Source organism: Stenella coeruleoalba, assembly GCF_951394435.1.
Source record: "Stenella coeruleoalba genome assembly, chromosome: X".
Lineage (NCBI taxonomy): Eukaryota > Metazoa > Chordata > Mammalia > Artiodactyla > Delphinidae > Stenella > Stenella coeruleoalba.
In genome coordinates, this window is record NC_137152.1 from 14945041 (window position 1) to 15191211 (window position 246171).

The following is a 246171-nucleotide window of genomic DNA, read 5'->3' on the forward strand; positions in this document are numbered from 1 at the left end:
GGCAGAGAAGAGGTCTGATGTCCCCTGGGTTGGGGACGGGGAGAAACTTCTTCAGGGGTGGGGACAGCAGGAGACTGCAAGCCTGGGCGGAGCCCTGGGGACCAAGTGCAGCCACTGTTCCCTTTGCGGCCCCTTGCTCTGCACAGGACTTGCAGCCCCGGCACAGGAAGTGTGGCAGGCGGTGGCCGGCCGATGGCTGGGTGCACGCGTGTGTATGTTTGCTTGAAAATGATCTAAGGACGACACGGGGTTTTAGGCCTGAGAGGGAGAGGAGGGTTGAGGAAGGGAACAGGAATAGTTTTCCTCCGTCATTCAGTCATTCGATCACCTCCATTTTCCAGCTCCAGGAGGAGCTTGTCTGCTTCTCAAGTGGGGTGGAAGGAAGTTAAATCACCTTGGGCACTTGCCCCTTTCGTCTCACCCTCCCAGAGACACAGTCTCTCCAAACCTGCTGCGAAATGAACCCTTCTCTCCTCTGCCCCTGCGTCCCTGTGGAGCCGATCTCTGGAAGGGTTGGCATTCCTCTGTCCCAAACCCCCCAGTGATTTGGGGCAAAAGCCAAGGTCTACACTCCTCCCCTTGATGGTAGCAGTCTGCACCCTCTGGCCTCCTTCCTGTTCCAAAGACATGTTAGGTGCATTCCTGCCTCGGGGCCTTTGCACTGGTTGTTCCCTCGATCTGGCGCATTTTCCCCCTTAGTTTCCCCTAAGTTCAGGCCCTCACTTCCTCCAGGTCTCTGATCAAATCCTGCCTTATCAGGGGTCTTGTCTACTCATCCCATATGACAGTCCCCGCTGCCCCCAGGCCTCCCTGCCCTCTTCGTCTGCTTTAATCTTGTCCAGCCTCTTGTCATCCCAACACATTATGCATCTAATTGCTCATTCGTTTACGATCTGGGCCAGGAGAGGAAGGAGGACTTGGGGGTTGGCTTCTCAGCCCTCTTGGCCGAGTTACCTGGAGACAGGGAGATGGGCTTGGCCCCGTGCCCTCCCCTGCACCCCACCCCCCACCCCCCTCCCCCGCGCTGGGTTCGGACAGCTGTAGGCCGAGGTCCAGTACATTCTTGAGAAGCTCCTGCCCCGTCACCCAGAACGTTTTGCAGGTGGGTATCTTACTCATCCGTGACCTGCTCGGGGAGGGAGGCCCATCGCACCCAGGGGAGGGTTTGGGGCTGCCCTTTCTTCTTCTTCCTGTGTCGTCATTGTCGAGAAAACAGAGTGGTCCTGGTGGAGGGCTGGTGAGTTTACTCTGCAGATTCCCCACTGGCCCCGTGCTCAGAGTGGACCCTTTGCTCTGGGCTCTTGATTTGATCCCCCTCCCACGGTTGACCTGCTTATTCTGTCTCTTGCCTTTAGTAGGCGTGCGCCGCTGTGTCCCAGCCTGCTGAGCACAGCGCCAGCCGCAGAAATGTGTGCTGACGGCACAAAAGCCATCTCTGGTCTCAGGGGACCTGGGGACAGAAGCGTGTGTGTGTGTGTGTGTGTGTGTGTGATCACCGTAGCACATGTCAGCTCGCTGCTTTAGGGGATGAAAAGCCCAGAGACCTTTCTGGAGACTCGGGCTGCAAGGTCAACTCAGGCTCCAGTGCTCTGCACCGCCGGGGCCGCCAAGCCCGGCTTCATCTCCGGCACAGAGACCGCCTCGGCGCCTGCTGGGCCGTTTTTCACTCCAGATGGAGCTCTGTGGTTAATGAGGGGGAGAGCACTTCGGGGGAGCTGCCACGGAGGGAGGGAGGGAGGGAGGGGAGCGCCAGAGGCCGACTCGCCTCCGCGGCTGGGCTCTCTGGAGCTCAGGAGACAGTGGCTCGGACGCCTGTGAGAATTCAGGGATGGAACCTCGGTGACAGCTGGGGGAATTTATTCACACTGTCAGGACACAGGCTTACACTTCGAATCAGTTCCAACTCTTTATTTTTAAATCCCCCAGCTGGCTAAAGACTTAGAAGGAAAGATGAGACAATCATTTGCGTCTTGTCCCAGATGGGCTGTCACTCAGAGGGTCCAGGAAAAGGCTACCAGGGCTGGGCTGGTATGCCGGTAGCTTTGCAACAGCTCCTTGGAAGCTGAGTGGCAGGAGGTGGTCTGCTGTGCAGTCCGGGTAGCAGCAGCGACCCAGCCCCTATGACTTAGAAACATTTCTACAGGCAGAGAGAAGCTGTGATTGGTCCAGCTTGAGCCCAGAGGGGGCACTGGCCGCCTGCTGTGCACACCCTCTTCACTCCCACTGACCAAGCCTCGCCAAAGGGCAGACCCCAGGAGAGCACATGTCCTGCGTCTCTGGACAGGAATACAAGCCAGGGGTCCTGGCTGTGGTGGACGCTTAGTTTTAGATGCTCAGCATCGGAACGCCCTTCCTGGGTCTGGGGGGGTGGTCCCCCATGTTATGAAGCCAGCCCCGCCGCCGCTCGAGGAGGAGGAAGTCTCAGATGCTGGCTTTTCCAACCTCCCTCTCAGCTGACAGCCCCGCCCCAGCTGATGGAACACACCTGCCGGAGTCTGACTTGACGGCTAGTGACTATATGAAACCTACTCTGTTGACAGGTGGCAGCCTCTACATTTAAAATAGTTTCTGAAAGAGAGGAGGCGGTGGTCCTCGTGACATTGGTCAGCGTTGGGGGCATCTGTGGTGTAAGCTCCAGGGCGTGAGCCCGGTGACCTGGGGCCTTGTTCTTGGCTGGGGAGTCGCCAAGTCTAGTGATCATGTGACTTATCCAATATCCTTTAAGAAACGTGTTTCCTACCCAGCTAGAGTTGCTGTCTGTAATTTGCAACTAACACAGCGGTGAAAGGTGACACAGAGGCCGTGAGAGAATAGAGCCAGTGACTATGAATTCTCCTTGGCAAGTCTATCCTGGGCTTGTATCTGGAAAGGTCTTTCAAAAAGGAAAACTGGAAGGCGTAACCATTGCCCCGTGCCCATTTCAGAAGTAGCTCGGGGCCACACCCTTAGCCCACCAGCTGGAGGCATCTGGCGGCCACCCCGCTGAGACAGGTCAAAAACACTCAGGATTGAGGGCCGACGCATGGCTGTCCTCGTGGAGCGGTGCTAGGAATGCTTCCATGGGACGCTGGACAACGTGCCTCCTTAGAGGTGTTCTCAAACGACAGGCGTTTCTTCATCCCGCCACGCTGGTCCGTATTCTGTGGGCAGAGTGACGCCTGGGTAATACTGTAATAGGCCCCCAGTAAGTGCCTTCTTGAGCAATTCATTTTTCAGAATAGCTGACATACTGCAACAAGACAGAGGGAGGAATCACGTGACTTCAGAGTTCAATGGTTACGATGATGCCAGTTCTTCTAAGAAGGCATTTTTGCCAAAATTGCACATATGTTCCTTAAAAACATACACAGTTGTTTTCTGATGGAATTTTTCCCTCTCCCAAACTATCAAACACTGTGTGCACTGGGTTTGAGAATTAGTCTCTCTTGCGGTTTCAGGGGTCTTGTTCCTCAGAGAGTTCTCTTGGTAACTTAAGGATACGGCTTCTCCTAAATGGCTTTGAGGGAACAAGGGCACACTGGGCTCTAAGAAGGTGGCAGTGTGTCTTTACTTTCCCCTCACAAGCAGAGTTATCAGTGGCCAAGTCCGGGAGAACAGAAGGCATTCTGGGAACATGCGAAGTGCAGAGCTGTACAGAACAGATGGCAGGGACTTCAAAAGCATAAGAGTCACCTTGAAAGATGATGGCGCCAAGGGAGGGGGTGGGAGGCTTTTGTACCTTTTGACAAGGAAGCAGGGAAGACAAAAGCGATTTGCCAGACTCCCGCGCAAGTCAACAGAACTGAGAGATGCTCTGCTGTAATTTACATCAAGGGAGGCCGAGCCACCTGTCTTCTTGTCCAGAAATAAATGGCATCCATCAACTGACGAACTTGTTTCTCTTGCCTCCTGATCTTCTGGTCTTTTTTCTTTCTTTTTTTACATAAGGAGCATTTATATCCTCTCTATCCAGGCAGCTATTGCGTAACGATCTCTCCTTTTATTCGCTGCACCTCAGGGGAGTTGCAGAGGCTCTGACCTCCGGACTGATGTCCACTGGGGAGATGCTGGCTTGACCGGACAGCCTCCTGGCTCCCCCAGCCCAGCCTGGGTTGCTACTGGGCATATCTGGCTTCCTGTGACTGGAATTCAAGTTGATTAGTTTTGTTACTCCTTAGCTGCAGAAAAGGGTTTACCAAGAAATGAAATGAAAATGCTCTGTGGCCCTGCACCCTCTTAAACAGAGCTCTCTTATTTCTGCACATCTGCCATACAATCATCATCAGTATTTTAACCCCAAGGCCCTGCAAAATCCAGAACTGCTTTCTATAACATTCAAGTTCTTCTTTTTTCCTATAAAATGTATGCATGTATTTATTTATTATTTTTGGCTCTGTGGGGTCTTCGTTGCTGCCCAGCCCCAAGGTGCCAGGGGCTCCTGGTATGGAAACCTGGGCCCATCCGCAGAGGCCAGGATGGTGGCAGGACACGCCTCTCCCATCCCCCTCGAACATCTGTTCCTCTTCTTGGTGGTGTGGGCCTCAGCTGCTCGTGAAAGGGATCAAGCCTCAGAAGGCTGTTCTTCTTTGAAGCTGACAGCTTGGTGCCTGTGGAAATGTGGTACTATTTCAGGATTTCATTTCAAAGAGGTTTCAAAAGAGTGAATCGAAGGCTCAGTTGAATTGCTTATTATGGCTCTTCTCCTGGCCGCCCGCGTCTCGGTTGGTGAGCCCAAACACAGCATCTGCGACTTTGCGCGTCATCCACAGGCAGGTGATCGTTCTAAATTAGCACCTGGCTCATTCTGGAGGGCTGTAACTCTTCTCGAGCCTTTGCCCAAGAAGCAACCGGGCCTTTAGCGGCTTGTACCTTTCTTACATTATCTGTGTTTGAAATGATCCACCAGGGAGTCTATCTGGTGAATGACATGAGTCTTGTTTATGTCAAGCATGTCTTAAAGACACCAGAAATAAAGGCCATGAAAACGCGACTATGAAACGTGGGTGGCTGTGACCCCCCTGGACCCGCCGAGGCAAATGAGAGCAAACTGGCTTCCAAGGGAAGACGGGGCACAAGCAGGAAGGCTCCGGGCACTGCGGGGGGCTCGGGGCACGGCGCCAGGCCACCCACACTGTCTCCGGGATCTGCCATGCTGATGGCAGGGCTCTGGGCCGTCCCTACCTTCTCAGCCCAGCCCTCGTCCAGCTCCCTCACACCCCCCCCACCACGCTAAAGCCTGGTCATCTGTTCACACTGGCTTTCCTGCGCAGGCTGAGGGCCTTGAGCACCGAGTCACAGACAGAGCATCTCACACGTGCCGATGAATGACAGAAGGAACCATCTAGTAATCTGAGGAGAAAGGTTTGACATACCGACAGTAATAGGAAGGGGAGGGGATGTGGGAGTCCACTGGAGCAGAAATTGAGAGAGATTTTGGGCACTGTTCTTTTTTTCTTCTTTAGCGGTACACGGGCCTCTCACTGCTGTGGCCTCTCCCGTTGCGGAGCACCGGCTCCGGACCCGCAGGCTCAGCGGCCATGGCTCACGGGCCCAGCCGCTCCGCGGCACGTGGGATCTTCCCGGACCGGGGCACGAACCCGTGTCCCCTGCATCGGCAGGCGGACTCTCAACCACTGCGCCACCAGGGAAGCCCCTGGGCACTTTTCTTTATGTAACTACTCTGTACCTCAGCAAGGAAAATATTATGGTTTCAAACAAATATGAAGCCAAGGCACTGATGTCCCGTGTAGACAGCGCCTGTGCACCACCGAGCGGGTAAGTGAGCCAAGACTCGTGTTCCAGACTCTCTCCCCCAGGGGCAACTACAAAGTGTTTGGCTTGGACTGAAGCGAGGCTCTTTAGCAGGAACCCTCCCTGCCTTGCCTCTGCTTCAAGAATACTGGTCAGTGCCGCATCCTGACTCTGGGGGGCACTGGGCACCTTGCTGTCCTCTCAAAGCAGCCTGAGCATCGGCTTTCTCCACCTTCACGCAAACTTCCACGCAAAGATCCAATGGCCAAGTTTCCATTTCAGAGGCAGAGTCATCACCAATCTAAGCCGTCACCCTCAACCAGCCAGAGCGCACCACGAGGCCACCAGGTGACTGTCCTTCAGAGTCCATTATCCACAGAAACGGTTTTCCCTGTTGTGTGTCATGCCCACCCCCCATCCCCGTAAGACACCTGGAGAGAAACTCCATCCATCAGGACCTTGGCAAGGAAAGACTGGCGAGGCCCTGCCGCATCAGGATTTGTCCTCACGCCTCTGCAAGCAAGGCCTCCAGCTACACCCCACCTGAGAGCCTTAAGGCAAAAGTGCTGCTGTGAGAAGGGCTTGAGGCCCCAGCCTGGCCCTGCCGCAGAGGGAAGCATTGAAGAGGGAGCACGGCACGCACTTCTGTGGCGTCTGGTGCTGCAGACTCAGCACGTGGCTCCCCCAGAACACGGTGGGCGTGCCGCTCCCTGCCGGCCGCCACCCCACGACGGGGGCGGGGGCACAGGCCTTCCAGAGGGACTCCCTGCCCATGCCAGCCCCAAAACAACAGTTGGCCCAGCTAGAAGAAGGGTTGGCTTCTCCTCTGCCTTGCTTCTTTTTGGTTAGATTCTGGAAGATGATGTGGGATATTTTCATAAGGCAGGAGAAATCCCTAACTCACGGGTGGCCAAGATAAAATCCTTGAAGACCATGAGCCAAAGTCAAGTGGGAGCAATTTTCTAAATGTTGGTGAAGGAGAACCGTCACGCAAAGGTAGCTGCCAGTAAGACAGCAACAAGCCAAGGAGGAAAGCAAGGCACGAGACAACCACACCTCTGCACAATGAGTTGTTCTATTTGCTACACATTTTGACCCACAGACAGACTGTACCGTTAAGATGTGCCCCTGGTCAAGGTCCGCAGCTGCTGGAAGGATCTTTTCATCTGGAAGATGTATCACCAGCTCATTGAGCCTGTTCGGCAACTCTGCGAAAGCCAGTTTAAGCTGCCTTCTCACTTCACTCTGCACTCACAAGAGGAGACCAACTTCCGATACCTCCTCAGACTCCAGGAGACCAGATGCTGTGACAAACTTCCCAGCAAAATGAATGTAAGAAGATGATCCCAGGGCGCTCCTCGGGGGCGGGCACAGGATTCTGCGGCTTGGACGTATACTGCTTTCAGGTGTGTTACTGCCGCCTCCTCCCTGCCAGGGCTGCTGATGGGAAATGCTTTTGTGACAGCACAGGGGATCTTGGGCTCAGAGCGCCGAGGCCCTACTGCATGTGGCAGCCTGAATTGGGCAGCAATTCCTGCAGGTGAGAAGCCACCGCCTTCGTTAGGTAGGTCATTGTCCCGTAAGCCCCGCTGGGAGCACTGTCGTAAAAGAAGTGGCAAATGCCCGTGGCTTGGTCCTTCTCCAGCGTGTCCGTGGCACCGATCGACATCTGCAGCAGGAAAGGGCAGAGGCAACACGTGAGCAGAGCTGGCGCTACCGGCCTAACGGGGGGACAGATGGCCTCTGCTCTGGGCACCGTGTCCCCACCCGCCCGAGTTGGCAGCACATCACTGATTCTAGGATGGGAGGACGGCTTCTTCTAGCTCGACTTTGGTGCAGGCTAAGTGGCTGGTTTACTTGGGGCCAGACATGTCGCGAGGCTGGTGCTGGCACTAGAACCTATGCTGAAATGGGCCTGTCCATCTCCAAAGGGCTTTAGATCTCCCAGTGGCCACTGTGCCATTTTCAAACCAAATGGTTGACATTTTCCCACCATCTGTGATGACATTATCTTTGTTCAAGAATATTTCCTGTTGGTCACAGGATCTCCAGCCTCGACAGAGATAAATGCCAGCCAAGCCGGCTGCGCTGCCGCGTCCCCACCTTGGCTCTGGGCACACCCACCTGGTCCTGCAGGAACAGCTGGTTGGCCGTGTGCACGATCTGGTCCACATGGATGATGCCCCCAATGCTGTTCATCTCCGTGTCCGAGAGCAGCGTCAGCACCATGATGGCCTCCACCAGCAGCTGCCGGTACTCAGGCTGCGGCACTCGGTTCAGCACCGACTCAACGTGGACAGCAAACTTGATCTCCTGTGGGGTCATCTGCCAAAGGGACCAGCAGGGGGTCACGAGTGAAGCGAGCACAGACACAGTCCTGTCACCCACGCTGCCCACAGCACCCAGTGGCTCAGCGTAAACGCTGCCTCCTCTCCGGCCACTTTGCTAATTCTGCCCACAGGAATCCTCTGGGGCAGGAAGCTGAGAGCTCTGCCCTGGGCATCAGTCAGCCTGGTCCTAGCATTAGTCACCTATCCCGCTGGACTGCGACTTCCAGGGGCAGGGCCGTTTCTTATTTCTCTTTCTTCATTATTCCTTGTGGTGCACGGCATGGTGCCTTGGGTGGTGTAAAAACTAAAAGATCAATTTTTTAAAAGAATGAATGGGGGAAAGAAACCAGGGAAGATGACTGTTCTCTGCCGTGGGTCCCATAAGCATGGCGAGCAACTTTGCTCTTCTCTTAAGAGAGTTTTCAGAAACAAATCTGAAGATGTCGACAGTCCAGACATACTCTTTCTGAGGGGAAAGAGAAAAGATGATGCAACAAATGTGGGAAAAAAAACTTTGCAAAACTTGAGGGTTAAGTGTCTAGAAAGATCGGATCTACAAATGCCCTGTATGTAACAAGCTTGAAAGAAGGGCGAGTGGTCAGAGTCCAAGAAATAAAGCACTTAGTGAAAACTCACGGCGTTTGGGTTTTTCCCATCCTACCTCTCGCGTCGTCGAGGATGGGAGCACATAACCGTCGATGGACAGACCGTGACACTGGAGGCAGAACACGCATTTCACATTTCAGTCAGATTCCAGAACGTGATTAAAAACGGCGCGCACACGCTCAAGTCGCTCTGCCCTGGAAGCCAGCACGAGGACTGGCACACGCCAGACTGTCGGAGTTATTTTTAGAGGGCTTGTTCTCACTGCCCACAGGCTGTGTTTTTCGATGGAACCAGCAGGCATCGTTCAGATCTCACCCGAACAACGCCCCAGGGAGCTGCCGGGTCCTCCTCTGTGGGAGCTCCGAGTTTCACTTGGCAACCCGGCCCTGGCGGCTGAGAGGCCCCCTTTGGTGCCAGATAAAGGGAGATGTGCATGTTTCCTGCTGGCGAAGTGATACTTCTATGCCTTTGCAGGCATCTATTTTTGAGATTTCTATAATAAGCACCAATCACAAAAGACTAGAGCACATGCACGCACACGCACACCCGTGTATATAAATAACCAGCGCTGGCTCAATACAAAATGCTTTTTCATAATAAAAGCATCTTGGTATGAAGCCGGTGGAAGCCCGGCCCCAGGAACAGTTCTGGGCTCACAGGCTGCCTCCTGACTCCCTGTGCCCTGGAGACAGCAGCTGCACCGCCTCCGTCCCAGGTGGGCTGAGGATGCAGCGGCAGCAAACGCTCCTTCCTCCTGACAAGAGGCCTCTTCGGGCCCTGCCCCCACGTGGGGACCGGAGTTCAGCTGTGAGGACAGGGACCCCTCTGACCTCTCCATGCCCAGCTCCACGAGGAGGACCTCACAGGGGACATAACGCAGCCGAAAGGGGCTGCAGTACGGGGTCTTAGGGATGCCTCTTCTCTCCTCGCCTCTTCTACTGTGAAATGAGCTAACAAAAATGGTTTAGGGAAAAACTCGGTCCTGCCTGTGGTTCTTGGTTTGCACAGAAGCTTCTAATGGAGGCAGACAGTCCCTCTGGTGGGGCCCAGGGAGACACCGGGACGCTCTGAGGCTGATGAGGGAGCGAGACAGGAGGCGGGGGCAGGGACCAAGGGGCGTGGCTCCTGCGGCTGTTCTGGGTCAGCCGGGTTACGGCGTTTCATCCAGAGCTTTCCCTGCCTTCTCTGGTTCTTGCCTACCTTCCGACTTTTCTGCGTTCCTAAATTACGTCAAAGGTGGCCCCCCACAACCTGGGCTGCCACCTTATCTATCTTGTTGGGTTTCCAGCCAGTGTTTCTCAACCAGTGGCAATTTGCCTCCCGGAGGACACTCGGCAATGTCTGGGGACATTTTGGTTGTCACACTGGGGGGGGGGTGCTACCAGCATCTAGCGGGTAGAGACCAGGGATGTCGCTTAACATCCCACAATGCACAGGGCAGCCCCGGAAGTGAGAATTACCCAGCCCCAAATGTCAATGGTGCCGAGGGGGGAGAAACCCTGCTCTAGGCCGTGAGCTACCTAAGGTTGGGGCTTATGCGCCTGTTCTGCAGCCGCCTGCTACCTGTAGGTGCCAGCACGCCTCAGCACCAGTGCCTATGGAATGCAGCACAGTGGCCAAGCTCACCTTCTGAAGGATCTGCCACACCTTCTGGTAAAATCCCACGGGGACTCTGTTGATGGCCCCGTCCAGCCTTCTCCTGCGCAGCCACTGGCCCTGCTGCTCCCCCCAGCCGATGTGATGCCCACCTGAGTCTGACGATGACGTGCCCGTGGGTGAGGATGGGGTGCTGGACCTCTGCAAGACAGAAAAGGTGCGGCCTTCAGAAGCCTCACAGCCGGCACCCCCTGGCAGTGCTGGTCACCGAGAGGGCGGCTCCGTAAACCAGTCAACACCACCAGCTGGATTCACTCCTTCCTGCCCCGGTTCGTTTACTAAGCTCCTTCTGTGCACTCTTCCCAGCCCCCAAGAGGAAGTACAGCATAAGAAGCCCCTGCCCCAACGGAGAGGCCGAGCAGGTCAGGGGGTGGGCTCTGGGGGGGCTGCAAATCCCGACTCCACATCGGCTGCTCCAGTCTCTAACTTGCCGCGAGCACGCTCAGCCTCATCTGAGCAGTGGGGCACAGGTGCGCACCCCGAGTGCAGATGCGGGAAACCCTGGGAGCACGCCCGGCCGTGGGGTCGGCAGGCACTGCTGCTGGAGGGCTTGGGGAGGTCTCGGACCTGGAGGAGGTGACTCCTCGGGTGCCGCAGCCCACGGAGACCAACGCCACAGTGACCACTTTCCTCCTGTGGTGCCGCGGAGAGTGGTGGTCACTCCCCTGCAGTGCAGCTGCCACGAGAACACAACACAGCGCAGGGCAAGGCTCTGGAGCCCTGGAAGGAGGGAAGGCTGGAACCCACGTTTGTGGCGGGGCCTCAGGGGCTATGGTATTTCCACCTTCCTTTTCAATCGCTTTCTACTTTGCCTGTTCTCAGCACGGCACTTTATCCTAATTTGGGGCGATGACCACCTCCGAGCCAGGAGCCTTTGCTGAGGCAGGAGGGGTATCACCTCCTTCCCACCTCCTCCCCGAGGCTGGATTTATTCCGGCCTCCACGAGGGAAGCGCTGGGGCAGGGCCAGCAGTTTTGCTTCTGCCTCGGGAGCCACAGGCCCGCCCACGACTGGGGAGGCAGCTCTGAGAGGCTCCCAGTGGGGCCTGAGACCAGGCCTGAAAGCGGTTCCCTCAGCGGTGGCCTCCCTGCGGCAAAGCTCACACCTGCTTTCTTCCCGTGGATGGATTCTCACCCCTTGGCCTCTGGGTCGGGGAAGGGATAACCTTCATCCTTACACATTATCTCTGTTCTGGACTACCTGGCACTTTCGTTTCTCAGTGTGCAACGTCAAATTTAAAGGTTTAAAATGCAATCCCAATGTCAAGCAGGCCAGCAGGGCAGGAGTCTTCTTGGAGCGCATTGAGACTTCATCGGATGTTATTTTGAAAAGGCTGTTAGGCTGGGTTATTCCATTGGGCTCATTACTGCCATTTAAATACGGCAACAATTAGATACAAATAAAAGTAATTACAGCCACGCTCATCAATGACTCAGCTGGTTTTCTGCCTCTAGTTTCGCAAGGAGGATTCAGACTCGCCTCTGCAATGAGAACACTTCCTAGCCTTCCATCTCAGCTGCGGCCTCAAGCCAAGCGGGGGGGGGGGGGCATTCTGCGTACAAAGTGCCAATCAGCACGTGCTGGCAGTGGTTCACTCCCGTGACTCAACGGAAAGGCACATAACCACTGCCTCGAAAGTTCCAGAAGCTCCTGGGAATTGGTGAGAAAAGTGCTCCTCAGTCATACCCCACCGAGGAGCATAAGCAGAGAGCTCAAGATGGAAACACAGAGCTCAGTTCCACAGGGTCTCGGCTTGCTTTCTAGCCTCTACTCATAATCATAGTCAAGTGGAAACACTTAAACCCGTTCACATCTTCGGAAGTGAGGGAGGTGGTGGGAGCACGAGAAGGGCAACGAGAGGATTCAGACACCATAAACGAGAAGGAGGTGGCGAAGGGGACAATGGCTGGGACACACTGTTTACCACAGACTTGGAGGAGTGTGCGCTGCCGGATGGGGCCTGGCTCACAGAAAAGAGCTACAAAACAAAGAGAGTCCACTCAGTCATGTGCAATGACACCAAAGGATGCACGCAGAGAGAAGGAACATAGAACAGCCTCAGAAACAGCCAAGGAAGGAAGAGGCAGAGGATGCGGGTGGCCACAAGTTCTCACTCACCCCCCCAGGCAGATGGCCTGCAGAGCAGCGGGCAGAGCTCTGGGCTCGCGCAATAGAGGTCCCGGGAAATGCTTTCTCTGAGTGTGGAGTGTTCCCATATCTAGTCAGATGTGGAGGGTGCCTCATCAAGTTAGCACACGACTTATTTTCCAAACTCCCAGCCATGAAATGCTAATCTTTTATGTTAATTTTGGAAAGAGGATAATATACTTCTTTGATATAAGTGGCCAAATACAAAACTTGTACTGGCTAACTGAATCTAAACCCATCAAAGAAAAAAGGTGATCATTTTGTCCCCGTAATATGTAAGGAGGGCACTAAATGGAGACGGAAGGAACCACCCATATTCAGCCACAGTCAGCGGCCATCGGGATGTAGGTAACAAGAGGGACAGTGCCACCTAGTGGTGGGCAAAGGAAGATGTTTGGAAAATCTGTTCCTTACTTGGAAAGAGCATAAATTCGAATGAGACAGCATGGACGTTTTTCCCTGGGACAACACAGAGAATCCGCGTGTCAGTATGTGACTCCTCTGAGCTCTCTCACAGAGACATTAAATCATTAGGAAAGGGGCTCTGATCTTCTGGATGGAGGAGGCGAAGGAAGTATGTCACAAGGGTGACATAAAAGAACAGTATCCTTACATTTTCTTTTCCTTCCAGGGTTAAACTCCCCCAGGCAATCTAGGGACAGGAAGTAGCAGTATTCTTTCTACTGCTATAATCAATGACCACAATCTATTTGTCCCTATTTCTTCCCTTTTTTTGAACAGAAACTCCTGCCGAGGCAGAACCCGGGACCATCCCTTTCACACAGCCTCCTGTAAAATCCAAGTTTGATACATGGATTTGTTTAAAGGCGCAGGGCTCTCCTGCTTTCAAGTCCAGTGCTCTGCCTGTCCCCAGGGCTGCCTCCCACAGCCTGCAGAGTCCCCTCCACCCAAGCATGTTGGACGGGCAGAACCGTTCTCCACCCACTCAGACTCTCTGTACTCACAGCCTTGCTTTCCCCATTCAAGCCAGAAAGAACATGAAGCACAGTAAAGGAGGAAACAAGACAAAGATGTTTCACCTGTTCATCAGCACTAAATCGCCTAGTCATCTGAAAGTAAAAATACATCAGAAGATAAACAAAAACCAGTTTCAAATCAAGGATGCCTTACTACTTCTATCACCCTCTAGATTGTCCAAGGAAGTGTTGCTCCAGCTGCAGGGTGTGACCCTCAGTGCCTCACAGACTCAATCTACTGAGTCATCATTTGAAATGGAGAAGAAAATCCGAATGTGTCTCTCACTGCAGGTCACAGTCAGAAGGAAAGAAACTATTTCCTACTGTAGATCACTGTCAAGTCCTACCACAGTAACCGGCACATTAGGACTGAAAGGCTGTTGACTTGCAGTCCTGTGGGATCAGTTGAGAAGGAACTTACTGTGAATTACATAAAGGTGAGCACAAAAGAGACACCTGTGGATGGTGGAAAATAAAGGTGTCTCTGTTTCACCTGAAGGACACATTTGATGGAGAGATGATTCAGTTACCTTTTGCGCGACTCTACTTTTTAAATGGCTGTGATCCATTTGAATGACTAGTTCTCGGGCAACAGGCAAACACGGGGAAGGGTATTTTCCAGAATGCTCGCATAACACCTTAACGTTAAGGATGAGCGTGTGGTGGGTGCACGTGAGTGGCTCTGGGATGTCTGGGCACAGGGTGTGTTCAGATTCCAGGACAGAAGGGATGGCACGTCCTTTACAAAGCAGGCTGTACCCTGCATGCCTTGGGTTTCTATCACTTTCTGACTTGAGCCCAGATAGGAAAACCACTTCTTTCCTGGCGCCGAGAGCTCTTCTTACCTGTTTCATCTCACTCCTCAGCCTGTTGATGCCACTCCTCTCGGTTTTGGTGACTCCAGTATGTCCCACCTCATGGATGGAGATGGCAGGGCTGGATGTGGAGGAATGGATAGGCCGCACTGGAGAGGAAACACACACATCCTTCTTAGAAACGATATTTTGTCCACCCTGAGAGGAATGCATGCATGTGCTTATTTTTTTAATTAATTATTTTATTTTATTTATTTTGTTTTTGGCTGCGTTGGGTCTTTGTTGTTGCGCGTGGGCTTTTCTCTGGTTGTGGTGAGCGGGGGCTACTCTACTCTTCGTTGCGGTGCACAGGCTTCTCATTGCAGTGGCTTCTCTTGTTGCAGAGCACGGGCTCTAGGCGCGCAGCCTTCAGAAGCTGTGGCTCACGGGGTCTAGAGCGCAGGCTCAGTAGTTGTGGCGCACGGGCTTAGTTTCTCTGCGGCATGTGGGATCTTCCCGGGCCAGGGCTCGAACCCGTGTCCCCTGCATTGGCAGGTGGATTCTTAACCACTGCGCCACCAGGGAAGCCCGCATGTGCTTATTTTTATCCGCGTCTCTCTCTCCCACTCGACCATGCACTCCATTAGAGGTGGCCGTGTCTGCCCTGGCCAGCGCTCTGTTTCCAGCACCTGGGGCAGCGCCTGCTACACAGCACAGGCTCAATATGTGTTTGAGTGGATGAGTGACAGAGCGAACATCACTTAAGCAGCATGCAGAAAACACTGAGTGGCCAGGAAACCCTTCAATGATTTGGATATGTTTTTTAAAATAATTTTTTACTTCTCCAAATGCACCCCCTTCCTTGCAGAAAACTGAGACCACCTAATTAAGGTCCAGCCTTGGGGCCGGAGAGGGAAGTCCTGGGAGAACAAGCCGACCAAAGGCTGGAGGTGGCGAAGACACACAGAAGGGGCAGGGAGGATCCGTCACCTGGCTCCACTCTGCTGCCCGCCCTGCCCCCACTAACCGGTTCTCCACGGTGTGCTCACAACGATCATTCTTAAAGGCACGTGTGACCATGTCACTGTCCACCTCGAATCCTTCTTCAGGTTAAAGCCTCACAGGGGCACACAAAGCCCTACCGACTTGAGCCCACCCGCCGCTCTTAGCTGTCCCCTCCAGGCCAGCCACTCAGCACTGGGCATTGCACAGGCGGCTCCCTCCTGGCCTGCCTGCTCCCCTCTGCCAGGTGCGTCCTCTCCTTCTGAAGGCCCGACTCTAAGGTCATTTCCTCGGGCAGCATCCTCTGCGTGCCCTGCCTTCCCACCCACCCCACCCCCGAAGCCATGGGAGTAGGGCACTGCCCAGAGGAGTAGAGACAAATAAGGAGCCAAAGGACAGCACAGAGGGAGGACCCACAAAGGAGACACGACGATTAGCCAGAGAGGGAGGAGGGACACTGGGAGAGTGGAAAACGGAACCCAAAGGGGTCTGGGAAGCTACAGTGGGGCCTGTATAGAGTGGGCATTAGCTGAAAATACTCATCTCCGACATCTCAGGATGTAATAAAAATTCTAAGACTATTTGAGTTTCCTGATTTATAAAAATTGAACAATTACAAAGGACAATTAACAAATGATGCTGTACGCAAAAAGACAGGACCTCTTCTGGCCTTGCTTGCGATTAGACATATTTATGGTTTCAAGTGACATTACTCTGTTTAATAACAATTTTTAGTAATTATCTGTGTCAAACCACATATATTATTTTGATGAGCAGAACACATTAAATATTAATCTTACATATTTACATTTCAAGGACTGTGCATTTGAAAGAACTGAAAATTACTTTTGGAAAAGGATCTTGACCATTCCTCAGGAAAGGAGAAAACCCACCAAAACACACCTGATCGCACGATGCCGGTTTGGTTGCCTGCTGGTGCCCACTCTAAAGAAAAGATCCGAAGTACCCAATGTCCTTATTAAATAAAAAGAATGACAGCCCACACTGCATTTCTTTGGCTTGATGAAACAAATTCACAAATGTGTCTGCAAATCATTTCACCTTATTATGAGGAGGGTAAATGATAATTGCTTCAATTATAATTAGGGAGCATTTGAGAACAGAATTCCACCAGGACTTGGGCGATTATATTTCCTAGCACTGCAAACAGGGTTCCGGTACAGATAAAAAGTGAGAGAGAGCAAGAAGGGGACGAGGCAAACTCACTCAGCAAGAAGGTGCTGTGAGGCTGCAGAGGGCTTTTATCTGGGCCCATGAAGGGTGATGGGGGTCTAACTGAAAACCAACCCACACTAAAGGTGGGGCCCTCAGGTGCTGGGAAAAGACAGCCCTTGCATGCTGACACCTTGGTCACCTCACCTGCTCCTAACCCCTGTGCACAAGTGACAGTGCCTGGACCAACTGCAGAAGGAGGGAGGCCGCAGGCCAGGGTGTGCACCACGCCCACATGGGACCGCAGCTCTCCCAGCCAGCCGACGAGGGGTCACAAAGCCCTACAAGTCACAACCTTAAACCTAGAACTCTGTCCATCTCAGTGAAGTAGGAACCTGCTACCCAAACATTATGTCCCGAATCGCGATTACTGGTGTTGATCTGTATAGAAATGAAGCAGTTCCAGGCCACGCTGGACACGTCAGTCCAGCCCTGTCTGACCCCCTCCCCTCAGTAAGATGGGCATTTACTTACCGCTTCTTTCAACACCAAACTCCTTTCCACTTAAAATATGGTGTAGGAGATTTTTCATATCGAAAGGGCTGAGGTTCATCAAACTTTCAGAAGCTTCTTCTCCTAAAAACAAACATCGTGTAAGTGTCCCGACACAGGCCTGGTGGCAGGGGAAGGTAGAGTGGCGTGGGCGTGGGGTGGTGGTGGAGACAAAGGGTACTGTGGGAGGTCTCCCTGCTCAGGATCACCTCTCTACTGCTTCAGGACTGAAAGGTACCGATCCTTGGTGATTCTAAATGCTGCTATTTAAGTTGTATATTTTCTTAACTCAGACGCATAATTTTTCTCACTGTAATAACCCCCAATGTTGGAATGCACCTTGCAGTTGATTTACATATTTAAATTGGTAGGATTTCTCCCAGCAGAGGTTTTATGAAATGGGGGGTGACATCTTACCACAAGGAGAAACAGGAACTCAGATGTCAGGAGCAGAGCAGAAGATTCTAGTACCTCATTTTCCCTAACCTATGAAATTCAACACCCTGTGCTGGTTGGTTTGGCGGAAGTTACATCTAAACGAGAGAATCTGGTGAAGCCGTGAGCCCACCCAAAGGCTCAGAAGCCCTGGTTCCAGAATACTTGAGCAGGGCTCCCCAGGGGCGGGTGGGTGCAGGAGCTGTGGGAGCCGCGCGTGAGAATCGCACCTGAACAGTTCAGGCTCCGCGCCAGCTCCGTGGCCATCACCTGAATGATGAGTCCAACCCGGAGTCTGAGCATCTCCACGAAGAGGCTGGGCTGTGCCCTGACATACATCGCCAGGTAAACCACAATCTCCTGACACAGACAGACGTGGAGACAGGGCTTCAGAGACTGGCTGGTGGCGGAGAAGCCTCTGCTGCCCCGAGACAGCCCTGCCCCTCCGTGGCCAGCTGACCTGTGTGAGCACGGCGATGCTGATGTCCTGCCCGCTGGCTTCGTAGATGAGTTCTGTGAGCTCCTCGGGGGGAAGAGGCCTAGGAAGGAGCGTCAGGACACAAACACCACGAAAGATGCCTCCTAGTCCTCTATGGAATATCCTCATTTTCCTGCTGGAAGTGCTCGAGTGACAGTGTCTATAAAAAGACTCTCTTCCTGAATGGTGGACAGCACTGATGTTTTCCCCCCAGGTACCGCCCCCAAACCTGAGGCCCCAGGTTGAAAACTTACGCAGAGATGGTCTTCTCCCGGGGTTCTGGCGGCAGGCCCACCGTGAGCTGCTTCTGGTGCGACAGCAGGTCCGTGCAGGCCTGCACATTTAGGAAAAGGGGGAGGGGGAGGAAGATTAGCAAAGCCGGTGGGGAAGGACCACTGCCAATAAGATCATAAATTTACCTTTACAAACTTCATGACCCATGCTGCTATTTATTTGAAAATTCATACACAGACCCCAGACTGAGCAACCCAGCCAGAGTTGGGTCCCCGTGATCTTTGTCCCCAAAATGTGGTCCCAGGCCTGGCTCTGCAGGGCCTATTAGTGGGTATTTTATGCTCACCCCCTGTAGCAAACACACTGGATTCCCTGATATTCCATAAGGAGGATGAGTTGCTATGAGTCCTAAAATACTGATGTTAAGAGTTAATGACCATATTATAGTCCTAAGTTGCCAGTTTCCCCATTATTCACATATAATAAATACCATCACCTTACTAAAACAGTGAACTTGGGGACTTCCCTAGTGGCACAGTGGTTAAGAATCCGCCTGCCAATGCAGGGGACACGGGTTCGAGCCCTGGGCCGGGAAGATCCCACATGCCACGGAGCAACTAAGCCCGTGCGCCACAACTACTGAGCCTGCGCTCTAGAGCTCGTGAGCCACGCCTACTGAGCCCACGCGCCATAACTACTGAAGCCTGCGTGCCTAGAGCCCATGCTCTGCAACAAGAGAAGCCACCGCAATGAGAAGCCCGCGCACCACAATGAAGAGTAGCCCCCGCTCGCCGCAACTGGAGAGAGCCCATGTGCAGCAATGAAGACCCAATGCAGCCATAAAATAAATAAATGAATGAATGAATGGGGGAAAAAAAGAACCTGAATGTCATAGAAAGCAGTTCTGGATTTTGCAGGGCCTTGGGGTTAAAATACTGATGATGATTGTATTACAGATGTGCAGAAATAAGAGAGCTCTGTTTAAGAGGGTGCAGGGCCACAGAGCATTTTCATTTCATTTCTTGGTAAACCCTTTTCTGCAGCTAAGGAGTAACAAAACTAATCAACTTGAATTTCATTTCCTCTGCCTGTCTTCCAAGAGCAGTGGGAGGTCAGGACAGAAGGCCCAGCTCCGTCTGTATATTAAACAACGTGTTTCCTTTACAAATGAAGGTGCTTGCCTCCAGCTTTCCTAATAGGAAGACGGCACCGGGCTAGAGAAGACAAACAGACACCCTTCACGTGCATGGTGGTTCTGACCTCAGCCAGGACTTCCACTTTCTTCTTGAGTAGGCCAGAGATGTAGCGGATCAGACCCCACTCCTGGTTCAAGCCGGCTTTTCCATAGAGCTCACTGAGGAGGTTGTGAACAGTGACCCCGTGCTGTCCAGAGAGATTTGTGTCCCAGCTGGGACCCCTGTCAAGACATGGAAAACCCCAGAAGTATGGCCCAGAACGTTTCAAGGCCAGATTCTCTTACAATAGAGCTCACTTGGCAGGGAGGGGAATGAATCACCACGCATTCTGCCAAGTGCCTGGGGGCTTCCCAGTGCCTTTGAGTCTCACCGAGAGGGCTGCGTCGTCTTCTGTCTATTTGAAACAGAAGCCTAACATCAGGAAATGATGAGATCCTGGCCTCACCCAGCCTTCTCATCTTGGGAGGGCAACACTAGTAGGTAGAGAAGGGGATGGGAGTCTGTTCACGGTGAGTCTGGGTAGCTTGGGTGACTATGACCATGATGTGGCTTGTTGGAAGGCCAAGAAGCCTAGGACAAAGAGCAAGGAGAAGAGAGAAAGCTCAACCTAGTGAAGACCACCCACTTACTTTATTACATACAGAATGTACAGAATGTCCGCTTGGTCCTGTAGGTTCGAACAGTCTTTCAGCTGCTCAGCCAGCTTCTCACAGTCTATGTTGCCGTGGTCATCTCTGGGAAACTGGAAGTCATCTTCGGGGGCCTGTCCATACAAAAGCCAGAAAGCAGGGGAGGGGGGCTGAGCATGCCAACTTCCAGAAGACCAGGAAGTGACACACCAACCCGGTCTTGGAACTCTGCTGCTGTGCTATGCTACAGGTTTTCATTGTATCTTTTGGGGCTTTTTGTTTATATTTCTGATCGGTGAATCATTGTGTTAGTGGATGTTTGCAGGGGACTGAACTGAACAGGTTAAAATATGTGTAAATTTTATTTATGTAAAGGTCAAAAACAGGCAAAACCAACCCCTGGTGTTAGAATTCATGCTAGCAGTTACCTTTCGAGTGGAGGGGGAGGAAGCGACCGGGAGGGACACAAAGGGCGCTTGTTACGCACACGGGTCTGTTGGCTCAGTGATAATTCATTGAGCTCTATACTTATATTTTATATACTTTTCTCTATATATGTTAAACTTCAATAAAATGTTTTTTGAAGGCAAAACACACACAAAAAATATGTGAGTTTTAAACAACCTAAAATTGTGGTTAGGTTAAAATAGTCTCCAACAGACGCTGAATCTTTCTGATAAAATCAAAGGGAACTTTGGATAAAATAACAAATTATGGGAACTAGTGGGGAACACCCTGGGATTTTATTCTCCAGAGGAATCTTTTTCTGGTTCTGTGCCCTGCTCCACAAGTAGCCCGGCTTTGGCTGGCTGGCACAGCTAGGACGGCGCTGGTGGCGAGCTAGCTCATTTCCTCTAATGTGACACAGATTCTGATGAGTAGGCAGAATGTCAGTAGCCATCTCCTACACGCAAAATATAAAGGTTTGCATCAAATTCAGTGTGCATACTGACACAAACCAGAAGCCAGACAACTAAGTGAGTGGGTGCACATCAAAACCCAGAACTTCTAATCCTGAAAGTTCTGGATACCAAGAAATGTGCTCTTTTGAGTTCAACCATTTAAAAGAGTTCTTGGGGCTACACCAGCACCAAAGAACATCACACTTTTTGAAAAAGTGATTCTAAATACTTTACCTTTTTTAGGAGTGGCTGAGGACAATCAACAAGATTCAGCGATTTACGGTGGGCACTTAGGACTTTAGTTGGCAAAGCCATGGGAACAACTAGAAAACAAACGAATAAAGAGAAAGCTCTTCGGAGCAGGAGGAAGGATAAAATACTTCTTTTAAGAGGTACGGTGGCTACTCCCTATTCAGTACAAACCAAGTAAGAAATGATTACTTACTTAGTTTCACTGATTTCAAAAAGAATTTTTCATGTGGCCACATCATGTGCTAACTCTGGAAATAAGAAATGAGCAGGACACACACAGATCTTGCTTTAAGGAGCTGAATTCCACTTTTCTCTCTTAGAATTCAGGGAAAACTACATAGCATCTAGGACTGGAAGGAGACTTAGAAATGATTGAGTCCAGCTTCTTTTTCTTTCAGATGTGGAAACTGAGAACCAGAGAGGGTTTGTCCAAGGTTTGTCCAATGACCTTGTCATTTGCCCAAGGTCACTGGCCTTCTCATAATCGAGGTGTACCAGCTTCCTGTCCACTGTGTGTTTCACTTTGCCACTGCTGGGTGTTAGCGTTTCTGTTTTTTTAACCACCTAATTAATTAATTAATTTTTGGGGCTGCGCTGTGCAGCTTGCAGGATCTTATTAGTTCCCTGACCAGGGACTGAACCTGGGCCCCAGCAGTGAAAGCACAGAGTCCTAACCACTGGACCATCAGGGAATTCCCCTTTTAACTACCTTTAGATGTTATCAGTATTTATTCATTAAGCCATCTCTGTCTGCCAGGGTATGTCATATCACCTTGGGAAAATAGGAAGCTTTCCAGGTAAAGATGAGGTATATTTAAAAGGCATTTATAGGGCTTCCCTGGTGGCACAGTGGTTAAGAATCCACCTGCCAATGCAGGGGACATGGGTTCAAGCCCTGGTCCGGGAAGATCCCACATGCCGCGGAGCAGCTAAGCCCGTGCGCCACAACTACTGAGCCTGCGCCCTACGGCCCACGAGCCACAACTACTGAGCCTGCGTGCTGCAACTACTGAAGCCCACGTGCCTAGAGCCCATGCTCTGCAACAAGAGAAGCCACCACAATGAGAAGCCCACGCACCGCAATGAAGAGTAGCCCCTGCTTGCCGCAACTAGAGAAAGCACGTACACAGCAACAAAGACCCAACACAGCCAAAAATTAAAAATAAATAAATTTTAAAATAAATAAATAGAAGGCATTTATAGACCTTCAGGTAACACTAGTGGATTAAACATAAGTTTTAGTTTCTCTTAAACCCCCACTAACACTACAAAAAGTAATAATTTTTAAAAAGGCAAATCCTAAAGAATAGGGAAGCAGGAGAGAAGACAATAGTAACATTTTGGAAGTGGGAAAGCTGAAGGATGAAAACATTTAGTGGACACAAGGCAACCAAACCCAAGACTGCAGTGGGGAAAACCAAGAACCAGTCAGATTTCTAACAGAGAATCCTCAGAAGTCTAAGGAGCTTGCTGCTCCATGGACCTCTAGAACTTGGGGGTCCAGAGAGGGTAACCATAAGAAGGAAGATGGAGAAGAAGGTGTGTGAGAGGCAGTGAGCTCCCTAGATGCCTTGTGCAACTCCACACAGCTTGGCAACTGCCTTGCTCACCCTGATAGAAGGCTAGAAGGTCTCTCTGAAGAGGGTAAAAAAGGGGTGGTATGTGTGTCTCTGGAGGGGATGCTGACCCACATGTCTGAAGGTGTGGGTACATTCCTTGGGGGAATAAATGACTGTATAGCTCGAGGCAATCAGACCCTTACAGGTTAGAAAGGAGATTGCAAAGGAGATCGCAGAACATCTCTGGGAAATCTGCCCTGCCTTCACCCATAAACCCAACAGGCCCCATTTACAGGTACAGGCTTGGAGATTCTTATATGCATGAGCAGTTAACCAAGGAACACCCAGCACTGGAGGAAAGACTCTACTCTGGAAGATAGAAACCAATACAAACAGGAACAATTGACTTGGGGGAAATGGAAACCATTTAGGGAGAAGAAAATGTAAAAACAAAAACAAAAAGCCCTGCCATTAATTCTTAGAGTAATAAGAATTATATTGCATTCATGAAACAAGAACAGATACAATTCAGAGAACAAAGATTTAAAACATGACAGCAAAAGTGGAAAAACTCAACTGAGCAGGTGGAACAAAAAGTTGAAGCAATTGCCCTCAGAACAGATCAAAAGACAGAGAAATGGAAGACAGGAGAGAAACGATAAAGACTTCTTCAGGAGGTCAACATTGGAATCATAAAGTACCAGAAAGAGAGGACAGAGAAAATGTAGGGAAGGAAATGAGTCAAGGAATTTTTCAGAAAAACTTTACAGGACTAAAAACCATAAATTTCAAGATAGAGAAGGCCCACTGAGTAGCCAACACAGTGGATGAAAATACACCCAGAACAAAGCACATCATTGAAATTTCAGAACCTGAGAGAAAATCCTACAAACTTGGAAAGAGAATAACAGTTTATATTTCAAGGATCAAAAATCAGAATGGGGCTTCCCTGGTGGCACAGTGGTTGAGAGTACGCCTGCCGATGCAGGGGACACGGGTTCGTGCCCCGGTCCGGGAAGATCCCACATGCCGCGGAGCGGCTGGGCCCGTGAGCCATGGCCACTGGGCCTGCGTGTCCGGAGCCTGTGCTCCGCAATGGGAGAGGCCACAACAGTGAGAGGCCCGTGTACCGCAAAAAAAAAAAAAAGAAATCAGGATGGGTTCCGATTTCTCAGAAGCAACACTGATAGCTAGAAGACAATGAAGAGATGCTTTCAAAATTCTTAAGGAAAATTTATTTTCAATCTAGAATGCTATACCCAGCCTAACTCTCAAATGGAGAATTTGTAGATATTTTCAGACTTGAAAGGTCTCAACAATTTTACCCACCATGAACTGTTTCCTAGGAAACTACTGGATGTCCTCCACCAAAATAAGATAGTAAGCTAAGAAAGAGGAAAAGTTGAGATACAGAAAACAGGAGAGCTAACAAAGGAGACAAGGAAGTCTCCCAGATGATGATGAAGGAACATCCCAGGATAAGATCTACATCCTGGACGTGGAGGGTGGCCAGGCCAAAAGGGGCAGTGAACTCCAGAAACAAGCAAGTTAAGGGCTGTCATTACTGTGCCCTCTTCCATTGCACCATTTCTTAAAACCTACTGAAACTGTTCTAGAATGTATTCCACCAAAGGAATAAATTGAGAAAGGGGAACATGCCAGAATCAAGAAACAGGGAACCCAACTGCAGAGACAAGCAAAGGAGATTCCAAGGATTATCGTAAAGAAAAGACCCAGGATGCCAGGTATGCAAGAGGCTTAGAGTGCAATCAGCCAGATGGGAGGAAACTTTTGGACTCTAAGAAAAGCAGTGGAACCGTGAGATTCATACATGATTCACCTTGTGGAAATTTGTATTGCGAGGCCATTGGAAGGTGTAGAAAGGAAGCGAAGCAAACTAAAAGATAGGGCAACTGTTAACTTTAGAGAAAACGAAGAGGAAAGATGATAATGTAGTATATTATTATACTGAGTTGGGAATAATATTTGCATACATACAATGACAGAAATAGTGAATACTGATTTAACTAAACCTTAATACAACTGCATGGATAGGTTAGGGGAAGTGAAGCAGAGGAGTGGTGATTTAACACAGCTGAATTCCTCACCTGCACAAGAAGAAGTCAACAGATACTGAATAAAATCGATGCATCAAAGACAGCACTACAGACACATTATTTAGAAATATGTAAATACCAGGAGAAACAACTAAGAGTTGAAAGTGGTTGCCTCTAAGTAGAAGGACCGGGGGCAGTGAGGAGGGGAGAGGTGAGGCAGGAAACAGCTGCATTTTGTTGTCGTTTAGGATTCTTTGACTTTTACATTATGCTCATGCATTACTTTGATAAAAGAAGTTATTTTAACAGGCAGAAAAGAGTTAATAATGTACATGGAATTTCCAAACCCTTTGCTTTTGCCATCACGGAAAGTATATCCCGAGTGGAGTAGATGGCACTGAAAACATGGCTGTCCTCTGTCTTCTTACAAAGAGGTGGCAGATAGCACTTCGAGGATGTGCTTTGCAGGAGGTGGCTGATATACTGGTCAAGTTCATCCTGGCTTTCTATAATTACACAGGTAAGAAAAAGAGCCAGTGAAAACAAGCTGCAGAAATAACCTAAATGCATAATAGTGATTACGTGTAGCATGAAGTGCTGAGTAGATTTAGTGAAAGACAACATTTTGATATAGATATTTGACCTCCACTCTACCCCTGGAAAGTAAAGAGATTTACATAGATAATGCATGTATTCATAAAGTTATTGTTTGGAAAAACTTCATCCTAGAAAAAGAAAATACAGGTCCAAATAGTGTTTACATCGCATCATCCCAAGATGAGCTGAATATGTAGACAATGAGAGGGCCAGCAGCCAACATCTGATCTTTTGGTTTTAATTTGTCATGAGTGAGCTAAGCATTATGGAATCCCCAGCCGCAATCCCAAGTACTATCTAAAAGTGAAAAACAGGTCACTCCAACCCAAAACCTTCCTCAGTTTGAGAAATGTTATACACAAAGGACTTCATCACTTATATCCAGTCAAACCAAGATCATTCTACCATTTCTTTGAAAATTCAAGCAGTGTGTTTCTTTCTTTATATTTCGTGAAAAGTCCACATTCCTGAAACTCTTTGTCCCTCTAGGTTTAAAAAAGCCCCACTTTCACAGTTTAGGTTTATTAAAGTGGCATTTTAATACGTGAAAGTTTCCAAAGACTCTTTTGTCATGTTAATTACAAATCATTTTCTGTGCTTGAGTTTTAGGGCAATTTTATCACAATGCCACGGTTTAAATAAATTCAGGGACACCTGCAAAGGCATTCCAAGCCGTACCTTGATTATAGTTGTCTTCGAAATATCCTCCCAAATCTGAATCACTATCAGGACTGAAGCTCCCTTCACTGGTATCGTCAAACAACTTCTCATCACAGTCTGGATCCAGGAAGGTCAGATACGTGTAGAAAGAGGTGGTGAGAAATTCCGAAAGGCTCCCTAATTTTACTCTGCCAAGGAAACACTATGTTAGAGATATAGGTGGATGTGGACAAACTTCCACTATGAATCATCGAGACACTTTTCAATAACCAGGTGGCACTTCTGCCAGAATCAGTAAGCACGTCACTCTGCAGACTGCCCCATACAAGCAGTCAGCCAAGAAATGAAAATGAAAATTCAATAGCAAGTATGAAGTGGAAGCACACAGCATATTAAAAGCCAAAATGCATCATGCTGATTTCCTATCCCCAAACCCAACACAAATAGAAATCTATTTTATTGAACCAACCAAAGTTTTACAAAACATATTGAGCGAACCACTTTTAAACAGAACCAACCCTCGGGTATTTTTCGCCCTAAAACAACTGGACCAGGACAAAACCACAAGCAACGATTCTTTGGGTGCCCTCGTGCTACCTTTTATGAGTCCCTATCACTCAGCCACACAAGGCCCGGGGGAGGGTGAGGGGAAATGTTGGGAGAGGCACGTCTCAGAGCCAAAGTTCTCTCTAGAAAGAATGTGATGGCCGGGCCATCCCCGGATAGAGACAGTAGCCCAGAGGGGCCCTATTATCAGGCTGGGAAAAGTTCCACCGAAAACTGGGAGCTGGGTTTGCCAGTATGGGATTCTGCTACAAAGGCAGCAGCCTCCGAGTTCTTGCTCCCTGAACCTGATTCACCCCCAGGTTCGGGGGGCAAGTGGGATGTCCACTGTACAGAAAGAAAGCGGGCACTATGTGCTTCTTAAAGTGTTAGATCTGGAGGCAGAAAAGTGTAGGATGCCTCAGAGCTACCAGCATCAGATTATGACGTGTTTAAATGGCTTAGTTTGAGGAGAGTAAACAGAAGCACGCAGCTCAGATGAACTCACAGGTGCCTGAGCTTCTGCGGGCAAGTACACTGTCAAGAGACATTGCCTGAGGGAGAGAAAAGCCTTCCCTTAAATCAAGTAAAACTTTCCCCCTAGAGCCCTGGGGTCAGTTCTAAGGATTGTTTTGCCCTGCGGTTGGAAACAGTAGGAGATGAGGTGGAGCCAGGGACCAGTTCCTCTCTGATGAAGTTGAAAGGAATCAGGTCAAAGGCGGAAAGGCTAAACCCTCTGATGGCAAGCGACCCCAGGTGGGTGCAGAGGGTGGAGCCTGGCATGTAGAGCGAGTTCAGTTTTTTAAATACCCTCAGACCTAAAAAAGAGACAAAATGACATTCAGCGTTAATTATGAAGAACTAAGTAGGAAGGGCAGCTGATGGAGCCTAGGCATTCCTGTTTCTTTCCAGGGTTCTCTGGATTGTTTGCCATACTCTGTAACCAGAGGCCCTCCTGATTCCTGTAAGCCCTCATCCAGCTCAGTATGGTGGTTACAGCCCCGTTTCTGGATTCACACAGAGCTTCTGCACCTACTCATCTTGTGCCCCTGGCTCTCTGAGCCTACAGATCCTTGCCCATAAAATAGGAATACAGCCTGCACGACAAAGTGAAGACAACGTGAGACAACAGGTGCAAAGCCACAAAGAACACACTGCAAGTGCTCAACTAACTGCACACGGTATCCTTTTGACAATGATTAGATTTCAGTTAAAGAATTCATTTTGGAAAACAGTTCATTATGGGCGTATAGTATTGTCTCTCGGTTATGACGCCATATGCCAGGTGGTAACTTATCCAAGCTGGATATGAAATGTACGAAAGCAGATGCCAACTGCAGTTATGGCGCCAGCCCTGGGAGCTAGACAGCAGAATGCTGGGGATGGCCTCGCTGACACTCATGAGAGAGGCCAGGAGAAGCTTGGAGCGAGGGCCACTTCGAGTCTACAGCAAAACCCGCAGCGAGCTTGGTGAGCAGAGGTGCCAAACCCAGTGCTTAGAAATCCAGTGACTCAACCCTGAGGACATCAGCCTAAGTGAAATAAGCCAGTCACACAAAAAAACAAATACTGGATAAGTCCACTGAGACGAGACACCTGGAGACAGAAAGCAGACTGTAGTTGCCAGGGGCGGGGGTGGGGGGAGTTTCAGTTTTACAAGATGAAAAGAGTTCTAGAGATTGGTTGCAAACTACGTGAATATACTTAACGCAACCGAACTGTACACTTGAAAATGGTTAAGATGGCAATTTTTATGTGTATTTTATAATTTAAAAAAATTACTGTGGCAGCAGGGTCCCTGGTGTGGGAGGATGTGACAAGAAGGGCTGACTTCAACTCCCAAACACTTTTAGCAACTGGCACTCCATCAGGACCCAAACGGCAGCCTCCCCAAGCTCGGCAAAGGCCACACATTACTCGGACCAGCTGCGTGGTGAGGTTATCCTGGGGCCCTTCTGGCATATTCCAGGAGATTCACAGAGATCAGGGCATAGATGCTACTGAGAAATCTTCTGCCCTGTGACAGTCATGGGGTACAAAAAAAAAAGGGGTTTCCATGGGAGGTGAGCCCCCTATCCCTCAAGGTGCTTCACTGTAATAGCTGGGAGCACTGGTTGGACTGTGGGCCTGCAAATCGGAATGGGCGTCGTTCCACGGAGGATGAGGGGACAGTGGTCTAGGGAGGCCCATTCAGGTGCTCTGCTCTGAGGGCCACGAAGGAATTTGTAAAGTTCTGTGAATTATTCTTACGGCGTTGGCACACTCAAGTCAATTCCAGGAGTGATTTGATTATTGAGCACCGGCCAGATCCTAGGCCCTGGGTGTTTTCTAGCCTTTGAGTAGAAACAGACACAGCATCCCATACATGCATTCCGAGAGTGCCACTTCGGAGAGACTTGATATGTTCATCTCTCTATGCCCCAGGCCTCCTGGCGTCCATAAAAGCTTCACAAACACCCACCAACTGATGCTTAGAGATGATTCCAGTTTCACATGGGTGACTGGATTAGATGTTTTAACTCCCTTTTTACTCTAAAGCTCCACGCTTCTATGTTCGGCAAGATACGAAAAATGGGAGAAGGGCAGCAAAAGACTTTAAGAAAGGTCAACGCTACTTTTGCTTTTTAAAAAAATCACAAATTACCTAGCTCCTCCAAAATATCCATCCTCTAGTTTTCGAATTGTAGAAAGAACAGCAGAATGAATATCTGAGCCATCGTTTGCTTAAAAAAAAAAAAAAAGATCAATTAGTTTACTTAATCTGGGAATACTTTGTTTCGTTATGCACGGAAACGTTTTCATCAACAAAATCTAATTAAAATATGTATGGCGCAGAAGATTCCCGACCTAAGAAATCTAACTGCTAAGAATCCCCCCTTCAGTACTTAGCTCTGTCCATGGGACGCATTTTAAACATTTTGAAAAGGGTCCAAACCACCAGTGGGACATGAGTCAAGCAGATCAAGTTCATGGAGTTACTGAGCATGGTATGGGTGATGGGGAAGGTGAGCGTGGGTCTGCCCGTCATCCGCCAGCAGGTGCACAGGTAGGCTAGCTCGATCCTCAGCATCTCCACAATCATCTCATTGTCCAGGGCCAGGTAGAAGTGATGCTGGTCAGTGAACTGCAAGTCAGAAGAGGCCAGGTTCAAGGCTGTCCTTCATCTCCCTCGACATAACCCCAGCTGTCATTCACGGCAGCACTAATCCTTGCATTTTGTTTCCAGAGAAGAGGCTCAACCCTGGCTGTAATCCGCCCCCATAATGGGGCTCTCCTCGCGATCAGACAAATCGACCTGTCGCCTGCCCAGGAGCCAGAGCTACGTTAGTGCTAGCGCAGAAGGGAAACTTGCACAACGAGATCTATTTACAGCTCCTTGGATGGGGATTTAAGGACCTGCCCCAATACCGCTGTCCCTGAAGGTAAATCAATAACTCCTTAATTCCTACACTGTCCAGGGCTGCTGGGCTCGGTGATGTTTTCCTAGTGGGGCCACTGAGAGCAGGTGAGACGTGGAGACTGTGTTTACCTGATTCATGGCCTGGTTAATGTGAACTAAAGGCACTGTTGCCTGATGTTGATGAAAATCACTGTCGTCCTGGCCTCTGGACCAGTGCACGCTCAGTTCTGGTCTAAAATTTGTTACGAAGGGAAATAACTCACAAGATTTAAGCAAGCAGCACAGGCTGGGTGAAAAAGAGCAACTTGAGGCTACTGACCCATGACCCTACAGTCCAACTACGTCCCCAGACAGCTGGGCGGCTATGCCCCATGCTGACAAAGTGATCCCTCAGTTGGCCTTTCTAGCTGCCCAAATGGATGAAAAACGCTTCGTTTGCATTCCACAGGACTAGTTTCCTTTGGAAACAAAAACTCTGAAGAAAGGTTCCATAATCTGTATATTCAGGATCCTGTCAAGAGGGTTGGGACCTAAGAAATCAGACTTCCCATGTGGGATTCTGCTGACAGAGGACCTGCTAACAGCCCAAGCAAGGGTTAAGGACTATTGCAATTAGGGCACAAGGGCTGCGAGTCAAGTGGCATGTCACTAGCGAATTTGTAAAGTGGTATGACTTTCATACTGGAAGTGAGGGCACGCTCAATTCGATTCAAGCCGCATTTATTGAGCACCTACCACGAGTAAAGAACTGTATTAGGTACTGGGCGTCATCTTACGTCTCTGTTTGAATACATGCACGCACATTCAAAGTACCTCCCCAGACAGAAAAGACAGCTTAATAAACATGCTTGTTGGTTTGTTACTGGCCTGCTCTTCTCACCTGGGGTGTGAAAGTAAAGATTTGGTTCCTAATCACATATAGTTTAGATGTTCCAAGGACTCCGATGTGCCGATATGGTCGCCCACTCAATTTCATATTCTTATTCCGTCCTATTTAGAAAATAAAAGAGCAATTCGAGCTAGAGCAAATACAGTGACATCTAATCCAAGTGATTCTGGCTAAGACTGGGCTTATTTATATGTTAAACAACTCACTTTGAGGTTTGGTTTTTCTAATACTGTTATCCTTCTTTGGGACAAGGATGAATTAAAAACAAATCCCACCCCCTTCTTTTCATGCATATAGAAGAACAGCACCCGGTGCCACATCTATATGGGATAAAATTATTAAAAGGACTTTATTAATGTTCACTTTTTATTTATTTAGTATTGAACCATGATCCTAAACAAAGTCAGATTTTAGAAAAAGTAAAGAGAACCCATCTCCCATTTTAATGGGTAAATGGGCATTTTCTTAGACCACAGATAAAATTTAGAAACATCACCAAGACACAAATGACTGTTCCAATTGTGAAATTTCAAAGGTGGCTCCTTCTTTTACAACAGAGCTGATGAATCACACTGCTGCGTGTGGTGACATCTCCTGAACAGGCATGAGAGGAACGTGCTTGGTGGCCATTCCTCTTCACGTGGAAGCTGTCAAACCACCTACTTTAGTGCTTTGCCCAATTCCTTTGAATTTACACATATCACAGTCTCCCCCAGACCCCAAACCTAGAACCGAGATGCCCCCTCGCCAAAAATGCCCTGCTATTTCCCCAAACCTACCAAGCTTGGCATATATGTGACTAAGAATCCGGCCTGGCTGGACTCGGATTGGATGAATGTCGGCAATACTCTGCAAGCTCACCCCATGTTTCCTCAGCAACTCCTTAATGTGCTTGTTTTCTGCCAGAACAGTCACTGTGAACAAGAACATAGCACCTGCATGAGACGGCGGCCCTCGTCCCCTCACACGGATGTGTGCTGCTGTCTCCTCTCCTCTCTGGCCTGTGACAGCATGCTCTCCACGTGCTGGGTGCTTTTGAAAGGGAGAGCGCTTGTCCTGTCGCTCTTCCTGGTTCGCTCTGGCCTTGCCTCCCCTCAACACCCACAGTGCATATTTATCGAGTGCCCTCAATGTGCAAGACAGTCTGGGACTTCTAGAAGTGGTCTTCAACAGGTCCCAAGCTGAATTACCCATCTCAAATGACGTCTTGCTTCCCTGTGGGTCTGCATTTATTCGAAACCTGTCTTGTGTTCTTTTCACATGGGGTCAGGAGTGGAAACAGCTTTGCAAAGGGGATACCAGAAGAAGTCCGTGCCTCTGCTCTCAAAGACAGAAGAGCAATATAGTGGTGTGTGCAGCAGGGGATGCTCTCTGACCAAGGGGGAGGGAGGAGGAGATTTTATGCTCTGGAGAGAAGGAAAAGTGGGCCTACCAGTGGGCTGGTGGTAGTGGGGCAGCCTGGCCCACTGGGAAACACAGCACAGGGCCCCCCGCTAGTAGGGAAGAGCCACCCCAGAGCTGGGCCACGCACCCAGTGGGCCGGCCTGAGCCCCATCTCCAGTGAATGAGGCTGGGCATCTGGCTCTCTAGCAGGCAAGGCTCTGGGATGCCTGGGATGTGGGGGCCGGAGGTGGGCTCAGACCCCCCCATACCTGCTGTACCAGTACTGCTGGCTTTTAAGAGAAGGGACAGGGCTTCCCTGGTGGCGCAGTGGTTGAGAGTCCGCCTGCCAATGCAGGGGACGCGGGTTCGTGCCCCGGTCCGGGAAGATCCCACATGCCGCGGAGCGGCTGGGCCCGTGAGCCATGGCCGCTGAGCCTGCGCGTCTGGAGCCTGTGCTCCGCAACGGGAGAAGCCACAACAGTGAGAGGCCCGCGTACCGCAAAAAAAAAAAAAAAAAAAAAAGAGAAGGGACAGTGCTTTGGCAAAAGGAAGGAGTCCTGGGGAGGGAACTGGAGAAAGGGAGTTCTGGCCACAGAGAGAGCGGCTGGTGCTGTGTCCACCTGCAGCTGAGCCTGCCAGGAGCTGCAGGGGCTCGGGGCGGTGCTCAGGCCAGAGGAAAGACTCGGTTACTGTTAAGGTAGCTCCCTGAGCCCAACCACTGTACCCTCAGGCTGGTGGCAGCTGAACGTATGATACATATAAATGCCACTGAGACCTGAATGTCACCTCCTTATATTTACATAGCACATGATGCTGTTTCAAAGTATTTTAATATTCATGATCTCATCTGAGCTTCACAGCAAGGCCCTGAGGGGAAGCCTTGCTGCTCGACTGGCCAGCTGTAGCTGAGCAGGGACTGGAAGCTAACCCCCCAGGCCCCAGCATGGGAACATCAGCCATGCAGGACTGGGCGAGCAGCTTCCCTTAACACCCGTCTCCTTGGAAGATTACAACACCGTGCAGAGATCTCCACGTATCAGAGCCACAAGGCGGTCACTCTGTAGAAGTGACTCTTTCAGACGAGTGGCTTGACCAAGACCTGTGAGCCTGGTGATCTGAGAGAGATGCACGCAGAGAAGTTTCTGAAACTGCACTTCTCCTTCCTCCAGACCACAGCCTCTGATATTTTCTACTCTGTTTTCTTCTATTGCATTTAAAAAAAAAAAAAAAAGTGGTGCTCAGGATCCATCGATGCACCCCAGCCCGCAACTGGAAGAGCGGCCTTGTGGACTTAAGGGGTCACTTAGCAGCATGTGCTCTGGTGACGGGCAGAGACTGTGGGGTCAGGCTGGATCACGCCACCTGGAGGTCAGAGCTGGGTTTGCACCTCCAGCTGTCAGCCGTGGGTCCCTGAGTAAGTTAACCCCTTAGCCTCATGTGTAAGAGGGGGATGATAATCATGATCGTCACACTTTCTACCTGATCGGAATGTTGTGATGGTTGGGTGCGTCTCTCGGTGGGCCTGGGGCACAGTATCGACTGGGTGATGACCTGCACGACCTCTGCTGTATCACGGACAGGCATAGCCAAATGCATCCGTGGCCACAGAGAGGGTTGCCCTTCATTTGCTCAATAATTGTTTTTAATGTATTGAATGCGTGTGTATCAATCAACATAGAAGCTACAAAAATGATAAGGCCCTTGTCCTTAAGAAATGTACAGTGTCCTCTAGAGGACACAAGGCGTAGTCACGACACGCTATGATACTTAGCTGGTATATAAGTCACTCTATGAGGTTTGTGAGCTCCTGGGGAGTCCTTCCTAGGAGGGGAAGTAGGGAGAGGAATCAGCCAGCAGGGAGCATTCTAGGCCTGGCCCTGCACTGAGGGCTTTCCCTGTGGATCTCAATTCCTCTCAAGACCACCCTGTGAGAGAGCACCGGTCAGGAGAGCCCGAGGCACACAGAGGTGAAGTCACATGGCTAGTCAGAGCCAGTGCCGCAGCAGTAGCCCAGGCTGGCCTTGCACTTCTGCGGAAGAGGTGCCGGCTGGAGAGGAGGGGAGATGGGTGGAGGGAGGTGAAAACATGGGCCTGCAGCTCTGGAAAGAAGTCAGACCTCCAAGGGAGGAACGAGTGAACCCTCATTTGGGTTTTGAGTTTTCAACAAGGTCACGTTCTACTTTTTAAAGAAGAGCAGTTATGAAAAATGATGCTCAATGAATCACTTGTGCCCCGGTTGCAATCAAGGTTTAGATTCAAGAAACAACTGCTTTGTAGAAAGTAACTGTGATTGGAAGCAGCTGAGTTACAGAACACATTTCACAGAACTAATACATGCTAAAATATATACACATGCAGATTTTTAAAAATTACATAGAACACTTCGCTTTAAAAATAACACTGGTTTTACAAAGTTAAATATGAATAGTAAACATGCTCACAAACCTTGTACTACGACATCAGGTTTGACGGAAGTGGAAAATCTTCTATTTAAGGGATCAATTTCACCAGTGGCAAGGAATCCCTAGGAAAAGAGGAGCATTAACACTATGAAATACTGATTAACTGAAATTTCACCTTAAACCTAAGTTTGAAAATAAAATATTTGGGGGCTCAAAATCTTCAGTGTTTTATTCCTTTATCATTTTTCAAGGCAAATGCTTATTTTCTCTGAACTACAGTATACCATTTAGATGGCACTGATCAATGTATTGCGTTTTTGGCACCCAGCTCTCCAGGGCTAGTCAGAGACGCCAAACTTGTGTGAGTGAAAAGAACGAGGGTAACTCATGCTTCCTGAGCCCTTACCCCGCGCCAGGTACCGTGCTGAGCCCTGTACATGCACTGTCACACAGGCCTCCTAACAGGGAGGCACTACCATTCGCACATCTTACAGGTGGGGAAACCGAGGCAATGTCCTTAGGGTAAGGACTTGGCCCAGAGTTGACTGTCCTGAAACACAAAACTCCCCTGCCTGCTGGCAGAGTGCTTTTTGAATGTGGATCTCCTCGTATTTTCTATAAATGATGGGAACCTTAAGAGAAGGGATCAAGGTGTTCTGGGAGTTCTGAGGAGAAGTTGGACCTAATGCTGGGCCTAGATGAGGGCCTTTACATTGGGAGGAGGAAACAAAAGCAAGTTTGTTTCCCATGTCACTGATACAGAAGTCAGAGCTGCACCATATTGCAGAGATGATAAAGCCCAAACTCTTTACTTTAAAGATGAGGAAACGTGAAAAAAAAACCCTATATTTAAATAAAGCTGTACAACATTAAAAAAAAATAATAATAAAGATAAGGAAACCGAGGCCCAGGGAGATTAAGAGACCTGCCCGAGGTTAAAGAGCTAGTCAGAGGCAGGGCTGGCTTTCCAAAGGAGATGTATGTGCTTCCCTACTCATAAAGACAAAAGTATAAGACACAGTCTCCACCCGCAAGAACATGTCCATGAAACTGCGGAGATGGTCATATCCATGAAGCAACTGCTCCATCTCAGCACCTAAGGGCCACTTGCACTGTGACAGCTTCACTTGGGTCTTCCTTTCACCCACCAGGAACTCCAGTGACATCCAACCCATTGCTCCCCTGGCTCCCCCGCCCCCCACCGCCCCCACCCCTCCCCAGGGGTCCAAAGCACTCAGCTGGGCAGGATCCTCCCAGGAAAGATGAGCCATCCGATAAAAATCACTCACACTTAGGACTGGGGAGGGGGATTCATTTTTAGCTGGCACAAAAGCATTTGTATTTTAAAAACTTAAACCTGGAGGCAAGAAAATGCTTAACAAGGAGGAATGAGTCAGAGGCAGCAGACCTTCTGTGTGGCGGTGCTACTGGCTGAGGGAGCGGCCGACACAAAATCCACTACAGAAGAACCAGCCCGCTGCCCCTTCCTGGAGAGAGCACTGGAGCATCAGAGTCCTCCTGCTTCCTGCACCTAAGACCGTGTGGAGTAGTCCCCCAAACCCTGCATCTTTCATACATGTGCTGATCCTGGCTGAGAAGTTTCCGGCCCTCCTACCGACCATCAACTCAACCAGGTTCTAGCCACAGACCAGGAATGCTGGTGGGAAGGGGCGCTGGGGGAGGGACAGAGAGTGCTTGGCTTGCAGCTAAGCCCAAAACGGTTTATTATAAATACGGACACAAGCCTAGGTCTCAAGCCTCAGAGTCAACCCCAACCAGTTGACCTGAAAGCCATGAAGATGCCAAAGACGGGTGACTTCCCTGGCGGTCCAGTGGTTGGGACTTCACCTTCCAGTGCAGGGGGTGTGGGTTCCATCCCTGGTCGGGGAGCTAAGATCCCACATGCCTCGCGGCCAAAAAACCAAAACATAAAAACAAAAAACAAAAAAACAGAAGCAATATTGTAACAAATTCAATAAAGACTTTAAAAATGGTCCACGTTAAAAAAAATCTTAAAAAAAAAATTAAAAAAGAATGTAATCTTAAAAAAAAAAAGATGCCAAAGATATTCATAGCCACATGGAGCAGAGAGCCCCTGTGTTCTTCCAGGGTCCCCTGAACTTCCAATCAGATGGTTTCCAGTCTGTGAAGCCCCCAAGTCCCTTACCTCTGCCAACAGGGAGCTGAGGATGTACAAGGACTGACCCCACAGATGGGGCAGCTTCCCCAGAGGAACTCTGTCCACCGTGTGAGGATTCTTATACTCTTCATCTACCTGGCAGAGAGGAAAACCCGAAGTCAGAATGTCAGAGGAGAAAATGGCCAACGTCACTACATGGGGAGCGCACGGAGGATTTACAAAATGCCACTCATTTGATCCTCCAAACCAATTCTATGCGAGAGCTGGGATAAGGAGGCCATGGAGGCTGAGGCCCTTGCGCGGGGGGCCACATGGCTAAAAGCAGCAGAGGTGGAACTCAAACCCAGGCCTGGTTCCAGCCAGTGCTCTTCCCGCAAGCACACTGATGGCAAAAGGCTGAGAGATAGGCACTGGAAACTGGGCCTGCTGTCTTTGAGCACAGCTCTGGGCAACAAGAAATGTCACAGCTCATACTTATATTTGGTTGCATTATGGGTACAATGATCTAAAACATCAGCCAACAGCCATGGCAGTGTAGTTCTGGATGCTGAGTCAGGTTTCTATCTTGCTCTCCTCAGGGGTTCATAAACTCAGCGTGCGGATGCAAGAAAATTACCAGAAGGTGGCGCTATTTATTGAGGAAAAACAACTGTATTATTAGATCACTAATTTTCCATCAGGGACTCAAAAAGCTGAATCCATTGGGGGCTTTTGACTCATCAAAATAAGCTACAGTTCTCTTTCTGATGGACAGTGCTGGCTACGTGTTGTAAAAGGCTGCAATTTTCTGTTGTAAACTCCATGCTGACCTTTGGGTTTTGGGTCATTACAACGTTCGTTGGTTGGGGGAATGTTAGTGACCACTTTCTTCTCCAGAAAACATAAGCCAATTGAAGGAAATAGGAAACACATCTTTCTCCAAAGGGGAAAATCACATCATGAGACGAGCCATTCTCTGCTTGTGAATTAATCAGTGATGTTGTTAATACATGCAGTAAATTTAAAAAATTTTTCTGTAGTAAACTGAGAAAAACTTAAGCTCATAAATGGAACAGAATTAAATGTTACCAGTAATCAAATAATCAAATAGGATAATACGTGGAGGGAGATTCTCCAAAACATCATTGTGGTTATATTTGGGAAGTAAGATTCGGGAGAAATATTTTCTTTCTATAGAATCTTGTATGTTTTGCAGTATGCAGAATTACTTTTACAGTCAGATTGTACATTAAAACTTTTTGAAATGTAAGTACTGTTAAGAAAGATTACATAGATCTGGAATGGGAAATAGTCGATGCAAAGAACAGAAGGTAGACAAGATATCTGGGTCAAAAGACAGCTTGGCTCTGCCCTCCTCCCACCCATTGCTGGCTCCTGCCTCCCCGTGGAGGTATGTGTCTCCCCCTCTCCACCTCAGTCCTTCCAATCTGCTTGCAGGTCCTCCAATGCACCAAGCCTTTGCCGCCGGCGGTCCTCTGTCTGCCCTCCATCCCATGGATTCGCTCCTCCGACCCCCCTAGCCTGCAAGTTCGCAGAGGCAGAGCCAGCGTCATGACCCCTCTGTACCCCAGTACCTAGCCTGCTGCCCAGCCCGGAGCAGCTGCTCCAAGCAAGTCTGCTGGGTACGCTTGCGTTAGTCTCGAGCTGTCCAATGGAGGCCCCGTGGGTGGTGGCGCCCTGCAAAAGCCTGTCCACCTGAGGAAGTGAGTGACGCTGAAAGTCAGGCTGGATGGCGCCTTGGCCCAGAGCTGTGGCCACTCCAAGAGTGAGGCTCTTTTTCTAATTTGCACAAAGGTGCCATATGGGTCGGGGCAGCCCTGTCTGTGGTGGTCTCTGCATGTTACTAAGATGTGACGGGTGAACCTTCCCAGCTGTCATCCAGAACCGGCACAGATACAAACTGTGCTCAAAATAAAAGAATGTTCAAAATCGGTGCCTAGCTGATGTGTAAACACACTAGATAAAGGAGGATACTGAAATGACAAGTACAAGCCCAAAGGTCAGTGTAGAGATCAGAAGAGAAAAGTTGCAGAGTAACCCTTTACAACACGTAGCCAGAACTGTTCACCAGGAAGAAAAGGAGAGCTTATAACACCTAGCAGTTACTACAGTCAGGAAATATGCCTTTTAGTAGAACATGGATAGATGGTTATTCTCCATCATAAAATAGGCAAAATACCCCTGAAGCTATTTATTTTCCCTCGCTATGCTTTCAGGTTCCAAATTACGGCCCATTACCAACTTTGTTTTGTCAAGTGCCTCAATACTGGAAAAGGGGCAACCTGAACACGCAGTTGCTAGGAAGTAAGTACCCAGCCCCCACTGTCAGCCCCCCACCACCACCACCACATACACATCACACATAGTAAAATGAATACGTTTGCAGGAAACCTAGGTTTCTAACAGTTAGAAAGAAAACAGCCCCTGCAGGCTCCATGGCCTGATCTCTACAGTGAGGGACTGTCCATCCCCTGGAAATGCACCACCCATTAGGAGGCAGCGTGGGGTTGTGAGGAGGCCCTGAACCTGGGGTCTGGTTCCAGGCAGAGCCCAGTGCTGTCTGAGCTCTGCCTCTCTGAACTGAGGCAGATAATTTCAAAGGCCTTTGCCAGTCCCCTGACCATGTGCTCGTGGGCCTGATTCAACCACAAACTCGTAGACCCAAGCTGCTGTGTGACAGCAGGGTTACGCTCTAGTGCAGGCCCTGTCAACCGGGGGAAGGACACTGCTCTCTGAAATCTCTTCCTCCCCAAAGTGCAATAATGAAGCTTTGAAGCAACAGGAACATTCAAAAGAGAAATAGCCTTGAATCGAGAATTCTTTTCTTCCCATTAAGATATATAGGTCCATCATGACCCAAGCTAGGAAAGTGGATAGAAAAAACGATCTTTGGGCATCTTCTTGGAACTGGCCAGTTTCCCTCTTCATGATATAGAATGGTTTCTAAGTGATTACTCAAGCTCTAGCTCAGGAACTGCTTGACTCAAAGGAAGAGATTCTCAGCTACCCTACACAGGCACACCTTGGGTCCAGACCACTGCAATAAAATGAATATAAAGGGAGTCACGCAAATTTTTTGGTTTCCCATTGCACATAAAAGTTATGTTCACACTATACTGTAATCTACTAAGTGTGAAATAGCATTTTGTCTAAAAGAACTGTATGTATCTTAATTTAAACATATTTTGTTGCTAAAAAATACTAACCATCATCTGAACCTTCATCAAGTTCAGCAGTAGTAACATTAAAGATTACTGATCACACGTCAGCATAACAAATATAGTAATAATGAAAAAGTCTGAAACGTTGTAAGAATTACCAAAACGTGACAGAGACACGAAGTGAGCAAATGCTATTGGAAGAACTCAATTAAAGGTTGCCACAAACTTCAATTTGTTTAAAAAAAAAACGCAGTTATCTGCGAAGTTGAAGTAAAGCGAGGTATGCCTATACACCTCTCCCCCTCTCCCAGGGAGATTCTGTCTGGTTTCTTCTTCCGTGGAAATGTGTGAGAACATGGTGCCTAATAGTGTTTTGTGCTTTTTAGGGCCTGTGTGGCCTTGGGCTCGGAGAAGGACAAGTATCCTCTGAAGGTCCTCAACTAACGCCTCCCTTGGGCACCAGCCAGGTCAAGCATGGCTCCAAAGCCGTAACTCCTGTGATAAACAGGAACACTACTGAAGGCTTTAGAAACCACTTCTCCTGGAGAAAAAGTGTTAGGTCTGAAGGGGGAATGAAAAATACCCAAATGCCAAGCACCATCTCACTTTGTATTAGATAAGCAGCACCTGCTTACCTTGTTAGGCGGCACGGCGTAGAGTTCAGGCATCAGGTGGATCCCGTTCTTGCCTCTGATTAATATTCCCTCCAGGGCCTCTCGGTATTCTTGGACCTGGAAAATAGCCCCATCCCCCACGGTAGGAAACAGCAGTGCAACACAGAAAAACAGCTCTCTTGGCAACAAACAGATCAGAAGTAGGACACAAGGCTAAGAAACGCACAAATACCTTCAGCTCAAGGACTGCAGGAGGAACCTGGACTCTTGCTGACAGCAAATGTTAGGAGGAACTAAATGCGACTAGCCTTTTATGTGTTGTCTTTAATTCGTGATTTAAATACTTCACTCTTAACTTCTCACATATTTAAACTTTGTCTCACCAGCTAGACTATAAGCTTTATGGAGTGGAGGCCAGATCTTAAGCAGTGCATTCATTTCCACCTGTTGGTAGTTTTCCACTGAAGAAGCCCTCCGTTCAAACATTTATTGCTCACGAAATATTTGCTGAACGAATAAGATGTGAAGAAAAGGAAGTGTAGGTACTATGATCCATGTACCCCAATTTTTAGGATGTGCTACTCGGTAAAAGCTGTTGTTGTAAACATTTCTATTAAATTAAAAAGGCACCAATAAAACCCTACACATGAAAAGGGAAATAGAGAGAAAAAAACCCTTAACAGCCACCCAGCTATTTGACACATTTCATCTTTGGAGAGCCCAGTCAAATGCCTTCCAGATCTCATTTTCTCTTCGTTTGAAATTTATGGACAGCAAAGCACGACAGGGTGCATCACTTTAAAATGTGACTGGGCAGCAACTGGAAGAGACAGCACAGGGGGCTAAGAGAAGTAAATTCTGTGAGACCTACAAAATAAGGTACTAAACAGGCTTTTCTGTCTCCTTAGCTTTTTTGTTGTTGTTGTTGTTTCTGATAATTTTCAAGCTTGTTCATAATTGAAATTCCAACTCAATCTTTTTGAGATCTTTCAGTCTTGGGATAAAAAGACAGAAAACGTTAAGAACCGAGATAATCACTGAAGCATAAGAGTGAGAATCAACAAAGAGGGAACATTAATATTTGAAATTTACTGCCGCTTCTGAAACACCTCTGCATTCCTCAATAGAAGCAGCTTTCAAAAACTAAAACGAATCTTAGATTGCATATCCTACCCCAGAACATGAGATCTGAACAGATTAAAAAAACAGGAGTGTTTGAGTTTGTCAGCCCCGTAAACTTCATGAGGACAGGTCTGTTCTGCTCACCAAAGTATGCACGGCAGCAAATGCTAAAGAAATCTGTCTGAACAAATGAATGCTGCATTAACAAATATTCACTGAGTACTTACTATGTACTAGGCGTGGGGCATACACCAGTGAACTGGAGAGAGACCACCTCTACCAGGGTCCTTTGACAACTAAGTGGGAAATACTGTTACAGGTGCCAAGCTGTTATAAGAACCGTGGGGCATATAAAAGGGGCACCTGACCCAGCTTTTAGGCTTTCTGAAAGAAGAGACACTTAAAACGAATCACGTGAAGGAGGGAGGGGAAGTTGGGGGTTGAAAGGGCATTTGAGAGAAGGGGAGAGACAGCATGGCCTGCTCAAAGGACTGAAAAAGTTTCCATGTGCTTGGATTACAGAACTCAAGAAAGGAAATAAGTAACAAGAAATTGGGGGTACACTGGTGAAAACGAGGGCCCGATCTTATGGGATCCTACAAAACGTGTGAAGAGCTTGTACCTCATCCCAAAAGCAGTCAGGAAGCCATTCAAAGCTTCTAAGCAAAGCAGTAGCATAGTCTCTTTCTTAATAAGATCACTGGCAATGGTGTGGAGAAACAGCAGGAAGCGAGGCTGGGAGACCAGTTAGGAGGCTGACACATTAATTAAGACATTAGCTAAGAGTACCCTTAAGGATGGCAAAAGCACTGCTGGTCTGAAAAGAACAGCAGCAACAACAAAACCTGTGTGTGGAAGACTGTTTGGTGGCCCCCGACGACCCCCGCCTCCTAGTCCTCCAGCCTTTATGGAGGGCCCTCCCCTTGAATGACTTACGATAAAAGGCCCTCAGATGTAACATATTGGGTTAGGCTAATCAACAGAGAATTTCCTGTCACCTGTTTTATCCTAAGTCGAAATTTGGTCCTCTCCTTGTGTCCTCAGATTAAAAAAAAAAAAATGACCCTGGCATCTACCCTTGTCAAGGTTCTACATGGCCAGGATATTATAGAAACCATACTTACTTTTCCCAGCCTGTGTCCCTTCCATATTTAATATCTAATTGTTTCAGCCAAACTGATAATGATCAAGACACTCCAACATGGAAAAAGGTAAGACACTTCATCCCTGCCTTATCCTATATAAAATCCCTAAAAATAAGAGCCTAAGTTTTAACAATGTGTGGCATCCTATGTGCCCCCTCAGGCTACAGCTCTGTCTATGGTTTACCCATCTTGGGCCTATGGATGCCTTGACAGCTGGCACATAGGTGGTATTTGTTTATTGGGATCAAAATGTTAACTTGAAACTGGGAACAAGCGAATATTTTCAAATGAGGGCTAAACAGGTTCATTTCACAAGCCCTAGGTGGGTCTATGCCCCTTATCGGCAGGAAGTATCCAGAGTGGTAATCTCTCTTCTTCCCTTAAGATGGAGGAATGATCAAAAGACGGGGGGAGCTTCCCTGGTGGCGCAGTGGTTGAGAGTCAGCCTGCCGATGCAGGGGACGCGGGTTCGTGCCCCGGTCCGGAAAGATCCCACACGCCGCAGAGCGGCTGGGCCCGTGAGCCACGGCCACTGGGCCTGCGCGTCCGGAGCCTGTGCTCCGCAACGGGAGAGGCCACGACAGTGAAAGGCCCGTGTACCGCAAAAAAAAAAAAAAAAAAAAAAAAAAAAAAAAGATAGGGGGGACTGAAACCAAGCGTAATCATTAGTCAAATCCATTTTACCTGTAACCTGCCTTCACTAATCAAAGTCCTTTTAAGACTTGCAAGTCCTCCAAGCAGCACTTTGCCTGAATAATAAGACGTTTGCCCGAGTTGTTGTCTAGGAACTTGGAGTCAGCTGTGTCTGGTTCCAACTGAGCTGGTTAAGACTGGTTAGGACCACTGACCCTCCAATTGGGCATGCCCAAGTGTCCGCTGACCTTTCGGCATCAGAGGGCTGAAAACTCCACCCTCAGAGCATGCTAAGCACCTCCATTTTGGAACATGCAGAACCCTGTAGCCTAGTTACACTTGGGCAGAATGACAATTACTGCACCTTTTCCCAATCACCTTTCCCCAGCCTCAGACCGCCCTGCTGCTTTATTCTTTATCCCATAAATACACCGAGCCCCTTGCCTTCGCTCAGGTAGACCTGAGACTTTCTCCTTGCATGGCTGCCTTGCGAATAAACCCTCTGTTTGCTGCAAACCTCGGCATCACAGCGTTTTGGCTTGCTTGCTGCTCTCTGGCAAAACAAACCTGGTTTGGCAACAACAGCCCTTAAACAACAGAATGCAACAGATGTGACACTTTGCCAGTTCCAGGCCTAAACCTTAAGAAAGCTTGGCGGCTTCTGCTTTCGCATTCTGGGAGAAGATGACCACCATGTAAAAAGCTTAACTGTCCAGAGACTGCAATACTGTAAGAAGCTCAAGCTAGCTACGTGGAGAACCAAGGTCTGGGCCAACAAGCTGCCAACCATGTGAGGGAGGCCATCTCGGATGTAGATCCTCCAGCCCCACTGACCCATCCCAGGTGACACTAGGTGAAGCAGAGAAAACCTGTCCCTGCTGAGCCTTGCCCAAATTGCAGAATAATAAGCAAACAAAATAGCTGTTGTTTTAATTCACTAAGTTTTAGGAAAGTTTGTTAAGCAGTGACAGATAACTGACACAGTGCCCTGAATTCCTGCATAACCCTATGTTCTAATAATAATCAGCACACCAGTGGAATGAAAATGCTGATTACCAACACAACACCCAGCATTTTCTCACCTGAACAGCATCACCGTTGAAGACCCCATCTATTATGAAATAAGTCCAGAACACAGGCCATTCACATTCAATGTTTTCAAAGAGCTTGAGTTCAGCAGGGTCATAATGCAATCGGTTTGGGTCCTGGAACCAAACAGGTAAACCCTCTAAAAGGTAATGTCAGATTACATACATAATACCATTGTACCTCAATGGGTGTCCCCTGCTTTCTGATTCAATGCAGCTTTGAGGCTGGCATAATTAGGATTCTGCTATAATGGGGAGATGCTATTTTTGGCAGTTTTCCATGGTAACATTTCAGAAAAGTAAATCAAATGTACACAACACTCCTGGGTAGTTTATTATTTAAAGCTTACTATATCTCTATAACAAATAAATAGCAATTTGCCTCTCACAGTGCCGGGCAGACTATCTGTTTTATTGATATCATTATATCAGTCACTATGGCAAAGGAACCCAAGGAGGCCACAGGTAGCCTTTTAAAAACACGTGTGAGCCACAGAACTGTTTGTCCTTGTCTAAAAGCTGGTTTTAAACCACCAGCTTGCTGTCCTCCAGATGATCTTACTATTCTATTGCCTAACTCCAGCTTGCTGACTCCAAAATTAAGACTTGCTTCCAATATTCCAACATGTAAGTTTTATATTCCAACATGTAAATTTTATAATCAACAGAGGGAGAACACCACAGTGGCAACTTAGATATGAAGCAGTTAAGGAATCAGAAGAAACAATCTTTAAATACAACCTCTCTTGGGGTTTTATAACCATCTCGAAGGAAGCGACAGCATCCGTAACGCCCCTAAGAAGATAAAGAAAAAAGATGCATTTGATGAAACAGAATTTCTTTGCCTCTTTGATTCAAGTCAGCCCTTCACCCCCTTTCCCATGAATCTTTTAGTAACAAAATGGGTACCAAATGCTCTTTGCTATCAGTACAAAAACTTATTTTTAAGTAATAAGCAAAGTAAATTCAGGTTTGATCAGTGCTTGGAAGGGAATGCCAAAACCTTCCATTAGAGTGGCAGTCAGGGCTGAGAGATTAATTACCGATAGTTCACTGAATGACCATCCTTTCATTCTGATTTGCTGTATCGTGCAAAGATGCAAAGGGGCCCTTACTGCTTGGAGAAGCCACCAAGGCAGATACGTGGATTGACTGGACTGCTTCTACTGGAAAGACTGGAAAGCCACAGGACATTCCAGACTCCTCGCAGTTAGGCTCCGGATGCAAAGAAGCCTGCACCTGGCAAGAAGTAGGTGAGGGAGGTGGCAGGGCTCCCTGTGGCTTAGGGCCATCGCTGCTGGTTTTCCTGCTGCAGGCTCCAGTGTTCCTCTCCAGCTTCTTGGGGGTCAGGAAAGAAGGACAGTGGCAGTGCTCTCTGAATCTGCCTCCCTAATCCCTGGATCGCAGTTTTGGGTGTCCACTGCCCAATTTCTTAAGTAAGTGGCACTGCTCTAGCACTGGCCATGGAGGCAGGCACGCTCCTAGTGGCCAGCCCTGTAGTGATTGGGGCATCCTGGGAGGCCCGGTCTTGAACTGCTCCCCTTGAAACGCTTCATTCCCTACATTAATTCCCTGCCTACTTCCACAAATTAAAGAGGTTCTGTTTTCTCCACTGGCCCCTAACTGAGACAGTGCCTTCTTTGGGGGATATGGTTGGAGACCCTTTACCCCTTTGTTTCCAAAGGCTAAAAGCATTTTTCACCGAATCTAAGTAGGATCATCAAATGCAGATTTCAGTTTAGGAAACTTACATTCTTCAATCATTTTACTGATAACTTCAGTTGGCTGGAGTACTGCGTAACCTTCTCAGTTTGGTGTCATGTGTCATAGTTGCTGCATTTCACCCTGGAGCGGGGATTTTTTTTAACCTCAATTTAACTTTGGGATCTCCAAGTCCCCAGAAATTGTGTGTAAAGTTTCAGGATATTGGGACATGTACATTTTTTTCTGGCGGGGACTTTACCTTTCAAGAGATTCTTAAAAGAGTCTGTCTGGGATCTCTAAAGGGTTAAGAAGCTCTGCCTTAGAAGTACGGGAGTGATACGAATTGGGGTTTAAAGGTGCCAGCTTGAATTGAAGCTCTGCTACTTAGAAAGAGAACCAAGGCACTGATCACTCCAAGACTTATCCAGACTCAGCTTTGGAAACCTCAATCATGAGTCGACTTAGATACTGAGCAACTGATCTCATGGAGAACCGAGGCCTGGGTGAGCTGCTCCACGTCACTGTCTGAAAGGGGCACTTAACACAGGGCAGAAGGGCACCAGTGTGACCAATGCTTACCTGGAGCTTGGAAATAATTTCATTTTTGGTCACATTCACAAGGTTCACATCTTCCACTGCAAAGGCCGGGAAAGAAATAATGGACAGAAGTCCAGCATCAATCTCTTTAGATGTCGATGCTCTTGGCAGCATGGAGAACAGAATAGACTGAACGAAAAACAAACAGGTGGCTTTAACCTCGGAAGCACTAATAGTTACATACAGTATCTAGAAACGACGACTTTACCCCAAGGGAACATTTGAATGAGTTTGCCAATTTTGAGCAGAGCTTTTTCCTACCAACATGGCCCCTGCTGGGCGACCTCGCCTACCCAGCCAATGCTTCCTGCTCCTTGCAGGAGAAAAGGGGTCTGGGGAGAGCAGTAGTACGCCTGGAGCCCATGCTGAGAACTGTTTGTCCCCCTTCCTTTCGTGCCTTCTGTTGACTTCGCTGGGCCTTTAGGACATGCAGGGAAGGGACTAAGGACTACCTTGTCAGTAGGCTAGCGTGTCCTGGCTGTGAAGATAAGAGACAGAGAAGAACACACATATGGGACCAGGCCAAAGAAATGTCTGGCTTCTGTGGAATGTGACCGGTTGGACTGGGTGACCCAGGAACTACTTAAAGGAGTCAAATTCAAAAGACCACATGAACAGGCAAAATGGTTTAGTCAAAACAGAATTAGTTTAGTCCTAGAAAGAACGGGTTACTTAGTGGCACTATAATATGGCCTCAATTATAAGGTGGTTGGATTAGGCACTGTAAACTAAAGGAAGGTGAAATTATAAAGAAAAGTTTGGGAAGGGAAGAGAGCTAACACTGAGATCTAACATGTATAGACATGGGACTAGACCCCTGCAAACATAAGCTTATTAAATCTTCTATATGAAGGAATTCGAGAACTATGTCCAATTCACACGTGAGGACTCTGAGACACAGAGACTCATGCCTAAATGCATGCAGCCAGTCTGCGACAGAGCTAGGATTCTAACCCAGGTCCAGCTGGCTACAGAGCTCATGCAATCTCTACTAGGGACTACACATCTATTAAGATGCATACCAGCTTGACTTTATTAAACCACACCCAAAGAAATAGCAGACTCCCCATTAAGGACTATATAATGGAGGGAAATGGAAAGAGCTAGAAGGAGTTAAATATGGGGGGGAGCCCTTCAGCTTCAGAACAAAGCTTCATTTTCTATAGCCAAATGACCCCCAAGCCCAGTTCTTTAACTAGTCACTCTCCCTCGGCTCTCTGCCTGAAACACACACTCCCACCGGAAGCGCTCTGCTTACAGGTTTTTATATATCTCACTCCCACAGCCCTAGCACAGTACCTGGCATGCGGTAAGCCCTCACTAAATAAGAGTTTGCTGATGTGTCAGCAACTGGTGACCTACTGTCTGCTAAATGGAGTCCCCTAATCTGCATCAAATCACACCTTTCTCTGACGGGTATTTCAGGGAGATTTTACTGATTTGCCATTTCTCCCATATCATCTCTCCTCCACCATCCATTCTGCCCATTCCCACTCCCTCCCCAAGTGAACTCCTGCCTGCTAGTCATCCAATTTGGGGACCTCATGAAATAAACCTGAGAGAAAACCACCTACACGCTCAAAAAACATAAAACCGATTTTGCCTCCAACGAAACAAGGCTGCCTTGATTATTGACTCCATATACAACATCATCACTGTGTCTTATGTTTGCACAGTATTTTCTGGTTTACAAAGTACTCTGACAAACTAAGTTGATTTACTCTGATCCTTGTGACCACCTTGTGCAGCAGGAGGAGAAGGTCCCAGTATGCCCATTTTATGGATGAGGGAACTGAAACTCAAAGAAGCCAAGTCCCATCAAGCTAGGAAGGTGAGGATCTGAACTGGAGCCCAAGTCTTCCACTTCATGAGTCTCCTTCCCTACTCTCTGGAACATGAGAGCCTTGAGCCATTACCTGGCAGTGTTCGACCTCATCGGGCAGAACGTGGATCACGGACTTGCGACCTCCATGGGCTCCAAAAAGGTCCAGTTCGTCAATTGCCTCTAGGGCTGCCTACAAGCACAGGTATGAATTACTTTTTCTTGCTAGTACACATACACTCCCACATCTGGCACCCCTTTTTCATTAAGCAATCTAGCATATATGTTTTCCCAAACGTGGTAAAACAAATCTTTAAAATCCACTAAAGTGTCTTATACTCGTGTTCTATCCTTATTTTCAGTGGATAAGAGCTTTCCTGTGTTTTGCTGCTCACTGCAGGAACAAGAAAGAGAAAACAGAAAACCATTTCCCAAAATGAAATTACTATTCTACCCAATAATGAAACATTAACAACACAGCTTTGTGTGTGTAAGGGGTGGAGGGCTAAATTCATGGGCGGCTTTTCTTTCACCTATTTTAGCGGCTGACTTCTAACATTAGCATATTTGGCACTCAAAAATATTAACTTTTTTTAGTATTAAGTATGTTTTCTGTCAGTTGACCTTAACAGAGCAAATTTATTGTTGCTTTAAGAATTCTAGTTCTGGAGTCTTTATTCTGTCTAAAATTATGCTTCAGTCTTGAGGAAGAGGGGAGGGAGGAGGCGTGCTAAATGTCTAGGGCAAGACATGTCAACTGGTGGCCAGCGGGCTGAATCTGCCCTACAGGCATGTCTTGTTTGGCCTGAGGAAGTTTCTTAAATGATTTTGAATTAGAATACCTACAGAGAAAGTTTGCAGCGTCCTCAGTACCCCCTGATATTTTTCTATCTGGCCGGCTTCACTTGTTTATATTACTCGCCTGACCTGACCCTGTAGACTTTTAAACTTGTGAGCCCTGTCCTACAAAGTGATCATATTCTTCAGCCCCTTTATGACCCAGAAAAGAAGACTGGACATCACACATCCAGCTTCTTCGACAACAGCAAGAGCTTAGATGTGTGGGTGATAACAATGGATAGTAAGGAGGGAATGCACTTATTTTCAGGTACACGCAGATTTCGGTGTAAGAAACCTACATTTTTTTACCTATAATTTCAGTTGGCTGGGGTACATGTGCCACTTGAATTCCATACTTGCTGACTTTTGAAAAATATGCTTATCAGATCAAATCCAAACCCCTAACGATGAGAACCAAACCAAAGCAGTTACAGACGCACAGAAGGAAGAACAAACAGGACGAGACTGTCACCTTGGCCATTCCTACAGAGCTTGCATTCAGTTCTGGAATGCCCTGATTGGTCTTATCTCCACGTTCCCACATTCCATAATCCTGCGGGAGAAAAAGGGAAAAAGAGGTATATGAAAAGTGCTATGGAAAAATGATTCGTTCACGTCACTGCAGGCATGAAGAAACATGAATCTCTCTTCTCGAAGGCTACTAAATTCATGGCTTTACATATTCGAGCTGTGTTCTTTCTCGATTTCAGTTCATTTGACCTCTGGGTAGACTTTTGGAAGTAAATACTCAAGTGGAACAAAAATGCATACAAAGACACTCTCAATTTTCTTATTTCTAAAGTTAGTAATTTGTAAGAAACTCTTGATTTGTAGAGACCAGAACATTTTATCTTAAAATAAAAGGCTGCCCTTTACTTATCTAACACGTTTGAACTTGTATTAAATTGTAAGATGGAATAAAGAAACTTTAACAAATGGGTTATAACTAGGTGAAGCCAACCAAACCACTTAAAATAATTTAATACCTGCTTTTAACATTACCTCTTGGGAAAAAAATGCTCAGCAACTAACAGAAGCCAAAGTCAAAACTGAGGCTCAGAATACTGGACTTTCCTGGTATTTTGAAACAAATTAATAGGAACTGGCTTAGAACAGCCCGTCCACATAGAGGACTTGATACATGCATACCTAACTTTTATAGTTGATATTTTCACTGAAGAAACCCAAGCACTGGATACCGTTTTGAAATAATGCTATATGCACTACTGAAAGGCTGCAACCCAAGAAGAACAGGACCAATGCCAAAATTCTGGCATTTATTATTACAGAGAAAGATGAACATTTTCAAAATGAGAAATTTTAGACTTAGACACACGAGAGTGACTTCAGACTCTTCCCTGCCAAGCAGGCCTTGTTGCTGAGCCCCAGGACCCCTTCCCTTCAGGACTCCTCACAGCTGGGCCTTTCCGCTCCAACCCGTCCTCACTCCAACCTTGGAGCCAAGGGACTGACTCATCCTTCAAAACTGCTTTGATCAGCTCACTCTCCAGCAGAAGAGTCTAAAATGACGACCTGTTTATTCCCTAGTGGATCACGTTCAAATCTCTCTCTCTGCATGGCCATACCTCTATTATCCAGCCCCACCTCCTGCACGTCCACAAGCTGACTTTACTTTCTACTATTCTTAAGTACTCAGCTTTCACCCTAAGAATACTCCTTCACTCTGCACCCCTTTCCCCAAGCTGTTCCCATGCTCACAGCCTGTTCCTGCCTGTTATTGGTCCTGCTACTCCCACACCCTTTTCCCTCCCTTCTGCCAATCCAAACCCTACTCATCCACCAAGGTCCAGCTAAAGTCCCGCCCTTGCCACAAAGACTTCCCAAGTTTCTTTAGACCAGGGTTTGTCAACCTCAGCACCACTGACATTTGGAACTTGATCATTCTCTGCCGTGTGGAGCCGTCCTGTGCACTTAGTATGTTCAGCAGAATCGCTGGCCTCTACCCACTGGATGTCAGTAGCACTCTCCCCAGAGTGACAGCCAAAAACGTCTCCAGACATTGCCAAATGTCCCCTGGGAGGGGAAGACTGCCCGTGGTTGAGAATCACCACTTTAGACCTGGGGTCAGCAAACTACGGCCCTTGGACCAAAACAGTTTGCCACCTGTTTTTTGTAAATAAAGTCTATTTGGGACACAGCCACGTTCACGAGTTCACGAGTTGCCTATGGCTGCTTTTGTGGTACAATGGCAGAGTTGAGTAGCAGCAACAGAGACTGCAGAGCTGAAAAAATTTACTCTCTGGCCCTTTACAGAAAAAGTTTGCTGATCCTTGCTTTAATGGCTTTTTAGAAAAAAAACAAACTCTACCCTTTCCTTACTGCTCTTATGCTCAGCTTTGCAGTTTAGCTGTTCTCTACAAGTGTCAGGCTCCACTCTCTGTAGCAGACAAAAGCCTGGAGAAACTGAGTTTCTACATATTTACACCCGCACACACCTGGCCCAGGGCACACATCTGGCTCCAGCCTCCTACCTGTGGGCTGCCTGGGGTGATCCCCATGGCACCGCAGCTCCTGCGGTGTTGCCCTTCATCCTGATTCAGGCTGGCCTGTGGACGTGCCACAGGACATTTTAGAGTCTTATTTAAAATAAGCGTGATGGATTCAAAGAGAGCATATGGCACATTCCAAAAACAGAAGCTCCCCAACTGAGCTCCTGGACAGAAACGTGCACTTTGTGTGCAGAGGTGACGTAATCTTATAGCTCTAATCTTGCTAACTTCTGGTCAGCCCCAAACAGCCTGGCCCTCAAAGAGCTGTATGATTTTTATTATTTTTGACACTGGGACACCTGAAAAAAAAAACACTGGGTTTGACACTTACAGCGACTTTATATGCAGCTTCTATATAAAAAACAAGATTCTGTATGAAGGCCACCTCGTCAAGAGTGAAAATAATACGTAAGCCTAGTAAAGAAAAACAAACAATGGAGTTAACGGAATTACGTTGTGAAGAGAGAGCTGCCAATTACAAATTACAAATATTACACTAGGAAATAAATCCTTTTACCCTCATTTTCATTTTTCTTACTAGGGCATCAAAAATTAAGTATGAAGTAAACTGTAACAGTTAATGTCTAATCTCGGAAGGATGGGGGGAGGGAAGGGAGGAAGGAAAGAATGGCTCCACTTTTGTGTGTGTGCCTAGGAGTAGAAAGGATCGAAAGAGAAGATGTGGGGCTTTCGGGTATGTGTTGCATTTGTGCAGAGAAGATTCCACAAAGCAAGCATTTTAGCCCAGAGCAACCACTGTCTTATCTTTGAGTGAGCCAAAGGGCGGGTACTTTTCCCCAATGGCAGATGGGGAAAGTAGAGCCCTCAACTACAGGAGATGGCTTTTCACCTCATGGATCTGCCCAGGCGGCTACATCAACGTGTTAAAGCAGGCAGTGACCAGGAGAGCTGGTTTTTTGCTTGGGTCTTTGAATGTATAACTGGTTATGACAAATACATGTTTTATTTTTTTTTTGGTTCTCCTGTTGGATTTTTTAAATTTTTATTTTATATTGGAGTATAGTTGATTAACAATGTTGTGTTAGTTTCAGGTATACAGCAAAGTGATTCAGTTATACATATACACCTATCTATTCTTTTTCAAATTCTTTTCCCATTTAGGTTATTACAGAATACTGAGCAGAGTTCCAACATGTATTTTTATTTTTTTAAATTAATTAATTTATTTATTTATGGCTGAGCTGGATCTTTGTTGCTGCATGTGGGCTTTCTCCAGTTGCAGTGAGCGGGGGCTACCCTTTGTTGCGGTGCACGGGCTTCTCGTTGCGGTGGCTTCTCTTGCTGCGGAGCATGGGCTCTAGGTACATGGGCTCAGCTGCTGTGGCTCGCGGGCCCTAGAGAGCAGGCTCAGTAGTTGTGGCGCACGGGCTTAGTTGCTCTGCGGCATGTGGGATCTTCCCGGACCAGGGCTCGAACCCGTGTCCCCTGCATCAGCAGGCGGATCCTTAACCACTGCGCCACCAGGGAAGCCCCCAACATGTATTTTTAAAGTATGAATTCTTGAAGCTGGTATGGGTATGGTAAGATATGCACCCTTAACATCACTGGGGGAAGTTTAACTAGTAAACTGCTCTGAAAACAATTTAGCAATAAGTATGAGTAGCCTTTGAATGATATCTAACTAAGGGAAGGAAGCAAATAGAGATGGGGGTCAAAGTTGGTACTGCAACATAGTTATAATAGCAAAAAAAAAAAAAAGAATAAAGGAATAGTCAAACTAATTATGGAATATCCACTGATAAAGTCATTAAAATTATGTTTATAAACAGCTTGTAATATCAAGGGGCAAATGGTTAAGTTATAATGCTATGTAATAAAAAGACTATATTTATGCATATAGTATGACCTTAAATATGTTTTTAAAATGCATAGGAAAAAAAACTTGGAGGAGACACATTCGAATGAAAGTTGGCAGTGAGATTTTTTTTCTATGTATTTCATTATATTTTCCAAAATATCTACAGTGAGCTCACGTTAACTTTCATAACCAAAACATATTTTTTAAAGTGCCTGGTTTATTCACGAAGCCATAACAGTATTATTTACTGACTTCTCCTATTTTTAGAGTTTCACATTTGCAGCCTGAAATAAATGGGAAGCCTCTAGCTCAGGAGCGTGAATTTAGGGGACTGGAGATAAGAACTCTGAGACACAGCAGCTAAGTGACCTAACTTGAGGCTATTTGGTGCACAGAGCGGGGCAGCAGCTTGGAGCTCGGGAGGCCTGGTGTCCAGGCCTCCATGAAAGCCAACAGCTTGGGCTTCAACGAGAACGATGCTCACCACCCAGGAGTTTTTGGCCCACTCACAGCATGGGTGCTATGGACTGAAAGACAACTCTGGGCAAACTGCTGACTTCTAGAAATTATTTTGTTTGTTTATAATTTGGATAAACGAGGGTGTGTCTAAAGAGGGTGACAGGGTAGTGAGAGGAAGAGCTGAAGGGCCTGCTACTCCGGGAGAAGAAAACTCTAAAATGGAGCATGACACCGTCTGCAGATATTTGAACTGCTGAACGTAGATCTGATCTAGGTTGGTCCAATAATTAGGCGACAGAGACAGCAAGGAAGCTTTGGGATCAACCAGTGAGATGCTGACAGAGCTGGTGCAACAGCCCTCGTTCTGCAAGGGTTCAGGAGGCTGACTGTCAACAGAGCCACAGAGTAGCGCACATAATGCAACGCAAAAAGAAGCATGCTTTTTCTTTACAGAAATAGCTTATTTTGAATACTGATCAATGCCTGCCCCTCCCCGCCCCCTTCTGGATGGTCACTCCCAGTACAATGAGGTCAATCAGCCCTGGCTCACCGGAGGCAGTCATCTGGGCCAGAAACAGGAGAAAGAGGGAGGTGGCATCCACCTGGAGGTGGCCCCACTGGTCGTCGCCCACGACGGTGCTGCAGGTGGCGGTGTCGTACTTGGCATGCAGGCTGTCCTTGGTACTCTGAGTGTGCTTGAACCTCTCCACTTTATTCACCTGAGAAAGCAAGTCGGCTGCTCGCAGCTAAGGGGTTCATGGCTGGCAAAGGTCAATCTCTTGGATCTAGACCTTTTATCTGTTACCTCTGGGAGCCAGTGGGATGGAAGGCAGGGGATGGATGTTCACTAGTGAGCACCACACAGAGAGGCTGTGCGGGGGACTCTTCCTGCCCATCACCAGAAATGTCTGAGCCCAGCGCCATTTTAACAAGTTCTGCAGGGCTGAGGGGTCAAGCCGCAGGGTTTCCTTGTCTGATATCTCCAGCATGAGCTGTGACACACAGTAGGAACTCAATGAGAGGGAGGGAGGAGGGGAGGGAGAGGAACCTCCTCTTCCTCTTTAAATTTCCAATCTTGTTTCCTTATGTTGAAAGGGAAAGAGCAATGTCGTCTTTGAAGACTAATGAGGCACGTGCCGATTAAGGGTCGGGACTGTATCATATTTATCTTGGGATCTGTGTAGATCCTAGTATGATGTTCTGTATACAGTACATGCTCAACAAATTGTTTTATTTACCCCTCACTGAAAATATCAATAATATCAATGTCAAGTTTTAAAAACTCAAGCATTTCAACTCAAAAGAAACCCTTTTATAAACTCAACAGAATAAACAACAGTACATGGCTTTCTAGGAGTGGCTTTTAAAAACAACGTTTTCTTCCCTGTTAAAAAAAAAAAGGGCACATTCTCCTTCTACACAAGTTAACTCTTGAAAAGAGATTCTGAGAAAGTATTCTTTGACTCTGGTTCTATAGCATAATAAAATTATTGAAGATAATTTTAAAAGGAGAAAGTAAGCAAAATATTTTCAATTTCTCTTCATCTTGAGAAGAAAAGTTCAGAACACTTTAAGAGTGTTAGTTGTCACCATGAATATGAAGTGCCCACTCAGATGACCCAAAAATACATCTGTCGTTTTCCACTTACCTGTCTCATCATGCACTGGAGAAGACCCCGCATCAGTTTCACCACGTTCTACGGACATAAAATGGAATCAGTAATAAGGCCAGCTTATTGAAAACATGAAAACAACCTCCATGAAAACAACCTCCTGACCACATGGCTGGTAAGCCAGTGCTGCCTGGAGCCTTCCCCGAGAAGGCATATACATGCATTCTGATTGTTTGGGTTATTTCTATCCACTGCATCACAAAGAAATTCTTGACAAAGTGACTTATCTCAGATAAAGGAGCTGGACCAGATGGTACCTCCTGGCACTGAAATCCAGTGACTCCTGCTTTTAGCAAGACAATTTTTATAAGCCTAGTACCCTGGAGCTTTGTATCACAATTCTTAGTAATTTATTTTTGTTATACTAAGGATGAATTAAGTCCACCACCATGCCTGCCCCAAAATAATGATGCTTTGCCAAAATAGCCATTTGTGACACCATTACTGGACCACTGAGTAAAGTTCTTACAAAATGCAAGTAGCCGCCAACGTTTCTTAATAATATGTATTATTATTATAAATAATATCAATATCACTATGATAATCAGACGTTCTGTCCTGGTATTGTACAAAACACTTTACCTGGATTCCCACTAATTCTTGCAACACCCTTATGAGGTGGGTGTTATTATTTCCCCACTTTATAGATGAGGAACCTGAGGCTGATGAAGCAACATTGCTCAAGTCTCTCCGCTGGCAGGATGGGGAGCAAGGACAGGGCCCAGGTCCTCTGACTCCAGAGTTTGAGCTCCTAGTCAATACATTGTGTTGCCTCCCACTTGCTCCACAATTCAGGCCCACTGAAAGACTGGTCTTAATATGTCCTATTAAAAACTCTATATAACTACTTCACAAGTGGCTGGAGAATGGGATATTTTTAGGTCAAAGTAGCCTGGCTGAAAGAAGTTCCCACCCAGGGCCTTCAGCGTCTCCTCTCTTACAGAATGCACATGGTTTGCAGGGGAAGGCATAGTGAAGGGCCACGAAAGTTAATTGCCAAAGTCTGAAATGGATCACCCTTCAGATTCTTCCATCTCTAAAATCCTAGGAGTCTAGAGTATAATCTCACTTTATGTCATAAACTCTTTTGATGCAGAAAATATTACCTCATAATTAAAAGATATAATTAACAGTTATAATTAACATTTCCTATGGTGTGCAGCGTAAACATTTGCCAATCGACTTCCCCTCAAATAAAGAAAAGTTATTTTCCATTGTGAAGAAGCACAGTGGTTCCCAACTGGTGGTGACATTACCATCCCTGGGGATGGGGGAGCATCTGGAAATGTGGGGTGGAGGCATTTTTATTGTCACCATGATGGGGGTGGGAGTTACAGCCATTTAGTGAGTAAGGACTAAGGACACTATATGTCCTGCAATTCATGGGACAGTCTCACACAATAACAACTGTACTGCCTAAGCCCCAAATGCAATAGTGTCCCTGTTGAGGATCATTGGAAGATCCTGTGTTATTTTCCATAATCAAGGGAGATGTCTTCTTTAGTTATTAACCACACTCAACAAATCAAACAATGTGGCCTATTTGTGCCTCTCTATTGTCAGTCACAGATAGGCAAATCTAGTCTACTCTAACCCAGATCAGAAATTGCTTAGAGGAGAGGTTGTGTGTGTGTGTGTGTGTGTGTGTGTGTGTGTGTGTGTGTGTGTGTGTGTGTGTGTGTGTGTGTGTGTGTGTGTGTGTGTGTGTATGCGCACGCATGCATGTGAGTGTGAATAGACAGGCATGGGTTTACTTGGATTTTGTGTCAGAGGAGGCTAGGAAGTTTGGAGGACATGAATGTCAAATTATTACACTGTTAAATGAATGATTCACTTATGTAATAGCCAAGTTCTTAGAGGAGCATTCAGTGCTTGCTGTATGCATTTTCTTTTTTAAAATTAATTAATTAATAAATTAATTATTTTATTTGTTGGCTGCATTGGGTCTTCGTTGCTGTGTGTGGGCTTTCTCTAGTTGTGGCAAGCGGGGGCTACTCATTGTCGTGATGTGCAGGCTTCTCAATGCAGTGGCTTCTCTTGTTGCGGAGCACAGGCTCTAGGCACGTGGGCTGCAGTAGTTGTGGCACGCAGGCTCAGTAGTTGTGGCTCACGGGCCCTAGCGCACAGGCTCAGTAGTTGTGGCACACGGGCTTAGTTGCTCTGCGGCATGTGGGCTCTTCCCAGACTAGGGCTCAAATCCGTGTCCCCTGCATTGGCAGGAGGATTCCTAACCACTGCGCCACCAGGGAAGTCCCTATGTGCATTTTCAATACTACCCATTCTTGCCTTACCTCCAAGACTGGGTGATTTCATTACCTCATACTCAGCATGCCTAGTCAAATCCAGACTGTCCTTTCCTTGCTCACACAGACAGGCTTCCTCTCTTAGCTTCCCTACTGCTGTCAAGGCTGCCGCCACTCATGCCCACTTTGGTTGCTATAAACAATCACCAATTGGGCCGTAAGAACTCTCCCTGGACCTGACAATCCACTGGCTGTGCCAGCCAATGAGAAATGATGAATCAAAGACAAATCCCAAACGCTCTCATGCCAAGAGATCTATACTTCTATACATCAATGCTCCTTACTTCAATGCTATTACTCAAAACACTCTGAAAATACTTCCTGTGCTCAGGGGCAGATTATTTTCTTACATACTTAGTGATGGGCAAGTCTTCGCTTTGGTGGGTATGCTGGTTTCTAATTTTGGAAAACAATAAAAGGTCCTCATTGTGCTGTATGGTAACACAGGCACAAAAATTGGACACCACCAATGTGGTTCAAAATTAAAGGGTGACTATAAATTAAAAAGACTGCTTTAGAATGACTCAAACTGAAAGGCATTTTTAAAGGAAATTCCAAACATGTTTTAAGCAGTGGCAATAATGTTTGGATAAATATCCTTTCAACATGATTACTCCAAAGAGTATACACTTTGGAATGTGTAGTTCTGGTGTGCTGACTCTTTAAAAACTATCATATTAGTTTACAATGACATCTTGTATATAAGTATGTACAAAATTGACAGAGCACGTGTGAGAGAAATGTAGCTAGTTAGAAATTTGGATGTCTATTCAGTGCGATTTTTTGTTGTTTTTTTATGGAGGGAAAAATCTCAAAAGGAGAGACACATGAGAGGCTGAGACCACCAAAGTGCCTCCCCAAAATATACTATAGCAGAAATGGAGGAGAAGCCTGTACCAGACTGTTTTGCACACACAGCTACCTCCTTGTAGGCTTTTCAGTTCAAGGAAAAGGTGCTGAGCGGCCAAGCCACGGCTGCCAGTCAGCCTTACCTGCTCCAACTCGTAGGCCTTGGCTTTGTCCTCATCGCGGTCAGCATTCTTGCGGTAGGCCATGCCCAGGCCCCACACAGCCAGGATGCTGTAGATGTTATCCCGCACCCAGGCGTCCTTCTGCTCGTGACTGGCTGACAGCAGCCCCGTGACGGGATTCTATCAGAGAAGACAAAACGATTCAGCACGGCCTTTCACCTAGCTCCTGGGCAATGAACGCTCACCCTAATCGGGGCACGAGGGCCGGGATGAGAAGTGAAGAGACCCTGCCACCAACAGTGTGATCTTGGGTGAGAAATGACATCACTTTTTCTAGGCTTTGGTTTTCTCATCTGTATAATGAGGATATTAGACTAAAAAAATCTCTGAGGGATCTTCTAACTTGTGAGTACTTGTTCTTTGGCTTTCAGACCAGACCATACTGTTGTAAGTAACGAACAGAAGAAACAGCAAACAGAAAAAGCCTTCAAGGCTTTTACAAATGTGCATTACACAATTAGATCTTCCTCTCCCTTTGTGTTTCCACACCATTTAGTAAAGCACTGAACATGGGAGCAAGAGGCCCCACTCTACCACTCTAGCTCTGTGTGACCGGGGAAGCCACCTACCTTAAAAAGGAGGTGCCGAGCAAGGGGCCATCAGGGGCTTCCCTGGTGGCACAGTGGTTGGGAATCCGCCTGCCAGTGCAGGGGGCATGGGTTCGATCCCTGGTCCGGGAGGATCCCACGTGCTGCGGAGCAACTAAGCCCGTGCGCCACAAATACTGAGCATGCGCTCTAGAGCCCGCGAGCCACAACTACTGAGGCTGTGCGCCTAGAGCCCGTGCTCCACAACAAGAGAAGCCACCGCAATGAGAAGCCTGCACACCGCAACGAAGAGTAGCCCCCGCTCGCCGCAACTAGAGAAAAGCCCAAGCAAAGCAACAAAGACCCAACGCAGCCAAAAATTAATTAATTAATTAATTATTTTTAAAAGGGGGTGGCCATCAGGGTTCCTATGTAGCTATGGTATCACCAGTATTTAAAAGGGCAGCTGAGTCACTAAAAAGCCAGACCTTCACAAAAAGTGTACACAAATGTTCATCACAGCATTATTCATAGTAGCCCAAAAGAGGAAACAACCCAAGTGTCCATCAACTGATAAATGGATAAACAAAATGTGATCCATACGAACAATGAAATATTATTCAGCAATAAAAAGGAATGAAGTACTAATACATGCTACAGCATGGATGAACCTTGAAAACATTACACTAAGAAGTCAGTCACAAAAGTCTACATACTGTATGATTCCAATTGTACAGAATGTCCAGAATAGGAAATCTATAGAGATAGAAAGTAGATTAGTAGTTGTCTAGGGCTGTGGGTAGGAGTGGGATGGGAGGAAATGGGGAGGGAGTGAGTGAGTGAGTGAGTGAGTGACTGCTAACAGGTTTTTTCCTTTCTGGGGGTGATGAAAACGTTCTAAACTTGACTGTGGTTATGATGTACAACTCTGTGAATATGCTAAAACCCATTAAATTGTACATGCTAGATGAATTGTATGGTGAGTAAATTATATCTCAATAAAGCTATTACTTTTTTAAGAATCTAGTCTTAATAAACTCTGTGCCTAGAAATAAAATGGATAAGATAGGAAAAGAGTCACATAAAGATAAAGCCTCTGTTGACTTTCCTGAAATTATGCAAAGAAATATGTATCTAATAAAATACATCATAGCAATCAGAACCCTGCCAGCTTAAATTATTATTCAACAGGGTACCAAATTATTTACAAGAGGGCTCATTAAAAAACGCTGCTGGGTACTTTCAAAGTGATACTGCCAAGGTTACTGGGTAAAAAAAATATTGGCATAGTTTCAGATGATCCCACCTAAGGAATTAAATATTTGACTTCCTCTTTAATCTATGCCCTCTTCAAAAACATCTAAAACGCAACTGATGGGCCTTCAGGGGCAGCAGCATTCAGTGTACTGACACTGTTCTACAGCCAACAACTACAGATCAATGATATTAAAGTCAACCAGAAGTGAAGTCTAGGAATGGCTGAGGGACGGTATGAGTCATTCCAATAGTGGACTATTGGAGTTCTTTTTTAAAAAATCACTATGCACCAACAAGGTATAGCATAAGCATCTTTATCTGTTCTGGGTCCTGTTGGATAAACTCAGGGCAGGAAACCATCAGGAGGTGCACAGAAAGAACTCAGCCCCTTCCTGGCGTACCCATCAACCGTGAGTCCACTGAGACAAACAGCCTTCCAATGACACAGCAGTGACTGCTTACACAGCGCCAAGTGTGGTTTGGATTATGAAATGTCACTGTTAACTGAAAGTCACCTCTTTGGTTCTTTAGTTTGGGTTTAACTATAAGTGGATTAGTTCATCCCCACCCAGAGCTAAACTGTCTCAGCCTCATTCCACTACAGAGAAGCAGTCTGGGTGTTTCAGGGGATTCCCATATTCAAAACTGCATACACAAGCCATGTTAAATTAGAGTGCTGCTGCACTCAGCAAAAGGAATACCTACTATTATGAATTGAAAGCCTGTGTCTCCCCAAAATTCATACGTTGAAATCTAATTCCCAATGTGACAGTATTTGAAAGTGGGGCCTTTGGGAGATAATCAGGTCATGTGGGCAGAGCTCTCATGAAGGGGATTAGCGCCCTTATAGGAAGAGGAGGGGGCAGCTACGAGGAGAGCTACAAAGAGTCAACGGTAGTGTCCCAATGCAGTATTAGAGGAGGTAGCACAGACCTGCACTGGGACTCAGCACTCCTGCTGTAGGGAAACTGACAATGACATCCTTAAACTGTAGAAGAAGAGGTCCAAAACAGATGAGCCTAACATAAACCGTGCTTCATCAAGGGCAAGGGGCCAACAGCTGGGCAGTTTCTCTTTTAAATCCAGTCATTTGTCGGCCCCTCTCCAACATTTGTTCATTTCTAATTTAGGGGAAGTGCCTTTCCTGGCTCCTGTTTATGGGAAAAAAGGGTAGGACCCTAAGGCTTAGAATGGACTGGGCCCAGGGCTTGGCCCCTATACTGTCATATCAACACTAAAATCTTGGTGGCTTATATTTCTCGCCCATGTCTTGTGTCCATCCCTTTTCAGCTGTGGTTCTGCTCTGTGTTACCTTCCATCTAGGAACCAGGCTACTGGGACAGCCTTATGCCCACAACACTGCCCATCTCATGGCAGAGGAGAAGACAGACAGTGAACGATGAGCTGCCTCTTACAGCTGCTGGTTAGAACTGACACATATCACTTCCTCTCACGTCTCATTGTTGAAAGCAAGTCACATGGCCATTCCTAAGTTCCACAGGGTAAGGATGTGGAAGCCTCTCCCAGGAGTGAGAAGCAAATAACTGTGAACAACCATTATGTGAATAATTATTATTACTATTACTTTTTAGGTATGAAAATTATATTTATTTAAACTAAGGAAAGAAATCACAAGTTATGAATATTAAAAGCTGACCAACATCACAAAATCTGTACCTGCCTTAGACACTTCAGTAATACTTTTTATTTTTGAATTGCTGAATTTTATTTTATTTACTTTTTTATACAGTTTATTTTATACATATTAGTGTATCCGTGTCAATGCCAATCTCCCAATTCATCCCACCACCACCACCACCCCTGCCATTTTCCCCCCTTGGTGTCCATACATTTTTTCTCTACATCTATGTCTCTATTTCTGCCCTGCAAACAGGTTCATCTGTACCATTTTTCTAGGTTCCACATATATGCGTTAATATACAATATTTGTTTTTCTCTTTCTGACTTACTTCACTCTGTATGCCAGTCTCTAGATCCATCCATTTCTCTACAAATGACCTAATTTCATTCCATTTTATGGCTGAGTAATATTCCATTGTATATATGTACTTTTTTTTAACATCTTTATTGGAGTACAATTGCTTTACAATGGTGTGTTAGTTTCTGCTGTATAACAAAATGAATCAGCTACACATATACATACATCCCCATATCTCCTCCCCTTTGCGTCTCCCTCCCTCCGACCTTCCCTATCCCACCCCTCTAGGTGGTCACCAAGCACCGAGCTGATCTCCCTGTGCTATGCAGCTGCTTCCCACTAGCTATCTATTCTACATTTGGTAGTGTATATATGTCCATGCCACTCTCTCACTTCATCCCAGCTTACGCTTCCCCCTCCCCGTGTCCTCAAGTCCGTTTGCTACGTCTGCATCTTTATTCTTGTCCTGCCCCTAGGTTCTTCATAACCATTTTTTTGATTTCATATATATGTGATAGCATATGGTATTTGTTTTTCTTTCTGACTGACTTCACTCTGTATGACAGACTCTAGGTCCATCCACCTCACTACAAATAACTCAATTTTGTTTCTTTTTATGGCTGAGTAATATTCCACTGTACATATGTGCCACATCTTCTTTACCCATTCACCTGTACATGGACACTTAGGTTGCTTCCATGACCTGGCTACTGTAAACAGTGCTGCAATGAACAGTGCGGTGCATGTATCTTTTTGAATTATGGTTTTCTCTGGGTACATGCCCAGTAGTGGGACTGTTGGATCATATGGTAATTCTATTTTTAGTTCTTTAAGGAACCTCCATACTGTTCTCCAGAGTGGCTGTATCAATTTACATTCCCACCAACAGTGCAAGAGGGTTCCCTTTCTCCACACCATCTCCAGCATTTGTCGTTTGTAGATTTTCTGATGATGGCCATTCTGACTGGTGTGAGGTGATACCTCATTGTAGTTTTGATTGGCATTTCTCTAATAATTAGTGATGTTGAGCAGCTTTTCACGTGCTTCTTGGCCACCTGTATGTCTTCTTTGGAGAAATGTCTATTTAGGCCTTCTGCCCATTTCTTGATTGGGTTGTTTGTTTTTTTAATATTGAGCTGCATGAGCTGTTTATATATTTTGGAGATTAATCCTTTGTCTGTTGACTTGTTTGCAAATATTTTCTCCCATTCTGAGGGTTGTCTTTTTGTCTTGTTTGTAGGTTTCTTTTCAAAAGCTTTTAAGTTTCATTAGGTCCCATTTGTTAATTTTTGTTTTTATTTCCATTACTCTAGGAGGTGGATCAAAAAAGATCTTGCTATGATTTATGTCACAGAGTGTTCTTACTATGTTTTCAACTAAGACTTTTAAAGTGTCTGGTCTTACATTTAGGTCTCTAATCTACTTTGAGTCTATTTTTTGTGTATGGTGTTAGAGAGTGTTCTAATTTCATTCTTTTACATGTAGCTGTCCAGTTTTCCCAGCACCACTTGTTGAAGAGACAGTCTTTTCTCCATTGTGTATCCTTGCCTCCTTTGTCATAGATTAGTTGACCATAGGTTCGTGGGTTTATCTCTGGGCTTTCTATCCTGTTGCATTGATCTATATTTCTGTTTTTGTGCCAGTCCCATCCTGTCTTGATTACTGTAGCTTTGTAGTGCAGTGTGAAGTCGTGGAGTCTGATTCCTCCAGCTCCGTTTTTTCCCCTCAAGACTGCTTTGGCTATTCAGGATCTTTTGTGTCTCCATACAAATTTTAAAACTTTTTTGTTCTAGTTCTGTAAAAAATGCCACTGGTAATTTGATAGGGATTGCATTGAATCTGTAGATTGCTTTGGGTAGTAGAGTCATTTTCACAATATTGATTCTTCCAATCCGAGAACATGGTATAGTTCTCCATCTGTTTGTGTCATCTTTGATTTCTTTCATCAGTGTCTTACAATTTTCTGTGTACAGGTCTTTTACCTCCTTAAGTAGGTGTATTCCTAGGTATTTTATTCTTTTTGTTGCAATGGTGAATGGGACTGTTTCCTTAAATTCTCTTTCTGATCTTTCGTTGTTGGTGTATAGGAATGCAAGAGATTTCTGTGCATTAACTTTGTATCCTGCAGGGCTTCCCTGGTGGCGCAGTGGTTAAGAATCCGCCTGCCAATGCAGGGGACACAGATTCAAACCCTGGTCTGGTAAGATCCCACATGCCACGGAGCAGCTAAGCCCGTGCACTACAACTACTGAGCCTGTGCTCTAGAGCCCACAAGCCACAACTACTGAAGCCCACGTGCCTAGAGCCCATGCTCCACAACAAGAGAAGCCACCATAATGAGAAGCCCACACACCGCAATGAAGAGTAGCCTCCTCTTGCCACAGCTAGAGAAAGCCCACGTGCAGCAATGAAGACCCAATACGGCCAAAAATAAATTTTTAAAAATAATAATAAATAAATAAATAAATTTTGTATTCTGCAACTTTACCAAATTCATTGATTAGCTCTAGTAGTTTTCTGGTGGTAGTTTTAGGATTCTCTATGTATAGTGTCATGTCATCTGCAAACAGTGACAGTTTTACTTCTTCTTTTCCAATTTGTATTCCTTTTATTTCTTTTTCTTCTCTGATTGCCATGGCTAGGACTTCCAAAACTATGTTAAATAAGAGTGGCGAGAGTGGACATCCTTGTCTTCTTCCTGATCTTAGAGGAAATGCTTTCAGTTTTTCACCATTGAGAATGATGTTTGCTGTGGGTTTGTTGTATATGCCCTTTTTATGTTGAGGTAGTTTCTCTCTATGTCCACTTTCTGGAGAGTTTCTATCATACATGGGTGTTGAATTTTTTCAAAAGCTTTTTCTGCATCTATTAAGATGATCATATGGTTTTTATTCATAAATTTGTTAATATGGTGTATCACATGTATTGATTTGCATATACTGAAGAATCTGTGTATCCCTGGGATAAATCCCACTTGACCATGGTGTATGATCCTTTTAATGTGTTGTTGGATTCTGTTTGCTAGTATTTTGTTGAGGATTTTTGCATCTACAATCATCAGTGATATTGGTGTGTAATTTCCTTTTTTTGCTGTATCTTTGTCTGGTTTTGGTATCAGGGTGACGGTGGCCTCATAGAAGGAGTCTGGGAGTGTTCCTTCCTTCGCAATTTTTTGGAAGAGTTTGAGAAGGACAAGTGTTAGCTCTTCTCTAAATGTTTGATAGAATTCACCTGTGAAGCCATCTGGGCCTGGACTTTTGTTTGTTGGAAGATTTTTAATCACAGTTTCAATTTCATTACTTGTGATTGGTCTGTTCATATTTTCTATTTCTTCCTGGTTCAGCCTTGGAAGGTTATACCTTTCTAAGAATTTGTCCATTTCTTCCAGGTTGTCCGTTTTATTGGCATAGAGTTGCTTGTAGTAGTCTCTTATGATGCTTTGTGTTTCTGTGGTGTCCGCTGCAACTTCTCCTTTTTCTTTTCTAATTTTATTGAGTTGAGTCCTCTCCTTCTTTGTCTTGATGAGTCTGGCTAAAGGTTTATCAATTTTGTTTATCTTCTCAAAGAACCAGGTTTTAGTTTTATTGATCCTTGCTATCGTTTCCTTTGTTTCTATTTCATTTATTTCTGCTCTGATCTTTATGATATCTTTCCTTCTACTAATTTTGGGTTTTGTTTCTTCTTCTTTCTCTAGTTCCTTTAGGTGGAAGGTTAGATTGTTTATTTGAGACTTTTCTTGTTTCTTGAGGTAGGCTGGTATTGCTATAAACTTCCCTCTTAGAACTGCTTTTGCTGCATGCCATAGGTTTTGGATCGTCGTGTTTTCCTTGTAATCTGTCTGTAGGTATTTTTTGATTTCCTCTGATTTCTTCAGTGATCTCTTGCTTATTTAGTAATGTATTGTTTAGCCTCCATGTGTTTGTGTTATATGCTTTTTTCCTTGTAATTGATTTCTAATCTCATAGCATTGTGGTCAGAAAAGGTACTTGATATGATTTCAATTTTCTTAAATTTACTGAGGCTTGATTTGTGACCCAAGATGTGATCTATCCTGGAGAATGTTCTGTGCACACTTGAGAAGAAAGTGTAACGTGCTGTTTTGGGATGGAATGTCCTATAAATATCAATTAAATCTATCTGGTCTCTTGTGTCATTAAAAGCTTCTGTTTCCTTATTAATTTTCTGTCTGGATGATCTGTCCATTGGTGTAAGTGAGGTGTTAAAGTCCCCCACCATTATTGTGTTACTGTCGATTTCCTGTTTTACAGGTGTTAGCAGTTGCCTTATGTACTGAGGTGCTCCTATGTTGGGTGCACATATAATTGTTATATCTTCTTCTTGGATTGATCCCTTGATCATGATGTAGTGTCCTTCCTTGTCTCTTGTAGCATTCTTTATTTTAAAGTCTATTTTGTCTGATATGAGTATAGCTACTCCAGCTTTCTTTTGATTTCCATTTGCATGGAATATCTGTTTCCATCCCCTCACTTTCAGTCTGTGTGTGTCCCTAGGTCTGAAGTGGGTCTCTTGTAGACAACATATATATGGTATATATATATACACATATATATGTATATATGTATATACAATATATATATACCATATATATATTGCATATACATATATACATATATATGTGTATATATATTTTATATATATATATATATACATATATATATGGTTTTTGTATCCATTCAGCGAGCATGTGTCTTTTGGTTGGAGCATTTAATCCATTCACGTTTAAGGTAATTATCGATATGTATGTTCCTATAACCATTTTCTTAATTGTTATGGGTTTCTTTTTGTAGGCCCTATTATTCTCTTGTGTTTCCCACTTAGTGAAGTTCCTTTAGCATTTGTTGTAGAGCTTGTTTGGTGGTGCTGAATTCTCTTCGCTTTTGCTTGTCCGTAAAGCTTTTGATTTCTGTCGAATCTGAATGAGGTCCTTGCCGGGTAGAGTAATCTTGGTTGTAGGTTCTTCCCTTTCATCACTTTAAATATATAATGCTACTCCCTTCTGGCTTGTAGAGTTTCTTCTGAGAAATCAGCTGTTAACCTTATAGGAGTTCCCTTATATGTTATGTCGTGTTCCCCTTATGATTTCAATGATTTTTCTTTGTCTTTAATTTTTGTCTATTTGATTACTATATGTCTTGGTGTGTTTCCCTTGGGTTTATCCTGCCTGGGACTCTCTGTGCTTCCTGGACTTGGGTGGCTATTTCCTTTCCCATATTAGGGAAGTTTTTGACTACAATCTCTTCAAATATTTTCTCGGGTCCTTCCTCTGTTCTTCTCCTTCTGGGACCCCTTTAATGCGAATGTTGTTGCATTTAATGTTGTCCCAGATGTCTCTTAGGCTGTCTTCATTTCTTTTCATTCTTTTTTCTTTATTCTGTTCCGCAGCAGTGAACTCCACCATTTTGTCTTCCAGGTCACTTATCCGTTCTTCTGCCTCAGTTATTCTGGTATTGATTCCTTCTAGTGTATTTTTCATTTCAGTTACTGTACTGTTCATCTCTGTTTGTTTGTTCTTGAATTCTTCCAGGTGTTTGTTCTTTAATTCTTCTAGGTCTCTGTTAAACATTTCTTGCATCTTCTCCATCTTTGCCTCCATTCTTTTTCCAAGGTCCTGGGTCATCTTCACTATCATTATTCTGAATTCTTTTTCTGGAAGGTTGCCTATCACCACTTCATTTAGTTGTTTTTCTGGGGTTTATCTTGTTCCCTCATCTGGTACAAAGTTCTCTGCCTTTTCATTTTGTCTATCTTTCCATGAATGTGGTTTTCCTTCCACAGGCTGCAGAATTGTAGTTCTTCTTGTTTCTGCTGTCTGCCCTCTATGTGAACAATTATTATATGAATAATTGTGAACAACTATGCTGTCATGGTGACGTCACCTGCTAGCTGTGATGGGCTGGGAAACACCCCCACCTGCCGCCTCCACAGCCGAATCATTACTGAATCTAAAGTGCTCAGAGATTAAAATGGTGATGAATTACTTGCCTTTTGCTTTAGGGCTTATAAAAAAATTGTTAAAGTAATAAACTGAAATCCTACTCTTCAGCATAGGGAGAAGAGGGGAAACGAATTGAGATATTAACATCAGACAAAGTAGACTTCACAGCAAAGAAAACGACCAGGGATACAGAGAGATGTTACATAATAATGAAAGGGTCAGTTCCTATGAAGATATAATAATCCTAAATGTGTGTGCACCTAACAAGAGGAAAAGGGATACAGACATAGGGCCTAGAAAAGAATAGAGACCAGAAGTAGATCCACACACATATGACAAATTGACCTTTGACAAAGGTCTAAACACAAAGGGAGAAAGAACAGTCTTTTTAATAAATGGTATTGGAACAAATGAACATCCATATGCAAGAAAATGAATCTGAATCTAAATCCCACATCTTACACAACGTTAACTCAAAATGGATCAGAGATCTAAATGTAAAATGTAAACCTATAAAACTTCTGTAAGAAAACATAGAAGATGGGACTTCCCTGGTGGCGCAGTTGTTAAGAATCTGCCTGCCAACGCAGGGGATACAGGTCTGAGCCCTGGTCTGGGAAGATCCCACATGCCACAGAGCAACTAAGCCCATGCGGCACAACTACTGAGCCCGTGCTCTAGGGCCCGCGAGCCACAACTACTGAGCCCATGTGCCACAACTACTGCAGGCCACGTGCCTAGAGCCTGTGCTCTGCAACAAAGAGAAGCCACCGCAATGAGAAGCCCGCACATCACAACAATGAGCAGCCCCTGCTCGCCACAACTAGAGAAAGCCTGCACACAGCAACGACGACCCAAGGCAGCCAAATAGAGATAAATAAAATAATTTTAAAAAGAAAGAAAACATAGAAGAAAAATCTTCATGACTTAAAATTAGGCAAAATTAGCCATGACACCAAAAGCACCATCCATAGAAGAAAAATCGATAAACTGGACTTTATCAAAATTAAAACCTTTTTCTCTGTGAAAGACACTTAAGAGATAAAAAGACAAGCTATAGACTGGGAGAAACTATTTGCAAGTCACATGTTCAACAAGGGAATTGTATCCAGCATATGGAAAGAACTCTCAAAACTCAACAGTAAGAAAACAACTTATTTAAAAATTGGTTGAAAAAAAACTTGAAAAGGGCTTCCCTGTTGGCACATTGGTTAAGAATCTGTCTGCCAATGCAGGGGACACGAGTTCGAGCCCTAGTCCAGGAAGATCCCACATGCCATGGAGCAACTAAGCCAGTGCGCCACAACTACTGAGCCCGCACTCTAGGGCCTGTGAACCACAACTACTGAAGCCCGCGTGCCTAGAGCCTGTGCTCCACAACAAGAGAAGCCACTGCAACAAGAAGCACGTGCACTGCAATGAAGAGCAGCCCCTGCTCGCCACAGAGAAAGCCCGTGTGCAGCAATGAAGACCCAACGCAGCCAAAAATAGATAAATAAAATTTTTTTAAAAAGGCCAACATCATTAGCTATTAAGGAAATGCAAATTAAAACCACTGAGATAGCACTACCTACCTATTGAAATGGCTAAAATAAAAAAATACTGCCAAACCACATGATCATTTCAACAGATGCAAAAAAAGCATTTGATAAAATTCAACATCTATTCATGTTAAAAACTCTTACCGAAGTGGGTATAGAGGGAACATATCTCAACATAATAAAAGCTATTTATGACAAACCCACAGCCAACATAAGACTCAATGGTGAAAACCTGAAAGCCTTCCCACTAAAATCTGGAACAAGAGAAGGATGCCCACTCTCGCTTCTCTTCAACATAGTATTGGAAGTCCTAGCCACAGCAGTCAGACAAGAAAAAGAAATAAAAGGCATCCAAATTGGAAGGGAAGAGGTAAAACTGTCATTATATGCAGATAACATGATACTATATACAGAAAACCCTTAAGACTCCACACAAAAACTAGTAGAACTAATAAACGAATTCAGCAAGGTAGCAGGATACAAGATTAACAAACAGAAATCTTTTGCATTTCTTTACACAAACAATGAAATATCAGAAAGGCAAAGTAAAAAACAACCCCTTTTAAAATCACATAAAAAAAATATCTAGGGGGCTTCCCTGGTGTCGCAGTGGTTTAGTCCGCCTGCTGATGCAGAAGACGCAGGTTCGTGCCCTGGTCCAGGAGGATCCCACATGCCGTGGAGCGGCTGGGCCCGTGGGCCATGGCCGCTGAGCCTGCGCATCCGGAGCCTGTGCTCCGCAGCGGGAGAGGCCACAGCAGTGAGAGGCCCGCGTACCGCAAAATAATAATAAAAATAAAAAATATCTAGGAATAAACCTGACCAAGGAGGTGAAAGACTTATGTGCTGAGAACTATAAAACATTGATTAAGGAAATTACAGATGATTCAAAGAAATGGAAAGATATCCCATGCTCCTGGATTGGAAGAATATTGTTAAAATGGCCATACTCCCCAAAGCAATCTACAGATTAAATGCGATCACTATCAAATTATCCATGACCTTTTTCACAGAACTAGAACAAATAATCCTAAAATTTATGTGGAACTATAAAAGACCTAGAATTGCCAAAATAAGCCTGAGGAAAAAGAACAAAGCTGGAGGTATAACCCACCCTGATTTCAGACTATACTACAAAGCTACAGTAATCAAAACAACATGGTACTGGCACAAAAACAGACATATGGATCAATGAAACAGAATAGAGAGCCCAGAAATAAATCCACACACCTATGATCAATTAATCTTCGGCAAAGGAGGCAAGAATATACAATGGAGAAAAGACAATCTCGTCAGCGAGTGGTGCTGGGCAAGCTGGACAGTCACATATAAATCAATGAAGTTAGAACACTCCCTCACACCATACACAAAAATAAACTCAAAATGGCTTAAAGAGTTAAATATAGGGGCTTCCCTGGTGGCGCTAGTGGTTGAGAGTCCGCCTGCCGATGCAGGGGATATGGGTTCGTGCCCCGGTCCGGGAAGATCCCGCATGCCGCGGAGCAGCTGGGCCCGTGAGCCATGGCCGCTGAACCTGCGCGTCCAGAGCCTGTGCTCCGCAACGGGAGAGGCCACAACAGTGAGAGGCCCGCGTACCGCAAAAAACAAAACAAAAAAAAAGACTTAAATATAAAACATGACACCATAGAAATCCTAGAAGAGAACACAGGCAAAACATTCTCTGACATAAATGTAAGAATGTTTTCTTAGATCAGTCTCCCAAGACAAGAGAAATAAAAGCAAATATAACAAATGGAACCAAATCAAACTTACAAGCTTTTGCACAGCAAGGGAAACCATAAACAAAATGAAAAGACAACCTACGGAATGGGAGAAAATATCTGCAAATGATGCAACTGACAAGGGCTTAATTTCTAAAATATACAAACAGCTCATACAACTCAATAACAAAAAAACAAACAACCCAATCAAAAAATGGGCAGAAGACCTAAAGAGGCATTTCTCCAAAGAAGACATACAGATAGCCAACAGACACATGAAAAGATACTCAACATTGCTAATTATTAAAATCAAAACTAGGGACTTCCCTGGTGGCACAGTGGTTAAGAATCCGCCTGCCAATGCAGGGGACACAGGTTTGAGCCCTGGTCTGGGAAGACCCCACATGACGCAGAGCAACTAAGCCCGTGTGCCACAACAACTGAGCCTGCGCTCTACAGCCCACGAGCCACAACTACTGAAGCCTGCGTTCCTAGAGCCTGTGCTCGCAACAAGAGAACCCACTGCAACAAGAAGCTCACACACTGTCACGAAGAGTAGCTCCTACTCAGTGCAGCTAGAGAACGCCTGAGCACAGCAATGAAGACCCAACACAGCCAAAAATAAATTAATTAAAAAAAAAATCAAAACTACAATGAGGTATCACCTCATACCAGTCAGAATGGCCATCATCAAAGTCTACAAATAACAAATGCCAGAGAGGGTACGGAGAAAAGGGAACCGTCCTACACTGTTGGTGGGAATGTAAACTGGTACAGCCACTATGGAAAACAGTATGGAGGTTCCTTAAAAAACTAAAAATAGAACTACCATATGACCCAGCAATCCCACTCCTGGGCAGATATCTGGAGAAAACTGTAATTTGAAAAGATACATTCACCCCAACGTTCACAGCAGCACTACTTACAATAGCCAAGACATGGAAGCAACCTAAATGTCCATCAACAGATGAATGGATAAAGAAGATGGGTGATATATACATGTGTGTGTGTTTGTGTGTGTGTGTGTGTGTGTGTGTGTGTATACACAGACAATGGAATACTACTCTCCCATAAAAAAGAATGAAATAATGCCATATGCAGCAACATGGATGGACTTAGAGATGATCATACTAAGTAAGTCAGAAGAGAAAGACAAATACCATATATCACTTGCATGTGGAATCTAAAATATGATACAAATGAACTTATTTACAAAAGAGAAACAGACTCACAGACATAGAAAATAAACTTATGGTTACCAGAGGGAAAAGGAGGTGGGGAGGGATAAATTAGGAGTTTGGAATGAGCAGATACAAACTACTATATATATAATAGATAAACAACAAGGTCCTATTGTATAGCACAGGGAACTATATTCAATATCCTGTAATAAACCATAATGGAAAAGAATATGAAAAAGAATATGTATATATATAACTGAGTCACTTTGCTGTACACCAGAAACACAACATTGTAAATCAAGTATACTTCAATAAATAAGTAAATAAATGAAAATTTAAAGTATAGAAAAACTAATGCCAATACTAAGCGTTAACAGGGGCATAGAGCCACTTGAATCCTCATACACTGTTGGTGGGAATGCAAAATAGTGCTGCCATTCTAGAAAAGAGTTTGGCGATTTCTAATGAAGTTAAACAGACACTTACCCTATGACCCAGCAAACCTGCTCCTAAGTATTTACCCTAGAGAAATGCAAACCTCTACATGCATGTTTAAAGCAGCTCGATCCATAACTGCCAGAAACTGTAAATAACTCAAATTTCCTTCAACGGGTGAATGGATAAACACACTGTGATATGTCCATATAATGAATACTACTCGGCAATGAAAAAGAACAAACTACTGATACACACGACAGCTTGGATGAATCTCGGGGGCATTATACTAAGTGAAAGAAGCCACTCTCAAAGGTTACATACCATATGATTCCACTTACATGACAATCTTGAAAAGACAAAACTATAGTGACACAGAACAAATCAGCGGTTTCCAGAGATTAGGGTTGGGTGGGATGTGTGACTATAAAGAGGTAGCAGGAGGGAGATTTTTTAGTCGAAGGAACTGCTTTGTATTTTGATTATGGTGGTGGTTACGTGACTCTATACATGTTTTAAAATTCATAGAACTGTAGTCTTTCTTTAGGAAACTCTGAAGAAGCATGAATCTTGGGAATGATTCAAACAGGTGGTAAATCCTCATTTTTGCTTTATAAGTAGAAAAGTGGGTAAAACAGGGGAGCTGCTTCAAGCATAGGAAATGGCTTATCCCTAGATTCAGAGATGAGATGGGTGAAACGGAGAATAGTAAACTCAAAGGACAGAGGTGAAGTTTAAGGAGGCAGAAGTTAGGGCAGTGAATTTCACTGAGGGTAACGGTACAGTGGTACAAGATGACCGAAGAAGACAGTGTACATGGCTCCCTAGGGTGGTGGGTATGTAGTTTAAAAACATATATTCAATGTTAAAATTATCAACCTGAAAAATAAAGATAATAAAAGCTCAAGTCTTCGTCATATACGCTCAAGAAACAACACTTATACAATCTTCTTGGTTGGTGGCAATACCAAGATGATACTGAGAGCAATCAGGGGATGGGGAGGATTAACAACAGAAGAGAGCAGCGATGTTGAAAAGGTGGCATCCACTGCTCCTAAGAAGGCGTGTGCATGTGAGAGGAGGGGCAGGTAAGGGCTGCAAAGTGGATGCTGACCCAGAACAGCAGAACACTTAAGGACTTAGAAAACAGGTGGAAACAAAACTAGATACAATTCAACAAGAATTTATTTATTGGGCTTACGTGTTCAATAAATGTCTGCTTAACTAACTTTAGTAGCAATCACTCCCACACATTTGAGATGACTCAGCTCCCTTTACACATACACTCCCACTCCCAGGGCCCCAACAACTCTTTAAACAGAACCTCTTCTCTTTTTTCCAAATCACCCCCCCACTCCCCCATCCCAGCAGCTACCCTTTGACCCAGCCACATCTTGCCCCAGTATTTAGGTACAAGAAATTTCAACTATACAACACTGCCTGCAAGTTTTAACAACGAACAACCTACGAACAGCATGTGAGTGGATACCAAAAAATCAAGGCTATGTTAATGGAAGTAGAGTTTTCAGAACAAGGGAAATGAGCGTCTCACTGAACTGCCAGCCTGGCAGAGCACACCTGGCATACTGTCACTGCCAAACACCATGTTTGAAAAGGGATATTCCCTACCTGGAACATACCCAGAGGTTGGTCAGGGCTATGAAGAGGCTGAGAGCCACAGCTCATGAAGGGAGAATAGGGTGTTTAGAGAAGGTTTAAGGGAGAGCAAGTTAGCATCTTCAAATTGCTGAAAGGTTGTCCTCTGAAAGAGGGATTTGATTTTTTTGGCTATTCAACTCAAGTCAGATTTCAACTCAACGTAAGAGCTTCCTAATATTTAGAATTTTCCAAATAGAATGGACAGGGTTGTAGGTAATGTGAGCTCAGTCTCTGGTATTATTTGTGCAGAAGGTCCCTGAAGGCCGTTCCTCAAGGGAGGCACGGAACATAATGCAGTGTTTAAGGCCACAGCCCCCACACTGTGTAAGATACACCTGGGTTCAAATCTGCTCTGCCACTTATTAGCTATGTGATCTTGAGCGAATTACTTAACTTCTCTGGCCCTTGGTTTCCTTTTGTATAAAAAGGAGGGTTCGAAGCAGACTGGAGACCATGGGTCGGGACCCCTCGGGCCCTTTACTTCATCCCCATTCTAATGGAAACCACTGTTGCCTCTGCCTATCCAGTAACTGTTCCCCCCTTTTCTGGTAATGGCCTATAATTTCCCCTGCTCTGATTCAGTAGTGGTTCTGGGGAGGGGAGGCAGGGTTGATCCCATAACTGCCTGACCCCTGGCCACAACCCCAGCTGCAGGGAAGGACGTGTGACCCAGCCTGGCCAATCTAGGCACAGTTCAGGCATGTGCACACGACCCAAGCTGGACCAACTGAGAGCCATTCACAGTCAGGACTTTCTCTAGGGGCACTATAGGAAAAGCTTGCTTTCTACAGAGGGCACCAATCTGAAAGACTATAACCTGGAGCTGCCAAGGGACCACTTCTGCCACCACCTGAGATGAGCCTGCCAGAGAATAAAGCCCACTCTGAGTCAAACAGGGCCAAGTAATACAAAGAGATATACTTGGTCATTTGAGCTCCTAAATCCAGCCATGCCTGAACCTAGCCCAGTCGCTTGGGATTTTCAGTTATTTGACCAATAAATTCTCTTTTGTGCTTAAAGGCCATTTGAGGTGGGTTTGTGTCAGTTACATCTGAAAGAATCCTGACAGATACAACTACAAATGCCTATTAACTGGCCACAGTGAACTAGATACCGTAAAAACATTTGATGCTATTAAAGAAATCTAAGATTGAGGCAATATTGAGGCAAAATACATAAGCTAGATGGTAGCACCAAACTACTTAATTTAACATTTTGCAGTTCAATTTCTACCTGGAGGGCACAGAGATGGATGCTGTCATCTACCCACCAAAAACGGCACAGAGAGGATAGATTCCTTCTTCCCCTCCCTCCGTCCCAAAAGAAAATCGGAATAGCTCCTTACTGATCTCTCTGCCTCTAGTACTGCTTTCCTTCCAATCCATCCTCCACAAAGGGAGGTCACTGAAAGACCTAGAATCTCAAGCCTTCACTGCCCTGCTCAGAATTCTCCGACCCTACAAGATAGAACCGAAGTCCCTTGGGTAGCCATACAAGGCTCATCATGTGCTGGCTCTTCCTCTCACATCCCGCCTCATCACCCGTCGCTCCCTCCTTAGCTCCCCAGAAAACCCCAATTAGTATTTCCTGCACATGCTCTGCTCTCGCACTTCTGGGCCTGTGCACACACTCCTCTCCCCGCCTGTAATGCTCTCCAGCAAACGCCTCTCCTTCACATGCTCCCTCCTCCATGAAGCCTTCCTGAAGCTCCTTTTCCTATGCTCCAAGGGACAGAGGTCAGAGGCCTCCGGCTAACTCCTACCCTTAGACCTCTTTCCTTTGGATTAAGAATCGCTTAGTGCATCCCACCAACTTGCTCAGTTCCAAGGGAGGAATATACTGTTCAATTATTCAAATGCAATGCCCAAAAGAAACTAAGATAAATGTTGAAAATACATGATTACTCCCCCAGCCCCCTGTTCCCTACCGCCCCTGTGCTGGTAAAGCAAAAAATAGAATGTGAGAATTTCTATTACAAAAACTCCGAAAACTGGTTAAATTCATTTGTTGTATGGGAATTTTGTTCTAGCAACTGTTTGAAATGTTAAAGGAGATGGGGAAGGGCAATGCCTTGGACTTGGGAGAGGTTTTTTAAAGTGGGAATGACAGCAGCATTGGTTTTAAAATGACTGCATCTGTAATTGAGACTACTGGTTGTGTGAGTAACCCTTCTTTTTTCCATTATTTATTTATTATTTACTTTTTAATAGATTTATTTTATTTACTTATTTTTAGCTGCGTTGGGTCTTCATTGCTGCACGCGGGCTTTCTCTAGTTGCGGCGAGCGGGGGCTACTCTTTGTTGCGATGTGCGGGCTTCTCACTGCGGTGGCTTCTCTTGTTGCAGAGCACAGGCTGTAGGCACACGGGCTTCAGTAGTTGCGGATCGCGGGCTCTAGAGCGCAGGCTCAGTAGTTGTGGCGCACGGGCCTCAGTAGTTGTGGCTTGCGGGCTCTAGAGCGCAGGCTCAGTATTTGTGGCTCACGGGCTTAGCTGCTCCGCGGCATGTGGATCTTCCCGGACCGGGGCTCGAACCCATGTCCCGTGCACTGGCAGGCGGATTCTTAACCACTGTGCCACCAGGGAAGCCCCTTTTCCATTAGTTTAAAAGATAGGTTTCGGGCTTCCCTGGTGGTGCAGTGGTTGAGAGTCCGCCTGCCGATGCAGGGGACACGGGTTCATGCCCCGGTCCGGGAAGATCCCACGTGCCGCGGAGCGGCTGGGCCCGTGAGCCATGGCCACTGAGCCTGCGCGTCCGGAGCCTGTGCTCCGCAATGGGAGAGGCCACAACAGTGAGAGGCCCGCGCACCGCAAAAAAAAAAAAAAAAAGATAGGTTTTGCATAATTTGATATGTAAACCTCAAGCTTTCAGAGAATACTGTTGAAAATTTAAGCTCTAACATGCAACAGCCTCATGCTTTACCTAAGGAGATCACAGGTGTGCAATTTTCACTTGCAAATGATGTCTTTTTCTAAATTGCTGCCGATTAGATTTCCCCCTCTGGGTTCACAAATAAAGCACAGGCTGCAAGCTGCCCTGGGCCGACGCATCTGTATCATCTCATACGACTGAGTGATGGCTTACAGGGAAACAAACTGGGTCGGAGGCCAAGCGCTGCAGGCATCCACTTCATTTTAGCTTTGTTCTAGCTTCGTTCCAGATCCCAGTGCTCATCTTAAAACTTTCAAACTTCACAGAAACCATTCTGGGCCCCTCAGCTACAATCAAATGTGCAAATGACTTTACCACTCTTTTAGGAGATTTTAATTCTTTGACTCTCTTGCCAATTCCTTAGCTTGAGGTATCAGTCCTTAGCCTGGTGTTGTGGAAACTTAGAGAACACATTCAAACTCAGTAGGGCTGTCAGAATCCTCCTGGCCACGCCTGAAGTCCCAGGTATCAAGGGATTACTGGGTGCCACACTAGTAACCTTTCACCTGAACAGGAAAATTGCAAATGTCACCATTTGATATTTTCAATGACTTTTATTCCATCAGGTTCGGGTTCAGAGCATGGTGGCATCACACCTGTCACTCTGCCTCTGGGCTCTCCGGGAGTCCATAGATGGGCTTTGTGGGGGCAGGGAGCTGGAGGTCCTTAGACTCCTGGAACTTTCATGTGAGCATTTTTCCCAGGAGAAGATAAGATATTCACCCATCATCAAATTCTCAAATGGGTCTGTAACCCATTTGATTAAGGAACACTTCTCTAAATGTATTTTATGAACATTATGTTCTCCCTACCTATTATGAGGCAGATGTGATATTTACTTCACTCTATTAGTGAATAACTTTATTTCGCAGCAATCTGGTATGTCTAAAGTATTTATCTCTACTCTTTGGCCTGTTTCCAACAAGACGGAGCACTTATCACGGGGCTGTCAGCTCACCAAACGGATGACCTTGAAAAAGGTCCCCTCAACTCCCTTGGCTGGTATTCTTCAACTGTAAAAGGAGATTAGGTGATCTACATGACCTTTTAGATCCCTGCGAAACTTGGGAGAGATTTCCCTCGTACGGGTCTATTATGGTCCTTTATTTGTAAATGGAAGATTCAAGGACTTTTTTCATTGAATTACTCTAATGTTTTTATCTGGCACTAAAATATTTAAAGGCTGTCCTGAAAAGAGCACAGCAAAAGCCCCCCTCCTGGCTGCACCTAAAAAGAACTGAAGTGGGAGATGGCAGAAGGCAGGGCTGGGGTTGATACTAGGTTATCTATCAAGTGCTCTCTTTCTCGAATCTTCGACACACAGACCAGACAACCATCTGTCAGACAGTCCCTTTCTGACTACGGACGAAAAATGTCATTTCTGCCCTTTTTGGACTCAGGGCTGCTGGGAATGCTTGTGTATGCCCTGGCCCACAACTGTTCTCATTCCCATCTTGACTATTAAATAAATTCCTGCTAGATTAAACTGAACTAAGGACAACGGATAGGTTGCAGCAACTCTGGCCCAGTCTCTTTTTATGGACATACAATTAGGTTCTAAGAATCCCCAAATGATGGTTGTATGGTAGAGGTCTGACGAATAATAATAACAAGAGCAGTGGTCATTTGTTAACTGCACATACTACAGCACACAGACTATGTGGTTTAAGCATTTTAATTCATTCATTTATTCATTCAATCAACAACTGTTTTTAAAATCTCTACAACTGCCAGACACTAAGTGCTAAGGACAAAATGGTAATTAAAAAGAAATCCTTGGTCCTGTGCAGCGGACTTTATAGCCTAGTGGGAATTCATTCATTTTAAGTCACACAAATAGATGTAAAATTCCAACTCGGTTACGTGCAGCAAAGGGGATGTGTGTCATGCTGTGAGGGCATCAAGGAGGGAGGGGAGGGAGGGCTCCCCCGGTGGAGCCGGGGTGGAAGAGAGGTTAAGATGTTACCCAGAGTGAGGGTGCAGCAGGAGGGCATACCTGCTTTGGAAAAGACCACTTTGGCTGCAGTCAGGAGAAATACCGGGAGGGGACTGAGAGTAGCTGCAGAGAGAAAACAGGCTGGGAAGCTAGTACCGGGGTAGAGACTAGCAAGGCTGGCAGCTTAGACAAGGAGGGCGGTGACGGTAGAGCAGAGGAGAAGCAGCAGATGGATTCGAGAGACGTTCAGGAGATAGAATCAGCAAAGCTTGGTGATGGAATAGATACAGGTGGGAAAGGAAGAAAGAAGGGACCAAAAAGACTCCTGGGTTGCTGACTTGGGGCTCCAAATGGGTGGTGGTACCCAGATTTGTTGGGAAAGATCAAGAGTTTGCTGTTGGGCATGAGAGATTGGGGCGGTTTTCTCTCATTTTCTCCCTCCTGGTATGGCTCTTGACAAAGTCACGTTTTCAAGTCAGCTGAGCCAGCTGTTAAGCATTTACCAGCACACCACTGATGGTGCGTGAGAAGCTGGTGAGCTAGGCTGCAGCTGGACTGCAAAGTTTGATAGAACTCTGCATTTTATTCTAGGAGTGACGAAAGCCATGGCAAGTTGTAGGCAGGAGAGCAGTGTAGTCTGGTGCCTGATGTAAGGTTGCTTACTGCTGGGGAGGAGGGGCCAAGAGTGGAAGCAAGGAACTAATCAGGAGGCTAGAGGGGCAGTCCAGGCATGAGATGATGGTGGCCTGGACTCGGGTGGGGGCAGTGGACAGGGACAGAAGTGGGTGGAGCGCAGAGAGATTTTGGTGATCTAATTCATTAGGACATTCTCTCACTTTTTGGTGGGGCATGAGGGAAAAGAAGAAATCCAAGCTGACTCCTGGGTTACTCCTAGACTATGTTTATTAATACGGCCTTAATTTTTACAACTTAATAAAATCTCGAACATACAGGAAAGCAGAGAGAACAATATAACCAATACCCATCACTCAGATCCAACAAATGAAAGCATTCCACCATGAAGGAACGGTACAAATTCCTTCCTTTTTTAAAAAAGAAATAAAATGTTACAGATAAAGTTGAAGGCTTTTTTTCCTTTATTAATATGGTAAGTTATATTAATAGATTTTCTTAAAGAAAATTTCCTGGTGTTACTGACATAAACTTTACTTGATTATGCTGTATTTTTAATACATTGCTGGCTTCATTTTATTAATAATTTACTTTATATTTTTGCATCAATATTTATAAGTGAATTTCCTCCATAAATAATATTTCTCATTACGTCTTGTTTGACTATGGTATCTTGGGATATTGGCCACATAAAAGGAGTTGGTAGTTATCCCTCTTTATCTTTTATCTGAAACAGTTTATTTAAGATAGGGGTTATCTGTTAATCTCTTGCCCCTCTCTCACTCCATTGTAGTCACCACGCAAAAACCCAAGCTCTGGTTAAATGTGACTCTTTGCCTACCGCTGGGGGTGCACCTGCGCAGCTGGAAAAAAAAACACAGCCATACTGGTTGAACTTGCTTGAAATTAAGGACCCTTAATGCTGTCCAACAATCATGCTAGAAATCCCTGGACCATCCATTCCCTTCTTCTCCTAAAGGACAATTTCAAACCTTCTCCCCTCTCCTCAAACCTCTGATAACTCCTCTCCAACTTCACTCTCGGCTAATGACGGTGCCTTGTGTTTCACTGAGAAAGCAGAAGCCATCAAAAGAGAACACTGAGCCCGCGTACCCTGCCTTCCCTCTTGTTTTGATGGATAAACTATCTCTGCTCCAGTAATTCCCACTCTCACTCTTGCATTATCAGTTTTTCCCTATCTACTGGATCATTTCTACCAGATATATAATTTCTCAAATAAACCCCTCTCAAGCTCACATCTCCACCCAACCACTGCTCTCCTTTACAGCAGAATCTTCAAAAGAATCGTTTCAACGCGATCTTTAGCTCTTGTTCTTCCCTTCTCGAGCTCCCCTCAACCAATTTCTGCCTCTAATACTCACATAAACTGCATGACAAGATCACCAACAACTTCCACACCGCTAAATCTAATGGTCACTTCTCAGTCTTGTTGCTACTTGTCTTTGACCCATTATTAGTCTTTCCCCCATCTGATACTCCTCCTTGAATCACTTTCCTCACTTGGCTTCTAGGACGACAACCACCCTTGGCTGGTTTTCCCCCTTCCTCATCTGCTGCTTCTCAGTCTCCCTTGGTGTTCCCTCCTCATCTTCCGGAGCTCTCCATTTTTGGAAAGCTCCTCTTTAAATGTCATCTCTTCTCTGTTTAACTCACTCCTGTGATCTCATCCAGTCTCATTATCTTTCATTACATATATGTGTACCAACAGCTCCAAGATTTTCATCTCCAGCCCTAACCTCTCCCCTGACTTCTAGACTCATATATTCAACTGCCTATTTACCATTTCCACTTGGATGTCTAACGGTCACCTCGAAATTAATAAAACTCCTTATCTTCCCCCAGAAACTTGCTCCTCCACAATCTTCCCCATCTCAGTAAAAGGCAATTCCATCCTACCAGTTACTCAAGCCAAAAATCTTGGAGTCATTCTTGACTTTTTTCCATACATCATATACTCAGTCCACCAGTAAAACCTGTCTCTACCTATGAAATTTTCCCCAAACTCAACCATTCCTATCTGTCTCCACTACAACCACCCTTGCCTGAGCCATCATGCTCCAATTGCAGAAGCTTCCTAACTGGTCGCCCTGTTGTGCATCTTGACACCTTATATTCCATGCAACCGGTGGAGTGATTCTTTTCAAACATCATTCAGATGATGCCACTCATCTGCTCAAAGCCCTCTCACAGCTTCCCTTCCCACTCAGAATAAAAGCCAAATTCCTTAGCCTTCAAAGATGAATGAATAAATAAACCTCTAAATGTTCCTTGGTCCTAGTCTATAAACTCATCTTGGACTAGGAATTTTTTCACTCATTCAATTTTCTTTAATGGTTATAGTCTAATTAGGATGTAAATTTTTCTTGCTTTAACACTGGTAACATTTATCTAGAAAACTGTCATTTACGTTTTCAAATTTACTGCCCAAAATTGTTCATAGTATTTTTCCATTTTCTCCTAATATTGTCTATTTGTCCCTTTTCCCATCCCCCCATCAACCCTGACAGAAGTTTGCCTTTTTATTAGTCTTTTTAAAAAACTAGCTTCTGATTTTGTCAATCTTTATTATTTGTTTTATATTACATTAATTGTTGGTCTTATCTTTATTATTTCCTTTCATCTATTTCCTTGGGTATACTCTGTTGTCCTCTTCTCAACTTGAGTTCATTAATTTGTAAATCTTTCTTCTTTTCTTATACATTTCAGGATATAAACTTCTCTTCACATCCCACTTTAGCTATATTCCATAAATTGGTATTTGGAATGCCTTTGTTTTTATTCAGTTCTAAATATTTTATAATTTCCATTATAATTTCTTCTTAGATCCATGACATCATATGTGTACATATATATGTATGTGTGTGTATATATTCATGACGTACATATCCATTATGTTTAAATATATTTAGAAGTGGGCTTAGTAGGATTCCAAACATATTTGGTGGGGGGGGCGTTAGCAGTCATTGTTTATTGCTAATTTTCTTGCATTTTGGTCAAAAAATGTGGTATGCATAAAGTTGACTCTTCAGTATTTTTTGAGGTTTCCTTTATACCCTAATTTGTCATCAATTTTTGAAAAATATACTTTGCAAGGTTGAAACAAATAAGTATTTTCTACTGGTTGGGCACAGAATTCTACGTATGTATTACTTGATCAAGTTTGTTTCTTAGGGAAGTGTTCAAATTTTCTATGTCCTAATTATTTCTCTGCTTTATTAGTATCTGAGAGAAGGGTATTTAAAAACTCCCACTATGGTTATGGATTTGTTAACAATTAAGTCAAGTTTTTCTTTATACATTTTGAAGCTATGTTGTTAGTATTCTGTGGGTTTAAAACTGCTCTATTTTTTTTGGTGAATTATCCTTTTATCATCTAGTAATAACATTTCTTAATCCCTAATAGAATTCTTTTAAATTTCAAAAGCTTATCTGTCTGATGTTAGTATCAATATAATTACTCCAACTTATTTTTGGTTAGCATTTGCCTAGTATATCTTGTCTCACTAATTACTTTCAAACTTTCAGTATCCTCTGTTTTAGGTTTGTCTCTTATAAATCACATATATCTTTAAAATTTTTAAAAAATTAATTTCCATTATCTGGTTAATTTAAAATTTTACATCTATTGTGATTGCCTTTTTATCACTCTTTTTAAAAAACTGGCTTTTGGTTTTGTCAATCTTTATTATTTAGCAGTAAGTACATTTGGCAAATGACTAATGGAAAAAATTCTCTTTCACAGACACAGGAAAAGGAATTAGTTGATGTGCTAGCTGATCTGAACAAAGTATTGCCTCTAACAAAAGAATAATTACGAGTTTGGTATATTTAACACTGATTTCTAACAAGTGAAATCAATGTAAGTTGATGTCAACTTAAAAAGCTCAACATCACTAATCATCAGAGAAATGCAAATCAAAACCACAATGAGATACCACCTCACACCTGTCAGAACGGCCATCACCAAAAAGACCACAAATAACATGTTGGTGAGGATGTGGAGAAAAGGGAACCCTAGCACACTGCTGGTTGGAATGTAAATTGGTGCGGCCACTACAGAAAAGAGTATGGACCTCAAAAAACTAAAATCAGAACTACCATATGATCCAGCAATTCCACTCCTGGGTATATATCCAAAGAAAACAAAAACACTAATTTGAAAAGATACATGCACCCCAATGTTCATAGCAGCATTACTTACAATAGCCAAGATATGGAAGCCACCTAAATGTCCATCAACAGATAAATGGATAAAGAAGATGTGGTGTATATATACAATGGAATACTACTCGACCATAAAAAAGAATGACATTCTGCCATTTGCAACAACATGGATGGACCTAGAGGGTATTAGGCTTAGTGAAATAAGTCAGACAGAGAAAGACAAATACTGTGTTTTATCACCTATATGTGGAATCTAAAAAATAAAGCAAACAAACAAATATAACAAAACAGAAACAGACTCACAGATATGGAGAACAAATTAGTGATTACCAGTGGGGAGAGGGAAGGGGGGAGGGACAAGATAGGGGTAGGGGACTAAGAGGTACAAACTACTATGTATAAAATCAAGAAGCTACAAGGATATTTTGTACAGCATGGGGAAATATAGCCCTTATTTTATAATAACTTTCAATGGAATATAACCTATAAAACTATTGAATCACCAAGTTATACACCTGAAACTAATATGGTAAATCAACTATACTTTAAAAAAAACCGAACAAATCAGAAAGAGGTCAGCCTTGTACCAGTTGACAATGAAAACTGCCTCATAAACATCTGCACCTATCTACAGGGGATGGGAAATATAGTATAAACTTTAGAAACCACTCATTCAGAGTCCAGCTCATTCATTTTTTATTGTGGTAAAATATGCATAACATAAAATTGCTCATTCATTCTTACACAGTGGACAGGTGACCTGCCTAAGATCACTCAGAAAAGATGACCAGGCCCTAAATGGGTTAGGGCTCTACAACTGTGAAAACTAGCTGTTGCGGCGGGATGGGTGCGAGGTGGGGGAAAGTGGGAAGGAGTGATTCTGCATGTGCAGACTCACGGGATTTTCCAACAGAACCGTACTTGGAGTGTTCTGGTTAACCAGAAAAGCTTGACTATGCAGTCAGGAAGGGAAAAACAGGGCAAACATGAGGGCTTCTCACGAACTATCCCCAAAATAAATACAACTAAAGGCTCAGGCAACTTTTTTTTAATCATTAAAATGTTGGAGAGGAAAGTCCAATGCTGCAGATTTGCTTTAATGGGAAGACAGTTCTTTTGCTCCTGAGGGAAGGTAAGCTTGGATCAATAGCTGGGTCATTAGGATGGCTCAGAGTCTGCAGAACATATTTTATCAACAAGGACTTAAGGGTACTTTTCATGTGCCTGGAGCACTGCTTGATGCAAAAGGAATGAAACTGATGAGGTCTCTGTGCTTAAGGATCTCACAGAATCCATGAGGAGACATAATTATGTTCAAAGACCAGAAAGCAATTAGTAGCTGTATCAAGGCCTTCAGGAAAAAGAGCATCCTGGGCCAGGGTGGTGAGGCGAGGACTTGTGGCCTGGATATGTGTGGCCTATATCAAAATCGTAACACCATCAACAGCTCTCAACTATTTGCTAACTGCCTACTGGGGCGGGGGGCAGACAACATACTGGGCAGTAATCACAGGTGTTTATATCCTCATTTTACAGATAAGGGCATAGTCTCAGAGAGGCTGGGAAACGGTTACACCTGTAGTTGAAGGACGAGCTAGAGATTCAAACCCAGGTGTGACACAAGAACCAAGCTTGATCAGTTCTCCTTAAAGCCCCTTCCATCACAGTAATGAAGGGCCAGGATTTTCAACTTGGATTTTTAAAACACTTTGTAGAAGTAATTATAATATATTCCAAAGAGGAAGGCAAAAAAAAAAAAAAAAAATCACCCCCCACTTGCCTGCCTACTTCTTCTTCAGTTCTTAGCTTGAACATCGTCTCTTCCAGGACTCCTCCCTGCTCCCCAAACTGGGCTAAGCTCCCAAAATAAGAACCACAGTCCTTCATGTGCAATTTCAAAAGCCAATATGCTCTGAAAATTTAAAGTGTTTTCATAATTTTGCAGCAAGCTCGTTTGGTAGCAAAAGGTGACCTGATGTGAAACTACTTTCAGTCTTTACTTTTCCTACTCAGTGTGAATCTTCATATTCCAATGTGGAAAATAATAATGTGTTTGATTAAGGGTGCTGCCTAGACTTCACTGCAGTTACTAGAGAATATATATGTATATTACCTTCCTAAAGTCCAAACACTGCTGACTTGCAAACCACATCTGACCCCAGGAGTTTCGGACAAGGGACTCTGGACCTATTCCCTACGCATAAATCTGACTGCACTACAAGTATTTATTCTTCTTTGTAGGCCCAGCACCTGACAGAGTGCCTTGCACATAATAGGGACACAATAAATATCTCCTGAATGAAGAAACAAGGCTGTGAAATTGGCTATAGGGAAAAGGGTCAGTGGCTTGGGAGTGACCACGGCTCCCAACTTGAAGGCCAGGCCTCTACCCTGGAAGGCCACTTCCTTCTCTGACATGGAGCTCCTATAAATAATTGCCGTTGATGGAGGGCAAGCAACATAGCTGTTGTCTTCACTAGGAATAAAAATAGTCCAGTGGTCTTACATGATGGGCCCAGATATAACTTTAGCCGGGTAATACAAAACAGGAGACATTCCATACCTCAGACTACATGGGCAGCTTCGAAGATCCCCTCCAACTTGGGAGAAGACCTGCACTGGGTCTAACCCTGCTACCTGCAGTAACCTTTCTGGCCTGCAGTTTTCTCATCTGTAAAATGGCAACCAGAGTAAGCCCTAAGACCCTCGCAGGTGGGTCTCTAACAAGATAATTCAAGGGCAGAATAGCAGCAGTCGCCACACACGCCGGAGTGGGATGCACACCTCAGGAGTTTCTTCACTCCCGTCTACTGTCCTCGCAGTCCAGAGCTCACCATCCTCATTCAGTGTGCTCTGTCCAAACTACACACACCTCCTTCCATCCAAAAGCAGCAGAGTCAATGCAGAAAGACGCGTTTTGTACCCAGGGCACCCAGGGGGCTCCTTCTATCTTCGATCCCAAACAGCGGTCAAAGAATCCTGTGCAGTGTAGCCGCACAGCCCTTAGGTCCCCTGGCTCGTAAAGTGGACGGGGTGGGGAGTAACCATCGGCCAGCAAGGACCGGATTTAAAGAGGAAATTTCCTCTTAACTGCAAAGTCTCAGCACACGAGAGGGGGCTGGGTAGGAGAATAAGTGCCTCGAGATGGCAGTTCGGGGTGGTTCCTCCTTACCTGGTAACACAGGATTGTCTGCTGCACCAGCCGCGCGTATCCGTCTAAGCGGACCCCGGAATTGCTCCTGCTCCTCATCTCCGCGTTGCTCCGGGGCCTCGGCGTCCGACCTGCTACAAGGCGGTGGGACGCCTGGGCTGCGGCCGCCGAGCGGAGCCGGTTCCCAAGCACTCACAGCCTCGGTCAGTTCTCGAGATGGAGCCCGGCGTTACGAGGTAGGGACTTTTTTAAACGATAGAACCAAACTATGATTGGAAAGCAAGCCAACTAGAGTTTCTTACTGCTGAAAGGCGCGGAGGAGGAGAAAGGGGCTGGCGCTACGGCTGCCCCGCCTTGACCAGGTCCGTAGCGCTTCCGACGCTCGCGAGTCTCTCGCGGCCCCGCGGGAGAAGTGGGGAACTGGGTTCCGGGCGTGGGGCGACGATGCCCCCGCCGAGCCTTTTCTGTCTTCGGGCTGTCGCGAGACGGCCTCGGGGCCGGCCGCGAACTCTACACGACCCGCCTGCCGCAGCAGACTCACAGCCCAGTCCCCGGCCGCGCCCCCGCCGCGGAACGGAACCCTCCGAGTCGCGGCCAGTGGGGGAAGAAAAACGAGGTGGCCCCCGAGAGCAGCGGGGAACTTGGCTCCGGGCGGGAACGTTTGCCTCTCTCAGCCCCTTATCTCCCTGCCGGCCGTCGACCTCAGCGGAGGCTGTTGAAATAGGTCCTTCCGTCGCGGGCATCTGGACGCCCCGGGCCCGCCCCCGGACCCGCCCCCGGCGCGGAGCCGAATCCGTGGAGCCGGGCCTGAGGCCCAGAACGCGCCTAACACGCTCTGTCGCTGGCGGCCCCGCCCAGCCCTGAGATGAGCTTACAACCCCATCCCTGGCCCCGCCCTCTAGCACCGCCCCTAGATCCGCCGTCGCGGAGCAGAAAGCTCGCAGCTGCGGAGATAAAGGACTGACTCCGGGCGGGGGGTAAGGCTGCCTTCCTAAGCGGCCGTGGGGAGGGCCCCGGAATGGGTTGCCAACCTCGCCAGAGGTGGGAGAAATAGGTCCGCCCACTGCGGCTGCCTGGGCGCCCCTCCGCGGACCATAATAGTAGCCCTGCCCGTGGCGCGTCTGCGCCCACGAGCGGAAGTAGAGTAGTGGGGCCCAGGGGGGAAGAGGAGAGGGGGCGACTGGGGCAGAGCAGGGTCCCCCAGCTGCCCCCCGCGCCTGCGGCCTCGCCACTAGTCACCTGGCAGAAGCTCACCGAGCCTGGCCTGCAGTCCATCTCCAGACCTGCAACTTGAAACTCGACATTACAGTTTCTGGTGGCCTATCATTACCCACAGTGTTTACAATCTTCTGCCCACTATTCATTTTCCACCAAAATCTGGTCCCATATTAATTCCAGAGGACAGCTCAGCTAATATCCTTAACTCAAGCCCTTTGCTAGTCTCCATGCATCTACTGTATGCTTGACCCAGTAGGCCTCCTCCTCCTTGCCTATCTGAAGCTTGTCTTTGGTTTAAGGGCCTGCTCGGCTCTTCTCTATTAGCCCTCCCCATTCTCTGAATTCCCATAACAATTTCTTTAGTAAGAACTTAGGTCTTGGAGTCAGTTCAAATTGAGTTCAAATTCCAGTTCTGCCATTTACAAGTGGTGCGAGCTTTGGGATGTTTTAGCTGTTTGATATTCAATGTTCTCATCTGTAAAATGGGGATAATAATAGCACCTACCTCCTAGGGTGGCTTTGAACAAGAGGGTGAATATAAAGCAGTCAGCACCATGCTTGGCTCACAGGAAAGTACTTCATGAATCACAGCTGGTTCCATCATCATTTGACAACAATGTACTGCTCATATTGTTTTCACGTGAGGCATGTTTTTCTAACTGGATTGTAAGTTACTCATTGAAACAGTTTTGGTATCTCCTACCTTACCTGGTACAGTGTTGAGCATGTAGTTGTAGCTCAATTGGTACTGAATGAATGAATGAATGAAAGAAAATAAGTCATGTTCAGCTGGGTCCCCTATGTATCATCCTTAACCAAGTTCATTTTCAAAATTCCATAACATGAATCTGTGTCACTCGACTAAAGCACCAAACCCATTATCTCACTTTTTCTTACTATTGGCTCTTAAATAATGCAGCAATCCACGTGATGCGCCTCCATGCAAAATTTGCTATGGTCAAGGGGTAAATAAAACTAGACATTAAGTTATCACCATTAAATCTCTTGGAATGTGAATATGTACTCTTACAGAACTCTCACATATACTGTAACTAAAAGCTGGGATTATTGCTTCCTTTCATTGCTGCCTTTGTTCACAGTGAGTTCTTCTTCAAGGGTCCATTTTGTAGCCATAGGGGAAAATAACTGATGACCTTTACATATTACCTGACATTTCCATCCAGGATAGAAACATTTTCAGTCTCTTGGTCTCTTTGTAAATTCTGCTACACACATATACCTCTTTTGGTGCATAGCCAGCCTACATTCTTAGGCTTTGGTCTATGCTTTAATGTATATTATCATATAAGCTGTATTTTTCAATAAGCTTGAAATTCAGGAATAAAACCAAAAAGAAGGAAGGCTATTACTTTTTTAACTTTTAAATCTCCAAGCAAATTTCAGTGATGCTTTTTGGACTACAAGCTCTGCTATATAAAAATCAGACTCATATCTTAGATTTCTATGTCCCTGAGATATAAAACCTCCATATCTTGGTCCCTATATCCATGAAAACGTTCTCTGGTTGTGTCCCAATAGAAACCCATCTCCGAGTCATTTCTCAAATGTTTGTTAAGAATCAGATATGGAATGTGATGGGGTATGCTGTTGTTTCTGAAGCTGATTCATGATCTTTATAAAGATGAAAGTCTGAAACTAGACCCTTAGGTAGCACCATGTATAACTTCTCTGACCCCAACCAGAGGGTCTGCCCCTTGTCCTGCCGTGGGGGGCTTCTGCCAAGGAAGTTCCCAGGGAGCCACATGTCACCATCCAAGGTGGAAACCAACAAATGTTTCTCTTGGAGGGTTCAGGTCTTTGACTCTAAAGAAAAGCACGCCATCTTTGACACAGAAGAGAGGGTCCGTTCTGAATTAATTTGCTGAAAATAGCCAATTTGCCAAATAATTTCTATGACAATTTAATTTTAGTTGACTGGAGATCATTTTGTTTTTTATCACAATATTTTAAAGAATGCTGAATATATCTCTGCTCCAGCTTCCTGCAGCTAGTTTGAGACTGAGAGGTAAAGAGAGAAACGCCAGGGAGCATAAGATTTCTTCACAGCGAGGTATATATCTATAAATATTTTATTTTTATTTATTTATTTATTTTGGACTGCATTGGGTCTTCGTCGCCGCGCTCAGGCTTTCTCTAGTTGTGGTAAGCGGGGGCTACTCTTCATTGCAGTGCACGGGCTTCTCATTGTGGTGGCTTCTCTTGTTGCAGAGCACGGGCTCTAGGCACTTGGGCTTCAGTAATTGTGGCTCGCGGGCTCTGGAGCGTAGGCTCGGGAGTTGTGGCGCACAGGCTTAGTTGCTCCGCGGCATGTGGGATCTTCCCGGACCAGGGCTCGAACCCGTGTCCCCTGCATTGACAGGCGGATTCTCAACCACTGCGCCACCAGGGAAGTCCTATAAATATATTTAAAAGAACACATTCTGGAAGAATGTATTCAATTTTTGTCCACCCCAACTTTTTTTTTTTTTTGCAGTACGTGGGCCTCTCACTGTTGTGGCCTCTCCCGTTGCGGAGCACAGGCTCTAGACGCGCAGCCTCAGCGGCCATGGCTCACGGGCCCAGCCGCTCAGCGGCATGTGGGATCTTCCCAGACCGGGGCACGAACCCGTGTCCCCTGCATCGGCAGGCGGACTCTCAACCACTGCGCCACCAGGGAAGCCCCACCCCAACTTTTTGATGCTGTACCTAGAGACTAAGGTGAAAAGAAAAAAGAATATACTGCTAAGAATTCTTCCCGTTCAAGATGATGTTCTTATGTCCACTCAGTCTTATCTTTCTCCTGCCCGTCCTTCAGACTCCAACCGCAGTAGCGAGGAGCTGAAGCAGAGAAAAACTCAATAGTCCGTAAAATGCTCTTATGGAGACAAAGTGACAACGCACTAGTCCATCTGATAAATTGCTTGTTCAGTAAATTAGCTCTTTGTGGAAATGACCTTCAACAAACTAACCTGCCTCCTAGGTGACCTCGTTAGACACAACCCAGTATCTCCAGTGAAGACATTTCACCCTTTTTACTGAGAACAATCATGATGCTGTCCATTGAAGTTAACAGAGTTACTTTGTGGGATTAATGAATGCAGCGTTTTGGGGGAAAAACAAAACGAAACAAAAAAAAATTCTCGAATGTTCTGAGAAAATACTCCTTCAAATACTGGCCACTGTTGTGATACTCCTTGCCTCCTCATATTGCCACCACCTTTGTCTCCTTCAGTAGAGTCTCAGATTGTGGGACCAATTTGAAAGCCAAAGGAGGGTGCTTCTCAGGAACATTCTCTCTGTTCTGCCCCTTATCTGTCTGAAGTAAAAATACAGACGAGAATTTGGCTTAAGGACTGTAGCCAGACACAAAACACAATAGGAAAAATAAGGGGTGGGGGGCAGGACCTAAAGGTTGTCAGACATTGTGTATCCTTTTGTGTACACTTTGTTTACATAATCTGCTTTGGGAGATTTGGTTTCTGATATCTCACCCCCAAATCTAGAGTATCTCACCACCTCTCTCATCAAATTAGTACTCAACATGTTTGAGGCAACTGAGCATCGTGGAAGGAGAGATTGCTCAGACACCTCTTGTGGAGTTGAGGCCAGCTTTCCCCATTTGTGGCTCCTATATGCTAATCAGCTCCCCAGAAACCCCAGTTCCGATCCTCACCTTCTTGAAATCCTACTGTTTGATGCTGAGGAAGCAGACACTTGGAGGGGATCCAAATCTGGGGCTTGTGTGAGCCAATGTCAACGTGTGTTAAAGAGATAATCTTGAAAGAGCAAGAGGAAAATGAAAAAGAGACCTCAGAAAGCAATCGCGGGAGGCAGGACAATCCTTGCTCCGACTTCACGGTCACAGCGTGCCTGCCGCCTGCCAAAGGATGCTACTGTCGAGTTGCCTTCCTCAGGGTGGTCCTACCGCTTCCAAGCTCCACCACCAGGGAAAGAGATCACAAATGTTTTCCTTTTGTGAAAGTTCTCGAACTTAAAGGGCTTAACTGCAAATTTATTTTGGCAATTTTAACATTTTTGTCAATTTTAACGTATAAATACAAGACAATTAAATAAATCGGAGAAGAAATATTGCAAAGACAAATCAGCACTCACAGAAGTGTATTACGTTATTACTGTGGTTAGTCTGGGATACAACATTCACTTGAAATATATGCAAGGGAACCTTGGCGAAAGACCTAACTAAAGGTTTTTGAAATGTTCCTAGTAAGGACATACTTGAGGCACTGCTCAAGCAGTTGTAGGTAGGAAGCAAGACAGACTCGCTATGACTAGGACCAATCAGGGTTTGATACATATGGAAACAATAGCATTGCAGGATAGTTCACTGTTCCCAATAGCTGCTCCCCCTTGTCACTATACACTCATCAAGACAATTCTTTAAAAAAAAATAATTAAAGCTCTGGCTGGGCCAGAGTGTACCAGTCATAGCAATCAACAAAGTACCATGCAGTTGCTTTTTAAAGAACAGCAATATGATTTTTTTTTAATGTACATCTCTTTTAAAAAGTAATCCTACTCTACTCCCCTCTTCTGAAAGGCTCTGGGGATTTGAGAAGTGGCAGTGTATGTATCGCTTCCACATCATGATTTTTCTACCATATGGTCTAGATTACAGTTCCTTCCCTCTCGGTGCCCAAGGTATTCAGCTAAACACCTTGGTGCAGCTCCCATAATCTGATGATTAGGGAAGAGGTCAGGAGATGGGTGTCAGTATCGGATGCTATGTACGGTTGTACAGGTGCCACCCTGAACAACGGTGCATCCAAGAGGGTGAGTGGGGCGAAAATATGGCCCTCATTCTGTTTGCCAAATCACGAGCCCATGGGGCTGTGTCTGCCCAGTGGGGGCACCTTTTTCTAACTCACTCCAAGGCACTATATGAGCTAATTGTGGCACTATCTGCTTACATTTTTCCAGTCTGGCTGGCGTCATTATTTCTTGATTTCAGTGAAGTTCCTGTATTTCACATCCCATATAATCTCCAAAAGGAGCTTTAGAGGTCACTGAATCAGCAAGGATTTTCTGAATTATCACATTAGACACAACAGCACAACCGTGATTCTACAAAGAAAGAAATTTACACAGTAGAAAATAAATACCAAAAATGGAGAAGTAAGATTTTTGACATGTGGGTCACTAGAATTTATCTTATTTACAACAAAGGCATGCACGACGAAACTCACCAACAGGCTGAAGCCAACAGTGGCTTCATATGTTATCAAAGATAACTTAGCATCTTTAACTGGGGCTGGAAATGAACTACTTTGATTTTTTAAAAATGAGTCTTATTCTTAGTGTGTTGTTTAAAACCAGTCTTCTTTTAAAATGAAGGATGAGAAACCAAATCACAAATGTCTAAGAACCATGGTATAACGTCTTGGTTTCCTCTTCCAATAGCAACCATTGCGCTCAATTAGCTTATGCTCCTCCAGAAGCTGCTGAGTATAAAATTAGTTGATTTTCATACAACTCACATTGTGTAAAAAATAAGATTGGACATTTTCACACTGTCAAGCAACATGCTTTGATTTTAGGAAAAGGAATCACATTTGCTCAATAAAGTGTAAGCTTCCCCGCTTTGAAGTCCTTCTTAGAGCGATACGGTTTTTACCATTGCAGGAATCTTCTTTCTCATTAAACATGTGCTGTTTTCCAGTGAAATCATGGAGGCACACGTCTCCATTCTGAAGACTGAAAGAAAAACCATTCTTCTCGGTAGAAGCATTCGCTGTATGAGGAAAAACAAAATCAGCGTCATAAAGTATCCACAGAAAGCATTTTCAGGGGACAGGAGAAGATGGCGGAAGAGTAGGACGCGGAGATCACCTTCCTCCCCACAGATACATCAGAAATACATCTACACGTGGAACTGCTCCTATAGCAAGCATTTTCAAAATAAACAAACGTCACTTTATTCTTAAGTATGCACATGTAGAGCATGTCCTTTTTTAAAAAAAGTCTGATATATTGTCATATTTTATTTACTTTTCATTCCTTTCCTAAGACCACTCAAAGTAAGCAAAACAAATTGGAGAATGATTCAGAAACCAGCTCTCTATGGCAGCTTTTTTTAAATGAAACGGTCAAAATATGAAGCAAAGCAATGCTTTTCATTTTAAAAGGCCCATTTCCTAACTCTGGTTGAACATATATTGCCTTCAAGTAGTAGCGTATGTATAATTTAACTTAAGGTAATATTCTGGTCTCTCCCAGAGGTTAGCAGAGATCCCTCACAAGGTTCTCAGTTCCCTAAGATTCCTATAAAGTAAAACTTTGTACCAGAGAAACCCAGAGTGACAACAGTCCTGGCAAGAAAAAAAATCATCTCTCATACACTAAACCAGCCCCTCTGACTAAATCAGGATAAGACTGATTCCCAGGAGGAAACAACAGAGTCCAACCTCAGAGTCCAGGCCAGGGAGCAGGTGGGCCTCCCCAATCCCAGGCAGGCCCTGAATTGTGTGTGTGTGGGCGGGGGTGGGGTGGGCACAGCTGCTGAGATCCTCTAGCTCCTTGGCACCATCTTTTTGACCGTTACACCATTTGAAGACAATGTAGAAAGCTGAATAATAAGCCCAACTGTTAGTTCATGCCATAATTATACTAATAATGACAGTGCTGAGAACTTTATAAGAATTATCTCATTTACTACCCTACGGGATGAGTGCTATTATTATCCCCATTTCACAGACGATGGAACTAAGGTGTCAGAAAGTAAGTGCTTTGCTTAAGGTTACATGGCTCAGAAGCGAAAGAGTCAACATGTGATGTCTCTTCCAAGCTGTGAGCTTGTGGCCCTGTGTACTGAGTGACATGGCTGCTAGTAGCCAAGCCTCCAAGGCATAACTGAAATAGGTAGTATTCACACACACTAGGTGACGGATGTGGCTAACACAGCTCCACCTCTGGGCATAGCGATGGGCAAGTGACTGTCCGAGGCTGCTCTTCTGATTTAGGCATTTTGGTTCGAGGACATTCTTGTGCAGGAACAATTTGACCTGGTATAATAAACAAACCGTTAAACTTCCAGCTTCTTTTTCTGTCATCCATCCCAGATCCTGATGTGCAGGTTATGTGGTATTAAACACGTGGCCATTTTGTTGACCTAAAATGTACCCCGCCCTCACTGTCAGCCATGGAAAATAGCGGTGCGAAGTCAGCCACGTCAAACAGTTGTGCAAAATGTGCTGCCTCCATTCAATCCGATTCCCCGAAGGATGGCAGCATATTGGCAGGCTAGGCAAGTGAGGCTTCGTCTCTGAGTTCTTTCTAGAATATGGAAAAGTATGGCTTTAGGAGCCCCAAACACTTCTATCCAAACCAGTAGGTTTGACTGATACGTTGTGATTCTGAGGGATCTTGATGACTCAGCTCACACCTCTGATTTCTCTACTTTGAACTCGGTTTCTCCCACTAACTTATGAATCAGCCTTGACTGCCACTGCCTCTACTCTGTTTACCTGCACTGAGTCACTCCCGCTATAGCAACTTGGCACCGAGCCCAGCTCTCCCTCTGGTATCTACAATAAAGAGCTAAGGCCCCATGGCAACTGTTTCTCATCTGATACGGCAATGGTTCTCAACAACTGGGGGGCGGGGCGATCTTATTCCCCAGGGAACATTCCACAATACTGGAAGACATTTTTAGTTGTCACAGCTGGGGGGGGCGGTGAACGGCTGGGTGCTACTGGTACCTGGTGGGTGGAGACCAGGGGTGCTGCTAGACACTCTCAAATGCACAGAACAGGCCCCACAACAGAGAGTTATCTAGCCCCAAATGTTAACTGTGCCGAGGTTGAGAAACCTTCATTTAGAGACCTCCTCTTGTATTTTATTTATTTAAAAACAATTTTTTTAATTAATTAATTAATCTTTGGCTGCGTTGGGTCTCCATTGCTGCACGTGGGCTTTCTCTAGTTGTGGCGAGCAGGGGCTGCTCTTCATTGCGATGCCCGTGGGCTCTAGAGCACAGGCTCAGTAGTTGTGGCACACGGGCTTAGTTGCTCCGCGGCATGTGGGATCTTCCCGGACCAGAGCTCGAACCCGTGTCCCCGGCATTGGCAGGTGAATTCTTAACCACTGCGCCACCAGGGAAGTCCCTCCTCTTGTATCTTAAAAGTCTATACAAACCAGTAGGACCTCCCACCTTTGGGAGGCTAGAAAATTATCTGGTAAGTATATGAACCTTCTCACAAATTTATCTGAATTTGTCATGCAAATAACTAATATTCTAAAATGATAAGTAAAGGCAAATTCTCCAGGAAAGGAGAAAGTATACCAGCAGAATTTAAGTTTTTATAAAAATGCAAAAGACATATTAAGAAGCCAAAGAAGAGAGAAACAGATAAGTTTTTATGAGAAATGAACTGCCCAGTCTTATGAAAGAAAGAAAACGTAATGGAAGTTCTAGCTAGAAATGTCAGAATTAATGAGTAAAGGAGGCACAGCAGCAATGATCTGTATGTATATTGGAGACATATATAGTCACCAATACAGGTCACAATTCATCTTCCAGTATTTGATATATTCATGGGGATTTGGGCACTGTCACAAGGCAGCCACGCTGTGGAAAAGAATGAACAAACATGACAAGCAAAAAATAGGCAGGTTTAAAAGTGTTGAAGATGTGTATAATTATAGATATACTAAAAAATTGATGTAGTCTTACTGAGTATTTTAGGTACTGCTTGCACAGAAACAGCATAGGACTGAAGTCTTTGGGCAGTACTTAAGTCAGGATTTGCCACATTAAAACTTTTAGGTCGTCATCAATTCCCATCGTGACAACTTAAATCTTTAAAAAAAAAAACAACCCCTAAATCTTAAAAAAAAAAAAAACTGCTCTAAAATGAATGAACTTGGATTAATAAACTTTCTCTTTTATAAGGGAACCACATTTTGATCCACTAGTCATACATGTAATTATACGCTTTGCTTAGCAAAAATGCCAGTAAAGGATAAAAGTGCTTTAATACAACAAGCACTAGCTTGAGAAATACTATATTGAGACATAACGTACCGTTTCCGCTCGTGAGTCCTGAGCAATCATTATTCACTAGCAGCGTGGTGGACTGGGTGGAGTTACTGTTTGACTGTAAGGAATTTGAAGAGCTCGAGACTCCTTGGTTTACAGTCTGCTTCTTTAAACCATTAGTAGCAGTTTTACTCCAGTCTACAGTAGGGTAAGCATTACAGAAAAACAGGGCAGAATGTTGAAACTCAGATGCAGGAGACAGGTCACAGCATAACTCATTCTAAGCAACTGATCTCTCGCTTCCAGATCTTACAGAGAATCCCACATTTCACAGGTTGGTGTGATAAAATGTATTTTCATTTAAGACTGTATACATTCGTCCTTTAAATGACTGCCTGGTTAAAAGTAACCTATGTTCTCTGGGAACTAAAGGCCAAGCTAATTTGATTGTGTCTATAAATATCCTCTGAATTAGGTAATATTTCAGAGCCAAGGACTGTCTTCACAAGAACACAAATCGACCTGCTGTGATGACTAATGGCTCTTCAATCCAGGCAAATGATGGAACTCTAGGTACTGCCATTTTCCAATCTTGTGCAACCAGATCTTTGCAATACTGCAAAGTCTGTATTCATGGGTAATATTTATGCAAAAGGAATTTAGATTTTCAAAGAGTACCTCGTTTTTCTTATTTTCTTAAAAATGAGCTATTTGCTCTATAACCCAGGAGGGCATAGCTGAAAATAACTTCAAAATAACCAAATGTATGCTAAGGCTTATATATAAAGTCTGGCCCAATAACAAATAAATGAAGTCACTGACAACCAGGACCTGTGGAAAAAAGGTTGAGTCAAGACTTAAAAAGTTAGGGAGGTAAATATTAAAAATTTCTTTGGACAAATGGAAAGCATGCACTCGAAAGGAAATGAATTCTAAAAATTTCACTGTTGCTTCATTCAGGAAGCAGCCAGGCCATTAATTCTATTGCTCACTAAGTTCCCAGATGTGAGTAATTGGTTTTTAATTCACTAGGTTTTTTCCCCTAATGTTCACAATGGATATTTTGTGTCGAGCAGGCTCCATTCATTGATTTCCAGACCCGATATTCCTTTGGTATTAATTGCTTTGGATCTTAGCTTATACAGTCTTTTCCTCAAGCTTTAAGGGAAGGAGAAAAAGTAAGGTAAATATGTACCAGAATTTTCAGCCAGTCGTAACTTTCCACAACACAGATACCGTCTCCACTGCTTTCTGACGTTCTCTTTTGCTACACAGTAAAAGATGAATATGAAAAATCCTATGGGGAGGGGGGGAAAAACATAACACAATGAATTCCAAACTAAGACTTGAATGTCATGAGCTTACTCTGCACAAAAGATAAAACCTTTGGCAGCCATAGGCAAAATGAAATTTTGCAGATTGAAAATAAAGCCCGAAGTCCTGGGAAAGTTTGCTCTCGAAAGGCACCCTGGGAGGACTCTCTTTGTAAGATTAAAAAAATACTTGTAAAAAGAATATCACTCCATATGTCCAAAATTAAACTCACTGTCTCACCTCTCACATCCTGTCATTGGCCTTCCCTATCTTTGGAATTACGAGCCATCTACCCAGGATGCCAGCTCAGACCTAGGCTCTGCCAACTAAAGAATGTTGCTGGCCATCCAGCTCTACAAGGATCGAGTCATAAGCCACTGCAGTCACTGACATTCAACACACCCTAAAAGGGTTTCAGGATGGAGATCAGGCATGAGGCGCTCTGTGCTCAGGGAAAACTGGTAGAAAAGGCCTTCGGATGGTTAGGTATTTTCAGGAGAAAATTTTATGAACCCAGTTTCTTGCATCTTCCCACACTTAGAAAAGCACTAAAAGCATTAACTAAGATATCTGTGCCTTGTGACAAGCAGTAACCTTCTGCCGAGATGTGAGCTTGACTGTACATACCCCTTCTCCAAACTCACACATATGCTGATCTCCCCCCTTACCTCTTCGAAGCAGTTCTTCAGAGCTTTCTGAGCGGCTCTCTCCCGGACTCTATTCCCCCAAAGAAAATTGAAACTCACAGCTCTCACATTGTGCTTTTTTTTTTTTTTTTAATATTTATTTATTTGGCTGTACCAGGGCTTAGTTGCGGCAGGTGGGATCTAGTTCCCTGACCAGGGATTGAACCCGGGGCCCCTGCATCGGGAGTGCAGAGTCTTAACCACCGGGCCACCAGGGAAGTCCCTGTGCTTTTTTACTTTCAGTCCACAGCTCCTACCTCCCCGTCCCTCCATATGCGTAATCGGTTTCCAAGTTCTGTCAAATGCCATCTCCTCCTTTGTCTCACACCCCTCCCTGCTTCTCTCCAGTCCACAGCCATATCCCTTCCCTGGGCCTTCCTGCGAAGCCTGGGGCACTGCAGCCATAGCCTTGTCTACCTTCCAGCCTCCCTGTGACAGGCTCAAGGAAATTCTCCAGTGGTGTCCTGGCCACAACACTACAGACGGGAAGAGGCCCTCAGGCTCTGCCTCCACCCCCCACTGCATGCAGGCGCAGGGCTCCCCACACAGCCCCCTCGCTACCACTCCCCAAGGCTTTGAACGCGAACAAATATTAGCAGAATGAATGGGCGAATTGAGTTCTCCCTCTCCCCAGCCCCCAAGCTATCTGCTTTAAAACCTTCATGTTAAAATATCAGGTTTGCCTCTAGTAGGGTACACGTGCCCAGCCTGAAGACTGATATCTCGAGTACTGCACACCTTTGTCCACCTGCCACCCTGGGCAGCTACACTTGGTTGCATTAGGGGAGACATCAAAATGGGGGTACCCAAGGCCCAAATCAGAACCTGTATACATCTCTCCTTTTATCAACCCCAAAGCCCTGTGAATTAGGCTTTAGTTCCCTTTTATAAATGAAACAATACATGCTTTCTGTCCACTCATATTCTAATGAGAAGTCATTCTAGGGAAATGAAAAAGAGGCAGGTTCAGTTTCCACGGTAAATATGCGAGGGGAGGTACCTTGCTTTCATGTTTACGATTAGTGTGATTTGGGCATATATTTTTTCTCTTTAAAATAAGTGTCTCTTACTTTTAGCATGCCATTGTTGGCAAATAAAACTTTTATAAGTTGTCCAACACCTGGATATACCAGTTCAGGAACTGTACATTGTAGGTAAAAATGAACAACTGTATGTACCCAGCAAGCACGTTAACTGGCTTCCTCCGAATAAAATAAGAACCGGTAGCCAAATTAGGCATTTGAATTCAATCTCAGGTTAATGAACTATATTGCCTGAAAGAACTACAGGAGAATGCTCTGGGAGCTAAAAGCCACCAGCAAAAGATGAAAACGAGTGGATGAGAATGCAGTTAAAGGCATCAACACAGAGGATTTGGAGTAAAAGGAAACCAAGGGACACGTAAACTTATTAGCCTGCTCCGCTTTTAATGCCAAAGTGCGTCCATGAAAAATTAATCACAGCTGGGACTTCCCTGGTGGCACAGTGGTTAAGAATCTGCCTGCCAATGCAGGGGACATGGGTTCGATCCCTGGTCTGGGAAGATCCCACATGCTGCAGAGCAACTAAGCCCGTGCGCCACAACTACTGACCCTGCACTCTAGAGCCCGTGCTCTGCAGCAAGACAAGCCCGGGCACCACAGCGAAGAGTAGCCCCCGCTCGCCGCAACTAGAGAAAGCCCGTGTGCAGCAACGAAGACACATCGCAACCAAAAAAAGAAAAAAAATTAATCACAGCTGACAACTCTTTTATAATGCTGATCTAGAAGAATGAGTAATTTGCTTTCCTAAAGAATACAATGAGACCAAAGGAAAAAAAAAAAGAATACAATGGAAGAGGGCTCCCACATGACTGCGGCTGGGCTTCATTAACTAAGGGGAAGCTCCGAGGTCAAGGGTCACACACAGAGCCTGCCCTTCCCGCTGCATGTCAGGGCAGAGCAACTGCGTGGGATTAAGCACTGGGCCAGGCTGCTGCCATTGACTTCACATTCATCATTGTCTTCAAATCAAACACAGACCTAGGAGGTCAGAGTGGTGAGACCTCACGGGGACACTTATGGGTATGTGCACTTTTCTGTATGCATGTTCTACTTCAATAAAAAAGTTAAAGGGAAAAAAGGTAAGGAACCAGGTGAAGGAAGAGTGAGTGACTCTCCCAGAAACAGTTCCCTGGTAGGTTCCCCTTGATATGTTTGTTCCCTCCCAGGAGGTAGTGATGGATAAGGAGGAAAAAAGGACCACTTCTTGAATTTAACGAATTTAGCCTTTCTTCCAAGGCTCTCAGAGCACCCTTTCTCAAAGTTAAATCTGTTTTTCCATGATTATATCTTAAGCTACTAAGTAAGCCACTTTGCAGATACTCTAACCTTTAGTAGCAATATTTTTCAGTTCGACTGGGTCATTCAGTGTGTATTTAGTGCTGTAGAGCTTACCTTGTAACGTGTTAAAGATGGCAAAGAGATACATGAAGGTGACATTAACTGGTCCCCACGCAAAGAAGGCAAAGCCCCAAGTAATTCCTAGTAAAAACGTAAGGCCAGCGACACTCCTGAGATCTTGAATACTGGTTTTTCGCTGGGCTCCCAGTTGCTTCTTCTTTTTAATTCGAAAAAGTTGAACCAGGACCACAATGAACATGCTGACGTTCAGCAAAAATATCACACAGAAATATCCCACAACCGTAATATAGAATACAGCATTGCTGTTGATCCAGCAACTGGAATTGGGGGGAAAAAACAGGGAAAACATATTATGGTTTTTTTTGCTGAAATATGGTTGAAAATGATAACAATGAATCTATATTGTTTTACTGAAACATTTTCCTACAATTACAAGAGAAAAAAAAGATAAAACCTCTGATCTCCACAGCCATTTATAGCTCTAGGGGGAAAACTCCAAGAGGGTTTATTTTAGGACACTTGGTGATTGAAAGTATTTAAAAAATATTCTTTGAAGACATTAAAAGATTTTATCCCCTTTAGATCCTAGTAACTCTATTCCATGAGTCTTTACTAACATAGTGTAGCTGGTATTTTATTTTTATCAGAGGCTTATAAAAGTATTTTTGAAATACTTCCTCCAAATTCATTTTTTTAATACTTACATAGTAGCATGGCTTTTCTAACTAGCTGATCTCATTACATATATAACTGCAAAGCCTGCTGTAAATGTTACTGGATTTTATTAGGATGAGAGCCAGTTGATATGCTGATTAGAGCCTCCATTTTCTTGGAGAATTCTGCTTTCCAGTTCACTTAACATTCCGAGGGGGGCTTTGTACTCACAAGTCATCAGGTGACCCGTTGGGGAATTTCCCATAGGATCCAAGTCCATAGTTATCTGGAGATATAATCAGGACAATAGTCACAACCACAGCTGGTACCCCTGGAAGATGGGAAACATTGGTCACACACAGTTCTAATAACCAAAGGTGGTGAGAAGAAAGAATAGAGATCACGTTCTATTTTCTTCTGAAATAGCAGAGACTGTGAGCTGTTCACCAAACCCAGTTTCTCTTCCTCCCGGCATGTGGCTGGCCATCTCCCAGCCTCTCTTACAGCTAGGTGTACGTGGCTACTTGACTAAGTCTTGGCCAATGGAACATGGACAGAAGTGATTTGCTCCACCTCTTGGCCTAGCCCATAAAAACCTCCAGTGAGATTCTCTACTCTTTTCTCCCAAATTCAGAGCGACCTCGGAAGCCCTGTCTTGAGGCAGAGTCTCCAGCAGCTTGGCTCCTGAAAAATCACAAGACCAGAGACCCCTCCACTTCTGCTAACTGGACTGCACATGAGTAAGAAATGACCTGCTCCTGACATTTCAGGGTTTGTCTGCTATGGTAGCTAGTGTTAGCCTTAACTTACACCCATCTGGAATGTGATTTTAAGGGTCAGGTGGCAGGCAAAGTGAAGGACTCCAAAATATACACCAAAGAATCAACCTGTTAGGGTTACCAGCAACTTCTGGAAAATCTTTCATTATGAACCCCAAAGTCCTCAACTGATTATCTGGAACCCGTTGATGGACTGAGATGCCTGACCTGATTGATTTGGGGGTGTTGACTGCCACTACACTGGCTCTCTCACTGGCTCTCCCAGGGCGCTTGGGCTAAGAGGAAGCATAATGAAAAGGCTCCTCCCCGCTTAAAGTGACCTTGGGCTGGGTAGGAGTCCGTCTCACCCCTCTACCCCATCACTCCCCACCCCACGCTGACACTTCACACTCTGTGCACACAGACCAGCCTGGCATACAATCTCAAGGCTCTGGTAAATAAAAAACAATTCCTTCTCACAGCCAGGCTGGGCTACCTGGTACCATCTAACATAATATTTCATTTAATTCTTTTGTATTTGTACCTTACGGAGACCCTGACATATGGTGACTTCCTAAGCGAGACACCTTCCTAAAAAGAAAATACTGGGGGTGTGGAGCTTTTCCTTGACAAGGGAATCTGACCATTCAGGATTGTACAAAGAAGACGGAATCCGTGCCCAAGATCAGAGGCAGGGATTTCTTTTTCTGGGAATAAGTGACTTTCTAGAAAGGTGTTGTTCTTCACAAAGATATAATAACAAGCAGGATGACAAGGGAGGAAAAGGGTCTGCAATCCTATTGCATAGGGAATATCTGAAGGAATATTTATTTAATATACATATATTTTAAAATATCTTTTGATGTAGACCATTTTTAAAGTCTTTATTGAATTTGTCACAATATCACTTCTGTTTTTTGTTTTTTTGGCCCGAGGCATGTGGGATCTTAGCTCCCCAACCAGGGATTGAACCTGCACCCCCTGCATCGGAAGGCGAAGTCTTAGGCACGGGACCGCCAGGGGAAGTCTCTGAAGGAATATTTAGCCTGAAGAAGAGGAGGGAGTCTGGGAGGGATGGCGGCTATAATACAGTGGAAGGGATATGCATAAGAAATTAGAGGGCTTCCCTGGTGGCGCAGTGGTTGGGAGTCCACCTGCCGATGCGGGGGACACGGGTTCGTGCCCCGGTCCGGGAGGATCCCACATGCCGTGGAGCGGCTGGGCCCGTGAGCCATGGCCGCTGAGCCTGCGCGTCCGGAGCCTGTGCTCCGCAACGGGAGGCCACAACAGTGAGAGGCCCGCGTACCGCAAAAAAAAAAAAAAAAAGGAAATTAGAAAGCCAGCCTCGGCTGTTCTCGAGCTGTGGAAATTAGGGTAAATTACGTCATCACTTTGAGCCAGGTTCTTCACCTGGTATTAGCAGTAACTGCCTTGCTAACTTCACTGACTTGTCTCTTATGGGATTACTTGTGTGAAAATACATTGAGAAATAGAGCATTATACATATACATTACATGTAGATTATCTAAAGGACTCTTTGGCAGAAGAGGTATCAGCTTCTTATTTTTTCTCCTGAGAGAGCAAAACCAAGACCGCTGGAGTGCCACCAGAGAGCCAAGTGAACTTAATGGAAAAACAGACCTGCGGAGCTTTAGAAGATGGGCATTGGCTGCCTTGTAAGGTATTGAAAACGAGACAACAGGCCCAAAATGGATTCGCTTATGCTAGCCACAGGTCACCAAACTGAGACTTAACTCCATTACAGAGTTAAGTCTTCGGCTCTCCCAGCAATGGAATCTTAAACCAGTCAATCCGAAATCACCTTATCAGCACTAGGTAGGTAACCTGCCTGACAGACCCCTGCCACCCCTGAAGGAAAGTAACCTTGCAATAACCAACCCGTTTTATTGCCCAGAATGACTTCCTTATTCCTGCTTCCTTCTGCCTATAAAAAGTCTTTCACTTGGTACAGCTCCTCAGAGCTCCTTTCTATCTGCTAGACGGGATGCTGCCCGATTCATGAGTTGTGAATAAAGCCAGTAAGATCTTTCAAATGTACTCAGCTGAATTTTGTTTTTTAATGAAGGTAATGAGCTCCCCTACAATAGAAAAATTCAAGCAGAGGTTAAATTATCTTTGGTCAAGGGTAAGTCAAGTCCAGGAGGCTCCTACATTTGGTGGGGAGTTGAATGAATAAACCTTCAAGATCTTGGGGGCGTCTAAGACTTTGTGATCCACCACTGACAGGTGGCATGATCTGAAATACCGGGCCGGTGTGGTGATGAAGTTACATTAGGTTTTATCTGTACGTTCTCTCGCTCTGCCCTGCTGAGCACACTGTCGTGCACATGTGTGAATCTGGGAGGTACAGAGCAGAGTGAGGCTGGCCGGGAGCTTGGGGACTGACAGTCTGGCCTCATTATCACCAAGCTGATATTTTCAATTGATTGAGCACCTTCTGTGCCAGCCCCAGTTCTAGTTACTGGAGATACAAAGAGGATTCATAGCCCTAACCTCAGAGTGTTATGGTCATAACCAATCCAGGGTAAATATACAGGTGTTCTAGAAAGAGACTTGACGAGGTTGCTCTCTGGGCAGTGAAACACGAAAAGGAGAATAAAGCTGTTTTAGAAACCTGCCAAGTATGACCTGCTTCATCAATGTCTCTATCTGATTCAAAATCAAAACACTGGAGAAAAAAGCAGAGAAAACCCAGGCACTGTGTGAGCAAAAATTATACGTACCCCAACCAACAATGCAGAATTTAAGGATGTATTTTCGGATGTAAGTATTAAACACTTTGACAAGGGCCAGGTACATATGGAATGCTTCCAGGCCCATCCAAGTGAACGAGACCAAGAGAAAATAATGCAGAAATATAGCCACTGAGATGCAGAGGCCTCTTATGTCATACAAAGCAATCCACGAGTCCAAGAGGAACACCAGGTTCAGCAGCAGCAGAGCTGCACACAGCTGGATGAGGATTTTGGAAGGGTAATCCCTCCGGATCTTTCTAAAAGGAAAGGACAAAAAAAGAATTAGCATCACAATCTGCCAACGTTTATGTGAGCATATCTGTGTTCTAAGCAATTTATTTGTATTTTTTGGTAAATGTCTATATGTATAAATTTCGTCTCTTTGAGCGTGGGTGTGTATGTGTGTGTGGGGGGAGGCATTAAAGCCAACAATAACAACAAAGGGAAAATCGAAACCGAATCATCTGTGATAACCATATGGAAAATTCATGTTTATATTTCAGTGGAACCTTTTAATACATGCCGACTATTGACCCATCCTTTCAAATAGTTTGTAGTGGAATCTTCTGAGCACCCACCTCCACTTCTCCCAAACTACTTCTAGAAGCATTGTGCTGCTTCTCATACAATAGGCTCCTCTATTCAGATCTTCAAAAAGCCAGATTCTCCTCTTATCTTATGTTAGTAGTTAAAATGAGATCATGGAAAGAAGAGTTCAAACTATAGCTAAATGAAACAGCCGTAGGAAAATACAGCTAACTGATGACATGTACATGTTTATGCGTGTGAAATTAGATCTGGTGAGATCACTCTGAGTAATGGTTGGCCTTATAGTAATTTAGTCTCATTAATCGTATTTCCAAAGGTCCACTAGAAGATCTGTGGTCACAGCTGGACCCTAAGTTTGGCACTAAAAGTAAATTTGTGCATTTCCTGATCAGTGTCCAAAATCTAAATCCCAGAACTTACATATTATTTCATTTAGTTAATGCAATAAAAGTGCCTATATTTCTTTTCCGACAGAATTTATTGGAATCCCCCCCCAGAAGTGACCAAAGGGACCCTTCTGATAAGGCAAGAAGGAGATGCTGTCATTTGGAATGTCATTCTTGCTTTGACCTACAAAGCCACACTCACTGAGTATCTGTATTTTTCAGTGACACTTGATACACTTTATTCTTCTTCATCCCCACACCCGTTAATGCATTGAATCTTTTGTGTTTGCTCACTATTATTTAGAAACTTAACATATTAAACACAGCTCTTGTGCTGTACATGGAGCTATGGTCTACTTCACATTGTAAGCTCTTGGGTTTCGGGGTCTGCACCCATCTTTCATTTCTCACTTAATGCCAGCTAGGTACCAGGCATCATTTTAGGGTACAAGGATGATTAAGACACAACCCCTGCCTTCAGTGAGGGCACGAACTAGTGGAAGGAAGGAAGTATATAAACCAAAAAGTCCCATGAAGTTTTACATATAGGTGGCCCCACTAGATGGGTGGACAGGATAAGCTAGGCCAAGGAGCATGCTTAATTAATTAATAGACTTTGGCAATTGAGGTGGTACGTCATATAATCCAAGTTTCCAGTTGTGGATACTCACTCAAAGGCTATGTAGGTTACAAGAGTAACTGACAAAAAAATTGATGAAAGCCCACAACCAATATAGGTGATAAATGTCAGGGCCATTATCTGAGCCGGTGGCAAGGATGTTCGAGACAAGTCCTGGAAAATAAAATATTGCTTTCAAGACCAAATATTTTTAAATAAATAACAGAGTCATAATTTACATTTATTGGGTATTCAGGTACCCGTCCATAGTTCGTTCAACAAACCTACAAGATAGGCGCAATTATTATCATCATGTAAAGATAATAAGACTGAGGCCCAGAGAGGATAAGTAATTTGCCAAGGGTCACACAGCTACAAAGTAGAGGAGCCAGGATCCAAATTCAGGTCTGGCCGACTCCAAAGCCCATGTACTTGATCACTGCATTATGGTGCACTGGAAAAGCACCAGGCTAGACGTCAAAAGACTTGAATTTGGCTTCCGGCTCTTATATTTCTTAGTTCTATGACTGTAGACAATTACCTAACAAGTGAGTCTTGATTCTGACTTCATTAATATGAAAATAACAACTCCCTATTCTACCTATCTTGCTGGATTGTTGGGAAGATTAAATAAAATAATTTATGTCAAATGTTTTATAAAATTTTAAAGTGCATTAAAACTATTTTATTACCCATTTTAATCTGAATTCCCTAGTCCTCTTATAGCTATCTTAAAAAGAAAAACTTAAATGTAAAAATAGAATGCGAAAAAATACTTCTACGTTCAAGTATTTTCCTTCAAGTACATTTGCTTATTAGAAGAGTCATTTCATTGGTCTATAACTTTGCCACAATATCATGAAACCTGCTGATCTATCAAAGTTATCCATCAGATTAGACATCATGGTAGGATCCCCAGCTAACCCTCAGACCCAAATCTAAGGCCAGGTAGAGTGGGGATATTACCAGTAGGACGCCGAAGCTTGTAAGGTGGCTGCAGGTACAGGTGGTTTCATTTAGCCTCCTGTCTTTGACAGAGCAGCCATCAGATGACCAGCCTCCTCTGCCACCTGTTGGCATTGGAAAGAGTGCCCCGTCAGCAAAGCCACTGCGCCAATCACTGCTCCTCCCTCCCTGCTCCCCCTCCCCTTCCCACTCAAGACTGAAAAAGTTATGTCTGGAACCTACCGTTTCTGCCCAAGTCCCAAAATACACATCTCACTGTTAAGTCATCCTGTAACAGAAAGATAAACTACAAATAATTAATTTACAGAACTGAAAAAACTGGAAAGCGATTAAAAAAAAAACGGTATTTTAAAATTTCAGAATCTCGTTCCTGATTCTAGGAGAGTTCTTATTTTACACTGGTCTCTAGAAGCAAGTGAGTCTCATATACGTCAGCACTTAAACTCAGCAATTGTGCATAGGAATCACCTTGAGGCCTTGCTAAAAGGCACATTCTGATTCAGTGGGTCTGGGGTGGGGCCTGAGAGTCTGCATTTCTAGCAAGTTCCCAGGTGATGCTGATGCTGCAGGTCTGCAAACCACACTTTGAGCAGCGAGGTCATAGATGATGCTCAATGTGAACTGAACCAAGATGCTTCCTCTTTGGAGGTGAGAATCAGACCTGTAGCCGCAGATATAAAGCACTGAAAACTGGCAAGAAGAGCTTGCTTTTTACACTGCTCCTTCTTGGAAATTAGGAAGGCAGTTATTAGGCATGTTAAAACCCAACGGAGTGACTATGTGATTCTAGTCTTACACGCTGCCCTAACTGGGTCTAAGGATCTGCTGAATCTACTTTTTTCAGGCAAAGTCTTACAGCCATAGTTTGCATGAGGTGTTCCTGGTCAACGAACAGACCAGACAGGCCCCGCCCACCTGGCTCCGGTGGATGTGCTTTAATGTAACCGTCACGTTTCTTGTCAAATTCTTGACTGTCAGGTTCGCCACGCTCGAGGAAATGACATAGCTGATCAGAGAGAGGTTCTCCAAGGCAGGGTCCTAGCACACCAAAGAATCAACAAGATGGCAAGGGAAAATGAAATGTTATCAGAGAATTTTAGAGCTAGACGGGACCCTAAGGACTATTTAGTCCACACTGGTTTATTTTACTACCTGGGTCAGGAATTCAGGGGCAGGGAGTAAAGTGACTTTCCCAAGGACCATAATGAGAGGCAGAGCTTATTCCACTATACAATGCTCTAAATGCTGAGTTAAATTTCACAGATTGACACAACGAGACCCTCATGAATCTTAAAGGGAACATAACATTAAGCCATTTAAGCTGTGTGTTCCTGAGCAAGTTACTTAACCTCTCTGTGCCTCCATAGCCTCATCTGTAAAACTGGGATAATTCAATAGTTCCTCCCTCATGATGTTGTTGAGAGGATTAGAGTTAACATTTCTAAGTGCTTATGATACTGCACGGCAGGTGATAAATGCTATGTGAGTGTCAGTTATTGTTATTTATCCTCAGCAGCATCATTAGGTCCTGTTTAAAAATAAACTACAGGGTTTCCCTGGTGGCGCAGTAGTTGAGAGTCCGCCTGCCGATGCAGGGGACACGGATTCGTGCCCCGGTCTGGGTAGATCCCACATGCCGCGGAGCGGCTGGGCCCGTGAGCCATGGCCACTGAGCCTGCGCGTCCGGAGCCTGTGCTCCGCAACGGGAGAGGCCACAACAGTGAGGGGTCCGCATACCGCAAAAAAAAAAAAAAAAAAGAGAGAGAGAGAGAGAAAAAAATAAACTACAGCTTTTCAGCAATTCATGTGACTTATAGCAGGCTTAAGAATATGTGAGGATTAAAAGAAATAAAACTCCCTCAGTCCCCTCCAAAACCGAAACCAAAAGCAATTAGAGGCAACTTTACCTGAAACAGGGCAGGTGTTTCAAAAAAGTTGAACTGCACCCTGGAAGCCAGCTCCACATCATTAGCTGGTAAATTACTCATCAGCGAAGAAGGCAGAGTAATAACACCAATACTATTCTCAGGAGCCTGAGTTTCCAGAGAAACCTGAAAATCAAGTAAAAGATCATAAAGACACCTGGGGCTAGTATAATGAAGAGATGGAAAACACAACACCTAATTAAGATGGAGGATCCTGTAAGGGCATTTATTTGTGGTGTCTCTACGTACAATTGGTTCTTCTTTTTTCTCTGACTGCTATGAAATTAGAGGATGTGTAATAGGGAGATGAGGCCTCGGAGCAGGAAAGGAAACATTTTAAGGATAAAGGATATACAGAAACAGAAAGTGCAGGATACTATATGTCAATTATATCTCAATAAAGCTAGGGTGGGAGGGGAGAAAGTTCAGGATAACTGCAGACCCCAAGGAAACCACAGCAGCAGACACACCAACTTGGTGACCTGTTAGGGCAAAGTCATCATAGAACCACATGCACTAAACTTGTAAAGGGAAGACTAGACAAATTAAGTTTAAAGGCGAGACTTGGTTTTACTTGCATGTTTCCAGTCCCCAATCCCTCTAAAAGAAAACACTAGAAGCAGGATTGATATACAGCACCACTATTCACACCAGTGTAGTCGTAACACTTGTTAAAATATTGAAATGGGGACTTCCCTGGTGGCACAGTGGTTAAGAATCCGCCTGCCAATGCAGGGGACATGGGTTCGAGCCCTGGTCCAGGAAGATCCCACATGTGACGGAGCAACTAAGCCCATGCGCCACAACTACTGAGCCTGCGCTCTAGAACCTGCAAGCCACAACTACTGAGCCCACGTGCCACAACTACTGAAGCCCGTGCTCCGCAACAAAAGAAGCCACCGCAATGAGAAGCCCGCGCACTGCAACGAAGAGTAGCCCTCACTTGCCGCAACTAGAGAAAGCCCGCGCGCAGCAACGAAGACCCAATGCAGCCAAAAATAAATAAATAAATTTATATATTAAAAAAATTACTGAAATGGGTCGAAAAGTAGCTTGTACCGAACGTAAAATAGATAGCTAGTGGGGAAGCAGCCGCATAGCACAGGGAGATCAGTCCGGTGCTTTGTGACCATCTAGAGGGGTGGGATAGGGAGGATGGGAGGGAGACGCAAGAGGGAGGGGATATGGGGATATATGTATACACACAGCTGATTCACTTTGTTATACAGCAGAAACTAACACACCACTGTAAAGCAATTATACTCCAATAAAGATGTTAAAAGAAAAAAAAAAGAAAAAGCGAAGTAGCCGGTGTCCCTGCTCTCTCCCAACTGCCTAGAACCCGCTGGACACCTCCCCGACTTGACTGCCCCCCCGCAAACTTCCACAAGCCAGCTGCTGAAGGGTTAACACTGGGCACAACGAGGGCCTCTGAGATCCTGCTCCAGGCAAGACCAATGTCCTTTTTCTTGATTCTGTGGCGCCCCATTGTTCTAGATGTTAAATATTTTGAATATCACCCCTGAGTATAGCAGTAATTGCCTCAATCATGAAGTACACAAGGACTATAATCATATACAAAAAAAGGTCTTTTCCACAATAAATTAGGATGTACCTGAAGATTTGCAGGGTCTTGAGCAGCAAAAGTAGTTGTGTCAAAATTACTGGCATTCACTCTGATCACAGTCAGAGCCAAAGAAGGGGAGGTCAGACTTATGGTCTTGGTTGAAAAATTCAGCTGTAAGCCAATGTCATCCACTACTTTTAGCAATCTGTAAAGAGAAGTAGCCGTTCAAATTCACTCCCACTTTGTTTTCCCCAGTCTAAGCAGAATATTGAGTAGAAACTTAACAAGTCATCATGAACCTCGTACGTGAGAGAAAAATACTTGGCTTTAATTAATCATATAGAAGCATCATTATCATTAGAGGGTCCCCTCTCATGACCACATCAGTTTGCTAAGTCATACCTTTGGGCCAAAGGGGCCAGCAAGGTGGGCGGGGAATGAAGGAGTCTGCTGACTTGGTTTATCATTTGTCCTGCGAGGTTAGGCTCCAAGCTGCCTAAGGAAAGAACTTTCTCCATCCGGGACACTTGGTTCTCAAGCTCAGAAACACTGACGCTGCTGGTGTGAACAATTTCTATAACAGAGAGCCAAATCACTTTCTGAACACATAATGGAAAAAGCACTAATGAAGAAACACACATAGACTCTGTGACCTAGCAAACCCACTCCTAGGTATTTGCCCCAAGGAGATGAAAACCTGTCTTAAGAAGACATGTTCATAAATGTTGATAGTAGCCTCTTTCATAATAGTCCCAAACTAGAAACAACCCAAATGTCCATCAACTGGAGAATGAGGAAACAAACTGTGGTCCATCCATACAGTGGACTATTACTCAGTAATAAAAAGGAATGAACTGCTGATAAATGCAACAACATGGACAGGTCTCCAACAGTCCAATGTATTATGTTACATGAAAGAAGCCAGACTCAAAAGGCTACATACTGTATGATTCTCTTCATGTGACATTCCAGAAAAACTGAAAGCATAGGGAAACAAAACATATCAGTGGTGCCCAGAGGTTTGGGGTAGTAGGTAGGAGTTGACTACAAAGGGACACGAGGGAACGTTGGGGATAGTGGAAACGTTATATATCATGATGGTGGTTACGTGACTGTGGGCATTTATCCAACCTCATAGAACATCTATAGAACTGGATGAATTTTATTGTAGGTAAATTATACTTCAAGAAACCTAACTAAAAAAAAATGTAAAAGCACATTAGTGTATTTAGTGTATATCTGTATAAGCATAAATATACATGTATTTAATTTACAGCATGAATACAGAACTTTGTGTGGGTAACTAAAAGCTTAGTTATGTGCTTAGTTATGTTGGTAACTTAGTTATGTGGGTAACCAAAAGCTTAGGAAAGGAGAATATTATGAAATCAACAGCTGGACTACCAGCTGTAAGCCTGATTTTTAGTAATGTTTTTAATTGGGAGACAATGATATAAACCTGTCTAACAACAAAGAAGTCTCTCTTTTAATTTTATTGAAGTATAGTGGATTTACAATGTTGTGTTTATTTCTGCTGTACCGTAAAGGGACTCACTTATACATATATATATTCTTTTTCATATTCTTTTCCATTATGGTTTATCACAGGATATTGAATATAGTTCCCTGCACTATATACAGTATGACGTTGTTTATCCATTCTATATATACTAGTTTGCATCTGCTAATCCCAAACTCCCAATCCTTCCCTCCCCTATCCCTCTCCCCCTTGGCAACCACAAGTCTGTTCTCTATGTCTTGTGAGTCTGTTTCTGTTTTGTAGATAAGTTCATTTGTGTCATATTTTAGATTCCACATATAAATGATATCATATGGCATTTGTCTTTCTCTTTCTGACTTACTTCGCTTAGTATGATAATCTCTAGGTCCATCCACGTCGCTGCAAATGGCATTACTTCATTCTTTTTTTTTTTAATTTTTATTTATTTTTTGGCTGCGTTGGGTCTTTGTTGCTGTGTGTGGGCTTTCTCCAGTTGCGGTGTGTGGGCTCAGTAGTTGTGGCACACGGGCCTTAGAGTGCATGGGCTTCAGTAGTTGCGGCGTGTGGGCTCTAGGGCACGTGGGCTTCAGTAGTTGTGGCACACAGGCTCAGTAGTTGCAGCAGGCAGGCTCTAGAGCGCCGGCTCAGTAGTTGTGGCACATGGGCTTAGTTGCTTGGCGGCATGTGGGATCTTCCCAGTCCAGGGATTGAACCTGTGTCCCCTGCATTGGCAGGAGGATTCTTAACCACTGCACCATCATGGAAGTCCTATTTCATTCTTTTTAATAGCTGAGTAATATTTCATTGTATATATATGTATAAAACACATATATATAAAAAACATATCTTCGGGCTTCCCTGGTGGCACAGTGGTTGAGAGTCCGCCTGCCGATGCAGGGGACACGGGTTCGTGCCCCGGTCTGGGAGGATTCCACATGCCGCGGAGCGGCTGGGCCTGTGGACCATGGCCACTGAGCCTGCGCGTCCGGGGCCTGTGCTCCGCGGCAGGAGAGGCCACAACAGTGAGAGGCCCGCGTACCGCCAAAAAATATATATATATCTCTTCTTTATCCATTCATCTGTCGATGGACATTTAGGTTGTTAACATGTCTTGGCTATTGTAAATAGTGCTATGAACACAGGGGGTGCATGTATCTTTTCAAATTTTAGTTTTGTCTTTGTATATGCCCAGGAGTGGGATTGCTGGATCATATGGCAACTCTATTTTTAGTTTTCTGAGGAACCTCCGTACTGTTCTCAATAGCGGCTGCACCAATTACATCCCCACCAACAGTGTAGGAGGGTTCCCTTTTCTCCACGCCCTCTCCAGCATTTATTATTTGTAGACTTTTTAATGATGGCCATTCTGACCGGTGTGAGGGGATACCTCACTACAGTTTTGATTTGCATTTCCCTAATAATTAGCAATGATGAGCATCTTTTCATGTGCCTATTGGCCACCTGTATGTCTTCTAACAAAGAAGTCTCTTAATTTCACCACCTAACATCCTATTTCTTATTTTGCATATTCCCTTCTAATCTTTATCCACCTGTTATAACTTACTATTACAAACATGGTGTGCAAACTATTTACTGTCGCGTTATTTTCACTTCACTCAAGACTTGAAAAATGCCCCAAGTTTCTGTCTAGCTGTTCTTATGCACAGCTGCGTAATAGACATTTTGTTGAGGTGGCATATCATATTTCATCATTCCTCTCTTGTGGAATTCAAAAATATCTCCAGTCATTTGGCTCCAGATCTCCTGGGGATGCTTGCCCGGCGTAGAGGAGGCAGGACCACAACTCGAGCTCCAATCTCATGTCGCCAAGAAGTTGGCTTTGCCTCCCACCCTCCAAATTCTAGAGGAAGGCCTGCTTCTTACTCACTGGCTTGAAACTCCAGAGAGTAACCAGAGTTCTCTCTGCTTCCTTCCCTCTTCCCTTTATCTTTTTAACCCTAAGCCTACTTTGTGTCCGGGGAGCCCCGTGCAGTTTCCATGGCATTCTCATGTCCGCCACGGTTCCAAACCTATGAGGATAGTGGGATTATTTCCATCTTGAGGCAGAGCAGGCTAAGTCAGGGGGAGCTAAATGGCTTATTCTGGATCCCACCGCCTGTGAGGGCCTGGGCAGACCCACCCCTAGGTCTTCTGAATTCTCTTCTCCTCCTCACGGCTACTGTGGCTCAGCCCCAGCTCTGGCACTCTGTGACTGACTGGTTTTCAGGAACATCAATGTTTTCTTTTGTCTTCTGTCTAAATGGAGTTACTGTGTTTAATAGTTCAAAATCTTTCTCTTCAGAATGTCGAAAACAGTGACCCAACAACCTTTTGTAGGAGAAAGAAACCTATAAAAGAACTCATCGTGACAAAATGAGATCTGTGTTTGCCTCAGAGCTATTTCTCTTGGCCAAACAATCAAACTCAGCCCTATCTATGTTCTAAGAATGCCCAAAGGAAAGCTCTCAAAATCAAGTAGGCATCACAAAAGCAAAGGCTTAACGTGGTTTCATTACAGGTATTTTGATTTGGCAGGCTGGCAGCTGGGTTTCACGTGACCAGAATTACAACAAACGTGGGAGCAGCGTTGCTCCCTGTACTTACCTGTCTTGTCAGGAGGTGTGCTGGTCGTGTTGACATTCACAGGGGCAGACGTGGTGTGAGAGGGAGGTAAGGATTTCACAGGTGGCAGGGTGTGGGAAAGATGAGTTGGAGGCACAGGGGAAGAGATAGTTCCAGACTGGGGGAGCATATCAATGGCAGGGCTGGAAGCTATGGGAGCTGAAGGCTGGGGAGAAGAAAGGGGAATCACCCCTGTTGGAGAGTGAGGGCTCTGGATTACAGACGGATGAGCTAGAGGCTCAGTAAAAGAGAAGGCACTGGAGGCCTGGGACACAATGGTGGCCTGAGGAGCAACTGCGATGGAATTGCTGGAAGAAGAAAATGGTGTACCATGTGGATGACCAGCAAGACACACAACGGGATCCTGCACGTCACTAAAGGAAAGAGTCAGAGAGATGCACGTGAGACACGAATGAGCTACAGAGGCTAATCTCTTCTTCTGGCAACCATCTGACACCACCACTGTGACATGGCTCCACCAGGGACCTGCCACTGCACATCCTCTGTGGACCTGCTACTGGCCTCCTGCCCCTGCCCATTGCCACCACCTTCTCCCTGGGAGGGGAATTAGCCAGGAGGGATGCTCTTTCATGAATTCCCAGTTCTGCTTCACTTGTTCACTGCCGCTCCCTGACTCTATCAGTCAGTTGAGGAGATCTTGTAACATTTCCAGGTGCTTCTTGCAGAGGGGAGCTATTAAACGCCCTGCGACCCAACTGGTAGTTTCCATATACTAGGAATCTGTCTTTTGTGGTGTTTTTTTTTGATTTTACAAAATTTACTCTCAAAGAAAATGGAATCACATGCCCGAACTGTGCCCAACATACTTAAAATTTTTCTAAAAACTGAATCAAATGCCAAAATACCATTTTCCTTTAATATTCAAATCCACACTGACAAAACTGGCTCATCATTTTTGGAACAACTGATTCGACTTAGAAGCTAAAGCACACCCATTTCAAAACTATGTCTGTCCATAATAGATCCACTAACTCTTGTGTCAACTCAGTATTAACAACGGCTTCAAAGTGGTATGGCGTAAACTGAAAAGCAGTTCTAAATTTACCAGTAACAACAAAATGTTCTTCAAATTTTTCTTACAGTTTTTGCAACCAAAGTACATAATTCTGTCAATTACAATTACAATCTTCTGCATATTGATTGATAGAAGAGAAAAATATGTAGAAATCACTATTATTAATTTGTAGAATGGAATTTTTAATTCTAGCAAATTCTTGTACTGGTCTTGGTGGGTCACAAATAAGCTTTTCCTTTCCAAGAAACTTCAAATTTAGGTCGTTCACATGCACACTGGTGATACTGGCTAGGAAAGGTAAATCACACTGCCATTTTTTTTTCTTCAACGTATTGAATTTTGTTTCAAGAAAATCTCGAATTGGAGTTAACAATACATAAATTTTTGTGAAACTGATGAGCATAGGAATCTGTCTGGATCAATTTTATACTGCTATAGCCTGCCATGGTCCTAACTAGCACGTAGTATGTGAACAAGAAATGCTTGCTGAATGAAAACATGGATCAAGCTGGGGCCAAAGGGGTGGTCCCCAGCTTGTACATCAGCTACACCCTCAATGTTACTGTAGCCCAGTGGTTCTCAACCTTGGCTGTGCCTGAGAATTACGTAGAGGACTTTTTTTTAAAAACAGAGAGATTTCTGTGGCCTTCTCCTAAGTATCTGATTCAGTTGGTCCTGGAGTGGGGCTGAGATTCCCAGGCCCATGTATTTTCATGACATGGAAGACTGAGAAGAACTCATCTACCATCTGGCATAAAATCCACCAGTCTTCAGGGGACAAGGCAACAAATTATCACTCAGGGAAGACTCTGGTGGATCCAGTTTTAGATGGTGACTTAGAACACCAGTGAGAATGTATTCCTGGAGCTTCTCTTGGGTTAGAGGAGGGAGGAATATCAGGTTGAGAGACCTAAGGAAAGTCATACCCATAAAAAGAAATGCTGGCTCAACCCAGTCTGGGCCAGGCACCCAGCGAGAAGCCTCTCCCCACGGCCTGATGTTCGGGAAGCAGTATGGACAAAGGGGTGCCAGATAGAAAGATGATGAGTCGCGAAGCCTTGGCTGGGGCTCCAGCTCTCACTACTCCTCTGGGCAATCCACCCAACTTCTCTGAGCCTCCATTCCCTAAATTGTATAATGCGGCAACCCATCTGGCCAAGCTGTGGCAAAGGTGCTTTGAGAAGTGTAAATTAAATTTCCTTCATATTATCTGGGGGCTGCAGCAGCCGGACCCCTTAGCATGGGGCTCCCATTCGCTGGGCTCAACCATGAAGAGGCTGCCCTGTATTGCTCTCATCACTTCTGCTAATCAGAGCCCTTAACCCACTGGGTGACGTACGTGGTGAGCAGCAGAGCAGTGGCGGGAAACGCCACCTATACGTTAGAAACCTTGGAGCACTTCAGCACCAGTGCCGGGGCTCCCAACCCAAACCAAATGAGCGAGAATCTCCGGGGTGGGTGCAGGCATCCATATTCATTTTAATGTGCTTCTTTGCCGAGGCCTAGCCTAATACAGTAAACTGTACTAATCTTACATTTAGAGCTTGAAGGATTATAAAAATTGTAATTGTAATATGTGTACACCTCTATCATCACCACCCGGATCAAAATATAGAGTATTTCCAGCACCCAGAAGGAGACCTTGACACATCAGTTCTAAAAGAGCCCCATGTGTTTCTAATTGGTTCTTAAGAACCAATGCATTGGAAAGACACTGGGCCATCATCTAATTCTAGCCTAATTTTTAAAAAGTCCAGAAATCTAGGCTGCACCCCAGACCAATGACACCCCTAGCTCTGCGGGTGGGAGGCAGGCATCAGCGCATGTACGTATGTATGCATGTATGTATGTATGCATGTATGTACATGCTGTGCCGCGTGGCTTGTGGGATCTTAGTTCCCTGACCAGGGATTGAACCCGGGCCCCAGCAATGAAAGTGCCAAGTCCTAACCACTGGACCACCAGGGAATTCCCAGCATTGCTGTTTTTAAAACTCCCCAGATGATTGCAACATACAGCCAGGGTTGAGAACCACTGTTCTACAGTCTAGAACTCCACTACTCAAAGTGGGGTCCATGAACCAGCTTCACCTGGTTCCCCCAATGTTAATATCTAACATTTGGAGTTTAACCCAAATAGCTACCAAAATTTAGCATATGACAAAGGTGGCATCTCAGGTAACTGAGGAAAATGTGGACTTTTTTTTTTTTTTTTTGCTGTACGCGGGCCTCTCACTGTCGCGGCCTCTCCCGCTGCAGAGCACAGGCTCCGGACGCGCAGGCTCAGCCGCTCCGCGGCATGTGGGTTCCTCCCGGACCGGGGCACGAACCCTTGTCCCCTGCATCAGCAGGCAGACTCCCAACCACTGCGCCACCAGGGAAGCCCCAAAAGGTGGACTTTTTAATAAATGGTGCTGGGACCACTAGATAGACATTGGAAGAAGATTAAATTAGACCCATACCTCCCACCACATAAGAATAAGTTCCAAGTGGATCTAATGTAAAAGCAAACAAACAAAAAAAGAAACCATACAAGTACTGTAAAAACACAAGGGTAAATTCCTCTATAGCCAGGCGTAGGGAAAGGCTTTCTAATAATGCCTCCAAATTCACAAGCAATAAAATAAAAGATTGGTAAATTTAACTACATAAAAAAATTTTCATTTGCATGACAAAAACATCATAAACAAAGTCAAAAGATAACTGACAAATTGGAGAGAAAATATTTGCAACATATACCACAGACAAAGGGCTAATATCCACAATATAGAAATATATAAATTACTCTTAAAAACTGATTAAATATCTAGTGGGAAAAAGATATGAACACACAATTCACAAAAATACAAAAAATGGCCCCACATATATGAAAAGAAAATGTTCAAACAGTTTTAATAAGAGAAGTACAAATAACACTAAGACACCATTCCTCATCTACCACACTGGAAAAATTTTTCAGTATGAGGACACGGTCAGTTGGTGAGGCTGTGGGAAGTCAGAATAGTGTCAATGCTCCCCAGGTGATTCTAATGTGCAACCAAGATTGCAAACCATTGGTTTAAAGTGAAGGAAACTTCATACAAAAGAAAACTGTGCTTTTTCCCTAAACTTGAAAGCCCTTCTTCACCGTCAAAATTTCAAATTCCTTAGCCAGCATGGCGATTAAGTAGTAGTATTATTATTATTAGGAAAAGGGTCAGCATATTTGCTACATACCACTGCAGTTTTTCTAACTCTTCCGGGGAGGAAGGGCAGGGGATCCTGACAGAACAGCAGCACTGTTCTGCAGGAAACAAAAAGAAAAGAAAGAAGAAAATGCATTGGTCAAGAATAAGGCAAGGTAGCAGCTCAGCTCCGTCAAGTATAACAGTTCTTACACTGATGGGATTTTGAAGAGCATTAGTCTAAAACAGGTGATAAAATAAATTGGATTCCATTATACTGACAATTATATATAAATAGTAGGTGCTCAAAAATATCTATTGAGTGAATCATTTGGGGTTATATGCACACAGTATCAATCGCTCTTCAGCAACTCCTAAGAGAAATTCAGGAGTAAATATATCCCAGCAGCAATCGATCGAGCACTCCAAATAGAATTCTCCCTCTCAGTAGGGTTTGTTTTATCATGATTTGCAATACGGCATACTGAAACTTTACTGAGAAAGCAGGACAAATCACCTTTTCGAGCTCCTTAAAAACTGCCCAAGGACAAAAGAGTCAAAACAGAAAGCTGTAACATATGTAAATTTATTCATTGTATTTTCAATTTTGAAAAGAACACATCAAAGTCATGTGAAAATGAACACAGCAATAAAGACAGAGACAACTTACCCATCCGTCGAATCGTTACTGTTTGCCAAGCAACCATCGCAGTACATATGTTCATTGTCTTATGCAGTTTTATTGTGAATGTACAATTTAATGTGCTATAAAGAGAAATATATATAACCAGAGTATTACTAAACTGGAAACCTACCTACATATTTGTAATTGCTTTTTCAAGCTTAGAGTGAGGAAAGGGGGCACTGATACTGTTAACCTGCAATGTCACCCCAATAAGCTTGTAAACACCCACCTATCAAGGGCTGAACTTTACCCCAAAGACTTTCTAGGATGAAGAATTTATAGAGGTTTACATTCACAGGGACTGCAAACCAGAGACCCTCTGACCACACACAGCTGCTGAGTCGTTTTGCCTGCCCGCATCATGAACATACAGGGGTGAAACCTGGTTGCAAAGACAAGCGTCCTGACATCTACAGTCTTACCGCCCACCCACACCACCCGGTGACTGGAGGCATTTGCGTTTCCATCAGGAGAGCCCTTTCACATACCAGCCTAGATGAATAGCAAGGTCTCTTAAATCCAAAATCTTTCTGGCAGTTCAATTCAGGTCATCAGATAACCAGGAATTTAAGACATTCTGTTTCTTTTTTACTTTCGTCTTGGTTTAATGTTGCAAATAATGAAAAGTGAAATAACCAAATACATACAGTGAATAGGAATCCTATCTACAATTTCACGGAAGGCTTGCCTTTATTTGTACCAATGAACCGTCTGATGAGTAGAAACTGTTATTTTCTAGGACTTTTACTCTCACAGAATGCTCAAGATTCGGGTAGTGAGATTATCGACCTAAAAGCCATTGGCTTATGCAGCCAGGACAGCCAATGGACATAATTTCAAATGATAATCTGTGTAACCTCAAATAGCTGTCAGGCAATCTCTGATTCATCCTTGCACACACTTTTTTTTTTTTTAAATAAATTTCTTTCTTTCTTTTTGGCTGCACTGGGCCTTTGTTGCTGCACACGGGCTTTCTCTAGCTGCGGAGAGCGGGGGCTACTCTTCGTTGCGGTGTGCCGGGTTCTCACTGTGATGGCTTCTCTTTTTGCAGAGCATGGGCTCTAGGCGTGTGGGCTTCAGTAGTTGTGGCTCACAGGCTCCAGAGCACAGGCTCAGTAGTTGTGGCGCACAGGCTTAGTTGCTCCGCGGCATGTGGGATCTTCCCAGACCAGGGCTCGAACCCGTGTCCCCTGCACTGGAAGGTGGATCCTTAAACACTGCGCCACCAGGGAAGTCCCGACCCTTGCACACACTTTTTATTATCTTCTTTTCTCTTTCTTTCCTATCTTTTCCTTCCCCCTCTCTCCTTTTCTCTCCTAGCTCCATAGTTCCTTCTTCTCTGTGTGGCCTTCACCCTGACTGGACCACTGGGAGCCATTTATTGTTCCTATTGGTGGCCTTATGGGGCTAAGGGAACTGATGACCCTTAGCTTCATAGAACCAGAGGCAAATGGCCCAACACCACCCACCCCTCTGTGCTTCATAAAGAAATGAGAATATGGATATGACAGTGATATGTGTTTGGAAGAATAAAAAATTATATATCCAAAATGTCACTAATGTGTATTTATTTTAGAGGAATGCTTTTGAATTTGCACCCTAAGACTCCTTGTACTTTATTTCTCATGAGTAGCGAAATAAGGTTATTTATATAAAAGTATTAAAAATGACTGACCTTTGGGCCTCTGCTGTAGCACACACTATAAAATAAGTCTGAAACAAAAGAAAAAAAAAATCCATGTTAGTTTGACAGTTGAAAATGTCAGGCAAGATGACCCAGGACTAATCACAGCATCACAGAATCTTAAAACCACAAGAACCCCTAGGAATCATCCAATTCACATTCCTACCAGATTAACGACATATGATCAAAGCTATTCAGGCCAATACAGGCTCTACTTGGATACCTCTAGTGTCAGGAAACTCATTACCACACAAGGGAGCTCATTCTCCTGGAGCCCTTGTTTTAAGAAACTTGGTTTTACTTACAGGAAAATCTACCCCCTTGTAATGTCCATCCATTGAGCCTAGTTCTGATTTTTGGAGTAATGGAACTAGCCCGTTCATTCTTATACATGACAGATTTGGGGTAATTTGAACACATATCTCCTCAGGAGTACAGAACTCCATGCTCTCCCCCAAATAATAACAATAATTATAAACAAATACAGGATGTACTATGATTACCTCACTTAAAGTCTGCAGGGTTTTGTTGAGTTCTGATCGTCTGTTAAAAAAATGAGAAATTGATATGAAGGAGATCATTGGTGATGTTAAGTTCAAAACAAGTTAGACTTTTAGCAATTAAATTAAGCATATGGTATTTATTGCTTGCAGTGCTCACTCTGAAGAAATACTGGGTATAACAAGAGATTCCTAGGTGGGAAAAATTCATTATTTATATGACAAGGGAAACTAACCAGACAGAAGCTGTATCGGTTCTAGCCAACAGCAAGATATAAATTATGGTTGAACAATCTTATTTCATTAGGCTACTGCAACCCCCAGGCAGCTGCTTCTGGCAAAGGGCCAGAGGAAGAGCCGGCCGGAAGCAAAATTTCTGAGAGGGGCCAGCCACTCACCCTGGGGTCTGTCTCTGATTTCTTACTCATTCTCTCTCCAACTGACCCCACCTGCCCTCTAGCACTCCCCAGCCCTGCCTTCCTCTCCTCACAACTCCTCTTTAGGAATTTCCCTCATTCCTCTCCTCCAATCCCACTCCAACAACAGTTTTATTTCTTCAATGTGGCAGAGCTTCACATGAACTTAGGATGAAAGAAATCTAGTTAAAGAACTCACGTGAAGGCAGCGATTCTCAACTGGGGTGACTCTGCCCCCCCAGGGACATCTGGCAATATCTGGAGACATTTTTGATTGTCACAATTGGGGGCAGGGTGCTCCCTGCATCTAGTGGGTAGAGGCCAGGGATCTGTTACACATCCTACAATGCTCAGCACAGCCCCACATAACAAAGAATGATCAGGCCCCAAATGTCAACAGTGCTGAGGCTGAGAAATCCTGCTCTAAGGACTGGGCAATAGTTCTTGGCTCCAGGGAAGGTCTGGAGAGAAGAGAAGTATCGTGGCAACAGTAGTCAGCTAGCTTTTCAAGCTGGCAGGAGCTGCTCCTGCAGAACTGTGCTCAGAGGCCACCTTCTTTCTGGGGTTTCCCTGGCCACTCCAGTCATGTCCAACTACTCTGCCTACTCGATATTCAGACACTCAGAACATCCTTTGGTAGCCTGTACGTGTCACCTTCATTGCAGGGATTATACTGTATCGTTATCATTTGTTTGCTTCCTGCTTCTTTCCCATCAGACTCTAGATTCCTGCTTCTCAAAATTGGCCTCGTGCTGGAACCACCTAGGGAGTTTTCAAAAACACCAATGCCTGCAACTCAGGCCCCAAATACCCATTTAATTGTTATGGAGTGTGCCTGGATAGCAGGCATTTTAAAAGCTCCCCAGGTGATTTTAATATACAGTCAGGGTTGAGAACCACTGCTCTAGGCCCAGTTTTCCATCTCAGAGAGTTGGGTTTATCCCCATTTGTATCCCCAATGCCTAGCACACAGTAGGTGTTCAATAAATGCTTGGTGGCTTTAAATGAACTCATCTATATTTCAAGTCTAGCAATTAAAATGAATTACTTACAAGTATGCTAGGTTGTGTTCTATTTACGAACCTTGTGAGTTTAAAAACATGTTTCCTATCACATGTGGTTTTTTTTAATTGATACCTTGGAAAAGTTTTTCTCTTCAGTGTCATCACAGATACTCCTCAGAGCTTCTGGATTTGGTTCAAAAGTTTAAGAAAATCTCTTTTGAAAGATAATAGCAAGGTTGAGAGTGGATGAATTTCACCTGTGACAGTCAAGGTGGGACTGTCTGCTGGCCGACATTTTGACCTATTGTCTAACTAGGAGCATTTATTTGTAATGCATTTCTTACTATCTGTGCTTACCCTTGTAAACTGAGGTCTACTTAACAAAGACCTCTCTCTGACTTTTGAATGACCAATGCCTCATGAAAGCATGAGTAAATGGTATACATGGAGTCCTACCTTGAACTCTTATTTCAACCTGGCTGGCTACCAAATCATATTAAAACCCAAATACCATTTCAAATGGAGCTCTTGAAACCGTGGGTAATTATTAGTCAAATCCATTTCGCCTATAACCTGCCTTCACTAATCAAAGTCCTTTTAAGACCTGCATGTCCTCCAAGCAGCATGTAGCCTAAACAATAAGATGTTTTCCCGAGTTGTTTTCCAGGAACTTGGAGTCAGCTGTATCTAGTTCTAGCTGAACTGGTTAAGACGGGATAGGACCCGTGACCCTCCAACTGGGCATGCGCGAGTGTCCGATGTCCTTGGCATCAGAGGGCTGAAAACTCCACCCTCAGATGGTGCTAAGCGCCTCCATTTTTGAACGTGCAGAGGTCTGTAGCTTAGTAACACCTGCACAGAACAAAGCTTACCCACCTTTTTCCAATCACCTTTCCCCATGCTCCCCACGCTCCCCAGCCTCAGACTGCCCTGCCACTTTATTCTTTACCTCATAAATACCCCAAGTCCCTGGCCTTTGGGGAGGCAGATCTGAGACTTGTCCTCCTCATGTGGCTGCCTTGGGAATAAACCCTTCTCTTTGCTGCAAACCTTGGCCTCTCAGTGTTTTGGCTTGCTGTGCATTGGGCAAAACGAATCTGGTTTGGTGACACTCTTACATAATTCGATAGCATCAAAGAGAACAGCCTCACAGGGATATTAGTTGAAGACAGGCGACTATGGTTAGTTTGCAAAGATCTCAAGAACCAATTCCTTATGACCTCTGGGGTCTGTCTCTTTCCTATTCTCAGTTTCCAAAAGTATAGATAGCGCAACAAGTATCTTTCCGTAGTTGATGTCTTAAGTTTTAAATCAAACAGCAGATTGATTACTCACTTCAATTCCCTTAGAGACAGGATTCCAGTTGAGGTGCCATTAGCCATAACTTGATTCTGCTAGAAGCACAAAATCATTAAGAATACAACAAATATTGTTTTGCTTTATAACACTTTCTAAGAAGAAGCTGTTCTTCAGTTTTGTTGGGCATCCAAAGAACTACACCCCAAAGACTGTGATTCCTAACGGCATGGAATATTGTCTAGCAAACGATCAAATATATATTGGCTGAGTCAGTTTTTGTTTTTATGTTTTCTTTAAAAAAATATTCTGAATCAGCAAGTCTGATGTGCTAATTTCTATCTTTTGTTGTTCCAAGGGGTCCCCCAAAAGAACACTATTAAAGTTCTCTATGTGAATGTAAACAGGGACACTTGGTAGCAACCATCACTGCATTTCTAGCACCTAGCTCATTGCCTGGCACATAGTAGGTGCTCAGGAAATATTTACTGAATTAACAAACCATATTTAGCTGGGATCTTCTGAACCAATCTAGGTTATGGGAAGGCTGATACTACTGTGTCTGAATCCCCCATGGGGTGAACAGGATCAGATTGAGAAGACAATCTTTAGGTTCAATATATTACATTTCTTACTGCTAGGAGTTTCTAATATAATTTCAAATTTTGACTGGCAATAGAACTGTATCATATAAACACTCTATTCAGCATCAAGCCTAGTGAAAACTAAAATATAATTTTTAACAAAATACCACGATTATCATGAAGTCAAGCCCTCCCAACAAAGCTAATGTTTCAACAACACGTACTTTATTTAAATTTAGTGATTAAATATGCTAAATATCAGAAATAATTTGAACCTTAAATCTTTAAATACATGAAAATTCACTTTTTAAATTGCAATTAAAAAGTCTTTAAAACCTACCTGGGTAACATTGCTTTCTTCATCATATTGAAACACGATCTCACCTCTAAAAAAGGCTAAAAATAAATTTTCAAAAAGCAATTTGAAACTTGCATCCTTAGAGTTTGAGGATTAATACAATACAGAAAAATATTATCAGATTACTTTATAAACAATTTCATCAAATTCTTTGTTATTCACATTTACTTTCTTTTCTATCACAAAGTTACCCAACGATTATCAATCAGTATAATTTTCAGAAAATATCAACTATACATTTTATGTGGGAATGCAGAAAAACAAAAGACTTGTCCCCTTGTCAAGAAACTTTATCCCTATCTATGTGCTTCGCATCAGGACTTTGTTTCCCTTAATGATGTTAACTGGGGAACTGTGGCTCTAACACTGCAAATCTTTTTAAGCTGTTATAGTTGCAGTTATGGGAGACATGGGAGGGAGGGAAAAAGGATTTCTCAGCAGTTACACAGCCTTATGAAAGTCTATTTATTCCTTGCCATTTTGGGTTTTTCTTTTTTGTTTTAAAATACAGCTACCAGATGAAAATAAAAATATATATATAATAATAAAATAAAATACAGCTACCAAATGCACTATCTTTCCTAGGAGCAAAGTTGAGATTTTGCTTTGAAACCTGAACAGAATGCAGAGCAAATCCTTTCTTCAGCTGAAAAACTCACTGTGGCTTTCGTCCCAGAAACACCAGAAAACCCTGTTCTGAAAATGCTCTCCTTGGGAAACACAACTCAATTTCAGTCAATGCCATTTCCTGCAGGGTATACTGGGAAGGGCTTTGGCTCTATCTGGAGACAAAACAGAGACTCCTTAACAGAAGTACACTGTGTGCACTTCATAATCTACAGAGACAAAAAACTGGCCTCCTGATCAGAAGGGCAAGGATATCATATAAACAAGAGCAGGATGCAGCCAACTCTTTTGGTAAGAGATCAGAAAGTAAATATTTGAGGTTTTGTGGGCTATAGGTTCTCTGTCGAAACTACTCAACTTTGCGGTTGTAGCGTAAGAGCAGCCATAGACGTATATAAATGAATGGCATGGCTGTGTTCCCATGAAACTTTACTTACGAAAACATGTGGCAGGCTATTATCTGGACCATGCGTAGTAGTTTGCCAACTCCTGAGCTAGAGGGTGGAAGGCCACCCCGTCTCATCTTTTATTGCACTACAAAGTACAACTGATTCCCACAGCCAAGGACCCAGTGGTCCACTTCCCCTTAAAATGGCTGACAACGCCACTAGGCCAGTGATTAACATGATTTATCTATTCCAGCAACCTTTCTACTGAGAACCTCAAACTCTGCATATAGATACTGAAATTTCAATTAATGCACTACATAATTATTAAAAGTAAAGATAATTGATGGGGCTTCCCTGGTGGCGCAGTGGTTAAGAATCCACCTGCCGATGCAGGGGACACAGGTTCGAGCCCTGGTCTGGGAAGATCCCACATGCCGCGGAGCAAATAAGCCTGTGTACCACAACTACTGAGCCTGCGCTCTAGAGCCCACGAGCCACAACTACTGAGCCCGTGTGCCACAACTACTGAGCCCACGTGCCTAGAGCCCGTGCTCCTCAACAAGAGAAGCCACCGCAATGAGAAACCCGCGCACCGCAACGAAGAGCAGCCCCCGCTCGCCACAACTAGAGAAAGCCCGCGCATAGCAACGAAGAACCAACGTGGCCAAAAATCAATTTAAAAAGAAAAGATAATTGATACATGCATAGAATTACTCGTACATTTTTGCAAAAATCTTAGCTTTTAAAAACTTATTTAGTGCCTGTGTGTGTGTGCTGACACCCACAATTTTTCTCCCTCACCTCTCCATTCTCCAAGTTCATCCCTCAGTCTTACTCAGCACATGCTGAGTTTCAAGAATGTGCTGGGCGCACAGGGGTGGCAGAGCAACCAGGAAGCAACCACCTTCTGACCCTCAGCCTAACTCTACCTGGTCAGCTCTCAGTTTTTTCACCAGCCTCCATTTCCCTTAATGAATCCAGATTGGAAACTGCAAGAAGTGAAGGTTTCTAGTTTCTGGGAGGATATCGTGGAATTTCTGGTGACAAAACAGTAGGTCCCCTGAAGAGGCTGTTTTCACCAGACACTAAAACAGATGGTCAATTCAGTAGCTTAACTGGGGAAAACATTACTCTAACCAGCTTCCTGGCATCTGTTACTCAAGATGACCAGGTTTTTTTTTGACTTAATGTTCAATTTTCAGTTATCAAACATCATGTAGACATAACACTAAGCTAGACATTAGTCACCAGTCCAAAACATAGATGAAGCATGAAAATAACGAAATTATGGAGAATTCAGTGAAGAGAAGGGTAAGAGAGGAGGGAGAGGAGAAGGAGGAGAGAAGAGAGTTCCACAATATATAAAAGTGAAATGTATCCAACAAGTTTCTGCTCCCTTTAATCAAAGCCAGCTAACACTTTCCTGCTATATTCGACCTGGAGCATACTATCAGCAGAAAGCTGATGTAAGTAAACCTCACAATCACATAAACAGAAAGTGTCTGTGGAACATTCTTTCAATGGAAGTTTTCTAAACTATCCAACCTTAACTTACTTCACTTGAAATTGTTTCCTATGTTTTTCAAAGAAATTATTAAACTGTTAAAAGGAACAGAATAAAAGGAAAACATTCCTATAATGATTGGCTTTTTGGTATCACTGGAGCTACACTAAGACTTCAATATTATAAAATACTTTGTTCCTTTCCTCTTCTTTCTTCCCATGGTCCAGTTCTGACCTGCCATACCATGTTTTTCTGTTTTTCACATCTCTTTCATTGGTTTTAATAAGGAAGGGACCCCAGAGAGCCAAACCAACGTCAGAAAAGTGGTTGTTTCATTCCTTCTGGCCCATGGCAGAAGGGAAAATATTCCCATTTCAAAAATAGCATGTTCTCAAGCGACTGCCATCTTAATTTTTAAAAATAGTGGACAGTCTAGTTAGAGATGGCAAAATACACTATGGGCACTACTGCAATTAGCGTCCAATTAAACTAGGTGTACGTAAGATTTGCAACATTCTAGTAGAGTGGTTTGTTTTATTTTTAGCAAAAGACAACATCCTGTTTCTAAGTTATAATACTTAAGGTCCTATGGAGAACCTTGAGGATATTATATATAAGAACTGGCTTTCAATAATTAAGTTCATTATTATGTTCATAAATCAACTCTAAGGGCATTAGCTATGGATTTAAAGCTATGGTGAAAAATATCTGGTGCAGAGCTTCACGTTCTCATATTAAGGAAGTTAACCCATTATCTCACTTTCAGCCTGATCTAAAATTTGCTTTTGTTTTCATTCGAGACTCTTAGTAGCCAGGTGTGATGAAAGGAGATAAATCAGAGGGGCACACATCACATACTCAACGGCAGGAAAACAAACCGTTTCTCTGTGGAGCTAATTTACCCGGTAATGTGTAGTGTACACAAGAACTAACCTGAGTCATTGCAAATAGATGACAAATTGCAGATATTTCTCTGGGGTTTGACACCTGCAAAGAAAACACAACACAGCGGGTTAAGCATGTAAACACCTGCGCTTACATACTACATTAAGAGAATTCACAAATTCAAGCATTAAGCGTGTACCCAAAATATTACATGTTGGATATAATTGGCTGGATGAATTCCACAAAGACTAAAGGAATGAGAATTTTCATTTCTTAGTAGTTCAATTATGGAACTGGACTCTACTATTCTTTAGTATGTCAGTGTCTGATCTCCTACTCCCTAAAATTTCTTTGTCCCATTCCCAATTAATCCCTCTTCTGTCCAATATAAAAGGAACAGCATGAATACAATCGAGTATAGAGACTTTAAATGAAATAGCCCTTCCCTACTCATAGGTCCTCCTTCCTTTCCTAGGCAGGGGATTCCATGAACACTCTAACGCTGGTCTTAGCTCCTTATGCAAATGTATGTATGAAATAACATCAATGTCATGATGTCATTTCACATGGGCAAAAACTACAAAATTCAAAAAATGTTTGCTGAGCACCTACCTTATTCTATAGGCTTTGGGAGGTTCCAGATACAGACCCTGCCCTCAACAAGCTTACAATCTAGTGAGTGATACTGGCCAGTAAATAAAAAGTTACAGTGAGGGCAAAATGGAGTGACGGACAGTACAACAGATGACGTAGGCATACAAAGGAGGCAGAGACGAATGGGAGGTGAAATAAGCCATGTTAGAAAAAATACTTCATACGTATTAACCTGAGAAATACTTTCTCCTTTGGTGAAAGGAGAGGTACATCTCTTCTTTGATTTGATTTACTCTGCTGAGAATCTTCCCTTCATTAATTTCATCCTTTTGGCAAAGTATAAGAAATCTATAATAAGTGTGAGAGGCAAATGCTGATAATGTATTAGCAGACTGCCAAGGGGAGAAGGTTGTCATATTTAGATGTCCCTGTTAGGTCTGGTTTGGTCAGAATTAACGTATGCAATGCCTGATTGCTATTTTATTTCTATAGTACTTTATGAGTGCTTAATTCTTCCCTAAGAGAACTAGTTTGGACACAAACTAAAATTATAATTTGAGTTAGTGCATGCGATGTGGTTCCTGCCAGAATGATTTAGTTGACATTTGGTGTGTAGGCATCACGTTTCAGCTAAGAGTTTTGATTCTGTGAGCGAACTGAATTTAGGTGCCAAAAGTTACCTGACATGTAGATTTCTATATTGTTCTGCAGCAATGTTACCCACACCAAAAGAGAAAGATTTCATTTTAAATATACTTGCTTATGGACATAACTCACTGGAAACATACACTATGCAAATACTATAGATTACTATGGATAGTAATGCTTTAATGTTCTTGGTCAAACATTGTTCTATTGCTTACTAAGCTTTTCATTCTCTCATCTCCATCTCTCATCTTTCTTGAAATTTTAGTAGCACCTTTGTTTCCAGTGATGCGTATCTTTTGCTACTCATTCATACTGAGAATTTTCTTTCCTATTGTTAGGGCTGTTATCCATAATTCCCTCCAAGTACATGGCCACAAGTCAGCCTTTAAATCATGAGCGAGAAAACTCTGGCTGTAATGGGCCAACCCTATTGTAAATATTTTAGGCTTTGTGTGTCATATAGTCTCTGTTGCAGCTACTCTACTATTCCTTGTGGCGGGAAAGTAGCCATAGACAATGTGTAAACAAATGGGCATGGCAGTGTTCCAATAAAACTTTATTTACAAGAACAGGTGGTGGGCCATATTTGGCCCACAGGCCATAGTTTGCCAACCCCTGCTTTAAATCAACTGGAAGCCTTTGTTAAGCAAATCATGTATCCTTAATCTTATAATAGGCACTTAATAGTACATCCCTTATTTGATTTAAAAAGAGGTTGAGGTTCACTCCTCTAAGAATCTTTCCTTCATAAATTGCATCTCACTGATAATCATTAGCACCAGCCCTTCTATCTCTCATGATTCTTATCCATGTCAGAATCACTTGTGAAATCATTGCCTTTATCTGCACATGTGTTCATGCTGGTTACCTGTTTGCCTTGTCTCTCCTCATAGACTAGAAGATTCTAGAGGGCGGGCATTGTGTCTGATCATTATTATATAACCCCAAACACTTAGTACAATTTAAGGTACCCAGTGCATAAACACCTACACGTGAAGAACAGATTTGATTTTTAAAAGACAGGAAAAAAGAGAAAGAAAACATAAACACCAGCCATTTGTTTAATTTTACTTTAGTTACAAAAAAAGAAAGTCTTGATATTGATAATAAGTCATACCTGATGCATTGAAGGTTTTTACTATAGTGATTTTAGTTTTTTCTGCAAAGAAGCAATTTAAATATTAGAGCAGAATTGTTATTTTTTAAAAACAATTTGCCATGAGTATCATTTTAGTGAACTGCTAAGAAAATCAAACCGTTGACACATTTAAGACACTATTGGTCATCTCAGCAGCAGAATGAATGAGAATTACATACTCAGATCATATAGCATTGGCAGAGGGTGGGTCTGGATTCAGATTCCTACATTTACCCAGTTAGATCATTCCTGTTACCCCACTGCCTGCATAATTCTACTGCAGTTTCCATGCGCTGCTGCTAGACAAATTAATGTGAACTTACACTTCAGATATGCAGAATTAAGTCACTATCAGGACCTTCGGGTGATAGGTTGTAAGGAGCAGGTGATTCAGAATAAAAATGAATGGAAATAGTAAACACAGGATCTACTATCAAAATATTGCTACTATACCCGAATATCAACAGTGTCCTCCTACCTTCTTTAGGAGTTAATAATAATAATATAATATTATTGATAGATAAAATTATTCTCAGAGAGGCTGAGACTATCCAACTACAGTCATCCAACAAGCTCACAGCAGAACCAGGACAGAATTATTCCAAGTCCATGACTCAGGCAAATATTAACACACTCTGAAGAAACGAACCTTAGAAATATCTTCCCGACACGCTTTGGGAACAGAGCCCATGGCTTATTTCCCAGATAATAGAGAACCAGGCTCAGAAATCCTTACTGTAAGGATGGCCAGTTAGAAGAGACTGTGTTCCGGGCACAGACTTACAAAGAAGGTCTGTCTCCTAGGGTGAGTAGCAAGTTCTGAAGAAAACACAAAGCTCAGATCTTGGAGAAACACTTAAGAATGATGACGTTATCCTGACAGTTTCAGAAATCTCATGTCTGTATGTGTTATTGACAAGCTTCTGTTTCAGTGTGTGAAAGACCCATGGGCAATGATCGGTGGTAATTATAAAAGCTGACAGCATTTTGCATTACTATTAAGAATCCTTTTAATATATTATTTTGTTTTGCCCTGACACTTTCCTTTCCAGAGCAAACAAAACACAGCTGTGAAATGAACTTCTGATTCCAGTAAAAAAATCTTTGGGGGAAAAGTGTTCAACCTCACAAATATGAAAACATGCAAAATAGAACCTAAGGAATTGAGAGGAAAATCTAATAGTATATGACATAGTCTCAGCTCTAGGCAAAGGTACGGTTACAAAGACATTCTCATCCACTGCAGACAGGAATGTTGTTGGGTGCAACTTTTCTAAAAGGTAATTGGGCAATTGGTATCAAGGGCCTTAAAATATTCATAATGCTGACCCAAATAAGTCCAATCCTTGAAGAGCATTCTACAAAAATCAGGGAGAAATGCAAAGATGTTGGCACAAGGATGTTCACTGCAGCAATTTGTATTTAAAAAGCAGAAACAGGGACTTCCCAGTCCAGTGGTTAAGACTCTGCACTCCCACTGCAGGGGGCACGGGTTCCATCCCTGGTTGAGGAACTAAGATCCCGCATGCTGCGCAGTGCAACAACAACAACAAAAAAACAAGTAGAAACAAATTTAATGTTCACACATGGTACACGACGGAATATTACCAAGTCATTAATAGTAAGGGATGCTGGAAAATACTTATAATTTAATATGAAGTCAAAAGGGTAAGATACAAAAAAGTATGTAAACTATGACTATTTTGTTATATATATATACATAGTGTGTATATATATATATATGATACTGAATGGAAATATACCAAATTATTAACAGTAATAGTCGTAGGAAGGTAACATTAAAGATGATTGCTATTTTCTTCTTTGCATTTTTCTATATTCCCCATTTTTTATGAGCTAAGATGTATTACTACTGTAATCAAAACAATTGTAAATGTTATTTTAAATGGAGTGCTATGGCCATAAGAGTTTGGAAGTTCAGGAGTGTGGTGACACCAATTATAGTTCAATGTCAAAGTAAAACGAGTAATAAATCAACAGCTGGAGTCATAGGAAATGGGCAAGGAGATAACTTTTACTAACCCAGAAGACCACACAAGTGAGAAACTCAAGAAGCCACAGAAGACAAGTTATTATATTTAGAAATAACTTGACATTACCTGTTTTGTTCAAAGTAGATAATACGCTCGAAGTAGCATCTGAAATAAAATGATAAAAATTAGCACGGCTATTGACATGGTTAACAAATACATGCATCTTCCTAAGTTCCTTAAACATTTCACTTTTCCCCAAATCCTGGAGAAGTTAGAGACTTTTGCAAAAGCCAACTGGTCCACCCCCTCACGACACTAGCCATTCCCCAACCCGCGTAGACCATTCCTCAGCAAGTATTCATTCATTTAAAAATGTGTTTCCTGAACACGTTTTACGTGTCTAAAACATAGCAGCACTCCTATAATCATTAGATTTAAATAAACCTATTTATGTTGTTTAATATTCTGTCCCCTTTTTTTCTCTATTATAATGAAAGTCTCTAAGGGATATGACATTTCCGTAGTTAGTAGTAACTTTAATATTATACATAGTCCTATAGATGCTTAATGCATTTGTACCTAAAGGTATACTCTTATAAAACAATCGTTAACAAATTCTAGTTTAAATTTGGAGTTCTTGAACATGATATTCAACGAACTTTTAAGGAAATCTCATTTTGATCATTTCACTTAAAATCCAATTTAAAATCTACCCTATTGGTATTTCTTTAAGTGAAAATCCTTCTAGAATTTATTATTCTGGATGAAACTTTAAGGGGGAAAAAAAGGCCTGTAATATATTATTGCACTTAAAAAAAAAAAACCCCACACAAATGGGATCCAAAAACTACTGCCAAGGCTATTTTAAAGATGTTTTTTCACTGTAAAAAGTAATTGCACATAAAAATGATAATGTCTTGGGCTTCCCTGGTGGTGCAGTGGTTGAGAGTCCGCCTGCCGATGCAGGGGACACGGGTTCGTGCCCCAGTCCGGGAAGATCCCACATGCCGCGGAGCGGCTAGGCCCATGAGCCATGGCCGTTGAGCCTGTGTGTCTGGAGCCTGTGCTCCCCAACGGGACAGGTCACAACAGTGAGAGGCCTGCGTACCACAAAAAAAAAAAAAAAAAAGATAATGTCTTTCCTTCCCACTGGACCAAATGTGAATTTAAACCAGTTTTGATTGGTATGAGTTGCATCTATGATTGTTTAGCTCCTTAACCACCAACCACATGGTGAGATTTCATCTTAACTAAGGGATTGTGAAAAGTGTTGGGTTTTTGACTGCAATAAGATGGAAGGCTGTCTACCCACAGAGAAAGGGAACAGAATGTGCTGCCCTGCCCACCTCCCTCGATTAGAGCCCAATTCTTTGCCCTTTTCCCTAGCATGAAGCCAGATTTTTTTTTCATTTCATACTATTTAAAAATTGATAAAATCATCTGTAAAAAAAAGGCTGTCTCTGAACACTTTGTGCCTCTAAATCTAGGGTGAATCACATTAAAGTCACTGGATGTGCTTTTCCCATTTAAACAATCTGTCCTGTAAAGTGTGTTCACATCGTGTTGGAGAGCAAGTAGAGCTCTCAAAATGTGATCGATATTTCTTTCCTTTCACAGCACAGTTAGAATGGTGTACGGCTGTCCTCCTTCCACAATAAGAATGTTATCATTTAACCAGAAAGTTTAGGTTGCTCTCCAGGGTCGATGGTCTGGGGGATTTTCTGTGTTTGTCTGTGTTTGTTATTTGAATAAGGAAACCTTCAACACCATTCATTATACTTATATTCATATTAAGGGTTATCAATTTTCACTTGCTACAGAAAAATTCTTACCATTTAAGCTTGTAGTTTCAACCTCTTTTGACCCAAGGAAAAATGACAAGACAAAGGTATGATTAAATCAAAAACTTAACAAATTGGGGTAAATATAGGTTTAAATTTTTTCAAAATCTTGCCTGGAGTACCATTGGTGTAGGGGACAAAACCAACAAGAGATGATTCAGCTGCAGGAGAAAAAAAAATTCCAATTAATACTTTGAAACAATTATTTATTGAGTTTTAAGGAGTTAAACTTTTGAGATATAATTATGAAAAGTAGAAAACAGGCTATCAGACCAACATGTAGTTAAATCTGCAAGTCCCATAATCACTCAGTGAGTATACATTTAATCAGAAAATCATAAAGAAAGAACCCAAGAGATGAAATGAGTACAACTGTTTCATTTTACAGGTAAAGAATATGAGATTCATGACCACGAAGCTTGCTCTGACCTATGGAATATTATGGAAATAACTTTAGGAACCACAACAAAATAGAGACATACTACTTTCAAAATTTTTCAGCCACAGAGTCCTAGAAAACATTTTATAGTTTAATAATTTGTCACACTACAATTATGAAACATATTGGCACATAGGTTCTACTCTGTTTATAATGACACCTGGTAACTTTTCTCATAATGAATTTAAGATTTAAAAAAATGACACTGCTATCACTCAATACTGTACTACCTAACACAACTTCCTGGTAAGTTATTTTAAAATATGGCTGCTGGGACTTCCCTGGTGGTGCAGTGGTTAAGAATTCGCCTGCCAATGCAGGGGACACGGGTTCGAGCCCTGGTCCAGGAAGATCCCACATGCTACGGAGCAACTAAGCCCGTGCGCCACAACTACTGAGCCCGCATGCCACAACTACTAAAGCCCGCATGCGTAGAGCCCGCGCTCCGCAACAAGAGAAGCCACTGCAACGAGAAGCCCGTGCGTCTCAATGAAGAGTAGCCCCCGCTCGCCGCAACTAGAGAAAGCCCATGCACAGCAACGAAGACCCAACATAGCTAAAATATTTTTTAATTCAAAAAAATAATAAAATAAAATATGGCTGCTATTAAGACAATCAGGTTGTAAATTTCCTGTGGAATAACTCTATTTATGCTAAGAGGTCAGTCTACTGCACACACTTTGCATGTTTAAATATTAAAAAGATCCAATGGCTTGACCTCTCCGTATACACAGGACAAGTAAACATTTTACAACTAAACTGAGCTTTGCAATAGGGAGCCTGATATTCAGCTGGTAAGGACAACATTTGGGTGTGTCGAGGCGCTTGGCTGGCCTGTCTGTTTTAGACCAATCATGCGTTGGCTGAAACACACACACCCTGTCTGTCCTACATTATTCCTTCCAAATTTTGTCATTTTTTTAAATTACCAAGTATATTTCTTGAGAAGTAAGACAGTTCCTGAGCAATAAGATTCAAAGCCTGGGTATGGAATCCTTTGCTCTTGGGGCAGAACAATACAATTGCCCAAAGGTGGTTTTTAATCAATGGCTATTCATTTTTCTGATTGGAGAGGAATGGGTGACACCATCCAAAGAGGCCTGCAGGCACAGCCGCCTGTCCATCCCTGGATGTGTGCTGGCTTTCCCCTGGGGCCCTGGGGCTGTGCCTGGCATCATTGTGTGCCTCCAAACCCTCGACCTCATTCCATGCAAACAGAGTTTTGCAAAGATATCACCATGATTAAGTCTGAGAAGGCTACTGCAGCAGAAGAAAAATACAGTGGTTCATTTTATCCTAGAAGTTTAATAACAAGGGGGCAAACTGGCTTAGTTAAAAGAGCTTGGGCTTTGGAGATTTGCAGTCCTGGGTTTGAATCTCTGTCCTGTTACTTAATAACTTAATAATAATGATCAGAGACTTCCCTGGTGGCACAGTGGTTAAGAATCTGTCTGCCAATGCAGGGGACACGGGTTTGAGCCCTGGTCTGGGAAGATCCCACATGCCATGCAGCAACCAAGCCCGTGCGCCACAACTACTGAGCCTGCGCTCTAGAGCCCGCAAGCCACAACTACTGAGCCTGCACGCCACAACTACTGAAGCCCACACACCTAGAGCCCGTGCTCCACAACGAGAGAAGCCACCGCAATGAGAAGCCAGTGCATTGCAATGAAGAGTAGCCCCTGCTCACCGCAACTAGAGAAAGTCCACGCACGCAGCAACGAAGACCCAACGCAGCCGAAAATAAATAAATAAATAAAATTTTAAATAAGTAAATTTGTAAAACATAATAATAATGATCGTTATTACTTACTGAGGGTTTACTCTGTGCTAGGCACATGTGTTATCTCATTTCATCTTCACAACTTCCCTATGAAGCGAGTACCGTTATTCTCTTCAATTTACAGATGAAAAAACTGAGGCACAGAAAGGTGAAGGAACTTGTCCAAAGCCACACAGATAGCAATGGAGGTGGGGGGGCGGGGGGGTGGCCAAATTCAAACCCAAGTAGTGCGGCTCCAGAGAATGTGTGAACATGAGCAAGTTTCATCCTCTCTGACCCTCGGTTTCCTCATCTATAACATGAATATAACGATCCCTATACTGCAAGACTGGAAGCAAAAAGAGATGTCGGAAGACTCCCAGACATTTAGTATGTGCATGAGCAGTAATAGCGATCATTACTAATTTCAGTTAAATGAATTAATAACAGTAGAAGCTCATTTTCACACAACTAAGGACAATGTGAGTTGACTCACTCCTTACCGTAAAAGATTGTTCTGTACTATATGGTATATATATTACAGAATGAAACACAGAAGTAGGAGTTAGAGAAGCTATGTGCTGCCTCTGTGATGTAGGGCAAGAAGCCGTGTGAACTTAGATAAGTTACTCAGCCTCTCCAGGCTGCACCGTGTTATTAACTAAGGGATGGGGTGGGACCACTTTATCCCTGAGGTCCCATTGTAGCCAGCAGTCTGGAATGCAGGTTCAGCTCCTGGTTCCTGCCAAGACGGGTCCTAGTTATAAATTTCTCTTTATTGATTTGCCTTCCCATTCTCATGAGTGCTAAGCCTTTAGAAGCCTTTTGAAAAATATTAATTCAGTGGGGTGCTGAGGAAGTATATTTAAGAGAACATCTCAACCCTCAAATATAGAAACATTTAGCATGTTTATGTCCTTGATACTCTTCAGGAGACATGAACTAGAATACTAAAAATAACACTGAAGAACTGAAGCAGTTACCATGATGAAAACCCACAACTTAGTCCCTAGCTTTCTTTAGCAATTGGGGGGGATTGATAGACTATCCTGTTGTCTGTGTCTGCTTTGATTTTTCGGGAGTAGGTTTAATGACAGAATTTAATTAAGCTTTATAGAAGAAAACAATTTTTCTGTATCTGACATTGCATGGAGAACTTTTAGAATATTTTGCTGAAATGCCCCCAAAGTCATGAAATAACAATCTTACCAGAAGGTGATAACAAACTGGAATTATCAGCATGCTCTGTTGACGAAAAAGGTGATTTAAAGTTAGTTTAGTTTGTAGATTAAACAACAGGGAACTACTGTATAATACAGGGAATTATTACAGTATCTTGTAATAACCTATAATGGAAAAGAATCTGAAACAGAATATATATATATATATATATATATATATATCTGAATCACTGTGCTGTACACCTGAAACTAACACAACATTATTGTAAATCAACTATACTTCAATTAAAAAATGTAAAAGTAAATAAAATTAGTTTGTACATGAATTTGTAGGAGATTAACATCTTTAACGGCAGCGAATGTAAAATGAGTTGCAAATAGCTACCAAAAGAGGGCAGTATGTTAATTTACTATTATTTTCAACAGCCTAATCAGTTCTTTCAATTCTCCACAAAGACATATCTCTGGTGAAGCAATTCTTCCAATTTAACTGTTGATGGTACTCTATATATCTTGTTATATAATGGTTTAGTACATTTTAAAATAAAAATGATGACTAAGAACTTCGGTTGTTGGCAAATGTTCATTAGAATGTGTAAATGTATACATCTGCATAAATTAAACTTCCCGTAACTGTACTTCTTTTTATACCTATTAGCGCAGACTTTATACCTTTAATTAAGCCAATCAGACACCTCTGGGTATATAAACTACAAGAACTGTTGTGTTATTTATTTTGGGAGGATGCTAGATTCCTTGAAAGAAAAGTAATTCTATTTTTTTCTCTATGAAAAATAATACACTTATTGGAGAAACTTCAGAAATTACAGATAAACAAAAAGAAGAAAATTAAAACCACCTATAATTTCACCACCCAGACATAAATGACATTAACATCGTGACATATACTTTTCTCTTTCTATGTGTTAATGTATATCTACATATGAATATAAATATATGAATGTATGTGTATACATATGTACTTACACGTACGATAAGAAAGATCATGTCACTTAAAACTACTTGTAACCTGGCTTTTCTCATGACACTATATCCTGAACATTGTTCTGTATCATTAAATAATTTTCCCCAATACCATTTTGTAATGACTGCATAGCATTTCATTGATTGGATGTACCATTAATTTATATAACAAATTTCCTTTTGATGGACATTTTACTGTGCACAGTTTATCATGATTACAAACAACGCTGCAAGAAATCCTCTTGGTAAATTTTTGCATACATACTTGCTATTTCTTTCAGAAATTCCATGAATTTTGATTGCCAAGATGCCTTACAGAAAACAAACCAATTTATACCACTCTTTGCAGTACATCAGAGTGTTACTTTCACAAACTCTCACCCAATGGGATATTACCTTATAAATTCTTAAACTGTTTTTAATTACAAAGGAATGGTTATTTCCATAGTGGTATCTTGAGATACAATTAAAAAGAAAGAATAAGTATACTTAGAAACTAAAATTGCACAGTGAAACATACCTGGTAGCTTCCAGGAGCCTATTTTCCTTAAATGGTGGTAGGGTACTGATTATTTTCTGGTATAATTAAAACACAGTTCTTCTTGAAAGCAGGACTGAATGAGTGCTCCAGTGGTTGGCGCAGAGTAGTTAGTGTCTTGATGCCCTAATTTAATTGGCATTGCCTCTTCTTAGTCTCTGTCCTTCAATATATCCCTCATGCTACCTTAAATATCCCACCAATCAAAGAGTCTGTTGAATTAACAGGAGTTTAATTTTGAGAATGCTCCTGGGAGCATTAAGGGGAAATCAGTCATTCACAGCTTAGTATGAATTAATTCCAACTGGCTGAAGTCTTTTGATTATGTAGCAAAGACCTACCATACTGGGCCATGTTGAAAATTTCCGGGAAGAATCAACATTCAATATGGGCTACTTGAAAATGACACATCAGTTTAGGCAGGTGAGGTAGAGTGGTGTGGGAGCGTGGCACAGGCAGGGAACAGCATGAAGGCACTGAGGAAGAGTTGAGTACCAGGGAAGAGGGATGGAGAGTGATGTTGAAGGGCAACAGGGGCTAATACTGCTTCCTTTTCAATTTTGCCCAGTGGCTGACCAGAATCACCAATTGTTCAACCTTCTCCATTGCTAAATCCTTTGACAAGAGCTGTATACCCACAGGGAAAGGGGCTCATCTGAGTTTCACCTCTTTCTTAGATGCTAGAGGAAATGGACAACTCAAGGGTAATAGGAGAGCCAGAGCAGAGAAGGAACTTTCCTGGTTGGCCATCTCTGGGTAGACAGGTTTGATAGGCATGGATTCACAATCAAGAGGTAAAACCTGATCAAAATATAGATCAGGGCTCCCCTGGTGGCGCAGTGGTTGAGAGTCCGCCTGCAGATGCAGGGGGCGTGGGTTCGTGCCCCGGTCCGGGAGGATCCCACGTGCCGCGGAGCGGCTGGGCCCGTGAGCCATGGCCCGCGGAGCCTGCGCGTCCGGAGCCTGTGCTCCGCAACGGGAGAGGCCCCAACGGTGAGAGTCCCGCGTACAGCAAAAAAAAAAAAAAAAAAAAAACATAGATCAAGGGCCAGCCCAGCCCAGCCTACAGGGCTCCCAGCAGAGACCTACACTGATGAAGGGAGGGAACCCAGCAAATAAAAGTTAAAGGTTTTTAAACTGTTATTGTCCGCTTTTTGTCTTTTGGCATTTTTTTTCTTCTAGGGGCCCGATTACTCAGTGACTAACATTTTATTCACTTTTTCTGTCTCTCATTATAACGCTCCACATCACTCCTCTTGGTGCCACATAGAGACGTCCCATAGGCCTTACATTTTCCTGAGTATCAGCCTCTGTTTTTCTTAGGCTCTCTCCTAACTCACTTCTCATTTGTTAAAACCAAGGAGGTGGTCGGCATTTCCAGTGAGTCATATATTTGAGTTCCATGTCACTCTTAGGAGACAAAACATTTCCATTGTTAAAAAGATTCGCAAAAAAAAAAAAAAAAAAAAAGATTCGCAAGCAAAGAAAGGAAAAACATTTAAATTTTTCAGATTTTCCTTTGGAAACTTACAAAGAGCAAAATTTAAAGCATTATTCATTTATTGAAGTCTCGATATAAATCCATAAATAAAATTGTGAGCTGTCTATAAAATTTACTCAATATGACCCCCTAGTGATTTTTTAAAACAAAGTCCGTATATTGCAATTATGATGACCAGGAGTTTGGCATGCCTAAGCTTCGAATGGACGCCAAACAGAGGAACTGGCAACTCAAGAAAGCGGCCCCCCTCGACGGGGTCTCTTTCCCTACATCGCCTCCCTGGCACATTCTTTCAAATTTACTGCTACCACCTCCCCAAATCCAATCCCACATGATCAAGTGTGGTCTGAGCACTGCCATGTGAATGCCTTACTGTCATTGCCTCTCCAACTCCATATATCCAAGACCTTGTCCCCCATCGCCCCACAGCATTTCCATATCATTCTTGAATTTGATGGACCTCTGGTAACACCAGCCAAACAACTGAAACTGGAAAATTCAGTATATTAGTTTCCTGTTGCTGCTGTAACAAATTACCATGAACTTAGTGGTTTAAGACAATGCAAACTTGTTACGTTAGAGTTCTGTAGGTCATCAGTCCAACATGGGTCTCACCAGACTAAAATCAGGGTGTCAACAGGCTGCACACCTTTCTGGAGGCTCTGGGGGAGAACCTGTGTCCTCCTTATTTGGATAACTGGCAGAATTCAGTTCCTTGCAGTTGGAGGACCTAGGTCCTCATTTTCTTGCTGGCTATAAATTGAGGGCCATTCCTCGATTCTAGAAGCCACCCACATTTCTTGGCCCCATTCCTCCATCTTCAAAGCTAGCAACAGTGGGATGGGGTAGGGGGAGTCCTTCTCATGCAGCATCCGTCTGACTCACTCTTCTGCCTTCCTCTTCCACTTTTAAGAACTCGAGTGATTAGACCGGGAGCACCCAGGCAATCCACGATCACCTCCCCATCTCCCAGTCCTGAGCTTTAATCACATTTGCAAAATCCCTTTTGTCATGTAAGGCAACATAGTTACAGGTTTGAGGCATTAGAAGGGGACATCTTTGGGGAGCCATTATTCTTCCTACATACTCAAAAATCCAGGTTTTTTTAAATTATGGAGAATATGACTTGCAAGGAACCACACTTTAGGAAGAAAAATCCCACAGGGGTTAAGTGAAGGGCCCAGAAAACTAGAGTCAGTTTCAGCAATACAGCTGAGTCTACAAACCGAAGGCCAACGCTCTGGCCATCGCTCCTGACTCCTCCTGTTCCCCACCTCCCATCCCACCCCCAGATTCCGTCATCCATCCTGTGCATTCTTCTCACCCTAACAGGGAGCTGTTGCAAGGATTAAAGAGAAATGATGTGTGTGATGACAGTAAGAGTGAACACTGATTGATGCTTCCTGTGAGCCAGGCTTAACGCACGAAGAGCTTCCTGCACATTTTATTATTTAAAATCAGCCAACGACTCTGTGAAATATGTGGATTCCTTAGCATCAGTCCTTTTTAGCGCTTGAGAAACTGAGGCTGCGCGAGGTTCCGTGAATTGTTCCAGGCCTCCGTGGGAATTCACTGTAGAGCTGGGATATGAACCCAGGCAGTCTGACTTCAAAGCTTACCCTCTGGGCCTCTATTCTATCCTACCTCCAATGACAAACTGTGTAGACCATAAACTAGTACATAAATGGAGGGTATTAATATTCCCTAATCTCTCTCTTACCTCTCCTTTCTTCCCATGCCCACTGCCCCCTTCTAAGCCCAGATCTTGATCGCCTCACATATAAGTGAAATATTAGAACCCAGAACCTTCTCATTGGCAAGGATCTTAACGTTCTTTGCGTCTGACTTCTCACCCAACTCAGTAAACCATCCCCCGCACGCACACCATTGGCTCCCAATCCCAGCTCAGCTCCCCGACGAGTTCTATCTTGCCCACACGATGGAACTCACACTGAAGTTTTTGAAAGTTTGAATTTCTTACCAACATTTAAGAATTAGGAGATTTCAAATAAAATTCCAAATTCTTACCCTTCCAAAATTGGAAGTTTTAGATGACCCCTTTCTGTCAGCTCTCCAGCCCCCTAAAGCATGCCCTGGCATGAAACTGATGGAGACGGCTCTTTCCTCTTAGTATCTTAAAGTTTATTCATTGGCTACACCATTCACTTGGCATTTGGACATATACTGTTAGGCACTGTTATTTAACTTTTTCCACTGTATGTCTTGTTTTCCCAACTAAATGCTAAGCTGCCTGATTCTTTACTATCCTCCAGGAATCCAGTGCAGGGCTTTGCATTTTTGCATTGACTGATGACATCATTAAGGAGTCTCCAGCAGTCATGAATATATGACAGGTAGTTCAAGAGCATCAATTTAATGCAAATATTGCAAGGGGTCAGGTCCCTGTGATACAAAGCACAGCAGGGGAAAGATGGGCAAAAGATCTGAGAGCAATGAGGCAGAGTCCATGAAGGAAAGACTTGAGAATACTTCTTAGATGGCTATGGTTCAGAATCTGTACCTTGGAATCATAGCTATAGCTGCCAATCACAGCAGGTAGCTTGCTTAACAGATCTTCTAAACGTATACTAAAATGGCCATTCAACTGCCGTATCACAAACGTTGCCTACAGCAATGATCTCAATACCGTACCCTTTATCAACCTTTCCTCTTCCTAATGCCCTCTCCCTGCTCGCTCACTCCTGATTCCTGGGATCACCTCCCAAATAACCTGCACCCAAGACATACAAGGTCATGTCTGAGGGTTCTGAGGTTTTCAATTTTCTTCTGCTATTTGATATGTGGGAGATGTAAGACTTAAAACGTCAGACAGTTGTTTCTCTTTACACCCAGCACATTCTCCCCGAAGTTGGATGGGAAAGATAAAGGCTTAATCTTCTAGGAGTGGATCTAAAGAGAATACAACTAGCCCCCCTTGCATGAATGTTTTAGAACCAACTAAAATTTGTAATCCGGTGACAGTCCTTCTCTGGATTGAATTACTGTTCCATAGAGAGATGATTCAAAACAAGGTGCCACGCCTAGGCACTCTTATACAGGAACCCCAAACAAAACAAAATTATTATGACAGTGGCTCTCCAGGGCTTGGGACAACAGACACTCTTACAAGAACTGTATTTTTCAGATTTTACTACAGAACCAACAAAATGACTGAAAACATTTCTACTTCGGCACAGCCAAAATGTGTTTACTTGAGCTGTGACCATCTCACGTCACAGTGCTCAATAAATACTCTGACACAACGTTTTTATTAAACAATTGATAATGACATCCCTAAAGAAAACGTCACCTCCTAGCTGGTGGAATTTCCCAAAGTGCAAACGATTGGCAATTCTAGGTGGGCCGTGGCCAAAACGGGAAGTGGGTGAAACGTGGCCTTGATTCCCCAGCCCCTGGGTCTTGCTCCTCTCCCGTCCTCACACGGTACCACTCACCCGCCCTCTCGCCCCTTAACCCCTCCAGAACTGATCTGGCCTCTCTCAGAGGTTAACAGACAGTCCCTCCCTTGAGGATCTAGGAGATGCATTTTGGAGTGTCCATAAATGCCCTAAAATAGAATGCAAATTTGTGTGTATTCATATGTATTTTTTTCTGGGAACAGTAGAGTCCCAAAAGGGACTCTATTTTAAATTAACAAGCATGTATATAGCATTACTGTGACCAGGCACTTCATAAATATTAACTCATTTAGTCCTCATAACAACAATACGAGGCAAGTTACCCCATTTTACAGATGGGGAAACCGAGGCCCAGGAAGGTCAAATAACGTGTGTAGTAAAGGGACAGAGCTAGGATCTGAGCCTAGGCTTTCCAGCCCCACTATACTGGGCTGCTTCTCATCTTGGGCTGTGGTCTAAAACAGTGAAGAGTCACTGACCTGCTGGCCACCCACCCCATTCCACTGGGAGGGATGTATACTTTAGGAAGGAGGAGAGCCTTGAAATAAACTGTTTCTGACAGGTGGGGGTTTTAGGGCATCATCCCCCCTTCCCAGCCCCCCTGAAGTTAGACACATAGACAGTAATCTAGGCTGCCCGTCAAGGCCGGTGCAGATAATGGAGTATTTGGGTTGTGCTTTCCATTATAAAATGCTAGCCACAACTTGGGTTCACTCTACTTCTGAAGGCTGGTAGCTTCTGGAGCTTTTTCAGTCTGAAAGGTAAATACTGCTTAGTGTTTCAGGGGGCAGGGAAGGAGAGAGGCAAACTGGCCTCTATTGAACACTTATTACAGTGGCATTATACCCATGCTTCTTCATGGAATCTCCCCACATGCCCGTGAAACATGGCCCTCTATCCAGACCTCATCTCCCCCTCCTCTCCCCTCACCCAACCACTCTGGTGTCCCTGCTGTTCCTCCAACACACTGGGCATAGTCCCACCTCAGGGCCTTTGCACTTGCTGCTCCCTCTGCCTGAAATACTTTTCCCACAGAGAACCCCTTGGTTTGCCCTGCTGCCTCTTTCAAATGTTGCTCAAATATCACCTTCTCTGAGAGACTGATCCAGACCACTCTATTTAAAATCACAACACTTTCCCCCTTTGCCCGACCCTTTCCATCCCCTTACCCATAACACTCCTTGCCATCCAAACAGTATGTATATATTTATGTATGTGTGTATTTATGTATGTGTGTACACACACACACACACACACACAGCCCTAAGAGGGGGTGTCTCCTAACATTCTGTGCCCTAGACCCCTCACTTGCCTCATCCAAGTCCCAGCCCTGTGTAATATGTAAGATTTTGGGACTTCCCTGGTGATGCAGTGGTTAAGAATCCACCTGCCAATGCAGGGGACACGGGTTTGAGCCCTGGTCCGGGAAGATCCCACATGCCGCGGAGCAACTAAGCCCATGCACCACAACTACTGAGCCTGCGCTCTAGAGCCCGTAAGCCACAACTACTGAGCCCGTGCGCCACAACTACTGAAGCCCACGCGCCTAGAGTCCGTGCTACGCAACAAGAGAAGCCACCGCAATGAGAATCTCGTGCACCACAACGAAGAGTAGCCCCGGTTCGCCGCAACTAGAGAAAGCCTGCACGCAGCAATGAAGACCCAACGCAGCCAAAAAAACAAATAAATTTTTTTGGCCCCCAAGAACCAATTTTCATTCCCATGGGGGCGAAGTGGCCCCCATAGAGAATGCACACTCCAGGGCTATCTCCGTTTCCTCCCAAAGAGATCCAGCTTAAGGAAAGCAACATTTGCCTGGGTGCCCCTCTCCTCCCGGATGCCCACTAGTGTCTCGGGTGATTCTGCTGTTAGTCAGCTGACATGTTCTTTCACTCCAAAGCACCTGTCATTTATGGGTAGTGAGAGTTCCCTGTGGTAGATGTTTAAGTGCAGAAGCACCTGGAAGTGGGGGGGGTGGGGCACCAGTGGGTAGGGTACAGAAACTCTTCCAGTCTCCCTCAGATCACGCCACTCTTTGCCGGCTCACAGGTGAGCAGTGACCCCCTTGGCATCTTAGCTTAGGTCCTCCGGGGGTGCAGAGCCTAAGGTAAGGACTTGGCTGCACAACGGACTCCCCATCCTCCCCAGCCCCTGGCACAGAACAATATTTTTTTTACATAGCTATGAAATAAACGAGGAGGGTGATCTATAGTGGGACGGCCAGACAGCAGGCTACTGCAGTAGATTAGCCAAGACATGATGACGACTTGAACCGGTGCTTGGGAAGCTGGCATGAAAAGAGAGGTTCAACAGACACTTCTAAGGTAAGATGAGAGGATGTAGGGGATGTTGCGGTGAGGGAGAAGCAGAATAGTTAACCTATCAAACCCCAACAGTGCAGATGACATTGCTCTGAATCCCTCAAGTGCGGCAGGTAGGTTAACAAATAACAAATGTTGGCGAGGATGTAGAGAAAAAGGAACCCTCGTACGGTTGGTGGGAATGTATATTGGTGCAGCCACTGTGGAAAACAGCAGGGAGGTTTCTCAAAAAGCTAAAAATAGAACTACCATATGACCCAGCAATTCCACTCCTGGGTATATATCCAAAAAAACCCCAAAACCACTAATTCAAAAAATTCTGAAGCAATTAGAACAAATGGCCTATAGCTGTACTGTTCAATATGGTAGCCACTACCCACGTGTGGCTATTTAAATTTAAAGTTAAATAAAATTTAAAATTCAGTCTCTCAGTCACATTTCAAGTGGTCAGTGGCCACATGTGGTTGGTGGCTACCGTACTGGACACATATAGAACACTTCCATTATCACAAAAATTTCTATTAGATCATGCTGGTCTCTAGCGATGACGGCTATAGTTTTTACGGAGTTCTTACAACGTGTCAAATGCATTTCAGCCATCTGTTTTACATGCATTAACTCATTTAATCTGCATATAACTCTATGAGAGAGATACTGCTACTTTACAGATAAGGAAACTGAAGCACAATGATTAAATACCTTGGTACAGTCAGAGTTAATAAATGGCAGAGGTAAGACTTGACCCCAGGAAGTCCAGAGCCTGTAGTCTTAACCTTATACCACATTGTGGAGGTCCCAGTGGCCTGGGTTGGCACAAAGGGAGTGGGCAGCTCTGGTGGAGTCCCCTGACTACAAATGACTCTCTCCTGATTGGACAGTGATAATCTGGTAGTGCCCAGAACAGCCTCCTCCAGCTTTCTTAGATTGTATGAACCTGGGTTCATACATGATCTCAAGAAAGAAGGGATGCCTAGCCCATCCCACCCCACCTTCCAATGGCAGAATGAATGAGATGTAACAACTACCCTGCCTCATTAGTTAAGGTAAGGCAAGTTGCTACAATAAATAAACGCTGAAATCTCAGACACTTAAAAAAAAAAGTTAATTTTCCAGGTGTGAAGTCCAACCAGCAGCCTAGAGTGGAGGGTAGGGTGGGACAGAGAGAGCAGCATCTGCTCCATGCAATCATTCAGGAACCCAGGCTGACAGAGGCACTGCCATTTTCAACATGAAGATTCCAAGTTTGCTCTGGAGAGCAACATCCAGCCAGGCAAACAGGTGGGAGATTTTTTTTTTTTTTTTTTTTTTTGCGGTACGCGGGCCTCTCACTGTTGTGGCCTCTCCCGTTGCGGAGCACAAGATCCGGACGCGCAGGCTCAGCGGCCATGGCTCACGGGCCCAGCCGCTCCGCGGCATGTGGGATCTTCCCGGACCGGGGCACGAACCTGTGTCCCCTGCATTGGCAGGCGGACTCTCAACCACTGCGCCACCAGGGAAGCCCCAGGTGAGAGATTTTTAATGGCTAAGCCCGGAAGTGGCAAACATCATTTCTCCCGACACCCACTGGCCAGAACTCAGCCACACGGCCACTTCTAACTGCAAGGGAGGCTGGGAAATGTAGTCTAGCTGTGTGCTAAGGAAGAAAGCTTTGGTGAGCTGCCAGCCAGTCTCTGCCACATCAGACTTAATTTGAGTGTTGTAGAGTAATGATACCCATTAAACTAATGATAGGTCAAAATTAATGCTAAAATCACTCTCCCCAGTCATTTTTTCTCCAGTTCTTTGCCCTCATATTGACTAGGTCAAAAGTCAGGGAATCAATATGAATCAGAGGAGGGGGAGTCCTTGCCACTCTGAGGCTGAATATGAATCCCCCCTTCTTTGTGACTCACTTCCCCAGCTTTGCTCCTAGCTAACATCCATATCATGTTTTTTCATGACCCCCAACTGTAGAACTCCTGTGTGACAAACCAGTTCCGTAAACAGTGACATACTAGTAAAAGCCACAGAGAACGGCTGAATTATGGATATTCTTGCTGCATCCTTAGGTGAAAAAGTTGTATTTTTGAGTTCCCTCTGTTTTGAAGCCGTGTAAACCTTAACCTCTGCTGTAGCACTTCTGGGTAGAAGATGCTTAGGAGGCCCTTAGGCCTCTGTATGTTGGCGGCTCCTGTTCTACTGTTTTCCCCTTCTATTGTCTTTGGCTTGTCATGAGCTTTGAAGTCTGATCTGGAACTCCTCACTTTTAATAATGTGTAACTCTTGAGTTAGTAATCTCCATGTGGATAAAAGGCCCATGTCCATATATTTCCAATGGATGAATGAGCATGCCTCCTTAACCAACTTTAAATGTGATTAAGAGACTAGGCTCTTGAGAGAGAGGTCCAAATCCTTGCTCTGCCTTGAGTAAGTTTCTGACATTTCTCTGCTTATATTTCTTCAACTGTAAAAATGGGGGTGCTTGCTTTGAAGGAAATTATATTACATTTACAAAGTATTTTTATCACAGTTCCAACAGTAAGTTGTAATTATTATTTTTTTTAATTTTTTAAATTCATTTATTTATTTTTTTTTTGGCTGCACTGGGTCTTTGTTGCTGCACATGGGCTTTCTCTAGTTGCATCGAGCGGGGACTACTCTTTATTGCGATGCGCAGGCTTCTCATCACGGTGGCTTCTCTTGTTGCAGAGCATGGGCTCTAGGTGCGTGGGCTTCAGTAGTTGTGGCATGCAGGCTCAGTACTTGTGGCTCGTGGACCCTAGAGCTCAGGCTCAGTAGTTGTGGCGCACGGGCTTAGTTGCTCCACGGCATGTGGGGTCTTCCCAGACCAGGGTTCGAACCTGTGTCCCCTGCATTGGCAGGCGGATTCTTAATGACTGCGCCACCAGGGAAGTCCCTGTAATTATTATTAATTCACTCTGCATGATTCTGTGTCTTTGGATAAAGTTTACCTTTATGTAATAAACTGGTTTTTTTCCCTTAAAACAAACAACGTGATATCAGTAATTTGCAGAGGGGCGTTTTTAAAAAATCATAAAGATAGTTTCTTTCCAAGATTTGCATGTATGTGATTTCCATTCTAACTTTAAAACATTCCTATCTATTCACTAATGCTTGATTAGTGAGAATATCTATTACAAAACTGTGTTCGTCTAATTCAAGTTTCCATGGGTTAGCATCATAGGAAGACATCTCCTAGGAAGACCGTGGGGTTCCATCACTTTGTATCACACATCAGGAAATGGAAGTTCATAGAAATCCACTTCAGAGGCGAAGGAGACTTGAAGATGACCTAGTATAATATTGTAAATCCAGAAAAGTGGCAAAGGTAGTGACTTATACTATATTTCTTTACTTCAAAAATGGTTTATTTACCCACAATAGACTGCATGAGAAAACAGAGTGTGATGTTTGCTTTGTTTGAAATTACATCTCTCCTGGTTTTCTACTACTGATCACAAACACCGGATGCAGTTATCTTTGTTGTCTTTGCTCAGCACAAAAATGGGAGGAAAATTTTACTTAAATAAACCATTTGAAAGATAGTATCTTTTAGGACTTGGAGTTCACTGGAAGAAAAGAATTACAACATAAGCCATAGGTCTGGAAAAGACTAAATACCAAACTAGTCCAAGCCCCTCAGTCTACAAGGGAGGAAAGAAGCTCAGAACATGAAGGGATTTGCCCAAAGCTTATTCACTTATTCCAATTTTTGAAGGCCAATTGTATGCTAGGCACTGGGGTTATAGCAGGAATAAAACCAAACCCCTGGCCTCAAACAGAGTTTACATTTTAGTGATATTATGCAACTCACTTGAAAGTTTTAAAATTCTACTTTGAAAAAAAATCCTATGACTGAAAGTTCTTCACTAATTCAAACTCATCCCTCCTGCCTGTACACCAAAACCCAGAATTGGTTAGCCTTTACTGTGAATCCAAACCAGTAACCAGTGTAATGACAAGGCCTATTTTACATTAGGAGCAAGGCAAAAAAGGCTACAGAGTTGAGACACAAGACAGCTATGTGTTCAGTCCTTGTTTATTCAATTAATCAGATAATTATAAGCAATTCTCATTTATTCACCAAAGCAACACCACCACCCATTTGATAGTTTTCATTTCTCTCGTCCTTAAATTAACAAAATTCTATACTATACTAAATACTAGAGCAACAAGAGAGTAACTTTTACTTTATGCTGTGTGCATTCCTAAAGGGAAAGAAGAGGGAAGGGTATAGGTCAAATAGGACACCGATGTTAAAAACAAACACAATTGGGCTTCCCTGGTGGCGCAGTGGTTGGGAGTCCGCCTGCCGATGCAGGGCACACCGGTTTGTGCCCTGGTCCGGGAGGATCCCACATGCCGCGCAGCGGCTGGGCCCGTGAGCCGTGGCCGCTGAGCCTGCACGTCCGGAGCCTGTGCTCCGCAGCGGGAGAGGCCACAACAGTGAGAGGCCCGTGTACCGCAAAAAAAAAAAAAAAAAACACACAAAAAAACAAACACAATTGCCACAGACATTGTTGCAAAAGCACTCTCAATCTATCTTGATGCGTTTCTTTTACAGTGCTGTCATCTTGTGAACATGAGGCTTCTTGCCAAGATCAATCTGTTTCTTGTTATTTCCTTGAAGGAAAGCTGTACCCACATCAAGGTACATTTCAACAGCATGTTCTCTTGGAACAACTTACTTCTTAACAGATTAAATCAGCGGAACTATTGCTTTTGTTCCTCAGATCTCTCTTAATCTTTATCTAGTCCTTTGGAGGTACAAACCCATCCCAGGATAAATGAATATGGCAAAGTTTCAGTCAAAGTCGTGTAAAAAAACATTTTCAACTGCTTCAGGGACTAAACACTGAGGAAGTGGTTAAGGACACAAGTTCTAAAATGCCACCACTTCTACTTTCCAGCTGTGTGAACTTGGAAGTGACTCAAACCGTCCAAGCCTCAGTTCCCTCATCTAGAAAATGAAGGATTAACACCTGACCGTAACTATTATCAGGATTCACGGAGGTAACGCACGAAGCATTTAAAACGATGTGACACACAGTAAACCTTTGTAAAGTTAACTTAGATGTGTTAGAATGCTTTCAGAGGCAAGTCGCAGAACATTCAGTTAAAAGTATCACAAACATTAAGGACATTCAATTAAGCCACCTAACAAGAACTCCAAAAGCGGACAGTTCTAAGGCTGGTCCTACAGCTCAGTGATGGCAACAAAGAGCCAGGCCTTTTCCAGCCGTCGGTTCATTCAGCCTCAGGATACAGTTAGTTCAGGGACTCAACCTTTCAAAAACTCAGGTTATCTCCACTTTCTACTTGCACTCCCTAGCTCCTCTCAGTGTTTTTAAGATGGCTACCACTGTTTCAGGCATCAAATCCAAACATGAAAATGTCTAGGCACAGCACTAGCCAAGAGAACTTTCTACAACGATGGAAATATTCTATATCTGCACCGTCCAGTACGGCAACCACTAGCCCCACGTGAATACTGAACGCTTGAGATGTGACTTAGTGTGACTGAGGAACTGAATTTTTAATTTCACTTAATTTTAATTAATTTAAATTTAAATAGCCACATGTGCCTAGTGGCTATCATATTGGACAGTGCGTGCCCAGAGTAAGAAGAGAAACTCTTTTTCATTGAGTCTCAGGAGTGGGGATGTTTTCCTAGAAGTCCCCCAGCAGATTTTCCCAGGTGGCTTTTTGGTCAAAAGTCAGTCACAGGGCTTCCCTGGTGGCGCAGTGGTTGAGAATCCGCCTGCCGATGCAGGGGATACCAGTTCGTGCCCCGGTCCGGGAAGATCCCACACGCCGTGGAGCGGCTGGGCCCGTGAGCCATGGCCCCTGAGCCTGCGCGTCCGGAGCCTGTGCTCCGCAACAGGAGAGGCCACAACAGTGAGAGGCCCACATACCGCAAAAAAAAAAAAAAAAATTCAGTCACATACCCACTCCTAAATCAAATATTGGCAAGGAACAGCATTTCCACGGGTGGCTTAGAATAATCAGGATTTACTCCTGAGTGCTGAAAGAGGGGAGCACCCTACGAAGCCAGGCTCAGCCAGCAAGAAGAAAAGCAAGGAATGGGTGTAATATAAATGATCAGTAGTAAGTGCCGCACCACTTCTGCACTGTCTAGACCAGGAAGGAGTCTGTAAACTACAGTCCATGGGCCGAATCCAGCCCACCAACTGTATTTGCAAATAAAGTTCCACTGGCTCAAAGCCACATCTATTCATTTACATATTATCTAGGGCCACTTTTGAGCTGCATGGGCAGCGTTGAGTAGTTGTCACAGAGGCCATAAGGATCACAAAGCCAAAATATTTATTATCTGGTTCTTTAAAGAAAAGTTTGCCAACTCCTCATTTAGAGGGACATTCCTCATGGTTAAAGTCACCCTTATTAAAGATCTTGGATAAAACATACTCCTATAACCAAAAGCAAGCACTTCGTGCAGGCTGGTGTACAAGAAAGAGTTCTGGAGAGCTGCTTTCAGCACCTTGATACTGTCTCTTGCTGGGTAACCTAGAAAAGTATCCTTTGCTTTGCGCTTCAGTCCTCTCATCAGCAAAGTGGGGATAATACAAACTTCTCCACCCACCTCAGGGGGACATGAGGAGATGATGTATATGCCAAGGCGCTCTGTAGACCATGAAGACCTACAGAAATGTCCAGATGGGTTGCTACCGCTGTTCTTAATGTTCAGTGCTATGTGCTGTTGCCACTGGATCCTACAAAGAGACACTGGGACTTTTCCATGTACAACAAGGCAAGGATAGCACTGGCAACTGGGAGATTTACCAGTCAGCAAAAGCCATGTCTGGAGCTTTTATCAATATGGAAATCAAGAGATTCACTGGCTTCACAGTAACTTTAAGAGCTTTCGAAATCACGTCAAGTTAAAAAAAGTAGTCTGGAGAAAATAGGACTTTTAAATTGTTTCCAGTTTCATATTAGGAACTTTGAATAGGAGAGCAGCCTTAAAATGGGATTGCAGAGATGAGTGGTTCCTAGTTCGAGGCAGACCTCAAGGATCCCCGGTATCCCAGGACAACAAATCAGGAATCCAAAGACTGATCCTACTGGGTAATCGAACTCACAATGTCAAAGTGTGAAGGACTCTTAACAGGCAATCAGCCGAGCCCCTTCATCACATGGAGGAAAGGAAATACATTCCTTAAGGGTAATTGGAGCCAATGTACAGCCACCTCACTGAGGTCTACACAAAAGTTTAGTGGAATATATGTTGTATCAGAACTCATTGGGTTCAGATAAGGATAATGCTGGTGGTGTACGCTGAGGAGAGCAGTCCATGTTTTAGTGTATCTCTAGGCTTTAGACTAGAGCCGCAAATCAAAACCAACCAACCAGCCAGTTTATTGAGCACTTACTATGTGCTAACACTATGGAGGATATAGACAGGACCTGACCAGATATTCCTTCATACCTGCAAAGATAAAACCAGGAGGAGGAGCAGAATTCAGGATATCATGATGGCCTTCACCACTGCTAGCAGTGTCCTGACACATCCTAACTGTTCAGTATGGATGTTTTAGAGTTAGTATAAAATGTATAGACATACGGGGCTTCCCTGGTGGCGCAGTGGTTGAGAATCTGCCTGCCAATGCAGGGGACACGGGTTCGAGCCCTGGTCTGGGAAGATCCCACATGCCGCGGAGCGACTGGGCCCGTGAGCCACAACTACTGAGCCTGCGCGTCTGGAGCCTGTGCTCCGCAACAAGAGAGGCCGTGACAGTGAAAGCCCCGCGCACCGCGATGAAGAGTGGCCCCCGCTCGCTGCAACTAGAGAAAGCCCTCGCGCAGAAACGAAGACCCAACACAGCCAAAACTAAAAATAAATAAATAAAAAATTTTTTAAAAATCTTATAAAATGTATAGACATAATTTAGATGTACAAACAATAGTGACAATAAACAAATTAAAAAGAAATCCTTGAGCTTTCCTTTGATGTCTAGGATGACTCCATCTTGTTTTGGAGCCTCCATTCCAGAGGTACAGGAAAGGGATCCTTAAACCTGATGATTTAAGGTAGCTCTCTCTTCCGCTCTAAAATGGTCTCTAGGTAACTCAATGTCTTCCAGATAAGTGCGCAATCTTCGTTTTCCCTCCTCTTCCTTCTGGTAGTCAAGATGGCTTCCAGGTTAGGAATGGGGTGCCAGTGTTCTGCACAGCAGGGAGAAAGGACCTACATCACCTCGTGCTGAGCACTGGGTTCTCAAGGGTCTCTCCAGGGATCTCCCTCACCCTGCAGGGTTCCTGGGGGTCCAGCTGGCATCCACTGCTGAAGGCTGTGTCCAGTGCGCCCCATGTTCTAGTCTCTCAGAATCCCACCCTGGCCTGGGGGGTCCCTCTCTTGCTGACCTAGGTCCTCTCAGCTCTCACCACTGGGTGTCTGTCACATCCTCCATCTGGCCCCTGGTCTCAGCTGTCCACACCGTCATCTCTGCAGCCCTGTCCCTGCCCCTGGCTCTCAACAGAGCTACCCACTAGGAACACGAGGGCAATTTTGAATCCCTTCCCTGTCACACAAGAGATGAGAAAGACCTGGAGAGGACACCACCTCCAGCCTTCACTCTGCCTAAACACACTGTGCCACCATTTCTCATCTCTGCCACTGCCCCATGTTGATTTACAGTCCACTGTGAGGGGTTCTCATCCGGAGTTCTAAGTGGAAAGTGGGACACAATGTCCTCTGCTTTCAGTTTCCCCCTCAACCCATCTAGATTCTCTATCATTCCTTGTCACCACTTCTACCTGCCAGGGAAAGAGTCAGGGCCCAGCAGAAGTGACCTCATGCCTGTGTGGAATTTTGGGGGCTTGGGAAATTGGCTGAGTATCAGATCAGCACTATGGTATTTATAATCGCAATTTTACAGATAGAAAAGTGAGAGACAAGGAGACCAGCACTGGGTTTGGAAAGAAGAACAAAGACTTGGATGGACAAAGTATGAGACGGTAAGAGGAGACAAGCCAGTGAGGCCTTGGACAAGGGGAATTAGAGAGAAATCTATCACTAGAAATGCCTTCAGCACAGAAAGATCTAGATCCAGCCCAGAAAGACAGTAAGTTGGGATTATAGCTCATGAGGTCACCAAACTGGCTCAAATGTGTACTTGTTTCCAAATGGGGACGACAACTCTGCAAGAATGAAATTATAACCATCTTCCACTAATATGTCATCTCACGCTCTGGAAAACAGTTGTACCTAAAAGAAGACCTTCTTGGAAGACAAAAAAAAAGCAGTGGAAGAAAGGAAGGAAGGGAGGGAGGGAGGAAGAAAAGAAAAGAGGTATTGGCACAGCCCAAGAGAGCTAGAGGCTAGAGGTAAGTTACCCGCCAAAACTTATTTGGGCTTCTGGTAGACCACGAATGACTCCCTCGAACATCACCAAATTACACAACTGGAAGTGTCAAGGTCTAACAGTTTTCTCTATTGGTCAGTGGCCTAACAAGAGAGTGTCAGTCCGGGGAGAAGATATGGGGATATATGTATATGTATAGCTGATTCACTTTGTTATACAGCAGAAACTAACACAACATTGTAAAGCAATTATACTCCAATAAAGATGTTAAAAAAAAAAAAGGGAGTGCCAGTCCGATCCCTCCTCACTGTCAAGAGCCACTGAGTCATCTCTCAGGCTTCCAGGGCGAAGCTACTGTGTTTGCAGTCCAGATACCCCAGAGCCAGGGGCAACGGCTGCTCCCTGGCAGTCCTTCAGGCTCCCTCTCCCTCTTCTCTCCGTGCCTCAGTGCCACGTTCATTCAGTCTTCACTTACTGGGCAACCTGGTATAGTATGAACAGTACGGGCTACTGATTCCAATGGGGGATCCTCCAAGCTGTGTGACTCTGGGCAAACGACTTACTCTCTTTGACACTCAGTTTCTTCATCTGCAAACTGAGACTTAAAATATCTACCATAAAGAGTTTTTGTGAGGATTAAATGAGATGATCTACATCATGGCCTGCCCCAGAGCAGGCCCTCTGCCTGCTTTCACCCCGTTAGTTTCCCACCCACCTTGCCAAACCTTCATTCTCCCTTCTCACCTGGCACAGACCATGTGCTGAAACGACTCATGATGCAAAGGAAGTACATCATGACATGATACAAAGTGACAAGCATAAAAAGACATGGATAAACAGAAAAGGGAGCACTGGCAGAAGAGATTTAATTCTTATGAAGACGTGAGGGGAGGTTTCATAGAGGCAGTAATACTGGGCTAGACTTGGAAAATGAGTGTGTTTCCAAATGGGGATGATCCCAGGAAGCAGAGGGAGGGAGTAGGGGAGTGAGGTAGGGAAGAGAGTAAAGCCAATAATGGGTACATTAATTAGCACACTGCTACTATGGGCAACTGTGGCCCAATTCAACAATCTCCTAGGTGTATAGAACACACCTTAGCATTGTCCCACCAAGGGACAAGGAAGCTGGCATAGGTAAACACGAACTCCCATTCTTCACTGCTTTGGGGTATTAACTCCCCGGCACTACTAGCTTGTTCCATGTACAGGCCAAGCATGGGTGCATGGGTACAGATCATTCTCAGTCAGGGAGACATGGGAGCCACCAGCATGTGCAGGATCCGTCTCTAGGTGACCTCTGGGTGGGCCAAGGGAGATGGGCAGCGCACCAATAGCATCTGCTACAGGTGGCTTAACATTTAACTAGACTCACCCACGGATTTGGCCGAAGGCCATATGTTAAAGCCCTATAGCACTGACTCACGCTTCAGGATTTAGTTACAGTTTGTACTGTTCTCATGTGTCATAGTCATGTCCCTCCAACTGGAGTGTAAATTTCCTGGAGTCAGAGATGATGTCCTCTCAGCAGTAATGCTAGGCACACAGCAGGCACTCATTACCACGCAACTGATTATCCAATGTAGAAGTGGCAGGTCCCCTTGGCCTTCATCAAAGACCAGACCTAAGCCATCCTGAACCGAAAAGAACCTGCCTCAGTCCAAAGCTGTTCAGAGAGATGATGCCTATAAGCCGTCTGGATTATCCAGTCCAATATCCAGTCCAGAAGTGGATTCCACCTTGACGTTTAACCTACAGCTACACAACCACCAAGCACAGTACACAACCTAGTGTAGCAGAGAGGTTAAGAATGCTGAAGACAGGACAGCGTAGTGGCTAAACACACAAACTTTGGGTCAGATGGCCTGAGTTCGAATTGCAACTCTGCAACCAAAATGTTTAACCTAGGGCAAGTTGCTTACCTTCTTTGCGCCTCGGTTTCCTGTAAGTCTGTAAAACGGAGCCTAATGCTAGTGCCTACTTCAAAGAACAGCGGCTGGCACAGGTAAATATTATCAAAGTGATTATTAAATAACATGAATACTCTTAGTTGGAGTTCTGAAAGACAATAACGAACTCCTATTTAGCCCTTTCCAGATCCCAAAACACTTCATTCAGAAAAACCTTTGCATATCCAATGTTAAATGTTATATGTCAATAAAGCTGGAAAAAGAAACAGAGAAAAGAAAAAGAAAAACCTTTGCCATCATGGAGGTTCTTTTTTTAAAACATACATTGAGCCTTAACAAGAGCCCAGGGCTTCCCTGGTGGCGCGGTGGTTAAGAATCCACCTGCCAATGCAGGGGACACAGGTTCGAGCCCTGCTCTGGGAAGATCCCACATGCCGTGGAGCAACTAAGCCCATGCGCCACAACTACTGAGCCTGTGCTCTAGAGCCCGTGAGCCGCAACTACTGAGCCCACATGCCACAACTACTGAAGCCCACACACCTAGAGCCCGTGCTCCGCAACAAGAGAAGCCACCACAGTGAGAAGCCTGTGCACCACAAGGAAGAGGAGCCCCCGCTCGCCGCAACTAGAGGAAGCCCGTGCACAGCAAAGAAGACCCAACACAGCCAAATATAAATAAATAAAATATTTTAAAAAATAAAAGATAAATAATGTTTAAACAAAACAAAAAACAAGAGCCCACTGGGGGAGCTCAGGATTACACCCATTTTGAAGATGAGGAAATAGAGTCCCATGTCAGTCTACTGGCAAATAGAGATCATGCAAATAGCAGGTGGCAGGCACGGGGAGGGCTCTGACTCTAGATCTCACCACCTTTCTACTATATCATGGGGCACAGTAATGTTTCAGCCAATTCTTTAAGACTGTGGCTCTCTGAGAATGCATCAGCATCACCTGGAGGGATGGTTAAAGCACAGACTGCTGGACCCCACCCTCAGAGTTTCCAATTCAGCAGGTCTAGGCTGGGCCTGAGAATCTGCACTTCTAAAGAGCTCCCAGGTGATGCTGATGTTGCTTGTCTGGGGGCCACACTCTGAGAACCACTGCCTTAAGAAATCAATTCATCAGAGAGCCAGAGCAAGAAATACATTCAGCGACCTTAGCATCCACACAGGTTTTCCCTACTCAGGCGGGTTTCAGAGCCATGAAACTCTCATGTTTACCTGCCCCATTTTCATAATTTTTTTTTTTTTTTTGCGGTATGCTAGCCTCTCACTGTTGTGGCCTCTCCCGTTGCGGAGCGCAGGCTCAGCGGCCATGGCTCACAGGCCCAGCCGCTCCACGGCATGTGGGATCTTCCCAGACCGGGGCACGAACCCGTGTCCCCTGCATCGGCAGGCGGACTCTCAACCACTGCGCCACCAGGGAAGCCCCCACAGTGGTGTCTTAATGCCCCAAGGAGATGATGTGTCTGAGCACAGCTTACATGAACATCACATGGCCATAAAAGAATTTGTATCCCATGATATATATCTGGAGGAGTTTTCTCTCCCTACTTATGTCTTCTGCCAGTTGTGTGGGTAGTGATATCATCTCTGAACCAGTCACATCAACATCACCTGAGAACTTGTTAGAAATGTCAATTCTCAGGGCCCGCCCCAGAGCTACTAAATGAAAAACTCTCAGGGAAGGACCCAGGAATCTGGCTTAACAAGCCTTCCAGGTGATTCTGATGCATACTCAAGTTTGAGAACTCTGGTTTTGCGGTTAGGAGCACAAAATTCCAAGTTGGGTACAATTCCCAGCTCGGCCACTCCCTTGAGCAAGTTACTTATCTCTCTGAGCCTCAGTTTCTTTATCTGAGAAATGGTGCTAAGACTAGGATCTCCCCTTAATAGATCTGGTTGAGCAGCTTAAGAGAGTGGATGTATATAGAGCACATAGGAACCCAGCACATTGTAAGCAGTCAATACACATTTAGCTCTTATTTCTTTGTGTAAAGTATCATGGCTTCTTGACAATATGCCCCAGTGCCTACTTTTGAAGGACTGTCAACTGTGTTTTTTTGTTTGTTTGTTTGCTTTTTGCGGTACGCGGGCCTCTCACTGCCATGGCCTCTCCCGTTGCGGAGCACAGGCTCCAGACGCCCAGGCTCAGCGGCCATGGCTCACGGGCCCAGCTGCTCCGCGGCATGTGGGATCCTCCCGGACCCGGGCACGAACCCGTGTCCCCTGCATCGGCAGGCAGACTCCCAACCACTGCACCACCAGGGAAGCCCTCAACTGTGTTTTAATCTGTTGCAAGTTTTCCATTTAGTTTGTGTGTATCTGTGTGTCTGTTGTATTTATGCTGTTGTTTGCTGCTAGTAGATATTTGCTTTATCCAACAAAGATTCCTTGGTCTTGCAACTCTCTTCTAAATAAGTAAGGTATTTCTCTGTATGTCCTTAATAATGTCTTCTTAAATACTGATTTTTTATATTTGCATAGCACTGTATTCTTTTGGCAGTTGTACTCAAAGATATTGCAGCCCTGGGGTTTCTGGACTTTTTATCGCCTTCCTCAGGTACGTTTTCCCATTCCCACATAAGCTTCTAAGGATCCTCTTTTCTGAAATGGATGCTGCTTCATTAGGGTGATTCTCTATCTCCCTTAAATTTCCATGCAGAAGTGCCTTCGAGTAGGTACTTTTAAAAACAAATAGGGGCTTCCCTGGTGGTGCAGTGGTTGGGAGTCTGCCTGCCAATGCAGGGGACACGGGTTCGTGCCCCGGTCTAAAACTATAAAGCTCTTAGAAGAAAAATAGGGAAAAATCTTCATGACATTTCTTGGATATGACAGCAAAAACACAGGCAATAAAGTAAAAATAGACAAATTGGACTTCATCAAAATTAAAAACTTTTGTGCATCAAAGAACACTATTAAAAGAGTGAAAAGGGACTCCCTGGTGGCGCAGTGGTTAAGAATCTGCCTGCCAATGCAGGGCACACAGGTTTGATCCCTGGTCCAGGAAGATCCCACATCCTGTGGAGCAACTAAGCCTGTGTGCCACAACTACTGAGCCTATGTGCTGCAACTACTGAAGCCCACGTGCTCTAGGGCCCGTGCTCCACAACAAGAGGAGCCACCACAATGAGAAGCCCGCACACCGCAATGAAGAGTAGCCCCCGCTTGCCACAACTAAAGAAAGCCCATGCACAGCAACGAAGACCCAATGCAGCCAAAAAAAAAAAGAGTGAAAAGACAACTCACAGAAGGGGGAAAATATTTGCAAATCATATATATAATAAAGGATTAGTATCCTGAATATATAATGAACTCCTAAAACTCAATGAAAACAGAAAACCCCAAACAACCCAATTCAAAAATGGACCAAAGATTCGAATAGTCATTTCTCTAAAGAAGATACACAAATGACTAATAAGCACATGAAAACATGTTCAAAATCACTAATCATTAAGGAAATGCAAATAAAAACCACAATGATACCATTTCACATCCATTATCAAAACAACAGAAAATAACAAGTGTTGGTGAGGATATAGAAAAATTGGAATCCTGTGCCTTGCTGGTAAGAATGTTAAATGGTGCAGCCTCTGTGGGAAACAGTTTGGCAGATCCTCAAAAAGTTAAACACAGAATTACCATATGACCCAGCAATTCTACTCCTAGGTATATATACCCCAAAGAATTGAAAGAAGGGACTCAAACGGATACTTAAACACCAATGTTCACACTAGCATTATTTATAATAGCCAAAAGGTGGAAATAACCCAAATGTCCATCAACATTGAAGAGATAAACAAAATATGTACATACAATGGAGCATTATTCAGCCTTAAAAAGGAATGAAATTCTGGATCATGTTACAGCATGGATGAACCTTGGAAACATGCTAAGGGAAATGAGCCAGACACAAGAGGATGAATATTGTATGATTCCTTATACTTACATGAGGTACCTAGAATAGGCAAAATCATAGAGACAGAAATAACAGAGGTTACCAGGGCCTGGGGGGAGGGGGGAAGGGAGGTTATTGCTTAATGGGTGCAGAGTTCCTATTTGAGATGATGAAAGTGTTCTGGAACTGGATAGTGGTGATCGTTGCACAAAACTGTGAATACATTTAATGGCAGTGAATTATATACTTAAAGATGGTGAAAATGGTAAGTTTTATGTTATGTTTTTTTTACCACAGTAAAACAATCCCAAATAAACACACACACACACACACACACACACACACACACACAGATAAAATAGGAAAAAGATGAAGGAAAATGGGCACCTTACCTTCCAGGGATGTAACCACAGTGACATGAAGACAAATGATGACAAGGAATATCTTGAACGTCAGTAAAAGTTCCTCAGGTCTCCCAACATGGCCACACTGCCTGCCAGAGAAAAGCATCCTGGAATAAAATAGGGGGACACATCATCACAGCTTTGCCATAATCACGACACAACAATGCCCAAAAGGCCAGTTCCTCAAGCAAGACAACCTGCAACCTGCTTCCTTTAAATTACTCTAGTCCAGAGAATTGGCAATGCCAGGTGGGCACTGGCTACAAAAAGCAAAACCCATGTTTATTACGGGAGGCCCATCCAGTGGGATATTATAATAAAAATGATAAGCAAGGTAGTCCATGTAGATTTATGGAAAACATCAACACATGCAAAATATCAAGAAAAGAATTTAAAAACACAAAATGCTGCGTATATATAATGATTACCACTACATAAAGGCTGGTTAAAAACTATGCTAAGAATCAGAAGAGGTCACAGAATCTTATAAATGATCTATCCCCATTTATGTCATACCGTAAAAGGATGGGTGTGTTGCATTTCCTCTTTATTGTATGTTAATTCATTATCATCGCTTACATTTTTAGTAGTGGGGAGGGCAGAGTCAACGTTTTTCAAAAAGTGAAATTTATATCAATACTGAATTTTTAAAGTCTCATTTACCATTCGTTTATTCATTTCGTTCCAACGAATAATCATCAAGGGCCAATATATACCAGATGAGATGTGTGGGTTAACTAGGCAGCAACTAGATGAAATACACATGGGGGAGGTGGGGCAGAGGCTGAGAGGAGCTCGGCACGTGGAGAAAACTGCAGATGCTAAGGCTGCGTCCGTTCCTCTCCCGATGGAGGAGTTGGCCAACGGAACCCCGTGACAGGCAGTCAGCACCAGCAGCAGGCGCTGGCGGGGGATACTGAGGGAGGAAGAAGCCAGCGAGGAAATCACATGCCACCCACGGGGCTCGGGCAGTGAGAGCCCACGGAGCAGGCTCTTTCTACATGGCCACAGGGGAAGGGGCTGGGACAGACCAGGCCGCGTGTTCTCAGCTGGCAGAGCTCCTGGCCACAGGGCATCCAAGCACCTAGCCACCACCGCAGCTTCTGTTGGCCTGAGATAGAGTGTGCAGGCACCGCGGTGGAGGCTAAAGAGCATGGGATCAAAGGTCCTGGCTCTGCCACACAATGTCTGAGGGACTCTGGATAAGTTATTTCCGATGGCCAAGATTCCCCATCTAGCGAACTGTGATAATAGCACCAGCCTGATAGTGTCGCTGTGGTGAGTAAACAAGAGATCTGGGCACAGGGGCTGGCACTGTGAAGGCACTATAAATGCTAGCTAGACCCTTCAGTCAGTCAACAAATAGCTTTTTTTTTTTTTTGGCGGTACGCGGACCTCTCACTGTTGTGGCCTCTCCCGTTGTGGAGCACAGGCTCCGGACGCGCAGGCCCAGCGGCCATGGCTCACGGGCCCAGCCGCTCCGCGGCATGTGGGATCCTCCCGGACCAGGGCACGAACCCGTGTCCCCTGCATCGGCAAGCAGACTCTGAACCACTGTGCCACCAGGGAAGCCCAACAAATAGCTATTTTGTACCTCATATGTGCAGGGTAAGATAGTGCAGGGATTGCAGGGATAAGGACACAGAAAGGTGGGAATAAATCACGATTTCTCAGTCTCCAGGAAAAGCTGGCAATCTTTAAGAATCCTATAATTTAACAGCCATTGCCGGTACCAGAGGAATGATTCTTTCCTTGGACAAGGCATGATAACGTCTTAGAGCAGGAAGTGAATCCTTCTCCTTCCAAAGAGGACTTCTATTTTTAAAATCAATACTGTAAATTGTATTATATATTAATAACACACTATGTTAATAAATTATAAAGTGCCTCTGGTTTCTCTCCAGCACTTTCATCCTCTCTCTGTTCATAATGGCATATTACCGACCCTCCCGAATGAGTCACTTGAATGATAACGTCGTCGTGCAAAGATAAAGCAACGTCTCTCTGGAGGAAAATTTAAGTGTCTACTACAGCTACACACAATAATAATGATGAATCTCTGAAATACAATGTTAGATAAAGGAGCCAGACATAAAGGAATGCATGTTGTCCATGATCCCATTCAGATGAGGAACAAAAGCAGGCAAAACTAATCGATGGAATGAGGGTGGGAGCATGGTTATCCTTGGAAGCGGGCAGAGGATACAACAATTAGAAGTGGGCTCAGTGCGGCTTCTGAGGTTCAGGTAATATTCTGTGTGCTGGTTACATGGTGTGTTCAGTTTCTGAAATTCATTGAATTATACACTAATATATATGTCATAAAAAGTTTCATATATAGGGCTTCCCTGGTGGCGCAGTGGTTGAGAGTCCGCCTGCCGATGCAGGGCATGCGGGTTCGTGCCCCGGTCCGGGAAGATCCCACATGCCGCGGGGCGGCTGGGCCCGTGAGCCATGGCCGCTGAGCCTGCGCGTCCGGAGGCTGTGCTCCGCAACGGGAGAGGCCACAACGGTGAGAGGCCCGCGTACAGCGAAAAAAACAAAAAACAAAAAAAGAGAAATTTTCATATAAAGTTTAAAAATTAATCTATTTTTAGTTTTTAACTCAGCTCCCCTCCAAAAGTATTCCCCCTTTTCTTTTTAAGCTATATTTAATGAACCTCTACAAAAAAACCCTCCTATACAAATGCCTCAGGTTTGACTCTACCTGGAATTCACAGAGCTGACTTAGAAGATTTACTACACAAGTATCTAATTTTAGTTCTGGAAAGAGTATCAGAGCAGTCTGTTTCTGGAAAGGAATTCAGAATTCACCTAGCTGAGACCCTTATTCTACAGATGTAGAAAGAGGCCCAGCGTGTTCTAGGGGATGGGTCAAGGTCATCTGGCTGTTTGGTGGGACTCCTACTCTTTCTACCAGGCCACAATGCTGGCCTCCTGGGAATTGATCTCCTTGGAAGTAAACTGTTTTGAGTTCGTCAGGTGAAATAAATCAACAAACTCAAAATGCTATTATAGAATTTTCAAAATTTCTGCAAACCCATTCTTGAGCTTTGCCAACTTCTAGGGTAGGGCCTAAGTGGTGTATAAGATATGGTCAAAGTTAAGTTAGTCATGGCACTGGGTGACTGGTTAATATGTGCTGTGACTTGGGCCTCTGATCAAAATAAACCATGCTTTTCCACTGAAGAGAGCTTGTACTCAGCTCCCAGATGACGGCAGGAAAGGGCACAACGAAGGGTGATTCCAGTAACCATCCTGAAAAGAGAATATGGCTCAGGAAGAACTTACTACAGACCTGGCGCCACTGAAAAGACTGCTTTCCATTGTCCATATTCCAAGCCTGGAATACGTTTCCTCAAGGCTGAATATATATTTCCTAATAGGAGAAGAAGTGTTATGGTATTTAAAATAGTAACCACTCCTACTGCCTTCTGCATAAACTAGAGGACATCCTGCTGGGTCATGACGTCTCTGGGATCACTGATTAAAGAGGGAAATCTATAGATTTTGAAACCCTTACTCATTATATATAAAAGTCATTTTTATCTTTTTCAGCTGGAACTTCTCTTCATCTTCTGGTGCAAGTTGGGTTGCTTCAATGCTATCTACGTCAACAGCAAAGATGAATAGCCACTGGTTCTTAGCAAAATTTCAAGGTGCTAAGGATGGCTTGTGAGATAGCATCCATTACAAAGAAAACTATTTGCTAGCATTTAAACAGTAAAATCTAGACCTTGACACTAGATAACCACTCATTAACGATTACCCCACGTTCATGTTTTGTGGTTGTAGACTCTGATGTAAATGGCAACCCCTAGGGTTGAACAGTACATAAGCTACATGACTGAATGCCATGGCCCCGCTTGTACCACTCCAAGAAATTATTCTGGAGCTCTTCAATTTCATTAAATAGTACAAGTATCATATTTTTTAAAATGTAGACCATCGGTGCAATCTTGAATGGTAATAAATGATAAATCTAACTTCATCTAGGTATAGAATAAAGTTTAAAAGGAGGGAAATAGCTTGATACCACTGCAGAGCAGGTCTGGGTGAGGGTCATTCTGTGCTACCACAGGTTAACTGATGTAATCTGATTATACCATGGCTGCAATGATGTATGCAATTATCAATATTTTAGACCTGAGTAACAAGAGGTGTGATAATTGCTCCCTAAGTGTTTTAGAAAATGTTATGCCTTTGAGATATTCACACTGATTTATAAGTGTTGGCTAACAAGACTAGCATAAGGAGGACTTCCCTGGTGGCGCAGCAGTTAAGAATCTGCCTGCCAGTGCAGGGCACACGGGTTCGAGCGCTGGTCCTGGAAGATCCCACATGCCGCGGAGCAACAAAGCCCGTGCGCCACAACTACCGAGCCTGCGCTCTAGAGCCCACGAGACACAACTACTGAGCCCGCACGCCACAACTACTTAAGCCCGTGCACCTAGAGCCCGTGCTCCGCAACAAGAGAAGCCACTACAATGAGAAGCCCGCGCACCGCAACAACTCCTAAGGAACTTATTACAAATTGGAAGACAAGCTCAAAGCCCGCTTGGGGGCTGACCTTGTTAATGTTTTAGTAGCATGTATTACTGCTCAGTCTCAGGTTTCATTAACTGCATCACAGGGGCACTGGACAATGAAGTGATCGGATCTGAGGAGGGATGGTCTCTTCTAGAGACCATGCTTCATTAGCTATTTCTTCAGTTTTTGTGACTTAACTTCCCTAGAAACTAAACTCCTTGATATCAAGGATTGGGTCATTTATGTCTCTTGTATCCCCAAAGCCAGAGGCAGAATTCTTTCTCCATGGAGGGGCTAAAAAAATAACTCTCTACTGATATGTTTGGCTCAGAGTTGGAAGGGGGAGGCAGAGGCATTGGCAATGACCTGAGTGAGGGACAAGGCAGATGCACGCTGGGGAAAGGAAACTGTGTGCCCACCCAGGACAGAAAGCACTGCTGACAACCTGACTTGTATCTTCAAGAATATTCCATCATGCTTCACTTCAAAACCAAAACATCAGTACAGCTCTTAGCTCAAAGATGACAGTCACTTCACACTATGATATCCCCTCATGTGAAATACAGACATAAAGATAAAGAGGTGCAAGAGGTTAACAATCTATAGGGTGATCTTGGAACCAACTGACCTACTCCTGGCTTCAGTCAATGAGCCGTGAAGACAGAAGTTCAATGCTCAAGGAGGATCCAGAATATGAATTCAAAGAGGAAATAAGGAGTCATGGTGAGTTTCTATTGATCATATGCTCTTTAAGAGGAAAAAAGAAGTAGTTTTTAATAAAGCCTAATATGTCAGGAAAACCTCATTAAGCAATGTTTAAAGAAGGCAAAAATGAAAGCCGAGCATGTTGTCCTGTCCTAGGATGAGCAAATTACAAACACATGTACCAATATTCAACGTGGAATGACTGTAGGATCAACAACTGAAAAACATTAAAATAATCAAACAAGGAAACAGATCAACTGTGACTTCAAGTATGGAAATAATTTCACTTCGTATTTGTGCAAATGAGAATTTTCTACATAGGGGTTTTTGATGAAATTTCACAATTCAAGTACATTGCCTCTTCCAAAACCTTATGGATAACCGCGATAAAGCATGCTGAGTGGCTCCTGGTAACCAAGTTTACTAATAAACAACATGAGGCTCTCTTTGCTCCCTTGGAACACTTTCAGGTAGAAAAATAGGGCAAGCAACAGTGAAATCTGTTTTGCCCACTGAATGAAACAATTAAAAAGCCTAATAATACCCAAAGCTGGAGAGCATGTGGGGAAATGAACTCTTGTTTACACTGCTGGTGGCAATGTAAACTTTGAGAGAACAGTTTAGCTATGTTTTGAATTTTTAAATGTGCATACCTTTTGATCCAGAAATTCTAATTCCGGAGATTGTCCCTACAGAAATAGTGACATACATACACAAAAATATACAAACAAATACTGTCATTGCAGCTTTGTGCAAGGGGGAAAAGCCTAAGTCTCCATCAGTAGATGAACAGTTAAAAAATGATGGTCCATCCATATTCTGGAATATTATACAAGGCTTAAAAAAAATGAAGTTGATCTATATGTGTTGACACATAGAGATTGTCAATACATATAAGTCAAGTGAATAAAATCAAATTTCTTAATAATATAGATACTAGGATATGTTAAGAAACAAACAAAGCTATACATATATATGCTTATTTATATAGTGACAAGTATGGCTGCATACAAAAAAGCCTGGAAGGAAACCCACCAAACCTCCACAGAGAGGCGTGTGATGGGGGAAAGGACGAAGCCCAAAAGAACACCGGCACATGTTCATGTATTACTTATACAATTAGATGTATTTCTTCTAGGAAAATGCGTAACAGAGGGAGGCTGGGCCAAGCCATCCAGGTTCTCCAAACAGAACTCGTAAATCAAGCTCGGAGGGGGGCTCACTAGGAGGTAATGCCATCGCTTGTTCAGCTGGACACCGCCTCCCCTGGCCCTGCCCTAACACAATTAGAAAGGCCCCACTGAGAGCACAGACTTCTGGTCTCAGAGCCAAGAAACCAGCTTCCCAGCCAGGGAGCAAGAACTCACTTGAGTAAGTTGTGGAAGAGAATGTCAAAAGCTATGATGTGAAAATGGCTGATGGACACAGAGGCCTAAACTTAATTAAAGAACTGTGCATCCGTCGGCCTCTGGATCCCTCTTTGCCACTATCGCCACAGCACGTCCACCGTCCTTTATCTCCGCGAGGAACTGAGCAGGACAGAGTGCCTGCCAATGTCTGGGCTTCTTACATCATTGAAAGGAAAAGGCAAGTCACAAAAGGAGCCATATTGACTTATGTAAGACATGGCACAGGACAGAGAAGTTTCTCAGAGAAGAACAGCAAACTCACCAATTGCTAGGATTAACTGAAACCTCCCACAACTGCAGACTCCACCAAACCATGACATCAGGAAGTCTGGAAAGGCATCCAACTTCCTCTATTTATCAAGCTGGCTAAAACCCAGGGTAATACCAGCATAACCAGAAAAAAAGAAAAAAGTAAGCAGACTGTACAAGTGGTTTGGGTGGGAAGGAAATGATCTCTGTATGAACTTAGAGCCCTGCTCCAGCACAGAGGAAGCTCTCAGAGAGGCTGCATCCAGGAATTAGAACTCCTGTGCTCACAGCCTGCTCAGGGGCCCTGGGTGCTGACCACAGGGCCCACACATCCTGGAACAATCAGCAAAACAACGGGCAAAGGGCACAGGTAACAGCAGCCCCAGACAGTTTCCCACTGTCCTCTTGGGTAATGTGATGCTGGTCCAAGGAGGAACCAAAACAAAACAAAACAAAACCCAGTGACATGCAGCATCCTGAGGGCTCGGCGCCTCATTTACAACCTAATGATTAATCACTGGCCCAGACTGAGGGGCAGAGAGTGGCTCACACTTCCAGGCAGTGACACCAACACCACGGAAGAAAGAACCAGAGGACAAAGGCCTTGATAAATTGAAAATGAGAGTAGAAATAAGCAAGGAGAAGCTTCTCCACACTAGTAGGAAAAGCAAATTGCACAGACGGAGAGAATGGTGAAGGTCAGGCTTGTGGGCATATACAGGAGAAGGTCAGGGATATGCAGGTCTTGGCTGTAGAGTGGTAGGTATGGCCATCGAGGAACAAACAAGAACGGTTCTCAAGCCTTGTGGTGGCCCCATTACTGATGGGAGCCCGTCTCAAAGGACCTTTACCTGCACAGACTGGTTTGTTCAGTTCTGGATGCCACCATTCAAGAGGAGTTAAATTGTGAGATGGCTCTGAAAGACTTCAAAGATAATTAATTCAACAAAACTTTACCAAATGCCTACTGTGTGCCAAAGAACAGGGCCGCTCTGTTTGGGTGTGCCAAGGGCACTTGGCCAAGAGGACCATTAGAGGCTGAATGCAGATGGCCAGGCTTTCTGGAAGCGCAGATGAACTGGCAGCGGGCTCTGTCACAGGCACAGCGGGAGCTCCAAGGAAGGGAACCTAACCTGTTGTAGGGAAACGGATCTGGGAGAGTTTCCTCAAGGAGATAACAGTCATGCTGCATCTTCAAGGATGTGCAACGCCCTTTACGTGAAGCGATGGGAATGGGCATTCCAAAGAGAGGAAAGTACCTGAACCAAGACACAGAGTCAAAGACTGGCATGGAGTAGGCAGGGCTTAGAATCTGCTTGACGTTGCTGAAGCATAACAAGCAAATCAGAGAATGGCCAGAAGGGACCTGGAGGAAAGGAGCAGACAACCGATGGAATGTATTAAAATTTTAATCTGTGAATAGACTGGGAACAATCCCCATTGCATGTCCAGGTGGAGGTTACGATGGATTATGAATAATATCCACGATGTATACAAGGCCCTCTGAGAAAGAACCATCGCAGCGAGGTGGTTTTCGTCTCTGCCATGGGCACAAGGTGATGTCTAAAAGGTAGCTTGAACCACATTCCAAGGGATTTAAATTAACAAGAGGAAGAACGTCCTGATACGGAGCATTGTTCAACTGTAGAAGTGACGAAGAGAGCTTTTGGAATTGCTTTCCGAAACATCTAAGAAGATGACCTCTTGGTCACCCTGATGAGGCTGCGTCAGAGGTGGAATGAACCAGACCAGGGAAAGGAGCTGGTGGACCTCTTGCAACTGTTGGTCCGATGCTATTTTTCTGCAGCACTGAACACTTTCTTTCCTCTCCTCCCCTCTCTCCAGTCTTCTCGTCCTCTCTTCCCTTCTGCTCTCCTTGATCCCAGTTTCCCTCTTTTCCTTCCCTCCCCTTACCTAGCTTAAGGCTTCCCAAATGTATCCCAGGGGATAGAATACTGCTGGTTACCTCTGCCCAGAGCTGGAGAAGAGGGTATTAAAGAGCACACAGTGAGGGACCCAGTTTCGAAGGACCCTGATCAGCAGACCCAACCCTCTGGGTGAGGCTACCACAGGCCTCAACCCAACACGGTGGAACTAAAGGTGTTTCAAAACTTAGGCCATGCTGGGACGTCCTTGGTGGCACAGTGGTTAAGAATCTGCCTGCCAATGCAGGGGACACGGGTTCAATCCCTGGTCCGGGAAGATCCCATATGCTGCAGAGCAACTAAGCCCGTGTGCCACAACTACTCAGCCCGCACAACACAGCTACTGAAGCCAACATGCCTAGAGCCTGCACTCCGCAACAAGAGAAGCCACCACAATGAGAAGCCCGTGCACTGCCCCAACTAGAGGAAGCCCGCATGCAGCAACGAAGACCCAACGCAGCCAAATAAATAAATAAATATACCAATGAATTCTTTCTCAGAACATTAATTTTCTATTTCACAAAAAGAACACCTATTGGGCTTCCCTTGTGGCGCAGTTGTTAAGAATCTGCCTGCCAACACAGGGGACGTGAGTTTGAGCCCTGGTCTGGGAAGATCCCACATGCCGCGGAACAACTAAGCCCGTGTGCCACAACTACCGAGCCTGTGCTCTAGAGCCCATGCGCCACAACTAATGAGCCCACGTGCCACAACTACTGAGCCCACGTGCCTAGAGCCTGTGCTCCGCAAAAAGAGAAGCCACCTCAATGAGAAGCCCGCGCGCTGCAACGGAGACCCAACACAGCCATAAGTAAATAAATAAACAATTTTTTAAAAAACAGAACACTTATCTACTGGATTTTCTTAATGACAGTCTTATATTAAGCTGTATTCATACGAAGTTAACTAGAGGTGAACTTTTTTCCTTTGGTATGAAAACATTTCACCAGGAAAACTGAATTTAGATAACTACCACCTCATTAAATCAATCCCAACTGCCAAATCAAAACTACAGTGAGGTATCGAGATCACTGAAGAAGTCAAAGAGGAAATCAAAAAATACCTAGAGACAAATGACAATGAAAACACGACAATCCAAAACCTATGGGATGCAGCAAAAGCAGTTCTAAGAGGGAAGTTTACAGCTATACAAGCTTACCTCAAGAAACAAGAAAAATCTCAAATAAACAATCTAACCTTACACCTAAAGGAACTAGCGAAAGAAGAACAAACAAAACACAAAGTTAGCAGAAGGAAAGAAATCATAAAGATCAGAGCAGAAATAAATGAAATAGAACAAAGAAAACAATAGCAAAGATCAATAAAACTAAAAGTTGGTTCTTTGAGAAGATACACAAAATTCATAAACCATTAGCCAGACTCATCAAGAAAAAGAGGGACAGGACTCAAATCAATAAAGTTAGAAATAAAAACAGAGAAGTTATAACAGACACTGCAGAAATACAAAGCATCCTAAGAGACTACTAGAAGCAACTCTATGCCAATAAAATGGACAACCTGGAAGAAATGGACAAATTCTTAGAAAGGTATAACCTTCCAAGACTGAACCAGGAAGAAATAGAAAATATGAACAGACCAATCACAAGTAATGAAATTGAAACTGTGATTAAAGACCTTCCAACAAACAAAAGTCCAGGCCCAGATGGCTTCACAGGTGAATTCTCCCAAATATTTAGAGAAGAGCTAACACCCATCCTTCTCAAACTCTTCCCAAAAATTGCAGAGGAAGGAACACTCCCAAACTCATTCTATGAGGCCACCATCACCCTGATACCAAAACCAGACAAAGATACTACAAAAAAGAAAATTACAGACCAATATCACTGATGATTGTAGATGCAAAAATCCTCAATAAAATACTAGCAAACAGAATCCAACAACACATTAAAAGGATCATACACCACGATCAAGTGGGATTTACCCCAGGGATGCCAGGATTCTTCAATATATGCAAATCAATCAACGTGATACACCATATTAACAAAGTGAAGAATAAAAACCATAAGATCATCTCAATAGATGCAGAAAAAGCTTTTGACAATATTCAACACACATTTATGATAAAAACTCTCCAGAAAGTGGGCATAGTGGGAGCCTACCTCAACATAATAAAGGCCATATATGACAAACCCACAGCAAACATCATTCGCAATAGTGAAAAACTGAAAGCATTTCCTCCAAGATCAGGAACAGGACAAGGATGTCCACTCTCACCACTATTATTCAACAGAGTTTTGGAAGTCGTAGCCACAGCAATCAGAGAAAAAAAAAATAAAAGGAATACAAATTGGAAAAGAAGAAGTAAAACTGTCACTCTTTAAAGACGACATGATACTATACATAGAGAATCCTAAAGAGGCCACCAGAAAACTACTAGAGCTAATCAATGAATTTGGTAAAGTTGCAGGATACAAAATTAATGCACAGAAATCTCTTGCATTCCTATACACTAATGATGAAAAATATGAAAGAGAAATTAAGGAAACACTCCCATTTACCACTGCAACAAAAAGAATAAAATACCTAGGAATAAACCTACCTAGGGAGACAAAAGACCTGTATCCAGAAAACTATAAGACAGTGATGAGAGAAATTAAAGATGACACCAACAGATGGAGAGATATACCATGTTCTTGGATTGGAAGAATCAATATTGTGAAAATGACTATACTACCCAAAGCAATCTACAGATTCAATGCAATCCCTATCAAATTACCAATGGCATTTTTTACAGAACTAGAACAAAAAATCTTAAAATTTGTATGGAGACACAAAAGACCTCGAATAGCCAAAGCAGACTTGAGGGAGAAAAACGGAGCTGGAGGAATCAGACTCCCTGACTTCAGACTATACTACAAAGCTACAGTAATCAAGACAATATGGTACTGGCACAAAAACAGAAACAGAGATCAATGGAACAGGATACAAAGTCCAGAGATAAATCCACGCACCTATGATCAACTAATCTATGACAAAGGAGGCAAGGATATACAATGGAGAAAAGACAGTCTCTTCAATAAGTGGTGCTGGGAAAACTGGACAGCTACATGTAAAAGAATGAAATCAGAACATTCCCTAACACCATACACAAAAATAAACTCAAAATGGATTAGAGACCTAAATGTAAAACCGAACACTATAAAACTCTTAGAGGAAAACATAGGAAGAACACTCTTTGACATAAATCACAGCAAGATGTTTTTTGATCCACCTCCTAGAGTAATGGAAATAAAAAAAAATAAAATAAGCAAATGGGACCTAATGAAATTTAAAAGCTTTTGCACAACAAAGGAAACCATAAACAATATGAAAATACAACCCTCAGAATGGAAGAAAACATTTGCAAGTGAATCATCGGACAAAGGATTAATCTCCAAAATATATAAACAGCTCAATATTAAAAAAAAAAAACAACCCAATCCAAAAATGGGCAGAAGACCTAAATAGACATTTCTCCAAAGAAGACATACAGATGGCCAAGCAGCACATGAAAAGCTGCTCAACATCACTAATTATTAGAGAAATGGAAATCAAAACTACAATGAGGTATCACCTCACACCAGTTAGAATGGGCATCATCAGAAAATCTACAAACAACAAATGCTGGAGAGGGTGTGGAGAAAAGGGAACCCTCTTGCACTGTTGGTGGGAATGTATATTGATACAGCCACTATGGAGAACAGTATGGAGGTTCCTTAAAGAACTAAAAATAGAATTACCATATGATCCAGCAGCCCCACTACCGGGCATATACCCAGAGAAAACCATAATTCAAAAAGACACATGCACCCCAATGTTCATTGCAGCACTATTTACAGTACCCAGGTCATGAAAGCAACCTAAATGCCCAACGACAGACGAATGGATAAAGAAGGTGTGGTATATATATGTGATGGAATATTACTCAGCCATAAAAAGGAACGAAATTGGGTCACTTGTAGAGACATCGTGGATCTAGAGACTGTCATACAGAGTGAAGTGAGTCAGAAAGAGAAAAACAAATATCGTATATTAACACATATATGTGGAACCTAGAAAATGGTACAGATGAACCAGTTTGCAGAGCAGAAATTGAGACACAGAGGTAGAGAACAAACGTATGGACACCAAGGGGGGAAAGCAGTGGGGGGCGGGGTGGTGGTGGGATGAATTGGGAGATTGGGATTGACATGTATACACTGATGTGTATAAAATGGATGACTAATAAGAAAATTAATAAATAAACATACACAGGTCATTTGTGAGTAAAAAAATAAAAATAAAAAATTATTGGGTCTCTTTGAACTCCAGAATTCAGTGGACACCTCTTATAGCAATGGATGGTGATTGTTTACTAATAAAGGTCAGTTGATATGGAATGCAAAAATTTAAAAAAAAACAAAACTACAATGAGGTATGGAAGCAACCTAAATGTCCATCAACAGATGAATGGATAAAGAAGATGCGGCACATATATACAATGGAATATTACTCAGCCATAAAAAGAAACGAAATTGAGTTATTTGTAGTGAGGTGGATGGACCCAGAGTCTGTCATACAGAGTGAAGTAAGTCAGAAAGAGAAAAACAAATACCGTATGCTAACACATATATATGGAATCTAAAGAAAGAAAAAAAGGTCATGAAGAACCTAGGGGTAAGACGGGAATAAAGACACAGACCTACTAGAGAATGGACTTGAGGACACGGGGAGGGGGAAGGGTGAGCTGGGATGAAGTGAGAGAGTGGCATGGACATATATACACTACCAAACGTAAAATAGATAGCTAGTGGGAAGCAGCCGCATAGCACAGGGAGATCAGCTGGGTGCTCTGTGACCACCTAGAGGGGTGGGAGAGGGAGGGTGGGAGGGAGACGCAAGAGGGAGGAGATATGGGGATATATGTATACGTATAGCTGATTCACTTTGTTATAAAGCAGAAACTAACACACCATTGTGAAGCAATTATGCTCCAATAAAGATGTTAAAAATAAATAAATAAAATAAAATAAAATTCAAGGTGAGGGCCTCAAACTCAGCCTCTATACTGTTGTGTCTCTGCCAACCTTGCCAGCCAAAGAAAGTTCTAGCCCTTCCCTTTGTGGGAGATTGCAAAACTGGCCAAAAATTCTCCCTATGCTAATATGCCTGTCCATTTGCAATGTGACCTCAGCTCCTCCTAGCAAAAGGCGGAGTCTACTTCTCAACCCCTTGAATGTGGGCCGGACTTGCACCTGCTCTGCCCAATGGGACATTGGCAAATGTGATACAAGCAGAAGCTCGAAAAGAGCTTGACCGCGGAAGTCTGTACTTTCTTGCTGCTCTTGGAACCTCGAGCCACTCTGTGAACAGGGAAACGAGCCTGAGCTAGCCTGCTGGATGGTGAAAGGCACGTGCCCAGTCACCACCATTGTTCCAACCCCCAGAACAGAGTCATCTAGCTGACTGGCAGGGGACTGAAGGGGTGTGAGTGAGCAAACTGACACCAGCAGGACCATCCAGCTGAGCCCAGCCCACACTGCACACTCCAGAACTGGGAACAAATGAAATGGCTGTGGCTTTATTTAAACCACCAAATGTTGGGGTGTTTTGTTACACAGAGAAAACTAACTTATGTACCTTCCTTCTTCCTTTCCATCCTCTTCATTCTTTCTCTTCCTCTCTGCCTACCTTTCCTCCCTTTCATTATTCCCCCCACGCTTCTTGCTTTCCTCTTTTCCTTCTGCAAGTACTACAAGTACCCGTTTAAGGACCCACTGGGTACAAAAGACACTGGCCCGGGCTAGTTCAAATTCAAGGCCTCATTTCCTTCTAGCCCACTCCCTCTGAAGCCCGCATAAGCAGAGTCTATAGAAACGGTCTCTGGGACTCACTCATAAAGTGATTCAGCAAGATGTTTCTGGGGACTGCCAGGCAAGAGGGTGGACTCCTGGCAGAGTTTGCAGTCCGTCTCCGGGCATTTGTTGGTGATAATCTCCCTGGGAGAGTCATTTATCACAGTGACCTGCTGAGTAGACTACTGAAGCATTCTAGCCCTCCGCTCTTGACCGGTCAACTCCTTGCAACCAGACGGGAAGTACAATAAGAAAACAGGCCTTTCATGCCAGACACCCAAGGTTTAAGGGGCACAGCCCAAACCCCCTTCCCTCACCTGGCTGCCCAGCCTAAGCGACTGGAAGATACATTTATAACTACAGGAAACAACGCACTGTGAGTGGTAAAATGGTTAGATTTCCATTTCTTTACTATATGAATAAAAGAAAATCAATAGGATCATCTTGCTAATGACATCAAAGCACTCAGTACAACTCAGAAGCCAGAAGGTTATTTCTTAAAACGCTTTCTTTCCTCTTCCACATTTATAGTCCGTACTTTATTCCCACTCTAACTTATTTTTTCCCCTGAATGATGTTTTTTCAGACTTTTTAAAAGCTTACTTTTCCCTGGTGTCCTGGAACCTGTCATTTGTTTGTGGTTACAACATTAATGTTTAGGAAGGGCAAATGAGATGTCAGGGTTGGATAAAGGTTCACTTTTTTTTTTTTTAATGGTGTTTTAAATGGAACTCTTTTCTCCCTAGGACTCCCTGCACAAGTTCACTTCTTCTCTAGGTGCATGTGTGAACGTATTTTGAAACTGACCACCAACTGTCTGTCAGGTACAGAGATTTTAATGGCTTCCATCAACAAGAATAAATCGAAAGTATACCCTCTGGAACACATTTCTAGGATTTTTCTCGATTTCTCAATGCCATCTTCTGGAAGAGCAGAGGAAGACTTTATGGCCTCAACTGTCTTCCAATATCTCCCTTCCCATGTTCCAAAACTGTCTATAGAACCTCCCTGTTTTTTTTGTTTTTTAGGTTTCTTTGTGGTACGCGGGCCTCTCACTGTTGCGGGCCTCTCCCCTTGCGGAGCACAGGGTCCAGACGCGCAGGCTCAGCGGCCATGGCTCAGGGGCCCAGCCGCTCCACGGCATGTGGGATCTTCCCGGACCGGTGCACGAACCCATGTCCCCTGCATCGGCAGGCGGACTCTCAACCACTGCGCCACCAGGGAAGCCCGAACCTCCCTATTTCAAGAGAACTATTTGCCCTCCTTCTCATCTGTTCTTGATAGTAACAATCCCTTCCATTTGTATGGTGATTTATGGTAGACAAAAGGCCAAGAGGTAATCAACCACCAAGACCACAGATGACAAAATGGCATTCTGTAGTCCCCTCCCCACACAAAGGAAAGCAGGTTCAAGGAGAATATAAATTAGAAAAGGAGATCAAAACCAAGGAGGGGAATTAGAAAACAAATAACACGGTCATAAGGCCTTCACATTTGTATTATCAAATATCAAACCACAAACATGGCTCTCTGGTGCCCAGAGAGAAAAGGAATCACATTCCACGCCGAACTCATCCATGAAGAGGAGAAAACACAATCCTTGAAGGAAGCAAAGTTTTTCCTTGTAACTAGTCTTTAACTGAATCTGCTCAGGGCTTGGCCGTACTCACGATCACCACTTCCTCTCTTCCCAGCCTCTCTCGAACTGATTTCAAATAGGCTTTTGTGCTACTCTTATCAAGGTCGCCCGGGACTCCCACCTCACCTAACCCAGCAGTCACTTCTCAGTCCTAGGCTAAATCCTCCTGTCAGCAGCCTTGGACGTTTGATCACATCATCTACAGGAAGTTGTGGCTCCTAATTAAGACTCTCTTCTAAATGGAGGCCGGTCCACATTTGCACAGGGAAAGGATAAAGGGGTATGTTCTGGGAAGGCAAGAAACATCTTCACTCAACCCCTATGCGCAGATGAACAGTGTTATAAAATGCGCTCTAGTCCTAAGAGCAGTGCTTTGAGGACACAAAGATGGGAGTGACTGACTCTTTTTGTGTTTGGGAAGTGGAAGACAGAGAAAGGTGTTCCATATCAAAGGGACTGAAGGAGAGGATGCCCTGTTAAAGCTTGCCTAGAGTAGGACTCCTCTCCTACCCTCAAAGTTCTTAATTTCTGATTAATAACCAAAAGATCACCTCTCAAGGCTTGTTTTTTTTGTAAGGCATTGCAATCCATTAAAGATGCAAATTTCAATGACTGTGGTCATTAACAGACAAGTGTGGCTCCATTGATCAGATCAGCTTTGCTGGTGAGTAGGGATCCCACAGGCAGGGATGACTGGGGAGAGCCCATTGAGGTCAGGCACAGACAACACGGGGGCACTGAGCTGGGAACCTGCTGTTAGCTCAGTGAGGGCAAAGGGAGAGGGATGGGGAAGAGACCCCCAAGGAGGCTTTGCCTACATTATAGGTTTAGGTTTGCTGGGCTGGTCCTTAGAAACCAGAAGTCAGTGCCATTCCAAGCAGCTCTCCTACATCCAGGAAAACCTCCCACTTGCTAGCTGGTCTTCTCATTTTTTTCCCTCCCTCATCAGGATGTTCTCTTAAAGCATCAACACTACCTGTTCCTTTTGTTTACATTGCCTTCAAGTGACTCTACTTGGCTCCACCAGAAGTGGAATTATTTTTTCAGACTGTAAAAACTAATGGTGTAAAGTAGGGTGGGGAAAGCCTCCGATGGTGGAAACTCCTCTCTCACCGGGGAATTTTGCTACGACACCGAGCCCTGGCCTCAAACCAGAGCAGGGCCATGCTCTTTCTTCTTCTCTTTTTAGTGTTCCCCTCTTTGACCCGCCCAGGGCTGCAATTTGTCAGGGTGTTTTTCCAGGTGACCTGGCTAACAACAATGTGACAGATTCAATGGTTTTCATTCACAGCCCCAGTGGAGTCCTCCTCCAAAAACTGCAAAACTGGACACACGAACAGCCTATAAAAAAATCCTACCTCCCACAAGTGTCTGGACACTGCCTCTTCCCTAATGACCCTCCAGCAATCATGCAGCCTCGGGGGCTTTGCAGTATTTTTTTTTTTAATGATTTTTCCAAAACCAAGGTGTTCCAAGTGGTGAGAGAGTATTATTTTTTTCCCTTGCAGCAAGAGTCTAACTCCCCGGATATTTTCTGAAAACTGGAGCAGACCACATGAGTGGTCCCAAAGCTACTCACTTGCCACCAGACCTCAAAGTCTCCTTGAACCATGAGGCACACTGGGCCTGCCTGTTATAAGGTCTGTAACTCTCTAATACACTGCAAGGAAAGCCATGTGATATCATGTGTGGGCCAGTTGGTTTGACCTTGAACTCTATGAGGGGTCAGCAAACTTGACAGTAGAAAGGCCACTCTGCAGAAGCAGCTCCTGTAAGTCCTTCTGCCACCCAGACCTCAAGCAACAGTTGGGGGGCGGGGGAGGGCGGGGACAGCAAGACATTTTTACTGAGTCCTGATGAGAATGAATATGAAATTTTAGCCTACCACAAGCTGCAGGATGAAGTCATCTCAGATATTTAATGCCTCACCACCTCAGATTCCTTATCCATAAAATGGGAATAATCATCATATTTGTGTCCTAAAATTCTTGCAAAGGAGTAGTAAGTACAGGAAGAGTGCTCAGCATAGAGTATGGCTCACAGTACATGCTCAAAAAATGTAGCTATTGCCTTATTGCCATCATCCACTGCTCAGGTGTGTCAGGCACTCGGTTGATTGCTTCATCGGCCTGGGCGGCACGTGAAACTGAACGAGCTTCTCTAGCAGAGACTAGAGAAGCCTGGGCGGCGGGCACGCTGCCCTTCCTGCGCTCTTTCCTCCCTGGCCATCCCACCTTGCAGGCCCTCTTCCCCCTCCCTGCCCTGTGCTCTTCTCCTCATCCCCACCCTCTCACCACTACCCCCTACCCCCAAGACCGCAGCTAACATCCCTCTTGATCTCCGAGTGTGAAGATCTTAATGAGCTTCCTGTCTCAAAAGGCACTGGTACTTGAAACCAACTCAGATGGTTGAATTGATGACTCTGCCATTTGTTAAAGGAATTGGCGGCCTGAGGGAGAAAGTGAGGATGATATTTGTGGGGCCAAGGCCATCTTTTAGGGCTTCATTCTCTCACAGCTGAGAACCCGGCACACGGGTCGTCCCCATCCTGGACCCCTGCGCGGTGGGCGAGTGTGTGCCGCCAGGCTCAGTGGACTCCCCATTCAACAAATGTATAGTGAGTAAATACCATGTGCAAGGCACTACGTGAGGCACTAGGAACACAGTGGTGAGCAAGACAGATACAACTGTGCCCTTCTGGTACTTACATGCTGGTGGGGCACTCAAATAAAAATGTAAACGAACAAATATATGAAACAATTACAAGTTTTAAAGAGGGCTGTGGAGCAAACACGGAGTTGAATTATATTCTTGGGGGAGAGAGTGACACACAAAGAATGTGCAACTTGCTCTATATTATAAAGGAAGTCAGCAAATAAAAAGTACGCCACCACATGACCCTTTCTATTAAGGCGTTTACATTGGCAAGAGTCGGACTAACGCACTGCCAACACGCCAGGAAACCTTAATTCCAAGTGGGGAAACTTGCCGTCTCACTCAGCTGCCCTGCCATGTTTTTTTCTTTACTTCTGGGGCTGAGACCAGGCTGGACCAGTATTGCTTTGATATTTTCTCTCAGACCAGTTTCAGATGAAAATATGAAGAAAAGTTTATCTTAAAGGAATCAAAATTATAATACTTACAGAACATAGGAAATCTTCATTTGCTTATAAGTTGTTTAGCTAAAGTTCTATGATTAGACTAGAAAATGCATTCCCTCTAGAGCTGGTGTAAAATTGCTTTCTTCTTAATACACCCCAAAATGACAACCCTGGGGGAGGGGTGGGGCTATGGGTGGATTATATTTGTTTCACTGTGGTTTTCTGTAATTTCTCAAATTTTAACAATAAAGCTACACTATTTTTAAAAACAGAAAAATAAATCTCACAGGCATAGTGTATTTGTTTTTTTTTTCTTTCTATCCAACAGCAAAACAAAACTACACTAAAAATATTATTAGCCGCTCAATAAAATCTACATGTTATCAGTAGTAAGTATTAGGTAGAAAACTAGGTAGGTAGAAGCAGGGAAGTAGACACGAAGTGTATGGGAGGGCATGGCAAATTAGAGAAGTGGCCTGTGAAAGCATCATGAGAAGATGACATCTGAGCAAAGACCCGCCAAAGGAGACCAGGGAGTGAGCCAGGAGGCTCGCGGGGGGATGAACACTGCAGATGGAGGGCTCTGTGCCCTAGAAGGAGGATCCTCCATCACCTGTGAACCCAGACAGACAAAGTCGCTTCAGACAGCAACCAGTCTGGACTTAATGGAATCAAAAAATGAGTCAGAAGAAAACTAAGTGATGAGTAGGCACAACACTGAGATAAGAAACCACTGCCACAGACTATGGTCAGGCAGGATTCTAAGTCCTTTATTTGTACTAACTCAATCCCAGTGACAACCCTGGCTAGGGTACGTATATAATTTAATGTCCAGACTGGAGCACCTGAGAGTAAAATGAGACACTATTAATAAACGCAGAGAAAATAGGCATAAACCAGGGTTGCCTCAGGCAAACTGGGATGTATCACCCCCGTACCCAGAGGCATATTATTATAACTGCTTTATAGAAAAGGAAACTGTCACAAGGCACAGAGGTCACAGAGGTAAGTGGCAGAGTGAGGATTTGAACTTGGGCAGCCAAGCTTTACAGCCCACACTCTTGATGCCTACGTAGTATTGCCTTTCTGTGTTGTGTACGCTAGGAAGCTCCCGGTGCTAAAAAGCTGGGTTTTATTTATCATCAGGAGCAGGTGATTAGGCTGGAAAAAGCACCAGCTTTTAGAATTAAACATCACCACTTTACAAGCGCAGCAGCCCTGGACAACCTCAGTAACCTCTCCAGTTCAGTCACCTATAAAACAAAGCTACTTAGACCTCTCCCAACACCTCTACCACACTCCAATGAGGCAGCGTTTGTAAAGATGATTTGGAAGCTGAAAAGTGTGACATGCATATTAATTCTAAAAAGTTATCATATATAAAAATCTGCACTTTCTCTGCAAAGGGCCAAATAGTAAATATTTGCAGCCCATATGGTCTCTGTTCCAACTAATGAACTCCACAGACAACATCTAAATGTATGGGTGTGGCTGTGTGCCAATAAAACTTTATTCACAGGAAAAGGTGGAAGGTTACAGGCCAAAGTTAGCCAACTCCTGACCTAGAGAAATGCTATTTAAAACTGAAGCCCCTCAATGCTCCCTGTGCCTCTTTTCTGATTCATTTTCCTCTATAGATAGCACTAATCACCATCTAACATAATGTGTATTTTATTTACTTATTATCTGCTTTGCCCACTAGAAAATAAGCTTTGTTGAAGGCTGAGGTTTTGTCCTTTGGGTTCACTGTTGAGTCCCCAGTGACTAGAAGGTTGCCTGGCACATAGTAGGAACTTTAGAAATACTTGTTGAAAGAGTACATGGATGAATGAATGGAGAGATTTTGAAGGAGTTGGACATACTATTGGGGAAGAAGGGAAAATCCATGGCAAGTTAAAAAAGGAAACAGAGAAAAAGGATGATATCTGGAAACCTACGGAAAGAAAAACTACTGCAAATGAACTCAAACTCAACTTTGCAGTTCCTTGTAGGCAAAGGGAAAAAGGATTATTTCCAAAACCAATTTTGTGGGTTGTGAACATTTGGAAGAACTAAAGCCTTACAAAACAATTTTCAAAAGAGCTGGTTAAAATCTAAATGAATTATTGGCTTGATTTAAGTTTAGTTAAGAGAATAGCTTGAGGTTTGCTGCAGATCAACTAATTATGAGTGTGTGTGAGTGTGTGTGTGCATGTGTGTGCATGTTTAATCTCTCCTCTTCCACTACCCTGCCAAATGTGGGTTCAGTTTGTTCACTGGGAGTGGTCTGGGGAGTGGTAAGGAATTAATTCAGCAGACTTGGCAGGGAAACATACATATTTGTCCCTAGTTTAGTTCAGGGCTTGGCAAATTGTAGTGTCATTCTTTCTGATTTTTCTTCATAGTTCAACTCAAGCTCAAGGTTAACGTCAAAATATTGATTAACTGAATTAGTACATTTTTAAAGAGAGAAGGGTTCTTTATATACAGTGCTTTATGCTGTCTTTCAAATCAAGATCTATGTAACACAATCAACTGAACAACCTGATGTTTGCTAGAAGAAAATACGACTTCTCTTCTACAAAAGCAAGTTTGCATATCTAATGCACAGCTCACAACCTAAACAATATTCCACTTCCCAGGCACAGTGCTTAGCGAAAGTTTGGCTTAGCATAAACAACACTGGCAAGACTCTTCTAAAGAACTCTGATGCTGAACCCTCTATTCCGGTGCAGTCAGCTCAATGTTTGAGTGCCTAACGCATGCCAGCAAGGAGTGAGGCTGAAGAACTTCGTTGTTAGGCTCACGCGTAATCATTTCATTTCATCCTTAACTTCTTAAAGAAATGAATTTCCACTTACTGATTGATTTAACATGGTAACTGTAAAAAGAGCACTGGATTTGGAGTCAAAAGACTTGGCTAAAGGACTGAAGAAATGAAGGAAAAGGAATAGAATGAAAAAAGAAAGAACATGAAAATGAAGAAAGGAAATGAACCCAAGAAAAAATGAAGAAGGGGAAGAAAAAGGTATGAAGTTCTGATTCATGACATGGAAGACTCTTGAAAACATGAGGCTAAGTGAAAGAAGCCAGACACAGAAGGCCAAATACTGCACGATTCCATTTACATGAAATCTCCACAACGGGCAAATCCACAGAGACAGAAAGTAGATGGGTGGCTGCCAGCGTCTGTGGGGAGGAGGGGAAAACGGGCAGTGACCGCTAATGAGTGCAGGGCTTCTCTTTCAGGTGATGAAAATGTTCTGGAATTAGATGGTGGTGATGGCTATACAACTTTGTGAATATACTAAAAACCACTGAATTGTACACTTTAAAAGGGTGAATTTTATGGTATGTGAATTATTTCTTAACAAAAAAAAGAAGAGAGGGATATTAAAAACAAAAAATGACCAGGCTCTGCAATCGACTAGCTTTGTGAGCTGTGGACAAGGCATTTAATTTCTTTAATATGTTTCCTCATCTGAGAAATGGGGGTAATATTAACCTACCTCTCAAGTTGTTGCAAGACACAAATGAGATCATCTATATCAAAGTAATTTGGAAAAAAATATATAATGCTACAAATTCAAGGTAATTTCACTCAAAATCTTTTTGTCTGTTGTTTTTGTTTTTTTTTTTTTTTTGCCGTACGCGGGCCTCTCACTGCTGTGGCCTCTCCCATTGCAGAGCACAGGCTCCGACGCCCAGGCTCAGTGGCCATGGCTCACGGGCCCAGCCGCTCCGCGGCATGTAGGCTCTTCCCGGACCGGGGCACGAACCCATGTCCCCTGCATCGGCAGGCAGACTCTCAACCACTGCGCCACCAGGGAAGCCCTCACTCAAAATCTTAATGAGGTTCTTTATGGAACTTGATGGTAACTCTAAGGTGTATAGTCGTCCCTTGGCACCCATGGGGGATTGGTTCCAGGAACCCCCACAGGTTCCAAAATCCAAGGATGCTCAACTCCCTTATATAAAGTGGCATAGTATTTGCCTATAACCTACAAAGGATGTATACTTCAAATCATCTTTAGATTACATATACTACCTAATACAATGTAAATGCTATGTAAATAGTTGCCGACTTGCAGAAAATTCAAGTTTTGGTTTTGGGAACATTTTGGAATTTCTCTTTCCAAATATTTTCAATCTGTAGTTGGTTGAATCCTCGGATATGGAACCAATGGATATGGAGGGCAAGATGTGTATGTAAAACAAAGTGGCCAAGACAATTTGACAAAGAATAACAAAGGAGGGCTTGACTTACCAGATACCAAGACTCTTGAGAAAGTTACAGCAATCAAGGCTGTGTAGTATTCACTCAGGGTTTGAAAAATATACCAGGAAACCAAATTTGAGAGAGCCTGGAAGCAGATTCACACATATATGGGCACTTGATACAGCAAAGGAGGTGCCAGGGTAGATGCAGCTCAGGGAGGGCAACGATCAACTCTTCAATAAATGATCCTGGGACAACTGGTTTTCCACATGGACAAACAATCCACACACAGATTTCCTCCCTCAATTCCAATTAGACTAAAATTATTTCAAAAGCCAACATTTAAAACTTTTAGGAGACAATAGAGAAGAATATCTTTATGTCTTTGGGATAGGAACACAAAGAGTGCAAACCATAGGGCTTCCCTGGTGGCGCAGTGGTTGAGAGTCCGCCTGCTGATGCAGGGTACACGGGTTCGTGACCCGGTCCAGGAAGACCCCACATGCCGCGGAGCGGCTGGGCCAGTGAGCCGTGGCCGCTGAGCCTGAGTGTCCGGAGCCTGTGCTCCGCAATGGGAGAGGCCACAACGGTGAGAGGCCCACGTACCGCAAAAAAAAAAAAAAAAAGTGCAAACCATAAAAGAAAAAAAGAAGAAATTTGACTACATTGAAAGACCTTTATCAGAAAACACCATAAAAAGTGAAAAATAAGCCACAGACTGGGAGACATTATCTATAACATATATCACTAAAAATCAGTATCCAGAACATATAAAGAACATCTACAAATCCATTTTTAAAAATACAGATAAACTGATAGAGAAAAATAGGTAAGAAACTTGAACTAGAATTTCACGAAGATGAAACTTAGTCAGTGAACACTAGTACTGAGAGAAATGCAAATCACAACAAAAAGAGATAAATATCATACCTATCATCTTAGCGATATTCAAAAGTCTGACTATGCTAAGTGTTGGCAAGGATGCTGAGCAACAGGAAGTCTCTTACACGGTTGCTTAGGAAAGTAATCTGGCAACAACTAGTACAGTTGAAGAGGCACATACCCTACCACCCAGTACTCCCATTCCTGAATATAATCCCTACAGAAACATTTATATATTAGCACAAGGAAACATGTTCAAGGCTGTTCATAGCAGCTTCATGTTTAACAACAAAATCTGAAGCAATTTAAATGATCATCAATAGAAGAATGTACAAATAGATTATATATTTACACAACGGACTACTTACAGAGCAAAGAAAAAGAAATGAGCTAGAGCTACATGTAGCAACGAGGACACATCTCACAAAAAAAAAGACACTGAAAATTAAAGTTGCAGAATAATATGAGGGTAAAAAAGATACCAATCATATAAAGTTCAAAAGCATGCAAGTAGCATTTTCTCTTGCTTAGGGACATATTCATATATAAGTATAAAGAAATATATGAGAAAATGAACACCAGTTTCAGGACAGTGCTTACCTCTGTGCACTTTTTTAAAGCTAATGTACAGCCAGGGTTAAAGACTTCTAGATGACACCATTGATGGAGCAGGTCCAAAGGAGATGGAATTCCATGCACTTTCCTTAGCAGAACTGAAACAGCACTGACCCACCCTCTATGGGTCCCCCTAGGAGCAAAGGCCACATGGGGTCAAAACCATATGCCCGACTCATACACAATGTGCTGATTAGCTGAGCTAATTATCCACAAGCAGCCAATCCCAGCAATAAGAAGCCACGAAAAGGGCTCACTTTACCTCAGGTACCATTTTGATGTTAGCGTGGGAGAAGGATGAAGTACTAAAATGGAAATATCCTGGTTGGTAAAGGATTACCATTCAGTAACAAGCAGTAACCAAGACTTTATCAATATCGGGGCTTCCCTGGTGGTGCAGTGGTTAAGAATCCACCTGCCAATGCAGGGGACACGGGTTCGAGCCCTGGTCCCGGAAGATCCCACATGCCGCGGAGCAACTAAGTCCATGCACCACAACTACTGAGCCTGTGCTCTAGAGCCCGCGAGCCACAACTACTGAGCCCGCGTGCCACCACTACTGAAGCCCACGCGCCTACAGCCTGTGCTCCGCAACAAGAGAAGCCACTGTAAGGAGAAGCCCACGCACTGCAACGAAGAGCAGCCCCCGCTCGCCACAACTAGAGAAAGCCCGCACGCAGCGACAAAGACCCAACACAGCCAAAACTAAATTAAATAAATTTTTAAAAAAAGACTTCATCAATATCACAGTTAATATGAAAATTATCCCATACATAACTTAATCTTTGATGATTCAAAAAGTACTTTAGGCTCCAATGACACATAAGAATCTTTACTACAAACAGCTGTTGTCATTACACATAATTTGTTGGCTAATAAAAAGTGTTGAGAGGGGCTTCCCTGGTGGCGCAGTGGTTGAAAGTCTGCCTGCTGATGCAGGGGACACAGGTTCGTGCCCCGGTCCGGGAAGATCCCACATGCCGCGGAGCGGCTGAGCCTGCGCGTCCGGAGCCTGTGCTACGCAACGGGGGAGGCCACAACAGTGAGAGGCCCGCGTACAGCAAAAAAAAAAAAAAAAAAAAGTGTTGAGAGAAGGCTGGAAAAACCAGTGAGAGGTTGTACTTCTAATTCTCCCTTTGCAGAGAGACAATAAGACTCCCTCTTTATCATTATTTTAAAATTTTATTTATTATTTATTTATTTTTGGCTGCAACATTTAAACATTCTCTTGTTGCTCTGCAACAAGAGAAGCCACAGCAATGAGAAGCCTGCGCACCGCAACAGAGTAGTCCCCGCTCCCTGCAACTAGAGGAAGCCTGAGAGCAGCAATGAAGACCCAACGCAGCCGAAAATAAATAATATAAATAAAAAATAAATTTATAAATAAATAAATAAAAATAAAAGGCGATGTCTTTCAAATTGTTCATAGATCCAAGAAAGCAACGTTAAGTACTCAGTTCTTTGATCTTAAGGGTTATTTTGCAGGAACTGATAAAATAATTCTGAGGATTTGAACAGGCCTTGGCAAAGTTAACAAAAAGACACTGCTCCGAGAAAACCAACTTTCATTTTAGTACCCTTTCTCTCCTCTAGATGGGGCCCATTCCCAACTTGCAGGTACCCAGTGGCCTCCTACTTTTTGAACCCTACCTGCTCTCAGGAGCCGACCTCATATCAAGACACATCAACCAAATTCTGTGCCCATTTACATTTTAACAACTCTTTAAACCAAAGAAATGAATCTCAAATTGTGGAATTTCAGGATACAGCTAGATGAATGGAGGGGTTGGGGGGAAAGCTGGGCACAGTTACTGCTATGGACTGGACTGTGTCTCTCCCCCCACAAATTAATATGTTGAAACCTTAACCTCCAGCATGACTGTATCTGGAGACAGGGTCTCTAGGTGATAATTAAGGTTAAATGAGGTCATAAGGGTGGGACCCTAATCTAATAGGGCTGTGGCCTTATAAGAAGAGACAGATTCCCTCCCTCCCTCCTTCCCTCCCTCTCCCCCCCCCCGCCCCTCTCTCTCTCAGGGAAGCAGTCACCTAGCCATCCATCCTTGATGTTTTCATGGATGTTTACATTAAAGACAGTCCTACTGATGTCGTGTGTACTCTTAAAATACCAAATCCAAAGGAACAAGGGTCTCTAATCAGGAACCCCAAGAGGCCCAAACAAAGACATGGGTGTTCAGCCTGGTGGGCAATGTACCCTGGCAGGGGTACAGCAAGATTGTGAGCAATCCATTCTAGAGTGCCAGGTCAGGCTACCCTCCCAAATATCCCTGCCTGGTGGGGGTTCCCATCATACAAGGAACCACAGAAAGCGGAGCGCTGCATACAAGGTCTTGAGGGGAAAAGGCGCACTTCTGAACATATAGAAGGGCTAAGATCCCCCATTTGGGTACAGGCAGTTCTAAAATGCACTCAGAAGTTTAAATTATGCCAAGGTTTGGATCCATTTCCAGTCTGGGGAAGAAGGCAGGAGGAGGGGGACAAGCTAAAGGCACGGCTATGAGAAGCACTGATCATTGGTGCAAAGCTTGGAGGACAGGGGTGGTACGTCCCTGAAACTTAAAGTCAGGAGCCTCCATGCAGTAAACTGAAGGTCCAAGAAAGGACTCCTTGTCCCAAAGGGCTGGGCAGAGAACTCACAACAGAGAACCCCAGGGAAGGAGGCCTACGGAAAGGAGCATGGAAGTAGGAGGCAGCCAGGATGAGGGTTGCAGGGGCCACAGGATGTGCTCAGGGCTCTGAGGCAGAACTCAGAGATACATGCCCCTGGTCAGGAGTCAGAAAGACAAGAATCAGCTCTGCTAGGAACCCCAGATATCAACTCTGTTGACAGTCCAGGAACACGGAAGCACGCTCTCCATGATCGGGCTTATTTCCAGCCATCTGAATGGTTGGTGTCATGCCAACAAAGTAACTAGACAGTGGTGAAACCCCCCTAGGACAAACCCAAGGGGCTCCTGGGTTTTCTTGTAATGGGGTCTTATTAAAACAAACAAAAGTACTTCCTGACTGTTGGCCTCAAAGAGCCTTGCCATAGTTTGGGTTCCTCCAGAAGGTAACTCCGAGGCAAAGATTCAAGAGCAAGCAATTTATTTAGGATGTGATCCCAGGACACAGGAGAATGGGGAAGAGGGACGGAGGCAGGAAGGCAGCTAATACAGGTGTTACCACTGGGGGCAGCTGAGTCTCAGTCCTGGGGAGCTCTGGGAGCCAGCGCAGACCATCCATCCATCTCAGTGGTCCTGCTCATGGGCAAAGAACTGGGCTCTTTATCTACCAGCTTTCATCAGGCGCTGGCTGAGGGCTGCTCCCGGGGTGGGCTGGGGATTGCTAATTCCCCAGCCCTCCAGGCTGCCACATGGGTGGGCAGAGAAATGCACAGCTAGTGGCTGGAAGGGGGCTGGTGTGTACAGCAGTGCTCGGCACCGGGATGTTGAAACGGACACCCAGTCTCTGTGGAATGAACAAGGAAGTACAAAGCACTGAAGCCAGGGGAGAAGAGAGCGGCTTCGTGCCTGCCCTGCCCCACTTCTTCCTCCAGGTCAGTACCTGGGATTAAGGGTGCTCGCGCGCGCGTAAGGGCGGGGGTTGGGGTGTGGGTGGGTGTGTATGTTGGTTTGGCGTGCTTTTGAGGAGTGCAGTCGTTTTTCTTCAGGTGTTCGGAATGTTTGAGGAGAGACTAGGTGAGGGGAGATAGAAAGGAGTTGCTACTTGAGATTTAAAGAAACATCCAAAGAGCACTGGGCTTTTGTGGCTCTAACGGGGACTGCACACACCTGGTTCTTCAGCCCGCACTGGGAGGCCAACCCGAGAGGCACTGGGGCAGGGATGACCCCTGAATGGGCAACCGACCAAGGTCTCATGTAAACCCGGCTGTGCTCTAAAGCCTCGCTATTCAAAATGTCGTCCCCCAAAAAGCAGGCATCTTCCAGCCCCATCCCAGAACCCCAGAATCCGCATCTGCATTTCAACAAGATCCCCAGCTGATTGATGTGTACATCTGAAAAGCAGTGCCGTAGATAATAGTGTTCGCTGTGTTCTCTACATAAAGAGTACATTCGGCGGCTGTGACTCCTACCAAAATCAGATGGAAGGTATTTGCTCGATTTCAGGCTATATTTGCTCTATTCAGTTTGTCGAGTTAACTTCAGATTTGCTGAATGGAATAAGTTAATGCAGTCTGGCACAAAGGGAGATAATAATGTCAACCTGCGGACCTGGGTGTAATCACAACACAATAAAGCATACTTTAGTGTTTCAAAACCGCTTTCATTCACTTTGTTCTTCCCTTTTTCCCCCCTTGGCAAAATTAGGAATCAGTGCTTAATAAGCCTGTACCACTCCAGGACTATTCAGGTGGGGTAAACCTTTGCCTCAATATCTGCAAAATACATTTGACAGTTCCAGGAGTGTTTTTCATTTCAAAATAATTACGTGTGTGTGTGTGTGTGTGTGTGTGTCTCACAGGAAAAGAAAAAGTCAGAATTCTTGAGATACTTAAAAATGACATTTTGATATAGGTAAGCTGGTAAAGTAATAAATGGACATAGAAACACTCTTAGAAAAAAACTGAAGTAGAAAAACAACTGATGCTAAAACAATTCAAGTTATGAATAAAAAGCCTCAACACTGTATATAGATACAGATATGGAAGTTTATGCAGAGGTGGTTACTAATCCTAATTGCATTCAGAGAAGAAAATAACTGACAACCATGAAAATGAGTAGAAATATATCTGAAGCGTTCTTTTAGGTATTGAAGGGGAGCACAATATGACACCCCAAAATGTCTCTTTGGCATAAGAATTATCTTGAGGCTGATTATTTTTAAGAAACGGCACACAAAGGAGAAGCTCTGAAAACCGAGTAGAAGTTACCCTTTTGTAAGAGACATTTACATTTATAAGGGAAATCTCCACTTTAAGGGTGTCTCCCTTTCTGTACCAGGAAGAGAAGGGTGACTCTAAATCTCTAGAAACTCTTGTCAATGGAGAAGGCGGGGACTTAAATCTGTATAACAACCTTACCCTTGTTTACTGTATTTTTCCTGATAATTCCTATAATTGGCCTCCTCCACCACCACCCCCGCAAAATCCTCTTTTGTCTTTAGCTGAAGATGGTGTTGAAGGTGGTTGGGCTTGGGCCATTTGGGGGAGTTACTCAGTTTTCGTGGGTCTCTCCTATGCATACAGGAGGTATATATGTTACTAAACGTGCTTGTTTCTCTCCTGTTAATCTGTCTTTTTATTACAGGGGTGTCTCAGCCAAGAACCTAGAAGGGTAGAGGGAATACAGCATTTACCGAGTAGTAATGCACATATGTGTTTATCAAAAGATATGTACAAGGGTGATCCTCACAACACTATTCATAAAAACCAGAAACTAGAAACAAACCAAAGGCCTATCAAGAGTAGAAAGGATAGGCCTTCCCTGGTGGCACAGTGGTTAAGAATCCACCTGCCAATGCAGGTGACACAGGTTCGAGCCCTGGTCCAGGAAGATCCCACATGCCGCAAAGCAACTAAGCCCGTGCACCACAACTACTGAGCCTGTGCTCTAGGGCCTGCAAGCCACAACTACTGAGCCCACGTGTCACAACTACTGAAGCCCACATGCCTAGAGCGCGTGCTCTGCAACAAGAGAGGCCACTGCAATGAGAAGCCCGTGCACCACAACAAAGAGTAGCCCCCGCTCACAGCAACCAGAGAAAGCCCGTGCGCAGCAACGAGGACGCAACGCAGCCAAAAATAAAATAAATAAATTTATAAGAAAAAAGTTCACAATGAATAAAAATTTTTAAAAATTTTAATATATATGTAATTAGAGCTACTAGAAATAATAAGGGAAATTTTTCAGTATGCAAGGAAAGTAGGATGTGTGTTTTCAGTAAAAGAAGGTATGAGGAATAGAAATACATTTTGCTAAGGGAAAAAAGTGGTAATTTTGTCCTAGAGCTAATTGTTTCTGGATGGGAAAGAAAATAAGGGACAAATTAATACGGATACAAAAAGTTGTGGAAGGTTTGTAAAAAAGGAACCCTGAGAAAAGTGTTTTGTGCATGGTCAGGGTTGGCTAAGATTAGATTGAATTTAATTAAGTAAATTGATTTTGTTATTAAAAGTAAGCTGGTACAAGACTGGAATTTGGTTTTCCCTCTGTTAAGAAAACAAAGTTTTTTGGACTATTGAGCTGCTTTTGATATCAGATTGTAAATTTTCTTTACCTTTTAAGTAATTTGTTGTTACATTCTGTATTTGCTTTTGAAATCTTTGTCACTTTGGTTAAGTGAACAAGTATTGTTTCCCAGTGACCTATGTGTTTGACCAAGTGTTTTGAAACTTTTCGATATTTTTGACAAACTTCCCAAAGATCAAATTCTAATTAAAGTCCGTTGACCTCTAGCTAACTTTGAGTTTTCCAAAGAGCCCCTAAGGCATATCAAAGAGAAATATTAAACTAATTAGGCTTGCTTGGTATGTTAAATTACATAGGAAGCATTGTCAAATGAGGGATAAACCTTAAGTTATATTGTATGGGTAAATGTTATTAATATAGATATACTAGAAATTATATGGAATTCTTAAAATTTGAATACATCCTAGTAAAATGGTATCAGTCGTAATTCTAGTTATCATCTTAAAATGTTGTATGTCACAGCAGTAATCAAGTTTCTTTGTCAATGGCATTGTAATCATGTGTTTAACCATGCCTTTTTAAGTTTTTTTTGTCATTCATAGACAGTTATTGTTTTACTCTGATCCTTTTGCAAAAATGTTTCATCTTCAGGATTCATAGAAAGGACTTTTTGGCAAGTACAGGTTTCTAATAACTTTCAGACCATACTGCTGAACAAGGTAAGAAATTTAAAGAATCCTAACAGAAAACCTGATGGCTTCCCAAACTGTTAACAAAAAGGATTCGTTACATTGGACTGAGTGAACTGGTGAATATGATTATAATTTGCATGGTTTTTGTCTGAAATATTACTGGCTTTTAATCTGTGTTTTCCAGATATAAGGAAACCTTTCCCCTCAGGGTAATTACGGCATACAGCAACTTGGTAAATTATACCTTTGTAAGTGGAATCGAAACATTTATATTTTCTCTCTACCAAATCCCTCCAGAAATTGGAAACTCTTAGGTTCCCAGATGCCTTATCAGGTGAATACGGAAGGTCACCTCCTGACATGTACAAGAATCTCAAGATGTTTGGTGGACCTCAAGAAGAGAGGAATTCACCCAAATCTATACATATCACAGGCGGAATCTGGCTAGCCCTTGCCATGGATTTCCCAGCCTGGAGAGGCCTTTTAAAAGTTCGACCCGAGATTCCTTAGGAAAAGTTCCAGCACAGCCAATTTAAAAGAGCCTATTTGGTCAATTAGCCAGACTTATTCTGCAAACAAATCAGTCTTAATTTGGCTATATTTGGTAGAAATGAGGGTAATTTTAGAGAGAAAAAGATCGTTTCAGTGAGTATTAAATTCTAGGTTTGTTAATTGAGGTCTGTATTTACTGCTTAAGACTCACTTCCCAGATAGCTCCTTATTAAGTTATATTATTGGAAAGTTTAATTGAATTATTAAAAGAACACTCAAAGTTTGTTTCTGAAGCTTATCACAGCAATCTATCTTTGGATGAAGATCAGATGCCCCGTGACCTGCAACCAGGAGATTATGCATACTGGAAAAGGCATCATTTAAAGGACTGTCTCCAACCTAGATAAAAGGACCCTTATCAGGTGCTATTAACTAGCTCATACGCAGAGAAACTGAAGGGAATTGACTCTTGAATTCATATTTCCCACTTAAGAAGGGCCTTTGCATTGGACTGATATATAGAAAGGTCTGCTGACCCCCAAATGATACCCATATCAGGACAAGAAGAAGACAACAGCAGTGATAGGCAGATGACCCAAGAATCTGGATCAGGCTTGTAAGATCCATCCTACTAATTCAACTGAACTGTTTACCAAATGTTGGTCTCCTTATCAACATTGAAAGTTATTGTTTTACTTCTAACCGTAACATTACATGTTTATGAAGATCAGGAATTGTGTATGCTCCTTGTTCCTATGAGCACTGTGGTTGAGAACACAGGCTCTAGGTCCATCCACGTTGCTGCAAATGGCAGAGTTTTATTCTTTTTCATGGCTGAGTAATATTCCTGTGTGTGTGTGTGTGTGTGTGTGTGTACACACACACCACTTCTTTATCTATTCATCTGTTGATGGACAGTGAAATAAGTCAGACAGAGAAAGACAAATACGGTATGATATCACTTATATGTGGAATCTAAAAAATAATACAAATGAATGTATATGGCAAAACAGAAAAGACTCACAGATATAGAAAACAAACTAGTGGTTACAACCGGGGAGAGGGAAGAGGGAGGGGCAAGTTAGGGGTATGGGATTAAAAGATACAAGCTACTACGTATAAAATAGATAAGCAACAAGGATGTAGTGTATAGCACAGGGAATTATGGCCATTACCTTGTAATAACTTTTAATGGAGCATAATCTATAAAAATACTGAATCGCTATGTTACATACCTGAAACTGATACTGTAAATCAGTTATACTTCAATAAAAAAACAAAAACAAAACACAGGCTCTGAAATCAGATGGTCTGTGTTCAAACCCTGGATCTACTGCTTACCATTTGTATGACCTTGGACAAAGTATTTAACCTCTCTGTGCTTCGGTTTCCTCCTCTGTAAAATGATAATAATAGTACCTGCCCCAAGAGGATGGGAGGGTTAAATGAGTTAATATACGTAAATTGAGCACTGCCTGCCCAATAAATATTAGCTGTTAGTTATCATTATTATTATCAGAGTCAGAAATGTAGTTGATACCAGATGTCTGTTGATTAATGACTTACATTAAAATATATTCTAAAAATAAGTTAATTAAAAATACAAATAAAATATACTCTATGCTTAACCTAAAGAAATTTCCACACCAAAACTGAATTTGAATTTCTCTTAGGATTAGTGTCTGATTTCTTCTAGATTCTAGGTGCACTCATTCATCCATTCAACAAATATTTATTGAGCACCTACTATGTCCCACTGTTCTAGGTCCTGAAAATACAACGGTGAGCAAGATACACAAAGTCCCTGCAAAAAAAGGACACGGAATCAGTGAACGAATAACTAAATAATATAATTGCAGATAACAGTGTTACAAGAAAACAAAAGTGGAATGAGGGGTGGACATTTGTAGTGGTAGGTGAGGAATGCTGATTTAGAATGAGGGTTAGAGAAGACCCAAATGAAACAGAGGGACAAGTTATGTGATTACCTGGTGAAATGGTGCTCCAGGCAGGTAGCACCACAAATACTAAAGCTGGGAAGCAGGAAAATGCTTGGCTTGGGTGATGAATAGCAAGAAGGCTGGTATATCTGGAGAAGTGTGGGAAGAATGAGATAAAAGTCATATAGGGCCTCAGAGGCTACAGGGAGCAGCTGGGGGTTTAGCGTAAATGTGGTAGAGGCTGTTAGAGGTTTTGAGCAGTGGATTTACAAGACTGCCTTTACTGGCAATTCTCTGGGGTCAAGACTGGGTGCTGGGAGACTGGGTTAGAGGCTATATCCTAATTCAAGAGAAAAATCTGGGTAGCTACCACTATCTCAGGGTATTAAGAATGAACTCACTTTGTATCATAACAGGATCTGATATAAAATGAATCTGTCCTGGACACAGTTCAGCAGTTTGGGGGCTTAGAACCTAAATGAACAGTTTTATAAAACAGGGTTATATGAAAGAGTGTCAGATCAATGCAGAGGGTCATGATCATCATTCTTAAATGAAGTAGAACAGATGGAAGAGAACTGAAATTTTCAGAATACACTGCACAGAGGAAAAATGCATAATACTTCATGAGATTCTGTTTCAATTATATACAGGTATGTTCATACTGGGTTGAGATCTATACTTTTCACTGTGAATGGTGGGCAGGAAAGTTTGAAAAACACTACAAAAAGCTATCTTATCTTATTTATACTTAAGATATTTATTTATATATAAACTGTTCCTTTATTCTCTCCCTTCCTCGCTGTACCTGGCATCCCCCGCAAATGAGAACATTATTAAAAAAAGCTCCAAAGGTAGTTTCTTCCTAGTCTAAATAAAATGAATTGACTTCTGCTACACTATCTTCTTCTCCAGGGAAGAAGGTCAAAATATGACCTCCCAAAGCTGGGAAGACTGACTCACCTCTAAACTGTTAGGCTTTCAATGAAAAAACAAAAAACCAAGCAGAACAAGAAATTTTTAAATTAAATTTTAGAACATTTCAAAGCTAAAAATGGAAAGAAAACCCCCTGAAGGTACTAATAAGGGTAACTGTCAGAACGCCACAGCAAGAAGAATACCTAGTGGTAAGCTATGAGAAGCGTTCCCACCTGAGTCAGATACTACTCCTCAACACTGCTCTAACAGGGCAGCCTAGCCACTAAGGAGACCAGACAAACTGAGGAAAAACTATTGGGGGCGGGAAGGGACCCCTATACCATTGCCATTTGCAGCCCGTTTGATTGTCGACCTTGAAAATTCAAGAAAACTGACTGAAAAACTATGAGAACTAATGAAAGTTCAGTAACATGGCTTGAATATGCTAGACCTACAAAAAAATTAAAAAGCCTGTCTATACAATAGTATAGTCACAACAAAATAAAATGGGGGGGGGGGCGCTTCCCTGATGGCGCAGTGGTTAAGAATCCGCCTGCCAATGCAGGGGACACGGATTCGAGTCCTGGGCCGGGAAGATTCCACAAGCCGTGGAGCAACCAAGCCCGTGCGCCACAACTACTGAGCCTGTGCTCTAGAGCCTGCGAGCCACAACTACTGAAGCCCGTGCACCTAGAGCCCATGCTCCGCAATAAGAGAAGCCACCGCACCGCAATGAGAAGCCCACGCACCACAACAAAGGTAGCCCCTGCTCAACGCAACTAAAGAAAGCCCGCGCAGCAAGGAAGACCCAAAGCAGCCAATAAATAAATAAATAATAAAAATAAAATGAAATGGGCAAAAAAGGATACAATTTCTAAAAGCAATACAAATTACAAACAAAACAGTCTAGGAATGCACCTAACAAGAATGTGTGGGACTTCCCTGACAGTCCAGTGGTTAAGACTCCGAGCTTCCAACGCAGGGGGCGCAGGATCCATCCCTGGTTGGGGAACTAAGATCCCACATGCCACGCAGCGCGGCCAAAAAATAAAAAAAGAAACAAAAAAATTTTTAAAGAAAACAACAACAAAATACCCTCTTATTAAAAAAAAAAAAAAGAATGTGTAACACCTACACAGTGTGGTATAGGCATAAGGACAGATGTACAGATCGATGGAACAGAAGAGAGTTCAAAATTAAACCCACACATACTCAGTAAATTCATTTTTGACAAAGGGGCCAAGGGGATGCAATGAGGGAAAAGTATAGTCTTTTCAACAAATAGTGTTGCAACAACTGGCAACTATCTATATGGAAAAGAGTGAACCTTGACGCATACAAAAATTAACTCAAAATGAAGTCGTGGGACTTCCCTGGTGGCACAGTGGTTAAGAATCCGCCTGCCAATGCAGGGGACAAAGGTTCGAGCCCTGGTCCGGGAAGATCCCACATGCCACAGAGCCACTCAGCCCGTGCACCGCAACTACTGAGCCTGCGCTCTAGAGCCCACGAGACCCAACTACTGAGCCCACATGCCACAACTACTGAAGCCTGTGTACCTGGAGCCTGTGCTCCACAAGAGAGGCCACCGCAATGAAGAGTAGCCCCCGCTCACCACAACTAGAGAAAGCCCGCGTGCAGCAATGAAGACCCAATGCAGCCAAAAATAAATAAATTAATTAATTTTAGAAAATGAAGTCATAAACCTACATACAAAAGATAAAACTATAAAATGTCTAGATGGTGGCACAAGAGAAAATCTTGGTAAATGTGAGGTAGACACAGATTTATCAGACAGGTTACCAAAAGTGCTATTCATAGAAGAAAAAGAACCTGATAAATTAGACCTTCTCAAAATTTAAAACTTGTGCTCTTCAAAAAAAAAATCATTAATTCCACTTATATGAGGTATGAGTCAACTAAAAGAGTCAAACTCACAGAAACAGAGAGTAGAATGGTGGTTGCCAGGGGCTGGAGGGAGGGGGAAATGGGGAATTGCTGTTCAAAGGGTACAAAGTTTCAGTCATGCAAAATGAAAAAGTTCTAGCTATCTGCTGTTCTACACCATGCCTATAGTTCACAATACTGTATTGGACACTTCAAAATTCGTTAAGAGGGTAAACCTCATGTTAGGTATTCCTACCACAATTTTTTTAAAAAATAAAGAAAATGAAAAGGCAAGCCACAGACTAAAAGCAAATGTTTGCAATACATATATCTGACAGAGGACTTGTGTGCAGATGTACGCAGAACTTTTACGATTCAATAATGACACACAATACAATAAAAAAAAAACCCAGACATTTCATAGAAGATATACAAATGACCAAAAAGCATACAAAAAGATGCTCAACATCATTAGTTATCAGGGAAGCACAAACTAAAACGACAGAGATGCCACCACAAATCTACTGGAATGGCTGGAATAAAATAAGCTGACAATACCAAGGGCTGGCAAGGATGCCAAGCAACAGGACCTCTCATACATCACTGGTGGGAGTGCACGCTGGTGGAGCCACTTCGGAAAAGTTCAGCAGTTTCTTATCGAGTTAAATTTACCACACAATACAGCAATCCTCCTTCTAGGTATTTACTGGAGTGAAATGAAAACTTATGTTCACACAGAAAGCTGTTTGTGAACGTTTACACTGGCCCTATTCATAATCACCAAAAGTTGGTAAATGGACAAACTGTGGAATATTACTCAGCAATAAAAAGGAACAAATTACTGATTCACACAACACGGGTGAATCTCAAGTGCATTATGCCAGGTGAAAGAAGCCAGACTCAGAAGGCTACATCGTGTATGAATCCATTCACAGGACATTCTGGAAAAGACAAATTTATAGGGACAGAAAACAAATCAGTGGTTGCCAGGGGCTGAGAGTGGTGGGAGGGGTTGACTACAAAGCGTCAACAAGGAACTTTTTGGAGTGATGGACTTTTTCTATATCTTGACCATGGGGGTGGTTACATGATTACATGTATTTGTCAAAGCTTACAGAACTGTACACTAAAAAAGGTGAATGTTATTGTAAATAAACTGTAGTTCATTTTTTTTAACATCTTTAATGGAGTATAATTGCTTTACAATTGTACTTCAATTTTTAAAACATGGAATCGGCTCAAGAGTTAAGCAGATTTATAAAATTAAACACAGGGGCTTCCCTGGTGGCGCAGTGGTTGAGAGTCCGCCTGCCGATGCAGGGGACACGGGTTCGTGCCCCGATCCGGGAGGATCCCACAGGCCGTGGAGTGGCTGGGCCCGTGAGCCATGGCCACTGAGCCTGCGCGGCTGGACCCTGTGCTCCGCAATGGGAGAGGCCACAACAGTGAGAGGCCCGCGTACCGCAAAAGAAAAAAATAAATAAAATAAATAAATAAAATGGAACACAGTGTTCACAGACTTTGATTGAGGGGATTTATTTTATGACAATTTTTCCCAAATGTTTACCCCATTTCTTAACGTCCAACATCTCCCACCTCACACCACAACCCCCAGATAATTTCCATGTGGATTAAAGACCCATGTATTTTTAACACCATGAACATTTTAGCAGAAAAATTGTTCTCCTCTATCTTGAGGTAGCGAAGGCCTTTCTCAGTGAGGCATAAAAGGCAGCTCCCAGGTTTTTACTAAAGGCAGAATCTCTCCTTTCTATCTTCAGAATTATTACCACCACAGAAATGCATTCTTCCCCTCTCCCCGACCCCCAGCTCTTTCTTTTCAATGTAATGGTGCTCTTCCCAGTTTGTAGTGTGTATTTGAACTATCTTGGCACTCTCAGGCAACAAAATGGAAAAATATGTTTGTCAGTTTCATGTACGCTGTGAAAGCACTAGGAACCTCACGGTGATGTCCCCCTCGCTGAGTCCCCAACCAGCCTCAGGCACACCACAGCCACACTGGAGCACCCAGAATGACCACATTAGCCGTGGAAGTGCAGCTTCCTTACTGGCTCTCCCTAACACCTGAGCAAACTCACTTTGCCATTTCTGGAAGGCTGTTCATGGTACCAGAAACACAGCAGCTCTCCTTTGCCTGCCAAACCCGCCAATGAAATGCCATTTCCCAGGCTTTTTCCTCCCTCTGCTGAACAAAATCATATCCATGATTAAAGTTCCATTTTTTTTCTTTTCTCTGTCTCCAACATTTTTTATTTTTTCTCTAGAAAAGTACACACACCTGCAGTCTGTGGGTTTGGGGCAAGAATTATTCACAGAAAACACTAATGCTGGCCCTGCATTTCTTCAGTGTTTTTCAATAGCAAAGTCTGCTCTATCCCCCTTTTAATGAAAGTCACCTTGCAGGGATGTGGGAATGATAAAAGCAGAGGGAATCCGATAGGGGCTGGCGTCACACTGAGGCCCTGTAAAGCAATACCCCTGAACAGCTTCAAAATTTGGCCACTTTTTATTTTCCAGCTTTGCATTTGAGCTGAAAAAAGCAGCCAATTTAGCAATGTCCAGCTCATTTTAGATCTTAAGTAAGCAAAACTTTGGGACACTAAATAAAAACTCTCCAAATCCTTTGAAAATAGCACACGCCTTTGTCACTCAATTCACAAACTATTACAACATCGACCTTAACTGTATTAATAATTAAGCTCTTAATAGGTTATTAATATTATTTTTAAAATAAATATTGTCATACCATGTAGAACTGAAATTATACTCATAGGCTTATCTCTTAAAATAACTGAAAAGAAGTTGAGAAAGATGGAAGGAACTGTAACATCTAGCTTGTCTTTGCTTAATAAACCTTCACTCTCCATCACCCACCAGCTCTGAACACGGATCAAAGAAATGGGTCCTTGGGCTTCCCTGGTAGCGCAGTGGTTAAGAATCTGCCTACCAATGCAGGGGACACGGGTTTGAGCCCTGGTCCGGGAAGATCCCACATGCCGCGGGGCAACTGGGCCCGTGAGCCACAACTACTGAGCCTGTGCGTCTGGAGCCTGTGCTCCGCAATGAGAGGCTGCGACAATGAGAGGCCGGCGCACCGCGATGAAGAGTGGCCCCCGCTCTCCACAACTAGAGAAAGCCCTTGCACAGAAACGAAGACCCAACACAGCCAAAAAAAAAAAAAAGAAAGAAAGAAATGGGTCCTTTTTCTGCCTACGGATCAGCTACATAATTTGTGGGGCTTAGTGCAAAATAAAAATGCGAAGTCCCTTGTTCAAAAATTATTCAGAATTTCGACAGCAACAGCAGAACATTAAACCAAATACAGGTTGCATGTCCATGAAGCCAGCTCTACTATCAGATAATGTAGCTGGCTGGTAACCCAGTAAGAAGAGTAAAGCATTTTGCTACTAAATGAGTAGCAATCGTTTAAATGTGTGTATTTGGGGTGGAGGTGGGATTGTAAAGTCTTAGGACCTCCTCTCCCAATGTCCCAGTTTTCCTAAGGTTTTCAGCCTGTTGGACAAAAAGTACTTCTGCAGGGCCTGCGGTGTAAAGTGTGATCCATGGAGCAGCAGCATCTGAGAGCCTGTCAGAAATGCAGACTGTCGGGCCCCACCCCAGCCGGACCTACTGAATCAGAATCTGTACTTTTACAAGATCCCCAGGGAAGTCGTGTGGACGGTACATACAAATAAGTGTCACTGTCGAAGCAGCCACGGAAAACCTCTGCTGCCTGCCTCATCTGGCTCTCAGGAGACCGTCAGCGCTCCCTCTCCTCACCTGAAACGTATCTAACTCCGGAGCCTTGAAATGGCAAGTCCCTGTCGAAAAGCGCTCACCCGAGACCTCCATTCTCCTGTCCCCAGCCTCAGGCTCCTGGCTGCCGCTCCATCCCGCCGCGCCCTTAGCCACCTGCTCTGCGTCCAGCCAGACGCTGCCGCGCCAAGTCGTCTGGGGCCCAGGTCGCGTCCGCGCTCCGCAGGCTCCGCCGCACCCACCGCGCGGCGCGGCAAACTGAGTCCCCACCAGTCGGGTCTCGAAGACCGCCCGCGCGAACAAAGCTCGTGGCTCTTTTTCGCGGAGGGTTGGGGAGAGCTGGAGCCCGTTTTAAGCTTTTGGATACACACGCCCCTCTCCCTCGGAGAACGCGTCGCCAGAGCCCCCTTTCCCACGGCGCGCCCTCTCCCACTGTCGGGGTGCCAGCTCCCGGAGCTCGGCCCTCAGCCTCCGCCTTTTAGGGCGGCCCAGGGCCCCGGCTCAGAGCCGCAGTCGGGCGGAGGGAGCGTTCGCCCCGCCGTCCCGTCGCACTCCAGGTCCAGGCGCTGCGCCCGAGCCGCCCACGCTGGTCGCCAGCTCCGCGGCTCCCCGGCCGGGTCTCAGGAACCCGAGAAAGACAGACCCATCCCGGCGCCGCGCGCTTACCTGCCGGTCCCCGCCGACGGGCTGGCTGTTGGCGCCCTCCAGCCCTCCTTTTTCCCTTTCGCTCGGGCCGCGGCCCTCCTCCTCCCGCCCGCGGGCTGGGCACCGCCCCCACCGCTCCCGGACGGTTTGCCGGCCTGCTCTTCAGCGGCCCAGCGCGGCATGGCGCGTCCGGCGCGTCCGTCGCTCGGCAGCTGCGAGGCTGGACGCGGAGGTGGGGAGCTAGCGGGGAGCGGGCGGGGCGCGGAGGAGGGAGGGTGTGAGCGAGTAGCTCGGCCGCCCGAAGCCGGGGGGAGTTCCAGGCTGCGGGGCGGGGAGAGAAGTAGGGGCCGCGGGCCGAGCGGCCCACACCACCCTGCAGAGGCCCGCGTGGCGCTTCTGGACTCCCTGGACCGCGAGCACCTCCGCTGCCCCGCGTCCGGTTCGGCGTGCTCCTAGGGGCCTCCAGTCTCCAGACCCAGCCGCTCACCTTTAGGGGTCGCCCTGTTACCCAAATGCGTGTCCCACCACTTTCAGCACCGTGTACTGTGATGGGTGGGAACCCCGAGGTCGCCCCTCTGCCACAATATTCCTGACGCAGAGGTCAGACCGCTTGGAGGGGGATTTACAGAGGTCGGTAAAAGGAAAGGGTCCTGATAACGAATTCGGTTCCATGGTTACCTGGCACACCGGATACCTAGAAACTGGGATCCCCAGCGCTCTGACTGCTGGGGGGTGGGGGGTAGTATATGAAGTGAGTTGTCCCTGGTCCCCTCTACCTTTTCTGTCAGCATCTCCTGCCTCTGCACATTCTAGAATAAAAACTAGATCCGGATAAGATTTACAGATCACCTAACCAGCTTGTCAAAGTACCCAATGTTACAGATGGGAAAACCGAGGCCCAGGGGAACTTAGCTCGGTTCTACAATAAGAATTGATTGTACAGGCCAGGGGGAAAAGGGCTCTGAATTCCCTCTCTGGCCCCTTTTACACCATCCCCACACTACCCTCTCCAGCCCTCCTCTTTGTAGTCAACTAACTCCAATATTTGCAAGATGCTTTATCACTTTCAAAGCACCATTCTCTTTCTTTCGTTAAAATCTACAGGAGAATATTCCATTTTTCTTTACCAGTAAAACAAAATTCTAGATTCTGAATTGCATTCAGAGCTTTGGAGAGGATGTTTATAAAGTGCAGATCTACAGAGCACACCCCTGTCTGGCTCTGCCATATTAAACACAACACCCGTGAGATGTATACTCCGCTTTGCAGGAGGGGGTTGATTTTGTTTTGCAAACACCAGTTTATTAACACTCACAACATTCTAGCTAGATAAATGAATGGAAAGGGTTGGATTAAGGGGGAGTGGACGGCAGGAAGCTCACCCAGGTTACATAACAAGTTGGAGGCAGAATTGTGATGAAGAGTAAAATAGTATATTTTAATAAATAGATTGAATGCTATTCCAAAGGGTTAAATTGTTTCCATTGGCATTAACTTAACACTTGCATATGTTAGAAAAGACTTCATGTTGTGTAGAGCCACCGGAAATCTCATACACTGCCATTCGGCAGAATCGATTAAAACTGAGCACACAACTACCTGATGTCCCGATTCCCCTCCTAGGTATATACTCAACAGAAATGAGTGCCTATGTCTACCAGAGGAAAGGAACGAGAATGTTCATAGCCATATATTTGTAATAGCCCCAGATTGGAAGCTCCCCAAATGTGCATCAGCAGTAGAATGGATTGAAAACATTGCAGTGGTATAGTCTCAAAATGGAATACCAGACAGTGAATGCACAAGCCACTGCCACGCTGAGTGTAGATGGACCTCATAAGCAACGTTGAGCGAAGGAAGTCAGGCACAAAAGCATACATACTGTGTGGTTCCATTTATACAAAGTATAAAACAGGCACAACCGATCTGTGAAGTTAGAAGTCAGAATGGTGGTCACTGGGGAGCTGATGACTGGAAGCAGTTATAAGGATGATAAGGATTTATGGGGTACAGGTAATGTTTCTTGATCTGGGTGCTACTTACATGGATCTGTTAAGTTCGTGAAAATTCATTGAGCTGCTCACCTATGATATGTGTACTTTTCTCTATGTATGTTCTACTTCCATAAAAAGTTAATATATGTAGAGCTCATATTAAAAGTTGCTTGACCTAGAGGGGTGGGATAGGGAGGGTGGGAGGGAGACGCAAGAGGGAGGAGATATGGGGATATATGTATATGTATAGCTGACTCACTTTGTTATACAGCAGAAACTAACACACCATTGTAAAGCAATTATACTCCAATAAAGATGTTAAAGAAAAAAAAGTTGCTTGAAATTCTAAACAGCAATACCAGAATAAGTATGCTTTTCCTTTAAACAACCTGGCCGTTAAAAAAAAGGCACTTTGGGGAACTATATCTAAAATACACAAATGAGATACTGCCTAAAACTTAAATTCCTATTTTGATGGACTTCCAGGCAAACTTTCATTCTCCTTGACAAACGCTCAGATCAACAAAACTCTGCCATCAGGATCAACAGAAGAGGAAAGAGGCTGGGGCTGAAGAGGGGCCCCTCCAGCCATGGGGCTCTCTGCCTTTTCCGAGAGAGGGGGCCCTGGTCACACGCTTCCTACACAGGCACTGTCTGGTGACATGAAGGAAGGCCGTGGCCGCTTAGGATTTGCGGCTAAATCATCCACAGCCCGTGGGCTGACGTCCCAGCAATTGGAGAGCGGGCAATTTTGGCTCTTGCCCCACAGGGTCTTTGAACCAGTGATAGAGTTTGATCCCCAGACATCGGTTGGTCAGGAAACATGGCAGAGACTGAGTGGGGAGGGCATAAGTCCTTGTCTCATTGCCCTCTTCCACTGGTTGGACCCCTTCATGTGGGCAGCAAAGGGAGGTGGCAGAGGAGGACAGCTCGCCAGTGCTCAGGGCCCAGCTCTCTCCTTAGAAATGGAAATGCAACTTTACCTGTGGCTAGTCTAAAAATACACTACACAACGGCCTCAAACAGATTCATTATTTCCCAAGGGAAATGAGCACAAAGAGAACATGGGACTTGGGTGCAAGGCAAAAGAGTGGGATGAGGAACTAGAATGATGATGATGATGATGATGATGATGATGAACATACTCGGTTTTTACATCTTTTTTTTTTTTTTTGCAGTACGCGGGCCTCTCACTGTTGTGGCCTCTCCCGTTGTGGAGCACAGGCTCCGGATGCTCAGGCTCAGCGGCCATGGCTCATGGGCCCAGCCGCTCCGCGGCATGTGGGATCCTCCCAGCAGCCATGGCCGCTGAGCCTGCGCGTCCGGAGCCTGTGCTCTGCAACGGGAGAGGCCACAACAGTGAGAGGCCCACGTACCGCCAAAAAAAAAAAAAAAAAAAAAATACATAGCTGGTAACAATGTCAATCTAAACTCCAGTGGTGGTGCCAAGAGTTGGCATGGGGTCTTTTAGGCCCCCATAATCTCCATCAACACTCCAACAGCCCAAATAAAAGGCATCTAACAAAAACAGTGTACTACATACACAAAACAAGAAAACTCCCCTAAGCAACATGGCCCCCACTTCCCACAAAACTGTAATCAGCTTACCAAGTTTGAATTTCCCTTTTATAGAAACTCTGGAGCTACCACTGCTCAGAAATCCTTTCTGGTTTAAGTCATTCATTCATTCAACAAACATTTGTTTTTAATGCCTACAGTATCAGTGAGGATATCCTAGGTTATGCTGCAGTAACAAACAACTCTCAAAATCTCTATGGCTAATGCAACAAAGGTTTATGTCTTACATTGTGTTGTCACTATAGGTTGGAACAGGGAGCTCTACTTCCTCCAGTCACTCAGGGACCCAGGCTGACTGACGAGCCACCTTCTCAAACACGGCTGGTTGCTTAGCTAGAAGGAAAAGAGAGTTCTGGACCACAAGCATTTCAGTGCTGCAGCCCAGAAGTGATGTGCAACACTTCTGCTCCCAACTCATCAGCTGGAACTGTTCACGTAGTTGCACCCAGGCACAGAGGGCCGAGAAATGCAGCCCTACAAGGACCTAGGAAGTGGAGAGGTAGTTCATCATACCTGATGAACTGCACTGATGACTATCCCAACTACTATGTGCCGGACTCTGGGCAGGATGAAGATGGGCAAGAGGTGATCCCAGCCCTCCAAGGCACTCACACTCAGACCAGGGAAGTGTCTGCTGATGTGATCTTATCCTCTGTGGTGTAGGCTTTGGTGGATTTAGGTGAGAAACCAGTCACTGCCGATGTGAGTGAGGTCACCGTGTGATACAACAAAATTTTGCTCCAGAACATTGCGCTAGTTGTGATGGTGGTGAACCTACTGCACAATGGAAGAGATAAGTAAATCACACACTCTCGTGGGAGGCAAAAAGACTCTCTCTTGTTGAAATACTGAATGAAGATGCTTGGACAGATTGTCATTCTGTTCGATGAAAATTACAAATGGTAGTTTAATGAACAATGAAACTTTGGCCTCGACCAAGATGAGAATGGTGGGACCAGCCCTTCCAGAGAATGTGTTCCAGTTTGGGAGGAACTGAGCATGGCCCCCTGCCAACACAAATAACCAACCAGAAAATCCAGAGGAAACTAGATGCATTCCAGTAGATCTGCACACTGGCATTGGCTTGTGCAACTGACCACCACCCTGCCTCCAGAGAGCAGCCTTGGCTTTGGGGTAGAGATGGGGGCGGGCGGTGAGGAAGACGAACCCATTGGGTTCTTCAGTAGAACACAGAGGACAACACTTTGGGCCAGGCCTCATCCAGCTCAGTCCTAACTGAAGGTCTCTGATCCCCTTCTTGTTTCTTGGAGGAACCCATGAAGTCCTGGCCATGCAATTTTAAACCAAATCTCTGTTTACCTGTGTCTGAAACCACAGGGCGTATTTCAGGGGAAAACCCTGGACATACACAGCCCTGTGACTCCCTAGTTTGTCTTCTATGTTCATTTTCTCCCTTGAGGAAGATACTTTGAGACTATACAAATATCCTGTTTCTCTTCAAACCTTCTTCCATTAATTTTAGCATCCATCAGTGGATCACACTTGCAACAATGATTACTGTGGTGTTCTAACTGCTTTTCCATTTCTTTCATTCATTCCTTCTACACTAATTCATTGGAACTCTTCTATAGGGAAGAGCTATATCTTCTCTCCCATTTCTTTACTTATTCAATTATTTATTTATGTCATTACGGACTCATGGGTAATTACTTTAGTCTGGTTTATTATCCAATGCTATCATTATTTATTTTGTTGTCAAATTGTCTTGGCTTCAGTCATTGGGAGTTCTTTCAGGCTGGTTCCTGCATTCCATTCTTTTTTGAGCACTTTCTTACTTTCTGGAACTACAATATATTCTGGGCTCATCTTGTGTATTACTCCATTTTTTTCATTTCACTTAAGAAGATTACTTAAGTCCCCCTCTTTTTAAAAAAATATTAGTTGTGTATTTTTAGTCAGTTCACCACCTGGGGACCCAGTGCATGAAGTAATGCTCCATTTTATTTGTCCTAAATTGCTTTTCCCAAGTTATAACAGTTATAACAGTCATTCTAGCTGGGTCTAGTGTTTGAGAACTTGGTGAAAAAAAAAAAAATCCCTGTTAACTAAATACGTCCTTCATCATCCTAGAATATTTTTGGTATGCCCATTGGCCCCATACTTCCTTGGTCTCATAACTTCTTTGTAGTTATGACATTTTTGGCTATAAGTACAAGAAACCACAAGTCCAACTGGCTTAAATCATAAGGAAATGTGTTATTTCAGGGAACAGGCACAGTGCAAGCATTCTGGCTCCTTTTCACTGTGATCCTTTCAGCTCTGCCCTCAGCCTAGTTTCCCTCATGGTCGGCAAAGAAGGCAACCTCACTCGTGTCCATCAAAAGGGGTAAGGGAAGGAGCAGGGTCCTGGAAAGCTTAGGAAGGGAAAAAAACCCTCCTTCAACTGTGGCTTCAATAGCCTTCTCTTCAGTCTGACTTGGGCCAACTTAAGTCACATGACTCCCTTTGGACCAGTTCAGCTGCCAGGGGAATGCCAGACACTGACTGGCTTAAACCTGGATTCAGGAACCAATCACTATCAAGGGGAATGTGATTAACATGATTGGTGAGGACAAGTGGTTCTCAAATATAAGCCTGCATCAGAATCAGCAGGAGGGCTTATTAAAATACAAATTGCAGGGCCCCAGCCCCAGAGTTTCTGATTCAGTAGTCTTGAGGGGTTGGGGGCCGAGAATTTACTTTTCTGATTGTACATTTCTAACAAGATCCCAAATAATGCTGATGTCGTTAGCCTAAGAACCACACTTAAAGAGAACCACTGGGTTAGACCCAGCAGACTGGCTTTGCAGCTAAGGTTGGGCTCAGTGTACCTTGAGTCACATGGGCTGCATGAGGGAAAGATGAATGCCTGAAAAAAAATGAGGAGACGAGAGGAGTGGGTTGAGGGCAGACAATCAGCCAGGAGCATGTGCCTCCAAGACGGCCAAGGTAGGCAAGGGAAGGGGAAGGAAGCACTTGGGCTTTTAAATGCCTCAGCCCAGAAATGATACTTATCACTTCTTTTTTTTTTAACAGGATTTTTTTAATTTTTATTTATTTTGGCTGCGTTGAGTCTTCGTTGCTGTGTGCAGGCTTTCTCTAGTTGTGGTGAGCGGGGGCTACTCTTCGTTGTGGTGCGCGGGCTTCTCATTGCGGTGCCTTCTCTTGTTGCCGAGCACGGGCTCCAGGCACATGGGCTTCAGTAGTTGTGGCTCGCGGGCTCTAGAGTGCAGGCTCACTAGTTGTGGCGCAGGGGCTTAGTAGCTCTGCGGCATGTGGGATCTTCTCGGGCCAGGGCTCAAACCCGTGTCCCCTGCATTGGCAGGCAGATTCTTAACCACTGCACCACCAGCGAAGCCCCATATCACTTCTGCTCACAAACGATTGGCGACTACTAGTCCTATGGCTCCAACCTAATGCAGGGAAGGCTGGGAAATGTAGGAAAGTACATGGAATATTTGATGAGCACTCATCTATACCATAGTAGATATCAGTAGTTACCTGATGAAATTATTTCTTGATCGATTGTTTGAGTCTCTTTCTCAGGGTCTTTTCCAGCTTCAAGAGATCTTTCTTGAGGGTTTATGACCAAGGCCACACTGAATTCCAGCGAGGCCTTCCCTGGTCGCCCTATTTATTTATTCTTTCAAACTCCCTTCTTCACCACCCCCAGCTCTGTCTCTACTCTTTCCCTGTTTTATTTTTCCTCCATAGCACTAACTGCCTATGTACTTGCTTGTTTTGTTTATTGTCTTTCTCCCCAAAAAGACATAAAGTTCCATACGTTCCATAAGGGCAAGGTTGTTTTTGTAGTTTTTACTTTTTTTTTTTTTTTTTGCGGTACGCGGGCCTCTCACTGTTACGGCCTCTCCCGTTGCGGAGCACAGGCTCCGGACGCGCAGGCTCAGCGGCCATGGCTCACGGGCCCAGCCGCTCCGCGGCACGTGGGATCCTCCCGGACCGGGGCACGAACCCGTGTCCCCTGCATCGGCAGGCGGACTCTCAACCACTGCGCCATCAGGGAAGCCCTAGTATTTACTATTTTTGTTGCTCCTAGTGCCTAGACCTGTGCCTGACACGTAGTTGATATTTAATAAGTAATTGATGAATGAATGAATGTGTGAATCATGGATTTTTATGAGAGGAGGTGATGCTTTCGTTTTCCTATCAGGTAACTTCCTGGAGGGCATTGGCCTTGCCTGAGTAGATATACCAAAGCAAAAGTATATATTGGCTATTAAAAGCTTGTACTCTCTGAAACCGGTAGTGCCAGAAACTTCCCATGATTCTTTGCTCTGCTCCCTCCTATGCTTATCTGTATACTCAAGAGGAGGAGAAGGACAGAAGAAGAAGTCTTCATACATATGGTGCCAGGGCTTCTCTTTTCTTAGGTTTGCCTCTGGATAGACCACGTCCCCAGGGCAGGGTGGGCAAATCTTCGGAAAGCAGGCTACTAAATAAAGAGTTTCCAGGGACACTCAGGAACACTGCTGCTCTCTTCCTCCACCTGAAAAAAAAAGTTCAAGAAAAGCAAGTTTTTCTCCAAGTCACCAGGTGAGGTGCCCAGTTTCCCTCCGGGGAACTTCTGCCCTGGCAAGAACAACAATAAAATCCCTTTCTCCCAGCTGCAGAGGTGGGACTCTTGGGAATAACTGAAGTTCCCTGCTTTTTGTTTCATCCTCTTTATTCTTTCACTCCACAAAGTGAAATGTGATAGTAGCGTAATTTCTGTAGCTTTTCTAAGAAATTCCTCTTTGCTGGCACACAGAAAGGACTCTCCTGGATTCCTGCCATTGGCCATGGAGCTTTAACACATTGTTGTTGGCTCAGCTGGGGAGCCAAGATGAGTAAGACATTCTCCAAACTCCTGTGGAAACACACAGCAAGTGTTTCCAACCGTACTGTATTATTTGTCCCAAAATATTTTTCCCCCTTCTATTTGCCTATCCATGTGTTTACTTCCCTCAAAACTCCAAGTGGCCCTCCTTTCTTAAACCCTACAGCCCTTGGATTACGAAGAGGGTCTAAAGCAACCTCTGACTAGTCTTGTGAACTTTAGCAAATTACCGCCCTTTTCTGGGCTTCTAGTTTCACATCTATGGAAAGGGCTGTATTAGAACAGTTTCTCAAACTTTAGTGTGGATTGAAATCATCTGGAGGGCTTGTTAAAAATGATGTCTGGGCCCTTCCTCCACACTTACTGATTCAGTAAGTTTGGGATACGATTCCAGGATTTGCATCTCCCAAGTTCCCAGGTGAGGCCGAGGTTCTGGTTCAGGGGCCACAGTCTGAGAGCCACTGTATTAGAAAAACTCAGAGGTTCATGTTGCTTGTTCATTCAGTGAGTCAGTAAGTCTGAGTCAGAGCTCTTTTGGGTGCAAATGACAGAAATTTGACTCAAACCAGCTTAAGTAAGAAAAGGAATTTATCAGCTCACATATCTGGGAAGGACAGAGGTGGAATAGATTCTGGATACAGGAATTCAAATTATGTCATCGGATTTCTGTCTCTCTCTCAGCAGCTGGTCCCTATCCCCCCCCCTTCTCACAGGGCTTCTTCCATGCTAAGTTGCATGAGACATGGCTGAAGACACCCTTAGCTTCTATTAGCCCAGATGGCAATCCCAGAGAAGAAACAGAACTCCTGCTTCAGGGTTCGGTGTATTGAATATAATCATCTCAGGGACACACTCTCACTGGCCCAGCTTTAACCATCACATGGTGAGGAGGATGAAGTATAATGATTGGCTAAGCCTAAGTCACATGCCTCCTCCCCTTTAAGTCAAGGGCAAGAGCATTAGGACGGGCAGCATCCTTCTCGAACTGTAACCTCTGTATCTGTCTTGTCTACTGCCATATTTTCAGGATCTAGTGTCTAGCATATAGCAGGTGCTTCACAAATATTTGTTGAATGAGTGGATGAATCATTTCATAAATAGTGTAAACTTTTCTTAGTGAATCTAGAAATCTTCAAAATTGGTGATCTTATGCACACTGGGGATAGGTGTGAAATTTCTTGAGATAGTCACACAATCTTACTGCGCCCAATCAAAGTACAGTTTGTTGTTCTTTTTTTTTTTTTTAATTTTCTCCCAGTATAGACTAGAAGAATTGTGGTGGGTTTCCCTGGTGGTGCAGTGGTTAAGAATCCACCTGCCAATGCAGGGGACATGGGTTTGAGCCCTGGTCCGGGAAGATCCCACATGCCGAGGAGCAACTAAGCCCGTGCGCCACAACTACTGAGCCTGTGCTCTAGAGCCCGTGAGCCACAACTACTGAGCCCACGTGCCACAACTACTGAAGCCCGGGCGCCTAGAGCCTACGCTCCGCAACAAGAGAAGCCACCGCAGTGAGAAGCCCACGCACTGCGACGAAGAGTAGCCCCTTCTCGCTGCTACTAGAGAAGGCCTGCATGCAGCAACAAAGACCCAACGCAGCCAAAAATAAAAAATTAAATTAATTAATTAATTTTAAAAAAAAGAATTGTTCTAAGACCCAGCATATCCACCACTCCTTACATTCTTTTGGGTTTCTGAGGCTCATTCTGATCCTGCTTTTTTAACAATCAAGTACACTTTTTCCTCAAAATAATGTAAATTACTTTAGATCCTCTTTAGTGTCTTTTATTAAAAAATATTTACTTATTTATTTGGCTGTGCCGGGTCTTTAGTTGCAGCATGTGGGATCTAGTTCCCTGAGCACGGATTGAACCTGTGTCCCCTGCAATGGGAGCACAGAGTCTTAACCACTGGACTGCCAGGGAAGTCCCTTTAGTGTCTTATGGTAAGTGCCCTGTAGGCTTTTCTTAGCTGATAGTTTAATAAGGTTTAAATTAAGGGTTTTTTCCAACAGAGATAAACATCTCCCCCTCTCCAACCCCAGCCTGTATTACAGTGGCTTCTTATTCAGATACTGACTAAATCAGGGGACCTGGGTTCCTGGTCACAAACACTGACTCTTTGTGGTGGGGGCCTCAATTGCCTTATTTGTAAAAGAATGGGGTTGACGCAGACCAGTGGTACTCAGACTTGACTGCCCATTACAATCACCAGGGGAGCTTGAAATAAATACTGATGCTTAGGCCCCATCCTTAGAGAACCTGATTTAAATGGTGGGGCCATCAGTATTTTTAAAAGTTCTTTAGGTGGGTCTAGTGTGCAGCCAGAATTGAGAACCACTGGCTAGATGATTCTAATTTTAAAATGTAGATTTAGAGTCAGAATGCCAGCCCCACTACTTGGGCAAATCACTTAATCTCCCTAGGACTCAGTTTCTCTATCTGCAAAATGGAGACATTAATAGTACATCGAGTTACTGTGAGAATTCAATGAGATGATCCAACTAAAACTTTGCTCTCCAAAGTTTGGTTCACAAACCCAGACAGTGGTATCTGCATCGCTTGGGTGCTTCTTAGAAATGCAAAATCTCAGGTTTCTCCCCAGACCTACTAAAACAGAATCTGCAAATCTGCATTTTAAAGATCCCCAAAGGACTGGGTTTTTTTGGCTGTGCCTCCAGCTTGTGGGATCTTAGTTCCCTGACCAAGGATTGAACCTGAGCCCCTGGCAGTGAAAGCACTGAGTCCTAATCATTGGACCACCAGGGAATTCCCCCAAATGATTCTTATACGTTACAATTTGAGAAGCACTGGTGTTGAGGATTTAGGAGACTATCCAGCACACAGTAAACGTTCAATCAATGTCAGTGGTTACTAATATTGGTACTGATAATTCTCAAGATAAATCATTCTATTTCCATCCCTGCCTCTCAAATTTTTTCTAGACCCCCTCATTAATATTTTAGTCTTTGTACCGTTTTCAACTAAAATAAACATTTATTCCCAAAGTTACTCATTATTAAAGATGTAAAATACAAATATGTTTTAATTATAAGGGGGAAAAAAACCCATAGCCAAGTTTGGGATTTTTTTCTTTTTTTTTTTGGTAAATTAAATCAAACCTGTTTCTCCATTGCCTATCTTCAGTGCACTTGACAGACATACAGTTCTTTTCCAGTTTAGAAAAATAAAAATGTATTTCACAAAATTAGGATTGGTCTTTAAAACTGCCATGCTTGGTATATTCTATTTAAAACCAGAGTTTATTCAGAGACCAAGAACATCATTATCAGTTTAATTTTTTTTTCATTTTGTTTCAAATGCTGTACCTACACTTTGAGGCAATTATATGCAAGTGAAATTTGACAACCAAAGAACCCAATGACATCGTGATTTTTAAAAAAAGGTTCAGTGTTTTCTGGACGTACGGTTCACCATATTACCAAACAAATTCAGAAATCAACACAACCCTAAACCCCAAGCTCATTGAATGTAGCATTTGCTACCTGAGACTTCACCAAATCAGTCTCATTTTATGATAAGATTATTTTCTGATTCTTCTGACACTTTATTTTTAACTCACTGGTTTTTGCCTAGAAGATTGACAGCTTATCCTCCCTAGCTGAGTGGCCACCCCTCCGAGCCTCAGTTTCTCCATCTGTCACTGGGGGTAAGACAGCAGCCAGCTCTGGGGGGACTCACTGATAATAAAGGCAAAGTGTTGAGTGTGCAGCCCAGCACCGGCGGCCCCTGGCGGGAGAGAGCTGCAACATGGCGGCATCCCCAGAGCCAGCAGAGCACCTGTGCCCCTGAGGCCCGCCTTCCAGCAGCTGGTTCCAGGACAGAGACTGGAGGCGAGAGCCACCAGCAGAGCATGTGCAGGGCCTAGTTTATTCAGACAGCTCTCAGCTCACGTGTCTGCCTGCTCTGTGTTTTCAGAGAGCTGTCCCCAAACTGTCCTTGAGGCGTGTGCCAGGTGGAGCGTGTAGCTGACCAGGGCCACCTTCTACGCCCCTGTCCTTCCAACACCAGGCTCTTCCCGGGAGCTGGGCTGGGAAATCGGGGCCTGTAAGTTAGATGCGCTGGTTCTTACTCCACGTTTAAGAGAGTATTGACAACTTATCCTGAATATTTTCCCCCTCAAATTCAATTTAAAAAACCCCAAGGAGCTTGCCTGGTGGTGCAGTGGTTAAGAATCCACCTGCCAATGCAGGGGACACCGGTTCAATCCCTGGTCTGGGAAGATCCCACATGCTGCGGAGCAACTAGGCCCGTGCGTCACAACTACTGAGCCTGCGCTCTAGAGCCCGCTAGACACAACTACTGAGCCCGTGAGCCACAACTACTGAAGCCCACGTGCCTAGAGCCTGTGCTCCGCAACAAGAGAAGCCACCGCAGTGAGAAGCCCACACACCACAACAAAGAACAGCCCCCGTTCTCCACAACTAGAGAAAGTCCGCGTGTAGCAACGAAGACCCAACGCAGCCAAAAACTTTAAAATTAATTAATTAAAAAATAAAATAAAATAAAATGGTCGTTTAAATAAATAAATACCCCATAACATTTTCCCTCATTTTGAGGGAATACTTTTCCCCATATTATCCCCTCGATTTTCTCATTTTTACTCATACATTTTATTCATCATTCCAGAAAGTGATTCTGTGAAATAAGAGGATGAAAGACTGTTCCTCACAGCCCCCCAGGGACTATGTGTAAAACCATCAGTCACACCCCTTATGAGGCAACTAACTTCTTACTGTCAACGTGAAGTTCTTTTTTGTCCTCAGGGATGGCTTTCGCACACAGAAAATATTATTCAGAGGTTAATTTGGTTCTTGGAAATAATATTTGATTTAAATTAGCAAATTTTAAAACTTAAAAACCTAGATCTTTCTTAAGCTTTTAAGATCAACTTACAAATCTTGTTGTTTTCCTTATAAACATAATTGCATTTTATCAATAACTTTACAGGGACTTTGACAGTTAAGTTCTTTTAAATAATTTTAAGCCAAATTTTTTTTTAAATAAATTTATTTATTTTGGGCTGTGTTGGGTCTTCGTTGCTGCGCCCGGGCTTTCTCTAGCTGTGGCGAGAGGGGGCTACTCTTTGTTGCGGTGCACGGGCTTCTTACTGGGGTAGCTTGTCTTGCTGTGGAGCACGGGCTCTAGGCATGCAGGCTTCAGTAGTTGTGGCTCAAGGGCTCAGTAGTTGTGGCTCGCGGGCTCTAGAGCACAGGCTCAGTAGTTGTGGCACACCGGCTTAGTTGCTCTGCGGCACGTGGGATCTTCCCGGACCAGGGCTCGAACCTGTGTCCCCAGCATTGGCAGGCAGGTTCTTAACCACCGCACCACCAGGGAAGTCCTTAAGCCAAATTTACACATTTAGTATATTTTATTTTCTGTTTAAATATATCAGTTGTTTCCTAACAAAGAACTTCCTCAAGAATGTCACTGATTCTAATATATTTAATAAATTAAACTTCTAAATAAGTTCTCTCAAATGTTCTAATATTGTTTACAAACTTGGTGAACTAGTTGTCACAAGCCTAAATCAATTAGTCATGTACACATTTTAAATTAGAAACATAAGGCCAATTTGTTAGACAGTCAAATACTCAAAATTATGTTAAACATTGCAAATAGATATACACAGAGAATTTCCACATCTAAGACAAAAATATTAATACTGTGGGTTTGATTTATTTATCTAGCTCTACACTGAACTGTAAATCTTCATAGGGTTAAAGCAGTGGTTCTCAATAGAGGGTGATTTTGCCTCTCAGGGCATATTTGCCTATGTCCAGAGACGTTTTTGCCGTCACAATCTGAGTGGGGAAGAAATTCCGCTGGCATCTAGCGGGTAGAGATCAGGGACGCTGCTACATATGGTACAATGCAAAAGGACAGTCCCCTACAACAGAGTTATCCAGTGCAAAGTAAGAATGGTGCCAAGGTGGAGAAACCTTGGGTTAAAGGTCCACTTAAGGAGACAATGATGTCATTGCAAGCAATTTGGGGTCACACCCCATGTGAATTTTGGGGTTATCTTCTCAGTTGGCTGAGATTTGGTCAGAATGTGCGATCTGGAACTACAGACATTCATAGTGATCTTTCTTACGACCAAACGGCCTTATGGTTCCACCCTCTGCCCCAACATTTTGTCATAGTGGCCATCCCAACAGAAAACTCCAAGTTCAGATCCCATAAATGAGGTCAGTTTTGCTCTCAGAATCCCCGGAGTAAGTTCAAGTCAAGGCTTATTTACTTTTGTAACTTCTTTCCCCTTTTTCATCTGATAAGAGTCAATAAAAAACTCTTCAATCCAGAGTGCTTCACTGTCTGATTGGATTTACCTAATCTATCTACGGCTTCACTCTATTGTGAAATTTTATCCTATCTCAGAGGGCTGAAATACTTGAATGCCTCTTATTGGATTCTGCCTATTCATCAAGTTTACTCTGGCTAGATGGTCAAGTTCTCAAGTCATTCTAATGCCAATTATATATATTTAAATAAATTAATTAGTAAAATTATGCTTTATTAAAGTATATAATAATAGTATATATGATATCTAATACATGATGTATATACTATATATACATTATAGGTATAGAAATAATATATATTATTGCATGCCTACTATGTGCCAGGCACTGATACTGCACATTAATATTGCTCTAGACATAAGAACCACAGTTTAAACTGCTTCTAGGTTCTTGTAAGTCTCTCTCTCCATGCCCTCAAACTAATCAAGCTTTCCTCTCCGTTCATTTAGCAAGTATTTATTGAGTACCTATTATGTGCCAGATACTTCGGGAGGTGCTGGGAATGAGGAAGGGGCCAAGATATGCATATTCTCCACTCTCATTGACATTACATTCATTTAGGATTAAATGAGATAATATATGACAGTCCTTTATACCTCCTAAATCACCATGCAAATTCTAAAGATTCAGGCACACAGAGGCTACAGCAGATTCAAGTGGGAAAACTTTGTATCTACAGGGTTTAGAGTCATCTCAGGGTTGAATTCTGGAAAGCCTCAATTCTTTCTTCTTTATAACAAAAATCACAATGGAACTTGGTTACACTACTCTTGAGTGTGGATGAACAGGGTAGACACAGCCAGTAAGAGAGGCTCTACCATCTGCAGTCTATGGCTTTCAAGATTGCCCTGAGGGCCAACATCCAGCCAGCAGGTTGGGGGGAAGGGAGGGAGGACTATGAATGGGTAGTGTTATGAGCCAGGTCTGGATGGTGCACTTCACTTTTGCTCGCATTTTATTGGTCAGGCTAGAGTTCAGCCATATGGCTATACCTAACTGCAGGGAGGCTGGGAAATGCGGTTCACCTAGGTGCCCAGGAGGAAGAGGATCTAGTTTTAGTGATCAGCTAGCCACTCTCTAACACATTCATTCACGCAAGACTGATTAATTATGGTGGACAGGGTTATATGAAAACCCTGTACTGTGCATCTTGAATCTTGATACTTGGTTCATCTTATACTTCCAAAGCTTAAGACTTACATTTGAAAGAAAGGATAAAAGGTATGTGTGTTAATTTCTTAGGGCAATTCTCTCTGTCTCTTAAAGCTATAGTTCTTTTCATTTATAAAAGAAAACATTGGGACTTCCCTGGTGGTCCAGTGGTAAAGAAGCCGCCTTCCTATGCAGGGGACACAGGTTTGATCCCTGGTCGGGGAACTAAGATCCCACGTGCCGCGGGGAAACTAAGCCCATGCACCACAATTGCTGAGCTTGTGTGCCACAACTACTGAGCTTGCGCACCACAACTAGAGAGCTTGCGTGCTGCAACTACAGAGCCCATGCGCTCTGGAGCCCATGCGCCACAACTAGGGAAGAGAAAACCCGCAGGCCACAACAAAAGATCCCACATGCCGCAGCTAAGACCCAATGCAGCCATAAAGATAAATTAAATTAAAATAAATATTAAAAAACATTGAAATAATAAAGATTAGAGCATAAATTAATAAGATAGAAGAACAATAGAATCAATGAAACAAAAGTTGGTTCTTTGATAAGATCAACAAAATTAACAAATCTTTAGCTACACTGACCAGGAAAAAAAGAGAGAAGACTCAAATTACTAAAATCAGAAATGAAAGAGGGGCCATTACTACCAACCTTACAGAAATAAAGAGGATTATAAGGAATACTATCAACTGTATGACAACAAATTAGATACCCTGGATGACAAACGTCTAGAAAGACACAAACTACTTAAACTGACTCAAGAAGAAACAGAAAAGGTGAGTAGACCTATAACAAGTAAAGAGACTGGATAAGTAACCATACAAACTCCCACAAAGAAAGGCCCTGGCCCAGATGGCTTCACAGGTGAATCCTACCAAATATTTATAGAACTAATACCGGGTTTCACAAACTGTTGCAAAAAATAAAAGAGGAAGATATGCTTCCCAACTCATTCTATGAGGCCAGTATTACCCTGATAATAAAACCAGGCTATGACATCATAAGGAAAGAAAACTACAGACCAATATCTGTCATAAATACAGATGTAAAAATCCATAGCATCTTATAAAAAGGATTATACACTGTGACCAAGTGTAATTTATCCCAGGAATGCAGGTTGGTTTAACATGCAAAAATCAATTATTGTTATATACTATATTAATAAAATAAAGGAAAAAAACCACATGATCCTCTCTATAGATGCAGAAAAAGCATTTGAAGATATTTAATCCCTCTTCATGATAAAAACATTCAACAAACTAGAAATATAAGGGAATATTCTCAACCTGATAGAGCACCTGCCAAAAAACAAACAACAACAAAAACCACAGCTAGCATCATATTTAATGGCTTTCCCCAAAATCAGGAAGAAGAGAAGGATGTCTGCTCTCAATATTTCAACTTAACATTGTACTACAGGTTCTAGGCAGGGAAATTAAGCAAGAAAAAGAAATAAAAGGCAGCCATAGCAGGAAGGAAGAAGTAAAACTATCTTCTTTCACAGATAACATGACCCAAATAATTAGTAGAAAATCCCAAATAATTCTCTAAAATCTACTAGAATAAACAAGTTCAGAAAGGTTGCAGGATATAAAATCAATATACAAAAATCAATTGTATTTCTATATACTTACAATGAACAATCAGAAAATGAAATTTTAAAAAATTTCATTTGCGGTAGCATCAAAAAGAATAAAACACTCAGGAATAAAATTAAAGAAAGAAATTCAAAACCTATATTCTGAAAACTATAAAACATTGTTAAAAGAAATTAAAGACCTAAGAAAATGGACAGATATCCATGTTCATGGATCAGGAGAATTAAATTGTTAAGATAGCAGTAGTCTTCAAGTTGACCTACAGATTAAATGCAAAATCTAGGCTAGGTGTTTTACAGAAATTGACAAGCTGTTCCTAAAATTTGTATGGACATGGAAAAGACCCAGAATAGCCAAAACAATTTTTGAAAAGAATAACAAATTTGGACTTAAACTTACTGATTTCGGGCTTCCCTCGTGGCGCAGTGGTTGAGAGTCCACCTGCCGATGCAGGGGACACGGGTTCGTGCCCCGGTCCGGGAAGATCCCACATGCCGCAGAGTGGCTGGGCCCGTGAGCCATGGCTGCTGACCCTGTGCGTCCAGAGCCTGTGCTCCGCAACGGGAGAGGCCACAGCAGTGAGAGCCCCGCGTACCACAAAAAAAAAAAAAAAAAAAACTTACTGATTTCAAAACCTAATACAAAACCACATTAATTATGGATGTTTTTCTATTTATTTAGATCTTTAATTTCTTTCAGCAACAATTTATACTTTTCAGTGTATGTCTGTGTCTCCTTGGTTAAAAAAAAAAAGAAATTAATAGGGTCTACACAAGACTTACTGAATTATTCAATTACTTCCATGATCAACATCTTGGACTATCATACATTAGAGGGATATGGGTTGATAATTATGTTTTAACACTCAAGCCGTTTTTCTCTTAACATCTGTTTCTAAACTTCTGTCATTATTTTTGAGATAGAAAGTTTTCCCAATTTCTGCTCATCTTTGGCATCTTATAGCAGTTTTGTAGAAAGTAAAACAAAAAGGGCAAAAACATTTTGAACTAAAAGCTTAGAAATGTTTGATAAAGCCAACCTGAGAATGCCTGAAAAAAATAAATAAATAAAAAATTCAAATACATATAAAAAAAAACCCCACATTAGTTAAGACACTATGGTACTGGCATAAGGACAGACATATATATAGATCAGTGGAATAGAATTAAGAGTCCAGAAATAAACTTCCACATTTACAGTCAATTGATTTTCAACAAGCGTGCCAAAACAATTCAATAAGGCAAGAATAGTCTTTCAACAAATGGTTCTGGGATAACTGGATACCCACACACAAAAGAATTAAGTTGGAGACCTACACTGTGTAAAGCATAAAAAGCTACTTTACACAATGTACAAAAGTTAACTCAAAAAATGGATCAAAGACCGAAATGAGAACAAAAACTGTAAGACTCTTAGAAAAAAACATAGACCTATATCTTCCTGGCCTTGGATTAAGCAATGATTTCTTAGAATGATACCAAAAGCACAAACAACAAAAAATAAATTGTACTTTATCAAAATTAAGAACTGTTGTGTTTCAAAGAACAGCATCAAGAAAATAAAAAGAAAACTCACAGATTGGAAGAAAATATTTGTGTAGGGGAGGAAAAATAATTTTCCTTCTACCCTTCTAGGTTCTTGGCCCATAATAAAAAGACAGATTAACAGGAGAAAAACAAATAGAAGTTTAAGAACATGCACACCTGCGGTATACAAGGGAGAGTCCCAGGGGGACTGAGTAACTCCCTGAAATGGCCCAAGCCACCACCTTCAGTAACAGCTCCAGCTAAAGAAAAAAGATGTTGGGGGTAGCAGTGGGGAAGGCCAGTTAATAGGAGGTTACCAGGAAACAACAAACAAGGGTAAGGTTGTTATGCAGATATAAGTTCACGCCTTCTCCATTGGTAAGAGTTACTAGAGATTTAGTCAATTTTCTCTTCCTGTTACAGAGATGGAGACACCCTTACAAATGGAGATTTTCCTTATAAAAATGTAAAACATCTCTAACAAAAGGGCAACTTCCACTCAGATTTCAGAGATTTTTCCTGTGTCTGCAGCCTCTCGAAAAGAATCAGCTCAAAATAAAATGCCAAAGAGGCATATCTGGGGGTAGCAAATTCTGCTCCCTCTCATTTGCAAATCATGTAACTGCTAAGGGACTTGTTCCTAGAAAATATAAAGAATTCTTACAACTCAATAATAAAAAGACAACCCAATTTAAAAACAGGCAAAGGATCTGAACAGACATCTCTCTAAAGAAGATATACAAATGGCCGATAAGCACACGAAAATTTACTCATCATTAGTCATCAAGGAAATGCAAATCAAAACCCCAATGAGATACAATTTCATACCCATGAGGATGGCTATAATTAAAAGAAGAGAGGGCTTCCCTGGTGGCGCAGTGGTTGAGAGTCCGCCTGCCAATGCAGGGGACACGGGTTCGTGCCCCGGTCTGGGAAGATCCCACATGCCGCGGAGCCGCTGGGCCCGTAAGCCATGGATGCTGAGCCTGCGCGTCCGGAGCCTGTGCTCCGCAGGGGGAGAGGCCACAACAGTGAGAGGCCCGCATACCGCAAAAAAAAAAAAAAAAAAAAAAAAAAGAAGAGAAAATAACAAGTATTGGTAAGAATATGGAGAATCGGAACCCTCATACACTACTGGTGGGAATGTAAAATGGTGCAGTGGTTTTGGAAAACAGTCTGACAGTTCCTCAAAAGCTTTCACATAGAGTTACCATATGATCCAGCAATTCTACTCTTTGGTATATACCCAAGAAAAATGAAAACATATGTCTACACAAAAATTTGCACATGAATGTTCATAGCAGCATCATTCATAACGGCCCCAAATTAGAAACAGCCAAATGTCCATCAACTGGATAAACAAAACATGGCATATCCATACCACCAAGTATTATTTGGCCATGAAAAGGAAGGAGGTACTTTTGTGTATTAGTTTGATATGATTTCACAACCACTTGTTTTGATCTAAGAATGAAGTTGTTTAGTTCTAAGAGTAAAGTTGTTTACATGGAGGAGGCCACGTCAGGATGTTGTCATCAACATCTGTGGTTGTTTATAAGCCCTCAGTAGCTCAGCTACTGAGCTACTGAACACGTGGAAGAGCCACTGTGGCTGGGGGATATTTAAGCTTTAGATACCAAGAGGTTTGACCAGCAACTAGAGAGTGTCCAGTCTGGACGAGTCTACTCTGCTGAACTGAAGAGCTCTCCAAAGACCTTGGGGCATTAGCTCCTGCCCAGGCAAAGTAACTCTCTCCTGGCAGTGGTGAAAACTGTGAAGCTGCCCGTGAAGGAGATCATCTTGCCCACCAACACCAGTGCTTGTATTCCTTGGCAATATGCTCTAAAAATAAGGGACTTGAACTTTTGCAGCCCGCAGCTGGATCTCAGCGCTTGGTTGGCGAAGCCGACCCTCCTGAGAACCAAGTTGTACACGTCATCTAAATGTGGACTTTCCTTTCATCTCCTCCTTGTCTGGAATAGTAGTGTGATTAACCTCTCACTGGTTTGGTGTATCTCTTTACTGGCTTATTAAGAGACATTATCCTGTATGCTACTGGCTTGTGAAATTATTATAATTCCTGCACTGAACTTGTGTTAAATAAATTATTGGCAAAGACAATCTCAGTCTCTAAGCATAATTTGCTGCCAAACAAAACAAGTACTGATACATGTTACAACATGGATGACCATCGAAGACATGATGCCAGGTGAAAGAGGTCAGTCATAAAAGGCCACAAACTGTATATTGCATAATTCCATTTATAGGAAATGTCCAGGATAGGCAAATATATAGAAACAGAAAGTACATTAGTGGTTGCCTAGGGCTGGAGCGGGGCAAGGGGGAGGTTTGAGGGAAAATGGAAAGTGATTGCTAATGAGTATGAGGGTTTCTTTTTAGGGTGATGAAATGGGTCTAAAATTTATTGTGGTGACAGTTACACAACTGTAAATATAAAAAAATTGAATTGTACACTTTAAATGGGTGAGCTGTATGTTATGTGAATAAAACTGTTATTTAAAAAAAAAAATTTAGAAAGCATTGGTGCTTAAGTCCCTGTCAGCTGGAATGATCTAGAACTGACCTACCAAAATGAATACATCAGGGATCCTCAGGGTGATCAAAATTGTAAAGCCCCACACAAAGAGTTTCCTTTTAGGTTATTTCTATAGGGTAACAAAACATGTGTCATGTGTGTGTGTGTGTGTGTGTGTGTGTGCGTGCACATGTGTGTGTGTGTGCACATGTGCAGGCATTTATACAATCTGCATTTAGTCCATATGTTCAAACAACTACACATCGAAACTCCAAAATGCTTGGGAACCATTGCTTTAAATAATATTGTATTCATTGTGAGAAACACTTTCAGATCTCCTCCAGTGTTCCAAAAGATGAATTATTTTTGAAGTTTCAATGCCTTCCCGCTGGTTTACTCAGAACTAACTTTTAAAAACTTTTGTAAAAGGAGAAAATATTAAAATAGGAGGGAGAGAGAAACGAAGGGATAGATGGGAACAGAAAATTGTCCACATTCCCCACTCTGGCCTTTTCTTTCCTATTCTTCTGGTACTTTTAGAAACAATACATTTTTTTTTCTTTTTTTAACTCTTTTTCTCCTGCTTAAATTCTGCCTTCATCTTTATTCTCTCTTTCATCAACTATGTTTGCATCGACCTTTGCATCGAGGTTCATACATCCTGGGGTGGGCAGATAGAGTTTATTTGCTGTCTGGCATAGTTGGTAGGGCAGGGGTTAGAGGTGGTCCCAAACTGTGATATTAATAAAATATTTCTTTGTATCTTTGGACTCTTCTGTATCAAGCTGTCCCTCTGGACATTTATTTATTGATTCAACAGACATTCATTTACCTTCTGATACCAGGTACCATGCTAGGTTCTGGGAACACAGAATAAATGAGATTTCTTTCCAATCTCAAGGAACTCAGAGTTTAGCACAGTGTTTCTCAACCTTCTTTTCATTATCTCCCCACTTAAAGAGCCTTTGTAGGCCTCTTTTTTCCCCTAAGAGACCGTCCTTCACGAAATTTTAAATGCACAGGTACACTGTTTACCTCTTTATGTATTTGTGGCCCTTTGAAGAGCCATAAATCATTGTCATATCTAAGATTTTTGGTCCCTTGGGGACCATGTTTCTCCCATTGAGAATGCATGGTTTAGTGGGAGAGAGTGATATATAAGGAGATGACAAAATGATATGACATTTTCAAGGGAGAACAAAATATATCATATCTTAAAGAAAGGAGTGACTTTACATCCAAACTGCTTACATGGCAAGAGACTGTGCTGGGTAGGGGTAGAAAAACCAACAAAACAGGTCTATATCTCCAAAGCATTTACAAAAAAGCAATCTTTTCTCCCTTGCTTCCTTCCTTCCTTCTTTTTTCCTTCCTTCCTCCATTTCTTCCCCCTTCCTTCCACAACTCCTTCTTGATTAACTAGTTAAGTGCCAAGCACTGAATATTTTCTTTAGCTTTCCTTCCCTGATTCAGTTTTGCTCTCTCCCTTCTTCTCATCTCAGATCTCAGTGCTTTTCTATACTCTCTTTAAATAATTTATTCAGGTCCCTTATCTCCACTAATGATTTTTTTAAAAATAAATAAATATTTATTTATTTATTTGGGCTGTGCCTGGTCTTAGTTGCAGCACACGGGATGTTCGTTGAGGCATGCCGATTTCTTAGTTGTGGCATGTATCAGGATCTAGTCGTCCGAACAGGGATCAAACCCGGGCCCCCTGCATTGGGAGTGCAGAGTCTTACCAACTGGACCACCAGGGAAGTCCCCCCACTAATGCTTAAATGACTGATAAAAGATTGAAAACATTATCCTTCTGTGGTCAAGACCACTCATTACCTTTCTTCCTCAGGTACAGCATCTTAGGTTTTTTATTTTTTTGCGGTACGCGGGCTTCTCACTGTTGTTGTCTCTCCCGTTGCGGAGCACAGGCTCCGGACGCGCAGGCTCAGCGGCCATGGCTCACGGGCCCAGCCGCTCCGCGGCATGTGGGAATCTTCCCGGACCGGGGCACGAACCCGCATCCCCTGAATCGGCAGGCGGACTCTCAACCACTGCGCCACCAGGGTAAGCCCAGCATCTTAGTTTTACACTAGATCTTAATGAGACAAGTGACAAGACTACATTACCCAACCTATCTTTCAGGTAGGATTGAACAATGCGATATAAAAAGAAGTTGTTGGATGGCATGTTTAGGAAGCCTCTTTAGAAGCGGATAGAAACTGGTACCAATGGGCCTTTTGCCTTTCTTTCTTTTTTCCTGCTGACTGGAATACATATATGATGGTTTCGGCTTCAGCAACAATCTTGGACTCTGAGTGGAATTTGGAGATGGAATGCATGCACTTAGGATGATAAAGTAAAAGACCAAAAGGAGCTGTTTTCTTGATGATCATGGAACTTCCTTCCCAACATTGGACTGCCTACTTTAGGATTTACTATACATGAGGGGAAAATAAACTCCTACGTGTTTAACCACTGCTATGTGGGGTTTTTGGTTACATGAAGCTAAATCTAATACAAACTCCTACCTTCCAGTGGTGGTATTTGCATTTTAACAGGCATTAAGAATTTAACCTAGGGGCTTCCCTGGTGGCGCAGTGGTTGGGAGTCTGCCTGCCAATGCAGGGGACACGGGTTCGAGCCCTGTTCCAGGAGGATCCCACGTGCCTCAGAGCGACCGGGCCCGTGCACCACAACTACTGAGCCTGCGCTCTAGAGCTCGCGAGCCACAACTGCTGAAGCCCTCGAGCCTGGAGCTTGTGCTCTGCAACAAGAGAAGCCACTGCAATGAGAAGCCCGCGCACTGCAGTGAAGAGTGGCCCCCTCTCACCGCAGCTAGAGAAAGCCTGTGCACAGCAAGGAAGACCCAACGCAGCCATAAATAAATAAATAAATAAGAATTTAAACTAAAAGAATGAAACTCTACCCTAAAGTTTCAGGCGGAAGTCAGCAGATAGGATATTGAGGTCTTAGATCTTCTTTGGGATTTTGAGATCTCTTCTGGAACACAGCCTTAATATCTATAAAATTAGGAGCTGTGTTTTGTAATAATTTTCTACCTTAGCAACTCTTTGTTATTCAATCTATAAGGCAACATTTAAAGTGTTATTTTCTTATGCAATAATTCATCTAAATGGTTAAGTGCAAAAAAGAACACTTTATAATAGGTAAATAAATGTTTAATTACCAAGTTTGATTGGCTTGGATAAAAATCCCGTTTTCTAAAATTGGAATTCAGACTTGTGCACTATTATAATGTGTTTTCTGTTTGTTTCCTGGGCTTGTGCTGAGGAAATTAAAATCCAGAATTGGACTTTGATAAGTCACAATTATCTTAGCACATGCATGCCCATGCATAACATACCCAGGTGGTGAACTGGTGCCTGGAGCACCGTAGCTCGAACAGGAAGCTATCCCTGCTTAGTCACACCACCATTAAAAAAAAAAGTCAATCCTATCAACTTGGAAACTGTATGTAAGAATGCCAGTGGCTAAGAAAATATGAATCATTGGATTCATTGGATTACATTTATGTGTTATTTAAAATCTATTATCTGTGTGGTTGTCTTACACATTATTTAATACTGAGTTACGTCCAGGCATATAGATCCCCGGACAAGTTTTTAAATATATTTTCTTACTTCACTGCTAAGAAATTGGGAGCCAGTGTGAAGCTGCAACTCAAGCCTCTATTTCCAATCTCTGCTCTGATTTTAAAAGCATATTAATTTGCCCAGACACAAGAACATTTATCCATTTATAAAATTATATTGTAAATATTCAAGTTTTCCAAAGAGTGCAATTGAGCTGCTGAACTCCTTGAGCTGCCAATAAAGAAAATCCTTCTCCACACAACCTGGCTAAAGCCATGAACAGCATCTTAGTGAAATTTGCCTAATCACATTTTCCAGAAATGCCCCCAAATGTTTATTTTGGTTTAAAGGGATAAAAACTGCTTGCCAGTTACTAAAATGTGTGCTTGTGTCAAGCTGAATGCCAGCCCTTGAGACTTTCTAACCACACACTGGCGAATAAGAAGTAGTAATACCACGGAGAGGACTGATACCCATGAATATGTAAATATAGCTACAGAAGATGGTTCCTACAGTGAAGGGTCAAAATAATCGATGCCCACCTGAAAAATGGGTAACTTTATAGGTAAGATCAGCTCCCTTCAAATAAAGCCAAACAGACATTTCCAAACAAACAAACAAACAAAAATATAGCATTTAGAAGAAGGCAGTAAGTGAAGAAGTTAAGTGGACAGGATCTTTGGCAGGGAGTTCAGAGATCAAATATTAACTTGTCAGAGTTCCAGCAGGAAATAGAAGGCACACTCAGCTGGGATCTATGAAGACAATTTAGTGAAGAGACTATTTCTGGAAGTGTGTGCAGGGCTAAGGGAACCAAGAGATGTCAGGGTGCTCAGAGACCAGCAACAGCAGGAAGCTTACTACCCTTGGGTTGGAAAGGAGAAAGGGAGAAACTGGTGTTTCCAGCTCCCATCCTCCAATCTCCAGTGGTGACTCCCAATGGCCGAACCCAAACAGAATCCAGAGGATAAGGGAGGCCTGGGGCACAGAGTAGGACCCGGATGGGCCAAAAATGGATTAGGAAGAGGGATTCAAGCAGAGAATACTCAGCATGTTGTAAAATGTGTAAATGGGGATAAAAATAGTACCTATCTCCTAAATTTGTTTTGAGGATTAAATGAGATTGCATATATAATTCTTAACACAACATCTGGCATAGAGGAGCAGCCAGTTAACACTAGCGATTATTTTTATTGTATGGACTATTGAAAATATAGACATACTTATTCGTTTGAAGTTATAGCCAGTTTATCAATCAATGTCAAGATTTAAGACCTCTTGAACATGATTCTAAAAGCTGGCTTACACAGATGTCTTTTCAAGCTGTCTTTTTCCATTAAACCTCATGACTTTATACTCCATGACATAACAAGTGATGTATCAGTCAGCAACTTCACCTCATTTAGGCCTGTACACTCATAAGATCCATCCAAATGATAAATCAGAAACCAGAGGATGTAGAGAAGCTTCTTCTTTCCCGCTCTGGAAAAATAATATGTTAAAAGTCCAAGTTTTTTCTCGTTTGACTTACAGGTGGACTCATAAAACATTAGGATTCTAGATTCTTCAGCTCCCCAAATTCTTCCCCACTTGCCTTTGATACCTGAAATTCTTCTATAGAGGAATAGAGTTTTTCCTTCTGCGAGATATGAAATAAAAATGGCCCCTGGGAAAAGAGCATTTTGACCAAGAGTTCGGATGCTTCCCAGACTGTAAGCTTTGATATAGGCAGAAAGGGAGTAAGCGGGCTTCCTTCAACTACTCAGGCCCTGTTGAGACTGTCTGAGGCCTGCACTGAATTAAAACGGGTGTGACTCAAGGCAGTCTGAGGCTGTGCAGCCAGTTGCAGGGGAGAACCAGAATAGTTCTTGACTGGAGCCACGGTCAGAGCTGCCAAGTCAATTTCATGTGTGCCATTCGAAAGGTGAGGCCAGGACAGAAAACTAGTATGGACTGTGTGTGGGCCTAGGGGCCATGGTCAAAATATTTCACAACAGGTAAAGTAACACAGAGCTGCAGATATAGAAATGTAATACATGTAGGTAAAGACATTATTTGGTATATTGATATATAGTATATAACATTAATAAGAATGAAATGCTTATAAATCCTTTTATTCTCTAAAATCTATATGTTTATATAGTATAAAGCTGCTTATTAAATCATTCATCAAAAAATTTAATTTCTAAATTATTTGGTGATTTTCAGAAAATCTTAGTGTGGTCTTTTGTTCGACATGGGCTATTACTGCTAAAGGTCTTCATTTAAACACTTTTTGTTCTACTTCAAAGAGATTCATAAACATCATTTGGTCAAATTTCAGGTTTTAACATTAGGAAGTTTTCCCTCATATTTGTCATTAAACAACACAACCATTTTAAAATAATTTTTAAGGCAAGTGAATGGTAGCTCTTCTTGGAATTGATATTTACTTAGTTTCAAAGGGATGTCCTAATTCTCTATCTCTAATAATATCATCCACCTCTCTTTACACTTTGATTTATTTTATTTTATATACTCAATAACTTTTCCCTTTCATCAAATTAATCTGCCAGCTTTAATATCAAAACTTTTCTTGCTTGTAGAGCTGAAGAAAGTTATTGACATCTCAGAATATTTAATTAATTCCATTTAATAATTTCAATTAACGTGACGGTACAAGGCTAGCTATCCTCTCCAAACTGCTTTTGCAGCTTCTAGCCCTACAGACTGCCCCAGGAGATCAAAATATTCTCATTTTCATTACTTTCAATTTCCAGATTTTCAGACAATTTATTTAATTATTTCCAATTATTATTTTTGTATGGCAGCGTATTATAAAATTTATGGAGAAAGGATTTTCAGTGTTTTACTTTGGCAGTTGTTAAACTTTTTCTGTCACTATTTTAGGCTTTGCAGGACACAGGGTGCCTGTAGTAACTATTCAACTCTGCTGTTGTATCATGAAAGCGGTCACAAATTTGTAAATGAATGGGCGGGGCTGGGTTCCAATTAAACTGTATTTATGGACAGTGGGATTTGAAAATTTTTTTAATTAATTAACTTATTTATTTATTTATTTTTGGCTGAGTTAGGTATTTGTTGCCGCACACGGGCTTTCTTTAGTTGCGGCGAGCGGGGGCTACTCTTCGTTGTGGTGCACAGGCTTCTCATTGCAGTGGCTTCTCTTGTTGTGGAACACTGGCTCTAGGTGCGTGGGCTTCAGTAGTTGTGGCACCTGGGCTCAGTAGTTGTGGCGCACGGGCTTAGCTGCTCTGAGGCATGTGGGATCTTCCCAGGACAGGGCTCGAACCTGTGTCCCCTGCATTGGCAGGCGGATTCTTAACCACTGCACCACCAGGGAAGGCCCTGGGATTTGAATTTTATATAATTTTCACATGTCACAAAATATTTTTCTTCTTTTGTTCACAGGCCATACAAAATCAGGCAGCGGGCCAGATTTGGCACATGGGCCCAGAGAACAATCTCTATTCTATCTAATTTACCTTTTTATTGCATCATCCAAAATAATCGAATGCAGTGGCTTATTTCCAAACTAAAATATACAGAAAGTTTCCTAAAATTTTGACCGAAGTTCCATTCTTTTTATCAAGCAATAAGATTTTCCTATAAATATTTGTCATTTAAATATTTTTTCCCAAGCACCAACAGTAGAGTTTAATATATTACTCCTTTAGGTTTTTGGATATCAACAAAACTCATTAAACTATATTTAGTCTTGAATTTCATAATTTAAGTATGTCATTAAAATTCTTTTATGTGACTAGCTAGAGCACCTTTGATGATTATTAAAATTTGTTATCTTCTTGTTTCATGTTTTCCTGAAAATTATTTTCTCATTTTACTAAATAAGTTTTATAATAAGAAGGACTTTAAGTCTAGATTGCATTATATGCTTATATCAGTATTATTCTTTCTTTGAAGTTCTCATAAAATTTTCCTTTCTGAAGAAGCTTGATTATTTTTAACTACACAGTAGACAACGTTTAAAATTCTGATTGTTTTCTAAATGTTTTTTACTTGCTTTTTTGACTTTTTGATTAAATATTTTTGGAATGTTTTTACTATTTCAAAAGCTTTATGGAATTGATTCTTGATGTTATTTCAAATTTTTTGTGATTGATGACTGTGCATTTTTTTTTGGAACCATGAGTTTTAACAGAACATAATTGCCGTTTTGATAAAAATGCATGTTTGGCACTTCCATATTTTAGTGATACAACTTTTGAGTCCATTTGCCCCTAACATTATGTAAGTAGGAATAATAAGCTACTTGTATTTTTTGTTGAAATAATCAAGCGGTTTTTAATTGTGGAATTACAAATTATTTTACTTTGAACTGATTCTTACCCGAAATCAAAGGATGTTTCAAGCTGTTTGTGATTTTTGCCACTACCAGAACATGTAACAGGCTGCAGTTCATTATTGAAATTATTTCTTTGTTGTTCTCTTTCATATTCAAAAGATTCATGTTGAAGATATTTTAAAGGAATGTTAGGAAGCTTATTCAATTTTATTGTCTCTCCATTCTCTAAAAACCTTTGAATTTATGAATATCAACATACTGCACACTTACCACACGCACATTGCAATGAACTAGTAACAAATCATTGCATGAATGGAATTATTTAAAAGTCATTGCAACTAAGTGATTTGAGATTAATAATAAAATGATGGTTTTCCTAAAGCACAGAATGCTTCATAAAGAAAGTGCAGTGTAGCCTTACCAAAATAAAATCAGTATCATTCATGCTTCCTTAAAAAACTAAAAATGGAGTTACCATATGATCCAGTTATCCCACTCTTGGGCATATATCCGGAGAAAACTATAATTTGAAAAGATGCATGCACCCCAATGTTCATTGCAGCACTATTTACAATAGCTGAGACATGGAATCAACCTAAGTGTCCATCGACAGATGAATGGATAAAGAAGATGTGGTATATATACACAACGGAATATTACTCAGCCATATAAAAAAAGAATGAAATAATGCCATTTGCAGCAACATGGATGGACGTAGAGATTATGATACTAAGTAAAGTAAGTGAGACAGAGAAAGACAAATATCAAGTGATATTGCTTATATGTGGAATCTGAAAAAATGATACAAATGAACCTATTTACAAAACAGAAATAGACTCACAGAGATAGAAAACAAACTTATGGTTACCAAAGGGAAAGGGGGAGAGGGATAAATTAGGAGTTTGGGATTAAAATATGCACACTACTATATATAAAATAGATAACCAACAAGGACCTACTGTATAGCACAGGGAGCTATACTCAATATCTTGTAATAACCTATAATGGGAAAGAATATATATATTCTAAAAAGAATATATGTAGCTGAATCACTTTGCTGTACACCTGAAACTAACACAACTTTGTAAAACTATATTTCAATAAAAATTTTAAAAAAAGAAAGTTTAGTGCAGCCTTACCAAAATAAAATCAGTGTCATTCATGCTTCACACATTTTTCATCTATCTATGCATACACAAAAACACAAAATTAAGACTAATGAATTGTTCAATATTGTGAACTGTTTGCCAGCCACCATGTGCAACCACAGTGAACACCATGCTAACTCACAAATATTTTTGAATCGAGAAGGGAAGGAAACAGTTGGATGCCTGGGACTGCCGGAAGCAATATTTCATTATGCAAGGATCCATTACATCCATTATATTTGACAAGGAACGTTAATTAATTAACTTGGGTTTTCTCTTATCTAGGCATTTCCACAACTGAAATCTTCCGTGTACTCCAAAGCTATAGATGTTTTTTTAGGCCAATTGCTGTGTAACCATGAACTCTTACAGCAGTTGGCCACAGCTGCCTTTTGTTTTAAGGCCACAGGATGAGAGATGTGCAGAAGCATTTCCCTTGAGCCTGAACAGTGTTAGTCATGAGAGTATAAATGTTTTAAGTTACAGGTTGTGCTGTGCCAGGCTGAGCAATGAATTCCTCATGACAGAGGTGCCCCAGTATTTAATACTTCTTTTCTGGGGTGGGGGGGGCGGTGTTTGGGATATCTATGGCCCTCTCAAGCATGGTGTCCAGGATTTTTCTTGCATGGATCTAACAACATTACTGAGTATGTGTCAAGTATTGTACTCGATGCTAGAGTACGCAGGTTAACAAGGTCAGGTTACACATAAGACCAATAATGGAAGACAAAGAAACTCAGCAGTGTGCTGAGGATTACACTAGAAATGGGCAGGGGGCGGTGGGCAGAATAGGGGGCAGCTAGTCCAGCCTGGAGATGGGTAGGGAGAGAAAGGCTGGAGAAGACTTTCCAGAGGAGAGGAGATCAAGTTCGAAGAAGGGGAAGTAAGGAAAAAGAAGGAGAGTGTTTCAGGTAGGAACAATGGCAGGGGAGCGAGAAGGGAGCCAGGTGAGGAGGGAGCCAGGCAAGTGTGGCATGTTGGGTTGGGCAGAGACCAGAGCCCTCAGAGGTCTGGAGCATTTGGAACCACATGAGGACAGAAAGCAGGGAAATGATCTAACAGATGTTCATTTCCAAAGGGGTACTTGACAGAGGATGGGTTGGACCAGTGCTGGGATCCAGGGGAGAAAAAAGAGCTATGGAAAGTGGGGGATTGAAATGACAGCGGGGACAGGAAGACCCTCTAGATATTGGCAGCTCCATGTATGAAGGGGGAAAGGAGAGGAAGTAGTGAAGAGACACCGCCAGGTCTCTGGGCTTTCTGACTTGGGTAACAGGCTGGACACTAGCACTGCTCCTCAAGATGGGAGATCACGGAGGAGAGAGAATTTTGTGGAAGGTGAGTTCAGTTTCAGACACGCTGAGTGTGGGTGTATCCAAGTGGAACTGTCCAGATGGGTTGACCCCATGGGTCTGGAGTTCAGGAGGGTATTCCTGGCAGGAGAATATAAATGGCAGAGGCGAGGGCCATCCACACATGGGTGTAGTTGAAATCTTGGGAATGGACTTATCTATGGAGAAAGAACTGGGTGGAGAGAGGAATAAAAAGAGAAAAGTGGGAATGAGAAGTGAGGCAGTGAAAGAAGAGGTGTGAAGAGGGAGGAGAAGTGAGGGGAGGAGAGGTGACCAAAAGACCGAGGACAGGAGCTTGGAAAGCAGCAATATTTAAGGAGAGAGGTGGCAACCATGGGAAGCCCATGAAGAAGACGAAGGAAGAGCAATCAAAGGGCAGGAGGGACAGGAGGAGAACATGGCATCACGTAAGTCAAGAGAGGCGAGTTCTGAAAAGGAGGCAATGGCCAGCACCATGGTGTGAACCGGATTTGGCAATGAGCTCCTTAACTGCCTTAGTGTGAGCGGTTGCTGGGACCGGCTAGGGGCTGAAGACAAACTGAAGTGGTTTGAATAATGAATGGGAGCAGGAAGTGAAGATCATAATAAAGAAGCTGGATCGAAAGGGAAGGAAAAAAAATTGGCTGTGGCGAGATGGGAGAGAAAGTAAAGAGAGAGTTTGATTTGAAAGTGTTTATATCTTAGATGAATAAAAGGCAGAGGAGTTATGGGGGTTGAAGATGCAGGAGAATCGAGTAACCAAAGAAGTAGAAAGGAAGGGGCGACCTTGCCCAGGTGGATGCAAGACGAGACCATATTTTCTGTGTTGTGTGAGAATGTCACATGCTGAAAGTAGAGGACTTCAAGTGTGCTGTGAAACTTTGAAACAGTTGCTGTGGACACTGGGAGAGGGAGGATGCCATCAGAGAGTGGGACCGTGAGGGTGAAGAATTTCAGGTTCTGAGTAAGTACCTCCAGTTCTGTCTAACCACTCTGCCCGGGCTTTACTGATATTGCCAAGTTGAGATGTCATTAAACAGGAGGTTAAAACTACGGAGCCTATATTTTGTGTCTGGGGTTGTCCAACTCCATTCCCTGCTGCTTCCTACACACAGCCAGCCACTTAACACTGAGAGTCACCTCTCCACAGTAGTTCACACAATCCAAATTTGCGATTGGGGGGGGGGTAAACAACCAAGCAGAGCCCCAAGAGTCTCCCATCAACCCTACAGCATTATGAGTCCCTAAGCAATTCTGTTTGGGTTCTTTGTCAATGCAGCTTACACAATCCAGGGATCAGCCCCTGGAGTTAGCCTTGGACCATGACTGGATTCTCCACAGGCCCCCTGTGAATGGTTCCCTTCATCACAAATATATTAAGCGCCGTTGAGGTCTGATTTACCAAAGTTACCAATCCAAGTAAGGTCGCTCAAGAGCTCACCCAGTCCCAACAGATGGGACATCTCTCAGAGCCACGTGATTCCTGCTCAGGCCTGGACTCTGTCTGGGCTTTTCTCAATCTGCCAATATCCTTTTTTGCTGCTATGCACCCCACCATCAGCACCACCAGGTGGGCTCCACTGGGCATGGCATCCCCTGGCCCGTTGCACGCGTGATTCACTTTGACGGGTCCTTCCCGGCAGCAGCAGTCCCTGTGTACACATTCCATGAACTAGCAATGCCTCTGTCCAGAGTCCTGGGGCTCCAGGGTGGGACCCAGCACAGCACAGCCAGGTGGTGCTGCCTCTCACTCCCTGGCCTCCCACATGCTCAGTCCTCCATTTGTGGGGTATCTGTCCCCTCGCTCTGTCTCCAGCAGTCCCCCAGCCTCTGGAGGCAGATGGGCCCATGGCTCTAGGCACTTGGCAGTGGAATGTCCATTCCTTCTGGGGAGCAGGCCTGCTACGTCACAGGCTATAGGACCTCCAACCAGCCAGCAACCTCCCAAGTGACCAAAGGTCTGCATCTGCAGTACAGAATTGAAAAACGTTCCTCCAGCTCCATGGATCCTATCCACCCATCACAGCAGAGACCGAAGGCCACTTCTTCCATGCAGCCTTCCCTCATGCCTATTAATAAATGTCATTTTTTCCTTCTCTGAACAGCCACAGAGCCTCACCCGTGCTTCAGGTTCAACCATTCATTCATTCAGTATTTACTGAGAAGCTTCTGGGACCAGGCTCTGTGGGAAGTGCTCGAACACAAGAATGAAAACACAAGTCTCCTACCTCATAGAACTTTCCAGAATAACTGGGAAACAGCTGTGTACAAGAACAACTTAATAGTAAAAACATTATTGTGTGGTAGGAAGTATAGTTGTTAAGAGTGTGGGCTCTGCAACCAGACTGCTTGGATTTGGATCTCACTTCCAACACTAACTGGCTGTGTGAACTTGGGCAGGTGCCTTAGTTTCCACATCTGTACAATAAGAGAGCAATAACTCTCACCTCACAGAGTCTAGACTACTGAAAGTGTTCTATAAATGGGTTCCTATCATTATTAATATTGTTATGATTGTTTTAACAGTTACAAGTACAAAGGGAAGTTGGAACAGAGGAGGAGCATTTATTCCTCTTGACTTTTTAGAGTTCTTTATCTGTCAGCCTTATCTCCCCTTCCAAAGTCTAAGGTCCTCCAGGACAGACATTTATAAACCATGTAACATTTGACTCAGTTCCTTGCACTTAGTAGGTGCTCAATAAATATTTACTAGTTTCATGAAAACGGCTTCACCCAGCTTTGGGTCAACACCCAGGCCACTCCAGCTGGGTGTAAAAGTAACAGAAGCCGCCTCCAATCTTCCAAACCAAACCCTGAGAGGCTGCATGGGTCTGCGGTCAAAGGAAAGGGGCAAATAACAATGAAGGAAAAGCTGCCTCTTCCAGAGACGCCGTGCTTGCTTTCATCCTGGACTTTACACTTATTCCCTCTCAGGAAGGCCATCTGGTGTTTGGCGTTTCTACTCATGATGTAAACGTCTTTTCAAGGGTTGGTTACTTGGCTCCGGAGTTCACTGGGTGGACCTCAGCACTCAAAAATCCATCCTGGGAGCCGTTAGCACTTTCCCACTCCCTACCCCCTTACTAAACTAACAGAAGGAGACAGAAAGGTCCGTTTTAAGGTCCATAAATGCAAACAACTTATTGTTTCCCTAAGAAAGTCACTTCTGTCTTCTTGAAATAAACGTCATTGACTTACTGTAGAATTTTCCAGAAATTCCTCAAATTTCTTAAATTTTGAGTTGTGTGGTTCTAAAAAGAAAATATGTCATACTGGTTTTAATGTTGAATGGTTTCCAATTTGAAGTCCTGGCCAATTTCTATGCGGGATTGAACCCTAGCCAGACTTTGAATTAATTCTGGTAAATGATGGCGACAGATAGCTTGCCTGTTGCCAGCTTCACTGAAGCAAGTTAAGGCAGGTTGAGTTAATGTGTTCTTCTTTCCTACCTTGGGTATCACGTGCCTGACTAATACCTTCATTACTATAATTTCCAGTCTTTTGTAATCTCATTAGAGAAGTGTTTTAAAAATACAATTCCATAAAAGACATGGAAAACACTAATCACAGGACTTCCCTGGTGGTCCAGTGGTTAAGACTACGTGCTTCCAACGCAGAAGGCATGGGTTCGATCCCTGGTCGGGGAACTAGGATCCCACATGCTTTGCGGCACCACCAAAAAAACCCAACAAAACACTAATCACATGTTCTTCAAGGAAATTTGTATCATGGAGTAGAATTTTTAAAGGGGCATGGATTAAAACCTGGGATTAGATACAGGCAAGAATGTAGTGGGTGCTCATAGGCAGGGTGGCCTGTTTTTGAAGACAAAGGAATCACAGAACTTAGAAAAGGTCAAGTTTGAGGTCTTCCCACCCAACTATGTACAGGGTGCTAAGTCCTGTCTACAATATCCAGGACTGCTTGAGTATCTCCAAGGAGAAACAGGTGTCCGTCTATCAGACTGCTGGTGTTCCCTTGACATTCACCTCTCCACTCCTGGATCCCGAGAGCATTTTTTGTTGGAGCACATTTGGCCCATAAGCAGGGCAAGCCCAGAGTGTTGGAGAGTTAGTGCTTCTGGAAGCAGTTCGAAACCAATGGTGGATGGGGAATGGGTGAATGAATCCTCCACCTTCCTGGTCCCTTGTGGGGACAACCCCGAGGCATGCTCTCCTCTGTATCCCAGAGCTCCCCAGCGGGATTGACCTTCAGTTGCCCACTCCACTAACTGGCTTGCTAAAAGACCTGTCAGTGTCTTCCTTTCTTTCCCTGTCTCACTCCCCCTCTCCCCAACCAGGGTTTCCTAGGATCACCTCTCAAAGAAACTATTTGCAATTGAATCCTTGTCTCGGAGTCTGCTTCTGGAAAGATCCCAAATGGAGATAATTCCTGGTTCTGCAACTCTAGGCAGGTCTTCCCCACTTCTCTCCTTGATGATTTTATACATTCCCCACCTGGCCTCTGGCCTGCAATCACTTTTTCGTCTTTCCTTACCACCCATTGCTCCCAGATCATCCCTCCTCCTAAAGCATTGCTTGGATCTGTTGTTCCCCCTGCTCTGAATCCTTAACTATTACCCCACCTTATAAGTGGGAACAAAAGTCCAAACCCCTCTCCCTTTTTTTTTTGGCCGTGCCTCGCGGCTTGCGGGATCTTAATCTGCCCATACCCTCCCCAGCATTTGACCCACAATTTTCTATGACTAGATTAGAAACAGCTTTTTCATCCCCAGTTCTTTCACTCCAGAGCTAGGGCTCTTAGCAGCCCAACTGGAACAAATTCCGCAGGTGAAAGTCCTCCTGTAGTTTCGTATACTGGAATTTAACTTAAATTCTCTGGAGGAATTAAACCACTGATTTTCCAATTGCTTTCTAGTTTGTTTAAACCACAATAGGTACTGTAATGATAAACATTTCACAAATGCAGACAGAGGGAGGGAGACGGTGTGCCATGTGGAACTAAGCAACATAAGAGGCCTCAGCTATAGCCTGGCTCTGCCCTTAATAGCTCACGTGATATTGAACAAGTCACGTAACTTCTCTGAACTTCAGTTTTCTCATCTGGAAAACAAGAAGGTTGTCTCTCAGATCCACTTTAGAGCTAACGTGCTACTAACAAGGTTCTGTGATTTGAAGCTGTGGTTGCTGGGAATAAATAGGTGGGTAGATTCAAAGGCTCAGAGACTAAATTTATTCATGCTTCCCATAATTTTAGTTTAGTCAGTCCAAAAATCCACTTCACTGTTGTAGTCCATAAAAATGATCATGAGTGTTACCCATCAGGACATGAACTAAAGTCAGCCAGTCTTTGCCTCCCCCAGAAACCCTTGCCTCTCCCCCTCCACCAGTGTCTTCCTGACTTTCAGGTTGGATGACTATAACCTGCCTAACTTGGTCCTGGCTTTCTCTTGAGAAAGATAAATATTAAATGTGAAATGAAAACCACACATGTGATAATGTTGGGATTAATGAGGTGCTGAATTGTATTCTTACTTTGCTATTGTTGGCAAGTGTGGTATTCAGCCGAATTCAAAACAGTGAAACCATTTCTAAACCAGAAATGTTAGTCCAAAGTTTTGCATCTACCATGTGGCTTATTACTCTACCAAAGTGGGATGGAAGGGCCCTCCACTAGGAGGCAGGGCAGGCAGTACTGGTGTGATGTGGTCTAGGGGTTCTGGGGAAGCCCCACCTCCAGCCTCTGTGCTCGGCCAGTCACAAAGAAGGGAAGGGAAGGGAATGGAAGAGAAGAGATTGTTCCCATGTAGTCTGCTCTGGTGAAGACTGTTGGGAAGGGTTATCCACTAGACCATCACTGGTCATTAAAATGTGAACTCTCATTCATTTCCAAGATTAACTAGTCTCCAAGTAGCACTGAAAGGGGGTGTGAAGTAAGCCTCACATGTGCAATTTCTCAGGTATTCATTCCAATAGCTCTTTGAGAAGGTGTCACTAGTCCCATTAGACACTGAAGAAACCAAGTCTTCTAAAAGTAAGTGACCCACATGGTCACATAGTTGGCAAGTCAGGGTTTAAACCAGGGCTTTCTGGTTGTAACTCCAGCAGTCAGTGCAGCCACCAGCCACCTACCCTTAGAAACGCAGGAATGTGCCCTTTCTACTCTCCTACACTGCAGCTCAAAGTGAAAGTTGGAACCATCTTTGGTAAGAAGAATTTGCGTTATATATCAAGACGCTCTAAAATGTTTATACCTTTTGACTGTGTGATTCCACTTTTAGGAATCTTCCTGAAAGAAATTACCTGAGGGACTTCCCTGGTGGCGCAGTGGTTAAGAATCCACCTGCCAATGCAGGGGTGACGGGTTCGACCCCTGGTCCGGGAAGATCCCACATTCCGCGGAGCAACTAAGCCCATGCGCCACAATTACTGAGACTGCACTCTAGAGCCCGCGAGCCACAACTACTGAGCCCACGTGCCACAACTACTGAAGCCCGTGAGCCTAGAGCCTGTGCTCTGCAACAAGAGAAGCCACCGCAATGAGAAGCCCACACACCGCAACGAAGAGTAGCCTCTGCTCGCCGCAACTAGAGAAAGCCCACAGGCAGCAACGAAGACCGAACGCAGTCAAAAATAAATTAAATAAATAAATAAATTTATTTAAAAATAATAAATAAAATTCTAAGAAAAAAAAAAAAGAAGAGGAAGAGACACCAGAGGAGCAATCATGTGAAGAAGCAGCAAGAGAGTGGCTATCCACAAGCTCAGGAGCAACCAACTCTGCCAGCACTTGATCTAGGACTTCCAGACTCCAGAAGTGTGAGAAAATAAATTTCTATTGTTAAAGCCACCCACTCTGCTGCACCTTGTTATGGCAACCCTAGCAAAATAATACAGCCTCCATCTCTGTTGTCTGAAGCCCAGAACCCCAAGTCACCTCTCTTTCCTCCAGTTCCCAAACCCACATGGCTCCTAACCCAGTGTTTTCAAACCACATATTGGAACCCAGTAGTGGGCTATAAAGTCAATCTAGAGAAACTTGACCAACATATTAAAAATTAAATAGAATAAAAGAGAACAGAATAAAATGCAACAGAATAGGACAGAAGAGGAGAAAATAAAATAGGAAATAGAATGTGATGCATGTAGTAAAGATTAAGTATTGCTCATATGAAATCTTTATTTCCATTATATATGTCTATGTGTGTATACTGGGTCATGCTGTAAACCGTATTTCATACTGTGGGTCATGGTAAAAATAAATTTCGGAGCAACTGACCTAATTTCACCCCATATTCTGTCTTTCTTCAACTCCCAAATCACTTTCATTATGGTCCGTCATCAGCAAAATCCCCCATGCACTTAACCTCTTCCAAATGTTTTGTTCATCTTGCTCAAACCAAAACTAAAAAGTACAAGTCTCACAAATATAACCACGG

The 246171-nt window shown here is 43.8% G+C and overlaps 2 protein-coding genes across 14 annotated transcripts; both read right to left on the reverse strand.

The window, feature by feature from the left end:
- Positions 1 to 1811: 1811 nt before the first annotated feature.
- Positions 1812 to 89136, reverse strand: PHKA2 (phosphorylase kinase regulatory subunit alpha 2). 10 transcript variants are annotated; one of them, XM_079910164.1, is made up of 33 exons: positions 88319 to 89136; positions 59207 to 59365; positions 55888 to 55935; positions 54789 to 54957; positions 52292 to 52374; positions 49923 to 50003; positions 48705 to 48803; positions 46771 to 46917; positions 45229 to 45282; positions 44482 to 44604; positions 40521 to 40616; positions 36752 to 36859; positions 34628 to 34706; positions 31579 to 31713; positions 30791 to 30900; positions 29490 to 29634; positions 29155 to 29233; positions 25986 to 26155; positions 25058 to 25216; positions 21077 to 21165; positions 19941 to 20074; positions 19376 to 19532; positions 18136 to 18215; positions 17864 to 18041; positions 17634 to 17763; positions 16951 to 17052; positions 14293 to 14411; positions 13511 to 13540; positions 12247 to 12300; positions 10293 to 10463; positions 8722 to 8775; positions 7855 to 8055; positions 1812 to 7399 (listed from the first exon to the last, which is right to left on the reverse strand). In XM_079910164.1, the coding sequence occupies exons 1-33, from the start codon at positions 88394 to 88396 to the stop codon at positions 7229 to 7231; spliced, it is 3792 nt and encodes a 1263-aa protein (XP_079766290.1). In that variant the 5' UTR covers positions 88397 to 89136; the 3' UTR covers positions 1812 to 7228. The 10 variants fall into 10 exon arrangements, 8 of the variants coding, with proteins under 8 accessions (XP_079766290.1, XP_079766293.1, XP_079766289.1 ...); XM_079910167.1 differs by having other exon boundaries at positions 17864 to 17942; positions 25043 to 25216; XM_079910163.1 differs by having other exon boundaries at positions 25043 to 25216.
- A 4380-nt stretch (positions 89137 to 93516) lies between these two features.
- Positions 93517 to 225180, reverse strand: ADGRG2 (adhesion G protein-coupled receptor G2). 4 transcript variants are annotated; one of them, XM_079910577.1, is made up of 28 exons: positions 224732 to 225180; positions 165232 to 165350; positions 140972 to 141007; positions 137684 to 137722; positions 137553 to 137576; positions 135847 to 135885; positions 133706 to 133747; positions 131395 to 131448; positions 127924 to 127979; positions 127039 to 127097; positions 124287 to 124326; positions 123775 to 123812; positions 122085 to 122179; positions 121467 to 121533; positions 117198 to 117589; positions 113495 to 113666; positions 113141 to 113297; positions 111508 to 111651; positions 110516 to 110638; positions 109823 to 109868; positions 109601 to 109704; positions 108687 to 108808; positions 107069 to 107337; positions 103798 to 103897; positions 102946 to 103229; positions 99706 to 99807; positions 98556 to 98708; positions 93517 to 95264 (listed from the first exon to the last, which is right to left on the reverse strand). In XM_079910577.1, exons 2-28 carry the CDS (start codon positions 165347 to 165349, stop codon positions 95080 to 95082), a joined length of 3060 nt encoding a protein of 1019 aa, XP_079766703.1. In that variant the 5' UTR covers position 165350; positions 224732 to 225180; the 3' UTR covers positions 93517 to 95079. The 4 variants fall into 4 exon arrangements, with proteins under 4 accessions (XP_079766703.1, XP_079766700.1, XP_079766701.1 ...); XM_079910574.1 differs by lacking the exon at positions 224732 to 225180 and adding an exon at positions 206855 to 207037; XM_079910576.1 differs by lacking the exons at positions 93517 to 95264; positions 224732 to 225180 and adding exons at positions 98035 to 98099; positions 206855 to 207037.
- Positions 225181 to 246171: the final 20991 nt, after the last annotated feature.

Excerpts from the sequence above, each read along its gene's own strand:
- PHKA2 (XM_079910163.1), bottom strand. The coding sequence starts at position 88,396 with ATGAGGAGCAGGAGCAATTCCGGGGTCCGCTTAGACGGATACGCGCGG. Across the intron at positions 59,366-88,318 it reads AGACAATCCTGTGTTACCAG|AATCCCGTCACGGGGCTGCT; the intron begins GTAAGGAGGAAC and ends CTTCTCTGATAG. Across the intron at positions 17,764-17,863 it reads GCATCGCCGTGCTCACACAG|GAGATTGTGGTTTACCTGGC; the intron begins GTCAGCTGGCCA and ends TGTCTGTGTCAG.
- ADGRG2 (XM_079910574.1), bottom strand. The coding sequence starts at position 207,015 with ATGCCGCGCTGGGCCGCTGAAGAGCAGGCCGGCAAACCGTCCGGGAGC. Across the intron at positions 108,809-109,600 it reads CAAGCTTCGGCGTCCTACTG|GACTTGTCTCGAACATCCTT; the intron begins GTAATATCCCCA and ends TTTATTTTCCAG. Across the intron at positions 103,898-107,068 it reads ATTCTGCATTGTTGGTTGGG|GGGTACCAGCTGTGGTTGTG; the intron begins GTACGTATAATT and ends CCCATCTTCCAG.